Below are 288,358 nucleotides of genomic sequence, written 5' to 3' on the forward strand. Positions count from 1 at the left end.
TGACAGGAAGAGGATGTCAGTTATATTGGAGTACCTTGACAATTATGTGAAAGTGTTTGTCAAAGGAGCACACACATCCATGCTTAATGTGATAGACAAGTCATTTAGCGTAGAGTTAGTAAGAGCCACGGAAGCTCATCTTCACTCTTACTCTTCCATTGGTTTGAGGACAATTTAGAGATTTAAATGCTTTAGAATTTGAGGAATGGCATGCATCCTTCGAGGCTCCAAGCACTGTTGTTTTTGGCAGGGCTGCTATGCTCCGCAAGGTTTCTAGCATTGTAGAGAACAGTCTCAGCATATTAGGATTTGCCATTGAAGATAAACTGCAGCAAGGTGTGCCTGAATCCATTGCTTATCTAGAGAATATTTACTTATGAAACGTAATTCATTCGTTTACACCTTCAAGCTTTTCAAAGTAGATTTGAAAATTGAATGCTTCATTTTATTTCTCTATTCACCTAATACTGTTATTTTCTAACTAATAACTTTCCCCTTCACGTATTGGCAATTGTTGCCCTGACCATTTTCTTCTTAATAGATATACACAGATATTTAGCGACTCATGGAGACATATACGTGGGTGCCTTGTTTTATGGGTTGTCGTGACTATGTTCAGTGGATTGGCTGAACTTTTCATGGTTGTTTCAAGGATTCCTATTTTCTACAAACAAAGATATTATTTTTTTTTTCTTCATGGATATATTACATATATGGTTTTATCCGTTTATGTTACAATTAATTTATTTATGAATTTTCGTATGTAAGTAGAACTTTAGATAAGACTGTATTACCTACTTATTTATTGATTTTTGGTGTAGGTAATGAGTATTTTTTTCTTATGGTGTAAAAATGCAACGATCTAAATACACATCTTAACAAGATTTCCAAACATAATATTAGTCTAAAGTTTCTTAATATTAATAATCACAGTAAGGATGCAAATTAAGGGTTTCTTCATTCAATATTTGGCTACTGAAAAATATTACGTGCAATCGCTATTGTCAAAGCCAAAAGATATTGGATGATTACACTGATAAAATTCTATAAATTGTCAAATTATTTGAAATTGGGAATTGATTTGTGGAATTTGCTCTTTATTGTTTACTAGTCACGTTTGAAGTTGAATAAACTATTTTGAATTTACTTGTTGATTAAAAGATGTTTGTGTCTGTTGTAAATAATTGTTAACACAGTCATCATGAGAATCAACATGTCCAATCTCATATACTCATCCCTTATACCTTCCACATGTCATTTCTAACTAACATTTGTTCATTAGTCTCTCCTCCTCAGTAGGGTTCAAGGAACTGCATTGTGAGACACCAATAGAAGTAGTCTTAGATAATGCTTGGGAAAATCTGGTTAGAAATTCTTCCTATTCAAATAATAAATGTTTGTGTTAAAATAGTAAATACTTGAGGTGTAAAATTGTAATAAACTTAGTAGAAACTAACATGTGTCCACCTAGATCTCTCATCAACAAAATCTTCTATTGCTCAATCACATATGTGTTTGATGAACATGGACTGAGCGACCAAGCTCTTGTGTTTGGAAATAAAGAAATTTAAAATAAATAATTATTATTACGATACAAATGAATAGAAAATATATAAAGTTGTCATATCAAATGAATAGTGTGGTCCCCTTTCGTCTTTTGAGGCGGTAGAAAGGGAATGATGTCTCTCCCATAAGTTTTTAGCTCGTGCTAAGTATAGTGCTCGTTATGAACTGTAAAAGAGTTTTTACTCATAAATCCTTGAGGAGTAGGGGATATTTGTCCAAAGATGCAGTGGAGGATGACTTGAAATCGTCCTATTTTGGTGAACAAACGTCATGTTTTTAGGGAACAAGTGTTGTAAGGTAGGATACGGGAGAATGACACATGATTTGGAATTTCTTGGGTGTGGCACGTTCTGGATGTGACTTATAATTAAGATGACCTTGTTTGGTATAGCATGATAATAACATTAATATGATGATTAATGTTTATTGTTTGTGTTCTCTTATTTGATGATTTTTTATGGTAGCTCATCCTTATTGTTTGTTATGTTTTGTGATATCATATAACTCGTGTGATGAGTGCATATTTATGCCCACATTTATATTTGAAAAATTAAAATTTTGATGGGATAATTGTGTTTAAATGGTTGATTTTAAGTGAATTTGTGATGATTGAAATTATTGGGTTTGGGAAAGAAAGAGACGTAAAAAGTAAGTTTTAGCGCATAAATTATTCTTGGATGTTCTAATGTTTATTTGTGCAGCTGAGAATATAAGTTTTATTGGTTCAAATGGCAATTCAAGGCCCAAAATCAGGTTTTATTTGGAAAATAATGTACAGATGGGCCAAACAGACAACTTTTACCCTTGCACCTCCCAATTTCCCTACCTACACCCCTCTTCTCTTAAACAGGCCCAATACTAAGCCAAACAGTAACCCTATTCTAAATACACCCCCTAAATTTCCTTACCCATACCCCTCCTAAGCTAGAGTCCACCAGATCATGCCACGTCAGCCCTAACCCATGAGCATCATCTTCCACCTTCTCCACAGAAACCCTAGCCGCCAGTGCCGTCAGCCGCCGTTCCGCTTCCGCCGCAACCACGCCGCAAGACCGCCGCCACCTTCCTTCTCCTTCGCGCAAGGGTTCGAAGCCACCAAGACCGCCACCGTGAAGCTGCCTCCATCCTCCGTCGCGCATCACCATCGCACCTCCATCTTCGTCTTCTCCTCCATTGACGCAAGCTCCGCCTCCGTCGCGCATCATCATTCGCAACCACCGTTCATCTTCCTCGCAAGATCCGTCGCCGCCCTCATCATCAACAGCTGCCACCACGACCACCATCGCCGGAGTCCCGTTCGTCTCCTTCGAAATCGCGCAACCTTTCTTCTCCGCAAGTTCTTCACGCCTTGCCGCCCTCCTCACCAAATCGAGCCACCGCAAACAACCACCACGATCTCGCCGCCACCACCTGCACTCAGAAAAACCACACAGCAAAACCCAGAACAGAAATCGCCACTGCAACCATCGAGGCAGCTCCAAAATTTCGAGCTTCTCCTCTTTTCCTCACGGCACGCAGGCAGCAAAAGGGGAAGAGCCTTTCCCCAAATCTGAAACCCTAACTGGGGAAGGAAGAGGGAAGCCACGTGGCGAGCTCCCATTGGGCGCACCCTTTCTCAGTCAAAGCTGGTCAACACTGCTTAAGTCTGGTCAAAGCTGGTCAACAGGGGTTCTGGTGCAATTTTGGAGAATTCAGTTGGGGCTAAAGCGCAGATAGAGAAAATTTCAGGGCATTTGTGCAATTTTGGAAATTCAGAAAAGTTAAAAGATAAAATTCAGTTGTTGAATTAATTTAATTTGGGAATATCAACCGAAAATATCTTCCAAATAATGTTATAATTATCTAAATCTTTTAGTTATTTGGAAGATATAAGATAAAAGATTCTATCAACTGAATACTCAGAGTCCAAGCCCAATCAAGCCCTATATAAAGAGACCCAGAGACTTCACTTGATTCATTCTCTCATACTCCTCTTACTTTTCTTTCATCTTGTATTCAACTCCATTCATGGAGAACTAAGCATCTAGGGCTATTCTGCTGTAATTCTATTATGGATTCTGAGGTTAGAGTGATTTAATGCAATTGTTTACTTTGATTATTGATTTAAGTTGTTCTCTCTCTATGTCTTTCATCTCTCTATCAAATTAAAAGCAAAGATTTTTGCATCATAATGTGTTTGAATCTACATGCATATTGATTATATGAGTTATAGGGTTTCTAGGTTTAATTGAGAATCTACTTTGATTTAATTTAGGAACTTTCATATGATTAAATGGTTTTTACTATCAATTGAGAATGTACTTTGATTGATTAGTAATAATTTCAACTATAATCAATTGAGAATTTACTTTGATTGATTAGCTTTTAATTTGGTTAGGAGATTTAAGAATAGACATGATTAAACACAATAGAATTTGATTGAGAATGTACTTTGGTTGAATTTATTGTGAATAATCTAGAAAGGTTTTGCATTTGATTGAGAATTTACTTTGGTTAAATGCATGATCGCCCTCAAATTAATTAAGAATGTACTTTAATTAATTTGAAACTTAAACAATAATCAATTGAACAATTATCCGTGAATAACCGATGATGAATCTATCTTGGAAAAGTAGTGGAATTAGCCTATTTAATCATAACTGTTTTTAAGTTTATTATTTGTTCTTTAAACATTCTCCAAACATCATTTTTATTCATAAGCATTGCATAGCATAAGAGTCAGATATTCAAAAGCAATTCCGTGTTCGTTGGGAGACGACTCAGGGTTACTTTAGCCCTATCTACCTTCTTATACTACTTGGCAATACTGAAGTTGCCTTGAAAAGTAGTACTAATTTGATAGCTTCAACGACAGCTTATCAAATTTGGCGCCGTTGCCGGAGAATACGGTTAGTATTTTGAATATTTAATTCTTATTTTTATTTTTATTTTTTTTTTATTTTTTATTTTATCTTTATTTTTTTTTACGCACATACATTTAATTTAATTTGAGTTATTTTGTAGTCTTTAGTCATTCTTATTTTAGGAAAAATCTTTGTTCTTGTTTTTATTAAGAATTTCTTTTGAGAAATACTTGAGGCTAGTTTGAATACACTCTGGCTAGGAAAGACTTGGTACTTAAGTTGTCCATTGTGACGCACCTCTCTTTCCTGGGAGTGGATCCAACAAGTCTCTCTTTTCTCTTATTTGAAATCTTTCTCTAAAGCAAGAACAAAAGAAAAAGAGAAGTCAAGAGAAACAACTTCAAGCAGATTACGTAGTGCATGACCAGAGCTAACCCGGGAGAATTTTATCAAATTAACCCGGAAGTCGAAAGGAATTTGCGTAAGCTGCGGAGAAGATTGAAATTTGGGTGTTCTACTGAAGGAACACTTCCTACAACTGAAGTCATTCCACCTTCATTATCTCCAATCACAAACATACCATCCAATCCTTTACCTGATCCTAGCCCAAACAATATGGCACAAAGAACCATTAGACAGTTAGCCACCTCCCACAATACAGCTATCCGAAGTAACATTGAATATCCTAATGAGGAGTGGGAGCTGAGACCTGACCTGTTAAATGCCTTACCAAAGTTCAACGGGTTATCAAGGGAGAATCCACACAAGCACTTGAGACAATTTCACATGTTGTGTGAAAACTTTAGATCTCCCAGGATCACAATAGAGAGCCTTAAAATGAGAGCTTTTCCTTTTACTCTTCAAGGCGCAGCTCAAGATTGGTGGTATTATCTCTCTGCACGGATTACAAATTGGGAAACTATTGAAAGACTCTTTCTTGAGAAGTATTTTCTTGCATCCAGATTATCAGCTATCCGCAGAGAAATTCAAGATATAAGACAGAGAGATAAAGAGAATCTTAGTGAATATTGGGAAAGATTCAAGAAACTATGCTCTTCATGCTCTCAACTCCAAATGGAAGATTTTATTTTAAGCTTTTATGAAGGCTTAAGTCCTACTGATAGGTCATGGGCAGATGCTGCAAGCGGAGGATCTTTCTTAGATAGGTCACCAGAAGATGGTATAGATCTAATAGAACGGAAGGCAGTAGACAATCAACAGTATGGCACAAGAGAAAATTCAGTGACTTTGTTGAAGGAAGTGCATGAAATTGATAATGGTGCAGTTGATGGAAAGAGGATAGATGAAAGATTGAATAAGCTAGAAAGCAAACTCGACGAGATTACAAGTTTGTTTAAAACCTCAACTCCACAAATTGTTAAGAAGTGTGGAATTTGCATTTCAACTAACCATTATACTGATGAATGTCCTAGCTTGGTGGAGACCACTGTGGAAAACCCATCTCAAGCTTTTGCTGCAAACATGATTGGAGGAAATAGACCATACCAGAATTATCATGATTCGTCCTCCAATAGATATCAGCAGAACAGACAACCTTATGTTCCACCTCAACAAAGGCAGCAATCTCAGCCTGAAATGTCAATGCAAGATTTCATGAAAACAATAGTTGAGCAAAATTCAGAAATAAAGAAATCAATTGAAGAATTGACTCAGAGGGTGGATAAGTTAGAGGCTAAGGAATCAAATAAACTGCCTGCACAAACAGTGATCAATCCGAGAAATGTAAATGCTATCACTTTAAGAACGGGTAAGCAGGTAGAAGGTCCTGAAGGAGCCCTAGAGGATGAAGATAAAGAGAAAGAAGAAGCACAAATTAATGACAATGGAGGATCAAGTGAGCCATCACCTGAATCTACCACTGAAAAATCCAGGTTAGTATCTTCTAATTCTTCTACAAATTCTTCTTCATCTTATTCTCCACCTCCTCCATATCCAAATCGGTTAAAACCGAGAAACAAAAAAATGGAGGAATTAGACCAAGAGATTTTAAATACTTTCAAGAAGGTAGAGATCAACATTCCTTTGCTTGATGTTGTTAAACAAATCCCCAAGTACGCCAAATTTTTGAAAGAACTTTGCACAAATAAAAGGCGTATTAGGGATAATGAGATTGTGAATTTGGGAAGAAATGTGTCAAGTTTGGTTAAGAAACACATTGAACTACCACAAAAATGCAAAGATCCAGGTATGTTTTCTGTTCCTTGTACTATTGGAAATTTAAAGTTTGACAATGCCATGCTAGATTTAGGGGCTTCCATTAATGTAATGCCTTTATCAGTGTTTACTTCTCTATCTTTGGGACCTCTTAAAACTACTGGTGTGGTCATTCAACTGGCCAACCGTAGCACAGTTAACCCTGCAGGTGTGCTTGAAGATGTCCTTGTCCGAGTAGACAAGCTAATTTTCCCTGCCGATTTCTACATCTTGGATATGAAAGATGAAGATGGAATCAAGTCATCAACTATTATCTTGGGAAGACCTTTCATGATGACAGCACGAACCAAGATCGATGTGCATGCAAGAACACTAACCATGGAGATAGGTGATGAGGAGGTGCATTTTAATGTATTGGAAGCCATGAAGCACCCAATTGAAGAGCATTCTTTGTTTTGTATTGATTTATTAAGTGAAATTGTAAATAATTTTTCTGTTAGTTTCTTGGACATTTTTTCAACTTTTTCTCCATCTTTGGACTTTTCTTTTTCAAACATGTCGTGCCTGATTTTGGACGATGAAGCAAATTGTAAAATAGGTGATATTGAGGACGCAGTGTCAATAGATGATACCTCTGTGGCGTCCGAGTGTGATGTTGAGGTGGCTGAGATTACCTTAGGCAGTAAAATCCTGCCATCTGTGGTACAACCACCCGTTTTGGAGTTGAAACCTTTACCATCCCATTTGAAATATGCTTATCTTGAGAGGGATGGGAAACTCCCTGTTATTATATCTGCATTGCTTACTGATGAGCAGGAAAAACAGCTATTACAGGTTATCAAAGACCACAAGAAAGCAATAGGCTGGACTTTAGCAGATATTCCTGGTATTAGTCCTTCATTTTGTATGCACAGAATACTTTTGGAGGAGGATGCTAAACCAGTGAGACAACCTCAAAGAAGACTGAATCCTCAACTGATGGAGGTTGTCAAGAAAGAGGTAACCAAGTTGCTACAAACAGGTATTATATATCCCATTTCTGACAGCACTTGGGTGAGCCCTGTACATGTGGTTCCCAAGAAATCTGGAATCACAGTGGTTAAAAACGAGAAGGAGGAATTGATTCCTACTCGTATTCAGAATAGCTGGAGGGTTTGTATTGACTATAGGAGATTGAACCAAGTCATTAGAAAGGACCATTTTCCTTTGCCATTCATGGATCAAATGCTAGACCGTTTGGCAGGTAAGTCACATTACTGTTTTCTAGATGGATTCTCCGGGTATTTTCAAATTTGTATAGCCCCGGAGGACCAACATAAGACTACCTTCACTTGTCCTTTTGGTACATATGCTTATCGGAAAATGCCATTTGGTTTATGCAATGCTCCTGGTACATTTCAGCGATGTATGCTGAGTATTTTTACAGACTTATTGGAGCATTGTATTGAGGTTTTCATGGATGATTTTAGTGTGTATGGTTCATCTTTTGATAATTGTTTGGCTAATCTTGCAAGAGTTTTGCAGAGATGTGAAGAAACTAACCTTGTTTTGAATTTTGAAAAATGTCATTTTATGGTGGAACAAGGTATAGTTTTGGGTCATGTTGTCTCCAGGAATGGTATATCTGTAGATCCTGCTAAAATTGATGTTATTTCGCAATTGCCTTATCCCTCTTCTGTACGAGAGGTTCGATCTTTTCTTGGTCATGCAGGGTTTTACAGGAGGTTTATACAGGACTTTAGCAAGATAGCTAATCCTCTCTCCAACTTACTTCAGAAGGATGTACCATTTGACTTTGGAGGGAAGTGCAAAGCCGCTTTTGATTCCTTGAAAAAGGCACTCACTACCACTCCCGTCATCCAACCACCTGATTGGACATTGCCATTCGAGTTGATGTGTGATGCATCAAACTTTGCAGTAGGAGCGGTACTTGCACAAAGAAATGGGAAGCTACCACATGTGATATATTATGCTTCCAGGACATTGGACACTGCACAGGCAAATTATACCACAACTGAGAAGGAATTACTAGCTGTTGTATTTGCCTTGGATAAATTCAGATCATACATACTTGGATCCAAGGTAATTGTTTATACAGATCATGCTGCATTGAAATTCCTTCTAAAGAAAGCAGATTCCAAACCAAGGTTAATCAGATGGATGCTACTGCTCCAAGAGTTTGACATTGAAATTCGGGACAGAAGTGGAGCCCATAATCTAGTAGCAGACCATCTTAGTAGGATTGAAAAAGAAGAAGATGAAATTCCTATTCAAGATGACTTTCCTGATGAAATCCTGCTAGAATTGACTTCTGTAAAAGGTATGTATCCTGAACCTTGGTTTGCTGACATTGTTAACTATTTGGCTGTTTCAGCTATTCCTCCATCTTTCTCCAAATCTGAGAAAGCCAAACTGAAAAGTGAGGCGAAGTACTATGTTTGGGATGAACCATTCTTATGGCGCATTGGTAGTGACCAAGTTGTAAGGAGGTGTGTTCCTGATATAGAGATACCTTATGTGCTTGAATTTTGTCATTCATCACCTTTTGGAGGACACTATGGCACGCAAAGGACAGGTAGGAAGGTGTTGGATTGTGGATTATATTGGCCTACCATCTTTAAAGATGCACGGAGGATATATGAAAATTGTGAGCAATGTTAGAGGGCAGCTAGATCCATCACTAGGAGGGAAGAGATGCCTCAACAACCCATGCTATATTGTGAGGTATTTGATATTTGGGGTATTGACTTCATGGGTCCTTTTCCTTCTTCTTCTGGGTTTTCTTATATTTTGCTTGCTGTAGACTATGTTTCCAAATGGGTGGAAGCCATAGCTACAAGGACTAATGATGCTCGAGTTGTTATGAGTTTTGTCAGATCTAACATTTTCTGTAGGTTTGGAATACCACGAGCCATCGTTAGTGATCAGGGGACCCACTTTTGCAATAAGCTGTTAGAGAATATGTTGAAAAAGTATGGGGTGACGCATCGCATTGCTACACCATATCACCCCCAAACTAATGGACAAGCTGAGGTCTCTAACAGGGAGATCAAAAAGATATTGCAAAAGCTAGTGAAGCCAAATAGGAAGGATTGGGCCGCAAGATTGGATGATGCACTTTGGGCACATCGGACAGCCTACAAAGCACCAATAGGTATGTCACCTTTCAGAGTTGTATTTGGAAAAGCTTGCCATCTACCTGTGGAGATTCAACACCGAGCCTATTGGGCTGTGAAGGCTTGTAACTTGGACATGGAAGGAGCAGGGAAAGAGAGAAAGCTCCAACTACAAGAACTAGAGGAGATTAGGCTCACAGCCTATGAAAACTCCAAGTTTTACAAAGAGAAAACCAAGAAATTCCATGATCAAAAGCTTGTGACCAAAAAGGATTTCAACATAGGTCAAAAGGTGTTATTGTACAAGTCCAGGGTAGGGCCTATGAGTGGTAAATTACGCTCCAAATGGGAAGGTCCATTCATTGTAACACAAGTGTTTCCCTATGGAGCAGTGGAGATCAAGGAAGAATCTTCTGATAGAATTTTCAAGGTTAATGGCCATCGTCTGCGGATATTTAATGAAAATCAAGACATGTTGAACAAGACGATGGATGGAGTGAATTTGACCACTCCAACATTCCTTCCACCTTGAAGGAGGTAAGTTCCCTCATACTTTTTCTTTGCATTTTAGATATAAGGCATACATTGAGGACAATGCATAGTTTAAGTGTGGGGGTGTGGGGAAACAATTAATTTTGTTTCCTATTTTGTTTGTCTATTTTGTTTGTTTTTAATAAATATTTGCATTGGATTTGAGAGTTTGAATCAGTAACTGGAATGATCATGAATTTAAGAAAACAAAATGTGTCATGTTGATATGAGTGGATTGCTTTTATGATTTGTTGATTGAGTTGACTTGAGAATTTCCTGATTAAATCTTTTGTGAAAGAAATTTGAACCATGTGAGTTTTGAACTAATGTTAAGGATGGACCACCATGTGCCATACCTATTTTTCTTGTGTGAATTGCCCATGTTTTGTTGATACTCTAATAGTTAGCTTGATTCTGTGTTGTGCAACTAAGGAGAATATGCATGAATTGATATGATTGAGGCATTTCTTGTTTTATCTACTTGGCCAAATAAACTTGTCCTAACATTAATCCATTGGAACCTTCTTTGAGCCTTAAGCCTATTTTTCTTGTTCCCAGTCATTGTCAAATGAGGAAAGAAGAAAAATCATATGTTCCTTACCTTAGGAAAGAAGGAGTAATGGATTCTGTTAGAAATAAAGTGATGAATAAGTGTGTGGGTGAGTACCTCACCCACAAAACAATAACAAGGGTAAAAAGGAAGATGAAAAATTGAAGTAAAAAAAAAAAACAGGAAAAGAAGAAGAAAGAAAAGTAAATCTTCCTTAAAAGAGAAAGAAATAGATTTGTTTTTGAAATCAAATATCATTACTCTTTCTATGTCAATTTCAAAAGCTCAGAAATCCCAAGAAAATTTCCTACCTTTGCCTTGGCCTCAATACAACCTTTCAAAAGTCCGCATGATCAGTAATTGCATGTTTTCTGAAGTGTGTGAATGTTAGAGTCTTGCTAAATATCAAGGGTGTCTACTTACATGGGTATTTTGAGTGTAAACACAAGCCAAAAACACGTGAGAGAATTGGAGAGAAATAGATACATGTTGACTTGAGTGTTGTCTTTCATATTTGTTTTTCTTGGGAATTCAAAAAGGTTAACTCATGTGTGAAGAATAAAGTGATTCCATTTGCATGTCCATGACAAAGTAATGCCCAAATTATTGATCTATGTCTGGTGATGCTCATTCTTTTGATCCAAATGCAAATATAGAATAAAATGACTCAGAACAAAGTCTTGGAATTAATCAATTTTGCCCAGGAGTGCAAAAGGATAAGTGTGGGGGTGTGATGAGTGCATATTTATGCCCACATTTATGTTTGAAAAATTAAAATTTTGATGGGATAATTGTGTTTAAATGGTTGATTTTAAGTGAATTTGTGATGATTGGAATTATTGGGTTTGGGAAAGAAAGAGACGTAAAAAGTAAGTTTTAGCGCATAAATTATTCTTGGATGTTCTAATGTTTATTTGTGCAGCTGAGAATATAAGTTTTATTGGTTCAAATGGCAATTCAAGGCCCAAAATCAGGTTTTATTTGGAAAATAATGTACAGATGGGCCAAACAGACAACTTTTACCCTTGCACCTCCCAATTTCCCTACCTACACCCCTCTTCTCTTAAACAGGCCCAATACTAAGCCAAACAGTAACCCTATTCTAAATACACCCCCTAAATTTCCTTACCCATACCCCTCCTAAGCTAGAGTCCACCAGATCATGCCACGTCAGCCCTAACCCATGAGCATCATCTTCCACCTTCTCCACAGAAACCCTAGCCGCCAGTGCCGTCAGCCGCCGTTCCGCTTCCGCCGCAACCACGCCGCAAGACCGCCGCCACCTTCCTTCTCCTTCGCGCAAGGGTTCGAAGCCACCAAGACCGCCACCGTGAAGCTGCCTCCATCCTCCGTCGCGCATCATCATCGCACCTCCATCTTCGTCTTCTCCTCCATTGACGCAAGCTCCGCCTCCGTCGCGCATCATCATCCGCAACCACCGTTCATCTTCCTCGCAAGATCCGTCGCCGCCCTCATCATCAACAGCTGCCACCACGACCACCATCGCCGGAGTCCCGTTCGTCTCCTTCGAAATCGCGCAACCTTTCTTCTCCGCAAGTTCTTCACGCCTTGCCGCCCTCCTCACCAAATCGAGCCACCGCAAACAACCACCACGATCTCGCCGCCACCACCTGCACTCAGAAAAACCACACAGCAAAACCCAGAACAGAAATCGCCACTGCAACCATCGAGGCAGCTCCAAAATTTCGAGCTTCTCCTCTTTTCCTCACGGCACGCAGGCGGCAAAAGGGGAAGAGCCTTTCCCCAAATCTGAAACCCTAACTGGGGAAGGAAGAGGGAAGCCACGTGGCGAGCTCCCAATGGGCGCACCCTTTCTCAGTCAAAGCTGGTCAACACTGCTTAAGTCTGGTCAAAGCTGGTCAACAGGGGTTCTGGTGCAATTTTGGAGAATTCAGTTGGGGCTAAAGCGCAGATAGAGAAAATTTCAGGGCATTTGTGCAATTTTGGAAATTCAGAAAAGTTAAAAGATAAAATTCAGTTGTTGAATTAATTTAATTTGGGAATATCAACCGAAAATATCTTCCAAATAATGTTATAATTATCTAAATCTTTTAGTTATTTGGAAGATATAAGATAAAAGATTCTATCAACTGAATACTCAGAGTCCAAGCCCAATCAAGCCCTATATAAAGAGACCCAGAGACTTCACTTGATTCATTCTCTCATACTCCTCTCACTTTTCTTTCATCTTGTATTCAACTCCATTCATGGAGAACTAAGCATCTAGGGCTATTCTGCTGTAATTCTATTATGGATTCTGAGGTTAGAGTGATTTAATGCAATTGTTTACTTTGATTATTGATTTAAGTTGTTCTCTCTCTATGTCTTTCATCTCTCTATCAAATTAAAAGCAAAGATTTTTGCATCATAATGTGTTTGAATCTACATGCATATTGATTATATGAGTTATAGGGTTTCTAGGTTTAATTGAGAATCTACTTTGATTTAATTTAGGAACTTTCATATGATTAAATGGTTTTTACTATCAATTGAGAATGTACTTTGATTGATTAGTAATAATTTCAACTATAATCAATTGAGAATTTACTTTGATTGATTAGCTTTTAATTTGGTTAGGAGATTTAAGAATAGACATGATTAAACACAATAGAATTTGATTGAGAATGTACTTTGGTTGAATTTATTGTGAATAATCTAGAAAGGTTTTGCATTTGATTGAGAATTTACTTTGGTTAAATGCATGATCGCCCTCAAATTAAATTAATTAAGAATGTACTTTAATTAATTTGAAACTTAAACAATAATCAATTGAACAATTATCCGTGAATAACCGATGATGAATCTATCTTGGAAAAGCAGTGGAATTAGCCTATTTAATCATAACTGTTTTTAAGTTTATTATTTGTTCTTTAAACATTCTCCAAACATCATTTTTATTCATAAGCATTGCATAGCATAAGAGTCAGATATTCAAAAGCAATTCCGTGTTCGTTGGGAGACGACTCAGGGTTACTTTAGCCCTATCTACCTTCTTATACTACTTGGCAATACTAAAGTTGCCTTGAAAAGTAGTACTAATTTGATAGCTTCAACGACAGCTTATCATCGTGTTGTTATACGGAACATATATTCCGATTGAAGAAAGCGGCGAGATGTTTGGAAGTACATGGAGAATTTTATGATTAATGTTTAAATAATTTCATTTAATTATAATGTAACGATTTTGAATTGTTATTCGAAATTTTTAATCGTTTTAATAAGTTTTCATTTATTTGACACTATATAAATTAAAGTTTTTATTACTTTAGTTTTTTTGTGATAGTATCATATTTTAAATTTTGGTCAATAAGAATTTTTTGTACTTTACTAGTGGCATCTTGAAAAAAAGGTGTTTCACTTCCTCTAAAAGGGCTCTTCTCCCTGCACTTCCTTATTCTCATCTCATACCCCTATAATTACTTTAATGCCCTTCATTTTGCACCATTTTTTAGCATTAATAAAAATTAATGATGACATTAATGATTGTTTCCTTTTTCACCAACTGATTGAATCAATTTAGGTATAAAATGTTGTGCTACGTTTTTCTCTGTTTTTTTTTTGTCTATGCTTGTGTTGCTTATACTCCCTTTGGTGGTGGTAGTTGCAATGGTGGTCCGATGTGTTATTAGTGGTGGTCTTAGTGGTCCGATGGTGGTGGTGTTGGTATTATCTCTCGTGTGCTATTTGATATGTTTTTATATGTTTTTTATTTGATGTTTTCATAATATTTGTTATGTTTCTTTGTATATATTATGTTGTTTTACTTTTAAACTTATTTTTTTTTTCAACAAATAAATAAGTTTAAAATATGTTGTATTTAAATTATAATATATTATAAATGTTTAACCGACGTTTGAAATTTAATTAAGGTCTTGTCGTTCGAAAGTCGGTTGAGGGTCATTGCATTTCGAAATGGGGCAGGTCTCAACCAGCATCCAAATGCTGGTAAAACTATAACCGAACTTCGAAGTTCGGTTGAGGAGTATTTTCATATGTTTTTTATTATTTTTATATTTGTTATGTTTTTTTATCCTACTTGGAGATTCGGTGATGTGTTTTTATGTTTTTTTTATTTGTTTAATAGTTATTATGTTTTTTAAATATATTACGGTGTTTTACTTTTTAACTTATATATATTCTTTTACCATAAATATGTTTTAAGTATTTTGTATTTAATTTATAATACATTGTTTTAAATTGTAATATTTATGTGTTATTAATTTTTTAATGTGTTGTTATTTTTTTTATTGTTTCGTTTTTAATATTTTTTTTGTTATTTATGATGTATTAGTTAATTCGGGATATTTTTTATGTAGTAGTTAATTTTTTGCTATTAAACTTTTTTTATTTGTTATTAATTTTTTAATGTTTTATACACGTTAATGATTTTAAGTTTTGTTTAATTTTGAGTAAGTTTTTTTTTATTTAGTATTTAGTTTATAATATTCTTTGTTATTTTGTATTTTTTGGGTGTAGGGTTTTCGTTTTAAATTTTCAAACACAGTCTTAGTCAAAGATTCCTCTAAAGTGTGCACAAGCTTTGCAGATTTTGAGAAGGTGGTTATTAAGGTAATTATGGGAGTGTAGGATGAAAATATCGAGGTGTAGGGAAAAAAAGCTCCCTCTAAAAGTACCAACACATAACTGTCAGGATTTGTGCTGATTTAAGCGACAAAGACTTATATGCCCTGTATGGATACATAATATACCAACACTGTGCTTTTATACATGTTTCGAAATATATGAACGGGTTGATTTTGATGTGGTTCTTGCAGGTAGAAGCTCTGTCATTTAGTTGAAGAGGAAGACAGTTGGAGGACCAAGAACGTTGTTGTTGATGATGAGCAAGGGAACGAAGATGACCAAATGTGGAAGGAGCAGTGGCTGAAGAAGTGATTGAAGAAGCCAGGTATTCGGTTCGAAGAAGAGGGTCTTCGGTTACAGTTTTTGAGTCGCACATAATCGGTTACAACGTTGGCGTATCCGGTTACACATTCTCGAACACCAGTTCCAGCTTCTCCAACATCACCTTCGATCTCCGGTTTCCGGTTCTGGCGTGTGTTGAATCGGTTGTTTTGTCGTCGTATCCGGTTGGTGAGGATGTGGTGTGTGTATTAATTGGACTTCCATAGCTCCAACGTTGAAAAGCTCCAGCGACTGAACCTTCCTGCATGACAGCGATGGTGGCTTTGGGGTTCACGAGAACGACGAAGATCATGGAGGTCGGCTCGGAGCACTACCAATGGAGGCAGACAGAGACGCAGCCAAGAAGGGGAGGAGGGAGAAGAGGGAGATGTCTACCATGGACAACAAGATGAAGGTTTCTTTGGTGGAGGAGAGGTTTATGGGATGGAGAGGGAGAGGAGGTGGACGACGGTGCAGTGGAGGTTTGACGGCAAAGGTTCTATGTAGTAACAGAAGAACTAAAACAAAGGTGAATAGTTAGCTAGTGAAGAGTAAGATTGAACTAGCCTCCATTGAGCCATAAAAGAAGGCGCTTGGAATGAGGATCTTCAAGGGCCTCCATAAACCAGTAGAAGAGTGTTCTCTCAGCATTTTCATCGACGGTGATGTACCCACTGTAGTGTGCGAAGCTAACGTTGAAGGTTTGACCCGGGAGCGTACCGACCCGGTCCTTTTGTTGTTGGAGCAACAGAGGGTCCGTGGAAAAGGAGGTTGCAAAACCGCCGCATAACAATAGAGTGGCTATGCACAACATTTCCGACCACCCATTTGCCACTCGACGCCGGAACTCCCTGGATCTGTTACTGGTTACAGATAATTCACACCCTTTGCATTGGTTGCATTAAAGGATTTTATATAAATTAAAAATATATTTTTCAGCCCTTTATTTTGGTTTTTAATTAAATCTTATTCATTATATTTTAAAAAATTAATTTAGCTTTTTCATGCGATGCGACAATAACTGCTACAATTCAATTAATTAAGTTTAGTAAAAAAAACTCATTATGTTAAAATTCTGTTAATCAAATTAGGATTTTGGAATGGATTGTGTGCATAGAGTGTTTATATTTATAAAATATACCAGAATCTCTTAGCTGCTTATGCTTATAATTGAATAGCTTTTATATTAATAAGTACTTTCATGTCATACCATATTTTAGAATTTAAACTTCAGGAACTTTCCTTGAAAGAAAATAAAATGAAAATAAGCTTAGACAAGTTGTTCCAAATTTAACGTTGATTATAATATTTTAGAACGAAAAATAAACTTAAAATAAGCTTAAACAAGTTCTTTCAAATTTCACATCCTACAAACTATTATTATAATATTTCTAAAACAAATTAGTTAACAAAACAAAGCTGATCCTATTTTTAAATATTGTATAATTGGTAGAAGAGAGAAGAAGAATAATAACAAATAAATTGATATTATTTGATAGTAAATTATATTACAAACAAATACTACATTTAAAAGTAAATTTATTTTACTACATTATAATTTTTAAATATTAATTTTAAAAATTATTTATAATTTTTGTTTCTTTATAAACATTTTTACAATTAAATATAACATTAATAAATAACATTTTATATTATTTTTATAACTAGAGACATTTTGGTAATCTTTAATTTCTACCATTTAAACTAATTTTTTAAATCTATCACATCAATCAAATCCTACACTAATTTTCACAAACTTTATACACCCAAAAGAACAAAGCCTAAGTAGAACCAGGACAACTTGTTATATCATCAGTAATCACCTTAAGTTAGTTGACAAATGAAACTTTTCATTTTGGCATTCATAAATGGAACATCATAACTTTCCCACTTTGAATATTGAAAATTTTCAACACTAAAAAATTCGAGATTTATTCCTAACCATACACACTAACTCCTTAATTTGAAAAATAGTAAAAAAAACACAAATGGATCCTGAAATCTATTATAATTTCTCATCCTCCAAATCATCCAAATAATTGTAATAATAGCAACCACTTTAATTGTTTTAAGCAAAAGACTATAAGGAGACTCTATAAACTGAACAACCAAATCCAAATAAGAAAATTATAAATCTTGAAAGATTTCCTTCAACCGTTCCCACAACCGTATAGTAATAGAACAATGAAAGAACAAATAAGAAAAAAATTAAACATTATTACCACACAAAGAACACATTAACCATTAAACTATTGGTTTTTTTAACCTTCAAATCAATAGGTAACCAACCATACAATAACTTTCAAAGAACCAAAGTTTTAGTTTGTAATAGCTATCCAACCAAATCAAGTTTCCCCAATCTACACATTCCATACCAAAAGTGTAACATTTTTTTTGCAACTTTTAGACAAAGAACACCATTATCATCCTAAATTCAATTAGGCACATCACCATCTTCATTAACTATTAAAGAAGAAAAATCACATAAAGTGAAAAAAAAATAAAACTTCTAGTGAGTACCTGTCTAGACTGAATGAACAACAAAATATAACTTTACTATGTCAATATAAGAAATTGTAGCCAATTTAGATATGCAAATGTTAGAACATCAATAATCATTCCAAAGATTAGTACAATCACTCTTACTTAATGTCCAAAACGTATTTTCAAGAACAATATCATATGTGTCTTTAATACCATGTCAAACTGATGACGGCTTAAAGAACATATATTTCTAATACTTAGACTGAAGAAATCAAATACACATCAATTTAGTTCAAGTCATTTTTTCTTAACCAAACTCTCAAGCTAAACATAGCATATATGTTTTATTCTCCTATTGAATATTGGTAACCTGCAAATCAACATTGACCTTAGAACCACCCAAGATAAACCATTTAACAGTGAGTGGTTCCCATTTTTTGTGTATATTCAGTCCAAAAACAAAATTGAATCCATTGTTTCACCTCAAGAATAAACTTAATAGGTCAAACTTGAAAACTATAAAACAATAACTTTGGTACTTGAATTATTTACATCCTACTAAAAAACTTTCCTTTCCAAAAAATAAATTTATTACGAATCTTATCAACCAAAATTTGAAAAAATTGTATCTTAGGAACTCCTAATAAAAATTGATACATCCAAATACGTAAATAGAGGAAATCCTTAATTTAAAAAAAAAAACTATTGAGATATCTAACAAATGAATGAAAAACATTAATAAGAGTTGGTAAATATATAATTTAGAAAAAAAAAATATTTTAAAGATCTTGAATTATTTTTGAAAATATTAAATATTTAAATTATAATTACTAAGTGATTGTTTCTAGAATACAAATGATTTTGTTTTAATAATATAGATGGTTAACTAATGTCAATGTGACAGTACTTCAAAATTCATCCATTATAATTTATCAATTATTTTTCATCATATGAAATAAAATTTGAATTACTTTACGAATAAAATAAAAAAAATTATAAAAAACGAAATCAAAATTTACAAATATTATCAGTAATAAAAGTACATTTAATCTTTTTGTTACGATCTTCTTATGTATTTTTTAATTGATAACACTAAATTAATATATATATATATATATATATATATATATATATATATATATATATATATATATATATATATCATATTCTATTAAAGTTTTTAAGGCAATATATTGCAGTTTATGACACTTTAAATTTTCATTTCAGTGGGTTTATTTTTGATTAATAACATATTTATATTTATATTTTTACTATGTTATTTAAAGCGACAACGTCGACGTTGTAATATAATACAAAATTAATAATTATCACTTAAATTTAAAAATATACTACCCAAAATATAACATATACTACATTAAATCTATTGATATTATTGAAGAAATATTTACAAGAATTGATCTCTATATACATTTCAATTAGCCATAGAAAACTTAATTAGAGTCGACTTATATTTCAATTTTTAACGCTCACAAAAACTAATTTAGAAACTGATATTTTCAATAGCTATAACAGGTTCTATATAGTCTCTATTGCGAGTAATACCGTTTCTGTTTCCAAATCAATTCTTGTATTGGTTAAAAATACCGTTTCAATTCTTGTGTATTAATGTTGAAAAATGATTTTAGAAGAAGTTTGACCTTATTTATAGTTTATGTGACATGGTAAAAGAGGAAGAAAGAAGGTTACAAAGTTACTTAATATTAGTGTTAAATTAATGATTATAGTTATCTCTCACTAATTCTAAACATTTAACTTATAATTGAGAAGAAAAAAACAGTTACAAATTTTTCATGTTCTAAAGTAACATATAAGTAATTACAAGCATATGACTTTGAAAATAACATCAAAGTTAAAAACCTATTCATGTGTCTTAAACCATCTAAAACTAATTATTTTTGTCTTCCACCTTCTTTCAGTTTTTCTTTTCTTAATCTCTCTAATAAAAAGTAATGATTTTGTTTTTTTTTTTCATACTTTTTATGTTTATTCCATTTTTTATATTTCAGTTTTTCAATAGATTTCTCATTCTATTTACATAACTTAGTTTTCACATCTCACAAATAAAGAAACAGTACGACGAATAAAATTCTTTTATTAGATTTTTATAGAAGTGAAATAAGTTTCCCCATGTATAGAAACTAATTTCCTATGTCATGTTACTTGATTACTTTTAATGGTTATAATTTACTTATATTTTCACATAATATTAAGAGTTGTAATTAATTTGGAGTTTACGTTAGTGGTATGTTACATAATAAATGTTATTCCAACGAAAGGTTATGTTTTTTAATAATAAAACCGTGAAAAGGTTTTAGTTTTGAAAGAAAATAATATTATATATATATATATATAGATACACGTGGGTTTATTAACTTACATAACTTCTTAAAATATACTAAAATTTAGTTGACAAAAATACTATGATATTTTAAAAAAGGCATACTTCAAACATAGAGATATTTTAATAGTTTTTATTTTTAATTTAAAATAAAAAATGATATATATATATATATATATATATATATATATATATACTCTAACTATATTACTGGATTTGAGATCAAAATAAAATTATGCAATTTAAAATAAGTAAATATAATTATTAATTAAATATTAACTATATTGACATTTGTTTTTGCTTAATTAAAGTTCGTGAAAGAAAAAAACAAATTATTATCTACAAAAATATTAAATATTTTAAAATTAATTCTTTTAATTCAAAAAATATTGTTCTCTTGCGGCTACTTTTATTTTTATATGAATTTGAGAGATATAACTATATATTATAAATAAGTATTTGAACTATCCACAATAGAATGAAATGCTGAAACGACTTGATTATTAAAAATTAATTAACACAATTTGCTTCAAGATATTAGATAAGTAAAATAAAAATGATAAGTTATATTAATTTGAAAATTTTATCTAGCCTTCATATCTTCTAAACGTTCTTAAAAATATTTATTTGTTTGTGAGAGTGAAAACAATTGATTTGGACTGATTTTGTGAACGTGGATTTGAAGGAGAAGGGTTTAATCTCATCTTTGCATGCTAAGAAAATAAGACGAAAAAGAGAGCTAAGAATATATATGATTTTATGGAAATGTCTTTCACTTTTATTTAAATTCCTTTAGGATCAATAATAATAATATTATTAATAATATAAATTATGAAATAAAAATTGTAAGATCCCGATTTAGTAATATAAAATTACCAAAAATGAACATTACATAGATAATGATATAACAAGAACTACAATTTTACGAAGAATAAAATTCTTCACCTGAAGAATCAAAAACACCACCTACACTGCAAGCTTCACTCCCAACCTTTTGTTGAGACAACTGAAAGATTGTATCCCTAAGCTCACACCATTAAGGTGATCATTGCAAAAGAGAAACAACAAACAAACACAGACCACAGAAAAGCAAGGGTAAGCTAGTTTACAATTGAGAAACGATACATATATATATACTCATTTAAAACTTGTTATATATAACCAATATATCACTACACAATCATCAAACACTTTATGGAAAACACTTATTATGAATAGACTATCCGGACTTAGAATGATTGTCGAGCTATGGCGGGTTGTGCACTCGTGGTGGCTTCTACTGCTTTGCAAAGTCATTGCCAATGGGTTTCACCCTACCACACTCACGAGGTTAGTATGTTATCACTCACCTTGGATCATACTGGAAGCACTCAAGACTAGGACCTCCTGATACTCCTCACGACATAGATCAATCCTCTCTACTTGAGAATGAAAGACCATTGGAGTTTCAGGATAACCCCCAAGACTGAGCTCCTGCATTCATTCTAAACATACTTGAACCTCACAAAGAGCATTCACTTTGGAATATACTTTTACATTGAAACACAACATAGGGCACCACCATGTAACCTATCTGTGAGGATCATGGAATTACGTCCATCAACCATACTTTAAAACCACATACTTTCATTCACTTTGAATCACCATTCATACATGTGAATCACATACTTTTATGTGTAGTTAACATCCATGTTTATCCTCTATTATATAATACAATACACTCTCAAACATACTTCAGAAACCAAACAACACCCAACATAGTACAACACAAGATGATAGAAAAAGATAGTAAACTAAACTCAGAACTTTCGCACAGCGCACCCCATTCGTAGAGCGAGACAAGGAGTTCTCGCACAGCAACACAACTCGTTGTGCGAATTAACTCACTGAGGTACCAGACTTCAAGCCCCTCGCATAGCGCACCCAAGTCGCTATGCGAAAGCCCAAACAGAGACCAAAACCGTCACTTATTCGCTATGCGCCCCCTTTCGTTATTCGAATTAAACTAACGGTGATTCAAAACCATCATTAGTAGCACAACGCCCAGATTCGCTGTGCGAATCATCAGATAAAGAGCAACCCTCTCCAGTCACTCGCACAACGCATAAATTCGTTGTGCGAATGACTGAACAAAGAGCACCTCTCTGTAAGGACTCGCTGTGCGAAACCATCTGCACAGCGAGTCTGCATAATCTGCAGAACGAAATTCTGCAGAATAATGCAACTCATACACCACTCACCAATTCTAACTATTTTTCTCAACTTCTAGCACCCCTAGATTGTGTTATATACCTAATTAGACTTGTCTAAGTGATTCTAAACCTTCCTACCTTCATTATAAAGTGGTTATGGATAAATTCCTACTCTAGAACATCAAATTCATCAACTTAGGGACCCAAATCACAATCTACAACTTGTGATACAATTCTCAGCAACTTAGGAACTCTAGCAAGTCCCAAACAACTCATCTAGACCCTCTAAACTGACGAATTGCACACAGAACACCAAAATCAAGTTTTCACTAATTCACTTCCTCCAAATTGGGTTCTACACCAAGAAATCTCTACCTCATTATCACAACACACTACTAAATCAATTCTCCAACATTTCCAAGTGTTAAAACAAACTCAACCAATTTATAAACCATCTCAACTACACCAAACCAGATCAACAAACCTTTCTCACCATTTCCCTACCTTAAACTTCCATTTTCTACTACCAACACAATAACAAAGGTTACTCTTTTCTTATAATAGTCCAATTTGTATAATTCAACTCATCAACATAAATTACAACATCACCAACATACATACAACATATTTTTGCACACGAACACCTCCATCAACATACCAAACATACATTTCACCCACTTACTACTAACACAACATCTTATTTTCCATATACCCAAATATCATGAATCTAGCTAAATCAGTTTAGAACTCATACAATACCAAACATACACAATTAATTACTAACTAAAGAAATTCTAGCTTCCCTTACCTTAGAGAAACGCAGCACAGCTCACAGAAACCCCAACAGAAGCTTGCGTCGCAAGGAAACTCTACAAAAACCTAAAACTCACCAATTGGTGATAGGAAACCAACCTTAGAACCTAAATTGAGCTAGAAATTGAAGAGAAAACAACCAGATACATGCAAACAGGAATCGTTGCATGATCACAGTCCAAGAACGTACGGAAAAAGATGGGAAATAACTTACCGGCTCAAAACAGAAAATTGATCGGTAGGAATTGTAGTCCTCAACACCAGGATCGCCTAGACACTTCCTGGTCGTTGAACAGACGACTTGAGATCAAGAACTCTTAGAGAGAAGGTAGAGAACTCTAGAAAAGTGTTTTCTAGAGAGTTGGTACCTTGGTACGTTTTAAAATAATGAAACTCGCTTATAACAAAACTATTTGTAATAAAATCGTTTAGTATTAAAATAATCGAGTCTCACTATTTTTAGACTATCACCATTTCTAAAATACCATTTTCTGGAGTTTCACAAAAACTATTATTAATAATTATTATTATTAATTAATAATAATAACCATCCTTATTATTAAATATTAATAATAATACTAATAATAATATAACAACTATAATAATAATTAAATTTTATTTTATATTAATTTTAATCATAAAAGTAAAATTATAATCTAAAATTTTATCTATTAAAATAGTTTTTTATCTATCATTTTTATAAAATTATTTACATACTTTACTTATAAATCTATTCACTTTGACCTTTCTATCTTTTAAAACAAAGAACCTGTCTTTCTGCTGAAATTTCTTGATCTCAAATCTCTTAAAATAGTTCAGATAAATTTTCAAGAATGTTTTCAATTCAGTTCAGTTTTATTTATTAAAACCTTTTTCATTTATCATATCCATCAAATTATTTAAGTATTTTACTTTTAAATATTTTTACTTCAACCTCTCTAGCTCTTAAAACAAATAATTTAAGTTTCTTCTCGAATCTCTTAAAACAGTTCAGTTTTAAGTTCAATTTAGTTCAGTTTTTTTCTTCCCAAACTAAATTATGAACTTAAAAGAAGTTGAGACGAAAATGAAGAATACAAAAGGATATCATGTGCATGTTAGTTTTTCAAACTCATTAAGTATAACCTAAAAAAGAATTAAATGACTTTCAAGTGAGTGAGCGGAGATGATTAAAGGGTAGTGTAAATTATTTCTCATATTATAAACTGTGATATGCAAATTTAACAATTGGACAAAAAATCTTCAATTATCATTTTGTAGCATCCATGCATTGAATAAAAATTATTGTTTTTATTAAATTATAACAGTTCAATGGAATTCAAAGGGATTTTCTTCTACAATCAATACTCTCCAGAACCTTTATATATACAGTGCTCTTCTAAATCCATCCATATAGTTGCATTCATCACACAAAGATGGCCCTTCATTCTTGCATTTTCTTCATCTTTTTTCTCTTGCTCAAATTCTCAACCACTTGCTTTTATGCAAGGTCTCTCACTGAACCACTCAAAGGAGGTTTCACTGTTGAACTGATTCACAGAGACTCTTCAAAATCTCCATTCTACAATCCCACCAAAACCCTTTTTCAGAAACTCAACACCTCTTTCCACCGTGCTTTGGACCGTGTTAATCACTTCTACGCAAAACCAAAAGCTACCAAAAACACACCACAGTCTGTGATAATCTCCAACCAGGGAGAGTACCTTGTGAAGTACTCCATCGGAACACCACCGTTTGAACTGATGGGCATTGCTGACACCGGTAGTGATCTCATTTGGTCACAGTGCAAGCCTTGTGAACAGTGTTACAACCAAACCAGTCCATTGTTTGACCCTTCCAAATCCAAAACATACGAACCTGTCTCTTGCTACTCCACGGTGTGTCAGACTCTGGGTCAAACTTATTGCTTATCTGATGCTCAACCCAATTGCCAGTATACCATATCCTACGGTGATGGATCTCATTCTCAAGGAAATCTTGCCTTTGACACACTCACTTTGGGTTCTAATACAGGTAATCAAAATGTACAATTTTAGGTCATTATCTGATGAGTTTGTCATCAGATAATGTTTTGAGAAGTTAGAGTTTGTAAGAGTTGATTTGTTTGTTATTGTTAATGTTTTCAGATAATTGTTGGTCATTTGTTTTTTATGTTTGTTATCAGATTCCTCAGTTGCATTTCCCAGTATTCCCATTGGTTGTGGTGTGAACAATGCTGGTACATTTGACAGTGAAGGGTCTGGCATAGTTGGTTTAGGAGGTGGTCATGTCTCACTTGTCTCCCAGATAGGTCCTTCAATTGATTTCAAATTCTCCTATTGCTTGGTGCCATTGTTTCATCCCAAAAGCTCAAGTAAATTAAATTTTGGAGAAAATGCTGTTGTGGGTGGCCCAGGAACAGTTTCTACACCAATCATACCTGGTTCTGTTGATACATTCTATTACCTTAGATTGGAGGGGATGAGTGTGGGGTCCAAAAGGATTGAGTTTGTGGATGATTCATTGTCAGATGATGAAAAGGGTAACATTATAATCGATTCAGGAACAACTCTCACAATTTTGCCAGAAAAATTTTATGCCAAATTGGAGTCAGAAGTGGCTGCTAACATCAACCTAGAACGAGTGAATATCACAGACCAAATTCTAAGCCTTTGTTACAACTCTGGAGGACATAATGCAGTTGAGGCTCCACCTATTGTTGCACATTTTAGTGGTGCGGATGTTGTGTTGGATTCTTTGAACACTTTTGTTAGTGTGTCTGATGATGTTTTGTGCTTTGCTTTTGCCCCAGTGGCAACTGGTTCCATCTTTGGTAACTTAGCACAGATGAACTACTTAGTTGGTTATGATTTGCTGAGGAAAACTGTCTCCTTTAAGCCCACTGATTGCACCAAGATGTAATGTCTCAATGTCTCACTTCTACGTTGAATAAATGACTTTATATATAATAAGCTTATACCCTATATGTTCCGATATTTTGAATTGAGTTTCCAATTATAATTTGGTGGTATGCATGAGAAATTAATTTTGTTTATGATATGAAAATGTAGTAGTTAGTGTTTGAAAAAAATTTGCAGCTCATTGTGTATATAGAAAAGGTATTTTGACAAAACATATTGATGGAGCATACATATTATTTTTTTTGTTAGTTTATTATTATTATATAAAAATGTTGGAAAATATATTATATATATATATATATTATATATATATATATATATATATATATATATATGGTGTTTATTAATTTATGTAAAGTCTTTTTTCAATTGATATGTCTTGAAAAAAAATATGTTTTCCAAAAGACTTTACATATATGTAAAGTCTTTACATATATGTTTTTCAAAAGACTTTTTATGTTTTGGAAAAAATACTTTTTTTATGTCTGGGAAAATTTATGTTTTTTCAATATGTTATGTAAAGTCTTTTTTCAATTGATACATAAATATACTATATATATATATATATATATATATATATATATATATTTGAATAAGAGATAAATATCCATTTTACATTTTAAAGAAGTTATAAGTCAACCTCATTTATTTAATTTTGATTCTAATAGGCTATGATTTCTTTTACATTGAAAAGGCATACAACTACCTTCTATCTTAATATGACAATCTTAAAAAGAATCCAAATAAACCCTAAATGCACCAAAATGATGTAATTCTCATAGCATGAAAAGTATTGAAGAAGTCAAACTCCATGATAAAAAAGAGTTTGAATGATGGAAGCTTGTGTATGATAAAAAAAATTCATCTAAAACATAAAAATAAAAGGTAGAAACAAGAGTAGATTGCAAAAATGAAAATTAAGAAAATGAAAGGATTAAGAGCAAGCCACCTTTGTGAAAGAATCCCAAAAGATAAGTATAAAGAAGAATTATTACCTAAAAAAGGTTTTTAAGAATAAAAAAAAGAAGAGAGTATACACACCTTCAAAACAGTCAAAGTTCTAATACAAAATCTATGTTTTAATGTTCAAAAATGATTTTCAAAGAAGCTTTAACCCTTATTTTAATCTAATTAGAAATACTTATCTTTTATCTTCAACTTTTAATTCTCTTCTCAATCTCTCTTAAAAAGTAATCTTTTTACTTATTTTTTTATTTTCTCATACTTTATGTTTCGATTATGAGGTCGGGTCACCAAACTCCTTCACAATTTTGTTTTCTTTCGTCCGGTCCCGTTCCAAGCTCTGTTGTCTTGTTCTTTCGTCCGGGAAAGTCAGTATATGAACCATTCGGCAATTCAATAGAACAGTAATCCTCCGATGTCAAAGTCAGTATATGAACCATTCGGCAATTCAATAGAACAGTAATAAATGTGCAGTAAATGCAACGTACCTACCACTTACCTTTGACCTGTATTTATAGTTTTTGTCATAGGCTTGGGATTAGTGAAAAGTTAATCACGGTCCAATTTTAGCCCAATAGCTCTAATCGCTACTTACCTTGATCATGGTCTTAATAACACAGATAAACTATCGGCCGGTCCTAGGGGATCCGTCCGGTTAGGTTGACCCTACATGGTCTTCCTTGGACCGTCTAGTCCGTATGGTACACAAGCCCCCCAAGCCCTAGTGCACGCAGTGGACGTTGGGTTGAAAGCTGACTAATATGTTGGTTGCAGGTATGGGAGTTCCTATTGCGGACCGTTCGTCTTTGGCCGAGGATTTGTGTTGGTGAGTGCGCCATGTGACTACCGGTTCCAAGCTGTTGGAATCCTGCCGCCCTCCAATTTTCGAAAATGGGTTTGGGCGGGAAAACACGTGTCGTGCGCATGATGGTGGAAGTTGAGGCATCTTCGCATCCGGACCGTTGATCGTGGTAATTTTTTGACAGTGAAGATGCACTGACGGTTACAAAATTTTTCCTATAAATAGGAGGGTGGGAACGTTGTCATTTTCACTCTTTCTTCTTTTTCTTCCGTCTTCAGAGTATTCTTTTTCCCTCAGGTAATAAATGGCAATCGTCCATGTTGAGTCTTCTTTGGAGTCGTCGGGCAGAAGTGGCGGGGGATCGACAGGTGGTGATGGCGAGCGTGGTTCTTCTCCGAGCTCGGTGTCGTCCTCCTTTTTGGAAGAGTTCGACCGGTCACCGGGGTTAAGCTCTCCTGTACATAATGAGGATCAGTCGCTGGAGCCTAACTCGCCCTCGTATGTGGATAAAAGGATTATCTTCGAGATACCCATCCATCTTCTCAAGGGTGGTATTCTCGTAGATGACGCGCCATTGGAGCCGGCCGGTGACGTGACCGTTATTCCGGGGTACGACTGGGCACCGCACGATGCCAGTTTGTTCGCATTAGAGTATGGTACTAAGAAGGCGTTAGCGTGGAGAATCGGCCAGCTCTACATTGTCAAAGACGTGGAGGATTCCCGATTGATACGGGCGGGACTAAGCAGGAGGAACGAGCGGGTTAATCATGGGAAGGGGTCAAGTCCGGATGATTTCTTTTTCATATACGTCAATTTTTTCGATCAACTCTGCATCCGGGTACCTTTCACCATGTTTCAAATGGCCGTTCTCCGGGAGTTGAACGCTGTTCCTGCTCAACTACATCCAAATGCATGGGCGGCCGTCCAGGCGTTTACGGCGATGTGTTCGGCTATTGGGATAACCCCGACGATCCCGATTTTCTTTCATTACTTCGACATTCGTCCGCTCCCCAATGGGGGTTGGGTTTCTTTGACATCCATCAAAGAGAGGACCCTCTTCCGTCCGTACTCTGACTCATACAAGAATTTCAAGAATCAGTTTTTCAAGATCATTATTGACGAGGTCGGCCGTCATGAGTTTCATGATGCGGCAGGGAATCCCTTGTTCCCCTTTTATTGGACAAGGAACCCCAAGAAATTAAAGGCCTGCCCAATTGGCGTACTAAACCCGATCGACTTGGAAGTCGTGCGAACCATCAAAGCTCTCCCCGCCGTCTTTTTGCCCGCGGCTTAGTCAAATGCCTTCGTCATGAGGATTGCGAACGAATGGCATTCGGTATGGTATTTTATTTTGGGTTTGTCTTTTTTAATAAGTCGATGTTAACTTAGCTGAATTTTTGTGTGTTTGTCATATATCATGTCTGCCCCTCCTCCCCGCAAATCCAACTTCATGGCTTCGAGGAAAGGAACCAGATCTAGCTCCTCAAGCGGTTGGGAACGGGTCGCCCTAACCGCTCTCCGTCCCCCGACCATCAAACGCGCCTCTTCTACCAACCGGATATCGGTTGTTCCCCCGTCCGACTCCAAGGCTTCTTCGACTGTTAATGTCGTGGTTCCCCTGGTCGTCACTATTGTTGCGGAAACTATCCCACCAGAACCCTCTAGTTGTCTTCCTAGATCCTTCATCTGAGGCGGCCACCACCTCCGCCTAGCCCTTTGTCAGGAAGAGGAAGGGGCACAGAGAGGAGGAAAAAGTTGCCTCCAAGAAAGGGCGCAAAGAGAAAGAAGGGTCCTCCTCCCGATCTGCTTCCAAGAAGGGGCATAAAGGGAAAGAGGGGTCCTCCTCCCGGCCACTTCCGGATGGGGTATTCAGCCCTGCGTTCAACATAAGCAAACGAACAAATTTTCATATGAGCTCTATGCACCGGGCGTTGATCAAGTCGTTATCGGAGTCCGAGTTGACTAACGCGATGCTAGAGATGTCTACAAGGACGGCTTCTCTAGCTTGGTACCTTAGGGAATACGCTGATCGTAGAGGAGTTGGGGATGTCCGGGCCGAACTGCTGGCCGAGAAGAAGGTTTCTAAGGATCTTCGGGCAGCAATGGAGGAGGTGCTCTTGGCTCAAGATGAGTCTGATAAGAAAAATGACGAGCTTCAAGTCGAGCTTGATGAGGCCAAGGAGAAACTATCGGATATCGCCGATCGGCTCCTCGACGCCCGGGCGAACTATGACCGGTTGGTGGATGAGTGTGGGCAGCTAAAGGTGGTAGTTTCTAGCCAAAAAAGAGCGGAGAACGGACTCCTTCAGAAGAACCGAGCGCTGGCGGACGATTTGGCGAAAGCCAAAGAGAAGATATCCGAGTTGGAGGCGGGTATCGTGTTCGAGCACGAGAAGGATTTCAACAAAGCTCTCCGCCAAGCGTCCGTGCTATTGGGGGTCAAGGAGTCGTTTGCCTTGGGTTTCGACATAGAAAAGGATGTGTTTGATGGGGTCTTGGTCCCACTCGAGTCAGCGGCCGCCGATGAGACTCCACTGGAGTTGGAGATTCCTCCGAACGCTGAGGCTACGGAGAAGGAGGTTGAGATTGAAGATGTTGATGAAGCCCAAGAGGTTAATGACGCTGCGGGCAATGATGACGGCCGTTTGGCTGACTAGGGTTTTTTATGTTAGGGGTTTTGTTTTTTGTTTTAAATTTTTTGATGTAATCATACGTGTGGCCGGGCGGCCAACATCTTAACGTGTTTTAGGTGTTGGCTTTACCGGCCGACTATTGGCTTTTTGTATACCCCCATATGCATTAATACAATTTTTTTTTTCCGATTCGCTTAAGTTATCATTATTTTTCGGCTGGTCGTTTGATTTTATCATCTTGCTATTTTCGTTGATAGCTTGTTCTTTTAGGAGGAACTTTTCATTCACCTTTCAGCCCAGTTGACAGTGGTTCCATTTGAAACTTCGTCGTTCATCAACTTGGGCTTTTGCACAATCCGGGCGACAGTGGTTCTATGGGAGGAACTCGTCGTTCACCGTCCGACCAGGTTGACAATGGTTCCATTTGGAACTCGCCGTTCATCAACATGGACTTTTGCACATTCCGAGCGGTAGTGGTTTTATGGGAAGAACTCGTCGTTCATCGTCCGGCCAGGTTGACAATGGTTCCTTTTGGAACTCGTCGTTCATCAACCTGGACTTTTGCATGATCCAGGCGGCAGTGGTTCTATGGGAAGAACTCGCCGTTCACCACCCGGCCAGGTTAACAGTGGTTCCTTTTGGAACTCGCTGTTCATCAACCTGGATTTCTTTTTTATTAAGCGCTCGTCGGATTATGTCTTTATCATAGAGATTTTTTCCAAAAGTGAGACGCCATGTCATTGTATTAATCATTTCAAGAAAAATGTATAATCAGAAATGACTATTAACTGAAATAAAATTTGAGGTGGGTGGCATTCCAAGTGTTTTGAATGGGGTGTCCGTCTGGATACGAGAGCCTGTAAGCTTGTTTCCTAGGGCCTCTGAAATTCGAAAAGGTTCTTCCCATTTGGCTGTGAGCTTGCCGTGAGTTGTCGTCCGCCGAGCTTCTCCAATCTTTCTCCACACTAAATCGCCCTCCTGAAAGTTCCTAGGTCGGACTTTCGAGTTGTATTTTCTTTCTACCATTCGTTTGCACGCTTCAGCCCTTAAAACCGCCCGATCTCTTCGCTCTTCCAGGGAGTCAAGTTCCACCCTTAACTCCTCATCGTTCAACTGAAGGTCTTCCATCCGGCGCCGTAGAGAGGGCTCTCCCAACTCGACCGGCAGCATGGCGTTAGTGCCATATGTCAAGTTGAAAGGTGTCTCTCCATTTGTCCCGTGCGGGGTACATCGATAAGCCCATAAAACTTCCGGGAGCTCGTCAACCCACGCTCCCTTCCGCCCACCTAATCGCTTCTTCAGTTCGGCCACGATGGTCTTGTTCACGGCTTCCACCTGATCGTTCGTTTGAGGATGCTCCACCGAACTGATAACGTGCTTGATCCCCAAACCCTTGTAAAATTCTGCCAACTTTTTATCAACGAACTGTCGTCCGTTGTCCGTAACGATTGTCCGCGAAAGACCGAATCAACACTCCAGTTTCCAGCAGAATTTTTGTACCTGCGATGTCGTGATGGTCGCCAAGGGTTTAGCCTCCACCCACTTGGTGAAATAGTCGATCTCTACCAAGAGGAACTTCTTTTGCGCCCAGCCCACGGGGAACGGACCGACTATGTCCATCCCCCATTGAGCGAACGGCCAGGGCGACGTCATGGTGTGCAAGGTGTGCGGTAGTGCGTGTGTGTTGTTGGCGTGGGCTTGGCAGCTGAGACACTTCTAAGCGAAGGACCTAGTGTCCTCCTCCATGGTCGGCTGATAATGCTAATTTTTACCATTATTTAAGCATCAATTTAGTAGCAAAATCAACTCCTTTCTAACTTATAACTTGTTAAATCCTCTTCTTTTGTCTTGTTTTCTAAATAATTGCGTTTTTGGCTACTTTGATGTAATTTCATCAATAATCCCTTATTTTGTAGCTAATAATGAGCTTGGAAGAGTCTCCAACAATGTATAGAGCTGAACCAAAGCAAGCACATGCAGAAACGCTCGTCGACAAGCAAACGAACACTTGTCACCCTGTGGACGACAGAGAGTACGCTCGCTCAGAGCGTAGTGGACGCTCGTCCAGCGAGCAGAAGTGGACGCTCGTCCTGCAAGCAGAAGTGGACGCCCGTCCAGCGAGGCAAAAGAGGACGCTCGTCCAGCCAGGCAGAAGAGGACGCTTGTTCAGAAGAGGACGTTCGTCCAGCCAGGCAGAAGAGGACGCTCGTCCAGCCAGGCAGAAGAGGACGCTCGTCCAATGAAGAGATCAGTGGATGCTCGCACATGCGCGACTTTTCCAGATGGTCAGCGCCCGGGCGCGACAGAGAGGCGCCGGGCGCGATTTTTGATTTTTCCAGAGAGTTTCACGCCCGGGCGTGACAGAGAGGGCGCCCGGGCGTGACTTGTCCAGAGAGGCTCGCGCCCGGGCGCGACTTAGAGGGCGCCGGGCGCGACTTTTGCTGATGTGTCTAACAAAGCTTATTTAACCCTAAAACGCGAAGGGGTTTTGGGTCTTTGGTTCTTTGGAGGTGCGATTTCACGTCTGGAGCTCATGGAGGGCGCGAGGAGCTTGTGGGAACATCTCCTCCTCTTCCTTTGGGTCTCCTTCTTCTTCCATCTTCCATGTTTGTAAGCTTTAGGGTTCTCCATGGAAATGGAGAACCAGATTCATCTTGTTGGGGATAGTTGTAGCCTCTGAATTCTTGTGTATTTGTTGAATGATTTGATTATATATATGCCTTTTCTATCAATTGCTAGTATTCTTGTTTCCGATCTTAAAGCTTGCATGTAATGGGGACGTTCATGACTTGATTTTGGGGTTTCATGGATTATGGGGACGTAAGATGGAACCCAGAACTGAAATAGGAGTCCTTGTGGTTCATTGATTCTAGGGATGGAAGATGATTCACATGTTGTCTTAAGATCCTAGCTCTTTAATGCGGGTTTGCTTGTTAGATTGTCCAAGGGATTGGAGTTTGATAAGGAAAACCTAGGCTCTTTCACCTAAGGGATTAGGGCTAGAGTGTTTTAGTGGATTGACTTTAGTAAATTGATAGAGAGGAGATGAAATTGGTCATACACAAGAGTACATTGGTGAAAACTAACCTTAACAATGTCATTTCACACCATTTCTAGTCTTTTCCATTTCCAAGTGCCTTCAATACCAAAGTCCAACCTTGTAATTATGTGTGAATTTATGTTTCTGCACTTGTTTGTAAATTGATGTTATGTTCTTGAGTCTGGATGAGTTGTTAATCGCACAATTCTCTAGTATTACGAGTCTCTTGGGAAAACGATACTTGGACTTACCATTTTATATTACTTGAAGCGATTCGGTACACTTGCCGAAAACGCCCCAACATCGGCCAGTAGTATCCGGCCCGCAACACCCAAGCTTTCAGAGCTCGACGATCGGTGTGGAATCCACAGATTCCATTATGGAGCTCGTTCATGACGTATTGTGCTTCTTCCTTACCGAGGCACTTGAGGAGAGGGGTGAAAACCCTCTCTGATATAAGTCGTCTCCTACCAAAAGGTAGCGGACAATCTTCTTGGCGTCGGCCGGCTTAATCGGTTGACTTGCATCTTGCTGGGCCATTACTACTCGAATCTCTGTTCGCCAGTCCCCGACTTCACCCTTTGACACCGCCAAGCATTCGACTGACGGTTGCAGCAATACCTGGCGTATGATTTTCGTCAACTGCCTTTTATCTTTCCCCAAACTTAGCTTCGATAACATGTCTGCCCAAGTGTTGTCCTCGCAGGGAATGTGCCGGATGTCGAACTTATCAAACAGTTTTGTCAAGGCAGTCGCTTTGTGGAAATACCGGAGGAGTTGTTCCTCCTTCACCTGGAACTCTCCATTCATCTGTCCCACAACAAGCCTGGAATCCATCCGGCGCACAACCTTTTGCGCCCCCATATCCCTTACTAGTTCCAGGCCGGCCACTAGGGCCTCATACTCCGCCTGGTTATTGGAGGCTCTGAACTTGAAGATTAACGAATGTTCCAGCAAGAAGCCGTTCAGGCCCTCTAGAACTATATCTGCCCCGCTCACAGACCGTCCCGATGCGTCGTCGACATACAAGTCCCACTCATCGTTGACCGCTAGGGACAACTCGGCTGCAAAATCGGCCAAGTGTTGGCCCTTAATCGATCCTTTCGGGTCGTAATGTAGAACGAACTCAGACAATTCGACCACCCACCCCACCATTCATCCTGCCAAGTCAGGCTTCCTCAAGATTTTGGAAATAGGGAAGTCCGTCCGGACGACTATCTGGCAACTCTGGAAATACGACCAAAGTCTTCTGGACGCGTTCAGCAAGGCAAAGACCACCTTCTCCACTTGCTAATATCGTGTTTCTACTTCCTGGAGGGTCCGGCTTATGAAGTATACGAGCCTAGGCTCGGGTCGCTCTTGGAGCAAAACGGCACTGATCGCCGATTCTGAGACACCCAGATAGATCTGCAAATCTTCTCCTGGCTTCGGACGGTTCATCACCGAGGGATTCATCAAGATTGTCTTCACATCGTGGAACGCTTTCTCGCATTCATCATCCCACATGGTGCTGGATCCTTTCCTCATCTTCCTTAACATTGGTCGCACCCGTTCGGCCAACTTAGGAATGAATCTTGACAGCGCTATGAGTCGGCCGACCAATCTCTGGACCTCCTTAAGGGTGACCGGGCTTTGCATTTCCAACACGGCCGCACATTTATCGGGGTTAGCCTCGATTCCTTGGGCGGTAAGCATAAACTCGAGAAACTTCCCGGCAGCCACCCCGAATGTACACTTCGCTGGGTTTAACCGCATCCCAAATTTTCGGACTTGCGTGAAGACCTCTTCCAAGTCCTTCAAGTGTTGCTGGTCATCGGAGGAACCGACGACCATGTCATCAACATACACGTCCATACACCGACCGATCTGTTTGGCGAAGATCTTATCCATCAGGCGTTGGTACATGGCTCCAGCGTTCTTCAAGCCGAAGGGCATAACTTCATAACAAAACTTTGCCCTATCTGTGATGAATGTTGTCTTCTCCCGGTCGGGTTCGTACATAGGTATCTGGTTATACCCAGAGTATGCATCCAAGAAGCTTAACATCTTGTGACCCGAGGCCCCGTCTACCAACGCGTCAATGCTCGGCAAAGGATGAGAATCCTTAGGACATGCCTTATTCAGGTCGGTGTAGTCGGTGCACATGCGCCATTTTCCGCTGGCCATCTTTACCATGACCACATTGGCAAGCCAAGTGGTATATGTCACCTCCTTGACAAATCTAGCCTCCTTCAACTTTCTCACCTCCTCCTCAACAGCTTTCCTCTTCTCCTCTCTCATCCGCCGCTTCTTCTGCGCTACTGATTGCGCCTTCTTAAACAATGCCAATTTGTGTGACATGACCGAGGGGTGGATCCCTGGCATATCGGCAGTTGTCCATGCGAGTAGGTCCCAATTCCTCCACAGAACAGACCGGATCTCCTTCTCCAATCCTGGGTCTAGTCCACGGGCCATAGTGGTAGTTTGGGAGGCGTCTTTTCCTACCAGGATCGGTTGTGTCTCCCCAGGGGATCCAACCGGTCCTCGATGTTCGTTCGCGGGTCGAGGTCCGCCATGACCACTTCAAACCCGCTCGCCCTTCTCTTGATCGTGCGAGTATAAAGTTTCAAACCCGCTGCATATCATTCTCTGGCTATCTTCTGGTCCGCCTGGACCGTGCACATTGCTCCTTTGCCAGATGGATATTTCATTGTGAGGTGGGGGGTTGACACAATTGCCTCGAACGCATTCAGACACGGTCGGCCCAAGAGTACGTTATAGGAAGTGTTGGCTTCCACCAACAAGTATCTAACTCTATTCTCCTTACTATCCCGACCGGTCCCCAGCCGTATGCGCAAATCTACATATCCTCTAGTGTCGACCCTTTCGTCCGTGAAACCCACAATCTGCTCGTTGTACGGGACAATGAGGTCATCCAATATGTCCATCTGTTGGAAGGTTTTCCAATAGAGGATGTTTACCGAACTTCCCTGGTCCACCAGCACTTTACTCACACTATAGCGGGCTATCTCCGCTATTATCACCATTGGATCATCTTGATCAGGGTCGGGCGCGTGAAAGTCTTCGTCTGAAAATGTAATGGGCGGCATCGTCCTCCAGGGTTTGTCAACTGCGAGAATGGATCGTAGGGCTCGTACATGACGCTTCCGGGCGGACGACGAAGATCCTTCTCCGACGAAACTGCCGGATATCGTGTTGATGTGACCCCATAGAGGACGGTCGTGGCTCCTATACGGCTCTTGCTTCGCCCTCTCTCAGACCGTGGGCGGTCCGTTCAATCCCGCCGAGACCTTTCTTGTCTTTCCGATCTTCTAGGACTGGTTCGCCGCGGACTTGGTCGATCCAATGGTACTTGGGGACGGTCGATCCTCACATACTTCTTTAATTGCCCTGCCCGGATTAGTTCTTCTATTTTATCCTTCAGGGTCACGCACTCTTCCGTGGTGTGGCCCATGTTTTTATGGTACAAACAGTGTTTGTTGTCGTTTGCCCCTAGCAGTGTGGGTCGTCTCTTTGGTTATGGAATCAGCTTCGCACTTAGGGCTTCCTGAAAAATTTTCGCCCGAGAGACGTTCAAAGGGGTGTACTGTTGGAATCGCGGTCCCCGGGGCGGTTATCTCTGCTTGAACCCTCCGGACATCCCAGTCTGACCGCCCGATTTCCCTCCATCGGTTTTCTCTCCTTTGCCCTCCTGATTTTCCTTCTTGTACGACTGTTTCATCTCCTCCACCCTTATCTCATCGACCGCCCTCTCTCGCAGCTCTTCCATGGTTTTGGGTGCTCGTCGGCAGACGCTGTCCTTGAAGGGTCCGGGCTTGAGAGCAGGTAGGACGTACTGCAAGGCGAGTTTCGAGCTTAAACCCTTCACCCGTTGAACGGTCTTCCGGTAGCGAGTTTCGGGCTTAAACCCTCCGGGTCCGTCGTCCCGTCGTATATCTTAAACTGGGGCGGGACGAACTGTTCTGATATTTGGACGTCCATGATTGCCTGGACGAAGGGGAGTAATGTTGACGAGGTTTCGGTTTTTACCACCAACTGCTTGTCCCCCGCGGCATTCTCCGCATGTACGGATTTGACCTTACTTCCCTCAACCTCCGGTTCCGTGGGCTTCCACATTTCATCCGGTGAACCGCTACGCTCGGTTTTATCCTCCACAACAACTTTCCCGCGCTCCTTATCGCACTGCTCTCCCTCCTTCTCTCCTGCTCCTGACTCCCTCTCCTGGGCAATTCGAGTCGTGCATTCAGCCCTTACCGCTACGAGTTCTGCTTCGTGGCGCTGCTGCATCTCCTCCATCTTCTACTATAGCGTCTGGATCCTCTCCACTGGGTCATCAACGCTCATGTTTCTCGTGGTCACCATTGGATTTTGCAAGTAATGTTTCGGTTATAGGGTCGGGTCACCAGACTCCTTCACAATTTTGCCTTCTTGTCGTCCGGTCCCGCTCCAAGCTCCGCTGTCTTGCTCTTCCGTCCGGGAGGAAACCTGTCGAAGATCCTCCGATGCCAAAGTCAGTATATGAACCGTTCGGCAATTCAATAGAATAGTAATAAATGTGTAGTAAATGCAACGTACCTACCACTTACCTTTGACCTGTATTTATAGTTTTTGTCATGGGCTTGAGATTAGTGAAAAGTTAATCACGGCCCAATTTTAGCCCAATAGCTCTAATCGCTACTTACCTTGATCATGGTCTTAATAACCCAAATAAATTATCGGCCGGTCATGGTGGATCCGTCCGGTTAGGTTGATCCTACGTGATCTTCCTTGGACCGTACGGTCCGTATGGTACACTTTATATATTTATTTTCTCATTTTCAATAAATTTCTCTCATATCCTATCTATATAACTTGGTTTTTGACATTTCGGCGGTGTGACTAATAAAATTTCTTCATGAAAGATTTTTACAAAACTAAAACAAGAAAAAAAAAATTTGATATTTTTCTTATTTCTTCTTAATTATTTAGTTGTTCCAACGTTTATCATGTTACTTGGATGACTTTTAGTGGTTATAAATTAGTTTATGCTGAATTATGAGGAATTGTAATCAATTTCAAGATTATGTTAGTGATATGCATAAAAAAGATGTTACATTAATGTCATTCCAACCATAAGTTGCGACTTTCCAACTGCACTTATTAAATGCTTGAGTTTTTGTAAGAGATTATTAACTATTCTCTCATCACCTTAGTTGCACTTTTTTTTCTTTTTCAGGTAACTTTTTTATATCCCAAATCATGAAATTAAAATTAAGATTGCTTTTCATGTGAGAAAATTCACTTACACAAAAATTGAATGAAAATTTAAGATTTTTTATATCAATTTCTATTTATCTATCTAACTAACAAACTAACTATATATACTCCATTTTAAGTAATTTGAATATTTATTTTTATATTTTAAATATGAATACCAAACACATAGAATAACTTTTATCGATTTATTTTCTCAACCTCTTTCTCTTTGATTTCTCTTGATACAGTACGTCTCCTACTTCTCTCTTCTTTCCAACTTCTCTTATTCTTTTCTAAGTGAGTGCTGTTTAGTATTGGAAAGATCTATCAACATGTAAGGATTTCAAGCAAAGAATTCTTCAAAAACTCTCCATGTTGCTCTTGGCCAAAGTTAAAAACAAGAGAGACACAAAAAGTATAAATGAAAAAGAAAATGGATCAGAGGAAGAATATGGAGAACATACCATCTTAGAAACATCAAGGATAAGAGTGACATTGAATCATCTCTACACAATAAAACCCTAAAGTTAAGAGTATCAAACTCTCTAGACACTAAAATTTCACAAAAACTCTTTATTTCATATAATTGTAATGTGTCTTGTTCAAAGAAAAAGAAAACAAAACAACATAAATGAGACAGTGACTCAACTAAAATATTAATTCTTAAACGGAAGGGTATTTACATAAAATGGGTTTTTGTCTAACATTTTCCATTTCCTTTTACACCAACCGAATTGACAAGGCAACTTGAGTTGCTTTTAAGAAGTCAATGGAGTTAAAACACTCGGATGTATTTTTTTTTTTTTCGGAGAGTGTAAAGGGTAAAATAAAAATACCCCTTTGAAAAATGTCATATTTGACAAATTAAACGAGAAAAAATCTAGCAAGTGAAAAGAGATAAAACTAAAACGAGAAGAATTGGGTCCCCCAATATTCATTGTTTATGCTCCTAATCTTTAAGGCAACCTTTGTGGCCCTTGTTTACAAGCTACCATGTGTCGGTTGTTCTCACTTTTTTGCAAGTTCGCAACCCTAATTGACAATTAAAAGCATTATGTTATAATAGATTTTGGTTTTTCTTTATGAAAGCTTATAGAGAAACACTATCTTATCCAAGTCAGTAGTCACCACAAACCTGTAATCAGTTAAGTTAAAAGACTATAATTATAATTTATCCATGTAGTAGAAATACATAACGTTTGAGAATACGTCAACGTAGCATTTTTGTAGTGCAACCACTCGTTTAAATTAGAGCTCTGAAGTCTGAATGAATGGGTGGGAGTACAAGAGGGCTCTGGTCCAATTAGACACTGGCCAAATAACACAGAATAAAAAGTAATGCAGCAATCTTGCAAAATGGAAAAGTATAACGTCACCCGAGAATGGTTTTAGTCCAAAGAAAAACGTACCATTTCGAAGCATGATCCACACACAAATAAAAAAAAACAAACAAACAAATAAACAAACTCGACCGCATCAATTTAAAATACAGAATATATAATGGTTTGCATTCATTTTACTTCTCAGTGTAGACAAAAAAAAAATAAAAGTCTCGGTGCAATCACACAGTTTAGATCCTTTAGAACTTTTCCCACAGTTAAAAACCAGCCCAACCAGCTGGTTGAGAAGTTGGTTTGCTCTCAAAGGTCTTTGCCTCATCAAAGCCCTGAGACTTACCTCCGGCACTGCTAGATCTTTGCATCTGTGAGCTGCCAGTAGGTACAGCACTGAAGCTATCAGTTCCAAAACCCCATGAATCAAAATTAGTAGCCAGTTGAACAGGTTGCTTGTTTTGCCTGCCATTATTTGTCCTGACTGATTTGGTAGTATTTCCTGCTGAAAGGGACTTCTGTTGTTGGGGTTCCTCAGGAAAAGCTTGCCATGACTTAGGTTCTGAACTGGGAGTTTTCCATTCAGTTCTATCCTGCTGTCGCAGTGTAAAACATATAAGCATATATACCAGGAACACAATCTAAAACAAAATCGACAAGAAAAATTATGAGAGGAGAAAAAACAAATTTTTATTACCATAGGTGCAGATGATGTAATTGCAGGAGAGGTTTTCAAACCCTCTCTGCTTGGTGAAGGAGTCCGACCTGCCAGTGCTTGCTTGAGATCCTGCAATTCTTGCCTCTGGGATCGGCAGATAGCAGAAAGCTTTTCAAACTTTGAGGTTATTTCAGCTTTTTCCACGTTAGCTTCCTTCAGCTGCTCTTTGAGTTTCTCCACTTCAGCCTCTAATGCTTGTTCCCTTTCGGATTTGTTATTAAGTCCAGTGTTGAGCTTAGTGGTATCGAATTCAGCAACAAAAGAGTTAAAAGCCTGGTTCTGAAAGTTAGCCGTATTCTCCATTCGATCTTTATCTTGGAATAAGTTTATCTCAAAATCCTTCGAGGGTTTGGTATCAGGCTTGTTTAATTTTCCATGTGTACTGCTTTTCACAGTATGAGTTTGTGCATTAACCACTTTGCTAGTACTAACATTTTTGGCTAATTGTTCATTTTCAGGACGAAATCTATCATGTTTCAGTGGCATATGGTGACTGGATGGTTCTTCATCAAAAATTGGCTTGCTCTTGTCCTCAGTGACAAGTGGATCCTTTGCGTGCTGACTGGACCAGAAAGCACCAAGCTGCCCCCCACTGCCCCCTCCCCTAGAAGCAAGGGATGGCTGTGGTGTAGTCTTGGGTTCTCCGGATGAAGGCGGAGGAGGCGGGTTCCTACGAGGCATTGGAGGTGATCTGTTTGAGGGCATTGAGATACCTACAAAAATTTAGAAACAAATCAGTTTTCTGAGTAAACATTAAGGCGGGAAGTTGTTACAATCCAATCTTCTGCAAAGAAATTTTAGCCTCTAATTCATAAGGGTAACATTATGACCTTCATGATTGTTGGGTGAGGGTGATTCAGGTGGCCTGTCAGGTAATGACTTCTGTAGATTAATGGGCAGTTGCTCGTTAACACGAAACCAGACCTGCCACCATGGTAGAAAATCCAAAGTCAGCGATTGATTGCCCTAATTCTAGTACCTATGAATGCTATTGATGGATGATCTATGACCAACCTAAACTGATGGAGAAGAATGGCCAATCAAGCAAAGCGCTTGCCTGCGTGATATCTGGTCTGTCATCTGGTCTAGCTTGGAGCATGTCTCTTATCAAGTCCGTGATAGATGAATTGTATTTCGGTAAATCGGGAATACGGTAGTTTCCATTTAAGACTTGAAGCTTTGATTCCCCATCAAATGCACTTTTGAAGTAGCATATTCGAAAAAGAAGACATCCAAGAGCCTAAATATTCAACCAGAAGAATTATTTCTCAATTAGCATAAAATGATTTGGCAAATAATATATTGAAAACGATGAGTTTTAGGCATGCATAACTTACCCATATGTCTACCTTCTCATTAATGACCTCTCTCAGGAACAGATCCCACATCTAAAAATGCACAAAACAAAATGAACATTTCTATCACACTTGACAATTAATATTTGGTTACAACAAAAACTAAAACATCTGTGTATCACTCACAACAACACATGCAACCTACACCTAACCATTAGCAGTGGTGTCCAGGGTAATAAGTACACACTTAACCCCAGAAAGAACCAAATCAAACCCGTCTAGTGTCCACCACAAGGCCAATCCAAGGATAGAACCCTGACACATAACTTGGCATAGGCGGTGGAACTTTCACCACAACCTTCGGTTGTACCCTAATTTTATCTAGTGAAGACAGATCTCAATTTACCTCAGGGGCCCTGTAGGCTGGAGTTGTATACTTCCGGATATTGTCTTCCTCAATCCCCATTTCTTCTGGCTTTTCAAAACGTTTGTGATTTGTGGAAGTGCTTCCAAAATCACATAACTTCCATAAGCCATCTGAACTTAATAAAAGATTCTCCGCTTTCAAGTCCCTAGGAAGCACAGGAAAATTAAAAGCAGTTTATTAATGATAAAAAAAAAAGCACCACTTATGCTTCCATTAGATTTGCCAAACATTTTTAAAGATGTTATGAACAAGAAGACAAAAGTCAGTCCCACGAAATAGAATGGTTGAAATAAACATATAAATCACATGTGAATAAATTACGATTTTAATAAAACAGAACATAAAGACAGCATTTGTGTCTGAAGATGTAAAAGTCATATCGTTGTCTGTAAATAAATCTGAAGCATCGGGGCTATGGGCATACTATCTAGCCCATACAAATGAAAAACAAAATTAGCAAACAATGATGCTGAAGAAGTCACTCGTGGGGAGAGACACACAACATCAGAGTTTCGTAATAGAAAAAAAAAACAAATATGAAATTTAGAAGAAAAAAAAACAGAATACGAACATAAAACTTTACATGTTTCAAATGATTGGACGCAACAAAATAAATAAATAAACAACTTAGAAGAATATAAAGAGAAACATCATAAATTTGAACACTCATTAAATCTTTTAGCTGGTGTTGTTTACCGGTGTGCAATAGGTGGGGACAGGCAATGCATAGCAAAAACTGCATTACAGATATCCCTGAAGATCAAAAGAACCTGTGTCTCATCAAAATAACCAGCTCCGCGGCTCTCCAGCACATTGACCAGAGACTTCTCACAAAATTCCATCACAAGGAATGCCTCCTTTGTCCTACCCATATCAAAGATGGCATGTGCATGAAGTGTGACAACATTGGGATGTCCTACCAGCATCTTAAGCACAGATATCTCCTTCTTTACCAGTCCGAGTGATTCCTCATCATTGCATATTATGTGCTTCAAGGCATATTGCTTTGACATATGTACAGCATCACGAGCTAGGTAGACACAAGAGAACCCTCCTTCCGCAATGGCCTTAACAATGTTTATTTTAAGATTACCAACATCTACAGTGCGGCCTTCAAGACCAGTCTGCTCTTTGTGGCCAAATGGCTTAAATTTCCACATATTTTAGGCAAAACAGAACACGAAGCTGCATATCCAACTTATACAATAAGCTATAACTTCCACAGTTGTAAAACAGAACAGTATGCTGCATATACGCATGATAAAGTTTATATTCACATGCAGCCGACAGTACAATTTGACTTTATCATCCATATTAAATGATCAAATTCATTCATACTCATAAAAGAAAGAAGGAAATATAACAAAACAAACAATGAATGAATGATCCGTAAATAAGAAAAGAAAAAACTACACTTACGCAGAAACGCGTTCATAACAATAGCAAAGCAAACCGCAATTTCAAAGCACTGTTTAATACCGTAAAACTAAATGGTTAATCAGGGTTACATGTATTAACAAAAATCAAAGAGCTTTGTAGATCATGACAATACACTTGCAAAAGGAAATAACATCTAATAATTGTCGCACCCAGTTATCTACCTCAATAAAGCAGTTAAGAACATATAATTGCTAAACTAAATAACCACACCATAAGATCCACAAGAAATAACGCTAGGTCATCATTAAATATTCAATCATCACCTCCGTATCCATAAGATCCAATCCAATCATAACAAAATGGTAATCAACATAAGACCAAAAAAAAAAGTAAGCATTATAAATAAAATAAAACAAAAAAGCACAATCAATAACCTTACCTAGAATTTTCCCGCTTTATTGCTCCAGAGAATGAGATCCTTCGATCAGAAATTTAACTCAAATAGAATAGACCACGCCCTCGATCTGCAACCAACTCAAACACCATTGAAGATCAATAACTCAAATCCCAAAAAGAATCACAATACGAATCTTCCACAATTCATGAAAAGAACGAACTTTAAGAAACTCACTATCAAATCTTGGGATTCTACCTGTTCACACCAGATTGAGGGATCGATAATTTTGTCGAGAATTCGAATCAAATCTAACAATCCGCCACTAACTCAAGGGATTGAGCTTTAGCTTCGGCTGGTAATGTTGCTTCTTCAGATTTGGCCAACTGAAAAGGAAAAGCAATCTGTGAAGGATATTTATATATAAGAGGCGAATAAGGAAGGTTGAATGAGAAGATCTGTACCGCGAAAGTTAGGAGATTGTGGGACGTGAAAATGAACGGTGAAAGATGAGGTTATACGATGAGCTGACCGCAGAGAACAAACAATCCTTTCATTCCTGTTTCGGTGAGAATTTACGTGGGGTACACGCGATTGTGACTTTACTGCTATATGCAGATGGAGAAGGTTTTATTCTAAGTGAAATATTAGTCACATATTTTAACACATTTTTATAATATTTTTTTATCAATTTTTTACAAATTTACTTTTTATTTAATTGTTACTGTATTAGATTTTACATTTTTAATTTAACTAATTATTAAATAGAGTAAATGATCAACATGATGGGTGTGTACTAATTTAATGTTTGAAAGAATGAAAAATTTAATTGAATATCTGAAGGTGTAAAAATTTCAGATTAATTTTAAATATTTTAGTTTAATGATCAAATAATAATGTCTGATTTGGATGTTGAATTGGTCTTCGAAAGTAAATTTAAGGTTTAATAGGTTCGGAAGTCTCTATATTTGCGGGTTAGTTTCAATTGGGTCCTCCAATTTTAGAAGTGATCAATTGAGTCCCTGTTTTGGTAAAATTGAATCAATAATGTCCTTGTCGTTAATTTTAGTAGACGGTGTTAACTTTTTGGCAAAGTGGCATGCTGAGGTGGCTTTTAATTAACACGTGACACGTTGTTTCCCCTTCCCCTTTCCCGAAACCTTCTCCCCTTCCCCTTTCCCTTCAGGGTCCTCAAAATAAAGCGTCATGAAATCAGGAATCTGGTCATCAGGCAAAGCAAAATACCCCAAAACCGTATCAACCATTTCCTCAAACGGAACAGAACCATCCATTATACTGGCGACAATAATTAAAAGGGCAAGTCCAAAGACCCTTTTTTACCTCAGACCCAAGCCAGAAATAAGTGGCAGCCTTTAATCCATTGTTGACCATAGTTTCCCACAAGGGTTCCCCAAGCCACCACTTGGGGTCATGGCTTCCCATGTAAAACGCCTCCCCAGAAACTGGATCGCTGAAGTGGTTATTGATTATGACATGGTAAGCAGGGTAGAGGCCGATGGTGATGGAATAATGGTTAGGGAAAGTGAGAGACGGAAAAACCGGAATCAAACCGGCTTCTGCTTCGGTTCCGTTAGCGATCAAACGAGAAATGTGGGGTGTTGGGACTTTGAATTGGTAACCGAATCGAAACCCATCTGAGGAAACTAAAAGGACAACGGGGCGGTTGAGTTTGGAGAGAGGCTGAGCGAGGAGAGAAGAGATTGATGGTGTTGGTGGCTTTGAAGAGAAGTAGAGAAAAGCGAAGGCGAAGGATGTTGATAAGGCAATGCAAGTGATGAAGATGAGAATGATGAAGAGGGCTTTGTGGGAAGAGGAAGATGAAGATGGAGAAGAAGAGTCGGAAGAATCTGTGCTGAACGAGATTTTGGTTGTTCTTCAGAGCTTTTGGCTATGGAAGTTTGGAAGAGAAAGAGAAAAGAGGTTGAGTAATTTTAGTTGTTCTTCAGAGCTTTTTCCACTGCCACGTGCTAATTAAAAACCACCTCAGCATGCCACTTTGCCAGAAAGTTAACACTGTTTACTAAAATTAACGGCAAGGACATTATTGATTCAATTTTACCAAAACAAGGACTCAATTGATCACTTCCAAAATTGGAGGACCCAATTGAAACTAACCCGCAAATATAGGGACTTCTGAACCTATTAAACCTAAATTTAAATGTTAAAATAGTCTAAAAATCTAAAAGTGACAAAACAATTATTTATTTTTCATTCATTAATTTCTCCATCCACAAGTAAATTCGTCTGATAAAAAGTATAAAATAAGGATCTTATAAAATTAAATCAAATCTATCCGCTTTATTTATAGATGATCAATCTAACCAAATTTTTCTTAGTTAAATTTTTCTTAAGCTTCCCTTATAAAATATTTCCAAAAGTATTTTTTTAAAGTTTGTTTTACAAATTTACTTTCGAATTCTTTTTAAAACTATTTTAATGAATGGATTTAATCCAGAAAAAAATTACTAAATGGGTTATATTTTTTTTATTAATGGATAAGATATTTTATTAAATTACTAACCTATCAAAATAGAGTAATAGAGTTTTTTATTTCTAATCTAATATAAAATTATTCCATTCGTCCATATCGTCACCCTTAAAAAAACTAATAATATAATTTAACTACATGTCTTTTTCCACATTTATGAAATGAAATAAGTATTTTATTTACAAAAGACTAAATTACTATGTGTTTGACAAATTTAATGATCGAATTGGTTATTTATTTTATTAAATGTACATTAAAAATAAACTTAATCACTTTTTACCTCCTTACTTATTTATTTTTCTATTTATTGAAAATTCCATCAAGATTCGCTATTTTCCATCCAATTAATAGAGAAATCATTAATAAATACATATTAACAATTTTAATTTCCATATAATGTAATTTATAACTAATTAAATCAATTTTAACAAACTAAAAGTCCCATTATGTTATTTTTAAAATTTAGAAATTCGATTATTAAACCAAATTTAATCAAATAAATAAAAGGAAAAGGAAAATAAAAAGAAAATTAACCCTAACAAGTATTTTTAAAATGTATTAATAAAAAAAAAGTTCCTCGTAAAAGGTATTTACCCGCTTGGTGAAGAAACAACGTGGTGGAGTGTCACAACACAACACTATAGTTTTATTTTGGCAAAAACATGCGTATTTCTCATTTTTAAATTTAAAATGTTGGTAGTTGAAACTTGTTTTTTCTGCAAAAGTATCTCGTGAGTATTTAATATGATCTTTAATTTTTCTTTTATTCATACAAATAAAGAATAACTTGATTATTAGAATGTAAACATTAATATAACTAATTGAAATTAAAAGTATTTTTTTAACCTAAAAGCATCAACTTTAAAGTTGTTCAATCGGTAAACTTTGTCTAACAGTTAAAAAAATAAAATATTTCTACTGTTAGATAATTCAAAGTTCAGTATTAACAATCTAACTATTTAGGTAAAAGAAATGTACAAAAGCATATAAATATAAAATATTTATTATTACAAAATTTAAAGAATTTTAAAACACATGAGTTAATAGCTTCTTTCAAAATATGAAACAAGAATATTAAAATACACCGTGTCATATAATTATGTGCATTTTTTTTAAAAAAAAAAAACTTTAAACTTCAACCTACAACCTTATGTAATAGAAACGATCACTGAAAAAAATACAAAAACCAACAAATAAACTAATTATAACATAAACATACATATACAATTCTCATATATAATAATATTTTTCAATAACATTAAACCAACTTTATTCAAGACAACAATTTTCATATGCTCAATTGTTAACATATATGATCTAAACTCAATATATGAATTTTTGTATATTCTCAAGGTCTAAAAGTTTTAATTTGTCACACGTAAATGAAATTTTTAATATTATCCTTCCAAAAGTGATACATGATCCATTTTTTTCATTACAAAGTGAGTTCACCTATAGCCTAATAGAAATGAAATCCACCACTCCAAGGCTAACTATAGGAACATCATTTCCTCTTCCTTCCTTCTAAGTCTAATAATCTCATGGGGTAGAAAAGTAACATCTAAAAAGTGTTCCTAATAAATGCATAACACTAAATTTACATATCATATAACATTCCTCATACCTAATAACATTTCCTTTAACCATTCAAATACACAACATGCATAACCTCCTCATCAAATCACATATTCACCAAGCCTTCATTCTCAAAAGTATTCTTTGTATTTCAACATTTACCACATTCTATTCAAATAAACTTCATACATTAACCACAATATATATATATATATATATATATATATATATATATATATATATATATATAGATATATATACACACCTATATCATTTATCATATACATTCTTTTATTGTAAGATCAAACTAAAACCACAAATAAGAATGTTCTTCACAAAAGAGAAACCTAAAATATGACAAACATATAAGGCTAACTTTTCTAGACCTCAAATCATAGATATCACCAATCAAAGTAATAATTCATGTGTTTAGGACGTGTTGTTAACATTTTAGCTCAATCTAACGATTAACGAAATGAGAATCCCATTTTCCTCTAGAGATGTAAATTAGGAAACTAGGGTGGCACCCTGTGCTGGAAAAGTGGCAACCGACTCTACAAACCCGTGGAAACGCTAATTTGAGTGTGCCCAACGATCCAAAAGTGGTGCCAGTGCCCCCAAGTTAGTGGCCACTATCTTAATGGCGCCCGACGACGATGCAATGTCATTCGACGGTGTATTAGTACCCATAACTTCTTTTGAGCTTTGAACTGAGTAATTTGGCATTTTTGAGTTAGTCCCCACTTAATAAACCTTTAAATACCTTAAACTTTCAAGTTTCAAACTCAGGAAGTGTCATATTACTTAATTCAAGCCTCACACTCAAACAAAACCATATTAGAATTTTCATACATATCACAACTCAATGTAAAATTTACAAATATTCAACATAATGTCTGATGTGATCACAAATATATGGCAAAGGATGAAAAGAATAAAAGGATTACATGAAGCATGACCAAAAGAAATTATCTCATTTCTTGGCTCCTTTATGCCTTTGTTCAAAAAGAATATAGTAGGTTTTTTTGGCTTGTATTATGCCTTTAGTAGTATATGTTGTTTCTTTTTCTCTATGCTTTATCTTTTGTAAGAATTTATATATCTTCCTTCTCTTTAAAGTGCAAGCAATGTATGACTTCATATAATTTGGATTTAAAAGGAAAAGAAGAATAGATAAGTCTTCATTTAGTTATTTGTAACACAAGACAACTCTTGTGTTATATTTCTAGAACCAATAATATTTTATATTTTAAAAAAAATTACTTTTTAAAATTATATTTTAAAATTCAATGATAAAAAAAATATTTTACTTTTTAAAATTATATCTCTGAAACCAAATTTAAATATTAATTTCAGAAATAGTGATGGTTTTTAAAAGCTAAAATATAAATTAGAAAATAGAAAAGATACGGAATTGAAATTTCTTTTTAAAAATTTGAAAATTTATAAATTCATCGCTTTCAATTGTAAAAATAATATTCAAATTATTATTTTCTTAAATTTTAAGATTTGAATTTTTTATTTGCATATTTTTACACTTAAAATAGTTAAATAAATTAAAAAAACATGCATCTTATGTATCCAATTAATATTTTATTTTTTAAATTTCATTTTTGGAATAAAATTTAAATATTAATTTTATAAATAACTTTATTATTTAGAATTTAAAATTTGAAACATAAATTAGAAAACAGAAAAATATGGAATTAAAATTTAACTTTAAATATTGAAATTATCATAAATTGATTTGTGAGATAATAATCATATTATTATCACTTATTATAACCAGTAAAAACATATAAATAAAATTTAAAATATAATATGAATCATTATTAAAGGTAATGATTATAAATTTATAAAACAACTAAAATTTCTTAAAATACATTTTATCTGTATGTTAGACATAAGAAATATTTAAAAAAAATGACGATTGAAAAGATGGTCGTAGAAAAGTTAAATGGTGTATCTTATATTTGGAAAATATTAGTTATTCTTAAAGAATAATTTAGAAAGAAATTGCGAATATAAATTGATGAATCCGAATATATATTATTATAAATAATCTTAAATTTTAAAAAGTTTCATTTGCATATTTTTATACTTCAAATATTTAAATAAATGAAAAGAAAAATAAGACATATATATATATATATATATATATATATATATATATATATATATATATATATATATATATCCAAGTATTAGAACTAATATGTTTTTATTTAATTATCAATTAATATAATTTAGCTTTAATTAAATGTCTATTAAATAGTATTAATGTAAACATTAATGCATAGTTTTTATTTGATAGAAGCGACTTAGTTTTGTTATTATTATCATCGCTACTTTTTAAAACAATACTTTTATTTTGAAAAAGAAAAAGGAACGATTAAAATTTGAATAAATTTTAAAATAATTATAATTATGTGTCTTTAAGATCAAATTATTTGCAGTTATTTCTTAAAATAAGTAATTACCTAATAAATAAGAAAACAGTTATTACTTTATTTATTTGTCTAATTTGAGTATTTTTAAAAATATTTTTTTTAAGAAATAAATTAAATTTGTTGACAAAACATGAGGATTTTCATTATGGTTAAACCTAAGTTTATTCCAGTGATTATTATAAGGATTTAGAAAATTATATTTTAGAATTGATAATGTCTTTAGATAATTAAATTCGATTACTTTAAAACATATTATCTTTAGAAATTACTTTATTATATGTCTTCAGTTTTATTTATCTTATTCTTAGTTTTTTTTATTGAAGATTTGGTATTGTTGGAGTCATTCTTGCGACGAATTCTTTAAGTTTAACCGACCAAGTTCTCAATTTAAGTAAACATATTTTCTACTCTTTTTTCTCTTGGTCAATTCTTTTTTTCTCTTACACTTGAGTACTTATTGGTCACATGTGTCATCTAAATCATCAATATGAGTGTATTTATTGATCAATGATCATAATGGTATGTCATGATCGTTCATGTGATGTTTTTAAATGTATATAGAGCATCTTGCGATTTTGGAAGGGTTTTGCTATCTTAAAGTTGTGTATGCTACCAAATAAGGTGAGGAAATCTAATTTTTGTTTTTACTTTTACTTCTAGTTTTACTTGTTGGTTGTAATTTAAGTGTTTTGAAAACTTAGCTTTGGATCATTCCTTGATTAGGTCTATGTTGATATTGAATTTGTTGAATATGTTATAACTTATGTATGTAATTTATATTGTTTTTATTATATTGGATTCCTAGTTTGCTATGATGTGAGTTTGAATGAGAGAATTTTAGATTAAGCAACTGAGGAGATTTGTACTAGTGTGGGAAGTGTTTTTGAAACTGGTTAAATTTGATGTTTTTACTCGTTTTTACTAGTTTTGATGGTTTTAATTGTTTATTTTCCAGAAGGTTGTAGTAAAGATATGAATTGATGTAATGTAAGGAATTTCATGAGGGAACTTTTCAATTATTATGATTCTTTAAAGTAGGCACTCTAGTATGAATTCATGAATGGAGCTATCTTGACACTGTACTAACAATTCACACGCATGTAGAGTAAAATGGGTTAGATGGTGAGTGTAGTAGGATGTCTTAGTATAAGGATTTTACCTTGACCAATGACGATGAGAGGACTGACCTTTTCTCAGGTAGGGGTAAAGTCCATTGACAATTTTTATGAACATATAATCAATTATGATAAATTTATAATGTGTAACTAAATTATTAATTAAAATTTTTATAGTTTTTATAATTGATTATATGTAACGAAATTAAATTTATTTTTCATTAGGCTTACAAATAATTATGTTAAGAAATAATTAATTATATGGTTTTAAAATATATTTTCAAGGTTTGCTTAATCAATCAATGATGTGAAGTTTTAATCAGTTATTGATTGTTTTAAAGGCATAATCAATTAAATTATATCAAGTATTTTTAAAATTCAACTTTTGCAAACAATCGATTATGATTACCTATAATTTGATTGAATTGTTTCAAAATACTTTTGAGTTACTTAAAGAATATAATAATCAATTATCATTAAATATAATTTATTATATTCATTTTTTCCTTTCCAAATATTTTTTCAAACCAATTCGATAACGTAGAATATGCGTGAATCTTTACTAAATATATGGAAGGAATTCACTTTGTTGCACCCTAAATATCTCACCTTCTTAATCTTCTTGACTTTTTTCCTTCCTCTCCACATGTGGTGCTAAATATTGGAAATCTCACATCAATTAGCAATACGACTAATTTATAGTATATAAATAGATGCAAATCTCATTTTATAAATTGATTTAATGGAATTAAATTAGACTTAAAATTCACTTCTTAACACTAACTATAAAAGTGAATGAAATCGAGTACTGTAATATATAGTCTTAAACAAGACTTTATATATATATATATATATATATGCCACACGTATAAAAGAAAATCATTAAGACACTAGAAGATAGTACAGTCACAGACTAGTAGACAACCACTTAGTCTTAATACTGCTAAAAGTACGATAAGGATCCGTACTCTTCAAAACAATCATGGTTTAGAGTCAATCAACACATGTTTCATTAAAATGAAAACTACAATTTATTCTTATTCTTTTAAAACAGAAAAATAAATCGTTCTAGAATTCTTATTAGTCCACACTTTCCTAGACCGGGAAAATAAAGAAAGTGTGTAGTGCAAATGTGTGATCCAAGAAGGAAGTGATATTGGAAATATTGTACAAATTTAACATCATTGATCATATTCTGAGCATATCAAGAAAGGATTCATCAAGTTTCCTGTTGAAAAACTTGCTGAAATACTCTGCATTTGTCAATTTCTTGTATACAGCTACCTTCCCTTCACCTATAAGTTCGTCAGCAGGTCCAATGTTCGTATCAGGGCTTGGATAGCAGAATGTCACTATTGAAAACCTTTCCTTCCACTTATTTACTACAGCTCTGTGCTCAGGTGCTTTGTATATCCCATTGCTCATCACCTGCATAATGGAAAAACATGCAACATGCAACATCAAACTCAGGTTTTTTATTTTAATGTTTTGGTATATAATGTTATAGTAAGTTTGTTGATTTAGAGTGACCACTTACAAGTCACAAAAACAATGATTTCTGATCATAGTGTAAATTTTTTCTTTTGAGAAAATCTAATTTTCCAGAGTACATAATGTGATGTCAATGATTGCTCAAATATAATGCAGACTTGTTTATCCATTCATTTGATCTGTAACAAACTTCCAATAATCTATCCATGATTGAATGTCCTGTCTAATGAGTCACAAGTACAAACCTCAATAATTTGGCCAATGTTTACAACAATGGCTCCTTCTATAGGCTCAACATTGAGCCATGTTTTATCTCTGAGGAACTGCAACCCAGAAAAATCAGCAAAATCAAGCAAAAGAGTGATCCCAGAATTGTCAGCATGGGGCACAATCCCTAGAACTCTTTCAGGCTCTGGACAGGGTGGGTAGCAATTCATCCTTATATCATATAGTCCTTCTCTGAAACTTTCTGATATCTGTGTATCTTGAAGCCCCAAAGACATAGTAATGAACTTCATAATTGCAATTGTAACTTCCCTTATATCTTCAGAATATCTCTCTAATGTATCCCTGATAATCAAGTGCAAAATGACACCCTTACAAGCATGAGAATACAAATTCCACATTAGAATTTCTTGAATGAAACAAACAAGAGAGGAAAATAAGAGCAAGGAAACAGCTAAGTAATTAATGTAGAAGATCTCTAAGTATCATGATATAAACTGATCAAATATTCCAAGGCCATGCTTTATTATTCATGTACCTAAACTCAGGAGGGTTTTGTGGCCACAAATCCAATTTTCTGTTCTCAATGGGGAGGCATTTGAGAAAGATCATGTCATTCCAATCCAGCTTTTGATCTTCTGAGGTAACAAATGCTTGGCCATAGCCTTCAAGGCTTCCTGGTCTCTGCGCCGATCGTTTCTTCTCTTGCAAAGGAAGCTCAAAAAATCTCCGAACATGATTCCCCATGTTCTTAATAGAAGTATTTGAAACTCCATGATTTACCAGCTGGAAGCAGAAAAGAAAGAAAATCAGGTACCAAGAAAGTAGAAGAAATGCTGATGATCTCTCCCTTGCCTTTTGTTGTATAAGCTGGTCACCTAGATTAACTTATAACTTATGAGTCTTCTCAGGAGAATTACTAAAGAGGAAGTTCATAGTTCATTGGATAGAAACAACACAAATAAAACATGAGCTTAATCTATGGAAAGATTGACACTATTTACTATAAACAGCATGGATGCTAAAACACATAACCATCTAAGAGTAATGCTAATCCATAACTATATAAGAAATATTCTGAATTGGAATCAAAGGTGAAGGTGTTGATATCTAAGAAGCTCTTGTGGTACCTGAAAAACACCCCAGTCTCTGCATGCGAGGAGAAGCTTTTGAAGCTCGAGTTGGTGTGTGTCGGCGTTGACCAACTTTGCCATGTCTATCAAAGGTACACGAAGAGATGGATCAGAAGGGTAAGGGCCAATGACGTCATCACCATCTTCATCTCTTATGTACCTTGGTGGCACTTTCTCTGGCCTCTGAAATGCTAACTCTTGAACACTTGGAACTGAAACTGATGATTCAAGGTTCATTGGTTTCGAATCAATCGCCAAAGTCTCTTTGGGTCAATCAAGGGAGAAGATAAAGGCACCACTCCTCCCAACCGCCATATAATAGGTCCCATTTTCGACAAATTTAATATTTGATTATCATTTTGTGTTTTTGTCTTTTTCTGTTCACTGTGCAGATATGTTTCAAGCATTTGAATTTTAGATTCATCTCCCCTTTGTCATTTATACTTCAAGCATGTGCATTTTCAACCTTTTTCCTGTTTAATTACCATGCTTTTTGCAAAAGTAGGGTTTTTTCTTTTCTACACTGGAGAAAAGTTTGAATCTCCAGCCTCAGATTCAAACTCTCCAATCCAATCCAAGTTGAATCATATATTTCTGCTCCAACAAAATAAATCTAGCAAGTAATAACTTAGATGTAATGGTTAAACACGTTTCACTTAAATGGATAATATAAGAAATTCATATTTAATTGTAGCTGTGTATAAATTTTTTTGGAAGCAGTAGTTGTTATAGTGTCCTTCTAACAGAAGAATTATCATAACAATTTAGTTGTTTCATAAGTTATGGAACGTATGTTATATGTAAGCATTAATTGAATTTTTTAGGTTTGTCGAACGATAGTATAATATTTAATATTTCATCATCTTTACGATTTTTATTGTCAGGTTAAGAAAATAGAATTACATTGTTGATGTAAATCCTTTATAAGGAAGGAATAACTTTAATAAACTTAGGAGGTGACGGAGAAGAGAAACCCTATGAAAATAATAATAAATTGTAAAAGGAAACAAAAAATGGTTTAAAGAAAAAGAACAGAAAAAACTCTACTTTTGAAAGAAACTCACAAATATTAAGTATTAAAAGCATTAGCTATTTGAAAAACTTTTCAAAGATAAAAGTCGAAGTAAAATACTCTAAATATTCTCAAAGTTGTCTCACACAAAGTAAAGTTTAGTCGATCTTAAAAGGTATTTTTCAAGATGTTAGACTCTATGACGTCCCAAAATATATAGAAAAAGCGTACATATAATAACGTTAGTCAAGAGTAATTAGGATTACAGTCATCTTTAGAATAGTGTGGAATTGAAAACTAGAGTATTAAAATTCCTCCCTGAAAATTACAGAGAATTTAAAACTTTAAATGCACTAAAGTTCTTCAAAATAATATGAGTTCATGGAAATAAAAACTAGCAAATCTAAGCTGCAGCACTATCGTCCCTATCAAGAGCCGTTTCCAAAGTATCCTCTTCGTCATCTGCTCCCACCCAAGTGGATGATCATCACAAAAGGAAACACATACAACATGCACAAACACAAGCAAGCAAGGGTGAGCTAATTATATATAAAATGCATGCATCATGTCAAGCATAGAATCTACAAGACTTATTCTCAAATCAAAACAGATTAAGACAGGTATCCTAACATGTTGAACACTAGACTTGACTCGTCCGGACTTTAGAATGAGAGTCGAGCTATGGTGGGTCATGCACCCGTGGTGGCTTATGAAACTTGGGTTCCCCACCCTGCCACAGTCATGAGGTTAGTCTGTTCCGCGCTTTGGAGCATACTGGAAGCCTTCGAGACTAAGACCTCCTGCTACTCCTCACCACATGGTTCAATCCTCTCTACGTGAGAAGAAAGACCATTGGAGTGTCAGGAAGACCTCCAAGACTGAGCTCCTATTTTCATTCTAAACCACTAAGAATCTCTCACCAAGAGATTCTACACAGATGGAACTTGGTTTACCACTTGGATCGTACTTTCATAACTTTGTAATCATATACTTTTTGCCACAATCAACATATACATAATCTCAACAATATACTTTAACTCATTCATCACAAGTTATAAAAGTAACAGCTCCATAAATTTAATCTAAATTTATCAATACCAGAATCTTTATAATTTATTTTCAATGCCTATACTCATATACACTGAAAACATGTTTCCTTTAGTACTATTATAATAGTTATATTAACCATAATTCTATTATAATATTTATATTAAATCAGTAAGTGTACCAAACATTCCTAATTTTCATATTAAACCAACACAATAACATTCATTCATATTATAATATTATAAATTATTATGAACATCACTAAGTATCACCATTTTCTTTTATACATATCATGTGTACCTATTAATTTTTCTTTTATATAATTATATTATATTAATAGAATATGTACTCTCTGTTACTAATTTTATATACATAACGATATTATATTAATATAATTTATTATCATACTTACTCTTGCATCTTTTGTATAAAATATATTAATATAATCTATCTCATACTTTCTTTTATATATATATATATATATATATATATATATATATATATATATATATATATATATATCAAACATACTCCCCTGCATCTTATATATATTCCTATTATATTAATTCCAACACTTCTTCCATAAAGTAACCACTGTTGCATGGCTCTATTCTACTCACACACCCGTCCTATGCATGCAAAATTTCATGCTTCCAATATTTCTTAAAGTTTCTTTTACTAACAAAAAGGATGGACCCCACCACTAACATACATATACTATTATTATAAAGAAACCCCTTCTTCCTTTCTATTTTGTACCTGACGCACACAACAACATTCCTCCAAGTTTCTCTCCACTCAACCTACGTAACCCACTTTTTTTTTTATATGGAAATGCTTAATTTACATTCCTTTCCATTCACATACCCATATGCCAATTCCAATGTAATTAAAAATAATATTTTAATATACCCATAGACCACACGTTCATGTATCTCTTCCAAGAATAAAACCCCTCAACCAATGTACCTCATTATTATATTTCACACATACAGTCCGCTTACACTTCCTAATTCTTATACCCCAAATCATTCAAATTTGGTAACCACATAATTTAAATATTAGATGCACAAATCTTTGATAAAACAGAAACGCCCTGTAGGAAAAATATCATTTTCGAAATTAACATGCATACATATACATAAAACAGATTCAACCCAAAAATAATTAGCTCCCCTTAACTTCTTTTGGGTTGCTCAATACAATTCACAGTAGATGCCCTAACAGTACCCTCCACACAGAGCGGAACTTGACAAAACCTACAGATCACCAAATTGGTGATAGAACATAGCGCTTACAGCTCGAATAAACAGAGAATGGAAGGAAAAACGTACAAGGCACGTGAACCCAGCAAAGTTGCATGCCCTAGGTTCTAGAACAGTGAAAGAGAAGGGGAAAAGGGAACTTACCGGTCGGAACAGGAAACTATTCGGTTCAAAATGAAGCTCTTGCCACCGCGATCGTTTAGGCACCTTCAAATTAAAATTTAAACGTTTGGATCTTTTAGAGAGAAGGCAGAGCAATTATTTAGGAAAAATGGTTTCTGTTTAGAGAGAAAAAGGGAAAGAGGTCAACAAAGTGAAAAAGAACTCTGAGCCCTTCCTAAGGTTAAGTTGGTCTTAGGCTGATGGGCTTGACTGCCCCACATAAAGCCCAGTGGCCCCTCATTCATTTACAGGCCCTTATAGAGTCTATTTTATAAACTACATGCCATGACTAAAGAGTAAAAAATACAATTTTTCATGTGTTTTAAGTCTAAACATAGGATTAATTAATAATCATGATTAATACTTATTTAATTTTTAATCTAGTTTAACATATAAGTAGTTCCTTACAATTAGAAAAAAAAGGTATATGGGTAGTTTTTAAATTTAAGGAAAAACTTATAATTTCTTTTTTCTTATATTGTGTTTATTTGTGGATGAATTCCTATTTACTTATAGTTTAGAAAATGTTATTATAAGTTTGTCAAGTAAAAAATGTTCCAAATTTTTTTTTTAGATATTATTTTTGTAAAACAACATTTCATACCACGTTGATATTTTGTTTAATGTTTTTATTAAACTTAATTGGTATGGAGACAATCTTATCCTAATATTAAAATATTAGTATGATAATGAAGTTATTTTAAATTAAGTAAAACTAATATTAGGATATTGGTATGATAAACGAAGTTATTTTAAATTAAGTAAAATTATAATGAAAATATTTAATTATCATTTTTCTTTAACTAAACAATCTTTAATTTTACTTTATTTTTCACATATTTTTCTTCTTTCCTTTTTTTATTTCTTTTCTGTTTTTGAATAAAAACTTAATTAAATATAATTTTTATTTATTTGAAATTTTTTAAAAGATATTTTAAGATGTGTTTTTCAATTTGAAAAAAAAATATAATAATTGAAATTAAAAAGATAGTTAAAATGATTATATACTAAAAAATTATTATTTAAATAAAAAAATTTCAATATCGTACTTATTATTTATTTATTAATTTTTTAATTATAATTTTTAAATAACTTTTCCAATATATAAATTATTCATAAATATTATTATAATACTATTATTACTATTATCATTAAAAACAATTTAATAACTTTCATTTTATATTTATTAAAATATATTTTTAATCTATTGCATCTCAAATCCCTTACAATTTTATACAAATTTTATTTCCAAATTTGATCACCTCCAACCCCTCCTAAAAAGAACATTACAGACTTTAATCTCTAAAAAATGACTGAATTCATCTATTCGATATAAACAAGTGAAGACAACCTTTTCGTTCCTCTATTCCTCGCTTGTTGTCGCCCACTTTGCTGCGATATTTGCTTCTGCGTTTTTTCTCCTGAATCTTGGAGCTTCGATTTCGCTGCAAACTGGCTATGGACTACGAACCCTACGACAGTAGCGGTGAGTTTCAAGTTTCGTACTTTTCTCCTATCTGTGCCAAAATCTTTAAGACTTGTTTTAATTATAGATTTAGGGCGTTGTTTTTATTCTCACTTGACCCATTTCTGTTTTCTTCTTTTTGATGAGTGTGGAGATTTCAATTGGCGCCAAATTGTTGGGTTTCATATGCTTGTGGAATCGGAGTATGTAAAAGCGAGTATCTTTAGAGCAACTGAGCGAGTTTGATTAATGGGTATAGCGCCAACACTACGTGTTTTGTGACCTAAGGGACAAAAGGATTAGTGTTTTACTTAATAGGTTTGTTCCATTGTGTGTTCTAGGAAATATTTGTGTGACATCGATTGAGGTAAAGAGATGGTAAATTGGTTAAGGTGGTTTGAGAGCATGTGTGAAGGGGGCCACTAAAAGAACTAGTGAGCAGAGTAAATTGAATGGTTTGTTTGTGAAAAGGGGGAGAGGGATACCTAGAAGAACATTAAAGGAAATTGTTATGCGGGATTTCATGGTGAATAATATTCTTGAAAGTTTGGTCTTTAATCAGCCTCACTTAGTGGGATGAAATTTTGTTGTTGTGTTTATTCCACGAAGAAGGTGGAAATATTCATGTCAATTTACGTGTTAGCTTGTCTTCCTATGGACTTTAAAGGAAGAAAAGGGTGCCCTCAGAACCTGGACATTTTAATGACTCGAGAGGCACAGGAAAGCAAGCCTCTGCCTCAATTAAGAAATGCATTAGAAAGAAGAAAAGAAAACAGGAAACTATTTGCTTGTTTTGCGTTAATGTGCCATGTAAATTTAACTACTTAAGTTAAGCCCTACATTTTTTATAAATGTAATAAGATAAAAAAATGTCGTATGGAAATGTCTATCCATTTGTTTACAAGGACTTCAATTTTTTTTTCTATATAAAATGTTTATGCTCTTGAGTTCCTTTAGTGTCAACTCTTTTATACTCCCTTTGACAGCCTTTTTTTTGGAACTATTTGTACACAATTCTCTATATGATACAGTGTAATGCTGTCATGTATAAGTTGCATTATTCCATGAGGAAATTTTGGTGCTTTTAATTATTTATCCTCTCCCTTTAGATAGTGTCTCTTATAAGTTAATTGTTATGATCCATAACTTATGGTTAATGAATTGTGTCCTAACTTTTTCGAATTAGTAAATGTATGTGTGCTACTCTTGATGCTCAGAATTGTGCTTACAAGCTGTTTCTTGAGAATCAGATAGATTTTTCACCAATGCCAAAAAAGTCTGGTTGATACCTATTTCAAGGATTCATTTGGCCTCTCATGTTATACTTACATTGCATGCATTCACTTGATTGCAGGAACTGATGATGATCTTCCACCAACTCATCAAAACAGAATCCCCAGAGGGCCACATCCTGCAAGGAATGGAAGATCTGCAGGAGCTTCATACCCAATGACATATGGTGAAATTGATATGGAAACTCAAATTCACAAGCTTGAGAAGGAAGCATACAGTTCAGTTCTACGAGCCTTTAAAGCTCAAGATGATGCCATTACTTGGGTATATTCTGTCATTTGATTTTCTCGTATGTGATATATTTATAATTTGTGAGATGATTTGATCAGGTTTAAATGACTGCTAAATGGCGTGTATTTCTTCAGGAGAAGGAAAGTTTGATTACAGAACTTAGAAAAGAACTAGGATTATCAAATGAGGAACACAGAGAACTTCTAGGCCATGTTAATGCAGATGATGTAATACAAAATATAAGGTCTGATAAAAGTTTCAAACATGGTTTCTTTCTGAACTATGCTTCAGAAGTGAGATTTCCATTGTTTTTTCCATATATCCAATTTTATTTTCTTAATCAACACCTTACTGAACATTATTTTAGGGACTGGAGACAAGCAGGAGGCCATCAGCCTGGTATGCTGAATATTGGGCAAACTATTCATGATTCAATTCCAAGTCCCACTGTCTCTGTATCTCGTAAAAAGCAGAAGATAATGGCGTCCACTCCTTTAGAATCTTTTGGTGGACCTTCTCCATTTCACCCCCAACCACCCGTTCAGCCATCTTTGGTTGCAAAACCAGGATCTGTTTCTGGATCCAAGGGCAAGAAGCACAAACCTGTAAGCAAATGATAAGTTTTATTAGTGCTCTTCCTTTCTGTATTGCTTTTTACTGAGTTTGGGTTTGTCTCCTATGCAGACATGGATTACACTTTTTTGTACTAAGGAATAGTAATTAAATAATGTTGCCCTTTACTTGCAGGGCCAAGTATTACTGGGTGTATCTTCAATAAAGAAATATCCTTCATCAGGACTCAGTGGAAGGAATCAAGTACCTAATAGAGCTCCTTCTGGTATTGAAACGGGTGAGCTTGCTAATGAAGCATCACTGGTTTCACTAGTTGGTAGGAAAGTGCAAACACGATGGCCTGATGACAACAACTTTTATGAAGCTGTTATATCTGACTACAATCGAGCTGATGTACTCACATTCCCCCAATTAACTAAGATTTTGTTTCAGGTAGTATATAGCCGAGATGCTTATGTTTACTTCTAACTTTTCAGGGTCGATATGCTCTGGTATATGACATGGGGACTGCAAATGAAACGTGGGAATGGGTTAATCTGTCAGAGGTATTTCTGATACTGATTACTGTTGTGAAATTCTTATGTGTTTATGATTAACATATCATCATCACAATGTTATAACTATAAAATTATGGTTGGAAACATGTTTGGGTTAAGAAGTTTGAAATGGCAATCAAGCAGTAAGAGAACAGTCAGACATTATTGTTCTCTTCACAACCCCAGCCCTAAAAAGGGTTGCTGATAGTGTTCCATTTCTTTTAAAAAAAAAAAAGAGGTTTATAGTCTTCTCTAAAGGTGATAAAGCAAGTATGTTGTGGCAGCAAAAGGTTCATCTATAATCAACTAAAGAACATTTTACCAGTATTAATATTTTATATTCATAGAAACAAATAGTTTAGCATTGCCAAAATGGTCTATTATATTACTTAGGAATTTAAACAGATTCATTTTTATGTTATGGTATTGTTATTTACATTTTGGGGATATCAATGTGTAATTTAATATCTTTGACTATAGTTATAAAGAGTTTGATAGGGACTTGGGTGTTGACGGGTGCTTAAATCTAGCATCAAGCAGAATGGGATGCTTAGTGGAGTTTTAACTCTAGTTCTATCTCCTTAATTGCTAGCTTTTAAGGGTTCTCCAAGTACTTGGTACTTATCAATTGGTATCAAAGCTCATTGTCGATGTCTCAAAAAAAAAGAGCTTCCTAGATAGTGTTATGACTTACGAGGAAATTGAGTGGAGTGTCATGGTGAATGAAAGTTCCCAAGGCATCATCTCGTACAGAAGGTATAGGGACTTGGGTATTATGTGGCACCAAAGTCACACATAAAGTAGTATGGTATGTTCGATATAGAGTATTTAACTGTTTGGTTCTTTCCCCTTAATGTCATAAAGAAAATAAACTTGTACTGCTCTTTTTTCTTTTTAGTTTATTTAATTTTTGGCATATGTTGCAATCCTTTCATTTTCAGTATTGAAATAGAGAATGAAAACTGGCTGAAGAGAATTGTATGATGCTTAATACTTCAAAGTTAATGAATGCAGCTATTGATAGTATATGAAATGGAATTTGTTGTCCAACATGTTTTAAACTTTCCTTTTTTTTAAGCCCTGAATTGTAGTGGTTATTTGAAAGCATTGCTCTTCCATGTAGTAAATGTACAATACTATGCTTGCATTGTTAGCACTGCACTGTAATGTCTTTAGCTCATGCAAAAATATTATTGTTACTGCAGATCTCTCCTGAAGATATTCAGTGGGTCGGTGAGGATCCAGGAATCAATCATGGTGGGGGTCTTCGTGGATCTGGTAATGGGATGAGTAGGTCTGTAGGACGTGGCAGTGTTCCAGGAGCTGTAAGAGGTAGGGGAACCACAAAGGGACAATCCAAAATGGATTTCTTTCCATCACAGAATGGAATTGGAAAGAAGACTCTAGATGATATACACATACTTCACACAGACACGCTAGTGAAGAAGGTTACTGAAAACACTTCAATCAGAATAGTACTCTTTGAGATTATTTGATCTTATTTGACATATTCAAGTGTCTGATGAACATGACAGGTAGAGAGGGTATTCAATGCTAATCATCCTGATGCACTTGAAATTGAACAAGTCATGAAGGTATTAAAGGTAAGGGACAGATACATATGTCAGTGTGCGATTTCATGTATTTTCCTTTAAATGGTGTATGTACAGATAATTCATGTGAAATAAACGCAGGATCACGAGCAAGCTCTTATTGATGCAATTGCAAGACTTGCAGATCTTTCTGATGGCGAAAGTGGTATTTTTCTGATTTGATTCCTTTTAGCAAATACCATCTGAAAATTGATGAATGGTCTTCTAAATTAGAAATTAGAATAATGTGGACATCAATGAATCTAGTTAGTGCAGATAATTATGAATAAAATACTACTATTTGCATTCTTTCAGCATCATATTTTTTATGATGCTGGCATAATATGGTTTGCAGTCACTTTCAACTTAAATCCATGATGCATTAAAGGAGTTGCCACAATTTTTGCACTGTGTTCAATCATGTCACTAATTTGTACCTAGCAACTGTGAAGTAAATTATCATATCATATACCAAAAAGAAAAATATTCCATACTTTCTTGCTTCCGTGTTTCTCCTATTCAAACAACCATATCCTATGTATTTATTGATACATTTTTTATATTAAAAAGGTAATATCATTCTTACTCAAAAATGAAGTGATGAAAAGGCCATATTAGTCAAATCTTTGTTTAGCCGTTCTTGATGTTCTTATTGTTTATACAGATGAGGATGGCCACCATTTCGCACATGCTCAACCAATGGAAAGATGATGTGGAAAACCATCTTTGTAAAATGGGAAGAGTTGGCATTATTATAGTCGCAAAAACTTGGAAAATCTGAAGTTCTCTTACGCTATGAAGGTAATTTCCCTGACAGACAACTCTTGTGCATGTCATTCATTTTGACTAGGTTGAAAATTAGGTAGTTTAGTAATGATTATTCACTGAGGTTTTAAGATTTGACACAGGATACTCGGATGCTTGTACACATTCATGATAGTGTATAAATTCTTGTATTTGTTGTGTATTATGTATGGATTCACTCTTCTGTTATGTATTACTCTCTGACTTCTATACAAGACCATGTTCATAAAATTACTCTCAGATCCTTTTTAATTATTTGTCGAAACTTTTGTAAGTGAGTTTGGTTTTGTTAAGGAAAGAATGTGATTTTGCACTGAGAATCCACACTATATGTAGCTACGATAATATTTTAATTTTTTGGATAACTTTATTTTCATTATTATGAATTATTCTTCATTAAATATGGGAATTAATATGTTTTGAAATTCTAGAAATGTTCAATTAAGTGGATATTCTCTATTGAGTTTTTTTTTTTTTGTATTTATAAGATGTAAGAGAAATACATGAATGAGTGATTATATAGATCTTCTCTCTCATATTACCATTAAAAAAATATTTTTAACATTCATTTGAAAACAATGCACCAAAAAAAACAAGGGCAACAATAATAAGAGTATGAATAGTAGTCCTTTTGGCGACGGATAAATAGGTTTATACATACTTTAGAGTATTTTTTTAAGAGAGTCCTTTAGCAATTAAATGAATGTTGTGACATTCAATAGACTCATCCAATCTTGTTTTAGTCTTATAAACATCTCATGGATATTGAGAAATGTAAAAATAATATTTCTTCATGTAGTTTTTGCCAAGAAAAGTCTGAATTGAGTGATAAAAAAGTTTCTGAATTACATAATTTAACGTGTTTTGAATTGCACAATTTAAAATTATTTTTTTTGTAATATTGTTGAAGAATTGAAATTGAGAAAAATTTAAGAACGCATTATGAATTGTATAATATAAAAATATATTTTAAATTGTATAATTCAAATTATATTACTAAATCTAAAATAAGATCTGGATTAGTATAGGTAATATTCACTTTGGGTAATTTCTTTTAGCACCATTATACCTTTTCTTCCTGCACCTTCGTAGGTGTAGAAAAAAAATCCCAATTATCCATGGGTTGAAAACATTTTAGATCCTGCAATTTGAAATTTAAAAATGTGTTTTTTTCACTAAAATTGAAATATTATAAAAAAAAGTGTGTAGACGTTCTAGTAATTAAAAATTCCATTAATGTAGTAATGTGTATTAAATTATTTATTCACTACAAAAATGATGGTTATAAATATCTAAGTTGAACTAAATTTACCAACTAGTGTTGACATAGTGGTAAAAAGTTTGGAAAAAGACATAAATTTTTAAATTCCGTCTCTATGGTTATTTTGGTACACATACAAAAGGGTAAAAACTGGATTTTGTCTAAGTTCTCTGATCAATAATATTTTATTTATAAGTTCTCTGATTTTTCAATGTACACTTTTCATCTGAAGTTTGAAACATTGATAATTTCAAATTCAAACGGTTATTAGTGCGTTCCAATCGATGATTTTCATTTGAAGTGGTCTTTATAATTACTAAAATGGCGAGAAATTACGAATAAAAATTATAAAGTGGGAGCTGTATGGGGGAGAAAAAAAGAAGATTAAACATACTTCTCCATAGCTTTTAGAAAAAGAAAAACACAAAAAGTATTAAAATTAACTTTTATAAAAGTTAAAATTAATTTATATACAAATAAATTTGTAAAGAGACTTCTATTTTTTTTCTAACTTCTTTAATTTTTATTTGTTTGAACAATTTTCTCCTACAAATTAGAAAAAGAAAAAAAAAATTAAAATTGACTTCCTCAAAAATTCAAAATAATGTATACATAAATTAATTTGTATAAGTTTCCTTTGACAGAAAAATATTTCTAATTATTGTACTTAAACAAATCTTTTCAAAAAGATTCTAGAAGAAAATTAGCAGTATGTTAAAAGAAATTATATTTTCTTTTATGTAATTTCTTTAAAATGTAGCTTCTAACTTGCACTAAAATAATTTTAACTCATAAAAAGTTATCTTATTTTTTTTAAATAATTATACTGTCACAATAAAGTTAAACATTAATATTGTGGTTGGATGAGTAGTTTAGAAGAATAACTCATTTATTTGAAAATTTTAAAATTCTTTATACTACCATATTTTTGATAAAATAATTAAAAAAATTAAAATTTAAGAACTTTTTTAAAGGTATTTCAAATTAATAAAGTAGAAGAATTTTAAATACTTAAAAAATATAAGAAATTTGAAATTTAATTTATTTTCACTTTACTCTTACTTCACTTATGAAGATTTAGTCGAGTCATTAAAGGCTCAGACAAGTTGGCTTGGGCTAAACTCTTAGCCGAGTGGGTTTAGGTTAAAATTTGAATTGATTTGACCGAACCAAAGTTTGAGATAAATTGGCCTGAATTGAAGACCAAGATGGATCATTCGGGTTGAAGATCGAGATAAGTAAGTGCAGGTCAAAGGTTAAACCAATTCGACTTAAAACGAAGCATTAGTTGAGTCGATTGTGGTTGAAGGTCAAGAAGAGATAGTTGGGCCAAAGGTCAAAACAATTAGACCTGGTTGATGATCGAGACGAGTTGGCAAGGGCCAAATGTCGAGATGAATCAACAAGGCCGAAGGTCAAGACACATTAGTCCGAGTCCAAGGTCATGTTAGGTCAACATGCGCAAAAGGTCAAGTCGAATTGGTTCAACCCAAGGTCCAGTCGAGTTGGCCCTGATTGAAGGTTCAACCGATTAGCCCAAGCCAAAGGTCTACCAAGTCGGTCTAGGCCAAAATTTGATTTATCTCAAGAGGAATAACCAGCCGAGTTGGCCTCGGGGGAAAGTCGAGATGAGTGGATCAGATTGAAGGTTCAGAAGATTAGACTACGGTTGAAGGTTAAAACGACTAAACCTAGACCCAAGATTAAGACGGGTTGGGACAGGCGAAAGGTAGAGACAGGTCAACCGTGGCTAAATGTCGAGATGAGTCAGCCCAGGCTAAAGGTTGAGATGAGTCAGCTCACACCGAAAGTCGAGTCGATTCGGTGTAGGCCAAAGTTTGAGCTTATTAGGTGCAAACTTAATGTCGAGCTGATTTGGCACGAGCTAAAAGTCAAGTCGAGTCGATCCAAGCTGAAGCTCAAGCTAAGTAGGCCTGAGTTGAAAGTCGAGCAAGTTGGCCTTGGCCAAAGGTTGAGACCATTTAAGAAGGGTTAAAGGTCAAGATGAGTAAGTCTTACTTAAAGGTCATGGCGAGTTGGTTCAGACTAAAGGTCGAGATAAGTCTACTCAAGTCAAAAGTTGAGATGAATCGATCGAGACAAAAGGTCAAGATGAGTCCTTCTAAATTGAAGCTTAACACTAGTCGGCCTAGACCAAAGGTCGGGACAAATTTTTCTGAATCAAAGGTCGTTAAGTGTCGTCATGGGCTGAAGGTCGAGTTAGATTAACTCATATTGAAAGGTAGAGTTGAGTTATCCATATATTTTTAAAATGGAATTCTCCCTTAAAGGAAAAATTGAATTGCTTTATTTAACTAAGAGAATTAAAATCTAAGGTATTTCAATTAATTCATATAAAAAACTATTTAAGAAATAAAGAGAATTCAATTGAAACTAATTCAAATACCATGTATTTCAGTTTGTTGGAATTGTTGAAATTTCTTGTTCAAACATAAGGTAAAAGTTCAAAGAATACTATTCTTTAGGGAGTTTTCATCTTAGTTGGTTCAAGATTAAGAGGTTGTGGATTATTATAGATAAATGAATCATATATAGCCTTGCCTCAAAGTTTGAGTCTAATAACCTTCATTTTAGTTCATTCAAGTCTCATTGGTCACAACACAAATGGGTAAACAATGTTTGAAAAAACTATTAGGAACAATTTATAAGAAGTATCCTTAAACCAATTCTCTAGGAAACACATCAATAAATAAACATTACTAAATGATATTCAAACTAATTCTAGGTATTACTGAAAAGATAATGATATTTTGATAATATTTTGTTGACAACATTTTAACATCATCTACGTGTTATTCTATGATTGGTCCATGTTGGTGTTTATGATTATTATTATTGATTGTGGAATAATTTTGGACCAATCACAGAATGACACGTAGATGATGTTAAAATGTTGTCAAAGTATCATTATCCGACTGAAAAATAGTAAGATCGATAAAGATGTGAGTTTAAAAATCCATATCAAATGAAAATCTTGTTAAACGCATATAGTAAACAAGATGCACCTCCAAATACGTCAACAAAGAGTCAAGAGTCTGGTTAATTAATGAAATCTAAATATATCTGAGTTGATAAAAGTGTGAGACAATTACTTTAGAAAGTGTACTATATGAAGTATACCGATCGGAATTGATTGTCATTAAGCAAGTACTAATAGGTCATATTGCCTTACGCTCTACAAATATATTGCATTAATGATTAATTATTGGGTTTGATTACCTAAAATATATTGCACTAATGGTTAATCGATGGACGTGGCTGTCACAAGCCTTATAAGTAGACAACTGATGTCCAGGTACAATCATCTTCTTCTATCCTAATAAAATATAGACCTCTTTATGAAACATATCTGACTTGAGCGTCGGAGTGTCTTCTGCAGGTCAACCACCAATCGGGAAGGATTACTTGAAGAGTTGGCCGATCGGAGCATAGCAAGGAAGGACGATCGACCCTCGGACAAATGTTACCGAAACATTTTGGCGCCCACCGTGGGACCGAGCGGCATCACCATGAAGCCACGAAGAACCAGACGCGCGCTCGGTCTCAACATTGTTATTCGGATCAACACCAGGTTTTGTAACAAGAGTAAAAAATTCCGTAATAATTCCTAAAGGCATGACTTTTGTTTTGAGAACTTTCAAGAACGTTCAACCCTACATCCAACCTTGACAGGTTCCAGTTTTCATTATAATTTACAAATTATAATATATTTATTTAACTCATATTTTTGTGAGTAAAAATATCCTCCACAAGAAGGTACAGAGCTGCGTTCAACCTTGTCAGGTTCTACCAACTCTTAATTTTAAATTATAAAATATTATGCACAGCATGATGGTTCATAAGTGCGTTCAACCACTCTTAATTTTAGATTATAAAATATTATGCACAGAAAGGTACAGAGCTACGTTTAACCTTGTCAGGTTCTACCAACTCTTAAATTATAAAATATCCTGCACAGGATGGTTCAGAGGTGCGTTCAACCTTGTCAGGTTCTAACGACTCTTAATTTTAAATTATAAAATATTATGTACAGGATGGTTCAGAGCTGGGTTCAACCTTGTCAGGTTCTACCAACTCTTAATTTTAAATTATAAAATATCCTGCACAGGAAGGTACAGAGTTGCGTTCAACCTTGTCGGGTTCTACCAACTCTTAAATTATAAAATATCCTACACAAGATGGTTCAGAGGTGCGTTCAACCTTGTCAGGTTCTAACGACTCTTAATTTTAAATTATAAAATATTATGTACAGGATGGTTCAGAGCTGTGTTCAACCTTGTCAGGTTCTACCAACTCTTAATTTTAAATTATAAAATATCATGCACAGGAAGGTACAGAGCTGCGTTCAACCTTGTCATGTTCTACCAACTCTTAAATTATAAAATATCCTGCACAGGATGGTTCAAAGGTGCGTTCAACCTTGTTAGGTTCTAACGACTCTTAATTTTAAATTATAAAATATTATGTGCAGGAAGCTTCAGACCTCAACTTGGTCAACTATAATGGCCGCTCGGGGGGAAGTCAGAAAAATGGCTTCAAAAATCCCCGCTCAACGCAGGAAGTCAGAAAAATGACTCCTACCTCAAGACCGCTCGGGGGGAAGTCAGAAAAATGGCTTCAGAAATCTCTGCTCAACGCAGGAAGTTAGAAAAATGACTCCTACCTCAAACCGCTCAGGGGAAGTAAAAAAAAATGGCTTCAGAAATCCCCGCTCAACGCAGGAAGTCAGAAAAATGACTCCTGCCTCAAACCGCTCGGGGGGAAGTCAGAAAAATGGCTTCAGAAATCCCCGCTACCCGCAGGAAGTCAGAAAAATGACTCTTGCCTCAAGACCGCTCGGGAGAAAGTCAGAAAAATGGCTTCAGAAATCCCCACTCAACGCAGGAAGTCAGAAAAATGACTCCTGCCTCAAGACCGCTCGGGAGGAAGTCAAAAAAATGGCTTCAGAAATCCCCGCTCAACGCAGGAAGTTAGAAAAATGACTCCTGCCTCAAACCGCTCGGGGGAAGTAAAAAAAAATGGCTTCAGAAATCCCCGTTCAACGCAGGAAGTCAGAAAAATGACTCCTACCTCAAACCGCTCGGGGGAAGTAAAAAAAAATGGCTTCAGAAATCCCCGCTCAACGCAGGAAGTCAGAAAAATGACTCCTGCCTCAAGACCGCTCGGGGGGAAGTCAGAAAAATGGCTTCAGAAATCCCCGCTCAACGTAGGAAGTCAGAAAAATGACTCCTGCCTCAAGACCGCTCGGGAGGAAGTCAGAAAAATGGCTTCAGAAATCCCCACTCAACGCAGGAAGTCAGAAAAATGACTCCTGCCTCAAGACCGCTCGGGAGGAAGTCAGAAAAATGGCTTCAGAAATCCCCGCTCAACGCAGGAAGTTAGAAAAATGACTCCTGCCTCAAACCGCTCGGGGGAAGTAAAAAAAAATGGCTGCAGAAATCCCCGCTCAACGCAGGAAGTCAGAAAAATGACTCCTGCCTCAAACCGCTCGGGGGAAGTAAAAAAAAATGGCTTCAGAAATCCCCGCTCAACGCAGGAAGTCAGAAAAATGACTCCTGCCTCAAGACCGCTCGGGGGGAAGTCAGAAAAATGGCTTCAGAAATCCCCGCTCAACGTAGGAAGTCAGAAAAATGACTCCTGCCTCAAGACCGCTCGGGAGGAAGTCAGAAAAATGGCTTCAGAAATCCCCACTCAACGCAGGAAGTCAGAAAAATGACTCCTGCCTCAAGACCGCTCGGGAGGAAGTCAGAAAAATGGCTTCAGAAATCCCCGCTCAACGCAGGAAGTTAGAAAAATGACTCCTGCCTCAAACCGCTCGGGGGAAGTAAAAAAAAATGGCTGCAGAAATCCCCGCTCAACGCAGGAAGTCAGAAAAATGACTCCTGCCTCAAACCGCTCGGGGGAAGTAAAAAAAAATGGCTTCAGAAATCCCCGCTCAACGCAGGAAGTCAGAAAAATGACTCCTGCCTCAAACCGCTCGGGGGGAAGTCAGAAAAATGGCTTCAGAAATCCCTGTTCAACGCAGGAAGTTCGAAAAAGAACTCTTATCAGTCAACTACTCAACAAGTTCAACTTTGTCAGGTTCCAATGCCTTTTCATTATAAAAATAAATATTGAAGCGTTTACTTTATTTAAAAGCATATTTTTTGGGGTGAAAATCTCTTAGAGTTCGCCGCTCGGTACATAGAGCAATGAAGACTTAAAGCATCGAAGATAGACTTTCTAAATACCTCTTTTAAAGCTCATAATAATCCCTAAGCACCTCTTTTAATAAAGAGTTTGCTCGGACTTGGGGAGCTTATGTACTATATGAAGTATACCGATCGAAATTGATTGTCATTAAGCAGGTACTAATAGGTCAGATTGCCTTACGCTCTACAAATATATTGCATTAATGATTAATTATTGGGTTTGATTACCTAAAATATATTGCACTAATGGTTAATCAATGGACATGACTGTCACAAGCCTTATAAGTAGACAACTGATGTCCAGGTACAATCATCTTCTTCTATCCTAATAAAATATAGACCTCTTTATGAAACATATCTGACTTGAGCGTCGGAGTGTCTTCTGCAGGTCAGCCACCAATCGGGAAGGATTACTTGAAGAGTTAGCCGATCGGAGCATAGCAAGGAAGGACGACCGACCCTCGGAATGTTACCGAAACAGAAAGCATGCTCACTGCCTGCTGGAAAATATCAGTTCCAATCCCAAAAAAGCATCAAGGACACATAAAAATAGGTTGCGCTCAGCTAGCCCCTGTACCAAGTAGTCATGAGCATTTTTGCGTCAAAAACTAGACTCTTTGACATGAACCTGGTGCCACTGTCATAGGCCACTTATTGCACCAACAACCAACCAGAAATAAGACTCCAACAATCCATAGTTCACTGCTGCAGATTTTGCTAGCCAAAGATAGCCACTACTCAAGTTAAAAACAGTCCACAAATCCAGCAGAAACTGCACCACATTACCTTTGATCAACTCGGCATCGAATTGCAACTCTAACCTGCACCAAAATCTTCTACCAGAGCCAATAAAACTGACACAATTTGCAAGTCTCCAAATTGCCTAAACTGTCTACAACTCACTACCGCATAATGGACCGATCGAACAACCAAAACTAACTAAAACAAAGCATCAAAATAAGTTGGAAATTTGCACCACAGCCATTGATTTGTTCAAAGGAACCCACAACACCATCTTAGGATGGCTGCACCTAACAAATTCAGAGATATGGCCAGCCAAGAGCAGATTATTAAGCACTACACTATGGTCAAAAATCAATGGTCAGCTATCAAGGGTGCATCTCTATGGTTAACCTATAGCAAAGCAACCAATTCCAGACTTAAAGAAATATAGAGATTCTATGAAACCAAGCCTTCTACATACAATTTGCACATCACTCATTCACCCCTCCTTGAGTTCACGTAAGGACCAACCTTAGCTCTCATTGTTGAAAGTCTCACATCGACTAGAGATAAGGTCAATTTATAATATATAAGTGAGGTGCAAATCTCACCTTACAAGTCGGTTTTGTGGGATTGAATTAGGCTTAAAGTCCACTTCTAATATGTGTTGGATAAACATAAATGGGTCCCACACCCTAAATTAAGGGTCAATGCTTTTCCATGTTTTGCTCCATGGTTTACTCCATGTTTTACTCCATGCTTTACTCCATGTTTTAAGCTTTGCTGTTTTGGTATTTTGTGTGAAGCCCTTCTATAAAAGGGTAGAAGCAAAGAAGTGAAGACACACCAACAGAGAAGCAAAGCCACTCAAATTTTTGAGTGAGAAACCATAGGAGGGAACGTGAGAGAGAAGTGAAGCCACAATTGTGTGAGAGAAAAATAGAGAGAGTCTATTTTGTGAGTGTGTGATACAGAGAATTTTGTATACCATCCGAGAGGGTGAGATTTATTGAGAGATCCTCAGAGAGTGAGAGAAACACTGTAATCCTACTTTTATAGTGGAGATATTTTTCTGGACTAGGTCCCGTGGTTTTTTCCGAGAAGATTTTCCACGTTAAAATTTCTAGTGTTAATTTTCTCTTTTCCTACGCTTTCATTTTTTACGCTTCCGCATAGTGCCCATTTTGGGGTTCACAGAGGAGGGAACAAGTACCGCTGTTTCCCAACAGTGGTATCAGAACTACCGGTTCGAAAAGTCACGGTCCTGTGAAACTCAAGATGGAAGGAGACATGTTCAAGTTAATTGCGGATAATTACTCCTACTGGAAGCCGATGATGGAAGACCATCTATACTGCAAGGATTTGTATGAACCGATCACAAATCCGGAAATTCCAGAAGGGAAGGCCGAAAAAGACTGGGAGATTCTGAATCGTAAAACAGTGGCTATGATTCGGAAATACATCGACAGAAGTCTCTTTGAGCATGTATCGACTTATACCAATGCGTATGAGTTATGGACAAAGCTTGAATCAATGATTCAAAAGAAGACTCCCAGAAATAAAGCTCACCTTGTCAGACGACTCGTAAAGTTGGAGTACACTGACGACCAGAATATGATCGAGCATCTCAACACCTTCAAAGGTATTGTGAACCAACTAATGAAGGCGGATATGAAGATTGATGACGAGTTACAAGCTCTTTTACTCCTTAGTTCTCTACCGGAGAGTTGGGACACGTTGGTGGTCACTCTCAGTAACTCAGCACCAGATGGAAAGCTCAGTCTGGATAACATCACAGACAGTTTACTGAATGAAGAATCCAGAAGGAAAGAAAGGGGATCGAGTAGTCACTCAAAAGCCAATGTTGTTGAGAATAGAGGAAGGAGTGAAAACAGAAGCAAAGGAAAACGTGAAAAGTCACGAGGAAGATTCAAGTCTCGTTCCAAAGGTTTAACATGCTTCTATTGTGGAAAAGATGGTCACAAGAAGCAAGAATGTAGATTCCTGAAAAGAGATCAGAAGAATGGAACTGTACACCTTGATGTGATAGATCCCAAAAAGAAGTTGGAAGAAAAGACCACAACAGCGGTTGTATCAAATGATGAGAATGTGTTCCTTATCACTGAGGTAAACTATCTAAATATTGTTTTCGATGATTGCACTTGGATAGTAGATACCGGAGCATCTTTCCATGTTACTCCTCATGAGGGATTCTTCTCATCGTATCAAAAAGGAGACTTTGGAACAGTGAAGATGGGAAATCATGTCACAAGCAAAATTGTGGGCATAGGAGAAGTGACTTTGACAACAGAAAATGGAAACAAACTTGTGCTGAAAGAGGTAAGACATGTACCAGAAATGCGTCTAAACCTTATCTCAGTTGGTAAGCTAGATGATGCTGGAATGAACAACCAGTTTGGAGATGGAAAATGGAAACTTAGCCGAGGAAGCATGATTGTTGCTCGAGGCAAAAAGGAAGGCTCCTTGTACGTCATGCAAGGAAAGATATGCAAAGGAGAGACAAATGTTGCTCAAGAAGAAAGTAAGGAGTTATGGCACAAAAGACTGGGCCACATGAGCGATAAAGGATTAGAGATCCTTGCGAAAGATCATCTCCAGAGTATAAAAGGCCAACCACTTGAATTATGTGAAGACTGCCTATCAGGTAAGCAGCACAGAGTATCTTTCCATAAATCTGATAATAGAAGTAGAAGAGAGCATATTTTGGATCTTATGTATTCAGATGTCTGTTCAACATCCGAAAGGTCCCTTGGTGGTGCTCAATATTTTGTTACCTTCATTGATGACCACTCTAGAAGATTGTGGGTCTATCCATTGAAAAGAAAAGACGAAGTTCTACGAATCTTCAAGGAGTTTCACGCCTCTGTTGAACGTGAAACTGGTAGAAAGTTGAAATGCTTGAGAAGTGATAATGGTGGAGAGTACAGAGGTCCATTCGAGCACTATTGCAAGACTCATGGGATCAGACATGAGAAAGTACCTCCCAAAACACCTCAAATGAACGGTGTAGCTGAAAGATTCAACAGAACGATTGCCGAGAAGGTCAGAAGCATGTTGTCTCACGCAAAACTTCCCAAGACATTCTGGGGGGAGGCAGTGCTAACAGCAACTCAATTGATCAACTTATCACCTTCAAGACCATTAAACGGTAAGATACCAGAAGAAGTATGGTCCGGTAAAAAGGCCTCATATCGCAACTTGAAAGTCTTCGGATGTAAGGCATCAGTTCACATTCCGAAAGATGAAAGAGCAAAGCTCGATGCTAAAGCGAAAGAGTGCATATACCTTGGTTCTCCAAGAGATGAATTTGGTTTCAGATTATGGGATCCTGCAAACAGAAAGATTGTTCGAAGCAGAGATGTGGTGTTCTTTGAAGATCAGACAATCCAAGACATCAAGAAAGTGGAGAAACCAACACTTAAGCTGATAAGTGATCAAAACCCTATTGTGATAAACAACTCAGGGGGAGAGACTCATCAAGCCGAACCAGAGTTACAACTTGATGAAATCGTTGAAGAAACAGATCAACCTAATCTGACGGAAGAAGATCAACCAATTGAGGATGCTCCGCAACAAGAACCCCAATTGAGACGATCAACAAGACAGAAGCAACCGTCAAGAAGGTATTTTTCAGATGAATATGTTAATTTTACTGATGAAGGTGAACCTCAAAGCTTTGTAGAAGCAATGGAGACGGAAGACAAAGGAAAATGGTTGCAAGCCATGGAAGAAGAGATGCAATCCTTAAAGGAAAATGAGACTTATGTTTTGGTAGAACTACCAAAAGAAAGGAGAGCATTGCAGAACAAATGGGTGTTCAAGCTCAAGAATGAAGAGAACAACCCAAGCCCAAGGTACAAAGCACGAATTGTCGTGAAGGGATGCAACCAGAAGAAAGGAATAGACTTTGATGAAATTTTCTCACCAGTGGTGAAGATGACATCCATTAGAGCGATTCTCGGTCTGGCAGCAACACTAGACCTGGAGATTGAACAACTGGACGTCAAGACAGCATTCTTACATGGAGACCTAGAAGAAGAAATTTACATGAAGCAACCAGAGGGTTTTGAAGAACCAGGCAAAGAACACTTGGTGTGTCATCTGAAGAAAAGCCTCTATGGTCTGAAGCAAGCTCCAAGACAATGGTACAAGAAATTTGATTCCTTCATGATCCAACATAATTTCAAGAAGACCTCCGCAGACCATTGCGTGTTTGTGAAGCATTATGAAAATGGTGAGTCCATCATACTTCTCTTGTATGTTGATGATATGTTGATTGTAGGAAAGGACAAAATTAAAATAGATGCTCTCAAGAAAGCATTGAGCAAGTCTTTTGCCATGAAAGACCTGGGTGCAGTAAAGAAGATACTTGGAATGAAAATCTCCAGAGATCGTTCTAGAAGAATGCTATGGATATCTCAAGAAGATTACATTGAGAAGATTCTCAAAAGGTTCAACATGCACAATGCCAAACCTGCTCGTGTTCCAATCGCTGGACATTTCAAACTCAGCAAGTCGCAATGTCCAAAGAATGAAGAAGAAAAAGAAGAAATGAGCAAGGTACCCTACTCTTCTGCCGTGGGTAGCCTTATGTATGCAATGGTTTGTACAAGGCCAGATATTGGCTATGCTGTAGGAGTTGTGAGCAGATTCCTGTCAAATCCAGGAAAGGAGCATTGGGAAGCTGTTAAGTGGATACTGAGGTATCTAAGAGGATCTGCCAAAAGAAGCTTGTGTTTTGGCAATGGAAATCTAAAGCTAATCGGATATTCAGACTCAGACATGGCTGGAGATGTCGATTCAAGGAAGTCAACATCAGGTTATCTGATTACTTTTGCAGGGGGAGCTGTTTCTTGGCAGTCAAAGCTACAAAAATGTGTGACATTGTCTACTGCTGAAGCAGAGTATGTAGCGGTGACTGAAGCCTCTAAAGAGATGCTATGGATGAAGAATTTCCTAAGTGAATTAGGACATAATCAAGACGATTATGTGGTGAACTGTGATAATCAAAGTACCATCCATCTGACCAAGAACCCCATGTTCCATTCACGCTCGAAGCATATCGACGTGCGGTATCACTGGATACGAGAAGCGCTGGATGAGAAGAAATTAAAGATAGAGAAAATCCATACAGACTTGAATTGGTCTGATATGATGACTAAGTCAATACCAACCAAGAAGGTTGAAGATTGTTGTGAAGGTGCTGGTGTCGTAGTACCTTTTTTCAACTAAGTCAAGATGCAAAGATGGGAAAGAAGATCCATTTAAGTTTATGGGGGAGTTTTGTTGGATAAACATAAATGGGTCCCACACCCTAAATTAAGGGTCAATGCTTTTCCATGTTTTGCTCCATGGTTTACTCCATGTTTTACTCCATGCTTTACTCCATGTTTTAAGCTTTGCTGTTTTGGTATTTTGTGTGAAGCCCTTCTATAAAAGGGTAGAAGCAAAGAAGTGAAGACACACCAACAGAGAAGCAAAGCCACTCAAATTTTTGAGTGAGAAACCATAGGAGGGAACGTGAGAGAGAAGTGAAGCCACAATTGTGTGAGAGAAAAATAGAGAGAGTCTATTTTGTGAGTGTGTGATACAGAGAATTTTGTATACCATCCGAGAGGGTGAGATTTATTGAGAGATCCTCAGAGAGTGAGAGAAACACTGTAATCCTACTTTTATAGTGGAGATATTTTTCTGGACTAGGTCTCGTGGTTTTTTCCGAGAAGATTTTCCACGTTAAAATTTCTAGTGTTAATTTTCTCTTTTCCTACGCTTTCATTTTTTACGCTTCCGCATAGTGCCCATTTTGGGGTTCACAGAGGAGGGAACAAGTACCGCTGTTTCCCAACAATATGGTATCAGAGTCATAGTTAGAGTCTATCCTATCGAGTTCTAAGTGGACATTTCTGTTTTCACTTGTTGTCAGACCGCTATCGGACCACCCATTATGAAATGCAAACCTCACCTTAGAAGCTAGTTTTGTGGGGTTGAGTTAGGATTAAAGTCCACATGACACTAACTAATAATGATACACTACTGTAATATACAATTTTAGGCAAAAGGGCAGCCCTTCAATCGCTAAAAGTTCATGATTTTAGAAACAAACCAACAAGCAGGATACACTCTCCTGTATGGGAAATGCAGCAGCATGAACATGCTGCCCCAAAGGTTAAAAAAAACTCCCAAACTAGGAAGGAAATATAACGTGCCAACCGCTGCTGTTAAAGCATCCGATTACACACTTTGAAAGCATGAACACAAACCATTTTACTTTTTAGTATGAGTTTAATAATATGAATAAGATCTTTTGACTATATGAAATATAACTATTTTATTTTAAGTAAAAAAAATTTAATACTAACTTTTAAATAATTATTCTTTTACAATAAAGTGATTTAGATTTTAATAAAAGAAATAAAATGTTAAATAATTAAAACAATCAAGAGATCATAAAAAGAATATATATTTATTAATACATAATTATGTGACGTGTGACGTGAAAATAGAAATATTATTCAAACTTAAATACCTTTTCAATATGATTCAGTTTAGCTTTAATATTAATTAAGATACTAAAGATGATAAAATTATTTAAATTAATATATTTAAGGTGTGAGATTAAGTCAAATTATATATATATATATATATATATATATATATATATATATATATATATTGATTTTTTACTTTTGAGGATCAAGTTATGATCTCGTTATGACTAAAATAAATGAATATTTTACTAATTAATAATATATTTTAAAAATAATTAATTATATGTATAAGTATTAATTAAAAATAATGCATAAAAAAATTCTTCTATTAATTAAATAAAATTTTTCTAGTAATTAAAATTAATATCCTTATCAACTCATAAAATTCATACTGTAAATAAATTATAAAAAAAGACTACACATATCGAATTGAATAATGATAACAACATATTGTATTTTATATTGTGTAATATATAAAGCTAAAATTTACATACTAAATATTTAACCAATTAAAACGGAATTGGTGATATCCAACTATTTGAAACAAAATATTCTGAAAAATAAAAGTATACGATTTTTACAATACTGAAAATAAGAAATATTAAAGAAAGAATGAATTAAGATTGTATTCTTCTTAGAAAATAAAACATTAATATAATTATATTCTATTGAATCAACTTTGACTATATTTCAACTTTCTCAAATTCAAATGCGAGACATAATTTAGTATGTTTTGAATGACGAAACAACCACGTTTTGATGATATCATTACTTTGTAATTTATGATTTTGGAAGATAGTTTTCCATTCACCATTAAACACATAGTATTTATTTGCCCACCTCTTAAAGGTAAGAGTATAAATTCCCATAATCATCATAGGCACAAACTTCTACTCCCTCTTCGATATCTTTGGAATCTTTCAATATTGGCAAAAAATATTTTTCAACTTCTTTTTTATTAAAAAGAAGTCTATTTAAATTAACATTCACATCACTCTTTGTGAGTTTCTTTTTGAGAGGTTCTTCACTATGATATAAAACATAATTTCTGAAGTTTGCAAATGATGTATAAGAAGGCTTATCGCCATTCTTATGAATCAAATATTCTTGAGAACAAAAACAATCTTTTGACAATCCTTCAACAATTTTTGGAGATGCTTCGTTACTTGACTTCATATTCTTTTCATCAAAACCTTCCAAATGAAAAGGAAAAAAATATTAATATACATAATAAAAAAACTTTTATATTGAATAATCTAGAACAATTTTTTAATCTATCAATCAAATATAAAATCATGTGTTTATCATGATATTTACGAACAATGTTAATGTTAATTTAATGAAAAAGATCACATCGAGTATGTTTTACAAAAATAAGAAATTAATTAAATCTTTGTTAAAAAATAAAGATTCAATTGAGTAGAGAAGAAAATGAATAAAAAACTTGAACATAAAAATCAAATGTGTAACTAAGTCTAAAATGTAATTATTTAGTTTTGAAAATATATATATATAAACAATCAATCATATATTTGAATAATATATATATATCAATAATATAATACACATTAAAAGCACTTATATATTACCCTACTATTTAGATAGCTATAATACCAAATACGTAATCAAATTTTAAAAATACATAATGCGGTCTTACCAAATAAGGAGAGTTGTTGAAACAAGTTGTAGAAAGAATAATGTCTTTCTCGAACCTATCAAATCCTTAGCGACAATTCTTCGAAGGTGTCAGAACCATTAAAACGCACCCAAAAACCCCTCAGTGTCAGAACCATTAAAACGCATTCAAAAACCCCTCTGAGCGGACGCCAGGTGTCAAGCAACGAGGATCCGAAAATCAGATAGTGGAATGCAGGTGTCAGCAGATGAGCGGACGTCCGTTTTAGGCAAAACTGAGTCTTGGAAAATCACGTCACACTCTCTCTGCATGCACCTTCTACTCCAAAACTCTGATCTTTCATTTTTCCTTCTTCTCTCTAAAAAGCTTTTCCTTCTCTCTACCAATTCCCACCTCGTCACTTCTCCGATCACCGTTCAGGCACTGGTTCTACTCTTCCGGCGTAGAGGACGATCGTTTGCACCGATCAGTTTAGGATTCTGAACTGGTAAGTTCATCCTTCCTCCATTTGTGTGTTTTCTGTAACATGCAAACCCAGATTCTTGGTTGCATGAATGGATCCTATCATTCTGAGTATCTTTCTGGTTTTATGTTGGTTATAGTTCTTAGAACGTGCTGTAGAACGTTAAGGCCTCTGTTAGAAGGAGAACTCTAGTTCGTATCTATGAACGTTCGACTACCTTAAAAGGTAAGGGAAGCTTATTTAATTTAATTTGTATGCTGTTGAAATGTTTGAACGTTCGTTATTTGATTGAATGAATTGGATGCATGATGGTTGATATGATTGTAGTACATGAACGTTCGTTTATTTAATGAGTGGAAATGAAATATGACTAAGTTATGTTATGATGTATGAAATCTCTATGTTTGGGTGGTATGAAATATGAATGTATAAAGTTGTGAAACTATATGTTAATAGATGAGTTGGAATATAAATGATCCTGATATGAATTTTCCCTAAGAAAGTGTACGTTCGTTACTGAACGGTCCTTGACCGTTCGGTTTTCTAGTGAATTTGGTTAGTGGTGGATTCTTTCATTTGGAAAGAATCCTATTTGAGGACGAGCGTCTGCATTTCGAGTCACTATGCTTGAGCGTTCGGCCAAGTATAGTTGTGTCTCGGTGTCCTGTTATAAATATATATATATATATATATATATATATATATATGTAATTGTATATTGTAGTTATTCGTAAACACTATCCCAATAGTATCTAGGTATAATTATCAAGCCTCTTCTCTTTCAGTTTAGTAGCATTTGGTCTCATACCAAGTGTTCGTCCTAAACAAGTGTTTGGTCTTACACCAGGCACTCGTTCTATCTCCTTAAGTTAAACTTCCTAATACGAGCGTTCGTTCAAGCTCTCTAGGGCTCGCTCACTATAGTGTTCAGTCTTTGACTGACATTGGGATTTCTTAATACTAAATTCAATTAATCTAAGTATTCACAAGTGTTCGGTTTCTTCATGTGAATCATTATAAGCATTAGTTTCAAATGTCTTGAAATATCTTTATTCATTGGTTTCATTCTGGAGTCTTCGTTCTTGGTCTGGTCTTTTGATGTTTAATTGAAATTCTCAAGAGTCAGTTCACCTAATTGGCTCAATGTTGTAATTGACGTTCGTTCCCTTAGTTTCTGGTGATTTATGATTGTACTCGTTATCTTTCTCAACCCGATATCAACCCCTTGACCTTAAATCCATTCTTAACTTTGAGATCTCTCGGTCTCGCTCTACATGTTCGGTCTAGTTCTGAGTTCGGGTTGAACGTTCGCTATTTATAAATCTCATGAATCTTTGTACGAGTTGGCTAAATGAGATGATTATTAATGAAAGATGAAGAAAATATGATATGGAAATGTTGTGGATGATGGACGAGCGTTCCGAGGAGGAACGACTCATGTGTGAATATTGGAATTTGTAAAGTATGACTGTGGGTAAGCTAAGCTGGCTGTTCATCCTGATGTTCCGTGAGTACTCGTCTTCACGTAGAGGAGGGTAGGTCATGTGTGGGAACAGCAGGAGGTCCTAGTCCTTAGGGTTACTTTGGACAGATAGGGCTAACCTCGGGTGGCAGCTGTTGAGGGCATCCCAGTTACTACATCACCCGGGTGCACGAACGCCTATAGCTACACAGATTTCATACAGTCCGGACAGTCAATCTAGTATTAGGATTTGTGTGAACGAACTATGAATTATCTTGTTGAATGATTTTGTGAAATGTATGTTTATGCATGAATTAAATTACATAAGCTTACCCTGTGTTTGTTTTCTGTCGTGTCTCGTTTTGTACGTTCGTCTTGTCGTTGCAATGATCATCCGTGTGGATGTGAGCAGAAGGGGACGCGCTGTTGGAAGATACACTGGAAGAAGAAAATTTGGTAGAAGTTGAAGTTAAGACCGAATCTTAGGACGTTCGGTCAGTAGAGTAGTTTTTGTAATAAGGTGGTCTGTCGCCACTTTCCCATCTTTGTATGTATGACCGTTCGGTATTTGGCTTTTGTAAATCGTTCGGTCAGACTCGTACTTCTGTATTGTTTAATTATAGTAACTCTTTTTGTAAGGCCGTTCGACCGAGACAGTACGTTTCCTAGTGTAAGACTGAACTGAAATATTATTAAATGTAACTATTCTATTATATAGTTTATTGCTGTATTTTCGGGATGTTACACTTATACATTAAAAATTTATTTAGAATGTAGTGTATTTTTTCTTATAATTACTAAAATGTCAATCATATATTAAAAACATATTAAATTATATAGTAAAATATGATAAAAAGTTTGGTGTTAAAAAAAACAAATACACAGAGTGGATAATCTTATTCAAAATCCACGATACAAGTCTTTGTATTTATAAATGACGTAGTTACGTATCTTCTAAATAAGAAAATAAGATTTCAGTTCAAAAATATTAAAATAATATTAAAAAATAAATATTTTTATCATTTTGTTAAAATATCTCTAAAATTACAAGATTGGCTAACTAAATCAAACTTCTTATAAAACTTAAGCTAATTCATGGGCATGTAAACTTTGAATCGACCTTTGAACATTCTATCTATCTTTGAATATTAGGTTGAATCTTGAACAACTAGGATGGTACACAGCCCACAACCTTGAGTTAGAGTATCTAAAAGGCTGAAAAAGTTCATTAAGCTCATTTTGAATACTTTCTTGTCAAACTTTTTCACTAGCTCTCTTATCTTATCATTTTTAAATTTGGGGTTATCTCTTTGCATATAGCTATTTTAATTTGCACTTTATCACTCCACTTTTTCTCACATCATCTTCAGGTAAGTTTCTTCCTTTTTTTATTAAATTCGACATCCGTCTATAGTACATAATAATTTATGGCTTAAATTATTTACCTACAAAATGAACAAATTGTTGGTTTTTTTTATTAAAATAACTTATTTCCTGATTTATTAAAATAAAATATTATTATAAAATATTTAAATTTAGTAAAATAAAATATTACTATTAAATATTTACGTGGGTTAATTATAAAATTACTATAAAATATTCAAGTTGGTTAAAATAAAATATTACTATAAAATACTTAAGTTTGTTAAAATAAAATATCACTCTAAAATATTTAAGTTGGTTAATATATACTACTACTATAAAATATTTAAGTTGATTAAAATATAATATTACTTTAAAATATTTAAGTTGGTTAAAATAAAATATTACTTTAAAATATTTAAGTTTGTTAAAATATAATATTACTATAAAATATTTAAGTTTATGAAAATAAAATATTATTATAAAATATTTGAGTTGGTTAAAATAAAATTTTCCTATAAAATATAATTATATTAAATGTATTAATATTAGATTTCATAAAATATATGTTACTGCTAGGTTCAAAATTGTCCCCATTAGATTCAAAGTTGTCCTCCCATGTGATATTTGAGGAGCATCTCTAGGAGTTGTTCTTACTTTCTGTAGTTGTTCTTGCTCACGGAAGCCATCTCCATCTTTTGTCGCGACTCTTTTGTTTCTTTATGAAACCATTCATGTTCGGCCTGGGCAATATCATTCAATCTTTGCCTTGATGATTTATACTTTTGCAATTTACATTTTAATAGTCTCTTTATAGTCTTACTTTTGCTATTTTAATAGTCTCTGTATAAATATTTGTTTTACATTTCTTACTTTTTCAAAGTGAAACATAAAGTAGAGAATTCGTGAATAATAAGACCTGAGGCATATGTGAAGTGGAGATTTAGTTTGGATGAAGATGTGGCCCTTTTAAGAGCTAGAGAGTGGTTGTTTGATTCAAATCTTATCCATGAGGCTTTTGGGGAACAAAGAAGAAAGAGAAGGGTGGAATGGATGAGCTTTGACAAATAGGGTTGCCCGTTCAATAAAAAAAACGATAGTGGGATTCTAAATCGAGAGATCACTTTATCATATTTTAAATTTAAAATATGGGAGAGGTACAAATTCCAAATATATAGAGACACACAACACACGTTTTCTACTACTAATATAAAATAAAAGTATAACACATTTATAACTTTATTAATTAGATACACGCAATATTGGTAATTGTAAGAAAAATAAAACACCAAATCATAACGGTCAGTATTAAAAAGATAGTTACCCCTTTAGGCGGTTGTTATCTCTAACTTTAAATTTGATCAATGATGTGTTTCGGTATGAGGGTATATAAAAAAAAAAATTCTTGGTTTACAGTCGGATCCAATTGTGAATTAAGTTTTATTTTGAAACTGGATTTGATGAAAGAAGAGTGACGATAACTTTACCAGACATAACTTGAAAAACGTTCAATTGGACACAGAATGCTATATACGTGATGGAATGGACTGGTTGCATCAATTGGGGAGTAAAAAGTAAGTGGTGATCAAAACGAGCACATGCACCTGGCACTGACTATGCTTTCCTGTTAAACCAAAAAATCAAGAAAAGCAGTCCGCGGAAGGACAATGTTGTTACAAGGTTTACCAAATCAAAATACTGTTACATGTACCGGCCAACAGACTACAAGCTACAGCTGATCAATAAATTAGCAGTATAAAACAAAAAAAGAAACCCATGCTTTGGAGATAAAATAATAATAATAATAAATAATATACAGAGGAAGGAAAAGAGAGACTAACTATGAAACTTGAATCATTTCTTGGAACGTTTCTTGGGTCGCTTATCTTTGCCAGCACTAGCACTATTTTCCCTCCCACGCTTTGAACTTCCTGCATTTGTCTCTGCTGCCTTCTTTGGAGGTCTACCAACACTCCTCTTCGACTGAGAGCTGTTCTCAATGTTCTTATTCCTTTTATCCGCAGACCCTGATCCCCCTCCAACGCCATGCCTTGATGCCCTTTCTTTCCCTTTATCCCCTTTTACATTATTCACCATTTTCTTCTGCTCTTTGGCACCAACACCACCTCCACCTCCCTTGCTGCTGCTACTACTTCCTCCTCCTCCGGCACCACCACCTTTCACTGCGTCCACTGAAGTATTTCGCTTTATCCGTTTCAAGAAATCTGCAGCAGCACTCCTCTTCTTGTCTGCCCCTCCCTCTGCTTTGCTCTTCTCTGGTTTAAGACTCTCTGATGGCTTGTTACCCGAGGACCCCGCCTTAGGAGTGGAGTTAGAGGGAAGTTTCTTATTGTTGAGGTTCTTGTTGCTCCTTCTCAGACTTCTCGCTCCAGTGACAGGCTTCTCCTTGGCCTTGGGGGGCTCGTCTTCGTCTGTATCAGAAGAAGAAGGTTTCGTAGGAGGTTTTGAATCAGAAGGTGCCCTTTCCTTCTTGTCGTTGAAGATGGGTTGGTCATTCTTTTGGCCAAAATTGGTCGAGGAAGGTTTCGCTGACATTGTACTGCGTTTGCGGCAAACCAATATGGGACCAGAGGCTTTGTTCTTGGACAAGAGAGAATCTGCTTTGGCTACTGGTATGTTTGGAGGGAGTGAATCGCTCTTCCGGGGGATAGGGTCGGATTGTGCTTGGCCGTGGTTCTTCATCTCGGTGGTGACAAGGCGGTGCAGCTGCCTTGCCGCCTGTGACTCTGGAGAGTCAACGGGGAAGATGACGGTAGCGTTGGTGAACAGGAGGAGGAGGTCGCGGAAGAATGCACTAGTGCATGAGAAATACTGACCTTTCTGGATTCTTGATTGTATGGTTTCCATGTCCAGTGGCTGTTTCACTATGTCTTTGTATCTGTCCGACTCCAGCTGCCACAAGAGACCACACCAAAATATGTTCACTAAATTGTCATAATTGCACGAACCTACATCTAATATCCATTCAAGGTTAAATTTTTAACATGCGAAACAGGTATTTTATCCTGCGAAATCATTGGGCTTTTCGTCAACATGTACAAATACTTATTTTTATTAGCACACGTGTACATATAATGTCCACTCATTAAACATATATGAGTTTCTAAGGTCTAAGGGTTTGGTCAGATTAAAAATTGAATTATTATAATATAGATAAAACATTTGATTACTTGCAATTAATTTTTGGGATATATTTAGCAATAAAAAGATCTTTAAAATAACCATGAGAGGGCGCACACATCTATGACCGCGCTTTTGCTGTTTCAACGAGAAAGGACGAGCACAGGAACAACCAGGGAAAGGGCACAAAAAGCTACCGTCCATTAGTATTTCCACTACCGTACAGATTTTCTTTTTATTATCAAATCCAAACATTAACAGCTTAGTGCCAATTCGGTAACATTCCCGTCCCGTCCAATCCACACATTCGATTAGACAAAGAACATTAAATTGATTACATTTTTTAATAAAATACTAATTATAATTATATTATTATATTAACTTAGTTGATATTTACATTTTTATATAACAGTGGAAACACATCTATATCCACTTTTTATCATAATCATTAAAAATAATAATATAATAAATAAATACTTTTTATGATTTTATTCTAGGCAGTTAATTAAAAAATAATTATACAATTTAAACAGGAAAAATAAATTTATTCATATTAAGAAAGATAAGTATAATTTTATTATAGATAATTAATTAAAATTTAAAAGTAAATTTATAAAGTAAAATAATAAAATAATTTATATTAAGAAGGGTATTAATATTAATAAAGATAAAATAGGTAAAAACATGTAGACAAAAAAAATGTCATGAGGCAGTTACAAAACTAATAATCTCTATCAAATAGGTATAGATGCATTCTAAATGGATAAATAAATATCATTACAAAATTATTACTCTATCTGTCGAAATTCATTATTCATAAATATATAATAAAGGAAAATAGATGTTTAGAAAGAAAAAAAAAAGTAAACAGTGAATGAAAAATGCAAATAATAACTTGCAATAAACACGTTTACTCTAAAAAACAGAAAGTATCCAAATTTAATATTCAGAGAAGACACAGTTGGATGACAACGACTCGTGAACAAACACGTCACCGCCGCGAAGCATGGGCGCAAGAAAAGGGAACGAAAAAGAAAAGTTTAACCAGAATAATAATTAAAAATAAACTTGGTCTTGGTCAAGTTGTTTATTTTGGGTCGTAGTAAATAGGATTTAGCCCAAAAAGCTCTCCTAGTAGTGGGCTTATGACGATTCGGTCTAAAATAATTTGTGAGCTCGTTGCATGCGGCGGCACTCAAATACTGGCTCACAAAACTACATATGGTAATATTGATACTTACTTTCCTTCCCACATTTAGGGTAAAATAAAGTAATTTTCTCGTGGGAGAAAATTAAATTGGCCTTATTGATTCTATTTTGGCCATGGGATAATGAGATGTTATAATAAACATCTTCCAAATTAAAAGACTTCCATGTTTCACATTGAGACCCGACAGATTATACTCCCATGTTCATAATAATGGGCGGGTGTAGAAAGAAATTTATAAAATTATTTATCCAAATAATGTAATTAATTTTACCTTCTGACATATTAATGATATTAAAAATTCATCTCTTTCTTAAAATAAGTGCCATGAAACAATACGAACACGGCCATGTGTCATGCTTATCTACCATTTTCGGCCGTGGGAAACTATCAGATCTTTAACTTCACTTTAGTCTAAGAAAAAGAAACTAGAAATGGATCCTCTCATTCGTTTTTCTCTTTATGATGAAATTGAATATATATCATGCTCTTTCAATTTTTATTTTCGATTCGCTCTTTTCTATTCACAAATTCCATACCCATTAAAACCAATCTGTTTCAAAAGTGGTCCCCTTCCGTTGGACAGTCACGATTTTAAAACCTCTTGCTTGCAATTAAATTTTACTTATTTAAAAAAATATATTTAATTTCTTTTGGTTAATTATTAGTGTAGGAAACATTTTGTATATATTCAACGTGCATGTATTAAAAAAAAGTAATTTGTTTTAATAATAAAAGAATGAAAGATTATTATTATTATTATTTAAAATTTGAAAGAAGTGAATTACCGGTTTTATCCACGAAAATAGTAAATGGAATACCTGGCTCTCAAGACGACTCTCGATTAATGAACAATGCTCATGTCCCTTGATCAACTCCAAAATACCAACCAACGGTTCTGATTTAACCGCTACCTCTTCGTTCTCCGGCAGTGTAGAAGCGCCGCCTCCGCGACCGTCGCCGCCGGAAACATCTTTTCTACGTCGCGTCTTCCTCTTTCGCGTCAAGCTGGCCGAGCTCTGCACTTCGCTGCTCTCCCTCGTCCCTCCCTCCCCGGAGTGAGCCACCGAGTCGTGCAACTCAGACGAGTCATCATCCTGCTCCACCTTCCTCTCGTCACTTGGAGGCACCGACTCACACGTTGGCACCTTCGCCAAGGCATCGTAGCTTCCATTATTCGATTCCTCCCCAACCGGTTTTCCCTTCCTCGCAACCGGGTCCACTTCTTTTGAACCGGTCTGAACCGGATCCGGTTCGACTTTTAACTTTGCATCACCTTCTCCGGTTTTATCAAACCTCGAACCGGTCGAGTTAGACTCGTTAACTGATTGATTCTCCCGGTCGGATTCGTCGCCCGTTGTTGGCAACATCTTGTCAGCGTTTGCGGTTCTCTCCGGTCCGGAATTCGCCGGTCCAACCTCTTCAACTTCTCCACCGGTTTTGTCGTTTTCCGGCCGCACTTCGCCGGGAACCGCCAGATCTGGTTTCTCGCCGTCTTTACCGTCATTCTCTTTCGCTTTCTCCTCCTCCAGCCTCTTCACCTCCAACTGCAGCGACCTTGGTATAAAAAAAACGGACCATTAAAAAAAACAAAAATTAAAGAAAAAGGTAAAATTAGATCTAAAACCTAAAAAGAATAAAATATTATCAGAAGAATTTCGGAGATTTACATAATGGAATCGTCGCGCCGCTGGACCTCGCGGCGGAGCTCGTCAACACGGAGTTTACGCAATTCGTCCAGCCAAGGGACGTGATCGGAGTTGTCCCCGGTGGCTTCGCCGTCATGTTGCGGCGGCGTAACACCGTCGTTGCATTGGTCGGCGAATCGGCGGCTGAGATCGTGAAATTTCTGCTCGCAGTGGCGCGCCGTGGCGAGGAGGCGCGTGGCGCGCGACTGAACCTCCATGGCGACGGTGTCCCAGTCCTTGAAGCCATGGCGGTTCACAGCGAACGCTAGCAACAACTCCTCCCACGTGCCCCACGCCTGGTTATTGTTTTGGTTTTGGTTGTTCTCTCTATCAGGTTCTGCCTCTCCCTTGTGGTTTTGGTGGTTTTCCATACGCTACGAGAAAGAAGAAGGAAAAAGAAAAATATGTTGTGGTTTAACCATAAACTGGCTCTTTCCAACACCCGCCTCCTCTTCAAATCCAATCTCTTAATTATTATTTTTTAAAATAATATTTATTTTGAGAAACTAAATTAACTTTAATTAAATAAAATTAAAAGCAGTCATTAGGGTTTTTTCTTGCTTTTTCCATGGCTTAAGGCTCCTAACAAATCTCTCCTTTGTGGCTTTTGGTTGGTAAAAATCTTCCAACTTCATCGTGTCATGGCTTGGGGGCTGGGGTTTTGGGCGCGGTGGTGGTGCTCTAGTGTTTTGTGTGTGAAGGTTCGAGATTAGAAATTGTAACGTACCAAACCAACACTGTGCACTAACGTCTTCCTTCCACGGGTCTTACTTATCCTCAGCACATTACTCCAATGAAGCACTGAATTGAATTTTGCTTTCTACTTGCGACACTGACCCTTCAAATTGAATCGCCAATTTCTCTCCCTCCTTGTGCTTCGGGTTCTCCTCCAAATTGGACTCTTGACCCGCTTTTGGTTTTTCTTCTACCTTCTGTACTCTTCACTGGCCCAATCTTTAGTACTTCCAATAAAGGCTCTAAAGCCCTGTTGTAATTTAAGTAAAACGAGTTACATGATTCTGTTCTGTCCCTTTTAATAACAAAAAGTTAAACAAATTTTGTGGTTACTGTTTTCAAAACTAAAGTCTTTTTTTAATTATAAATTCATTACAATGTATTGCCATTAATGTTGCCCAGCCCATGTTGCACCATGAATCAGTTTATGGAGGGTTTATCTACTCTAAACCGTATATTATTATTAGTATTCATAAAGTATCCATACACACATATATATATATATATATATATAATACTATTTATTAATTTTCCATTAATAATTAATATAGGGTTAAATATGTTTTTAGTCCCTAAACTATTAGTCGTTTCTGGTTTTAGTCCCTCTTTCAAAATAAGGTACAATTTGGTTCTATTTTTTTGGAAACTTTGGTTTTAGTCCTCGAAAACTAACGCCGTTAAAACCAAAGTTTCGAAAAAAAGAGGACCAAATTGTACCTTATTTTGAAAGAGGGACTAAAACCAGAAACGGTTAATAATTTAGGGACTAAAAACATATTTAACCCATTAGTATACTTAGTTTACTTTAAAACTAAGTTGGTTACTTCAGAAAATCATTCTACAAGTGTTTAAAATTTTCGTATAGTTCCTATTTTCAATTGTGTGATGTAATTAATGGAAAATTTACGACCTTGAATAAGACACTAAATGTAAAAGGAGTCATTTAAAATAATGATAAAAAAAACATTTCATAAAATAGTATTTATAATTTTATATAGAATGTATTAACAAAACCCCACTTATCAATCTGCTAGCTCACTTTAGAGTACTAAAATATTATATCAGGCTGTTCTTACATCTTAAAAAAAAATTAAAAGTGAGACGTAGAATAAAATTATAACCATTTTTGTTCACTGAAATTAATTGACGAGCTTCAAGTAGAAACGAGACAAATTATAATCAGCAAAGTGCGGTGAAACTTTTGAGTGATAGCTTGAGAAACTGGTGGTGTAAGCAATGTTTTTTTGTTCAAAATATAAATTCATTATTTTAACTAAAAATTAAATATGGTTGTAAATTTTGTTTATTAACAAAAGTTCAATTTATATTATTATATTTTTGTTTAGGATTTTATAAATATAAAAAATATATTGATTTTAGCATTTAGTTCATTATTATAAAAATCAAAGTGTATATATATATATATATATATAATTGATTGTTGATTGTATTATTAAAAATTAAATATAATCAGTAGTTATATCAATGGATTAACTTTATATTCTGAAAATTCTTAATTAGTTTTTTCTCTTATATACGCATATACACTTTTAAATCAACTAATTATATATTTAAGAAGTGTTTTTCAATATTACACCAAAATGTACAATGATATATGTTGAACTTTTTTTTGTTTGGAGAACTTATTAATTGAGTATTACACTTGATAAACTTAGTAAAATTTTCTTGCAAAAGTTTAACTCTTTTTTTTTATTTTTACCCATAGTTCAAAATTATATCATTTAATTATAAAGGTTTAATCACTATGATAGTTCCTATTTATGTTGAGTTTTCTTAAATAGGTTTCTTTTTCTCTTTTTTTTTTTTCAATTGGATCCCTAAAAATGCAAAATCAGTACAATTGTGTCCCTGATGTTAAATTGGGTTAACGGGTTAAAATTAAGCCGAGTTGTTAATGTGATGTGGAATCATTAATTGACGTGGCACATTTAGAGCAGGTTACGTGGAATATGTGTAATTAAAAAATAAATAACAAGGGTTTATCAGAATTGAATTTAGGGTATCGCAAAATTAGGGTTTGGGCCTTTCATTTGTGACAGCGCATGGTGGTTTCTGATCGGAATTGGGTTCAGTTTTGGATTTCATGGTGAGACGTGGAGGCTGCTGGGATTTTCTGTGGTTTATGTTGCAAGTTTCAAATGGATTCGTGAAGAAGGAGATTCGAAGGTGAACTCGTGATGAAGAAGAAGATTCGCGATTGGGTTTTCGCGAAAGAGGGTTTCGTGGCAGCGTATTTCGCGATTCTGTTTCTCTGGGTTCTCCTCTCTTTTCAAGTGTTCGCGACTTAGACTTCAATAAGATGAGGAAGATGCAGAAATCTATAATGGCCTAATCGAAGTCACTAAAAGCCTTTATCTAAATGTAGGAGTCAACAACAAAAAAGTCCTTCTGAAGGGCTGGACTTGATGTACTTAAGGATATGCTGCAAAGCCTTATAATGAAATTTATTAGGTGCTTGCATAAATTGGCTTAACAAATTGACAGTAAAACACAAGTCAGGTCTAGTATTGGTAAGGTAAAGTAACTTCCTTATCAATTTGCGATAAGAGTGGGGATTATCTACATAGTTCTTTATTTTACATAGAAAATTTGTATTACTCAGAAAAGGAGTAGAGCATGACTTGCTTCCTAGCATTCATATTTCTTCAAGAATACCCGAAGCGTATTTCCTTTGATAAAGATGAATACCCTTCTTAAACCTAGCCACTTCAAAGATTATGAAGTATTTAAGCTCTCTTAGATTCTTAATTCGAAATTGATGGTGTAAAAGAGCCTTTATGTGATTAATCTCTGTCATAAAATTTCCTACCAAAATAATGTCATCTACATACACAAGTATGACTGTGAAATTTGTTGATGTTTTATCAATGAAGAGAGAATGATCAGATTTAAGAAAACATCAACATATTTCATAGTCCTACTGGCCCGTTTTCTTAGCAGATATAAGAAAGGTGGATGATTTTTTAAACCATTGCCTACTAGCTCGTTTTAGACCATATAAAGACTTAGTCTTCAAACTTGTACTTTTTCATGAACAATTAAACCAGGTGGTTGCTCGATGTAAACTTCTTGATTTAAGTCTCCATGTAGAAAGGCATTATCCACATCAATTTGGTGTAGGAACCAATTCTTTGAGGCAACAAGGGCAAGTAGTAATCTGACAGTAGTGAGTTTGACAACAAAAGAAAAAGTGTTTAAAAAGTTTATTCCTTATTGTTGCGTATATAACCTTTGTCCACTAAGCGGGCCTTATACCTTTCTATGGTGTCATCTGCCTTGTGTTTGATTTTGTATATCCAGGAGGAAGTTGAGTTAAATACCAAGTACCATATTCTTGTAAGGCTTTAATCTCTCTATGCATATCATCCGCTCTCTTAGGGCTGATTTTGGCTTCATCAAAGGAATGAGGTTCACTATTGGAAGTTATAGCCATGGTGTATTTTAAGTGTTTCTCAGACAAGGAGTCATAAGATAAAATGTTAGAGATAGAATAAGGAGTTTTGAAAGCATTTTTTACACATAAGGATTTAGACGAGGATTGATTAACCTGATGTATGTAGTCATTCAAGTATCTAGGGGTGCTTCTAACTCTGATGGACTTTTTGTGATTATGAACTCTTTCACTTTTAGTAGAAATAATGTTGTTGGTATTATAATTTTCATTAGGGTTTTGGCCATTGTTGTTACTCCCAACTAGGCTTTGTTCATTAACAAAGTTATAACTGCATGAAAGATCGTTAAGAAAAATCATTTTATCTTCTTCATTACCGTAGGTTTCCTTATTGCTTTGCTAGCTTTTGTATGGGAAAATATTTTCATAAAAGATAACATTCCTACTTATAAAAATTTCCACAATGTTGATGTCAAACATAATGTAACATTTCATACCATTTTTATAACCAAGAAAAATGCCTTTTCTGGCCCTATGATCTAGTTTATTTATGTTATTTTACAAAGTGGAAGCAAAGCATAAGCAACCAAAGGTTTTTAATTTGAGATAAGTCGAAGGAGTGTCATACATCATATCATAGGGAGTTATGCCATTAAGGACAGAAAAAAGCCTATTTATTAAATATATGGCGTGAAATATAGCATAAGACCAATAAACATTAGGAATATGGATTGAAAAAGCAGGCTACGGGTATGTTCAATATATGCTGGTCTTTACGCTCCACGACAGAGTTTTGTTGGAGAGTTTCAACACAACTTCTTTGGTGGTCAATACCATGAGAATCATACAAAGAAGTAGAGTTAAACTCATGTTCATTGAATTTTTAATGATTTTTACGATTTTATCAAATTGGTTTTTAATTTTTACTATAAAATTATGCAGTAAATCTCTAGTATGACTTTTATTATGTATTAGGAAAGCCTAAGTATGTTTATGACCTTTACAATAAGTATGTTGTAATCATGAACTATAGTATGGAAGTATTTATGACCATGAACATAAGGAATGGAGATAGGCCCATATATCACAATGTATCATTTCAAAGCAATTAGTAGACAAATAATTACTTTTAGGTAAAGGCAATCTATACTATTTGACATAATGACATATACACAAGTAGAATCGGAAGGTGTCTGTACATAAGGGAAATTTTTCCATATCTATTCTATAATTTTGTGTTCAGGGTAGCCTAATTTATAATGCCACATATTAACATTTATACATTCATAAGAGAAAACAAACTTAGGGTTGAAATCTTGGTCAGAAATGGGAAAAGATTGCAAGTAATAGAGGACATTGTAGACATTAGCACATTCAATCAACTTTAAGGTAGAATTGTCCTGTATTTGACACATCTTAGAAGAAAAAGTTAGGGTGTAGTTTACGTTCCTAGTTAAATTTTGGACAGATACTAGGTTGAAAGAAAAATTTTGAATGTATAAGACATTAAAGATAATAAAATATTTTGAAAAATGAATGGTTTTTGCATATTGGGTATTGATAATGAAATTATTTGGCGGTTTAACAGATATGAGTTTGATCTTGTGAAAGGTGACAAAGTGTCTTTTCTCATAGGTCACATCCTTGTGTCTATAATCTAAGAAAACATACCTTGTTTGTCTTCAGTTGTGTTCCTTTATATTTGACTGATGTTATATGAAGAATTATCAATGTTTTCTATCATCTTTAGTAACTTCTACATCTGTTATGGAGTAAAGGAGTTGAATGCAATGTTAATGTTTGTTTGTTTGTTGGGATGTGTCTCTGTGGGGCAAAATCACTCTTGTAAACATTGACAGAGTTTCAGTCACTTTGTCTTCCTCTTTCCTGACTCTTATTGTTGTTACCCTTCTTGTACCACAGTGGATAACCATGTTTAGAGTAGCATTCATCCACGATGTGGTTCATCTTTTGACATTAAGAGCATTGTTTTCTATAATTGGGATTTCTTCCTTTCTTTCTTCCTTGGCCGCAAGATCCAGAACCACGTCCATGAGACCTGCAGGTCTATTCTAGTTTCCAGTGATTCTGTTTGTCAACAGTGTTTGCCAAAATCTTGGTTTCAATGTTTTGATTGGTGAAGCCAAAAACTTGTTTTTCTTGCCTTTCTTTGCATGATGAGAGTTGACACAATTGATGTTGGGAAAAGACTCCATTAACGAGATTTGTGTTCTCATAGTGTTATAAGTGTCATTTAGGCCCTTTAGGAAACAAACAACATGTTCCACTTCTCTATATTTAAGGGAGATTTTAGACAAATCACAACTATAAGGGACATCACAAGTACAACATGGTATGGGTCTAAGAAACTCTAATTCTTCCCATAGGATCTTCAAATTAATAAAGAACTGACTTATGCTTCTTTCTCCCGCGGTTTAATAGGGTGAATGTCTTGAAATAAGTATGAAATCTTGAAATAATCACCTTTTGAAAATGTTTCTTTTAGTTCATTTCATAATTCTTTAGCATCTTCTACATATATGACACTTTCTGCAATCTGTAAAGAAAAGGTATTGATAATCCAAGATAGGACTATTATTTTACATCTTTCCCAAACATCAAATAAGGGATAATTTCTTTGAGGTTTATTGATTCTTATATCTATGAATTTGATCATGTTCTTGGAGAGAAGGACTCTTCTCATGTTTTTGTCCCAGGAAGCATAATTGATTTCATTTAAAACTTGAGAGATGAGAGTGAGGCTTGAATTTTCCCCAAGATGCAGGTAGAAGGGGTTGGAAGAGTTGATAGACTGATCCTTATGCTCCATAATACCCATAACGAAAGAAAAATAAGTTAAACACTAGGATTCAAAGAACTTTGACCCAATAGAGACAGAGTAAGCAACAAACCTCTTTTGATATCATAACAGAAATGGTATTAGGGTGAAAGGCAAGAGCGGATAAAACAATTATGGTAACAACGAAGGAAATAAACATGAATGTCAAGAGAAAACTGAAACCGACAACAAGGAAAACTGAAATTTCTTTGAAAGTTTTTTATAGAAGTTGTTAATTTCTTTTTACAAGAAAGAAAAGGAAAACCTTAGATTCTTGCAAAATAGAAAAAAAAGGTAAAAACTCGAAAACCTAACTTACCACGTATCTAACAAACTAATTATTGCTTCTAAGAAATAATCTCAACCAACATAACCATCCAGATAAAAAAAATATATAATGACTTTCAAACCCTAGAGATATATAAAAAAAAACCTTTAAAATAAATAGACAAATATGGTAATATATCTGTCTAATTTTATTTTTAATTATCGAATCAATTAAGCCTGTTTGCTTTTCAAAAATTACTATCACTCTGTATTTCGTTTTTAAATATATTTTCAGTTGTGTATAAATAATTTATTTCTTCACTTTGTAATTCATTCCATTATTATCTACTTATACCTTATTTCTTTCTAATATGTTATACATTCTATTACTAATATATACATACCTATAACCACTAAAAAATTAATTACATGAACAAATACAATTTATTCAATTTTTCACATTAACAAATACAATTTATTCAATTTTTATAAATATTTTTTTAATAAATTTCAATACCTATTCTATTTTAAGAATTTTAAAAATTTCTATTAACAAATTTGATATTTTGCTATATTTTAAATTTTTTATTTTTTTTAATAATATTTTTTTTTCTAAACAAAATTTTATATTTCAAACAAAAAACATAAGAAAAACTGTGTATATAGTAGAAGAGTATGGTTCATGTGCATATTATAACAAAAAGATGAGAAAGAGGCTACTGAAAAAAAAATTCTTTTATTTTAGTCCTCTTGTACCGAATCATATTAATTTTAGTCTTTCAAATGTATTTAAACTGCTTCTCATAAAAAGTGTGATATACTTCAAAATTAGAGTATTAAAATAAGGTATTTTTTTTTAAAAAGAAACAAACTATAACAAATTAGACAAACATAAACAAATGTTATGCATCCTAGGTTTTACTCCAAACAAAGAAACAAACATTTGTCATTGACCCACTGAATAAAACAACTGCTCCATCAGCTTGTTTTGAACGCCAACCAAAGCTCACTTTCTTTTGTTTCTTCCTTCTGTGATTAGTTCGCATCAATCCCCAGAAGCCATGATATTTATTGATGGCCATTCATTCTCTATTCCTTCATCCTCACCATCTCAACCTCAGGTCCCTCTTTCTTCCTCTATCAGTCTTTCATCCATTTTCCTTTTCGTGATAATGTAGTGAGAAAACAAATTATTGCACTGCATCATTCTTTACTCACTTTTCTTTTGACTATATATGTTACTAATATTTTTAGTTTTTAATTAATTGGTGGAATTCTCTGGTGGGCATGCTTTGTTTGGTATTCACATTCTTGTTGACTTATTCTTCTGATAAAGTTTACTTGCTTTAGAAGGAGCACAATCATAGAAGAAAACTTGAAAAGTGTGAGTGAGATCCATTTCTTTAGGAACTCTTCCGAGCGATGTCAGTTTTAGGTTTCGATTATTTAGTTTTGTAATTTAGAGTCTTTTTTTTTTAAGTTTTAGTTTCTAAATTTGAAGTCCAAAGCACATAAATCAGTCACGATTTGTAATTCTGAGTTAATTGGGTGAGATAGAGGTGGCCATAGTGGCAGTGGCAGTAATGGTGGTTGTTGTTTTGGATGGGTATTTTTCAGATTGATAAAGTAAGTTATATGGTTTACCCCTAAGGACCGAAAATCAAAGCTACTTTTAGTTCAAGGAATTGAATTAAAAGTGTTTCCAATTTGCATTCAAAAAAGGCAAAAAACTGAAAACTTATGACATCCCTGAATAGGCCTTAGCTCAATCTTCTTTAGCAATTGTCTGTGTTGTTTGGGTTAAATGATATTTGGACCAGTGATATTTTGTTTAATGGTATGATTCATTCATTAGTTTAAGATGGAGAAAATTGAAGGCATGATGAAGAAAACTGAAGGCATGGTGATAGATAAACTAGGGTAAGCTAAAGCTATCAAAAAATAAGAAACAGGCTAAAATTGTATTTCATTTGTGTCCCACACTTGTACAAGCCTGATTGTACTGGATGAAGACCATTAGCCGAGAGGGCCTTTTGACACTTCATTTGGGCCTGTCTGCCTCCTCATTGGGCTTGCTAACACATGTACATATAACAATTTTGTTTGCATGCTTATTATTTCTTAGCTTATGTTTCAATGCATAGCTTCTGAAAAAATGCATGACATTTTGAGTTGTTGTTTGCATGATTGGAAGTTACAAGGTTTGTGATGCAAGTATAAATATGATTTTAGTATCATTCCATAAGCATGTGAAGACCTGCACTCTATGCTTACGAACAGGGAGATGATATTCTACTTGCTTTGGTGGAAAATCCCAATCTGATATCAGCCACAAGTTCTTTTAAGGCTAACCCAGAGAGGAAGTTCTTGGCATCTGATGAGTCTGGTTCAGAGAGATCAAAGTGGGTTTATATATTCCAGAAAGAATATGCTACAGTTGACCCTACCCTCGTTGATGTAACTTTTTAACCCTCTCTAATGTCATTAAGATATTATACATTACTTCAAATGCGACCATTTCTTGTTTACTTTAGTAACGTGTAAAGTTGTAAATTTAATTTTATACCAGTTCACGGTCCATTGTTGTATGCCACTTACAATCTTTTGCATGCAGGTCATTCATACTTAATTGAACTGTAAGCAACATCATCTGTGGAATTTCTTTTTAATATCCTGAATATTCTAGTTCTGCCTTGTATTACATCCCATTTTGTCCATTTTCTGCTTTGTGTATTTCTTTGATCTTTAAAATATGATGCTTTAATTCATGTTTTAGTCTTTATATTACATCAATAACCTCAGGCAGATACTGCTTTCGTAATGTCAATGTTGTTAAATAGCTGCTATAGTGGTGCCTTAGCACTATTGCATTGTGGAATTTCTTGGATCTGCTGTTGTGGCTACTGTGTTTTGCGGCTGACACTCATCCTGCATTCTCTTGTCATTTCTGATGAGTCTCCATCTAATTGAACTTTGAATTAATAGTGTTATTCTTTATGTTTTTTATTTTTATTTGCTTACAACTTAATTTTTGTAAGCATATATATATATATATATATATATGTATGTATGTATGTATTTATATGTGTGTATGTATGTATGTATTTATATGTGTGTGTGTATGTATATTTCAATTACTACGTGAATTCTGCTAATTTGCCTTCAATTTTGTTTGTGATCTTCTTTGATTACACTGAGTAATCTGAGGAATCGGCAAATCTGCCTGTATGATTGGCAATTTATATGTCAATTCATTTTACACAATTTTACTATTCTGTTTTAAAAATGTTATTCATATGCTTCATTTTCCTCCCATATCTCTAGTTTGTTGGCACTGATGAAGCAACAACGTGCGTTGGCCTTGTTATTCGGAACAAAAAAACTAGAATGTAAGGACTAGGAATTTGTGGCTAGACTACAGTATATTAAGTTTCACAATTCTTTTTTTTTATTTTTTATTTCTTTTAATGCAGGACATCAGTTGCTCATATGGATTCGCCAAAAATTGTAGAAATTGGCCTTTCCCAAATGTTATCATCACTTGTTGCAAACAGTCTGGAGACCGAGTTCGAAGTGCTTTTCCTTCTCTTGATCTCTACTTTCTATAGCGGCTTTATGTGATCAATATGTGCAATGATTTCTTTTTGACTTAGATTATCTTCTGAAATAAAAGTTGCTTTGTCCCAACTGCAGGTGCATCTCATAGGGGGGTTTGAAGACGTGTCACTGCAAGTCTGACCAGGGTCTTCTGCTTTGTTTGTGAATTTTCAATTTATAGTTTCCACTCAGACAGTATAATTGTAGTTGGATCGGTTGAACTTTTGTGCAGCAAGGAAATGGTAGTGCAGTATCAGAAAGCCCTGCATATTTGGATGGTTATTCCTTTCCTTTGTGTTCAAAGATTGTTCATACTCTATGGTCAAGAGATGAGAAGTTTCACCTCCAAACGTTCTGTGTTCTTGGACATAATACCAGAAGAGATTCTGATGGAAACACATACCCCTTTTTCAATGGATTTGTGGTCAGCTTCTGCTTTAAACTTTTGTCATTACGTCTGGTTCATTTGCAGTATTTGATAAACCTCTTACTTGCTGCTACATAACCCTTATTAAATAAGAAACCACTACTTAAATCACTTTCTTAACTAATTGATTTTTTTAATATATTCTAAAGATATTGTAAAAGCTGTTGTACACTTTTTAGTGAATAATTACATATATGTTCAAACTTTTGAATGGGATCTTTAACTTCTTCCATTCTATGCATCATTTCAGGTGGAGACTGCATCAGGTATTGTCATCCCAGCTATTTTTGATAGAACTTCTAGATGTCCAGATGAGCTTGTCAGAAGAATACGAGTATCTGTTTCTTATGAAGATGCGAATTGGAAAGAAAAGTTACTAGAAACATATGATTGTGGCTCTGACTGTTTCAAAATTGCTCCTTGTCGCTGGTAACTAATGAAGTTTCATGAATTCATTTTCAAGTTTTGTATGTGGAAAATACTTGTGAAGCCAATGCAGAAATAAAATAATATATGAAGAAAACTCCTGTAAAGTGAGCATTTATTATCGTTTATAGAAAAATAATTTTTCCTAGGTCATTCATGATGTTTAAAATTGTTTTATTGGGAAGTAATGAATTAAATATTTTCTCTGGTTTGATTTGATATTGATTCCCAAAATCCTTTCTCTTCCATTCTGATACACTGATGCTTGCTGGTTGCTTATCTAGGACTCTTCGTCAATATCATATTGCTCTTTCACTTCTGAACTGTTCTGATTTGGAAATTCTTTCAACATGTTCAACTTCACCTACTGCTGAGGCGCCAGATTTTGTGGATAATTTACGAAGGTAAAACATATGGTTGATTATAACTTTATGTATTTCAACCTATCATCTTATTTCAAAATTCTGATAGAGGATTAAAAGTATATGTGAGAAAGAATAAAGGCGGGAAGTAGAGAATTCAGTTAGGAGTTAGTTAGAATAATAGGAGAGTATAAATAAAGAGTTGAGTGAAAAGGGCGGGATTATCAGAATTGTATTTTGTTTGTTGAGTTTACTGGAACTTAGTCCAGTGGAGGGAGATCTGGCTTCCTTGGGTGTTTGCGATAAGTTGTATAATTGAATTCATTGAATAAGACGAGTTTATTCAGTAGCTTGGGTCTGTTTTGTGGGAATCATACGTGTTACTGACTTCTGGATTAAAGAAGTCCAACAAATTCAATGCCATCATCCAATCAGTATATGCAACCATACCTAGTCAGGATGAAAATATGTCGTTGTTGTCTTCAGATGATATTTGGAATCATAGTTTTTTAAGATGTTCTTGAAAGATTTTCTTTATTTTATACTTAAATGAGCAGTCTAATTTACACTCTATTTTTTTCTGACAAAAGAAATAAAAAAGAATCTTGTTGCTGCAATTAATTTCAACTGTAAAACTTCAAAAGTTTTTTCATTCATTGCCTTGGTTAATCTTCATTTGTCTTCGAAGATGCTGAAATTGAAACTTTTGGCTCTAATTAAGATTGTAACTATCTGCACTTTTCTATGCAAATATATTCAAATTATTAGATCATATTTGAATCTATGTGCAGCTTATTATTTCCTAGACTTTCATATTTGCATAAACATCACGAGATAATAATAATAATAACAATCTCATACTCAGGCAGTGGACTTATTTGATTGTGCACCCACACTGGACAGAAACTTTTCCTATGAAGCAGCCGCGCACTTTTGCTAGAAGTTCTGATGGAAAGTGGATAAGGTGTTAATGACATTCCAAGGTGGCTAAGGCTAATCCATTTCAATAATGATTTAGCTTGTTATTGAAAGATTTATTTGTCATTCATGGAAGTTATCGAATTGCAGTCAAGTGGTTTATAGTGTCTTAGTTTTAAACTAATATAGTATGTGAAATTAGCATTGTTTCGAAAAGAATTTATGCTAAGAAGAACATTAGGAATATGATATTGCCGGAAGTTCCTAGAAACTGATAAGTGCAACAAAAATAGAGTGAAGATTAGCCATTATTTTTAAAGTTCTATCATAAGTTCAAGATATGGTAAGAAAAACATGTTCTTTAATGCATTATTTCAGACACAGTTTCTTATTGATTGAAATTATTAGGACTTAAAATACTATGAGAGAATCACTTTCTTCTGAATGTGTTTCAGCTAATGAATATGTTGAAAAACTTTATGCATTCATGATGTATTGAAGAATGCAGATGGCAACATCCAAATCACTATCACAAGGAGCATTGAGGAATTAATTTATCACACTGATTATAAATGTGATGTTTGGCCTAGTAATTAAGATAGTTCAGTCTTCACACAAGTTGAGTTTTCACACTTTTTCTATTTACCACCAAAGAGTTCGAGATTATGATCATAGAAGTGTCACTAGGTAGCAATCAAGCTGTTAATATCAAGTGTATTTAAATCATACTTTCTCTATGAAATGACTACCAAAGAAGGATTGAAAAATATCAACGGCCAAGAAATGAGTTACTTTTAAGTCTTTCATCTGAAATGGATTGTGATTATAATTACTAGTCATGACCATGGCATCAACATTAGACATAAGATAAATGCAAAGGCCAAATGGAGATCTAAAAGAAAACATAGTGACCAGAACCAATCATATGAACAAAGAAATGAACTTATTTGAGCCATTTAAAAAAAAAATGTACCCATGATAAAGACCATAGATTTGAATAGAGGTATCAACTAAACCCATGACTATAAAACTTTTATCTTTCGTTAATTTTTTTATAATGTCTCTAATCTACCATTCTTTATATACATTGTCACTTGTTTTCTGCATCTTTATTTTTAAATTCTAATTATTAGTTTTTGTTTTTTTTTCAAAACATGTAAATTTAGTTTTTCATCAAGGTAAAAAAAACTGATAAATATTACACTTAATATAAAAATCATTAATATCATGTATTAGGTAATTTTCTCTCAATTCAATTTTATGATGGTAATAAATGTTAATAAATTATAAATTTAGTTATAAAAATTATTAAAATTACAGTATATAACGTCCCAATAAAACATTAATTACAGCATATTTCGTTCCACACTAATATATATATATATATAATAAATAACACATTTAAGAGCTATGAACAAGTCAAGCTTTCAGCACCGGTCATCCATTATTTTATATACTTTTCTTTCCCATTAGGTAATGCATATAGGGTATGCTCACTTGGGGTGATTGGGAGAGATGATTTGGGGAGAGTGATTGAGAGGATTTGAGAGTAATTTTGTGTGTGTTTATTTGAGTGGATTTGGAGGTAATTGAGAGTGGATTTAGAGGTGAAGTTTGTGAGAATTAGGGTAGGATTTGATTGATATGATAGTCTTAAAAAAATTGTTTAATTGGTAGAAATTAAATATTATCAAAATATCCCTAGGTATTAAAGTAATATAAAATAATATTTTTTAATGTTATATTTAATTGTAAAAATGTTTATTAAGAGTAAAAAATTAAAAATAATTATTAAAAATAATTTTTAAAAAGTAATTAAATTATAATTAAGTAAAATGAATTTTGTCAAACCTCGGAAATTTAACCCAAACCCCACCTGTCAATCTCATTTAATGCGCCCAAAACCCTGTTCAGATTCTTTTAAAACCCATCCAAAACTCTGATCACTGACGCCAGGTGTCAACCAGCGTAGTTTGGAAAATCAGATAGTGGAAGGCAGGTGTGAGCGAGTGAGCGGACGTTCGTTTGAACGAGAGAAGCAAACTCTAATTTTCTGAAATTCCCGTTTCACTCACTCTGCATGCACCTTCTTCCCCGAAACTCTGATCTTTTCATTTTCTCCTTCTTCTCTCTAGAAACCCTACCTTCTCTCTAAGAAAACTCACCATTCTTCTTCTCCGATCATCATTCAGGCACCAGTTCTACACTTCCGGCGTAGAGGACGATCGTTTGAACCGATCAGTTTAAGATTCTCAACTGGTAAGTTCATCCTCTCTCCATTCGTGCCTTTCTCCGTAACATGCAAACCCAGATTTTTGGTTGCATGAGTTGAATCTATCATTCTGAGTAATTGTCTGGTCTATGTTGGTTTTAGTTTGTAGAAGAGTGTTGTAGAACGTTGAGACCTCTGTTAGAAGAAGAACCCTAGCACATATCTGAGAGCGTGCGTTCACTTTAAGAGGTAAGGGAAGCTTATTTAATTTAATTTGAACTGTGTGCTGTAGAACTGTTGACGTTCGTTAATTTGATGATGTTGATGCATGATGATTATTATGGTTTGATTAATTGAACGTTCGTTTACTTGATGAGTTGAAATGATAGATGACTGAGTTAGGTTATGATGCATGTAATATATGAAACCTGTTTGATATGTGAAGTATGAGATATGAATGTTGATCGTGATAGAAATTTTATAAAGTTCGGGAGTTATGAAAGTATAAGTTGAGAAAAACTGATTTGAAATAAATGATTCTGTATAAGAGGTTGTACTATGATAAAGTACGTTCGTCATCGAATGGTCATTGACCGTTCGGTTTTTCTAATAAACCTAGTTTAAACGAGATTCTTTCATTTGGAGAGAATCCTAGTATAGGACGAGCGCCCTCATGTGGAAATACTATGTTTGAGCGTTCGGCCAAACATAGTTGTATACGAACGTCCCTTGATAGAGTAATATATATATATATATTGGTATACCTTAGTCGTTCGTAGTGCTCGGTCTTATACCAAGCGCTCGTACTATTTAGTGCTCGGTCTTACACCTAGCGCTCGTTCCAGCTCGGTCTTACACCAAGCGCTCGTATTCGATTTTTATATAATCTATATTGATAAAATAGCGTTTGTCCAAATTCAGTAAATCCTTTTACCGTGTTCGGTCATTGACTGGCAGTCGGTTTCTGTAATTGAATTATTCTAAGTATGGTTCTTTAATTTTCTTGAGGGGCCTATATCCCTTGGATCCGGCCTAGAGCCTTTGTATTTAAACTATTCTTTGAGTATTGACCTGAACTTACGAGAGTCAGTTCATTCAACTGACTCAAGTGGTAAATGACGTTCGTCATATGCGGTGTTATTACAGTCGGCTTTATTTTGTTCTGGAACGGGAAATTTCTCGGTCTCATTCCTCACGTTCGTCCTCGTTATGAAGAGGGCTGAACGTTCGTTATTTTGTGCATTTGAAAGGAATGACGAAAATGGTATTAAATTGAAAGATTATAATTGAAGAACAATATATGAGGTGAATAAACGTTTGTGGACTTTGAACGAGCGTTCTAGGGAGGAACGACTCTTGGATGAAAGTTAGAATTTGTAAGTATGAATGTGGACAAAGCTTGGCTGACGATTCATCCTGATGTTCCTTGAGTACTCGTCCTCATGTAGAGGGGGTACGTCATGTGTGGGAACGGTAGGAGGTCCTAGTCCTTAGGAGTACTTTGGACGGAACGGACTAACCTCGGGTGGCAGCTGATGAGAATTCCAGTTACTACATCACCCGGGTGCACGAACGTCGTAGCTACACGGAATTCATACAGTCCGGACAGTTGGTCTAGTATCAGGGTCTTGATTAAATTGTTTATTTGAAATGTATTTGACTGTGCTTGCATGTGGAAATGTATGTTATTACTTGAATTAAATTACATAAGCTTACCCTGTGTATTTTTCTTGTGTTGTCTCGTTTTGTACATCCGTCCTTGTCTTCGCAATGATCATCCTTGTGGATGTGAGCAGAAGGAGACGCACTGCTGGAAGAGGCGTTGGAAGAGCAATACTTGGAGGAAGAGAACTTAGTAGAAGTCGAGGTGAAGACTGAACAATAGGGCGTTCGGCTCGTAGTTGTTTATTTTGGTTAGGTGGCCGTTCGTCCGCCTTTTGTCTTTAAGTTTTTAAATGACCGTTCGGTGTTGATTTTTGTAAACCGTTCGGTCTTGAATTGTCTCTCGAATGGTTCAGTTCTACTTAGGAAGTTATGTAAGGCCGTTTGGCCAAAACCGTACTCTTGTTTAATTAAGACTGATTTGGTTTATCATTAAATGTAATTAATTCTACTATATGGTGTTTACTGTATTTTTGGGATGTTACAAATTTATTTTAAAATGTAGTATTTGTTTGTAATACAATTTAGTTCCAAGTAGTATGAATTTATTTTTTATGGAAGTGAGATTTATTAATTTTGAATACAGTCGATAATTAAACGAAGTTATAATATTACATGACATAATATAAAAATTGCAAACATAATAACATACAAATATATTTGTAATAGATCATGAGGAAGTTGCTTGAGTGAGGTATGTAAGCAATCTATTGAAACGATATTGTGTTGGCATCCCTATTAAACGTCTTGTATGGGATGGATGTGAAGATAGAAAGTCGAAGCACTGTTTGAATAAATTGTCATCTTGAATGTTCATAGCCCGTACTTAATAAGTTATGAATTTCTTATTAGATGATTGATTCCTAGCCGTTAACAGTGAATTTCGACGCTCCATGGCCTGTATTTGGCGTTCAAGAGCCGCATATAGTCTTGTTCTTTGAGTAATTACTTCTTCCAATTCATCAATTATTCGTGAATCCATCTGATTTGCAATTCATTAAGTTGACAATATATAAAAGTATGAAAACTGATGTGAAAACAAGTACAATTCAAAAATAGGTAATGTAAGAAATCAATCACATAAGTCAAGTATAGGAAAAAAGTCATGTAATACACTGACAGAATAGTAAGCAACTTAATAATCTAAATGGTGAAGACAAATTAGGATTATATCAATATATTATACAATACTACAAGAATAAGTTTGTTAAACCTGATATACCTTCAATAATACCTTCAATCAACTTGAACCAAATGAAGACAAAGCTTAAAAAATCGTAAATCTAGTGAGATTTTAGTAGATCATAACTCAAATAACTTGGCTGCCCTTGAATGAAAAATGGCAAAAGAACCACCAAAAATGTCACTGCAAAAACAGATAGTCCTCTTTAACACAACCACCTTTCAGAAGTCAGCACCCACCCTGCTCTTTGCTAACACATGTAGGTCTATACAAAGTTGTTAACATGGTTGCCACCACTACGAAACTCAGGTATGTAAACACCTTCATACTTCCACAACCTTGGCTACCTTGACAAGTGCACCAGAAAGGTCCACTATAACCTGCACAAGGTTCAGAACAGCAGCTTCACTTAGGTCAACGATGCTTCACCAAAGTCCTTCACCTGCACCTTCACCAAACTCCACCAAGCTTCACCTGCACAACGTTCATAGAAACTTCACGTACCACTTTATTCACAACTCCTTCATCTGCAACACAAACAAAACACAGGGTTAGCTACATCTACTCCTGCTGCTTCAACAATTCTGGTGCATCCTCAGGTTGCTTGGACACACTCTCTCCAGTCTGCTCCATTGACCTCCTCATCTCGGGCTCGTGCATGTACTGGTGCATGGACCTCTCATGTCTTCAATGTTGTTCACGCCCACGAAGCAGACCACCAACCATGTTAACATGAAGAAGAACAAATGGAGGAAGCATGGAAGAAAGATGAAGCGTGCTGGAACCGAATCAAGCAACGCCTGTAACCGAATACACCACGCTGATCAAACGCCTGTAACCGAATACAACCAAGCGTAATCGAATAAACCATCCAGCTTTCCTCTTACTCTGCAGCGTATCCGAATACGCACACCCCATAACCGAATACACCTTCCACATCTCAACTTCTGCAACCGAAAACGCAACCTTTCACGCTTTGCTTCTCCATCTTCAACACTTCTTCCTGGTTTGTGGCTTTCGTTTCCCATCTTCAACGTATCTTCATTATCAACAATGGCAGCAACGACGTTCGAGGATCACCACACATCATTCTCCATTTGTCGTCATCATCAAATGGCTACATTTCCACGCTCCAACCTGCAAATATTTAACAAACCTTAACAAGGGACACTACAATGGACAACTAACCTGATTAATGTGATGAAGCTCTGGTCTTCAATGCACTCAGCACACCCACACTTCTCAAGCACAAAGGAGCTCACAAATGATGAAGGAGAAATCAGACGACATATACTTCACAATACAGCTGAAATAATAGACCAACTCGCACTTAACACACAAACCAAACATACACCAACCAAGTCTCTTATTAAATGGTCTACGGTCTTCTTCAAGGCTGTTTGAAATTCAAACCAAACACTGTATTGCCAGGAATCTTTCCTGTGTCGTGAATGCATCTTTCCTGTGTTGGCCATGAATGCTTTTGTGTGTAGTTGTGTCAAAGCAGAGAAGCAGAGAATCAAAGCTCTGCATTACTACGCTGCCAAAGGTACAAAGTTGGCCTGTCAAAGTGTAAAAATTGCACTTGTGAACGCTTATCCAGCAGCCACACTCATGATGCCTCACATTGTTTACTGCAATAATATCTCAGTATAACTGTGCATTACTATTTTTTAAGCATGCCTGGAATCGAGTACCCAGGGCTGGAATCGAGTATGATATGTGCATTATTATTTCTTTTTCTCAGCTGGTATTATGGTATGTATTAAGGGAAAAAAAGTCATTTCCCTTTAATTCATTGCAAATCTTCACACTTTTGCGAGTGATGCAAAAAGGTAGTATCTCGCAAATCTCTTCAATTGCATCGTCGAAAATCAGCGAAAGTGAACACAATTTTTGTTCCTTTTCATCGCTCGCAAATCCACATGAACATGAACAGTAAATTCTGTTCATGTGAACACATCAATAATGATTTTTGGTGATAAAATAAACTCTTTCTTTTTACGAATGCTGGTCCATTTTTCATTTGCCCAAGGTACATCTCACGTTTCTCTTTCTGCACCTCCAATAAATCTAATAAAAAAATAAACTAACTAAAAGTTTCTAATAAACTAGCTAACTAGAAATAAATCGTATTTTGAAGAAAATATAAATTAATTCAAAATTAAAATGTTATTGATAAAGCCCGAAATATTATCATGTTTAAAAGCCTTTGATTATGAAATTTTGTATAAAAATGTTATTACTGGTTCCAATATTTTATTTTATTCTTTTATTTATTTATTTATTTGTCTGTAATTTTAACTAAAACACTTGCTTTAAAAAAAAATATCAAAATAGAATTTGGAAATTAAGGAATAATTATATAAAAGCATCATCCATAAACTAATTAATATATAAATAGTTATGAAGTAGAAAATTAATTTTATAACTAATTAATATAGAAATATTTATGAAGTAAAAAATTAATTTTATTGGCAAAAAATATAATTACATATGAATCCATTATGGTTATAAGTTATTACTAACAAAAATAAAATAAAAGTTGGTAATATGGTAGAAAATATGAAAAACATTATAAAATGAATATGTGACCCACTACTTTCTTATATTCAAAATGAATATGTGACCCACTACTTTCTTATATTCAAAATGAATATTTTTTTCTAAAAAAAAGTCTATGGGTGGGCCTTGACGTAAAAAAACTTTTGTAAATATTTTGGTCAATTGACTTTTTTTATAAAGGACTTTCTGGTAGGTTTTTTTGGTTCCAACTCACTCATGTAAGTCAGAACCAAACCATAAAAGAAGGACCAAACCATTTAAGAAGAACCAAATTGACGGGTTAGATTTGAGGTGTTTGCACATGCATACATTTTAAAATTTCAATTTTGTACTCTCTTTTTATTTTAAATTCTAAATTACATAATCCAGAAATATTTTTAAATTATATAATCTGAAATAAAAAATAAAAATTATATTTTAAATTATACAATTTAAATTTTAAATTTTTATATTTTGGATGGTACAATTCATAATATATTTTGTTTATTTTACATTTTGAATTATATAATTTAAAATACAAATTTTATATTTTGAAAAATAAAATAATATATATTCTGTAAAATCCAGAATGTAAAATAAAAAATTATTTCAGATTATATAATTTTGAATTATATAATTTAAAATCTATTTTTATCTTTAAAAAAAACTTCTAGATTGATAAATCTAAAAAGGGAAAAATAAGATTTTTTTTTTTTTAATATTAAAGTACAGGAAGAAACTATTATATATCACATGCTTGTAAGGAAATTATTTGTACAGGTATGTTGCTATTATATATCAATAATGACTTCACGTATTAATTAAGGATATACATATAATCCCACAAGGAAATAAAGGAAAAATAAGGAGATAAATATAATATTATTTATGACAAGTGTAATATTGTTAAATGTTAAAAATAAAATATCATAATCTTTTAATATGTGAAAATAAATAAATAAAATGATAAGATAACATAACTACCTCACCCAATTAACAAAAGAATTAAAGAACAGATAATTGTTTGAAAAATATAGAAATTTTAAGTACTTTATTATATATTTGATTAAAAAGGGTCCCAAAAGGAAAAGCTAGAAATATGATTGAAGAAAACATATTTGGTATTCTGTTGTAGGAAAATTATGAGATAACTGTTATACGTGGACCATGAGTACTTTGTTATGGTACTTAATTATTTTGATGTATCATCATAATATTACTCATACGGTTCTTTATGTTATTAAGTGGTTTTATATCTTTAATCGACTTGGTAATTTAATATATTTTAATGTTACAAAAAACTGTATAATCAACTATTAAATACCATGTTTAATGTTACAACTTATAAATTACATTTATGTAATAAAAAAATGAATTAAATTATTTTTCATAATTGTATTTTATATCTTTTGTTTTATGTTATAGAAAGGCAGTTATTTACTCTATGGAAAAACAAATAAAAAAATCAATATAAAGATGGAGATAAAATCAGTACCTTCATTTTTTTTTTCAATCGTGAAGAATTGTGAGAAAATATATAATAATCGATTATACGGAAGACAATAGATTATGTGAGTTTAAAAGCTTTGATTTTTATCATTAATTTATATTGTAAATAACAATTAAAACCTTAAATATTAATATCAAATAAAAAAATTTATTTTATATACTATTATTTTCAAATTTAACTTTTTATATATTACAAATTTATAATAATTTTTGGTTTAATTTTTATTTTATAAAAATTCATATTTTACTTTTAATTATTTTAAACTTTTATTTTATAATTATTTTAAAATATAACAATATATAACTAAATTTATTCAATCACATTTATTACAATTTTTTTACTCCATTCAAACAATCTTATTTTTCATCATCTTTTCCCTAATTTCCATCCTTTTTCAGTCCATCAAATTTATCCCTTCATCCAAATTCATCCAAATGAATATCTAAAATTTAAAATCTTCATCATGAATTTCCGCCATGTAGTAACTGTTCAACCTGTGTTGTTGTATTAGCCTTAGCACATCATCACCACCGCACTTCGGAACGGCCTCAGAAGACGGTCTCCCCAAGATATTCAACGGCGTATGAGGAACCCAATCCACAACGATCCACTTGGCGGAACCATTCCATCAATCCCAAACACAGCTTTCTCATCAGTCACAAAACCCAATCAACCAGAAAACAAATCCAACATAAAAATGCAAAGGTCACAAGTTTTGATCCAAAACCAACACAATCAGCAAAATAAGGCAAAGAGTCCTTAGAAATTAATCCAAACCAGAATCATAATCATTGTACACATTATAAATTCAGATAACATAGCTGACATGCCAGCTTTACGTTTGCAACCAAAGGCAAAGAGCAGAGGTCCAGAAGTCGCATGTTGTTGAAATTCTTCAGGGTGCAAGAGGTACCGTCCAGAACTGGCAACCCGGAAGGGAGGTGCAGAAGCTTATGAGCGATAGGGAATGTATAATGGTCTTTAAGATAGTGATCAGTCAAGTCGGCACGGGCATCACAAAGTTGCCGCATTGCGTCAGCAAATCAGCTGCCTCCATGATGCATCGTCGCGTGGACTTTCCGGTTTGCTATTTCACTAGCGACGGGGATTGCCCGCCGATCGACCCCTTGCTGCTCTCGTACTACGGCGAGGCGCAGATTGGACAACAGCAACGCTGGGCTGAGAAAACTCAACTTCGATGTCCGAGATAGGGTTGGTCGTGGCTTGTAAGTGACCACCCTCCTCTGTGTATGCTTTCCAAAGGCAGTAACTGGATCAACCTGACTGAAGATTTGATCCTCGCCCCCGGCCTCAGCATCTCTACTGGTATTCGACTTGCCATCACCTCCCTCTTTTGAGTCGGAAACTGGTATAAAAACTTCAGCACCCACGGCATCCATGAGGCTACGAAAACGCTTGGCGCCTCGATGATCCTGGCGGGCCTCAAGAAAGCCAATCTGGGTGTTGCAGTAGTCTTCCAGTGCGGATCGGTTCCCAGGGAGCTCAAGGTGAGCCAGAATAGCCCTTTGCCGGAGCTCAGGACCAAAATCACGAACAACATCAATCAGCATAGCCTCACTGAGTGGACGTGCAGTAACCCCATTCCTACCACATTCAGCAAGATAAGCCTGCCAACAAGCCCGGTTAAACTGGGCGTCAGGTGGGTGGACAAGTGTACCTGCAGGAACAAACATTACCTTGGTGTCGACGATGAAATCCTTCAACTCATCACGAATCCGTTGGACAACTAACTCAGCTTTAGCCAATCTGGCTTCAATTTCAGCACGTCCAGAACTAATTGTAGAAGACATATCATTCTGCTGTGCATGAAACATAGCAACGAACCCCATATCAGAAGCCGTTAAGGCACCACCACCGCGCTTCACCAGCTTCTCACGCGTGTGCATCTTGTGCAAAGCCTCTTGACCTTTTTGCGTCTTGAGGAAGCTAAGGAAGTCGTAGAACTGACCGGGTGTGGATAAAGCAAAGGAGTCAAACCACTTCTCGCGGATACCGATAGTGCAGACATTCTCCAAACGATCTCGGTTATTAAGGTCGCCCAGCTGATGCAACTGTGAGGAGAAAAGACGGGGTGTATAGCCATTGCTAAGATAATTATTACTAGCAAAGAGACCGGCCCGAAAACCGAGAGCGGTCAGAGCAAGGGAAGCACTCTCTATATATACTTCATGGCGAGAAGGAGTAGCTCGCAACTGACTAGGACTGAGGCAAGAAGAAGCCATGAGAGAGGAAGATGAAGAACATACGAGAAGAAAGGAAAATATTTATCCGTCCCACTACAACGCTTTGGCTTCCGCGCCTCTATACTTCTCAAGACAACGCTTCGCATTCAACGTCGTTCCTTTTCTTACAAGGCAACTCTTTCATTTTCTCACTTATCTTACCCTTTCGATTTCTGGACCACATTTATCCCTTCCTACTCACATTCATTTCGATCCTAGATCACTTCAGTCAAACCTACTTCCAAAGTTAAAATTAAACATAATACAGGCAGACTACCTAACAACCTTATGATTCTACAATTCAACTAAAAAGTTCGACTAATGTTACTCCACTGAAACTCTTTGCATACATTTGAGACATAAAAAGACTCCAGGCAGCTACGAACAAGAACCATTCCGCCTTTTTAATAGTTACCTCTAAAACAATGGACAATTAGATTCACGACACATTTGCATACTTATTGTCGAGAAGTTTAACAAAGATCAATATATAATTACTCAGATATCAGATAAGTTAAGTTTCGCATATAGAGTATAGGATAAGTTTCGCATATCTAGTTTAGTTCTATTTATATTTATATAAGACGACAAAAATATTCATATTCACGAGTATTTATGAAAAGAATTTATGATAAATAGTTCGTATATGTAAGGATTTATTATTTGAGGATAACGCGTATTTTAGTAGTTACTTATAAACAGGTCAATTATGGTATATACTACCCATAATTGTGAGTATTCATTATTTTTAGAAAATTAAAATTTAATTTTTATTTTATTAAGTTAAATTTAATTAAAATTAAAATTAATTTTTATTTTATTAGATTAAATTTAATTTTAATTAAATTTAACTTAATAATATTTTTTTGTAATTTAATTTTAAAAATTTATAAAATATATCTTTTTAAATATTTTTGGGTATTCATAGATACCTATGAATTTTAAAATACCCGTAAATAATTTTTAAATAAATATCTAGCAGATAATAAGTTTATTTTTTTTTGTTGTGGGTTGGGTAGCGGATAAACATTATTCGTGTCTCACTCATGAATATCAAGTACCACCTATTTTATACCCTAAGTACCTCTTGCAAGGTCGAGCACCGGATGTCGAATGTTGAATCTTATGCCCTCCCTCTCAAAGGTCCAATGTTGCTTGCAAATACCAAATACTGATTATTGAGTGTTGTGTGTTATCTACTAGAGTCTGGTGCCTCACTACCATCTACGAAGAGTCGCATACTTTCTGCATAACTTAGTCAAATTTGGTTAACCACTGTTTTACGTAAACAAGTCATTGGGCCATTAAGCTACTCTAATCAGGTTTTGACTTTACTTTTTCATTAATTATCATTTTTACTATTATCTATGACTCTTATAACTGATTTGAATGTTGGAGAAACTTTTACTGACATAACATCCATTAATTATATAAAAGACCAGTATCGAGAGATCAAAACAGAGTTCATAAACAAAAATCGAATCAAAGTAGTTTGTGAAACAAAAAACTCTTTACGGATTCTTTTTGTAAGTACAAATTTAAATGTTAAAAAATATACAAATAAAATTATTAACTAATCATATTTTTTAAATGTTATAAAAGAAATAAAATAAAAACAATTTTGAAATGTTGATGATGTGTTAAAGTCAATTTTCTTTTTTAATTTTCAAAAGTAACAAGTTAGTATTTTTTTAAAATGTTTTACTGATATGTTAATAATGTTGTTAAAACCCTTTATCCACATATTTTAAACTGCATTTGTAAAATAAATTTTATATGGTAAATTTTTTTTCCATACTGTTAAAACCCAATAATCTTGTAGACATGCAATATGTAAACCTTTTCTTTCTTCTTTTTAAACACTTTCAACTATTTCCGTTAGTTTTTGTTTGTTTCCTGCTATTTCACAATTTATGATAGGTCCTTATTAACTAATTTATAATTAACTTTCTAATGGAATCATTAACTAACATCAGAAGACAGTTTGGCCGAGTGGTCTAAGGCGCCAGATTTAGGCTCTGGTCCGAAAGGGCGTGGGTTCAAATCCCACAGCTGTCATTTTGAATAATTAAGATCGATATTTATTTTCATTTTTATATATTTTAATTTCACATTATCTTTAAGTGATGAATACTATCTAGTTTTTGGAATCATATACTTTTTCAAGAACGGATCAAGTTCATTATTGAAAAATTATATCCACAAAGTTTTAGATTCCTAAATGAACAGACTAATTTATTCTTAGTTTTTTCTGAGAAGTAAATACCAAAAAAACCTTGTAGCTGCTGTTGAAAAGTTTTTATTTTTTACTTTTTTTTCCTTTAGTACTCTTAATTTCAAACTTTTGGATCTGATCCAAACGGGCTCTTTGGAGTGTGTGACATTGACCAAGATCCTATATTTTTGCTTTCTGCACCTCACAATTTTCTATTGTACTCCAAATTTTCAAATAACTACTTTAGCCTTTATAAGAGTGACTTCTAAATTATAATTTCTGAAAATTTTCTGAACAAGATTTCCAAAAAGTATGAAATGCATTTCAAAACAAACTTTTCAGAATTAGAATGAGTTTTCCAGAATGAACTTTTCGGAGTAAGCTTTTCAGAATGTATTTCCAAGTTTCTTTCTTCTCTTTCCTCTATCACGGCAACGGTAATGGAAACAACTGCAGAGGGGTGGCAGCAGTAGTGTAGTACAGTGAGAGAGGGTGTTTTAGTTTTTATCTATTAGTTTGGAGATGCAGTTAGTAATTGCAGTGGTGCAAGAAGTAATAGCCGAGATAATATTTCTATAGTCACTAGACTTTGATAAAAGAAATATTTTGATTAAATATTTTTCTTCTGAAAATAGGCTCTTTGAAGTAATTGTATATATCTCTTAGATTTACTTTTTTTTAATACATACTTTGATTATGTTGAAAATAATTAACAAAATTATCAAAGGGGAAGAGTTGTTAGAAAAGTCATTGCAAGATCCTCATGTTCATTTTTACATCACATCTCTTTCATAGACTGTGTTTGGATCAAATGAAATGCAATGATTTGAAGGCGTGGAAAGGAGAAAATTTAAGTAGTTATTATCTTCTTTGATATGCGACGAAATTCGAAAAAATGTAATTTAAACATATGCAATGACAAAACAACCTTGAGAAAAAATAAATTATGGGCGCCAAATAGATGAATAATAATTTATTATTATTATTATTATAAATAATAATAATAGTAAAATAAATCATAATAAAATAAATATATATATATATATATATATATATAATAATGTTGTAAAAGCTGACAATAAAAGAATAAAAATCACGAACAAAGGATTTCGTGAGGCGTGTAGATCACTGTCTTTAAGGACTTATCTACAGTGTATTGTGCAAACCCCCCATAATATAACAGGAACTTCTCAAAATTTCTGAGTATTTCAGAACTAGCAAGGATATCTAAAAAGAGAATAAAATAAACTCAGAATATTTTTAGAGAAAGAAGAAAAGAGAAAGAATTGAACTAAAAGAATAGAGAATAAGAGAAGAATAATTTCTGATGATATTTAGGAATAAAAGAAAAACTCTATTTATAGAGCTAAGAGGGAGCCAACGTGCCCACTAAATTAGTTAAAAATCTTGTGGCTTAAGGAAGACTTCAACAAGTTAATCCCGAGCCTTGGGGAAGAGAAAACTCAATCTTTGCGGAAGAAACCGAACGAGAAGCTTGCGGAACAACATCAACGTTCTGATACATTATGTTTTGCAATATAATATTCAAATTTTATAACAATCCCCCATATATTGCAAAAGATAAGAAACAAAGATTGAAACAAAAGAAAAGAAGAAAACATATATTGGGTTTTATAAGATGTAATGCATCAAAGCTAGTATAGCAAGCTATATGAACTAGTCATAAATTGAGAAACTCAACACACAGTGTAGTTGGTATAGCAAGCTATATGAACCAAAGACACTTGAGTGTGTTAGAGGTTTATCAATCACAAGTTTATCAATCACAATACACATCCACAATCCTTGTTGTTATCGTTGTAATGTGCTTACTAGGCCATGTGCGTGCCTGATATTCATGAGTGCTCTAGAGATCATGCCAAGATCTCATGCAAGCGGCCCCATTTGACACTCATATAGGTGATTTCATCAAGTGTATGATGCAAATCATACACCACCAATAAGGGATATGAAGATCATTAAAAACTTTGTTTAATTACAAAGTTTAACCTCTCAATAATGCAGTCTCTAACACTTTCACACACACACACACTAGGAATGAACATATTTGATTTAAAATCAAATTAGTGTTATCAGAACTAACAAGTGACTTGTTTTTACCCATATGAACCTTATTCATGGGATCTTCAATCACAAAGGTTGGGTTACCATCACTTGTTTGTTAGCCAGTGGCTTAAGTCTAATTCCCCTCGATGTTTCTAATATCATTTGTCTTCCCAAGGGTTTTATCAGAGGATCTGCTAGATTCTGTTCTGACTTTACATAGCAATGGAAATAATTCCACTCTTTAGCAGCTGTTTCACCAAATTGTGTCTCAATTGTATATGTTTATTCTTTTCATTGTAATTCTTGTTTTTAGCTATAGCTATTTCCGATTGGCAATCATAGTCTATTGACACCGATGAAGTTGGTTTCATTCCTAGTGGAATGTTTGCTAAGAAGTTTTTCAACCACTCACCCTCACTACCAACCATCTCAAGAGCGACAAACTCAGATTCCATTGTTGATCTTGCAATAATTGTTTGTCTGGCTGATCTCCATGTAATCGCACCACCCCAAGTGTGAATACATAACCACTAGTGAATTTTGTCTCATATGAATCAGAGATCCAGTTAGCATCATTGTACCCTTCTAGTGCAGCAGGAAATCCACTGTATTCAATGACATAATCCATTGAACCTCTTAAGTATCTCATAAGCATGGGAAGTGCATCCCAATGTTCTTGATTTGGACATTTAGTGTACATACTTAGTCTACCTACTACAAAAGCAATATCAAGGCTATAAAAGCCCATCAAGTGTAGTAAGCTCCCAATTATCTAGGCATATTGAGGTTGAGATAATGATTTTCTTCTATTTTTCATTAATTTAGAGTTAGCATCATAAGGGGTACTCGCGGGTTTGAAATCATAATACCCAAACTTCTTAAGAAATTTCTCAATGTATTGTTTTGGGATAGGAATATACTATCTCTCTTCCTTATGATTCTACCTTCTAAAATCACATTGACTTCACCTAGAAGCAACTTATATTTAAGATTCTAGAAACCTTAGTTTTAGAGACTATCTGATTACATGAGTCAACCATTAGCATGTCGTTCATATATAAATATATAAAGACGTATTCTTTATTTCTAGATTTAGAGTAATATCATTAGGTGAAAAGCCAAACTTATTTCTTCAAGTAATTAAGTAAAATTACCTACACCCCCACAATTTTAAAATATGTAAGATTGGTAAACGAGAAAATACCTGGTTGTACTTCTTCATTTGTAGGTAAAGTATACAAAAAATTACTCAAGTACCTTATCTTCTTATTTCTTTTTCTTTCTCATGAGAGAAAATCTTCTCCACTTTTCCTCAAACATTACAAAGGCACGACACATGAAAATTAGGGTTCATCATCATAACTCCAACAAACTCTAAGTTGTCGCCTCGTCTCTCTCTTCTTCATCCTCATCCGTGGTCCCTACAAATGCGATCATAAGCCATCGTTGTTGCGAGCATATTGCTAGCCTCCGGAAGTTGTAACACCCCGAGTTTTTGGCGCTACATCGACTAAATTTTTCCGTAAAAAAAAAATAAATGTAGAAATTTTGAAATTTTAAACTTCAACATAGACAGAAAATAGTACATTATTTATTTTAATCGATTCTTCCGAAAATAAAATGTCCCCATAGTCAGGATCGAAATAAATTTTTAAAACACTAAAATCACAATCCCAAGTCCTCTATCCCATCTCTCTTTCGACCTTTATGCATGTTCAAAAGCGTCAGCCATCGCATCTGTAATAACATTTGCTCCCGTATAACATCACGCATTATACGATCATCGCATTCACATGCACACACAAGCAAGGGTGAGCTAACAATTAATACAATAACCATACCTCGATACCAAACCATACTATGCTCACTTTACCAGATCAAATTACATAAACAAATATGAGTTACACACTAAACCACATTGCATGCATCAATATATATCAAACACCAAATCAGAATGCATACACCAATATGCATCAACAACATATCAGAATGCATACACCAATATGCATCAAACACCAAATCAGAATGCATACACCAATATGCATCAACAACATATCAGAATGCATACACCAATATGCATCAAACACCAAATCAGAATGCATACACCAATATGCATCACGTCCATCCATCCCAAAAGTCATACAAATTGACTATATCACATACTAATTTAACTGTACATAATCTGCCTGATAAGATTTTGGTTAAAAAAACTCATTGAGTAGACTTCCAGGAAAGAGAGGTGCGTCACAATGGACAACTTAAGTACCAAGTCTTTCCTTAGCCAAAGTGTTCCTCAAATAGTTTTTAACAAATTTCTTATTCACAGATTCAAAACAACAGCATATAACATTATCACAGTAATTCAAAGACTTATACAACAAGCACATAAGTTTTTCATTAACAGTAATTGCACAAAATTTCAAAAAATAAATAGTAAAAATATTCCATTTTACACTAATACAATTCCAACTCCAAACTTCATATATCTCCCTCTTATATTTATACAATCCATACTTACACCCATTTATGTTTATTTTATTTCTTTGCTTTTCCACACAAACTCAAAACTAATTTTCTCTTATACCCAAAACCCATCTTCTCATCACTTCCAGTAACACATCCTTTCACTAACACCCTTCATATATCTCCCTCAACTCTTGAAGCGGGACCCACTAGCCTTATTATTTAACCATTTTCTCTCTCTTTCCTTACACTACCTAGATAATATCCATACACACTACTCCTTTCATTTCACTTTCATTTTTCAAACCCACTTCCTTTCACCATTTCTCCTCTTCCATATTATTACAAAAAGATAAAACGTACCAATCTCACTTCCTCTCTGCATCTAATTCACATACTACACTAAATGAAAAAAAAAATATTTTTCTCACTCTCTCTCACACTTTTACTCTCTCACATAACTCCTATAATATAATTTCCTTTTTCCATGCATATACATCCATTTTATTTTCACTTTATTTCAAAGATCCATCTCTCACCAACACCTTCCATTTTAATACCAAAACCTCACAACTTTATGTAAAACTTATACCCCTCAATGGTTTTAGCTAATGTAAAGTAAAATGACTTCAAGAAAATATTATAACCATGATCTAGGCATATTTATAAGAATAAATATACACTTATACCAACCTATACCCCATACAAAAATATATATCAAAAGTGTACCACAACCCTTCATAAAACTTATACCCAATATAAAGCTATACACATGCAAAACATTTAATAAAGTTATACCCCATGCATTAAACATATCAAAGTTATACCCCATGCAACATATATATTAAGCTATACCCCAAATAAAACATATATCAAAGTATACCCCAACCCAATATCAAAGTTATACACATGCACATATATCAACGGTATACCCCAACTCTTCATAAAATGTATACTCATGCATTTTAAAGATGAAACTAACACCACTACCTCATGCTATCATACTCCATAGATATACCCCTTACCTACAACAACTAACATTTTTCATGGTCACTCCCCCTTACATGCATACACTTATTCCCATCAAATATAAACAAAGAAAAGTAGACTCCCCTTACCTCTTAAATGTAGAGAATCTTCCAATGGGTTCTTTGATGTTAAAACTCCTCCACTCTTGTTCCTCTAGTCTTCTACTTCTCACTCTCACTTCACTTATGATAATAAAAATATGTTCTTTCTCCCCCACTTTCATGTGTGCAAAGATGCTTTTAAAGGCTAGAATGAATACCTTAGGATGACTAATGAGACAAATGAACCCCTCTCAAGATACCCAAAAGTCTTGGCCAAAGAGTTAATATTCCATATCAACCAAAAATGCACCAAACAATAAGGAAAATAAGGAGTAATAATACCAAACAAAGGTGCCAAGATTTCTTCTACAAATTTATGTAACCCCAAAAATAACCTTATACCAACCAAGAGTATATAATACAATTTAGAAAAAAAAAAGAAAACAAATAACTCTAACTTCCCTTAAGTAACCAAGGCATAAAAAAAAAATTTAAACTTACCATCACATTTCCTATTCATGTACCATGCAAGGAAGGAGTTAAGAAAACTAAAACCAAGAAGAGAAAACTTCTCCTCTGCAGATTTTAGGTGCACCACAATATTTTCTCTCTTTCATGCAAGATATGGGACCCACATGGGAATCGAACACAGGGACTCAGTTACCCTTTCTACATGCGCCTACCACTAGGCCATTACCTTTTTGCTAACAATATAATGCGAATAACACTATGTAATCTTGTTTTATGCATTTTCGAGGATTAAAAATATTCATTTTCTTAACACGTTTTACACACTCGTAATTAAATATTTTGGATAATTAACTAAAATAAAACTTATTTATATTTTTCTATTCATTATTATTACTAATAATAACGCTAAAACTTACTTCTATTTATTAAAATATATATTTTTCATGAGTCTTACAGAAGTTCTGTCTAGAAAATATCTCAACTTTTGACACGTCTGAAAATGGTTTCGCAAATACCGTATGAGTTTTGGAAACAAAGATTTGATCCTCCGGAATTGAGTTGTTGATGTCAGCCATAAGTACTTAAGATTGTTGTAAAAGCTGAAAATAAAATAATAAAGATCATGAACAAAGGATTTTCTGAGGCGTGTAGATCATTGTCCTTAAGGACTTATCCGCGGTATATTGCGCAAGCCCCCTAGAATACAACAGAAACTTCTCAGAATTTCTAAGGATTTCAGAACTAGCAAGGATCTCTAAAAAGAGAATAAAATAAACCCAAAATATTTTTAGGAAAAGAAGAAAAGAGAAAGAATTGAACTAAGAGAAGAGAGAATGAGAGAAGAATAATTTCTGATGATATTTAGGAATGAAAGAAAGGCTATATTTATAGAGCTAGGAGGGAGCCAACGTGCCTACTAAATCAGGACAAAATCCCATGGCTTAAGGAAGACTTCAACAACTTAATCCCGAGCCTTGGGGAAGAGAAAACTCAATCTTTGCGGAAGAAACAGAACGAAAAGCTTGCGGAACAACATCAACGTTCTGATACATTGTGTTTTGCAATATAATATTCAAATTTAAAGCCCCAACGTTCAAAACATTATATTTTGCAATGTAATATTCAAATTTTATAACAAATAATAATAGTAATATTTACATTTAAATTTATATCACATTTATTTTCAAAGATAAAATTGTAATTATCTAATTTTACCCATTAAAACATTTTTTTAATTTATAATACTCATTTTATATTACACACATAATAAACCTACATCATAATCATAACACAACATTTTACTTGACTCATTCGGATATATTATGAATGTCGAACTTGCACTTGTGGTGACCTCTACTACTCTGCAAAGCCCTTGCCAATGAGTTTCACCCTACCACTCACAAGTTAAGTCCTCAAACACCCTTTTGCCAACTAAAGAAAGACCCCTCAGGCTAAGACCTCATGCTACTCTCCACGACATAATCATCCTTCTCTACTTGAGTTGGGGTTATTGAGAGTGTCAGGATAAACCACCAATGCAAAGTTTCACACATTCATACAACAACAACATTGGACACAACCATGTATCATCTCCACGAGAATCATGGAATTACGTCCATCAATCATTTACTTAATCAACCACATATTCATCATCATCATATCCCTCTCATAATCATATATATATATATATATATATATATATATATATATATATATATGTGTGTGTGTGTGTGTGTGTGTGTGTGTGTGTGTGTGTGTGTGGTTGTGTGTGTGTGTGTATATGTTATACACACACACATATACTTCACACAAACATTGCATACTATCACATGAAACCTCTGATTATACATTAAACAATCAGAAACATCATTACAAGCCATTAGAAGTCACACAATAACACAAATTTTCTTCATAGCAGCTTGATACCCACACTAGGCAAGGAAAATGGCTTGAAAACCCTCACCAACAGCTCTGGAAGGGTCCAAAACCCCCAAAACAACTTAAAGAACGTTCAAAACGGATATCCATAAGCCCGAATTTGAGATCCTAAAACTAAAAGTTGGCTGAGTGGCACTCAGTCCCCCAAAAGGGGCATCCGGGTGCCAGACCACTGAATGAGGGCGCTAGGAGGGTGCTTGGGGGCGCATGAGAGCTGCATTAGGTTGAAAAACCCTCTTATTCTGGCTTTGGTGACCCTTTATACAAGTTTAAATGGTTCCTACAACTCCTTATGTACTGAGACACCTCAAAAAACACACTTGTAACTCAAATTGACCACTCCAAACCCAAACTAGCCATTTTAGACTATCTAAACTCACTTCTACCACTTCCTACACCAATTACAGCAAACTAAAGGCCTACACAAGTCCTAAATGACTCCATTATAGATCCTAAACTATCCAATTTAGCCCAGGCTCTCTAATTCAAAATCTCAGTACTCCAAACATCAATTTTTGCACTTTAACACAACCCAAAACACCAAAACCACTACCAAAACTCACAAATGAACTACCATCTCGTTTCATAACAGATTTCAATCTAACAACACCTCTAACAAATCTCAAATTATCTCATGACAACATCTAGACAATTACTTTCTTACCTCAACCTCTATTTATCAAACTCACCCACTTAAAACTCAAGAATTTGACCACTACCCATCCCAAACTCTTTGAATTCAGTTTCAAACAATAATACATTTTCATCACACAATCATGAAAACATAGAACATCAATTTCACATCATTCCAATTATACACATATCAAAGTACCAAATATCATTATTTAAACAAAGAAAATACTACACTACTATCACGATTACATTCAATTCATCATATTATTCTCATAAATACTATTTTAACACGATAAACATAATCTAAGCAAGTTCTAACTTCCTTTACCTCTCAAAGAACTGCCCAACTCTAAAGAACGTTTCACAGATTGCTTGAAACGCAAGGAATTTCTAGACAGACCTACGAAACACCAAATTGAAAGCGGACAGAGTCCTTAGGACTTTAGATTAACTAAGAATGAGTAGAAGAAGCAAAATTACACATGCAATGACACTTGCTTCTTCCAAAAACAGATTAGGAACAAGAAAAAAATAGTCAAAACTTACTTGCTCTATGACAAAAATTGATCGGCTAGAAATATAGACCTTGTCGCCGTGATCGATTAGACACTTTTTGATCGTCAAAAAAATAACTCAAGAATTATAACTCTTAGAGAGAAAGTAAAAAACTCTAGAAAAGTAGTTTCTAAAAAGATGAGATATTTTAAAATAATAAAACCATTTATAACCATTTAATACTAAAATAATCAAGTTTTGCTATTTTTAAACTATCATCACTTCTAAAATATAATTGAATTTTACATTAGGGGTTGATTTTTCTTTTAAATTTAAAACCATTCCAGTAAAAGAAAACTAAACAAAAGAGAATGAAGTTTTACCGTTTCTTACATTTTAAATCTAATGGCATTGAAAGTAGAAACTGATATTTGATCTTTATCTTATTCTTATAAATTTTTAAATTAATTTCTTTCATACTTGTCTGTTATAATAAATTGTTTCACAATTTTTTAAATTTCATTAATTATGTGCAAGTCAGCAAGAAAAATATGATAATCTAGCTGGAGAGCAAAGGATGGCAATTTCAATTTGTTGGTTTACATATAATAGAAACAGGCGAATAAAAAGATAATTCTACAATATGAATTCAAATGTTGTTTTTAAGTAATGTATTTAGAATTTGAGATAATTAAGACAATTTATTATATATTTAAATTAGGGGATGCTAACTAATGTTTTTAGAATTTGAGATAATGAAGACCATTCGAAATATAACTAATAATAATTGATTCTACTATATTTATCTTAAAATATAAAATAATTAATTTATTAGTTAAAATTGATTTTGTTCTATTTATGTTAAAATTTGAAAATTAACTCAACTAATTAAAATAATATAAATTCATATAATAAATTTTTAAAATAAAAATTTCATTTTTTGTTTTTTTTTATGTTTACAATGGTTTTTAAAATACTCTTTTTGTCTTTTCTAATTTAAGTTTTTTTTACAGTTTAACTATATTTTAATTTTTAACAATCTTAGAATGAATAACAATCAATTATAAAAGAAAGAAAAATGATATAATAACATTAAAATTATTTTATTGTTTAATTATTTTTTTAACTTTTTTGTGTTTACACCAAATAAATTACCAGTTAAAGTTATATAATAAGTTAAAGTTATATAACACTTATTAATATTTTTTCCTCTAAATAATATTTAAAAAATCGTTACTGTTTTATGTTTAGAAAATTATTATAGACATAAAAGATAAAAAATATACTTTTTCCTTTAAAAAAATCTGTTATATGAATTTATACTATTTTAATTAGTAAAATTAATTATTCTAAATTTTAACATAAATTTACTGAAATCAATTTAATTAATAAAATTAATTATTTCACATTTTAACATAAAAATATTGGAATCAATAATCCTTAATTATAGCCTAAACTGTGTGTTATTTCACATTATCATTAAAAAAATCATTTAATTGTTTTAAATTTTACACTTTTTTAAATCTTATAATCAGTATTTTAATATATTGATAAAACATAATTTATTTAACAAGTGAAATTATATTTGTGATTTTTAATAACTGTATATTATATCTAATAAATATCATATTTATTAACATTATAAACTGTATTGGTCCGATCAATTTCAAACGATCAATTTCAAACGATCAATTATCAATAGAACGGTCTAATTCCAAGATCAATGACATTTTCGGCTGAGTTTATTTGGTCAATCACTCTGGATCAAACTCCTTTACACGGACTATTCCGGACCGAGCTCCTTTGGACAAAGTTATTTTGACCCATTACTTTGGACGAAGCTCTTGGACCAATCATTCAGACCAAACTCCTTTGGGCAGAGCTTCTTTGGTCAACCACTATGGGCCGCCTCTTGGACAAATTACTTGTGATTGATCATCCTAATCGAACGACATGACGGATCAGTTAAAGAATGGTTAGATTAACAATGATAATGACAAAACAATCTATTAATGTCAAGTAAAGTATGATTAAGTCGTGATTAGATCGATAAAAAGATAAAAACTCATAATAAATCACTATAAATAAAACTTTAAAATATCACTTTCATATACATGTGTCACTGTATTAATACTATAGTATGATCTACTGACTTTAATATTATAATGTATTCAATAGGTACCCTTCAACCGAACTAGAAAACTCGACCTAGTACTCGTTAAGCTACAAAATACGATATAAACACCTGAGACACGGACAAACACTCCAAGAATTAACACGGACAAACAATCCAAGAATTGACTGTGTTAGAAACCGACCACAAACCTGACGAATAATCCCGAAACATGAACTAAAAATGTTTCTTGCCATTAACGAGTCCAATTATTTATTACATGAATATTGGGTTTATATATATGAATTTGAAAGGAAATCATATATAAATTATGTATATCAATTAAATCAACGAATAGAGCATTAATATTATCAAATATACGTTCGTTAACGAGCACAAACTTTTTTACTTTAAATCTAATTATTATTTATTACACTTAAAGAATGCAATAAATAATTTTATATAGAAATATATCTTTTAAACTCGTTTCATTTCTTAAGCAATTATATATACGTGCAAAGGGAGTAAACTACGATCATAAAAAGGATAGTTTACGAAGAGAAGAGAGAAGAGAGATTAGATAATATAGAAGAAGAAAAAATGTGTGCAAAGTATTTGTTTATGTTATGTTTATTGGCATATGCTGCAGAAGCACAAAAGGTTTTCAATGTGAAAGACTACGGAGCCATTGAAGACGGCAACACTGATAATAGTGTGGTGAGAATTTTTTTTTCTATATCTTATTATTTTGAACTATGTACTTTTGTGGATGTTATTTTTGTTCGAAGTTGAAGTCTCGTATTAGATAAAATATTATATAAAAATAAAAGACTCAATAATTATTATTTTAAAGTTTTAAATAAAGAGTGTCAATCTATTATTTAATTAGACTCAGATTGTATAAACTTCTTTCTTTATTCAATAACTTTGGTTTTTAAATTTTTTATAATTAATTTCAAAAAACTTTTTTATATGTAAAACTGTGTTAGATATCATTATTGATTTTAAAATATTTAGTTTTGATAATTATATAAAACATATTTTCTAATCAGTTTTTTCAATGAAACATATCTTCACAAAATTGTGATATAACTTTTATGAAAAAATGTTTTATATCACTTTCATAAAATATAGGAACAAAATGTTTTATAATTTAATTTAGAAATAAAACACATTTATTTTTAAAAAATTTAAAAACAAAATATATTTAACTCCTTCGAAAAAAACAAGTTAAAAAATACCAAAAACCAAACATAATGTCAGTTATTATGAAGAAAAGTCCAAAAGTAATAATGAAATGCGTTAATTGTGGATATTTTTAACTCTACATTAACTGAAAATGTTATTAAACCATATAAATAGTGTAGGACAAAAATAAATAATAGTTTATGAAAATTTAATAAAAGTGTTTTATTGTGTGAAAGGCATTTGTGACAGCGTGGGGTGATGCATGCAAGCGGAATGGAGAGACAATAGTTTTGGTTCCAAACGGAACGTACATGTTGAAATCTGTTATATTTAACGGTCCTTGCAACGGTTCAATAACGTTCCAAATCAACGGTGTTCTCAAGGCTCCAATTGATCCATCTATGCTTGCTGATCAGAAATGGATAAATTTCAGATATGTTGACAAACTCACCATCAACGGAGGTGGCACTTTCGATGGTCAAGGAACTGCCACGCGCCAAAAATGCCAAAACGATTCATGTCAAATTCTTTTCACGGTACATTTTTCTCTTTCCTTTGATTTTACTTTTAAAAAATAATAAGAAAAATAATTTTTTTAACAACTTTTTTTTATAACATTTTAACATTGTGGTAATCGGTGATGGTTTCGTTTTAAATATTTTTTTTAAAAGTAAATTCAAATAAATCAATAAAATAATAAAATGTGTTAAAAAAATGTTACAAAAAGTTATCAACATATTAAATTCCCTTTTAAACCCACTTAACTTGTTTTTAAAAATAGTCTAATAATTAAAAATAATAAACTTTTATAATCTTATTCTTTTACTAATTTGTTAGAGTGTTAATTCATTGTTTTCTAATTAAAAGAAAATCCTCAAAATATTATAATTAGCCTATTAATTAGATTCTAAGTTGGTTATCAAAATTTTGACTATTAAAAAAATTAGTATATAAATTAATCATTAATATTAATTAGTGATCAATTTTGACATTAATTCTTTTGATAACTAAAGTTTTGATAGTATTAAGAACTAATTTAGACATTAATTTCTTTTATAGTTAAAATTGATAGTTAATGTTATTAATCAATTTAGAGTTTAATTATAATTATTTTAGAAATAAATAATTTTAAGTTTGTAAATTAATATTTAAATTTATCAGAGACAAATTATTTTTTATTTCTAAAATGGATTGTTATTTATTTTTTTGTTGTAAGCTTAGACTAATTAACAAACATGTTGTTTGATTGGTTAGAGCATGGTTCTGGACTTCATCACCAACGGTCGCATTGAAAACTTGCATTCTGTTGATAGTAAAGGCGGACATTTCATAGTGTTCGGAAGTGGAAACATGACCTTCTCAAACCTAACCTTAACAAGCCCTGCTAACAACCGAAACACAGATGGAATCAAAACATCTATTACAAATGGAATAAACATCACGAATGTGACAATTGGCACTGGCGATGACTGTGTTGCTATGATTTCTGGCACCAAGAATGTTCGAATTACAAATGTTTTTTGTGGCCCAGGTCACGGAATCAGTGTCGGAAGTCTTGGTGGTGGTGGGAACCCACATGAACTACCCGTGGAAGATGTAGTTGTCAAGAATTGCACTTTCAACGGTTCTATGAATGGTGTCCAAATCAAAACATGGCCCTTTCCATTGAAGACACCTTTAACTGTTTCAAATTTCATCTATGAAGACATTATCATGATTAATGTGCAAAATCCTATCTTCATTAATCAACAATATTGTCCTGAACATAACTGCGACCTTACGGTAAGTTTCTTCTTCTAATATTCAAACGATTTGATCTTTACAACTATTACAAACCTAAAGAATAATTGTTGCTGCCATAACATGATTATTTGAATTTACTGCAGAAATCTTCACACGTGCAAATCAGCAATGTTTCATACAAAAATATCAGAGGAAGCAGTGCTACTGATATTGCAGTGAATTTAAATTGCAGTATGGAACTGCCATGTCAAAATGTAACTGTGGAGGATATTGATTTGTCAAGTTCTGGTAGAGATGGAAGACAACATATAAAGAATTATTGTTCTCACGTGAAAGGTTATTCTTATGGCAGACAAATTCCCCCATCTTGTCTTCCCAAGAATGAATTTAGAACAACACCTCTTCCGTATTAGAGCTTCATGAATAAAACAAGTTGCAATTCCGTTATTTATTTGTTCACAGTGAATATATATAATTAAAAATAACAACCAAGAGTACAAAACATCTATGGAAGCAAGCCTAAAATGATATAAGAATGTCAAAAGCCATATTACAGACTCAAAAAAAAAAACGAACAAGAACAAGAACTTCACTATCAAACATGGAAATAGTATGCTAAAATAGAATGAGGACTTTTAAAGTATTCTTATAACAACAAATGCATCCTAAAAATAACTCTACTACTTTTGAAAACCGTACGAGAAAACTAAAATCAAGGATAACTAAAGCAACAAATGATATAAAAACTAGAATCAACTAATTTGAACTATTAAAGTAAATTTAAATCCCAAAAAAGATATTGAATCACAGGCTTTTGGTAAAAACTAAATAATAAAACATGGCACATTATGTGATAGCAGAAGGATTTGATACTTTGAAAAACATGGCACATCATGATATGAATGAGGTCGGTTTCCCTGTTGTGTGTTGTCTTTATTCCATTGTGCATGTATGCATGCCCATGTATTTTTTTCACATTTAAGCTCATTATTTATGGATAGACAAGTACCGCTGATGGATGAGATCGATGCTAAGGTGAGATATGAAGGGGAAAACCATAAATTAGGGCAAATCTAAGCGAAGAAGAGAAGCGAACTTGTTGGTGGCGCACCTCCTTCTTCCGCCTGTGATCCGCCGGTCTGAAAAGATGGGTGGGCGTGGGTGAACCGCTGCACTGGCGTTGCGCTCTCACTCCTGGACTCGCTTGATCTGCGTTATTAGTGGGTGAAGGAAGAATTGGGTTTTTTCGACGGGTTCAATTATCTGACCCGGCCCATGATTCTCTTGTCGAGTTGACGGGCCTGACCCGTTTTGACATCCATCACAGCCCATTAATTAAAAAAAGTGTTTGCTCCTCCTTTCGTCCCTATAGGGTTTTTGCAGCTTCGTCATCCTCTGCGCTAAACACAGAACTGTGCATATCACCTCCAATGGCGTATTATTCTTCTAGACTCGATTTCTTTTGCCATTTGTGTGGGACAACGCTAATTGTTCCTTCTTCTGAGTATGCCCAATGCCCTTTGTGCAAAACTCTCCGAGACATACAAGGTTAAACCCTATATTTTTTTTTCTTTCAAATCAAGGCGCATGCTTGTTTTATTGTGGTAACGTGTTCTCGAATTTTTTTGATTGTATATTATGTATAACTTTCTCCAATTGACTAATGGAATATGGTTGTGTTCAGATATTCGTGATAAGGAAATAAGTTACACAATTACTGCTGAGGTATGTTTTATTTCGGTTATCTCACATGACTGTGAATTATTACTATTATTATAGTTTATATGCCAGTGTTCATTTTCTGGACTTACTTATGGTGCTTCATGCACTTTTTTTAAAAGAAAAATGAACATGTCTACCTCCACCTTGACTTCACACATGACTCACGAATTCATGACAGACTTTCTATACCTTTTGTTTAAAACTAATGTTAGTCATGACTATAACAGATCAATTGGTAGTATTGCATTAAAGTAACAGAAGAGCATTCAAGTATGTATATACACGATCAGTTCTCATGTTATTGGAATTTTATTAGTGTAGCCATATTGAAATTTGGACCTGGGTTTAGATTTTTAATATCAATGTAGCAATGATAGCAAGTAGAGGTGAAATGATATTGTGAAAATACTGGCACAGTTAGTCAGGATTGCTAACTTTTTAGGTCCTAAATTTCCTACCAAGAGTTGCAGCAGCTTAGCTGACCAGCTTGATTCTGTTGACAGATTGCAATTGGTCTCTTATAACTGAAATAAGCTAAATTTGTGATTTACCATGACCATGGACATATTCACTTTATGTAAACTATTGGCAATTCATCTTTAAATAAAAGTAACCTTGTGTTTGGCAGGAGATCAGAAGAGAGCTTGGAATGGAAATAATCGAGGAACAGAAGGTTCAATTGTCGAAGGTAATGGCATCATTCCATATTAAATATAGCTTGGTTTTTAAGAAGATATTTGTATGTTTTAAATGTTATTGTTTCTTCTCTAAAAAAATGTATTATTTCTTGACAGGTCAACAAGAAATGTGAAAAATGTGGCCATGATGAAGCTAACTTTTATACCAGACAGGTATCGTTAGACTTTATAATGTATATTTGGCAATTTGATTTGAATCTTATTTGTAGTCCAGAATTATTTATTTCAATCATTCTATTTTCAGATGAGATCAGCAGATGAAGGGCAAACTACTTTCTATACATGTACCCGTTGTGGTCATCAATCTCAGGAGAATTAGTGGTTTACTTTAAGGCTATCTTTGGAAGGAATGTACCAGGAAAAATAGAATGATCTTTAAGGTTATTTTGTATCTGATAATATGCCGCACCTGACCCCCACTAAGGTTGTTATCTGGACTTGGTTATTAATTAATAAGCCTTTTTACCTTAAATTTCTTTTGTATATCAGCTATAAATAATTAACACTACCTGGAGAAATGGCGCAGCAGTACAACCCAAGTAGGCTAGATTCAACATAAAAATTGGGTTGTCTACTCTGTCGAGCATGAAAGTTTAACAAATTAGGTTCCTCTTCCTTATATAATAAGATATTTTAGCCTTTTAACTCAGCATCTCCGTTTAACAAATCTTTCCAAACTTCCCATCCTAAAGTTGATTTGAGAATTTTGGTTATGTTGACTCTTCTTCATACGTTTGGTTGCATATTTTACACTTGTCTATTTAGTTTTGGTGCAATGAGGTATATGTCCAGTGGTGAACCTGTATTTAGTATAATTTTTTGTTGCTTGTATTAAAAAAGTAGCTTTAGTCTGTAGCCTTACTTTATGAAATCAAATTGTGTCAAATATGAATTACCAAGAAAACAGTCCTTTGGGTTTCAAGAAGGGGAGAAAAACTGTGAATAATATATCTGTCAAAACTCCTCCATCTGCACTTGTCTTGGCAGAACGATCACTTCTGCAGCAGTGATCTCGAAGTTTGTGAGTTTTCTCATCCTTTCTCACTTGCCCATTTCATTTCAACGTTTCTCTGCATTGGTAATTTAGGGATGCATGTTTCGTATTAGCTTTCTATTTCACCTCTGCGGATGTTGTTTGTTTATAATTCTTTTGGAATGAATGCTGTGTATTTGGGCGATTTCAACTGCTAGATCTAGATTGTATTGTAGTTATTTCATATGTCCTATTTAGATTTCCTATTCTTATACCATTAGGATCAATGAAACATTTCTTAGTGTGTTTTTACCATATAATTGGGTTCGTTTTGTGATTTAATCAGGTGCTATTGCTATTTCTACAAAGAAAAGTTGATTGTGGGTTTTGGGCTTTCCGTTCTCTTTGATGTGTTTATACTCTGGATTCAACAAGTAGGCTAGATTCAACAAGCATGAAAGTTTCGGGTTCCTCATCTTTTTATAATAACTCAGCATCACTGTTTAACAAATCTTTCCAAACTTCTGATCCTAAAGTTGATTTGAGAACTTTGGTTATGTTGAATCTTCTTCATACGTTTGGTTGCATATTTTACCCTTGCCTATTTAGTTTTGATACAATGAGGTATATGAGTGTGGTGAACCTGTATTTAGTGTAATTTTGTGACTTGTATTAAGAAAGTAGCTCCAGTCTGTAGCCTCACTATGAAATTGAAATGTGTCAGTTATGAATTACCAAGAAAACAGTCCTTTTATTAGGAGGTGATTTGGTTTAACAGAACAACTTTGGTATTTTATGTAGACTTTATGGGGGTTTACTTGGTAACTTAATGGTATGCTTGAAGTTTTGTTCAAAGTTAGTGTATATAATGTCGAACTTATAATGCTTAAAATTACTTGGTGTCCTCCAGTTCTATTTTATGTATGATGCTATGTGATGTTTCATAGATGGAAAGCCTGTGTAAGTGAGATTTTCCTTTATGCACCTTCTGGTTTTTTCTCCTTATAATTTGCCACTCTCCCTCATACACAAAAACCACATCCCTAAGTTAGGAAAAAAAATTCAAATCTTATTATATAAATCATTTAATGTTCTTGGCAATCAGGGAACTTGCGAAGCACTTAATAAGTCATGTGGGTGCTGTGGAAGCATTTTGGAAGATGAGGCACAACGTGAACAATGAGAGTCAACATGTGACTTGGTAACTCATGTCTTCTGTCACGTGTGTGCTCTTTGTCATGAGTGTCGTGGGCTCCGTCCCAGGTTACCTCATCCTGGCTGTAATGCTCAACCGGTACTGGTTATGATTCCCCCAGCCGAACAGACCATGGGACGTGAAGCTTGAAGATTCTCCATCATCTTGGAAGTGCTATTCTTGTGTATGTCACTGATGCCTCTATAATTTGATGTTGAACCATGTTATGACTTCATCTAAAATGGGTCCTGGCTTTTTCATTTTCTTTTTATAAATAAGAACATTAAACCTATTAATTCTGTTTGCCTCCCTTTTATTTTGTATTATATATAGATTTGAATCATATGAGAGAATTTTTCTCCCAATAACTATGTCTATGGGTAACTAGTATTTAGTTAATGAACTCAATGAAAGAATTTGGTACATTTAGTGCGTAATTCTTGTATGGTTATGTACTTTCGGCTTAGGCTTTAAAAATTGAAAGGAAGTGTAATGTGAACAAGGGGTGCAGCTTAAATGGTAAAACTATTTTATGACGGCCTCCACTTTCACGCCTTTCCTTGTCTGGAGGACAGCAAATGGAGTGGTTAACGCATGCTTCTGTTTTGCTAGGGTGACATTTGCTTGACAGGGATCTAAGTAAGTAATTTTCATAGAATAGGTAGTGTTCTTTGCGTCCAAATTGCAAGGTCGAGCACGAAGGATGAGGAATAGTTTCAAAAAAACATAACAAGTGTCAGAGTTTCAGCAGAGTAAAGATTATAGAAATAAAGAAAGGTTATGAAAACTTCTAGGGGAAGCCTAAATTGTGAGTGGAGTCCTTAAGCAAAGTATGAGGGAAGCATTTAGTCTTCCTCTTCCTCTTGATCTTCGTCCTCTACTTCTCCTTCTTTAGCATCATCATCTAAGTCTTCATTGTCGTCACCAATGGTCTGTTCTCTGAGCTATTGCTGAATGGTTGCAATTTCTTTGTCCATTGCGTCGAATCTTGCCACGTAGGTGGAATGGTTTGAGAATAGCATTGTTAGTTGTTTCAGCACACACTTTTCAAAGTCATTCTTTAGTCTAACAGTTGGGGGCAGCATAGGACATGCAAATGTTAACTGTATCCACATCCTCTCCTTGGTCAGCTTTAGGTTCATCTTTGAAAGTCCGTCCTTTTTCACATTTTCGAAGTCCCATATGATGAAGGGTAGGCTTTGCAATCTTATTTGTGTGATTGTATCCCATGGAGACATCATCATTAAGTTAACGTGAAAAAATTCAAAGACTTTGGAGAGGAAGACGACAAATGGTAAACTCGCCATAGGTAACCTCATGGTTTTGATGATGGTGTCACTTACCACTTCAAACCAGTTAGTAGGAATTCAGCCTTTGAGTGCATGATTTAGGATCAACGAATGCCAGTAGTCAGTCATCCCTCTTCATGCCACCGGCCTTACAGTGTATAGTTCCTGGATTCATTTGGGTACCCGAGACAGGCTTGAAAGATTCCCAACTTGTTCAATCCAAGAAAGTTTCGGTGGGATTTTTCACTGCCCAACCGAAATCCAACAATGGACATCCATACCTCATCATCAAGCTCCATTGACTAAATCAGTCCAAACCTTGATACGAGAGTCTGTTTTGAAAGATGAATCCTTCGCAAAAAAACTGAAATTCTAGAAATTTGTGGTTGATTACGCTGTGGAGTCACTAGAAGCATATGAAATTTTGTTACGCTTCTTCATCACTTATCCATCCTTCAACATCGGCTTCACTAGCCTGCTTCTTGGCCGCGCATTTGATGCGTTTTGGTTTGGAAGAGGAGGCCAGTAGTGAGGTAGAGAAGGTAACTGATTGAGGTTTGCTGGAGGAAAGAGCAGAGGAAGGAGAACGGAACACAATTTAGGGTTTGTAATGCTAAATGTGAGGGAAAGAGATGGGTGGTTAGCTGAATTAATTTTTGGTCAGCGAAATATATAATCTATGCAGAACGTATTATTTAAAGCGAGAAGTTATGGCAATGGTAAGACAAAGCAAAAAGTCATGTGGGACATATTAAAACAAAAGCAATCACATAACACAGTTAGGCACAAAAAGATTATGTATTAATCGATTAATTGAAGATATAATCGATTAATAATTGCAGAGATACTTTTCGTACAAATTTTTCATTTTGAACATGGAATGTCTAAGATGCTTAGCTAATTTCTGATTGTGAAATCTTTCTTTTGTAAGTGGTTTGATAAAAATATCAGCTAATTGATTAAGGGTGTTTATATATTCAATTTTGCATCCTCTTTGGTACATGGCCCCTAATAAAAGGATGTCTTATTTCTCTATGTCTTGTCTAGAATGCATGATTGGATTCTTTTTTTCCGAGATTTATAGCATTGGTATGGTCATATTTAAGAGGTATATGTTCTAAGTAGATGTGATAGTCTTATACTTTGCTTTTGATCTAAATGGAATGTGCACAAGAATTACCAACAACAATGTATTCTACTTTAGTGGTTGTGTCACATAAGTATGCCTTTTAGAATGTCATGATATTAAGGAATACCCTAACAAAGGACAAGTTCCACCGATGTTTTTCCTATATGTTTAACCGCCCCTAGAATCTAAATCGCTATATTCAATTAGTGAAATATTAGCATTTATATCATAAGTCTAAGGTTTTGGTTACTTTTAGATATTTTAAAATTCTCTATGTAAGTTTTTAAGACATGATTGAAATCTTGCACATACACACATAAACACTATGCATGATGTTAATATGACTAGCAATCAAGTATAGAAGTGAATTGATCATGCCTCTGTCACTACACTTGCCATTGCCATTTATCGGTGCCAACAGCAACACTGTCATTGTCTATTGTTGTCACTATCAAAGTTTCAGTTTCGATCGACGATTACACGATTTTGATCGTCTTGGCCAAGTGACCACCATGTTGTCAGTGACTCATTCATCGAAACTCCTACGCGCTCTCAATCCCTTTTTTTTCATCATACATGGTGGCATGTCTCGTCTCCTCTTTGACAAAGATTTAGAGGGTCGAGGTTACTCATTTTTCTCTTTCAGGTTTGTCATTTGTTATCATGCGTCTTGTCTCATCTCAGGCAGTTATTCAGAGCATCGAAGTTGGTTTTTTTTTTTTCCTTTTCCAAGTGTCTTGATTGGAGAATCTTGAACTTGTAAGGTTTCTCTCTTGTTCATCCATGGCTTCTTCCGCTGTTGTTTCTTCTAATCTCCTATTTGTCACCATTGTGTTTGATTCGTCCATATATGTTTTTTCTCCTATGACAAAGATGGATTTTGTAAGTTTTTTATAGTCATGTTGCCTCTTCAACAATTACTTCTTTATTCACTGGATGTCAATAATGCATTCATTAACGATGATTTGTAAGAAGATATTTACATAGAGCAACCTCCCAGATTTATTGCTCGGGAGAAGTCTTCTGGATTTGTATTTCGTCTTCTATTTTGTCCTCACAAATTATTAACAATATTATGTTACTCGAGTGCAAAAGCAAATATTTTCACTAAGTCTTTATGGATTATATTAATAACAAGTTTGGTACATACAATTTGTATGCTCTAGTTTGAAGGAAAGTGTTACCTATATTATCTTTATTTTATACTTATCTTTTATCTTTAGTTTGTTTGTTTTTATTTGCTTTAAACCCTCGGATGGTCCTCGTATTTGTAGCGGAATCTCAAGTGGGTCCTCTTGTTGAAAACGATCTTAATTGGATCCTAAATTTTAAGAAAGTGAGTCAATTAAGCCTTTTCCGTTAAGTGTTGACAGACGATGTTAACTGATGCTGACGTGTTGCACAATTAATATGCTAATGTAACAATGTTTTATTATGTGAAATTTTTATTTAAATGAATAGTTCTTGACGTGGCACAATCTTTCTCATCTAGGTTCTTCCCATCTCCACCAATTCAGAATGTTCGTCATTAAGATTGTAGTTTCTTTTTCAAAAAAAGAAGTCTTGTTTTTGCCCACCATAGGAACAAATTGTTGCCCTAAAATTGAGGGTTGGGCGTTAGACCTATTATGATAACGAATCAGAGCCTGCTAACCATTATTTTGATTAAACATTACAACTTTTTGAACAGATCCAAAAGCAGGAAGGTAAGGATTAGTATAGTCTCTGCTCTTGTGACTTTAAAACTTCACACTTAAATCTGAATGTCCAGAATACGTGATCCTAAGGGTACATGGTCCCATATGCTTAGGAAGAAGATACTTAGGTATACTTCTTCCATCCAAAGCATCTTTCATAGAAGTTGCAATCTTTGCATCTGAGAATTGAACAAGTGCCTAAAATCTTGTTGTCTTCTTAAATGTAGTAATCTTATGTACAAATCCAAAGGCTGAAAAAACCAAAGGCAAGAAATAGTGAATAAAAAAATTACAACAGATAGGTTTCGGACATGAAACTGGTGTGCATCCCCACATCGTTGAATTAAAGGAAGTCATGGCCAGAAAACGAAAAGTCCTCCTCATCATGGAATACGTTTTGCCATGTCGAGGAAATCCTAAAACCTAAATTGTGCCACTACGAAACCTCCATTCAACTCCATCGTCAACCATCTTCAATTCAAAACCACAACTAAACTTGCGAAAATCCTAATCGCGAAAGCCAAACCACAAATCTTCTTCCACAAGCCCTGTTTTCTCCTCTTTCAACTTCCATGGCCCTAATTTACATTTTCTCCTTGTTCAACATTTGATGCTGGGATTTTTCAATGAAGAAGAAGCCAAATTTGGAGAAAAGGTGTTTTTGATTAGGGTTATTAGGTGAATTAGTTTTTCTGAAAGCTTTTGACACCTTTTTTTGACCACTTAATAAAAAGGACATAATTGTTACGATTTTTCAAAATTTAGAACTCAATTGAAATCGTTTTCATCAAGAGAATCCACTTGAGATTCTTTTACAAATACGAAAACCATCCAAAAATTTAAACCTTTTTATTTCTTATTTTTATTTTAAACTTAATCCATATTTCTTTATCATGAGAACCTTGTGTGTTTATACAATATTTTGTTAAGTTTTCATACATAGTTTTTAGATATTGAATACTTTTATAAAATAGAGAAAACATCCTTACTTCTTGACAAGTATACTTATTTTCTAATTTTGATTTATTTTTCCTCATAAATATTTTTAAGAAATATTTAATCATTTCTTTTGCATGGAACATATTATCATCAACAAATTAATGTTTTAATGAATATTATATTTTAAAATTCACTTCTCATTCACACGAGTACTTCGATCTTTATTTACCAACGATAACGCTGTTAAAGATGTTTTACCTTTCATAGTTGATTGCTTCAATCCTCCAAACATTCTCATACCTAATTCTTGTATCGCATACATCAATGCATAAACACTTTTTCTATAATATACTCCGATCACTGCTAAAAGAGTTCCACAAAAACTAATAAAACCCACAGCAATTTGTAACTAAAGAGAAACAATTATCGCTTAAAATTTAATATCTCAACTTTGCAATCTTATTCAATGTCACATTTGAAAATGAGGTACCATATAAAACCAGAAAATTTAATTTTTCAAAAACTCTACCACAATATTTCTCATGTTGCACGCTCCTATTCAAAACTTTTACCTAAACTATACAAAAGTTAAAGCTTTGATTTATTTATTTTTTTCAAAAGAGGAACTTGTCAGTTTTTAAAAGACCAACAAACGAACCAAACTAATTATACCATAAATTTAGTGACTAACTGCATAAAACCAAGCATCCTGAATCACAAAAATCAGTAATACGAAGATCTTAAATTTGTACTTTAGTCCTCATATCACGGAAATAGGACTCCCAGGTATATTCTTCTTTTCTTTGGTTTGCTCTATAATTTTGTTCTGCTGTCCCCGCTGGAGTTCTTTTTCAGTAGCTTTTGAGATATCTTCCTTTTTCACCACCATGCATATTCTCTCATTCACTGACACATTAAGTCTTATGTAAGCTTTATCTTTTCTCGTAGCATCAATATGTGTAAAAAGGCAAGATACAAATATTTTAATATACTCAAAACAGCAAAACGGATCATACTTGTCATTATAATTAATACACTCCAACCATAAGTTGACTGTTGGCTGCGTTAAGGATGCTCTCCCACCCAAAGGCATTCTCTCATTGTTTTTGCTTTAAAATCATGACATTATCCTTCATTACTTTTTCACTTTCTCCTTTTCTTTACAAATACAAAAGTTTACTTTGTTATGACTATTTTACCCCTATATGAGTGTCAAATAGAATCAAACAACCTTTTTTTAGAGTAAATGAACATAAATGAGCACATCTCCTAAAGCTTTTGTTGACGTAAACGTAAAGACACGAGTATTTTAAGCGAACATTGAACTGCAAAACGTATTCGCTTCACATATCTAGCATGGATATAGATTACGGTCCTCTTATGAAAATTTTCTTCATAAAATTCTAAAAGAAAAATACAATGAATTTCTTCATAAACTAAAATTAGCTTAAAGAATAAATAGTTAGTAAGAATTCTTCATATTAATTTCTCTAAAAAAAATTACTTTTAGTTCATGCATAGGCTAATTTTAGATTATGGGTAAATTAATTTCATATTTCATTTTTTTTCTTTTCTCAGAAGGTGTTAGGGGAGACTATTGAAGAGGATGCAGTGACAGATTCATTAGATAAAGGTGCAGTACATTGCAATCAAGAAGGTGCATTAGTTGTAGGTAGTTGAATACATGATATAGTAGGAGTAATAATAGATCAAATAACTGGGGATGCTAGTGAGAACTGATTAAAAAAGGCAGAGAAAAGTCAGCAAGATTTAACAATGGTGCAAATAGAACATACCTACAGATCTGAATGATGGAATCAGAGTCAGGGCACAATGTTTGGGCCCAAAATTCATAGCCCTAGATACAAAAATAATTCCATGTCATTACGTGCTAAAAAAGATAATCATTAAATAAAACAAATACATGACGTATACAACACAATAGCAACAAAGATCATTTCCCACTACGCAGAATAAGCTACATGAATCAATTCAGACCACTGAAACCTAGGCCCTTCTTAATACTAAGTTAAATACTCTAATTACTCTTATTCTTAATTACTCTAATTACTCCTAACAAGGGCTTCAATTGGTCGTCATAGATTATCAGAATCCTGACAGATTGTACCATGTTTTCCTCAATAAGTGTAACTCCTATTTTCTCGCCAATATACTCATTCCTCCTAATCTTCATATTCTTTTATGTTCACTTCTATATTGCAACGTTGTCATCTATGCAACACTCGATTGTGCTCTCGTTGACGCCTTATTTCCCATACTTCATTGGTAGTATTGACAGATTCCTTCATACCGTGGTTCAAATTCCAATCCTACAATGACAATAATGAGTCCAAAAAAATAACACTAATCTGAATCCAGTGGTTACTTCATTAAGAACCTCAAGGGTCTATTTGATACTAAAAAAAATGGTTAGTTTCTTATGAATCTAAAATTGGGAATGTTTGTTTTATTATTTAAAAAGATAACATTCCTAAGAAATATAATTTCCTGGGAATGTTTTCTTAGCAATGTTCCCACAATTTTTTTCCCGTGGGAATCTTTCAACTATATAATTCTCACGATACCCTATGTTTGGAGGAAATGTCATTTTTACCCTTCTTAGCTCATTTAATACAACTATATGCTTTTAAGAATAATCTCTTATTAACTGCAATACAAAATTTCTTTGATTCACGGAAAACATGCATAAACATTTCAAATTTATGACCACTCACATTTTGGTCATTTTCTGGAATCATGGTTCCGACACATTACAAAGTGGCTTTCAACAGCATACTCAGTCATTAAAAAGCAATTTCTTCAGTATCATTTCTCTTAAAAAATCAATTCCACCAAAAAAGAAGCAACAAGCAACATCAAATTCCTCTACAAACTTAAGAATTTCTAGAAAAACTCATGCAAATATCCTCCCACCCCCAAAATAAGAACACAAATTCACTAAATCTTTGGATTAATAACTTAACAAGTACCTATAATTGCTAGATCTGAACTGACAATAAGGTAATTCACACTAATGACTTTGACATCCTTTTTTGTACATGACAAGACAGAGTAAAATGTTATAAAGGATTTATTTATACTAAGATGACTTGTCATGCTTCTGAACTTAATGGTTAAAACACCTACAAATGGATCTGTCATCTAAACAAGCACAAACCAGTTCACCCGATCCAAGCAGAACTTTGATCTAACATAGTAAGAACATTAAATGGGGTGAAACTATTCAATCAACAGACTAGACTAAATCCACAACAAAGAAGCATTAGCATAACCTAAGTTTGGATGGCTAAAGGAGCATTTCCTACATTAAAAGCCATCATGGAATAAGGAAAGGTAAAATACGCAAAGGAATCTCCCATTCAGAAAGCTGCATAACTTACTCAACTAAAACTCCCATTCTTTGGCTCCAGTGTTGAGTATGTGAAGCTAGCAAAATAGATCAAGCTAAAAATACACTTGGCTGCTTCAAAAAAGGTATAGAAAAATTCCCGAAAGAGAACATCTCTCCTTGAATGAAACCTCACTCAAAACTTGAAAACTATAAAATAGGAATTGTGAGCTTCACATCACAACTGAAGCTTGACCAAAAGGAAACCCCTTATTCTTTTACCTCCGTCTTGTGAGCTTCCAGTATATCAATTACAAACCTAAACCATTCCAGAGGAGCTGTACAGGATAATATGTAGGCATAAACAGGTACGCGACCATAAAAGGAAGAAATTTGTGAGAAATATCGTTTCTACCCCTGTTTTGTTATGTTTATTTGCTTTCTGTTACTGTGGTAGATTTTGGTAGATATTTCTAGCATTCTGTTATTGTGCTAGACAGGATGTAATCCTCTTTATTTTCTTCTTTTTATTTTGTACAATGTGCTGAATATATATTGAGCACTTTCAGACTTTATTAGATAGAATGAATAATGAGGATTAAGGTTTATCTTCGATTGCTTGGCCATTACTCTGTCATGGTATCAGAGCTAACACCCACTGCTTCTTCCGCCTGAAGCTTCTTTTTCTTCTTCCTCATTTTCCGAAAATGGCTTCCCTGAGCCATCCTATTACACAAACACCGGATCACCTTGTGAATCCGGCAAACCCACTTTATCTTCATCCTGCAGAAAACCCAGCATTGGTGCTTGTTTCCCCTCTCCTTACGGAGAGCAATTTTCATCAATGAGAATGTGACATGGTCGTCGCACTGGAGACCAAAAACAAGGAGAAGTTCATTGATGGTACTCTTCCTTGTCCCCCTCTCTCAGATCCACTTCACGAAGCTTGGCGTCGCTCAAATCGAATGGTGATGTCCCGGCTCACACGATCCATGACTTCTTCGATCAAGCAATCGGTGATGTGGATGGATACAGCATCAGAGATTTGGAGAGATCTCAAGGATCGATTCTCCCATGCTGATAAATTTAGGGTTTCTGATCTTCAGGATCAGATTCTTGCTTGTCATCAAGGTGATTTACCTGTTTCTGAGTATTATACGAGATTGAAAATCCTATGGAAAGAGTTGGAGCTCTATAGATGTGTTCTCAGCTGCAATTGCTTAACTCCCTGTGCTTGTGGACTTCTTGCGAAACTTCAAAAAGAAAGAGAGGATGATTATGTGATTCGATTTCTCCGTGGTCTCAATGAGAGCTATGCCCAAGTTCGTTCTCAAATCATGATAATGGATCCCATGCCTTCCATTGTCAAAACTTTTTCTATGGTTCTTCAGCATGAACGTGAGTTCATTGGCACCAATCCTAAACATCCTGTTTCCGATTCTTTGGCCTTCACTGCAGTTTCGAATGCTCAACCACGGTTCAACTCTTCCAACAAAGTCCCTTTCAATGCTAGTAAGAACAATTTCAAGAACAACAAATTCTGTGAAAAATGCAAGAAGACCAATCACACCATTGAAACCTGTTATTTTCGCATTGGTTTTCCTGCTGGTTATAAAAAGAACAAGCCCAACACCAAAGCTTCTGCCAGTTTGGTTGAAGTAGATTCAGCTGCCTCTCTACAGCACCTTGATTTGGATGGTAGTCCTCCCAATGACCAATTCACTTTCTCTAAAGACCAGTATCAAGCAATTTTGGCTTTGCTTCAACAGAGTAAGGATCACTCTTCCTCAGTGAATCAAGCCTCTGTTAAACACTCAGGTATATCTTCTGATTTTATTCCATGGATATTTGATAATGGTGCCACAGATCATATTTGTCCCACCAAATCCTTATTTCATAACCTTCATGCCATAACACCCATACACATTAAATTGCCTAATCACACTACTGTCACTGCCAATTTCTCTGGGAATATTCACATAGGTGACTTATTTCTTCTTGATGTTCTTTTTGTTCCTGACTTTTCTGCTCATCTCATTTCTATTTCCAAACTTGTTTCCACTATTGACTGTATGGCAGTATTCTGTGATTCTCACTGTCTTCTTTTCCAGAAATCTCACTTCAAGATGATTGGAGCAGCTAGGAAGATTAATGGCTTGTATTGTCTTGCAGAATCAAATGCTATGCGTTGCAATTTACCTTTCCAAACTGATGTTATCAATAAATCAAATGCTTTCGTTGTAAATGCAGTCAATACCAGTGCACTTTGGCACCATAGACTAGGCCATACTTCAAATTCCATTTTACAATTGTTATCTTCTCAACATGCTGATATTATATACAAGAATTGTACTCCTTGCGACACTTGTCATTTTGCCAAACATAAGAAATTACCTTTTTCTCTTAGCACCTCCAAGAGTTCTCAATTTTTTGAGTTGTTGCATGCTGACATATGGGGACCCTTAAGCACTGTTTCTATTGATGGTCATAAATATTTTTTAACACTTGTTGATGATTTCAGTAGATTCACATGGGTTTATCTTTTAAAATCAAAAGCTGAGGTCCAAATTGTTCTTCCCAATTTCATACATCTCATTGAAAATCAATTTGACACTAAACTTAAAAGACTAAGATCTGACAATGGCAAGGAGTTTTTCTTAACTAATTTCTTCTCTTCTAAAGGCATTTTTCATGAAACATCATGCATTGAATCACCCCAGCAAAATGGAATAGTTGAGCGCAAACATCAACATATTTTGAATGTAGCTCGCGCCTTACTTTTCCAATCACATCTTCCCTCTGTTTTTTGGTCTTTTGCTATAAGACATGTTGTACATCTCATAAACAGGCTCCCAACTCCATTTCTCAAAAACCAATCTCCTTATGAAATTGTTTTAGCAAAACTCCTGATTTTAAAACGCTTAGAGTCTTTGGTTGTCTAGCCTTTGCAAACACTATTACTTCTGGCAGAACCAAATTAGACAAAAGAGCTTCTAAGTGTATTTTTCTTGGTTTCAAATCAGGGGTCAAAGGTTTTCTGTTATATGATATGACTACACATCAGCTTTTGCTCTCTCGTAATGTCATTTTTTATGAGTCTCATTTTCCATATTCTGTTTCTCATCATCATCACACTGGTACTGCTGCATCCCAACAATCATTTGATTCTTTGATTGCTTTTGATATACCTGGTTCACACTTTAATGATTTTCGTATTATTTCGGATGTTATCTCTAGTAATAATGATCATAATGTTGTTGAACCAGTTATGCAATTTCATAATGATTCTACTGATATTGTACAACCTGTTGATCCACCTGGTAGACTTTCAACTAGAATTAGGAAGCCACCTGCTTATTTGTCTGATTATGATTGTTCCACTGTTTCTTTTGCTCCTACTTCTAGCTCCACAGCTTATCCTTTACAATCATACTTGTCATATTCCAAATGTTCTAACTCTCACACTGTTTTTTGCATGTCTTTATCTGCCTTCATTGAGCCATCTTCTTTTAAAGAGGCTTGTCAACATGCTCATTGGCAGCAGGCCATGCTTGCGAAAATTAAGGCTCTTGAGAGGAATAGAACTTGGTCATTGGTCCGATTACCACCAAAGAAAAGAGTTGTTGGTTGCAAATGGGTCTACAAGACTAAATTGAATGCAGCTGGGGTTATAGAAAGATATAAGGCACGCTTAGTTGCCAAAGGGCACAAACTGAAGGCATGGATTTCTTTGATACTTTTTCCCCTGTTGTGAAGCTTACAACTGTCAGATTTCTCCTTTCCATTGCTGTTTCTCATAACTGGTTTTTACACCAGCTTGACGTTGATAATGCCTTTTTGCATGGTGATTTGGATGAAGAGGTTTATATGAAACCTCCGCTGGGCTTGATTCTTCCCGAACCTCATTTGGTTTGTAAATTGCACAAGTCTCTCTATGGTCTTCGCCAAGCTTCTCGACAATGGAATGCTAAGCTCACAGCTGCCTTACTTTCTTATGGATTTTCTCAGAGTACAGCTGATCATTCATTATTTCTTCGACAGTCTGCTACCTCTTTTACTGCTCTTCTAATATATGTGGATGATATCGTTCTAACTGGTGATAGCATGGATGATATTGTTGCTGTTAAGAAATTTTTACATCAAGAATTCCGCATCAAAGACTTGGGAAATCTCAAGTATTTCCTTGGTTTTGAAGTTGCTAGATCACAACAGGGTCTTGTCTTGAATCAACGAAAATATTGCTTAGAAATTTTAGCTGAATTTGGTCTCACTGGATGTAAACCAGCACCTTCTCCTTCAAATCCTACCGATAAGCTAAATGATGATGATGGTGATCTTCTTTCAGATCCTACTTCTTATAGGAGATTAATTGGCAAACTACAGTATCTAACAAACACACGGCCTGATATTTCTTTTGTTGTTCAGCAAGTTAGTCAGTTCATGTCCAAGCCCAGATCCTCTCATCTCAATGCTGTTTTCAGGATTTTGAAATACCTCAAAGGTTGTCCTGGATTAGGCCTCTTTTATCCTTCCAGCAATCCTCACAGACTTCAAGCTTTTTCTGACTTCGATTGGGCTACTTGTTGCATCTCTAGAAAATCCATCACTGGTTATTGTGTATTCTATGGGAATTGTCTTATCTCTTGGAAATCAAAGAAGCAATTCACCGTGTCCAGGAGCTCTACTGAAGCTGAATATAGAGCTTTAGCCTCTGTTGCTTGTGAATTGCAATGGTTGAAGTATGTTGCTGATGATTTATGCCTTAAAATTCCAATTCCTTTTCCTACATTTTGTGATAATCAGTCTGCCATTCAACTGGCTAAGAATCCATCCTTTCATGAACGCACCAAACATATTGAAGTGGATTGTCATCTTATTCGTGCTAAGGTTCTTGATGGGCTCATTGTTCTTTCTCATGTTCCTTCGAAGCATCAATTGGCAGATATGTTTACTAAGTCACTTTATCCTGGACCTTTCAACATCAATTTATCCAAGATGGGATTGCTAAACATTCACCACCCATCTTGAGGGAGGGTGTGAGAAATATCGTTTCTACCCCTGTTTTGTTATGTTTATTTGCTTTCTGTTACTGTGGTAGATTTTGGTAGATATTTCTAGCATTCTGTTATTGTGCTAGACAGGCTGTAATCCTCTTTATTTTCTTCTTTTTATTTTGTACAATGTGCTGAATATTTCAGACTTTATTAGATAGAATGAATAATGAGGATTAAGGTTTATCTTCGATTGCTTGGCCATTACTCTGTCAAAATTTCAATGGAAAAATAAATTTTATTGGAGAAAATAGGGATCCAGTTAAACTAGAATCATAGCTGTAGCAAGCTCAAAAATGATCTGTCAAACCTATACCACAATACTTTAGTAAGAGGATGGTACTGGACAAAATGGCATTTCACTTCCTTGCTAAACAACACAAGGAACCGAGGAAAATGAGTCTACGGGTCTCTACTCAGTAGAACCAGTTAAAAAATAAAATGAGGAACAAAGGAAGAGTTGTGCTTGAGGAGAAATATTTTCCTTCTTTTGTCATGAGATTGTCTCAAAAACTGACTTGAGAATAAATATGATAAAAGGAACCTGAGTGATCTCTCTTTATTGAGTGAAAAGCTGATACTAAATGAATGCGTACATACAGAAAAAAGAGATGCAATTCTCTCTTACAGAAACCTGTATATAAATTAGACAATTGCAACAATTACGAAGGAAAAACAGAAAAGTCAGTTATATGATTGAAAAATAGACCACTAATATAAGAATGATCCAAATAGAGACAGGCTTCCAAATAGAGACAGGCTTCACAGAGGGTGAAAAAGTCTTACTAAAATCAAACCCAGGTTGCTGATTGAAACCCTCAGCAAACAACCATGATATATATCTTTGTAAAGTACCATATGAATTTTCTTTAACTCTAAAAACCCATTTGCATCCTATGGCAGTTCTATGTGGAGGAACAGGAACAAGAGTCCTGGCTTTATTGCATTGTAAAGCAAGAAATTCTTCTTTCATAGCAGAGAACAAATGTGGATAACAAAAAGCTTGTTTGATGGTTTTAGGTGCAATATCAGCAGCAAGAAGAGTAGGACGAATATAAGATTTCACTATACCAGATTTTGATCTGGTTTGCCTAGGGTTGGTATTGAAAGGTCTAGAAGGAGGAGAAATTTCAGTGTGAGAAACAGTGAAGGGATTAGACAACAGAGGGGAGACTCTAGAAGAGGATGTAGTGACAAAGATTACTAGATCAAGGTGCAGTAGAATGCAATGAAGAAGGTGCAGTAGCCGTAGGTAGTTGAGTAGATGAAATAGTAGGAATAATAGATGAAATAACCGGGAAGAAGTAGGTGGTTGTAAAGCAGGTGTGAAAAGTTCAGGATATGGAAACCTGTTTTCATTGAAAAGCACATCTTTAGATATGTATATCCTGCCAGAATGAGACAAACACTTCTAAACCTTTTGAAATGTTGAATACACAACAATGATACATTCTTGAGAATGAAAAGCCAGCTTGTACGAAGTGTGTGACCAGAGTAAAGTAAAACATGCACATCAAAAAGCCCTTTAAAATCCATAAAGAGGTGAAGTCTGAAAAAGATGTGAATAAGATACAGAAAAGTTCAAAAATGCAAACAGTAATCTATTAATGGAAAACTTCAGTGATGAAAGCGTGATCCCAGTACTTCAGAGGTAAGGAAGCTTGGCTGAGAACAGCGAGACCCATATCAACAAAATGACAACACTTTCTGTCAACTATTCCATTTTGATGACGTTAATGAGAGTATATAAATATGTGATTTGTTTGAGATATATGGTGAAGAGACAAAAATAATCTCTCTACGCGTATTACAACATAGGAGCCTGCATAGAAGTGTCTCAAATACAAAGAAGATACAAAAAGATGGGCCAAGGCACATATATTTAGTTACACTTAATACTCCTCCTCATGTAGACACATAAATCATATGAACGAAGCTTGTTACTAGTATAATCAATTCTTAGACCCCACAATAATTTAGTGTGGTGATGCCTCTGGATACAATATTTTCTTGGATAAAATGACAATCTACCACAATATATTTAGTCCTCTCATAAAATACTGGACTTGACAAAATATGTAGGGCAGCTTGGTTATTACAAATAAGATTCGTTTGCATGAACTCTCCAAATATCAATTCTTTAAGCAACTGATTGAGCCAAATAAGTGTGGTGGCAGAGGTCATAGCTCTATATCCTACTTCTACACTATATCTTGCTACTACAATCTGCTTATTGCTTTTCCACTTGATCAAGTTGTTCCCAATAAAGACACAATATCTCCTTAGGAGATACAACCCAATTTCCATCTATTACCACAGCAAGAGTGTGATTATTGTAACCACATAACAAACCTTTTCTATGCGCAACTTTAATATACTTCATAATGCAAATCACTGCATTACAATAATAGAAGGAGATATTGATAGGATATGGAAGGTTTATGGTAGAAGGAAAAATAAAAGGAAGAGGTAGAAAAGGTTATCAGAAAATATAAGAATAAAGGAAGCAGTGAATAAAGGAAGGGATGGAAAAATAAGTGGAGATAGTGCAGTCAGTTGGGAATTGGTCTATATAATTAGACCAATCAGTTCCTTGAGGGGAGGATGATAATTTTATAGATTGAGCTTTAGCTCTTTGTGAAGGGGAAACCATTGGAGGAGAGAGTGCTCTCCTATTTTGTGTTCTTTTCAGTCTTTTCAATAAAAAATATTACTCTTCTTTCTCTTTTCAATTATGGGTTCCTAACAGATATGATATGATACATTATCCTTATAAGCCCAATTTGCATCTATTACCACAGCAACAGTGTGATTATTGTAACCATATAACAAACCTTTTCTATGTGCAACTTTAATATACTTTATAATGCAAATCACTGCATTCCAATAATACAAGATATCATATGATATAGTATTCTTATATTAAATAGGGTGGTATGATATGTTATAGTTTTCTTATATTAAATAGGGTGATATGATATGACATGGTATTCTTCCAAATATTTCCCACTATTCAAGATTGATTTTATTCCTTATTATTGTATATGTTCATTATTATAATTAAGAATACTCGTGTATACCCAACACACACAATGCATTATACTCCTTCTAGGTTTTTCTCTCCTGAACATGGCACCAAAGCAGTACCATAATCTGTGACACTTTTCCTTTCACCAGATGTTCATATGTAAACAAATAGAATAAGCAATTCTGTTTTCAATAGAAAAAGAGGACATTTTATGGATAAGGAAACGTATGATAAGTATAACATCACCCCAGTGATGAGCTAGTACATTAACACCTACTGATAAGGTACATGCAGTTTTAACTAAGTATTATACCATTTTGCTAAGATGTATGAAAACATATAGAGTGATGTAAAATTCCATGTGAACTTAAAATGGCTAGAAAAATCAGACGAAAAATATTCTTTGGATTATCATTTTCTTCAATTTTCTTATAACTTGTACAAACTGATTCTTTTTTCATTAAAGATAGACAAAAGATCATATCAATCTTCCATTAAAAATTATTCAAGTACATTTAAAATATTAATCAATAAATGAAACAAAATATTTGAAACCAAAAGATGTGACAAGTCATGGGCCCTAAATGTTAAATTGATGGTGGACAAAAGTAGAGTTACATCTTGTTTCAATTTGCTTTGATTTCATTAATAAAAAATGGAAGCAATGTTTTACTTTAAGCATTGCCACTGGAGGAAGAGAGACGGTAAAAGCTAGAATGTCATCCAATACACAGATCTTTTTAATCTATAACTCTCTCTCTCTCTCTCTCTCTCTCTCTCTCTCTCTCTCTCTCTCTCTCTCTATATATATATATATATATATATATATATATATATATATATATAAGGGATATGGGGTTGTTGTTTATAGATTTTGTTCTCTATTTTAACCTTATGTTACCCCAAAAACTTCCAAAATAAATCTCAATCTTATCCTTGTACCCACACTCACTTCTAACTGTGTTCTGGAAACTACCCACTTCTATTATTTAACTTCTATTATTATTTATTTTCTTTTAAATACATGTAGGCATGGAGTGCCTCTTTCCCCCTAGTATTAGCATAAAAAACCTTCATTTCGTTATTTTTCCTCATATACACTGTACTCGGGAATGAATGCTATGAAAGGACTAGAATGTTTGCTTGGAGACAGTATTATATGGACATAATGATTAATAGAAATCCTGTAGCCAAACATATGGATTAATGCAAGAAAATGTCATAGGAATGACAATATAATAGGGATATACAAGTCATCCTACTTTTCACGGAGGGAAAGATAAATGCTCACTGCATTTGAGTAAGTTACGATGAGGGAGAGGGAAGGGGGAGATAAATATAGGAGAAAAATGAATGAAAGAGAAAATATCTTCAAATTCTTCTTGAAAGACTAAATAAAGTGTTGTAAATATCATATTATTAGGATAAAAAATATTATCAATATTTACATAGTAAATAGGAAAAAATATCTTCATAACCTTTCCATTTATTTCAGCATATTTATATTTCCTTTTTTCAAAAGGTTTTGGCTATTAGAAATAGAGATGATGAAAATGTAATTTGTGATTGATATCAATAAAATAATTCTTGATTTTTCAAGTCAAAGCAAGTGTTAAAGAAGCTTTTCTAAGACTCTAGTTTATATATATCATATAGTTACAAAGAATAGAAATGTACAAAGATAGAATCCTCATTTGTATGTGAAGGCACGATCTAGCAAAGAGGTCCATCAGATATTTCATTTTCTTTTCTAGAAAGCCTATTACACGGCAACTATAGTTTGCTTCTGTGCTGGTGATGATTACAGAGAAGTTGATACTTAACAGCTCCAACAGAGATCGCATACCTTGACTCCTTGAGCAAATTCAAATCACTAACTACAAAGCACATTAAGTGAAAAGAAGGGATAGAAAAACAACTTATCTTTTCCTTGCCCTAGGAGGCAATGATGGCTAACAATTTGCTAATATTTACATAAAATCCAATGATAGTTGCATACTTTTGACAAAGAGCAACCTCCAAATAAGTATAACAGATAGAAATTAAAGAAACCATGCAAAAAGACATAATTTAAAGAACCAAGATTAACATGAAAGCCACACAGCAAAAACGAGATAACAAAACAAAATGTCCCTTATTTGACACCATAGACAACCATCATCTACGACATCATCAACCTACATGTGAGCTTTTTAAAGTACAACTTCAAAGACCTCCTAAAAGACAATTTCCCAGGACATTCATTAGTAGATGAATCAACCAATCATCTAGAAAGTTGCAACCCAAGATACCAGTTATATGATTGCTTAACAGGAATCTATCTGTGTCCTTGACCGCGCTGCATGTCATATGCACCCCAAGCCCCAGGCCCTGGTCCATACTGAGGGAAATTCTCCCCTCCAGACTGTACCTGAAATTTGCCAGTTTTAGCAAAGAACAATATCCAAATCAATGGAAAGGTTGTAAAAGACTATTAAATAAACATACTCCAAACAATAATTCCCACCATATACAATATAATATATACATACAATCAAATACATTTAGGGCAATAAACAAACCAAACAATTTGCAAGCTATACAATACAACTTCATCACCCACTGGCTTAAAGACTAAACCGGACTAGCCAATTCATTCAAGTGAAAACCAGTCTAGTGATCAGTATATTTACTGCCAAAACCAGATCATATGAAAATCAGTGAGAACTAGTAATGAAGTGACGAAAGCAATCTAAACCTGTGCAGAAAACCAGTATTTTTTCATTTTTCAAATTTTAAAAATACTATATTTTTTAGTTTATTTAATTCTTTTGTTAAGATAAATTAGAAAATATATCTAAGTATTATATTTAAGGATTACACATAATTAGTATAAATTATAATTAAGAATTACACATGTATAAACCATATTTAAGGATTACACATTGGTATAGACTACATTTAAGGATTACACATAAGTATAAATTATTTTTAAAGATTACACAAAAAGTATAAATTAGACAACTATTATTACTTTCATTCAATAAAAAATATTATATAATTGTCTATATTAATTTACAACTTTTTATATCTTGATTTCTTACAATTTTACTCAAATATAAATTTAATTACTACATTTTCAACAACGGTTCAAATACCAGCACAAGCTATAAAACATAGTGGTCACACAAAGATAACCAATTGGCAATTCTGTAATGACTAAAATAATAGATCAAATATAGCAATATGCTGATTAGATCAGGTGGTCATGAGTGTTGGGAACACAGTTGTGATTAAGAAAAGAAAAACTATTTTTTTCGTGATTGAATGATATTGAACAAAACAAAGGCAAAGACTTTTCCTCCAATGGTTTCCACTTGCTTACAAAGCTTTTGGTGCTATGAAAGCCTTATTCTCCCTATTTATTTATTACTAATTCTTCTAACTAACTACTCTACCTGTCCCCAACTAACTCTCCCTTCCCTCCTCTCCTGACTCAACAGTTCCATCCCTTCAAATTCAAGGTAATTCTCTCAGGACGAGAATACAAAAGAGACAAATACAGTTCTCATGGCATTATTGTAGATTCTGGAAAATTAATCAGTTTTGTCATACCATTCTTAAATATGTTGAACTGCTGTTGCAGGACATAAGAATAATTTGAGGTGCTATTTGTATTCACCTAGGTTCATGACCGGATCTGAGATGAGCAAAGCAGTAAAAATGAAGATCCTACTCATACCACCAAGGTCCAGAATTCACAAAGGGTACGACATAATATAAATTGTGTAATCATAACAAGGATCATAAGATCCCATCCTGCAATAGCACTTTTGACGTTAGCCCCTCCAACTCCACTGTACTGTACTGATAACTACAGACCTAATGAAAATATCATAATATTCAATGATAATGGGTACCACCTCTACATGTGAGTAAGAATCAACTTATTCGAGGTTTCACTGATGAATGTCCATTGAAACGGTCCAACTTAAGTACCAAACAAACAACATACAGGTTTCCCAAGAAAACACAGATATGAAAACCCCTTTTAATTCAGACTGATCCACTCAGTTAAGACAAATTTGAGATGCAACAAAACTTACTGGGTTCATGCCATAAATTCCAGGGTAAGGATTTCCAGCGTATCCACCATCAACATTGCCATAATTTGCATTATACCCTGGGCCTACAAAATCAAAGCAAAGGACAGCAAACAAAGAAGAGCATTAGTAGGCCAAAACAATGATATCTTGAGACAAGAAAACACAAGTGTCACAAAAATGGAACTAGACCCAATACCATTTTATGTCACAAATTGCAGTTAGTTAACTCATCAAGACTACATCACAAAAAAAGGACGCATACCTGGATTCCCGGCCGCTGCAGCAGCCCGTGCTCTTTTTTCTGCATTAGCAATTTCCGCACGAAGCTTCTCCATCTCCCGAGCCATTGAAACCAACTTCTTCTCCATCACTTGACCATGCTCATAGTTTTCTGCGAATCCCTTCTTCTCATACTCAATGGCAGCCCTAAAGGCAATAGACAATTTAAAAGAATACCAACAACATTAACATCAGCTTAGCATCCCAGTACCCCTCTTTAAAGCCACCAAGTCTATATTCACCATTCAACCCATATTCTATAGTCATAAGAAATATGCATTTCATAAAATTCCTTCAGTGTATATATTGTCAACTGCCACATAAAGGATTCAGATTTTACTGCAAACTCTAATGAATAGCTACATAATTCAAAATCAGAGTTGTGTTATTCATGCAACAACAACTAGTTGTTTTATACCCACCTACCTGTCCATCGCCTCATTCATCTCCTCTCCTACTTTTATATGTTTTTATCATTTTTAATATTCTCTATCACTACTGTAAGGAAATTGTTGGACAATTTTACGCAAAAAATAACACAATTCTTTAGAAAATAACCACGGCCAAGGTTTCCTATGCGTAATTTAAAACCTTGATCACAAATAAAGCACAATTCACAATATTGCACCAGATTGAGACAAAGCCACTACCTTGCACATTGCAACTCCTGTTTCATGGCCTCCACATCGGCCCTGAGCGCCGGCAGCCGTTTGGCATCGGCAGTCATGCGGGCCAAGTCCTGCGTCATGGCCTGCACCTGCCCGGACAGATCCTGACGGACGGCTGTGAGCTCCTTGATGTCGGCGTGGACCTGGAGGAGCTCGGCCCGGTTGGCCTCGGTGCCCCGGAGTTCGGCCTCGAGCTGGGCCGACTTGTCGTAGAGCTCCCTCATGCGGGCCTCTGTGTCTGCCCGGAGCGAGTCTCGGAAGTGCGCCACGCGCTGGAGCTCGTGTTGGGCTGCCTCTAGCTCCTGCTTAAGGGCCACATGGGTGGCGGCGAGTCTCTGGTTGTCGCCCAGAAGGCCCTGAATGTCCTGGTGCTGGACCGCGAGACGCTCCTCGATGATCGCCGCCGGATGAAGCGGAATGGGCCCGCGTGGGCCCAGCCCTAGCTGCGAGTCCCGGAAGTCTTCCAGAAGCGCGGGGTGGGGATGGGCGGGGACAATGGGTCCCACCAGATGGTGATGGGCCCGAGCGCCGAACACCGGGTGGTCGTGAATTGGCGGCGATAGCCCCGCGGCATGCGGAGGAGGAAGGGGTTGCCCGCGGTTTCTGCCCGACATAGTTTAACTAAGAACAGTGGAAGAAAAGGAGAAGTGAGTGAAATTGGGAATGTGGATACGTTCAATACTAGAGAAGGGGAAGCACCAGCTTTTCGAGAAGGGAATCGGGGTTAGGGTATGCAAAACGACGTCGGTGCGTACGGAAGGGAGTGTGCAGTGAAATAAGGAATGGATGGACCTCAGTGACCTCTGATACTTTTCATGTTTAGTCAATATCCAAAACTAAAATCCTTCGGAATCTCTGCTACATCGTATTTATTTTCTTATTTTTCATGGTTTTTGTCATCATCGTTCTATTATTTTATTGTTACTATTATCACTTCACTGTTATCGTAACTTTCATCTTTTATATTATTGTAAATTGTTATATGGTGCTGTTTTAGTTCAAAGTTTAGCTTGTTTCAAATCAGAGTATTTAAAGGTTTCATTACTTGGTATTTCTTTCATATTTATTGACATATGGTTATTATTTAGCAACAATCATGTTTCTTTAGATTTATTAAGATAAGGAGTACTAAAAAAACTAATGTTATCTTTTATTTACTAATTAACTTTAAGTTTTTAACAACATAATTATCTATGTTTTAAATTACAATTTATCATTTTAAGAGGCTTAAGGTTATAAGTGGTGCTTCACTTAAACCCTAATATTATCTTATGTATTTTCAATGTGATTGGGTGATATTTTATATAGTCCCAAATTTTTTTATTAGTATCCAAATATTTTTGAAAATTATGACAATACACAAACTTCCATAATTAGCCAATTTTGATGTAAATTGTAACATCCCAAAAATATAGTATAACTATATAATAGAGTTATCACATAAAATGATACAATAGATCAGTCATCTACTAATTAAAACTTTACAGAGAACGCCTAACGACCAAAACTATAAGCACAACCAAAACTTCACAATCCTCTGCCCACATCCACCGGATGATCATTGCACAAAAGAAAAATACCGAACGCAACATAACAAAACAGAAAGTAAGGGTAAGCTAATGTAATAAAAAAATCATATAAACATACAATTCAAAACACACCGAACAGATAAAACAATTAAACACAAGTAGAAAAACATATAACACATATTGACAGACCACTTCAACCGACCGTCCGGACTAGTATGAATATGTAGCTTTGGTCGTTTGTGCACTCGTGGGTGTAGTAACTGGAAACTCATCAGCTGCCACACAAGGTTAACCCGTTATCACTCACCGTAGGACCCCCTCCTCGGCTAGGGCCTCCTGCTATTCTCACGACATGGCTTACCCATCTCTACTTGAGACTTGGTAATCACCAGAATGTCAGGATGAACGTCGTAGATTTCGCTATCCATATTCATACTATACCACCACTCTTGCTTATCCAATCACTGAGACATTTCTCCTTGGAATTCTCTTTTCATACCATTTTAAACATCATACTTTATTTGAATTCTAATACAATAGCTCATACAAGATATATCAACACAACTCTAATAATTAAACCAAACCAAACAATGAAATCAACAGTAAAGACCGAATAACATTTCATAGAAAAGAACCTAATAGACAACATACAACCTCTTAGTACGATCGAACGAAAAACTCAACATAACCAAGGAATATGACCGAACGGGAACACACTCACAACACGTAGTCATGACCGAACGGTCCTTTAACAAGCAATACTCGAATACTATCCTAAAACAATTGAAGAGTCAAAAGCTAGAACAACTGACACTATTAGCTTAGATCGAACACATAAAACTTAAACCGAAAACTAAGAACTTAGACCGAATACTCAGATAAAACCAATCACTAAAACGTAACCGAACGGTCATTAACAGGTAAGGTCCATAGGAGGACGATCACAGTTAATACCGAACACCGATACTATATCGAACGATAGCGCGAGACCAAAACACTAGTGAGAGAACGAACTTTATAGATTAATCGTATACTAGTGCAAAACGAACGTTATAACTAAACCGAATACTACTAAAACCGAACGTTAAATAACACTTAGTCTTACTCAAACGGAACACGAATACCACACCAAACACTATTAAGACCGAACGAAAATACAAAACCTAACCATTGTACGAAACCTAGTAATACTAACTCGAACACTATTATCAAATCAAATATTGCCAAGGCCGAAAACGAACGTTAGTACGACATCAAACGACCCTAAGACCAAATACTACTATGAAAATGAATACCGCTAAGACTGAATACCTAAACCTGACCGAGCAGTCAACAACGAACGCTCAACATTCTGTATAATTCTATAGAACTTCTGCATAATGAAATACACACTAGAATTTACCAAAATTGAATGTTTTTCAACCCAGAATTCCTTCCAAGATAGATATAATCTACAACTCAACAATCACAACATTTAACATGTCAAACAAACCAAGTCGATCACACAAACATTCAATTTCTCCCACATGCAAAACCATCAAACCACGTTTTCATACATCATCAACCAAACAATTGAATTAACTAGCTTCCCTTACCTTAGAAAATCTGAACAGCTTAAATCCCAAATTTCCCAACTTGAATCTTGCACCGAAAGAAACTTTATGAACACCTATAGATCACCGTTTGGTGAGAAAAGACCAAATATAGGACCAAAATGAAGTCAGAAACTAGAAAAGAAATTTGATGGACACATGCAACTCGAGACTTGGCTTGCATGTAACAACAACCAAAGTTTGTGAGAAGAGGATAAACTTACCAATTCAAAGATTGTTTTTGATTGGTGAAGAAGGAAGCTTTTGACACCAGGAAAGCTTAGGCACGACCTGATTGATGATCAGATGAAGAAAGTGAGAATTTTCTAGAGAGAATTTGTAGAGAGAATGAGGAGAAGGAAGATATCAGAAGGTTGGAGAAAGAGATAGTGCATGCAGAAAGTGGAACATAATTTGAAACTCTCAGTTATATACCACCGTCAAAACCGAACGGTCCACTTCCTTGCAGCACCTGTCGTTCTCTATCCTTCTTTAATTTTCTCAGCTCTCACATAAATGTTGCAAGCTCATGTTCATATAATTTTTGTTACATGATACCTAATTATTGAACGTTTGACAATACATGTGTTAAAAAATTAAGTACATTTGATTTTGTTGTTTTGTGTCTTTAAGATTGTTTGATTTGTAAATTTTTAATATCATAAAATAGCATAAGATTATGAATCTTGCAATATAAAATCATTTTGAATATATATATATATATATATATATATATATATATATATAATGAAGGATTTTTTTGGGGAACTAATAGATACATTATAGTGAGTTATGTTGATCATGTGCTAAGAGATTATGAGATGGTTAAACAAGAAACAAAGCTTATTTAATTGTCATGTTAATTATGTGTTAAGGAGCTAATGTTGTGTTTGGAAAATTTCAAGACTTTAGTAAGGATTGTAATAATCATCTGGGATAATATGCTTGAAAATTATAATCTTCAAGATAATAATATGTTTGACTCATCTCATAAGTACAATACTCAAAGAGCTTAGTTATTATATCGTTTGATGGTATGTCTAGTTTGTATCATATAGATTACCTCGTTTGTATATTTTTGTCGGATGTGTTAGGCTTGGGATATTTATGCACATAAGCAATTGTTTTTATTGTTGTTTTAAGTGATATTTGTCAAACTTTTTTATTCAATTAAATGTTAGGTTAAATCATGTTATTCATTTCCATTTTTGTAGAAAAATCTAAGAAAAATTCGAGAAAAATTTGCATTTTAACTTTCTAAAAGGGATAATTTTCACTCGCAAAAAGTGGAAGTTGATTAATAGAAGACACCATTAGCAAAGGTTTGATTTTTTCCAATCATTTTGAACCTTATCTTGAAAAACTATCAAACTAAACTCGGATACCAATTGTTATAGTCATTGTGCAAAATATTTATGTTGGACTAAAACCAAAAAAGTTTGATTTGTTTAACAAAAACTGATACTTTAGAATTTTCTTCGAAATTTAACCTCAATTATAATTTTTCTCTTATTTTATAATTCCGGTGAAATAAAAAGAGTAGGGAATAAAAAATTCATACACAAAAATATTTTATACTGATTCAAATCAAAAAAACTCTTCATCCATTTGTTAATCTTTCTAAAGACGGATTAACTCAAACACTAAAAGTAAACTAAACTTATAATCACAGAAGCAAGAGTTTAAGGTTTAGAGAACACTTCTCTTGAAAACACAAGAGATGAAAGACACTTTCCTTGAATCACATAAGGAATGCAACACTTCTTTTGAGTCACACAAATGATGAACAAATTCTCTTAACAATTACAACAACACTCATTCACACAATAACTCATTTGGTGAAAGTTATTGCTTTACCCACACTAGTTTTTTCAAATCCATTTTTCCCAAACACAAAGAGTTTCTTTAGTAGTCTCAAAAAAATGCTTTTGAAATAGGTCTCCCCAAATTTTATAGACTTCTTATTTTAAAATTTGGTCAAGAATTTGAAGAATCAAATCACAACTACCACTGATAATTGGAGATAATCGATTATCGCATAAACTTTTCTGAAAACATATTTTTTGCTATGATAATCATTTACTAGCAGTGGAATTTAATTATCATAGTGTCTCTCGTGAAAAATTAGATAATCAACTATCATTAGTGTTAATCATTTATCACAAAGTTTTTTGGATAAATAAAATCTTTCTTGAATGATCTCTGTGCGTGATGTTTTGTGACTTTCTAAGATAAGAAGTCCTACAAACAATTTATTCACAAATAAATGACTTATTATAAAGACTTAATCAAATACATAAATATAATACAAGTTTTCCAATATATTTTATCATCACTAAGTTTTTGGACTTACTTTTATCATCATCAAATTTTACTCTTGAAGAATGATCTCCATCATCTTCTTTTTCTTTCTTGAATGATTTTTGTGCAACTTGCTTTGTGACTCTCTAAGTTAAGTCTTACCAACAATTTATTCACTAATATATGACTCGTTACAAAGACTTAATCAAATACATAAACAAAACACAAGTATTCCAATATCTTTTATCATCACTTTTAAGTTCTTACACTTGTTTTTATCATCATCAAAATTTACTCTTGAAGAATGATATCTATTATCTTCTTTTTCTTTCTTGAATGATCTATGTGCGTGATGCTTTGTAACTATCTAAGTTAAGTCCTACAAACAATTTTTTCACTAATATATGACTTATTACAAAAACTTAATCAAATATATGAACAAAATACAAGTCTTCCAATATCTTTTATCATGATTTTTAAGTTCTTGGACTTGATTTTATCATTATCAAAATTTAGCCTTTAAGAATGATTTCTATCCTTTTTCTTTTGCTAACAAATGTTCCACCTAACAATTTAGACATGTCACTTTAAATTGCATGTGAAGGTTGAAATTACTTCACATGCCTCTTCCTTTATTAAAGGATTGCCCCATGTAGCTACTCCATATGCCTCTCCTTGATTCAAGGTTAACTCATTTGATAGCAAAGATTAGAAACTAACTAGGTGTTAAACATATGATTATTGATACATAGTTTATTCATTAACTTAATTAAGTTTTTCTTTATACATACTAGGTGCTATCTTATTTTGTATTCACACTTATTATTTATTTTCTTCTTGTGTTCATATTACTTGTAACCAATTTGAAACTACTTTTCTTTCTCCCCTTACTCTTACCATATGGTTGTAAATAAGGTGTCATGCCTATTGTAAATTTACAATTGATGATAGAATACAAATTGATTTTGTGAGATAAATTTAAGTGTTTTTGAGAATGTTTTATTCTTTTTTTTTTCTTTTTCTATAGAGCTTTTTAAGTGACAAATCTTCTTTGCATTTATCCTTTAGGATTTCATCACAAGATGACGGCGTTCTTCTTACTTCATTCTTTAATTCATTTTCCTTTTTTCTTTAAATTTGTTCTTATTTTTATTTTGTTATTTTGAATGTCACTTCATTGCTTTTGCCACTTCTAAGAGTTTTTCCTTAAGTTTTGTCTTCTTAAGTAGTCCTTAAGTTTATCAATATCCTACCATCCTCAAAGTAATTACATCAAATGATAGTGTCTTACATGAAAAGTAAATTTTTATAACCTTCATTTGCGGTTTATTTATCTCAATACACATCCATTGGTGAATGTCCGTATTTAAGGTTCATTATACAACCTTTAAGCATTAAAAGTCTTAGACTCCCTTATATACCATTTATAAATAGGTGCAACTCATTACTGAACAAATTCAGAATATTAACCAATCTAATTTAACAATTATAAATTTACTTAATTTATCACAATAAAATTTTAGTAAATAACCCCTTTAAGGAACTACCTAAAAAGTTTGACTTGAAAGAGCTTACTGCAAGTGTAAGAAGAATAATTTGGTAAATATACCGTAACTAAGCCATGGTTAAAATATGAGCTCAATAAAAATGCATAAATACAAGATAAGTATTTTCAACCCTTTATTATCTTCCCAATTCAAATAATTATTTTAATATCTTAAATTTGAAAAAAAACTATAGTTTCAATCTTTCAAATTATTTAAGGGTTATAAAAACAATTTAAAAAATTACTTTACTGTTTTGAATATATTTATCTAGTAATTAAAACAAATTCTTCTAAAGTTAAAGATTTTAATATTTTTTAATTTTTAAAAAGTATTCACTTCAAACTTTAAGAAAGCATTAACCTTTTTCAAATAATAATACTCGTCAGGTTATATACACTTTTTTTTTCCATAACGAATCCCATCACATACCAAACTGAAACTCAGCTGTTATTAATTATTTTTCCTATTTTTTTTTTTACTTCACCGGACAATAATTAACAATTTCCTTTCCCTCCCTTTTTCCTCTCTCCAAATAAGAACCCAAACTTACGCCACAATCAAAAACAACTTCGCAGCTTCCTTTTCCTCCCCACTCCCACCACTATTAAAAAGTTACCGTCGCCACTGCGGTCGCCGCCACCACCACCACCATCACTACCACCATGCCTCTCGACCCTGCCACCGCTTCAACCACTGCATCGCGGCCTGTGTCGCCTCTCCCTCAGCCGCACCAGCACTACCCTTCGCAGCAACAAACCCTTCCAATTCGCGCCCCAGCGAATCCTCTCTTGGCCAAACCCCACGACCCTCACTTCGCCTACCCGTTCGCGCCCAAAGGTGTTAGAGGCCTCGCTGCCGTCGACCACAGCGTCTCAGGTGGCGCGTTCGCGCCTCCGGCTATGGTGTACGGCGGCGTTGTTCGCGGTATGCACTTGGATTACCTCAGTCACGCCTTGCACATGGCCAGGCCACCGCCTCACGTGCCTTTTGGCCACGTGGGCAACGCTGCTGCCACACCCACTGCTTCGCCTCCCGTTAAAAAGGTTCCAAATCTGATGCCCCATTTGCGCTTTTTTGAATTTTGTGAATGAGTGATATGTATTAGAGGGAATGAATGATGATTATGTTTTTTCCTTTTTGTTTTGAGCTTCTAGATTTTGTCCTAGTTCAATGATAGTAACATTTCGATTCGATTTAGTTTGGAATTGAATTGAATTTTGTAGAAATAGAATTATGGTGGGTTTCAAATTGTTCCTTTATTTTTGTTGTTGCTTTCCTTTTGGCTATAGGCTGCGTCTCGGTCTGCGGTTTCTGATATTAATGGCGGTAAAGATTCGAGTACCAGGTAAATTTATTTTCATTGACACGTGGTGTATACATGGTTGTGTTGTGTGTTTTTTATTGGTTATGGAGCTGGAATGGATGATATATCTGATTGGTTTCTCAGGGAAAAAATCAGAGAGGATACCTACATTGTTGTTAGAGATCGAAAAGTGAGTCTCTTTTTCTCTTATTTTACATTCTTTGCAATGCAATTTTTTTACATTTTTTGTTTATGATGAATCATTGATTTGTTATTGTTAAATTAAATTCTGTTCGTGTGTGTTTAATTACATATTGAGAAATATAGGTGCTTGTTAATCTTCTTAGGAATATGCACAGTGGGCTTATCTTTTCCCTACTAACAGTATCATTTACATTACATCTCTAGCACATAATGTGTTTGGTAGTTATACGAGTCCTACGCCTATTCTGATTGTCTTGTTTTAATTTCTTTATGAATTAAAGTCGTCTTTGTAAACTTTTAGTCGTTGTGATGCAAGTATCCTTGGTCTTTGATCCGTTTGTTCCTTTGTTTTTCATTTCACTGTCAATTTTGTCCGTTAACTTGATATCATGGGCTGACTCTGATAGGAATCCAAACCCCTTCCCTAAGCCTGCACATGTTTACAGTTGAATGCCCAAAAGGAGTTAGGGCCCCTTTTCCACTATAGGCAGCAACAAGAAAAAGAGCGAGTTAGTTGTAGAGAGAGAATAAGAGTGGTTTTGTTATATAAAGGGTGGAGGGAACAAAAGTGAAGGAGCTCAGAAAATGTGTAAGCAAATGGTTTGGAGCTACAGTCTTGTCCCTATGTTTGCATGCTTTTACACTTTTTATTATAGTATTTTTGTTAGGAACCAGCAAATACAAAAGAGAAAGAGAAGACATATTTTTATTGGACAGGATGAGAAGTACAAGAAATAGGAGAGCATTCTCTCCTCCCAGGTTTTCCCTTACCAAAGGATTTCTCCTTTCACAAAAATGCTCAATTTACGATCACCAAAATATGAATATCTCCTATCATTCTTCCTTTATTTATAGATAAGTAACCCCTCTAACGAACTAACCCATTAATATTCTAACTATTTTTATAGGCTTCTTCTTCTCCTTATATATAACGATTTTACAGCTATATAATACAGAAAATACATGATCTGATAGCATTTGCTATCAGAATCACTTTTGTTATTGAGTTTTATTTGGGATTATAACTTATTAACATGAAGAGTTTATCAGGGAACCTGTGAAGGGAATAATAATTCTCAGTCATAAATTTGGCTTGGACATTTCACAATAAGTGCAGTAGGTAGCCTCTGTGGTCCCATCAACCTTGTCTACCCTTGCATCCACCACAAGTATCCTAAGATGTGGAACTTTGCTAATGCTTTAATTGTATATGAGTGGAAGCCCATAGGTTTAGGTGGAGTAGCACTCAAAAGACTAATTGAATTGTCCATGTGGGAACCTCTTGGCTATTTAGAATTTCGTTAGGGACATGTCAAAGTTGTAGTGCATGAACAACAAAACAAGTGCCATATACAAGTTTTTCAATTTAAAATAATCTTGATTGATCTCAACCAATACAAACATTTTCAACACTTGTATTATAGCTCTGCATAAGCAACGAAATTGGTCATGTTGTCATCTAGTTTTCTAAGATGACTAATGCAGAACTGAGTCAAACAAATACTGAATACAATAAACAGGCAAATTGCAAGCCTTTTTCCAATAGGTGCAAGATGTTCAAAGTTTGGAGTGAACCAAAAATATCTAACATTTTTTATTAGTCAATGAAACCCATAAATGGTATTCAAAATTTCCCACTAACTTCAATATATTCAAAATTTTCCCACCAACTTCAATTATCTCATGGAATAGCTTCGACCACCCAATCATGTCGCCAAATCCACAACTTTTGACACTTCTTCCTTCGAGTATAGAGACAGGGGTCAATAATGTTTGTGATTAAGAATGGTCTAGTTTTTCAGTATCCTTTGTTCATGTGTGTTGAATATAGTGAAAACTATGTATGAGATTAATTTTCTTTGTGTTGAATGTACACATAGGGTACTCTATTTATAATAGAAGAGATATAGGCTAAACCCAAAATATAAATAAGGAATAATAACAAATTAACTAAAGATAAAAGATAAAGATAAGATAAAGATAAGATATCTATATAAGATGTAATATATCTAACACTCTCCCTCAAGTTGGTGCACACAAATCGTATGTACCAAGCTTGTTACTAATATAATCAATAAAGACTCAGTGAAAATATCTGTTTCTACATTCGAGTGACACCAAATTGTTAATGATTTGCGAAGACAACATAGAAGACGAAATAAACCCAGAAGATTCCTCTGAGTAACAAATTTGAGAGGTTGCTCCATATAAATCTCTTCTTGCGAATCGCCGTTAATGAATGCATTGTTGACATCCAATTGATAAAGAGACCATTGTTGAAGAGCCACCATGGGAGAAAAAACATATATGGATGGGACAAACTCACCGGTGATAAAAGAAGGTTATAAGAGACAACCGTGGAAGAAGCCATGGATGAACGGGAGAGAGAAATTCTAAAAACTATGGAGAATAATATTGGACAGTGGTGGACGTCGTGAGGGTTTGTGTCAAATATTCTACATCGACTAGAGATATGACAAAATTATAATATAAGTGAGTGCAAACTTCATTTTTTATGGTGATTTTGTGATGTTGAATTAGACTTAAAATCTACTCTCCAAGATTATCATTCAACTTCTCCAAGTAGACATAAGTAATTGGAATGCTTTGAAATAAATTTTTTTGCACTATATGGAAGGGGACTTGGCTTCCATTTGGGATTATAAAGATTAAGTTGTGTTTGCAACCATTTTTGTCAAAAGTATAGGTTGGGTAAATTTCAGAGGACCAAAAACTTAATGTTGTGACTCTGAGCAACAAAACAATTACTTAGAATGGGAATGGGGTTTTTGATCATTAGATTGGAAGGGGGAGCAAGTAGATTGGGAAAGTGAAATGACAAAAGTTGGGTAGGTGTCAGGATCTATACTTGTTGGCAGTGAGAGTTTGTTAACATGTCTAGGCTTTGTAATCACCCAAACATGTCAAAGATGAACAAAATGTCATTGATGGTGAATTGAATGGATCTTAGAGTTTGTTAACATGTCTAGGCTTTGTAATCACCCAAACATGTCAAAGATGAACAAAATGTCATTGATGGTGAATTGAATGGATCTTAGGAGCACGATGAATGAACTATACTTGAAAAGGGAAATCATGTGTGTAGACTTGAGGTTGTGATTTTGGTGATGATGCTCAAGGATGCTATATGACACATTCTAAGACACTTCAAACTGTCATTTTGATTAGGGAGGAGATCTAACCTTGACAGTGGTTGGAAGGATGGATGCAAAAAGAACATGAATTTGTGGTTAAAGTCTAGAATGTGCAAGCTTGGTGACAACTTGGAAATGGAAGAGAAGACATTCAAATCATTTGAGGAAATCCTTAGATGATGAAATATACAAACATTATTTAAATGTCTAGTACAAGATGGTACGAGATAGGGAAACTACTGAAAATAGTTCCCTTTGCATTGATACACAGTGATTTGTGGGGACCCTCTAGTATTCCTAACCTATCCGAGACTTATTGGTTTGTCATATTCATTGATGATTGTACTTGAGTGTCGTCAGACAAGTTTTCAAAAACTTCATGCAAATGATTAAAGATCAATTTGAGACAACCATTAAATTAAAGAGTCTGTTCCGATAATCCCAAAGATTTTTTCAACCAAACATTGCTCTTCTTCAATGAACAAGGGATAATTCATGAATCTTCTTGTGTGAACACCCTACAACAAAATGAGTTGGTAGAACGAAAATTTGGGCATGTCATAAATGTAACTTGAGCCCCTCTTCTCCATAAAAGTGTACCAAATTAATATTGGGGAGAAGCTGTTCTTATTATTATGTATTTGGTCAATTGTTTACCCTGCATAACACTAAACAATAAAAATCCTATTCAACTACTCCAAATTTTTCTTGGACTATAGGGCAACAAATCATCTTGTACCTTGAGTCTTTGGTTGTATATCCTTCATTACAGAATTCAATTTTGGACCTTTCGTGAATTAGTTACAGATTGATTATTTGAATAATAATTTCCTACTATGGAAACAATGTAACCTTATCATCAAGGAAGAACATTGTAACATAACAATCATTCTCATCAATGTCACAAATGTCTTTTTGCATGAGAATCTAGAGGAAGAAATTTACAAGGAGGGAAAGGTGTGTAAATTAAAGAAGGCACTCTATGAATTGAAATAGTCTGCAAGAGCATGGTTTAACAGGTTTACTATTGTATGAAGACCAAGGTTTAAATACACAGTTTATTTAGCATTCAACTTTAGAGGGAGTGTTACTGTACTAATTGTCTATGTAGGTGATATAATTGTAATAGGAAATAATCAGGTAAGAATGGAAGCCTTACATAAATGTTGGATAACAAAATTTGAAATTAAGGAGGTTGACAGATTAAAATATTTCTTGGGAATTGAAACAACTCATTGACATCATGGTATTTCCTCTCCGAACAAAAGTATGTGCTGGATTTATTGGCTGAAATTAGTAAATTAGGATGTAAACCAATAGACACCTATTGAACAAAATCACAAACTTGGTGAATTAATTGAAGATGTAGCTGTGGATAGACAATCTTATCAAAGGCTGGTCGGGAAATTGATCTACTTGTCTCACACTAGGCCCGACATTTCCTATGTTGTTGGAGTTGTTAGTCAATTCATGCATAATCTAAAGGTGACTCTTGTCAGAACTGTTTATCGAATTCTATAGTACTTGAAAGGAGCTCTTGGAAAAGGAATTCTATTTACAAAGGGGTGTGAGATGACCTTAGAAACCAACATAGGTGTTGACTATGGAGGTTATACGGTGCATAAATATGTAGTGTTGGTTATGGCAACTAGTTAGTACCTTGAGTTAATATCTTGGCTTTATTCCTGCAACATTTTTAAGATGTGATAATTATCTTATATTTTTATAGGTAAGAATAACGGAGGATGCTTCTCTATATGCACTTTGTAGATCATGGTTGCGAAATGGTGTAATTGAAGAAAGCCAGGTTTGAGTAATATATTTGTACTTCCTCTTTTTACAATTTGTAATCTGCTTCTGATTTCAAGCTTGTGATGATGACTGGAAATTGTTCTATTTTAATTCTGTTTTGATGTTAAAGAAATGAGGCTAATTGCATTTTATGTGTACTTTGATAATTTGCATATTCCACATCAAGTATTGCTGGACTTTTACTTTGAGTCAACTTCCATTTTATATAAGTTTGACTTGAAGATGAATATTTTTGGTTGTAACTTATTGCATATAAGTGATTCTGGCTAAAGTTATATGCTCTTTTGTTGAATTTGAATGAACTATATTGATTTTTAAAAGCTGAACAAAATAATTAATTGATATTAATTCTATGAAGATGCATGTATCTTCTATCATTAAGCATCTTTGGAATGATAAATGGTTGAAATCTTTTAAGTAGAAGCTTGTAGTTTCTTTTGACTTTTTAATGATTTTCCTGTGGGTTGTGTATTGTTGAATATCAAAGAGTAAGAGAGCAAGAATGGAACTGAATTTAACTAATGTAATGAATTATTACACCCATCTTTAAAAGTAGAGAGTCTACTATATATACATAAACTATCAAACAGAGATTCAATAGACTATCTGAACTCAGACTGAGGAGGGCCCAAGGCTCAATAGAGAAAGTAGACAGATATATTATAGTAAAGAATATCTAACTTAGATACCTCCCACAATCTCTGGAGGAGTGTGAGAGACATCGGGATCACTCATACTGAGCTTGGTCCTTAACACAAGAAACCTATCGGGGGAGAGGATACTATTGATAGTGTAAGCACACTAATGTTCTGTAGGGATATGTAGTAGTTGAATTTGTTTGCTAATGTGTATTTTCTCGAACAAAGAAAGGTCACACTCCATGTGTTTGGTGTGAGCATGCAAAGCAGGATTATGAGCAAGAGCTACAGTGTTTGTTGACATTGTTCTAGTAGATGCTGGGAATTGAATATTGGACAAGTATTGAGAGAAGGATTTGGATCCAAATGTTTTCAGCGGTAACAAGAACAATACTTCTGTTCTGGATTGGGCAACGACAATTTGCTTTTTGGATCACCATCCCAGAAAGGTTCAAGACTTCAAGTTGAATCCTTGTCATTACAGGGAGAGAAAAAACAAGATATATTACAGTTACGAGTAGTTAGTTAACACCCCACTAACAACTTAAGTAAAAGGAAACTTTACTTGAATTATCTACAACACTCCCCCCTTAACTCATATTAGCAATAATTTGCACTTCTATTATCTCTCTAATCAATTTAAATCGGTCTGGCTCTGGAGGGTTTGTTAGCCACTTGTTCATTAGTGTTGGAATATTTTAACTCTTGCTTCCTTTACTTGATCTTTGGGAAGGGAAATCTTGTCTTAATATACTTGCTCTTTCCATGAACATGATATTTAGCCAAGCTTATCTATGACTTGTTGTCTACCAACATCTTCATAGGCTCTTAAATTTTAATCTTCATTTTTGAGGCTTGACAAGCTCCATTGAGGGTGAAATGTATTTAGCCTCACATGAAGATGATGACACCACTGACTCCTTACAATACCCTGAAAGAATTGCTCCACCCATTGGAAATACAAACCTTGTTGGTTCTCCAATACCTGAAGCTTCATAAACAGTTGCCAAATTAAGAGTGGAATTCTTATAAAAAACCAACTCGTTTGCCTCCTCTTCATTATCATCATTCACTTGTCCTACTAACTACACATTGCATTCATCAATGTCATTCAGTACAATATGGTCTTGTATCTTTGAGCAAGTTGTTGGTTATACTTTATGTAAACAATATCGTGCAACAACTTATTCCCTTTTTTTTGAATGAATTTGCATTATGAATAAGTAAAACGTGGATTGATTTCTTTCTACATTATGCAAAAACTATAATAATGACACGAGTCATGTCATTAACAATATTATTGTTAAGAAGTGGACTTTAAGCTTAACTCAATTCCACAAAACCAGCATATAAGGTGAAGTTTGCATCCACTTATATACTCTTAATTGGTCTTATCTCTAGTAGATGTGGGACTTCCAACACACCTCCCTCATGTCGAGGTATATACATCTCAAGCGTGAGACTAGACATTAATGGGTGGTCCGATAGCGGGTGAAACAATATGCCCAACAAACAACAAATATCGCTAGGATAAGCTCTAACCTGACTCTGGTATCATGTTATGAAGTGGACTTTAAGTCTAACTCAACCCCACAAAACCGACTTGTAAGGTGAGGTTTACATCCACTTATATACTCTTAATTGACCTTATCTCTAGTCTATGTGGGACTTCCAACAATTGTTACTTTTTTAAATACACTCTATTGCGGCCACATCCCAATGAACTACATGGCAAGCTCAAAATTTTGATTGCTAGCTTTTTTAAGTTTGGAGTTGTGGGCCCATAATTCTTTCACCATTGAGCTATGAAAATAAAGAAAGTAACTTAGAATGTAACCATTATATCTTCATGCACTTTAGAAAGCATTTAAGTTTCTCACTTGAGACTATGGTCTTCCTTGATTTTTCGGTAAAGTTGTCACCAAAGAGTCTACAACCCTTACAAAGAGGCAACTCACTTGATTTTTTTTTTGTTGCAAATCTTTACTTGACACAACCTCTTGATGCAAGCATATATACCATTTGTACCTTCAAATCATATTCCGTTTTCGGGTTGGAATAATAGAACCCTAGGTTCAAAAAGTGATTGGCTGCATGCAAGGGGCTATGAAGTTGGCATGTCCATCTATTATCAATGATTGTAAATACATTCTTATATGTACTTTCATTGTTATTGAATGACTTCATTATTGTTTCCTTGACTTTATCCATTGCTTCATATATATAGCCATAGTTGCTTTTCTTTCTCTACTCACTAAACAAAGTACATGAACAAGAGTAACCATTAGTTTGAGAGTAAATATGACATGATTCCAAAGTGAAGTCATAAGAACAATTTTTGTAGCTTCCCTCCCCTTGGCTTCGTTAGAGTAACCATGTACTTTGCCTGCTCACACACCTCATAATGAAGACTATGTAGATTTAAATCCTTGAAAAAGGAAGGAACCAATAGCTTTATGACATGAAATGAAGGATGTTCTAGACGACAATGAAACATTTGAAGTTTTTCTATGTTGCTAATGGTGGATTCAAACAAAAGATTGACTCTTAATAAATCTTCCATGTAATAAAGGCTATTCCATTCTCTAGCATGTCCAATCATTCTTCCCTATTTTTTATCCTTCAATATACAAGAGTTGCTATAAAAAACCACATTACATAAGAGATCCTTTATGAGTTTTTGTATAGATATCAGATTTGTGAACAATTTAGGAACATGCAAACAATTTAGGAACATGCAAAACAGTTTTTAGAACCACGGTTGGGTTTATTTGGACATCTCCTAGACCAACTACAATCATCATGTTTCCGTCATCAATGGAAATTTTCTTGTTGCTAAGAGAGGGGGAAAATGTGGAAAATTATTCAGGGAGGGGCACCAATGGAAATTTAGAATATGTCAATGAATACATTGGGTTTTCCATTTCAGTTAGGAAGGACCTTACTCTTTCTAGCTTCTCATGGTTGAGTTAGATAGGTCCTCCTTGATTTTAAGGAACAACGTGGGGAACACTATGTAATTCTCCAGTATTGTGGCGCTTGTCTCCATTTTCTATTTCAACCCTTACAATTATGTGCAAATAAGGCATAAAGAAATAAATTGATAAGTGAACTACACAAAGACCCAAAAACAATGGAGGTATGAGATTGTGCAGTAACAAAGGCTGATTAGACACACAAAGAAAATGCAACAACGAATGTTGCAATTAGGTTTTCAGCAATAAAGGCTACAATAAGGTTTACAACAATGAAAGTTGCAATTAGGTTTACACAAGAATAAAGGATGAAATTAAATCTCATATACATATTCATACATATATATATATATATATATATATGTATATATATATATATTAGGAAACAAGCACAACCTATTCTAGGAAACAAATCCCTTAGATTGTGGGATTCATACGTCTGTAATGAAACCAAGATACAACCAATTTACAAAATTGAACCAATAGGAATAAAATCCAAAACTTTCTAAAATATCTTGACAGAATAAAATCTAAAACTTCCTAAAATATCTCAACAAGTAAATATACAATATTTACACCATATTTCAACACTAGTGTATGCTATTTGTTCACAACTCAAGAAAATCTTTCAAAACTATTTCTAGTTTAGTAGAGAATCCTCGTAGACCCTCACTTGTGTCTTATAAAAATGTTTTCAATGCAATTTAATGCTCTATCCAACCCTCTTGTTTTTTTAGTTTTATAAGCTAACCTTTTTAGATTAGTTCTTTGCAAAACAAGAAGTGATCCAACAAATGGATGACGAAGGTGAAGCTGTCAACATACTATCTCTCTTTAAAGGTGATTAGTTTGATTGCTGAAAGTAACACATGATCACATTCTTTGAGTCATGCCACATAAATATGATGGATGTGGTGGGGAGTGGTAACTACATTCTAGTAGATGATGGTGATGAGCCTATCCCTATAATGCTATGGGCTGATGAGCAAAAGCATGAATATCTGCTAAACATCGAAGCACAAAATGGCTTGATGTACTCACTCTTTGAAGAAGAATACTCAAAGATCCACTCCTTCAAAGGAGCCAAAGAAATGTGAGATACTCTTGCTTGATAATATAATATAGGGGAAATTAAAGGCATCCAAAGCATGTTCACGAAATTCCAAACCATCTCAAATGAGTTTTGTTCTTTAGGAAGACATTATGAGGTATATGACCACATTGACAAAATTTTACGAAGTTTATCTAGGGAATGAAGACCACATGTAATAGTGTTGAAGACATCAAAGAGCTCATGGGCATCCCCAAAGTGCACGACCCAAATCTTCAGCTGGATAGGTTGCTTATAAAGGAGAAGTTGCTTGCATAGGCCAGGACTAAATGTTGAATAGGTGGTTGCTTTAGTGGGAACGCAAAGTAAAGAGGTCGAAGTAGTAGTAGGGACAAAATGAGATTCTAATATTTGGTCTCGAACATGAGGGCTTTGCAGGTAAGCCATACAAAGCTAGTAACATGAAAAAGGTATGACAATTCTCCAATTCCTTGGTTAGGGGGAACAAAAGTTCATTAAAATCATACAAAGAAAGTCACTTATATGACCTAGGTAGGCCAACATGGTTCCATTAAGTGTCTATGTTGCCATTGCATGATGCTGATGTACTCTAGAGATTTCGTATTTCACTAGCGTAAATCAACTTGGCCTATATTCAAACTTGTTGGCACGTGTTGTGGGAGCATCAATTTGTTTGATAGAGAAGGAATACACAAAGATGATTAATTTGACTCCATTCAGGTTGGTAAATTTCAACCTCAATTTCTTTAGTATGTATGATATGGACTTGAGAATTAAACTGTAAAATAATTCCAGAGGGCTTAATTGTTCCCTCTCATAATCTTCTATTTATAAGAATTGTTAAATATAGTGGAGAAGATTAGGAGAAATCTCCCTTATATTTAACATGGTATCAGAGCCATGGTTAGAGTCTATCCTAGCGATATTTCTTGTTTCTTGGGCATTTCTATTCCACCCGTTGTCGGGCCGCTATTGGACCACCCAATTTCTACTATCACGCACGAGATGTCTATACCTCGGCGTGAAGGGGGTGTGTTGGAAGTCCCACATCGACTAGAGATAAGGCTAAATTATAATATATAAGTGAGGTGCAAACCTCACCTTACAAGCCGGTTTTGTGGGGTTGAGTTAGGCTTAAAGTCCACTTCTATAAATTGATACAAGAGTACATGATAAATAGGGTAACCTAGACACAATATAATCATGATAAATAGGTAATCCTAGACACAATATAATCATGATAAATAGGGTAATCCTAGACACAATATAATCATGATAAATAGGGTAACTCTTAACACAATATAATCATGATAAATAGGGTAACCTTGACACAATAGAATGATGATAAAATAGGATAAATATCCTAACACTCCCCCTCAAGCTGGAGCATACAAATTGTATGTACCAAGCTTGAAATAAACAAACTCAATCCAACAAAATCAACTTGTCTAAAATGTCGAGACAATAGATGTGGTAACTTTGGCTTCGAACAAGATACACATATGCTTCAGAGCATCGAGAGAGAATGTCTATAAACCAAATTGAACTCACAATCCAGCATAGCCAAAGAAACTCTTCTTGAAATATAGGACTCGTCTTCAAGAGTGTGTAGCAAACCGATGATAATGGTCAACGGATAACAAAAGTGCAAAAACACAGATTGACAAACAACTCACATCAGCTTATGGAGAATAATATTGGCCATCAGTGGACAACCACAAAACTTCAACTAACACCACGAAACTTCAACAAGGATGACTTTGATAAATGAGATTTCCATTAAAAGTGGATGACAACCAACAATGGTAGACAACAACAAACTGTAGGGACAAAAATACCATCACTGACTGATGGGGCCTGTAGTGGCTGGAAGCGACAAAACTACAGGAACTGCCATCACTGACTGATGAGGTGATGGGGGCCTACAGTGGCTGAAAGGACAAAACTACAGGGACTGACATCACTGACTGATGAGACATGCAGTGGCTGAAAACATATTGCAGTGGCTGGAAACATACTCCCCCTCACGATAAATGACGAAAATGATGACGTGTCGATGACAAATCGTGAAGGTGGAAGATCATAATGGGCTCATTTATTCATCAAAGGATCCAAAAACAGATCAGACAAGGGACTGATGAAATTGTTTGACTAAGATTCTGAATCTTGATAGAAATAGACTCCCCTCATGTCATGAGGAACCTTCAACCTATGACTTTGGTGTTGAAATTCCTTGATGTTAACCAACTAATAGCACTGACTCTCCTTGGAGACTTGTAAATAAATCACACAAGCCATCAAGAACATCACAGCTGCTACAATATGCAAAGCTAAACACACATTATGAAAGAGGCTAAGGAATAATGCTGAAACAGAGGTAAAATGTTGAAACAGAGAGTTTTTCTTTTTTCCTTTTTTATTTGGTCGAGCGAGACGAACGACAGTGACGTGATGTGATTCCGACACCGGGAAGGTGACATGTGACAAACACGCGCCGGAAGCTTATCGGAGAGAAGTCGTGCATGACAGCGCGTGTGGATGAGAATGAGGCAACGACTAGGGATGGGTTGCCCTCCTCGATGCGCCCAAAACTCCTAACTTCGCCAGAGAAAACAAGACGGCAGCGGCGACGGAGATTGAACAGATGTGGCGCACGTGGCGGTGCTTGGATGAGAACTAGCCCTTGACACAGACAGGGTTGACCATGGCTCAAGGAGGCAATCCAGATCCATTGATTGCTAGATTGAACTGTGGCGGTGGTCGGTGGCGGGCATTAGCGGACGACGTCGGAATGACAAGAAATAGAGGTTGATGGTGACAAACTTATGTGGACAGCTCCTCACAGTGGAAAAATAGTGCCAACGGTAAATGGCACCAGACAGCGACAAACGGCACCAGACAGCGGCAAACCGTGCCAGACAGCGACAAATAGTTTCGGACAATTGCGGAGAACAACTAGGGTTTTGAGACTAGATAGAAACCAAAATAGGATTGCTCATTGAGGTATTTAAGAAAAGATGAAAATTTTAAGACCGCCGATGGCAGCGGCCACAGCCACCAGTGACAACGGTAGAAAAGATTCAGACAACCTACTCTGATACCAACTTGAGAATTAAACTGTAAAATAATTCTAGAGGGCTTAATTGATCCCTCTCATAATCTTCTATTTATAAGAATAAATTGATACAATAGTACATGATAAATAGGGTAACCTAGACACAATATAATCATGATAAATAGGTAATCCTAGACACAATATAATCATGATAAATAGGGTAATCCTAGACACAATATAATCATGATAAATAGGGTAACCTTGACACAATATAATGATGATAAAATAGGATAAATATCCTAACAGTTTGAGACAATGTTTGATGTTTAAGGCCCAAGGAGCATAGTTGCTACCATCAAACTTGTAGATAGCAAGGAGGCATAGTTGGTGAAAATAGACATATTAGGTTTCTGTGTTAAATAGTGAGAAAATTAGTAAAACATAGAATAACTAGTCAGACACGAAATAGCCAACTAAATAGGGTTGGAATGGAGGAAGGATCATTGATCCAAAACCGACACAATAGGGCCAGTTTGATCTCAAAATGGGAGTGAAAAGTCAGGACTATGGTTCAGGTGTTTAGTCCAATGGAGTAGTGATTATCAGGGTTGGTCATTCCACAAGGTGTTAGGAACCAATAATTGAAAAGTGAAAGAAAAGAAAGGTTTTTTATTAAATACAAACACATGAGAGCACTCTCTCCTTCAAGGGTTTCCCCTTCACAAAGAGCTAAAGCTCAATCTACAAAATTCACCTCCTCCTTTCCTATTTATATCTGACTAACATCTCAAGTAACTGACTCTAACTATCTTAACTAATTTCTCTTCTCCATGTGTCCTAACATTACACTCCAAAAATCAACCTTGTCCTCAAGGTTGGAATAGTGGAAGCTTGATTCCATGACTCATCTTCATCAATGCGTTATCTACCCTTACTGATGGCATTGTGATACTATCTTATCACATAGGAAGGGACCTCACTAGCTATTGCTTTTAAATACAGGTCTAGAGGCTTGGGTGGTGGTGATGATAGTGGTTTTTGTATAACAGACTTTGAACCCAGTAAGTTGGAATTCCAAAATTCCAATGTTGATGTTCCAATCATTATCATATCTAAGTTCAGCAATGAATTCTTATTCACATCATGTAAAAATGATTTTGGGGAAGAATGTTGCTTGGGGGCATCTCCACCTTCAACTCATTGTTTAACTGTGTAATTGGGTTATCAAGAAATTGACCTTCACAGCCTATAATTTACGCTCTTTATTGATGTATCCCCTTCTTCCTCCATCATATTTTTTTTTCTATTACAAATCTCACTTACTTTTTGGTTTTTTCTTCACTATGGAGGGTGTGATTCTTCGTTGGTGATCCTTCTCCCACATTTAGAGCAATATCTATAACTCTAATCAAGTCCTTTGGATCCTATAGTGGAATCTAATTTTGAATGTTAGATTGCAACCTTGCAAAGAAATATCCCTGCAATTGATCTTCTTCTATTTGATTTGCCCATGACACCAACTGTTAGGACATGGAAGGTTTATGAGAGGAGAAAGGTGAGGAAGAGTACTTAACTGCTAAACAATTAAGTGGGGCGGGAAAAGGGTCTTTATAAAAGGACTTCTTTTATTGTTTTCAGTTAGACAGTTTTTTACTTTGAGTTGTAGACCGGTTCAGACCTGGTGAAGGAGGTTAAGCTCCTGGTTTTCGCAGTTGTATTCTTGATTCTTTGATGTGAATACAACCGATTCATTACCATTTCTTGTTGTGAGTTTTACTAAAGTGTGCGAGTGAGGTAGAAAGTTAGGATTCTTACCTAGATTCCTAACAAAGTGGTCCGACCTGCTGGATCCAAATTGGAGGGAAAACACGATGGAAGGGAAGTTACATGCTCTGGAGAACCGAATTGAAGGAAGAATGAATGTAGTTGAAGGACGAATGGAACATCTGGAAATGGCAGTAGACGGGTTGAAGGCGGAGTCAGCGGCAAACCAGCAAGACTCAATCGCGATGCGTAAAGACATCCAAGAACTGTTGCGGTTGATGGGTGTGCGAACCAAGCAAAACGGAGAGAGCTCTGACGGGAGCCATGGTTCAGTCAATGATAATGAGGGTGGTCGGCGCGACGACGCCGAAGGAGAAAGAGATGGGGAGCGTTCAGAGAACCAACCCAATTGGAGGCGAAGGGTGGAGTTACCCACTTTTGAAGGACCCGATCCTTTGAACTGGATTAACAGGGCCGAAAAATTCTTCGAGATACAGAAGGTGGCGGAGGCTGAGAAGATCGAACTGGCCCATATTAGCATGGATGGAAGTGCCGGTTATTGGTTTAAGTTTTGGAAGGAAAAGGCGAGCGACCGATCGTGGGAGGGACTCAACGAAGCGTTGTTGATAAGGTTTGAGAGTCGCTACTGCGGCGACATTTTTGAAAGGATGGCGGCGATCAAGCAAATGGCCACCGTGGAAGAATACGTGAGAATTTGAAGCATTGGCCGGACAAACAAAGGCATTTCCGGACGACCAGTTGTTGGGATACTTTCTGGCGGGCCTACGTGAGGAATTGCGATGCCAGGTTAGACTGCATGACCCACGAAATTTGATGACGACAATGAAACTGGTGCGAGACGTCGAAGAGGCTCTACGCGGGCTAGGTCTGATGGGTGGGACGACATCCAAGAATTCCCCATCATGGGGACGAACGACAGGAGGAGGAATAGTGGTGGTAAGAACCGATCCGCCCAGGAGCAATTCGGTAAGAACGACCCCGACCGAGAGCGTGGGGTCAATAAGACTTGACAGCGCGACGGGAGGCGGCCCAGTGAGAGGCGAAATTCACGGAGGAAGTGATAACTGAGGACGGAGTTCAAGAAACCTGCCCTACCCAGAGTTTCTGAAACGCAGAGAAGAAGGAAGGCGTTTCCGATGTGGGGGGCCATTTAGCCCAGGGCACCAGTGTCCTGAGAAAAGTTTACGGGTGGTGATACTGGCGGAAGATGAAGAAGGGGATGTTGAAGGGGAAGAGGTAGAGTTGGAGCCACCATGCATGGAGCTATCGGCGTTCTATGCTGGCAGGCTGACGCAACCCAAGACGTTGAAGTTACAAGGGAAGGTGGGAGAAAAAGTCGTGTTGATATTGGTGGATAGTGGCGCGAAACTTCATCAGTAAGAAGTTTGTGGAGGAACTGAAGCTCGAAATGGAAGACACCTTTCCATATCATGTAAGCTTGGGGGACGACCACAAGAAGAAGACCCGAAGGTGTTGTCCGAGGGTGGTGGTCGACATGGGGGGAGCCGAAATTGAGGAGTTCTATTTGTTCGAGTTGGGAGGAGTAGACATGATCCTCGGAGTTGAGTGGTTGGCCAAATTGGGTGAGATTACACTAGATTGGGGAAGTCCACCATGTCGTTCAGACAAGCAGGGAAGAAGATTATCATAAAAGGGGATTCGACGTTGGAGAGAAGGGTGGTTGAACCAGAAAATTTGTTGAAAATGAGTGAATCAGAGACATGGCCTCTGGTTTGGAGCTCGGAAAGCAGAAGATCGGGACGAGAGGATAGAGGGGAAGAGGGGCTGACGGAGGAGCAGAAGGAGGAAATGGGGAGAGTTTTGAAGCAGTATGAGGGGATATTTAGGGAACCCCGCGGACTGCCTCCTAACAGAGAAGAGAGACATCAAATCATTTTAAAAGATGGGGCCGACCCTGTCAACGTGCGCCCATACCGCTATCCACATGTCATGAAAGAGGAGATCGAACGCCAGGTGGCAGAAATGTTGCATGTAGGGATTATTCGACCAAGTATAAGTCCCTATTCGAGCCCGGTGATTCTTGTAAAGAAGAAAGACATAAGCTGGCGATTTTGCATAGACTACCGAGCGCTCAACAGAGCCACCGTCCCCAACAAGTTCCCCATACCGGTGATCGAAGAGCTGCTTGACGAGCTTAGAGGAGTGAGGTATTTCTCGAAGGTGGACCTCATAGCCAGGTACCACCGGATCCGGATGGGAGAAGCGGAAATCCAGAAGACGGCGTTCAGGACCCACTTGGGGCATTATGAGTTCCTGGTAACGCCGTTCGGCCTCACCAACGCCCCCGCCACTTTCCAAAGCGCCAAGAACGAGCTATTCTGACCGTATTTGAGGAAGTTCGTTCTCGTCTTCTTCGATGACATTCTCGTGTACAACGCTACGTGGGCGGAGCATCTGCAGCAAGTGAACATGGTGTTGGACCGCTTACAAAAACAATAGTGCCAACAGGAAGAAGAGCGAATTCGGGAAAACCTCGATCAGGTATTTGGGGCATGTTGTAACGAGGAAAGGGGACGAGATGGATGAAGAAAAGGTGGAGGCGATCGTTGCCTGGGAAGAACCAAGGACGTTGAAAGCTCTGAGAGGGTTTTTGGGCCTAACGGGGTACTATCGAAGGTTTGTAAGAGATTACGGCAAGATAGCGAGACCGCTAACTGAGATGCTGAAGAAGGGGAATTTCGTGTGGACAGAGGCGGCCAGGGAGGCGATGGGAAGATTAAAGGAAGTAGTGACGTCAGAACCGGTGCTAGCGCTACCTGACTTTACGCAGCCTTTCCACGTAGAGTGCGACGCATCAGGGGTGGGAATCAGAGCGGTGTTGATGCAAAAACGGAGACCCATAGCATACTTTAGCAAAGCATTATCGGAGGGAACTTTGGGGAAGTCGATTTACGAGAAGGAGCTCATGGCGGTGGTGATGGCGATCCAGCATTGGCGGCCATATTTGCTGGGTTAGAGGTTTTTCGTGCACACTGACCAAAAGAGCTTGAGATTTTTGTTGGAACAGAGGATAACCACTCAAGCTCAACAACATTGGATTGCCAAACTCCTTGGCTACGATTTCGAGATTGTGTACCGAACGGGAGCCACCAATAAAGTAGTTGACGCTTTGTCACGAAAGGAAAGGGAAGAAGTGGAGGAAGGAACCGAGAAACACAGTCTAGATATGGAGAAGGAACTGAAGGGAATCGTGAGGCCGTACTGGAAGGATTTCCAGGAAGTGGTAAAGGAGGTAGAAGAAAATGAAGATTTAAAGAAGATTGTGGCAGACATCACCCGTGATCCAGATAAGAATTCCTCATTCACGATGGAGAATGGGCGACTACATTACAAAGGAAGATTGGTCATCTCGGCCAAGTCAGACTGGGTCCCGAAAATGCTGGCAGAGTATCATACAACTCCAATAGGGGGTCATTCAAGAGTATACCGCACTTACCGGAGGATAGCGCAGTCCCTGTACTGGATCGGGATGAAGAAGGTGGTAACAGAGTTTGTAGCCCAATGCTTAGTGTGCCAGCAACACAAGTACTTAGCCGCTTCACCACAAGGGCTCTTACAACCGTTGCCAATTCCGCAGGCTATTTGGGAAGACATCAGCATGGATTTCCTATGAGGTTGCCGAAGTCCAAAGGGTGTGACACCATCTTGGTAGTCGTGGATCGTTTAAGCAAGTATGCACACTTCATCCCTCTCAGACATCCTTATACAGTGAGAACCGTAGCCGAAACTTTTGTGAGGGAAGTAGTGAAATTACACGGAGTGCCTAAGTCCATAGTAAGTGACCGAGATCCATTATTTCTCAGTTTATTTTGGAGGGAGCTATTCAAGTTGCAGGGGACCCATCTTCAGATGAGCACGTCTTACCATCCGGAAACCGATGGACAGACAGAAGTGATGAATCGGGTTTTAGAAGGATATTTGAGGTGTTTTTGTTTGAACAGCCAAAAAGCTGGAACCCGATCCTTCCGTGGGCAGAATGCTGGTACAACACCAGCTACCAGGGGGCGGCCAAAAGCACACCGTTTGAAGTGGTTTATGGGAGGACGCCACCAGCTTTAGCCAAGTTTGTGCCGGGGGAAACACTGGTTGAAGCGGTAGCCCAGGAACTTCAGACGCGTGACGAGGCGTTGCAACAGCTTAGATTCCACTTGACGAGAGCTCAGGATATGATGGTCAAGCAGGCTAATCGAAAGAGGAGGCCGGTGACTATAAAGGTGGATGATTGGATATATTTGAAGATCTGGCCGCACAGACAAACTTCTATGCCGGTGAGACTACACCCAAAATTATCAACCAGGTATCATGGGCCGTTCAGGGTGCTTCAGAAAATAGGAGAGGTAGCATTCAGATTGCTACTACCTGAGAATGCGAGGATCCATCCGGTCTTCCACGTGTCCCAGCTGAAGTTGGCCATCAGGACAAATCGAGTGGAGAAGGAGTTGCCAGCAGACTTACAAATGAGTGGACAGTTATGCTGGCCAACCAAGGTGCTAGACAGACGGGTTCAGCAGTAAGGAGGAGACCAGCGAGAGCAAGTACTGATTGAATGGCAAGACAGAGGGGTGGATAGTGCAACGTGGGAGGATCAAATGGTGATGCAAGAACAGTTTCCAGAGTTCAACCTTGGGGACAAGGTTGATTCTCAAGGGGGGAGTAATGTTAGGACATGGAAGGTTTATGAGAGGAGAAAGGTGAGGAAGAGTACTTAACTGCTAAACAGTTAAGTGGGGCGGGAAAAGGGTCTTTATAAAAGGACTTCTTTTATTGTTTTTAGTTAGACAGTTTTTTACTTTGAGTTGTAGACCGGTTCAGACCTGGTGAAGGAGGTTAAGCTCATGGTTCCCAGTTGTATTTGTTGAAGTATAATGTCATTATTTTATTATTAATACTTATGTTAGGGTTTTGTTAGGGGCTTCCCGCCTTTTTATCTTTCAGAACTACTGTCTTCTATAAATACAGTAGTAAAGTGTATCACTTTTTCTTAATCAAAATATAAGACTCTTCATTTTCTCTCAACTTCAAGTTGGTATCAAGAGCCAACTCTTTGTCTTCTTGGTCTATCGTCGGCAGCATCGTCTCACTGTTAGTTCCGCCGTTTGCCGCCAACGTCCGCCGCCCAACGTCGCCTTCTCCGGCGAAGTCAAGGGTTAGGTGCGCCTTGAGAAGCGCAACCCAACCCTGGTGGTCCCGTCCTCTGAAGCCTCCGCACCAGCCGCCACGCGCCGCTTCTTTCCGGCCAGTCCGTCGCCGTCGAACGTCGTTTTCTCCGGCGAAGTCAAGGGTTAGGTGCGCCTTGAGAAGCGCAACCCAACCCTAGTGGTCCCGTCCTCCGAAGCCTCCGCACCAGCCGTCACGCGCCGCTTCTTCTCGGCTGCGTGTTTTGCACGCGCCGCCTTCCCGGTGTCGGAGTTTCACCGCATCACTGCAGATCGTCTCGCCGGGGCTTCTTGAGTGTGTTTTGGTTTCTGTTTCTTCGTTTCGTTGGCTTGGGCTCATACCTAGGGTTTTCTCCTTCACGTTTTTGAAACCCTAAGTCCCATTTTTGAAACCCCTATCATTACATCTGCAAAACTGAATTGGAAAAATTATTTATCATGGTCCTCTGCTGTGGAATTGTGGTTTCTTGGTCAAGGACACCATAATCACCTTGGACAAGATATTTCTATGGTCCCAGATGAAGAACAATCTCAGTGGCAGAAATTAGACTTTCAGTTATGTGCTGTTTTGTGGCAATTAGTTGAGCAAGAGGTTCTAGATATCTTGAGACCCTATAAGACATGCTCCTCTTTTTGGAAAAGGGCCCAAGATATTTTTGCTAATGATGTTCAACGTCTTTTTGATGCAACCCAAAGAGCAACTTCTCTCAAACAAGTCAACCATGATATGGTTTCCCATGTAGCAAAAGCTCGGGCTGCGGTAGAAGAGTTAAAGAACTTCTTTGTAGCTGATTCATTAGAAAATCTCAACAAAAAGCTTGACAAGTTTTACATGGTCCTAATTTTGAAAAGTTTACACTCTGATTTTGATCATGTACGTGATCAAGTTTTAGCTGGTGATCAAATCCCGTCGATGGATGGCTTAGTTACTCGACTCCTTCGGGTACCTACATTGGTGAAGGAAGAGAATTTAAGTGATGCTATTGAAACATCAGCAATGGTGACACCGCGAGGAAGAGGAGGAGGTAGGAGTAATCGAGGAGGACGTGGGGTCGAAGTGGACGTCCTCAATGCTCATATTGTAAGAGAATGGGTCATACCCAAGATAAATGTTATTCCTTGCATGGCTTTCCAGACAAAGCTGCTCATGTGTCTAAATCTGATAATTCAGAATCTAGAATTTCTGATGAAGAGTATCAAGAGTTTTTGAGGTACAAGTCTGAAAAATCTTCTAATCTTGGCCAATCCTCCTCAATGCCAAATGTGTCAACTGCCTGCATCTCTCAATCTGTGGAAGGTCATAGTCCATGGATTCTTGACTCAGATGCCTCAGATCATATCTTTGGTAACATCCCTTCATTTTCTTCCATGTCCTCTCCGAAAACTCCTCATTTCATTACTGTTGCCAATGGATCCAAAGTTGCATCCCAAGGGATTGGCAAAGTTTCCCTATCTCCTTCACTAAAATTGAATTCTGTTTTGTATTTCCTCATTTACTATTTAATCTCTGAGTCGATTCACTCGTTCTTTAAATTGGTCTGTAACCTTTTCTGGTAATTCCTTATTTATACAGGAACATGGTAAGGGTCGTCTGATTGGAGAAGGACATGAGTCACGAGGACTTTATTTCTTAAAACCTAACTCAGTTTCCTGTTTTGCAACTTCATCCCCAAAACTTTTGCATGATCGGTTGGGTCACCCAAGCTTATCCAAGTTGAAGATGATGGTTCCAAGTCTCAAACACATTCAAGTCTTAGATTGTGAGTCTTGCCAGTTAGGAAAACATGTTAGATCTTCCTATCCTAAAAAGTCTGAGACGCGATGTAATTTTTCCTTTTCAACTATTCACTCTGATATTTGGGGACCAAGTCGTGTTACTTCTTTTGGTTTTAATTATTTTGTAACTTCATTGATGAATTTTCTCGATGTACTTGGGTTTATTTAATGAAAGAGAGATCTGAATTTTTGGCAATATTTGTCTTTTTTTAATGAAATTAAGAACCAATTTGGGAAGACAATTAAAATCCTAAGAAGTGATAATGCTAAGGAATACTTTTCTGCAGCATTTTCTTCATTCTTATCTTCCCAAGGAATTTTACACCAGTCAACATGTCCCCACACTCCACAACAAAATGGCATTGCAGAGAGAAAGAATAGACATCTCATTGAAACTGCACGCTCCCTGATGTTGAATACTAATGTTCCTGTTCATCATTGGGGTGATGCAGTTCTTACTGCATGTTTTCTGATCAATAGGATGCCTTCTTCCTCTCTTGAGAATAAAGTCCCTCACTTTATCATTTTTCCAAATGACCCTCTTTACCATGTCTCTCCTCGTATATTTGGATGTACTTGTTTTGTTCATAATGTTTCTCCAGGTCTTGATAAACTCTCTGCAAAAGCTTTTTGGGATACTCTCGCCTTCAGAAAGGGTATAAATGTTATTCTCCCTCAACCAAGAGGTATTATATGTCTGCTGATGTCACATTCTTTGAAGATACACCTTTTTTCTTGTCCTCCATGGAGGACCGCTCATTTGTTCAACAAATGTTTCCTCTACCATCATGTGATCCCTTGGTTACTCCTGCTTCTTTACCTCAAACTCAAAATGCAAATGACATTGTTCCTCCACCTCTTCTCACATATCAGCGTCGGACACAATCTCAAACTCCAAACACTAAAGATTCTCGAGACTCAGATCCTCCTTCATCAGATTCCCAAACCATGGATCCTTCATCCTCTTCACCCTCTCTTGACTCAGATAATAATTGGCCTATTGCCCTTCGGAAAGGTATTCGCTCTACTCGTAATCCTTATCCTGTTTATAATTTTTTGAGTTATCATCGTTTGTCTCCTCCATATTTCTCCTTTGTTTCTTCCTTATCTTCCATTAAGGTTCCTAATAATGTTCATGAGGCACTTGGTCATCCTGGATGGCTACAAGCCATGATTGATGAAATGCAGGCACTTGAACACAATGCCATTTGGGACCTTGTTCCTCTTCCTCTTGGTAAAAAGCCTGTTGGTTGTAGATGGGTCTATGCTATTAAGGTTGGTCCTACTGGTGCAATCAATCGTCTCAAAGCTCGTCTGGTAGCTAAGGGATATACTCAAGTCTATGGTCTCGACTATTGTAATACCTTTTCTCCTGTGGCTAAAACCAGTATTGTTCGTATTTTGCTTGCTATGGCTGCCATTCGTCATTGGCCCCTTTACCAGTTGGACATTAGAAATGCCTTTCTTCATGGTGATTTAGAAGAAGAGATATACATGGAGCAACCTCCTGGGTTTGTTGCTCAGGGGGAGTCTGGGTTAGTTTGTAAATTACATCGTTCCCTCTATGGTTTGAAGCAATCACCTCGAGCTTGGTTTGGTAAATTTAATTTGGTTGTGCAGAATTTTGGATTGAAATGATGTGAGGCGGATCATTCAGTAATTTATAGTCACTCTTCTCCTGATAAATGTGTTTATCTTATGGTCTATGTTGACGATATTGTCATGTCAGGAAATGACGTCACTGGAATTGCTCAATTAAAGAATCATTTGGTCAACCACTTTCAAACCAAAGATCTGGGTCGGCTAAAATATTTCCTTGGTATTGAAGTGGCACAATCAAAAGAAGGTGTCATCATTTCACAAAGAAAATATGCTCTTGATATTTTGGAGGAAACAGGCCTGACAAATTGCAAGCCCATTGATAGTCCTATGGACTCAAATCAAAAGTTAATGAAAGACCAAGGCGAACTTTTCTCAGACCCAGAGAGATATAGAAGGCTTGTTGGAAAACTCATCTATCTTACCATAACAAGACCTGATCTTTCTTATCCGGTGGGAGTTGAGTCAATTTATGGAAAATCCACATGTTGATCATTGGAATGCAGTGATTCGCATTCTCAGATATGTAGAAAGGAACCCAGGACAGGGATTGTTGTATGAGGACAAGGGAAGCACTCGTGTTGAGGGATATTGTGATGCAGATTGGGCTGGTTGTCCAATTGACAAAAGATCTACCTCAAGATATTGTGTTTTACTTGGAGGGAACCTTGTATCTTGGAAAAGTAAGAAACAAAGTGTTGTTGCTCGATCTAGTGTTGAAGTTGAGTATCGATCTATGGCTCTAACTACATGTGAACTTGTGTGGATTAGACAACTCCTTCAAGAGTTGAAATTTTGTGAAAATGAGCAGATGAAGTTGTACTGTAACAATCAAGCCGCCCTTCACATTGCCTCCAATCTAGTGTTTCATGAAAGATTAAAACACATAGAGATTGATTGTCATTTTATCAGAGAGAAGTTATTGTCAAAGGATCTTGTTACTGAGTTTATCAACTCTAATGAACAACTCGCAGACATTATGACCAAATCTCTAAGGGGCCTAGAATTCAATTTATATGTTCCAAGCTTGGTGCATATGATCTATATGCTCCAGTTTGAGGGAGAGTGTTGAAGTATAATGTCATTATTTTATTATGAATACTTATGTTAGGGTTTTGTTAGGGGCTTCCCGCCTTTTCATCTTTCAGAACTACTGTCTTCTATAAATACAGTAGTAAAGTGTATCACTTTTTCTTAATCAAAATATAAGACTCTTCATTTTCTCTCAACTTCGAGTGTATTCTTGATTCTTTGATGTGAATATAGCCGATTCATTACCATTTCTTGTTGTGAGTTTTACTGAAGTGTGCGAGTGAGGTAGAAAGTTAGGATTCTTACCCAGATTCCTAACACCAACCTTGAGGAGTCATTGCCTTCAAATATGGGCAACATCGTTGTTTTATTAACCCAAGGCCTCAACAATTCTTCTCCCTCCTCATCTTATCTACTACTGTGTAGATTCCTTTCTTCCTTCTTCTCTTCATCATTAATCTTTCTTCCTTCTTCTCTTCATCATTAATCTTTCTTCCTTCTTCTCTTCATCATTAATCTTTCTTCCTTCTTCTCTTCATCATTAACTAAGTGCTCTCCTCCTTTAGAGAGTTTCTTGCTTCTCTTGATTTCTTGTAACATCTCTTTGATCTCTTTCTTTCCTTTTGTAATATCTTGAAGAAGTTCCTCAATCTCATACATGTCCCGTATGGTATCTTTAATCTTTAATAATAGACAAATCTATCTTCATCTTTGCAATCACTCTTCCTTGCTCGCTGGCTAATCTATCCAAAGAACACACTCTAGTTTCCATAATTCCCCATTCTTCGGAACCAAGAATTGAAAAGAGAAAGAAAAGAAAGGTTTTTTATTGAATAGACTGAAAAGAACAAAAGCAGGATAGCACTCTCTCCTTTGAGGGTTTCCGTTCACAAAGAGCTAATGCTCAATCTACAAAATTGACCTCGTCCTCCTCTCCTTTCCTATATATATCTAACTAACACCTTAAGTAACTGACTCTAACTATCTTAACTAATTTCTCTTCTCCACGTGTCCTAACACAAGGTGATGATCCCGTTGGTTTTCATTGACAAGAAAAGGCTCATTGAAAAGTTGTTGCAGTGAACAACGACGCTAGTGGTTATGAACAATTACATTGTTGGTGAATAACAATGAAATTAGACAAGGAGAAAACAAAAAATCATGGTTAATTTTTTGGCTTCGTTTTAACTTATGGGCGATGGGCCATAGGGAAAGCACAAATTAGGCTCTGTTTCTTGTTGCACTCTTGATGCCATATTGAGAAGAGAGAAACGGAGAATGCATATCCTTGTGTTTAGACTACAACAAAGCTAATTAATTTACAGAGGAGAGAACATAAGTACAGACTATTCAATTATCATAGTTTAGTCTAATAACATAAATATGGAATTAATCTAATTGATCCTATATCATCAATTGATTCTAATATCATCAATTATTAAAACTTTAAGATTCTAACATATTCACAAGATTCTAACAGGGGGATGACTTATATGCTAACCCTGTGGTTTTAAAATTGGTTCCAATGTGCAGGAATTTACTATAATGACTTACTTTTGGAGGATGAATATTTTATGCATCTATGTATTTCGATGTGTTATTTATTTATCACATGTTTCATTGTATTGGCAGCCGCAACAAAAAGATCTAATTAAGGCACTTCCTAAACCATTGCCTGCATATATGGTGGCTGGTTATATGTCAAACAAGAAAGAAGATGAAAAAAACGAAGATGAGCAGGAAGAGGTTAGATTTTCTTCTAGTTAGCTTCCTATTTTAAACCAATCAAACTTGTGAAACTGAAATCCTTACTTTCATACAAAATAATGTTTCTATTGACATTTTTTTTCTTTTAGTTCAAGATTTCCACCCCATTAATCATATCATATGTTAGGCCCACTTCTACTAATAGGCCCATTATGGTTGAACAACCAAGTCTAGAGAATATTCAAGAGGAAGTAGAAAATGATACAAGACCCCAATGAATTCGAAGGAAACCCATTTACCTCGAGGATTATGTAACTGAATGATTATGTGACAGCTGTAGGAATTGGTTAGGCAGTAGGGAGCATGTCTAACAAACTTTATTCTTTTTCTTACATTGCATGCATGGTGCAATAAAGGCACGGCTAATGATTGAGAAAGGGGATGACTAATGACATTTGCAAAATTCCTCTGTGATATTCTCCTTCCTTTCTGATTATTCCTTTATGTTTTCTGAGCTAATCTTTCTTCATATGTTTTTCTCATTGTTGCTTTCAGAATGAACAATCTGTTGAGAACTTATCACCACAAGATTTATTAAAGAGACACATTAAACGGGCCAAAAAGGTTAAATTGCGGTATGCTTTACTTGTAGCCTTCCTTTCACCTTTTGGTTTATGCTTTCATCATCTATGTGTGTTGTGGTAAGAACATTACATGTCTAGTTGATGATGCATTATAAACTGTAGCATACTATTGAATATAGTAGATTTGTGGTAATACGCTTTTTCTGAATTTGTGAATCCATCCATGACATGTGGTCGAACATTGAAAGACTAAGTTGACCACAAGGCTGTAAAATTGTGATATTACTCATAAGATTATTGGATCCTCTTCCAATGCTTTATTTAGCATAGGATAACAAAATTTCTGTTCTATTTTATTTCCTAGTCACTCACTCCACCTCTTATCCCCTCAAGTGTTTGGGTCTTCATGCTATTATCAAGTCCTTACTCGTGGCCTTGACATGTTATCTACTTGGTCTCTCAAATGTGTCCTTTTAGGTTTCTCTCGGTCTTAGGAAGTGAATAAGTGTCTCTCACCTTCCTTTTGTCGCAATGTGATCTCAATTGATGTTACATTTGAGTCTTCTCTCTATTTTATGCCTACTTTTCTTTGCTGTGCGAGTGCAACTACCACCATCACCATCTTTCTTGCCTTTGATACAACAGATATGTCCGAGGTACCACTAGATACACCATCGCGGCTTTGAATGTAACATTAACAGCATCTTCACCCTCCAGCTGGGTCACCTACTAACTCTTCCCCAGTGCCAACTTCTTTGTCTCCTTGGCTTCTAAATTTTGAGTCTGATCTTCCCATTGTTTGTAAAGTTACACACTTCACCCATAATCCTTCGCCTCGTTATATTGCTAATAGCTATCATGGAATGTCTCCATCCCAATAGACTTCACTTGGCTTTCTTCTATTTCTTCAATGTCAATTCCTAAAATTGTAGGTGATGCTTTAGTCCATCCTAGCCAGAGGAAAGCTATGATTCGTGAAGCGCGTACTCTTCAGAATAGTGAAAACAGTACTAATGATATATCCTGTCCTCTCAGTTCTTTAGATTGAAATTGCTTATGGCTCTATATAAATTGACATAACCACTAGCTCGGCCAGTCTAGAAACTGACGAGTCATTTACTCACTTTACATGACACGCATTCAACTACACTGTCAATGATCTTTTGGTCTTATCCAATCAGCTGTTTAACCACAGTCCAAAGACTCTACCACCCATTCCAATGGCCTGCCCCATTTGAACTATGTAGAAATGGTGAAACAAAGTGGAAAACTTTGGAAGATGAAATTTAATAACCATTTTGCGCATTGGATAGTGTTGAACCCAGATTTCTTAAATAATGTTAACCTCGAGACCAATGTATACTTTTAATACATATGTTATAATTGACTTTATTAAAATACACTGGTTATACGGGTCAACCAATAATACATGTATTCTATTTTTTGAGATATACCATATGATTTAGGATGAAATAAACATATTAACAATGTTATTACTTTCCTTTTTCGGCACATAGATTAAGGGAAGAACGGTTACACCGTATCACGAAGTACAGAAGTAGGCTTAGGCTTTTGCTTCCTGCAACTGAACAGTGTAGAAGTGACACGGCTGCTGGGAACTGACCTTGCTGACTATATAGACATCAAGGCTATTGCAGGACTCTAACAGGCCGAACTTGATTCAATATTGTATTTGTGGTTCACTGAAAACGTATTCCTTACAGTAGCAAATGTATAAAACTAATTGAAAATGGACAGATTTTTCAGCTTTTCTACACAATTTCTACATTGGTTGGTCTTTGACCAGGAAATTTGCAATAGTTAGAGAGGTTGAATGAATAGCGATGACTCAGAAGTCACTGTCTGCTTAAACCACTGTTTATTCTTGTGGGCTGATAGGATGATCAACCTAGTATGACTTATCTGTATCTCCTACGAAGATTATAATGTATTTTATTTCGTGGATCATGCATTTGGATTAGCTTGTTTTTGAAGAAAAATAGTTTTAATAGCATACTTGATGATATTTTTTAATTAGAAAAGCAGTCGTCTTGAAATTAACCGGTTGCCAGATATATGTAATATACGCATTTAGTGCCTCGCTCGAGTCTTTTTATTTATTTATTTATTGAAATGACACAAACAGAAGGTATTGCTCAAGTGACCTTAGTTTTGGAACTTTAAAATATAGGTTATTTCTCCCTCCCCTCGTATGCTTTCTTCATGCACATCCAAGGTGTTGGAAGAATCTAAAAGACCTATGCTTTAGAATTCAGATTGTGGAATTGGGAAAATGTTCTAGATTGTGTAATTAAAAATGTTTTTGGATAAAAATATATATTATTAATTGCGTAATCAATTATTGTGTTAAGCTTAGAAGAAAATAGGTTTAAAATGTTATGTTCTTTTGATGAAAAATTCTCATTTAAATGATAATATAATAATATAATCTGTAAAATATCATAATAATTAATGTTATTTAAATTATACATTTAAATTATCTAATAATAACACAATCATATTACAATCATAAACAAATTTGTATTAATAACAGATAATATTTTACCAATAAATTTTAAATATATAGTCAAATTGAATTTATCAATATTCTAAAATATAAAGATTAAGAAATGTATTCTTGATTTTTGAATTACACAATTTATACTGCATTTTTATATTGATTAATTTAAAAATGCATATTAAATTGTACAAATTAAAATATACTTTTGAATTATGTAATTTAAAAATGTATTGTCCGAAATATATATTTTGAATTACACCATTTGAAAATATATTTTAGATTGTAATTTTTTTTTGAATTCTACGATCTTGAATGTAAGAACCTAGAAAATATAGTATTAGAGTAGATAGGTGTATTAAAATAATGAGACCGATTATTTTATTTTAAAATAATATTATAATATAAATAGAATTTTTTTAAATTGTTTCATTACTTTAAGAACACTCCATCTCTCTAAAACACTATTCCCTACCGTTTTTTCTGTCTTCTCTCTATATCTTCTCTCATTTGAGCTGTCGGTTTGACGATCAGGAGGTGCCTAGACGATCGTGACGTCAAGGACAACAATGTAGACCGATCAATTTCTTGATTTGAGTCGGTAAGTCGTTTTCCCTTTTTCTCCGTACGTTTCTAACCTTGATCATGCAACAATTGCTGCTTGCATGTGTTTGGGTGCTTTCTTCTTCAATTTCTAGCTCAATTTAGGTTTCAAGAGTTGTTTTCTATCGCCAACCGATGATTTGTAGGTGGTCCTAGAAATTTCTTGCATTGCAAGCAAGCTGTCGGGGTTTTGGTAGAGCTGTCCAGAATTATTCAAGGTAAGGGAAGCTAGATTTCCGTTTTTGATTAGTGTTAACAATATTTTTGATCTCCAGAAACGAAACCAAAAATTTGTTGATGGATCGGCAAGTGTACCGAATCGCACAAGTAATATAAAATGGTAAGACCAAGTATCGTATCCCTGAAGACACTCGGCACTAAACAGTTGTGTGATAACTGAATTAATTAAGACTTAAATAAAATGAGATTGTTGGTTTCAAATGCAAAGACATAAAATTAAATATGAATGCAAATTGATCAATAGTAGAGTAACACAAAGATGAATAGAGGTGGTTTATAAAATGAGATGAGTATGTTGTTAGGGTTTGATTTCACCAAGTTTACTCTCATGTATATAAGAATTCTTCTTTTTACATTAATATTAACGTCACTCACTAAATTACTTAGAACCCGATCCCTCGGCGCAATAAGTCTGCCTTAATTCCTAGTTCGTGCAATTCCTAGCGTTCCTAGAAAATTAAGTCTGAAGATGAGTTGTAAGGAACCTCCCCACACTCATGCAATTCATAAATCATGCTACTAAATGAGTTAAATAGAGCAAACATTGAAACAGATGAATTCCCTAATAATTAATGAAAAAGCATATAAATTAAGAATCAATTCAAATACATGAGAGTTCACAAGGTTACATCATTCCCCAACAACAAATAGAGTTTAGTTCCCCATAGGCATGGAGAAACTATATGAATAATGGAAAAACATGAGATAGTGAAACCCTAAGAGTAGAAGAGGAAGCTCCCGCCTCCAGATCCTCCTTTAGAGAGTAGAAGAGTGTGTTGTTGTGTTGCTCTAGCCAGAGATACAAAACTTAGAGTGCCTGGGTCCTTTAAATAAAGTTGGAAAAAGAGTAGAAACAAGGCCCGGTACAAAAGAGTCGAAACAAAGCAAAAACTAGGCCGGATCTGCGACGTGCGACGCTCGGGCGCCCCATTTAGGGCGCCCGGGCGGTGGACGATCCTCATGTAGGGCCTGAGCCTTCAATTAGACGCCCAGGCTTTGGGGGCCGCCGCCCGGGCGGCCTAGGAGGGCGCTTGGGCAGTGGACGTCGATTTTTCGAGGCTCAAGCCTCGGATAGGGCGCCCAAGCTTCGTGCGGTTCCTCCTTTAGGTGCTTTTCCAGGCCTTTTTGAGCTCTAATTCCTTAGCACTTCATCTCTACTTTCCACATTCTCTCATTACCTATCAAAACAAGGGAAATTAGTCATAAAATCATCAAATTCAACCTCAACTCTCTTATTCACACAATTAAATGAAAATGAATGAGTCCAACCAAGTTTCTAAGTGAAAAAGGGTGTATTTAGTATCAAAATTACATCACAAATAACAATATTTTCAACCGTTAACAATTAGTAGTTTGACATGTATGTGTGATGAAGTTTGTGATATAATAGTGATTTAACTGAATTTAGGTATTGTATATAGTTTTGGTTTAGTTGCTTGTATATAAAGTTTTAAATTTTATGGTTATTTTGGGATAACTGTAAGGTATACTACTTTATGTATTTTGCTGGATAACTGTATTACTTTATCATGTATGTGACTTCTCTTTAATATAGTTTATACTATATATTTTGGGATGTTACATGGAACAATTTGTTTATTTTGGAATGTACAAGATCAATTTTCAAATTATGCAGTTGAAGATGTTTTTGACTAATGGAGAATTTAACTATTTTTGCGCCTGTGGAGGTGTAAGAAGAACGTAAGGGAGTCCTAAAAGATATTTCCCAAAATATATGGTAGTAGTGTGATCTCAACTACTTTTTTCACTCTATAATTTCTCCTTACACTTTCAAGGAAATCTTTTACAGGACAAAAATACCCATGTGTTAATATATGTTTCTTTTCATTATTCAACCTACTATTCTCCCGTCGCCATTGCATTATGTGTTGCATTCGTTACTCTCTCTGTTAGTAGTCTTGTTGTAAACTCAAACTACTCTAACTGTCATTATGACAGTTAGGTCATCTATACTACTACAAATACTGATATTCCATTCTATTCAGATAATAATGAGAATTTCATTTCTCTCATATATGTTGTCATTCTCTCTTAATGCTAGTTGCTCTGCAAATGCATATTTCTCTGCATAATACACCCGTTGCACTAACAGTGGTATTCAGAGCAAGGTTCCGAAACCTGGTTGAAGGTGGTGAAAACTCAAGGCGATCAAGAAGAAAGGAGTCTGAGGAGAGATGGCTGGGGTGATCCATAACAACTTACCGGTGTTTGACGGAAAGGGGTTTGATGATTGGTGTGTAAAAATGGACGTGATTCTTGGCTTCCAAGAAGTGGATGAGATAGACAAGAAAGACTTTAAAGAACCGCTGAAAGGAGATTCAGAAGAAGCAAAGAGGCAACACAAGAAAAACAAGAAGTTGGATTGCAAGGCACGAATGCTGTTGCACCAGTATGTGTCGGCTACTATCTTCCAAAAAGTATCGAAAGCTGTTACGACGAAGGAAGTTTGGGACATCTTGCAGGAAGGTTATGGTAATTTTGGCAAGGTGAAGAAGGTTTTTTTGCAGTCTTTGCAAAGGCAATACGAACTTCTATGCATGGGGGAGCAAGAAACTGTAGTAGAGTACATTGGAAGGATTCAGGTCATTGTAAATGCAATGAGGTCGTGTAAAGATCATATCGTAGTTGCAATAGAAGAGTATTAAGATCTTGAGGATATGAAGGTGGAAGAATTGCAGAATTTGTTAGAGGCACATGAACAACGATTAATTGAAAGAAGAAATGCAGAGAAAGAAATGGGTCAGGGTTCGAATCAAGCCCTACAGGCCAGAAGTAGTTACAAACCCAGAGGACGAGGGGCTGGAAGAAGTAGAGGTTGATCATGGGGAGGTCGAAACGGAGGCAGAAATGAGAATGTCTCTGATTAGACCGTCGAAGAGGAATACAACAAACACAAAGATGGAAGCAAGAGAGGCGGAAAGAAAATGAGAGGAAGAGAAAGAAAGAATGTTGATAAGAGAAATATCCAGTGCTATACCTGCAGCAAGTTCGGGCATTATTCGTCTGAATCCTGGCATAACAAGGCTGCAAAGAAAAGCAAAGGTGATGAAGCCAATCTTGCCCAAGATACAGGTGACTCTGATTCAGATAATGTATTATTGATGAGTACAATTGATGATAATGAAGATGAGTGGCAGAACAGGTGTGAGAGTAAGAATCATGAACTTAACAGGTGCAAGAATGATAATCTTGCTTGGGACAGGTGTCAGAAGGTTGAACACGTGTCGTTGGCAAATGAAACAAGCCATGCAGAAGATGAATCTTGCTGGTATTTAGACACATGATGCTCCAACCATATGATGGGGAAGAAAGAATTGTTGATAGATTTGAATCCGAGCATCAGAAGCAGTGTAAGGTTTGCTGATAATAGTGTGATCATGGCTGAAGGGGCTGGAAGAATCATGATCAAACGTAAGGATGGTCGACCTGCCTACATGAACAACGTCTTGTACGTTCCAACTATGAAAAGTAATCTACTGAGCTTGGGACAACTTTTGGAGAAGGGTTATACAATGACGATGCATTAGAAACACATAGAAGTGTTTGATGAAAGACAATGACTTATTCTCAAAGCTCCACTTTCCAAGAAGGGACGTTTAAGGTAAACCTCTATACTATTGTTGTTCAATGTTTAGCTGTTGTTGATACCAAAGAGGAAGCATGGCTATGGCACTATCGTTTCGGCCATCTAAATTTTAGAAGTCTGAGTTTGTTGAGAAGCAAAGATCTTGTGAAAGGAGTTCCAATGATACAGATTCCCGACAAAGTGTGTGAAGGTTGTGTTGTTGGAAAGCAAACCAGGACCAAGTTTAAGAAAACCTCATACAAGAGAGAAAAACAATCTCTTGTTGTTGTCTATTCAGATGTGTGCAGACCTTTTGATGTGGAGTCAATTGGAGGTAACAAATATTTCTTGCTTTTCGTGGATGAGTGGACTAGAAAGATTTGGATCTATTTGATTAAAGAAAAGAAGAATGTATACTCATGCTTTGTGAAATTCTGTGCTATGGTGGAGAGGCAATCTAGTTTGTAGGTTAAGACCTTCAGGACAGACGGTGGAGGAGAGTTCAACTCACACGAGATGAACAAGTTTTGTGCTGATAAAGGAATTGTGCATAAGGTGGTAACACCGTATACACCCCAACACAATGGTCTCACTAAAAGGAGGAACAGGGTGTTGCTTGACATGACCAAGTGCATGATCAAAGCCAAGAAGTTGCCACACTACTTATGGGGAGAAGCTGTTTCCACAGTAGCCTATTTGCTAAATAGAAGCCCAACCAGATCCTTGCCAGACTGCACCCCTGAAGAAGCTTGGTCAGAAATCAAGCTAGCTGCTAACGACTTGCGAATTTTTGGGTCCGTATGCTACAAGCACATTCTTGATGAGAGGAGAAAGAAGTTAGATGATAGAAGTGAGACCTTCATCCTCATGGGGTATCACTCGATAGGAGCATATAGACTATACAATCCAGAGAAGAAACAAGTGATTGTTAGTAGAGATGTGATAGTGGACGAAGGGGCTAAATTCGATTGGGAGAAGGAAGATGTTGAACCAATATCCATTTATGGTGTTTTAGAAGATAATAACACTACTATGAAACATGTTGCTGTTGATAGTGAAGGCAATAAAAGAAGATCTCAAAGAGTAAGGTTTCCCTCTACAAGACTGTCAAGACACGAGGTGCTTGTAGACAGTGATATAGCAGACTCGGGAGATTTGGCTCATCTTGCGTTTCTGGAAGATGTAGAACCTATTACTTGGATACAAGCTATTGATGTGAAGGAGTGAAAAGAAGCCATGATTGAAGAGCTAAAGGCCATCGAAAAGAACAGAACCTGGGAAATGGTAGAGCTACCTCAGCACAAGCAAGCAGTTGAGGTAAAATGGGTCTTCAAGACCAAGTACAAGCTGGATGGTGAAATAGCAAAGCTAAAGGCTAGACTTGTTGCGAAGGGGTTTTTTGTAGAAACTGAGAATTGACTATACTAATGTCTTTGCACCAGTTGCAAGGCTTGAGAAAGTGAGACTTGTGATAGCAGTAGCTAGCTTCAATAACTGGAAAGCTCAACAGCTGGATGTGAAATCAGCATTCCTAAATGGCCCTTTAGAGGAAGAGGTCTATGTAAGACAACCACCTGGATTCGAGAAGAGAAGTGAAGAGAAAAAGGTGTATAGGCTGAACAAAGCGTTGTACGGGCTTAAGCAAGCACCACGGGCTTGGAACAACCATATTAATGTGTTACTACTCAAGCTGGGATTTCAGAAGTGTTCTGTTGAATTTGGTGTATACGTGAGGATTGATGGGCTACATAATAAGTTGTTGATTTGCCTATACGTGGATGATCTCTTTATGACTGGAGATTCAAAAGAAGAAATTGAAGGGTTCAAGAAGAGAATGAAGGAGGAATATGATAGGACCGACCTAGGCAAACTGAACTACTTTCTCGGGTTGGAATTTATTAAAACAGTGAGTAAAGTTGTTTTGCATCAAGGAAGGTACAACAATGAAGTTTTGAAGCGTTTTAATATGAAAGACTGCAACAATGTACCAACTCCTATCATTGCAAACTTGAAGCTAGCGGAACAACTTGATGAAGAACGTGTGGATGCCTCATTGTACAAACAAATTGTAGGATCTTTGAGGTACATCTGCAACAGCAGGCCTGATATAAGCTGTGGTGTTGGTTTGTTGAGTAGGTTCATGAATGAACCTAGGACGTCACACATGACAGCTTCTAAACACATTTTGAGATACTTGAAGGGGACAATTGATTTTGGTCTTCTATTTCCAAAAGTATCAAGAAGCATGGAGGGTACCTTGGAGGTTTGGAGTGACTCGGATTGGAGTGGAGATAAAGTTGATAGAAGAAGCACTTTTGGCTACTTCATTCAGTATGAAGGAGCACCTATCTCCTAGTGGTCCAAAAAGCAAAGTGTAGTAGCACTGTCATCATGTGAAGTAGAATACATAGCTTCTGCAGAAACAGCCTATCAGTGTGTTTGGCTGGACACTTCTTGGAGATTTGAAGCTTGGATGTAGAAGACCTATACAACTGATGGTAGATAACAAGTTTGCCATAAGCTTGTTTAAGAACCTGGTGTTTCACGGGAGAAGCAAACACATCGAGACAAAGTTTCATTTCTTGAGGGATTTGGTTAATAAAGGAAGAATCAAATTACTGCATTGTTCAACTGAGGTACAAATTGCTAACATCTTCACAAAGGCTCTTAGACAAAGTAGATTTGAGAAACTGAGAAATTTGTTGAATGTAAAATCTTCTAGTAGTTTGGTTTAAAGGGGAGTCTTGTTGTAAACTCAAACTACTCTAACTGTCATTATGACAGTTAGGTCATCTATACTACTACAAATATTGATATTCCATTCTATTCAGATAATAATGAGAATTTCGTTTCTATCATATATCCTGTCATTCTCTCTTAGTGCTAGTTGCTCTGCAAATACATATTTATCTGCATAATACACCCGCTGCGCTAACAAGTAGCTAACATTGCATCTCTCGTTTCCTTATTTGCCAAGGTTAACTTGTTATGCCTCACTCTCCTATTAGTTTCGTCACTATATCATCCCTTTAGATTCTTTCATCTCTAACACTTTTAGATTATACAAAAATTATTACAGATTCTGAATCCAAAATATTTTTAATTTTGTACAAATTATTAAAAGATAAGATCAATCTAAATTATATAAATAAATATAAATTTCATTTTATGAACTGATTTTATAAGATTGAGTTGAATTAGACTTAAAGTCTTATATAAATAGGTGCAAACTTTATTTTATAACTGATTTTGTCTACGTCTTAAAATAAATATTTTAGATGTAATTGAGAAGGTACCTTCTGAAAACATATTTTGGATTGTATTTAATTTTAATTTGGATGAGTATGGTTAAGATAAAGGGTGATGTCTCTCGACTTGATAAGTGAGAAAGACCTATGATCTCCACTAGTAGGATTGTGAGAGTTAAAGTTAATGTACCCCAAGAGGAAGTTAAATAAATATGGGATCCCATATGAGTGAATTAAGGCTAAAAATTCTGGTTTGTTGCTCTTGTGCAACATTAGTTATGAGGTAACATACAAAATGTTTGTATTTGTGGAACAAGATGAGCATTGCATTAGAAGATGTGTCTACACTTGGTACATAATTTTAGATGCAAGTACAAGAATGTTGGTAAAGTTGCATGGTGTGGACCATGACAATGTCCAAGTAGCAAAGGATTCACATCCTGTTGCATGTGAGGATGAATGTTTGTACTGGTATTGCTCCATCACATCCAAATCTAGTTTAGGTATTCAAGGAAGATCAACACAACAAAATAATTATGCGGTAAGTTATTATTTATAATGAATTTACTTATTGCTTTCAGGATTTGTACTAACACTTGTTCTTGTAATGACTACCAAATGCTCTTGTGACATATGTGGTTAAGTCCCAATTAGATTGTAGCATTTAAATTATTATGTTTTGGGTTAAATATGTTTTTAGTCCCTAAACTATCAAACAAATTTGTTTTTAGTCCCTCTTTCAAAGTAAGGTACATTTTAGTCTCACTCCTTAAGGAAAGCTTAATTTTGGTCCTCCAAAACCAATGACATTAAAAAAAAAGCTGACGTGCCTAACGTCTGCCACTTGTTGACATCTTTTCTTTCTATCGTTTACCACGTTGGATTTTTTCAATGCAAACGTCAGCTTCTCCTTGACATTAGTTGTCTTTCTTTTTCCCTGGGCAAAACACCCTCTTCTTTCTCTGTGAGACCAGCAGCACTCACCGAGCCAGCACCCATCGAGCCAGCACCTCCCTCTGGTCAGCCAAAGACGTCTCCGGCAACGCCACTCGTCGACAAACTCATCGCTAGCGACCGCGAAAGCCCTCCTTTTATGTCTTCTTCTTGTGTGCGAGAGAGAAACACCCTCACTCAACGAGATGCGTTCTCCCGGCCACCGACAAGGCCAGCCACCGCCGGTGCCTCCAACGGAAGAACCCACACCCTTCACGGCAGACTGACTTCTCCCAATCGCGAACCCTAACGCCTTGGCACCCCAACCACCGCTAGCCGAAGACGCCGTCGGTGACATTAAAGACGTGTGACCTTCACTCTCCCAACTGAGTCGGCGGCCACGATTGTCCTTCGACTTGGCCTATGGCGTCGCCGGTGGATTTCAGGATTATGCGAGGAAGGCTTTGCGATGGGTGGTTTCTGGGTTTTCCATGGCTATGCGAAGTTTGTGGTTAGGTTTTCTGGTTCTGATTTTTTATGCAGGTTGGTGCAATTGACGAAGGAGGAGAAGAAACAGTGGTATGCGATGGCTAATGCGATTCACGATTGTTGTTCCATGGGTTTCGCGATAGAGAGAAGGGTTGATTGGCGATTTCAGTGGTTTCGTTTCTGTGTTGATGATGCGCGATGAGTATGATGGTTCGATCCAGTTTCTGTTTGCAGGTTTGCGATTCTTGTGCGAATTGGGTTAATGATGGAAGAGATCACGATGAAGGTTTGGGTGATTTTAGTTTTCTGATTTGGGTCTCTGTGGTGGTGGAAGGAGATGAACTGATACGCGATTTGGGGAAATTTCTAGGCAGTGGAGATGGAGGTTTTACGGTGTTCATGAAGGTGAGCGTGGTGGAGGGTGGTTGCGCATGGGGGTTTCGCGGTTGATGGTGGCGCCGAAGGTGGCGTCGGAGGTGGTTGTGGTAGAGTCGGAGGGAGAGGGAGGGAGAGGAGTTGAAAAAGATTAACTGGTGTAAAAAAAAAATGACGTGGCACACCACCGTTAGCCACATCAGCTGGTTTTTAACGGTGTTAGTTTTGGAAGACCAAAAATTAAGTTTTCCTTAAGAAGGAGGACTGAAATGTACCTTACTTTGAAAAAGGACTAAAAACAAATTCGCTTGATAGTTTAGGGACTAAAAACATATTTAACCCTTATGTTTTTAAGTAAAAAAAGATGCATTCTAAGTATTAATTTAATAATTGATATGAGAGTTAAAATGTTTGAAGTTGATTTTCAATTAAACAATTGTGTATGAAAAATTTATTATTTTAAAAAATACTTCAAAAAGTAAATAACCTCTTTCTTGTAATCAAGAATACCTAATAAACTTAATGGAAAAAAAAGAAAAAATAGATAAATTTTATAATAAATTTATATTATGTGTTTTGACATTTTAGTTAGATTCACCGAAATAAATAACTTTATTCATAAGTTAAAATTAATTTTAATACAAATTATAAAATTAAAAATTAAAAACCACTTAAGATTTTTTTTTAGTTTATTTGTAAATTAATTTGATAATTTATTTTTGTCACTTAAAAGTACTTTCATGCCAAATATGGAAACTAATTTCATTTGACATCTAATCGAAACACAATGAATGAATTAATTTGGGGAAAAGAAAAGAAAATGTTGGTCGGTGAAAAGTGTGTAAGCAATAATGAATGAATAGTAGCAAAGTAAAAGCGCTTCTTTTGTAGAAGCGTAATCAACTTTTCTCTTTCAAGTAAATGCAACATTAGCAAAACCCATTTTCTTTTCTCCACAATATTCAAACCAAAGATTATGCTCTTAACACACACATTCATCCTAAACTCCTTTCATTCTATCCAACAATACCTCCTAATTTGGGAAGTCTAAAGAAAACTTCCTTTTTATTTATTAATAAAACTATCTATATCAAAATATATCTAATTTTAAAAGACTTAAAATAAACTTAAGAATAAAGTATTTTTCCTAATAAAATAATTTATTGTAAAAATTATAGTCACTAGTAATTATTTAATTAAATTTGATTATCAAACATAATTTTATAATTAATTTAACATAAATATATGAGTGCTAATTATTTTTTTGAATTTGTTTTGAGACCTATAAAACAAAAAATTTACTTACTCCACTCATGTCTTCATTCGTGCTCGTAAAAGTGAATTGACCTTTTGTGGTTGCAAATACAAAGAGTTACACAAACCAAACACGTCTCAACCTCAAACTTTTCGAGGGTCAAACATCTCCTTTTTACATGTTGAAGTCGTTGTCGTTTCGAATGTGGAGTCTGAATTGGGCTTCCTTTTTGCAGCCATAAAAGGGTCAACTTGTGGATTGGACATAAACAAAACAAAAGCCCACTTATCTCCTCATGTTTACCTCAAATCAATGACTAAGATTCACCAATTTCTCCACCTTACCATGCTTAGTCAACAACAACGTATAATTTTGGGTTCAATTTTCCAACAACGTATATGAAAAGTGACGTAAGAAAATTTTTGGTACAAGAAATATGATCCTTTGTGATGATGAATTGAGGACTTCCCTTCAAAAACTATATTTTGAATGGATCAATTTTGAAGTAAGAATAACCCAAATATTAATATCTTAGAAAAGAAAGATTGGATGAAGATCTTACAAAAGGAAAATTGGTGAGATATAGGATAAGTTTCATTAGTCCATTATCAAAGATTTCAATTAAATTCTATAAATGATAATCCTATATCCTTTTGGTTTATAAATTTCCTTATTAATCTTGCAATACTTTATACAAAATTACAAGATTAAGCATATTTAATATCTTATAAACTCACAAATATTTAAGGTTGTTTCATTATGTAGACAATATAAAGGGAATTTGTTTTTCAAAAAAATCATTTTTATGTTACATTAACAAAATAAAATTTTCTTGTCTTTGTCATGATAGATATAATTATTATACTAATGATGTATACAATGACACCGTCACCATGTAACCACTACCATTTGAATTTGATTATCTCCTGTTTAATTCTGTCTGCTTCAACCATTTTACTTTCTCAATATTGTCTTTTTCTTTTGGATGGTTCACTGTGAGATTTCAGCAGATAAGAATGAGATTTGAATTGAAAGATGTCTAAAAGTCAAAAAGTTTTTTTATTATTTAAAAATTCCACATCTCAATATATCTTTGGCTCCATCTACAATACCCTTAAATTATATTTCAAATAATGTAATATCAACATGGTTACTTTTCTTTTAAATTATTCGTACAAAATTGAACCATGTCAAGTTGATTAATTTAATTCACACTATAATAATAAAAATATATTATAGCCATTTTATATTGAAATCAATCATATTTTACATCACATCATTTTAGGATATGGTAACTCTAAGGTACCCAAATGTTGTCTCATTATATAGCCTCCAAATATATATCACTTGCGTGTGGAAAATGGCAGCTACATCATGCCACGTCATCTGGTTTTGGTTCTATCTAGGGTTTCTGTTCTATGTACTAAGGCTACTACTATTAATTAATAATTACACTATTTGTTATTGAAACTGTAGAGAATTCCAGCCTCACTGTTTCAACAAGTCCTGATTAATTGAATAAAACAGTGTTTTTCAGATAAGATAAACATAAATAATTCAAGCAATTGATCAGAACATATCAGAAACTGTTCCATTGATTTTAACATTGAAACAAAAATTTATTCAGCTCCACTATTGATGATTGCTTAAGTAGGAAGCTAAAGACACAATTATGGTGGTGGGCTTGTTGTGTATATATATATCTATATCTATCTATATATCTATATATATATATATATATATATATATATATATATATATATATATGTATATATTTCTACAAAATGTGTAGTAAAAGAATAATTTTTTCATTGGGTGTATGTTATGTCATAAATGCATGGTCATTGGACATTGGGGGTAGATGTTCATCTACCCAAAAGTTATCACTTTGAATTTAATGCTTTGAGATAAACCAAGAATTTCTACATTATTGGAAGTGAATACTGTATGATGTAATTGTTGGTATGGGCTTACTTTTTTTTAACATATTTTTTAATGAAATAAGTAATTTTTTACTTTTTTTAATGTGTTATTCTATATATTATGTTTGTTTTAAGAGTAAGTTATTTCATTTTTTTTAAGAAAAATCTATCTATTTTTAAAGAAATGATTTTTCAAAATTCTTATTTAAGAAAACATTTAGGTTAAGTTTAAGCAAAATGGTTAAATATTAGTCTCCATTTTAGATACAAGATGAATGTAAAGGATAGAAATCGGTAAAAAAGTTGTATTTTGCATTCATAATGTATGTTTTTCATTTTTATTTTTAACACTTACTCCTGTTTATTAAATTAAAGAAAATTACCAATTTTACTTCATAACGATAAATCTACCTTAAATTTATACATTTCTGTTCCCAAAATTACTCTTCTTATTAATACTTTTAATTACACATTATCTCAAGGAGTCCATTATATATATAAAAATACTCGTACTTTGCCGATAAAAAAAAACTCTTATGCATTATAAATTGATTCGTACAAACAATAAATATTTTGAATTTGAATTTTAGAAAAGAAGTAGTTGGCAAACCAGAACTTATTTAGTTGAAATTAAAAAATGAAAAATAAAACGCATTCATTATATACTCATTAATTAAGCACTTCACACATGTATTAAGTTAGCCATAAGAAGTTGAGAATATTATGCTTATTGAGTATAACTTATATAAGACTTACTATTCCCAAAAATATTAGGTGTAATTAATTTTGAGGCATTTAAGTGATTTAAGGTATTTTTGTTTTAAATAAATGAAAGATATTAAAAGATTTATGAGATCTTTTAAGATCTTAGTATCATTGTTCAAACTAAGGTAGTAATAGAAAATTGACAGAAATAAATGAAAGTTGATTTCAAGTACTACATCATAATAAATAAAAACTATGAATCATGATTGAAAACAACAAAATATAATGATGGACATGTGAGTTTTTATTATGTATCTAAGTTAAAAATTTTTAATTTATGTAATTTTAAATTTCTTATTGAAAGTGTTAAATAGTATATGAGTGGGACGAATTTATTAAGAAGAAGGAGGGAGATGCAACCACGATTTTTTTAATAATATTGAAGTAGATTTAGTAAATTTAATTAATTATTATTGTTAAATAGTCGAATAATTCAATTTTAAGTTAAATCGTATCTATGATTAACTACTTCAACTTTAATAATTTTAAAGTGAAGTTATATACAAGAATGATGAGCATAAATCAACAGGTCATTTTATCTTTTATTTTTGGTTTATAAGTATATTTTGGCGCACTGAGTTTATTGTTTTTCACATTCGTGGTGTATGTTTCTACTTGTCCACATTTGTCAACTTTTATTACATCCACCAAATCTCATCCGCTTGGAAATCCCGCTCGTTGGCGACATATACGATGACTCACTTGTGTAACATATTGGGTCACTCTCTTGTGCTTCAAATTGAGTGCAATCCTAAACCTTGAGTTATGATAGACGAGTGCCCGAGGAGAGGCAGATAGAAGCTGTCCGAGTACAAACCTGACTTCCTCGAAGATTCTCCGTCGAAGAAGGATGCAGCGGAATGTTGAGGAACCCGAAATCGAAGAATGACTCGAATGAAATCTAAGTAAACCAAGAGTGAACACAACGAAACTCTAGACCTAGGTTTAAACGGTGGAAAATGGATTTTAAACGGTGACAAAGGTGATTAATCGGTGGAACATGATAAACAAGGTGAGGAGAGGTTTTTAATCGATCCAGAAGCTAGATCAAACGGTGAAAATGAAGAAATGGTGAAAGAAGATGGAAACCCTAGCGGATGATGTGGTCAGGGGATGCGGGAATAGAAAATGCAAATCTGAGAAAAGAATGTGAGTGACGAAATGATGGCTTACAGTGATGAAAGCAGAAGGCTCGCGAGGATGAGCTCTCGAGAGAGAAATGGCAGCGAGACGTGGTTACGAGACAAAGGAGGATGCGTGGCTGCTGAAGGTGTAGGCCGCTTGGAGCGCTGACGTGAGGTGGCAGCAAAGAATGGTAGCGAGGAGGTGAGAGAAAGCACCGTGAAAATGGAAAATGGAAGGGAGAGAGTGTGTTTGGAAGGTGGCTAGAGGGAGTCTTTGGACTCTCTAGCCTGACTTTCAAGAGAGAATAATTTTTGATTTCAGAAAATTCAATTCTCATTAATCTCAAAAGTGTCAATACAAGAGAGGAGCTGGGTATTTATAGTAACCCATGCTCCTTAAGAACTAAGCTATGAAAGGTAAAAATACAAAAGGAGGACTACGTCAAGCAGGATTCCATCATACCCTCCCTCTTAAAAAAAGATTTGTCCTCAAATCTGGCAATCGCCTTATGAAGAAACTCCACACAATCTTTGGGAGCATGACCATCTTGGAGTGGCCTTATTCTTTTTATATTCACTTTTTCTTCCTCCTGGATTAAACACAAATTTGCAATAAACATCAAATATATTTTCAATTAATATCAATCCAAGAAAGAACTTTTCTATAAAAATAAGGAAATAAGGACTTCTAATATTTTGTTTTGTAGTCTTTGTAAATTTTAGAAGTCCAAATCCACTTTTGTCTTGAGTTATTTCTTTCCTTAAATATAAGAATAACTCAAGATATGAATTGTCATATTTTGAAAAGGTTTGCATGGAATATGAGATGACAATTTGTTTGAAAGAGAAGTTAAAAATTGAAAAATAATCAATTATTGGAAAAGAAGTAAAGATTTGGAAACCTTCCCTTTTAGGTTCTATGGTCTTTGAAAGAATAGGATTTGCCATCAGGAACAATTTCTCCTTTTCTTTCTTCTCTCTTTCTTGCCTTTCTTTTTTTTCTTCTTCTTTTCTCTCTTCTTCTATTCTTTTATCTTCTTCTCTTTCTTTCTTTTCTTCTTCTCTTCTTCTCTTCTTAATTCCTCTTTTCTTATCTCTTCTCTTTTCTCTATTTCTTCTATTTCTCTCTTCTCTTCTTCTTTCCTTTCTTCCTTTTCTTTTCTCTCAATCTCTCTTTCTCTTTTCTTATCCTTGATCTCTTTAAGTCTTGCCCCAAATTCTAATTCTCTACGAAGAAACCCATGATCATTTAAACGCTCAAGAAATAATTTTCCATCATCAATGCAATCTCTAATTAGTTCTAGGTTTCTTTTAATGCTTGAAGGCACAAACTTTCTTCTCATGCAAGCTTTTAAATCATGCCAATCACGTATGGAGGACTTTCTACCTTTCCTAACATGATATTGTCTTTCATTCCACCACTCTCTTGCATGCACTTCTAACTTTAAGAGATATATACTAAGAACATAATATTCACTCTCTTCACAAAACCAAGGATTTATTTTATCAATTTCTTTTTCCCAAGCTAGGTATGTTAATGCACCTTGTCTTTACCAAATGATGGAAGATTCCTAGCTTGTTTAAACATTTCATCAACTTTATTTAACCTAGAAGACCTATATGAACTATAAGAAGACATCTTTGTTCTTAAAAGTTTTCTTTGTGTGAAAGGTATACAAGATTCACACTTAGACAAGTCCCAGGTAAGAGAGGTGAGTCATGAAGACTGCTTAAATACCAAGTCTTGCCTTGCCAGAAATGTCTTAGGTTACTACTAGTTACCCTTTAAACAAAAATCACCTTTAAGATCAAAGAGCACAACTCACAAACAAACACAAACAATTAAAAGACTAAACTCTCAGGACTCTAATGTGATAAGGCTTAGAATTTAATCCCTTTTAGCCTAAATCACCCCTAAACGTAAAACACAAATCAAATCAATATTAAAGTCTACTCCTATGGTGAGGCTTGTTGCTTTGGCTAACAAGACACACTCACCTGTCTAGCTATGCTAAAATTAAAGCAAGTTAAAGTTGCCAAGAGTTTGAAAGAGCACCAAGGACTCTTCCAAAGCACTTGGACTTTATAAAAGGCCTTTTACAAAAAAAAATGAAACTAAAAGAAAGCTAATAGTAGGCTAACACAAGCCTATTACAAACAAATTGAAGAAAAACAATTACAAAAAAAAACAACTATGCTAGGCTGCTACGGTCCTGGTCCACTTCATTCGGCTTTGTTGCTCAACTTTAGCTTCTACTATCAATTCTCTTGGTCTCTCCTGATCAGTTTTCTACAAAGGCAAATGCATAGATCTTCAATCAAAATTTCCTTAGCTAAAACAGATTACACAAGGTGATGTGTATATATATGGCAGTAAGCACTTCCCTTTTCTCAGTCTTGTGCCCTTGATGCAGTTACAAAGAAAATGTCTTTTGCTGTCTAGCAATAAACTGCAAGAAAATCATACCCAATTCAGCAAATCACAACATCCAACAAATTGCAAGCTATAACACAAACAGTTTAAACAAACAGAAGCAATATAACTAAGCAACTTCCCTGATTAATGCTATTTCTAGTTGTTGGTTTTAGTGGACTTTGTTGTAGGTTCTTCCTCGTGCTCATCTAATCAGCAGATTCATTCTTCACTTGTAGAATCCTACACTCCATTCTTGTAACTGATGCACTAGCTATATGACACCAATTAAATCAGATCTGCACACACCAAAATCAAACCAGATTCTATTAGACACATGCAAATGGTCATTATACCAGATTCAAAGGGATGTAATTTTAAGCTGAAACCAAACTGATTAAACAACCACCCAGTCTAATCAAAATCAAATTAATCCAATACAATGCAGAATAATTCCAATTTAGAATTCAGATTGGCTAATCCTAGTGTACAAAAACTGTCATACCAGATTCAACACTTGAAATTATGCTAGTCAAAGACAAGCTATAGCAAGAATAGTTCAACCAAAACAAATGCAATTTAAGGTGAAAGAAACTCCCTTCAGTTCAGATGGCTGCTACTGGTTGCTCAAGCTACTGTTGAACTTCTACAACTGTATCAGTAAAGGTTCTGGTCTGCACTTCCAAAGCCCATTCAGTTCACGTGTCATGAGACTCCTTGTTCAACTTTTGTACTGTTGCAGCTTTTTATAATTCAAACGCCACCTATAAATGGCAATCAAAACAAAAAAACTGCACAAATCTAATTGGTAAGCACAATTCAGATTCAGAACTGAAGTAAGAACACACTCTCAACAAGGATATTTGGCTTTAGATGTAGCCACACAAAGCTCACAAAAAAAACAGGTCTCTCTGGAAGCTCAAAGCACAAAAAAAATGGAAAGGTTTGGAAGGGAGATTCTCCCTTGGCAGTACAAAGCTGGAGATTCTTTCAGACCACCACCACCTAAGATGCTACCAAGCACACAAACCTTCCTTCAAATTCCAGAAACCAAAGTATAATAGCTTCTCAAACAAGAATGGCTAGGCTAAGGCAAAGTGATGGACATTACAGGACAACCACCAACAATGTAAGCACCAGATAATGAAACTAACAACATAGCAGAGAAACTGACTCAAGATCAAATTATGAAAGCAAACAAAGCTCAAATTAGAACAGCTTAACAGATTTTACATGTAATGTAGACAAAACAAAGACAGCCAACAAGTGACAAACAAGAAACAAAGTTATTTAAGAAGAAGGCACAAAAACAGAACCTACCAAAGGATCTAGAACAGATTCATAAAACAAGAAACAAAAACAAGTTGCAATATCATCAAAATTTTAAGCTTAAAGCAATTGAGTCAAACTGTTTGATGAAATGCTAATAGAGAACAACAGTTTTCTGGTGCATCAGATTTCAGAAAAGTTAATTGCACTGGTCTTTCAGCTTTTTATAACTATGTAAATGTTTCTTTTGTCAATTGTTTTTTTTATATGAAAACAGAACGACCAAGCTTTTGCTGCAATGACAACTCAATTTCACATGCACCAATCACAGATTTCAGAAAAGGCAACCAACTAGCAACTTGTGAATGAAAAATGCCAAAAATTTGGTGGTTTAAAGAGTGAAAATGCTTAGGGAAGCTATAACTCGTTGTTTCTTTGCATCATCAGTTTCAAACAACTAAAACAAACTTGTTTGTAAAGCAAATAGATGCAGAAACACACTATCTCAAAATTTGACTTAGTCAGCCCCATTACTCAAATTAAGCAACTCTTCCACTCAAATTTTGACTTAATGAATCAAATGACCTTTGAACACTTAAATTGAACCAAAAACAACAACTCAAACTTGAACAAGGCACTAAATCAACAATGATAGATGTTTAGCAATGATCTATGTGCTAAACCAGATTTGAAAAAAAAAATAACTAGACTCAAGCAAAGCAATGCAGATCGACCAACTGCAAATGAGACTTTATTGGAGTTTTCTCAGTGCAACCAAGCTTTGCCAAAGCAATTCATTGCTTATATAGTATGCACATGGTACTGGCTCAATCAATCAGATGCATCTCAATGCCAAATTCTCAGTCAAATGCAGAAATAACCAGAAACAAATTAGGCACTAAATTAGTGTTGTGAACCAATGCAAGGCTATCAACAAACATTAACAGGTTCAAAAAAAAAACATGAGATTCATTATCTCTACCACTGAAATCTGCCACCAAGCTCATTAATCCAATGTCATAGCTTATATATGGTGAGCAGAACTTACTTAGTGCAGGCATCTCAAATGAATCACAAAACATAAGCAACAACTAGTTAAGCTCGAATTAAAATGACAATTAAAACAAACCACAAGACTAGAACATGACAAAATAAGATTCAGAAAATAAAAGACTCAAACAAAGACTTGCACCGAATTAAAATGATAATAAGACTCAAAAATAATGACTCAAGCACAGGACACACAACTTGGAAACCTAAACAGATATGAAGAGATTCAAAACACGAAACACAAACAAGATTCGCAACAACTTAAATCAGAAAAACAAATCAAGACATTAAAGGGAAAATGATGAACAACACGTAAATGAAGAAAACACAACAGAGAGGCAAAACAGAAACGCGAAACAGAAACTCAGAATCAAAATCAAACCGAGACAAAACAATATGAATGAACAGAGACGCGAAACAACGCAAGAACAGAAGAAAACCGAACAACTCAGAAATTGAAGAAACATCACAAAATACTCAGAAATGAAAGAACAAACTCATAATAGCGAAACAACACAAGACATTAAAGGAATCATAAAACAACACAGAGAATGAACAAAAATAAACACGACTCAGAATCAAATGAACTAAACATGACTTAGACAAGACCGAATCAAGAAAACAAAACTCAAATAACGAAGGAAACAGAAACACGATACTTACCTTTGACGCGTGGACGACCAAAGCTCTGATACCACTTGATGGACGAGTGCCCGAGGAGAGGCAAATAGAAGCTGTGCGAGTACAAACTTGACTTCCTCGAAGATTCTCCGTCGAAGAAGGATGCAGCGGAATGTTGAGGAACCCGAAATCGAAGAATGACTCGAATGAAATCTAAGTAAATCGAGAGTGAACACAACGAAACTCTAGACCTAGGTTTAAACAGTGGAAAATGGATTTTAAACGGTGACAAAGGTGATTAATCGGTGGAACATGATAAACAAGGTGAGGAGAGGTTTTTAATCGATCCAGAAGCTAGATCAAACGGTGAAAATGAAGAAATGGTGAAAGAAGATGGAAATCCTAGCGGATGATGTGGTCAGGGGATGCGGGAATAGAAAATGCAAATCTGAGAAAAGAATGTGAGTGACGAAATGATGGCTTACAGTGATGAAAGCAGAAGGCTCGCGAGGATGAGCTCTCGAGAGAGAAATGGCAGCGAGACGTGGTTACGAGACAAAGGAGGATGCGTGGCTGCTGAAGGTGTAGGCCGCTTGGAGCGCTGACGTGAGGTGGCAGCAAAGAATGGTAGCGAGGAGGTGAGAGAAAGCACCGTGAAAATGGAAAATGGAAGGGAGAGAGTGTGCTTGGAAGGTGGCTAGAGGGAGTCTTTGGACTCTCTAGCCTGACTTTCAAGAGAGAATAATTTCTGATTTCAGAAAATTCAATTCTCATTAATCTCAAAAGTGTCAATACAAGAAAGGAGCTGGGTATTTATAGTAACCCATGCTCCTTAAGAACTAAACTATGAAAGGTAAAAATACAAAATGAGGACTACGTCAAGCAGGATTCCATCAAGTTATCTACTAAAGTTAAGAGGAAGAAGAAAGAGAAGAACGATGGTTAGGTAGTCATGTGATATAGGTTTGTAAAACCTTGTATGTGATATAGGTTTGTAAAACCTTGTATATGTCTAGGTTTGTAAAACCTTCTTCTTCTTCTTCTTCTTCTTCTTCTTCTTCTTCTTCTTCTTCTTCTTCTTCTTCTTCTTCTTCTTCTTCTTCTTCTTCTTCTTCTTCTTCTTCTTCTTCTTCTTCTTCTTCTTCTTCTTCTTCTTCTTCTTCTTCTTCTTCTTCTTCTTCTTCTTCTTCTTCTTCTTCTTCTTCTTCTTCTTCTTCTTCTTCTTCTTCTTCTTCTTCTTCTTCTTCTTCTTCTTCTTCTTCTTCTTCTTCTTCTTCTTCTTCTTCTTCTTCTTCTTCTTCTTCTTCTTCTTCTTCTTCTTCTTCTTCTTCTTCTTCTTCTTCTTCTTCTTCTTCTTCTTCTTCTTCTTCTTCTTCTTCTTCTTCTTCTTCTTCTTCTTCTTCTTCTTCTTCTTCTTCTTCTTCTTCTTCTTCTTCTTCTTCTTCTTCTTCTTCTTCTTCTTCTTCTTCTTCTTCTTCTTCTTCTTCTTCTTCTTCTTCTTCTTCTTCTTCTTCTTCTTCTTCTTCTTCTTCTTCTTCTTCTTCTTCTTCTTCTTCTTCTTCTTCTTCTTCTTCTTCTTCTTCTTCTTCTTCTTCTTCTTCTTCTTCTTCTTCTTCTTCTTCTTCTTCTTCTTCTTCTTCTTCTTCTTCTTCTTCTTCTTCTTCTTCTTCTTCTTCTTCTTCTTCTTCTTCTTCTTCTTCTTCTTCTTCTTCTTCTTCTTCTTCTTCTTCTTCTTCTTCTTCTTCTTCTTCTTCTTCTTCTTCTTCTTCTTCTTCTTCTTCTTCTTCTTCTTCTTCTTCTTCTTCTTCTTCTTCTTCTTCTTCTTCTTCTTCTTCTTCTTCTTCTTCTTCTTCTTCTTCTTCTTCTTCTTCTTCTTCTTCTTCTTCTTCTTCTTCTTCTTCTTCTTCTTCTTCTTCTTCTTCTTCTTCTTCTTCTTCTTCTTCTTCTTCTTCTTCTTCTTCTTCTTCTTCTTCTTCTTCTTCTTCTTCTTCTTCTTCTTCTTCTTCTTCTTCTTCTTCTTCTTCTTCTTCTTCTTCTTCTTCTTCTTCTTCTTCTTCTTCTTCTTCTTCTTCTTCTTCTTCTTCTTCTTCTTCTTCTTCTTCTTCTTCTTCTTATTATATTCTAATATAAAAATCTTCTTCTTCTTCTTCTTCTTCTTCTTCTTCTTATATTCTAATATAAAAATAATTTAATAAATATCTCAATAAATTTCAACAACAATATAAAAAAGTCCACCGGTGTGTAGACACAATCTCGACTAGTTATTAACAAAACAACAATGTTTAATATATGAAAAAATTCATACACATTTAAATTTTCTTTAAATAAATTAGTGAAAACACATAAGTTGTGAATTTAATTTTTTTAAGATAACAAAAAATAATAAAATTATTATTGTTGTAATTATTATAATTATAAAATTAAATATAAATAGTTTTTATAATTTTATTATAAGTAGTTTTTATTTTATAGATAATTATTTTGATTAAAAAGTAAGTTAAGTTTAAAAAAATGTCCAAGTTAAAAAAAGGTTAAAATTGAAAAAAAACACCTAAAAAATAAAATTAATAATATTTATTTGAAGAATAAAATTGAAAAATAAATTTAGACACCAAAATATGATCTCTTTATATATTAGTATAAATAAAATAAGTTAAAAATATTATTTTAATCCCTAACATGTGTCAACTAACAGATGTACATAAATTCGTCAAAATTGTGTTATAAAAGATTTATATATTGAAAATATTTGAAATGAAATATAATTATGATATAAATAAATAAAAAGTCAGAATTTAACTAAGCATTAATCTATCTCGGAAAGTGCTTTGTTGTGTTGTGTGTATTAATTGACTAGATATAGTAAAAGGTATTTTTCATAAACTTTTTCAAAACTTGACACTGTTTTCTTATTTCCCACTAATAGATTACTGAAAGATAGCTTTAATTATTGCAATTCTGCTTAGTGGTTTTGCACTGTTGTTTATAATATATGTGTGAAATATTCCACACAGAACTGGGTTTGGCAATGGAGCCACCTCTTATGATTTAACATTTCATGAAACCTTAATGCTTATCCAATATCAATAAGCATTACAAAACAATCTCTTTAGCTTTTTTCCTTTTGTGGAAAATTTTAAAAGGTTGAAGAAAACTAAAAATGGAAAAACAAAGCCATATGTTACAAAATTAAAGAGTGCTTATTATAAGTTGATAAGTGTATGTTATCATCTTGAATCAATCATTAACACCTAGTCATCACTGCTATTTAATTTGTCATTAAAAATATATATTTCACAATTTTTTAACATCTTTAGGGCAATGTTTATACTTATTTATAAGAAAGATAGATAGGTGTAGAGAGAGTCATACATGAGATTTTATAAAATTTATAACACGAAAATTTATAAACCCTCATAATATTTTTGATAAGCCATAAAATTTAAGAATCAGAATTTTAAATAAGACCGTATATTGGAAAAATAAAATATAATTTTTTATTTTAGAAGTAATTGTTTAAGAAATTTAGAGAAAATATTATTAAAATGACATTTTTATAAAATTTATAACACGAAAAAAAAGTAATAACGAACTTTTAAAAGTGATGTAACATAAAAATTAAAACCTCATAAAAATTGATTAAGATATAATTAAAGAAAATAAAATATCATGAATATTATATATATATATATATTTAAATTTTGAGAAGAAGAGAAAAATTCTTCCCTAAATTAAGACTTAAGCATTTACATTTTGATGTTTTGAATATTATGACCTTAACAAGATTTGGATTAAATAAAAAAGTTGGCACTCGTGGTTTGACTAATTGCAATGGCCATTGAAATATAGGTTAATTTTCTTTGATAATGGTGCACTAAGTGGGAAGCACTTTCACATGGGATAGGTATAATGTAAAGATATTACAATATCAGGATTGGCTTAGAATTTAAGTTAGATCTCCCACTTATGTCAATGGTGTCCATTAACTAAACTTTAGCAAAATCACAATAATGGATGAAAAATAAATATTACTATTTTATTATTATGTATTTTTTTTTTAAGATTTAAGTTTTAAGTTCTTCATACATGTGTGACTACCTATTAAATTTATTAAATTTTTTATATTTATCAGATACTCAAAATTTTTTATATTTTCAATTGATTGAAAAATATAAAAAAATTTAAATATCTAATATTAAAAAAATTTAAAAACTTAATTAAACATACTCAAACTTAAAATTTAATTAAATTCTTTTAAATACAAATATTTTGAGACAAAATAAATAAATAAATATATATATTATTTAATAAATTCTGGGATATTTTAAATATTAGTCTGCCAAATCCATTTCACCAAATTAAAAACAAATAACAATGAAATCTATCTGAAAGTTGCTTCCGTACATTGAGTGGAAGTGGGGTCTTCTGGTCTTGCAACAATTTTAGAGTGAAAAACTTAATTAGATTGAACTTTTCAACATACTATACCTTATTCTTCACAAATCATATCCAACATTTACCAACCCATCAACATTTATCCTAATCTTAGGTCAAACTAAGCCTGCACCACCGTTCCTTCACTTTTCACTCTTTCGGACTTTTTTAATTTTTACTACACATTTTTTTCATTCCTAGCTAATCATAATTAACTCAATGTACAACTTTTTCATCGTATACATATTTAAATATATGAAATATGAATATGTTTTTATTGAGAATATTATAAGTTTAATTCAATCTTTCAATTTATAATATATAAGATTTGTATTTATTTAAATATTATGAATTGGTTTTATTATTAATTAATATAAAATTTTTAATTTTTATTTTAAAATTAATATATATATATATATATATATATATATTAGAGGACTATATATTAATAGATAATCAAACAATAATTTCATAGTAGTAATAAATTTTATTAAAAAATTCTAACTCATAACTCTTATATTATTAAATAAATTTTAAATCTAACACGAATTTATATATTATAACTGACTTTGAAACTTTAAGTAATGTTAAATGAAAATAGGTGCTTACATCATCATTATCCGTCCATGGATGCCAACATCCGTTTAAAGGTATGTTGTTGAAATTGGCCATGTAATTGAGGACACTAGATTAAGGACTGTTTATTTATGTCATCAAGTCGGAAGAGTTACAAGAAGAAGTGACAATGATCAGATTCCTCACTGTCATATTTTTTCGAAGTGTCACTACAAAATACAAAAACAACAAAGAGAATTATGAGAACGAGGTATCCGATAGCATATTACCAAATTTAACATTTATCATACTGTCAAATACCAATAGCATATTACCAAATTTAACATTTATCATACTGTCAAATACCAATAGCATATTACTAAAATCATACCCTATTAAATTTTGAATTTTATGCAAAAATCGTGCGCTAGTGAAGGCTGACACTCCCCGGTTATTACTTCTTAAACTATTAATAGAGCTATGTCTACTTGAATCATTATGTAGAGAAAAAACAGTAGGGCAACAAATAAGTAAACCATGTGGAAAAATTATTATATGATACATGACTGTAATGATTTCAGTCTGGGTAAATCTCTTTATAACTGTTTTGTTTTATTAACTTTTTTTTCGATAATTGAAAATTTCAACTACATCTTATGCAAAGATTGGGTAGAACCACTATGATTCTAGATCATACCAAAATCTATTCTACCATATCGGTAACTCAAAGTTCGGTATCAGTTGAAGGCCCAACAGATATCCCACATCCGTTGTGGCCTTTTGCGAGCTCTGTGGAGGCAAAAAACAACAGAGAGAACACATTTTACAAAGACAACACAATATACATAGCACGAGCAGCAAGAACACAACACATATTCAAACAATGATACACCCTAACATTCAAATAAAGCTAGAAAGCTAAAAAAGAGTAATGAAGAAAACCAACTTGGATGGATGGAGATGAAAACAAGCCGCAACGAAAGCAGGATCTGCACTCCTCCACGTCACGAATCAACAGCAATAACGAAACCCAAAAGGTGGGGAACACAAGAATCAACGAAAAAGAAAGAAAGGGAAGGAAGAAGAGAGGAACTCAAACATAAATGGGAAAGAGAGGAGAGAATCCATGAGATGTGGGGGTGGGGATGGTGTGCAATTGTGCTTAATGAATATGAATGAGGTAAAATTAGGGTTTGAAAAATAAATTAAAAATTTGTGGTGAAAGTAATAAAGTTTTAACCTTTAACCTGAGGGTAATATTGAAAATAAAAGAATTTGGGAAGGTGAAGGGAGTGGAGGAATCAACTCTCTAAAAATAGATAGATAGATGTCTAATGTAATATGACTCAAGTTTAATAAGTGTTCACTTTTTTCTTATTTTTTAAAAAATATTTTATGGTTAATATTTTTATAATAGTTTTGAAAATATATGCAAGCTATTTTGATGTCTACTGGTCGCATTGAAGCTAGGAAAATAAATAAAATTTTGACCGTTAATAATTTTTGTATTAAAGAAAAAAAGGTTTGTGAAATATGACAGAAAAGCATAACATAAATGATTGGATGATATATAATAATGGAAGTTGAACATTCTACTAAGGTGATAAGGTCATGTCTTTAATTTTTCATTTTCCCTTTGAGTTTCCAATGGAGATGTGAAACAAATGGGTCCATGGTCGGTTCCATATTTTAATCATAAGCTTTGCTTTTGCATGAGATGTGCTTTGTCTCTTCATTTATGTGTCCACCTGCACACCTCAACTATGAGCATTAAGATTTGAGAGCCAACACATGCCTTGCATCAGTTATCATCTTTCATCTTATTGGTGCTACCTTAATCATACAGAATGATGTCCTTGTCTTTTACCATTTATAAAAATTCACTTCCATGAGTTTTTTTTTTTCTCAACCATTTGTGACAAAGAATTTGGAAAAGATAAGGAATGCATATTTATTGTGTACATAAAATCTGGTATTTTATCATTGGAACCAAATAAGGATAAGAATTTATATACATGTCATGATCCATTGCACTATTTTTTATGTCAAAAAGTATGCTCCTATATTAGGTTAAGTAACCTGATACGTCATTGTTAATGAATGTCTGAATTGAAAAGAAAAAGAATTGATTTTTTTTTATTTTATTTCTCTTTACATAGTGCTTATACCATCCTCCCCAAGTAAATGTTATGATACGTGAAACAATTTAAAGGGATACTTTGAAGAAAAATGAGAAACTTGATGAGACGAATATTACGAAGTTGCGTTGTCCAGTGTAAGATCATTATCTCATACGAGTGGGGAAGAATATGCTTTAGAAAAAGTAATCTGAAAATTGCTAAAGATAAACAAAAGAAATAATAAATGTTTGTTCTCCAACATAATAGGGGTACTTTGAGTTATATAGTGTTCGATTCATCACCAACAAAAGCTGAGTTAGAAAGGGCACGAAAGATGAAAAATCATATGATCACATGTGGATTAGCACCATCAAAGGTCTCTGAAAACTTCCTACAAGCATAGTTTTTCATACAGATTCAAAACTTTTAAATCACTTGGAGAATATCTCTTGGGAAAACCATGAAACAATTTTTCTTCTTCTATCAGTTGTCATCTCTAAACTGATTTTCAAACAAAAGATAATCAACAGGACTTTGTCTTAAGATCTATGATATCTAGAAATTTATGAGAGTGGAAAAAACTTACTTCATATAGAGTTGTATACAATAGAGTAGTCAACACTATAATTTTCCATTATTCCTTTGAGATTTTCTATGAATTCAATCCCTTAACACCTCTTAACCTTATACCAAAATTTGACTGAACGTTTATAATGATGAATTTAAGTCACAAATTACTACAGAATTGCACACTAAAGTCAAAACTCAAATGGAAAAGGTTAATCGATATGTTAAACATATAAGGAATAAAGAAATATTAAAGGAATAAAGAAATATTAAGGTATTAATGATTATATATAAGTTTACATTTTCAATAAGTAACTATAAGCTTCGATCATAGCAAATAATATCAAGTTTTTATATATCTAACAAGTTTATCAAGTGTAAATCAATATAATATAAGATTTCTTCTAGTAAACAAACATAGTCTAACTAACACGCTATATTAGCATGATTACTTGCTTCTAGTACAAACAAACATAGTCTAAGTAACACTCTGTAATAGCATGATTACATAACTAAATTTAGTATTACAATTTTGAGTATTAAGCATCAACAACGACTTAAATATAGTTTACATTTAAAGTCATCCAAATTTTTCATAATATTTTATAAAATATCTTTCACAATATAAAAATAATCCAACGTCGAGAGGATAGTACAAAATATAACTATATAAACAAAGGCAAACATAATTTCCATTAGTCCTTCAACAATCTCATTACTGTCCATTATTTTCACTTGTACTATCATACAAAGTATTGACTTTTATACTGGTTCCAAAACTGGTATAGAAAGTGCCTCTTTCTATACAGGTTAAAGTTACAATCAGTATAAAAAAATTCGTCCAAATCAGCCAAAAATTCCAAAAGATCACCTTCTTTGACTAAATCAATCTCATCAAAACCTAAACTTTTCTTCTAATTCTAATTTCTTCGCAATAACTCATACACAAGTGCTCCCCCGTGGCGACCACTGACAAAAACTCGTGAACAACCTCCATCACATACCTTAATGACTCCTTCACCAACTCCTCAACCAGTTTACCTCCAAAGGGGATGAAAAACATGTTTCCAAAGTAACACTCCATCATTGCTTCACTTTCTTTGTCACCATTGGTTAGTCTCTTCCTTCTATAAACCTGTTTTGGAAATAACCTGTTTACAATGCCCATTTTGAAAATAACTTGTTTACAATTTGTGTCTCTTGAAGCTCCACAAGAAAGTTGAGAAACACTCCAGCTTCGTGCGCGTGAGGGACTGCATATGCTGTTGCTGCTCTACCGTGACAAATATATGCAGTCGAGGAGAGCGGTGGCATAGGTGGCAGGAAGGGAAGGAAACATGGGTGGCAGGAAATGGTTGCAAGAATGGTGGTGGACAAGAAGGAGATATAGTTGATAGAGGTGAAGAAGGCGAGAACGAGAAAGGGGAAAGAGGAGAATGAGGGTTAGGGATTTGGGACCCCTTTGTTTACAAATAAAAAATAAAAAAAACTAATTTCTATATCGATTCAAATTAAAATCAATATAGAAAGTTTTCTTATTTATTACAAAATTTTTATTGCGTCTACTTTCTATACTGGTTATAACTAGAACTTGTATAGAAAGTTTTCTTATTTATTACAAAAATGTCACCGTGTTCATTTTTTGTATTGGTTATAACTAGAACCTGTATAAAAAGTTTTCTTATTTATTACAAAAATGTCATCACGTCTACTTTTTATACCTGTTATAACTACAACTGGTATAAAAAATGTTATCTTATTTTCAATTATGTCACCACACCACTTTTTATACTTGATGGATTATAATCGATATAAATAGTCGCTATAAAACAAATGTTTTTTGCACTAGTGCTACCTGCACCTTCTTAGGGTATTCTTCATGTCACAAAGGGTACAAGTGTCTTGATTCAAATGGTAAAATCTCTTTTTAAGAATGTTATCTTTGATGAACACAATTTTCCCTTTGCCCCTCAAATCCACACTCCTTTATTGTCATCTTCACCTTCTAGGCTTCTTCCTCTTGTCATCATTCCTACTACTACTAATAATCTCACTTAGCATGCTACTTAGTTCCCCCTAGTTGTGTCACATCCCTTTGTTCCCTCTCTTCCCGAGTCTCCTTCTCTACTTTCACTTGTTTCTAACCTTCCTTTAGTGTTTGTAGCGAGTTCTTCCTCTCTTAGGCCTACTCATCCTATGCAAACACGCTCTAAATGAAGTATTGTCAAGCCTCGTCGCTTTCCTACCTTACCTTACCTTTTATTGTTGTAGAACCATCTACTATTAAACAAGTTTTCTTCTCTCCTCTTTGGAGACAAGCCATGAAATTTGAATATGATTCTTTAATGACTAATAATATGTGGCATCTAGTTTAAGCCTAAGAGTTTTTCTATGACTTTCCTAGCTTACTAGGTTTTCAAAGTATTTAACTTATCACCTATGTTTCAACTATGATGACATTCTAGTGATAACCTATTCATATGTTCATTTCGTTTAATGTTGTTTTGTTAAACTTCAAAACATGAGATAGTGTTTAGACATTTTATTCTTATAGACGATTTTGTCTTAACAAACTTATCTCTTGAAGATCTTTAATGAAAGCAACCTTTGCTCTTGATATGAAATGATGGAACCCTTTTCAAGAAGCTTGATGAGGAGTCCTAGAGTAGTTTTGTGGAAGACTTTAATTGATGAAAGAAGTGCTTCATAAAGAGTGACTCGGGGATAGTTTCTTGAAGGAGGTTCGGTCAACCTATTAAGAGAGAGCTAAGAAGAGTCTTAGAAGAAGACAACTACTTGATCATAGAGAAAGTGAGACACCAATTTGGCAAAGTTTCACTATATTCAATTCCTAGATGTTTTTACAATGGGAGGAGCTCTCCTTTTATAGGAGAAGGAGAACCCTCTAGAAAATAAACGAAAAGTACTTGTATCTAAGAGGTGCTTTAAACTTCAAAAGGTTCTAGAAGCTTCTTTTGTCCAAGGAGAGTGAACAAGAGTCTTTTATTTCACCAACTGTCTAAGGGGGGTGCATGAGAGTCTCTCCCTTAAATGATCGGCCACGGGGAATGTTCCTTCACCCTTCCACGTCCAAGTGGCCCTTCCAAGGCCCAAAGCAAGCCTAAAGTGGCGCTAAAGTGCTCCAAGGCCCAAACCTAGCCTAATTGACAATATCTAGACAACTTTGACCTTTGCTAACAATTTGAGCCATAACTTTTTCCACAAAACTCCAAATGAGCTAAATTTTCTTTTATTGGAAAGTAGACTCAAAGGGCTTTCATTTGATTGTAAGCACATATTTTTTGGACCTCTGAGCTAGATGCAATGAAATCTTCAAAATCGCCTATTTTTATTAATCTCCCTAGATGGATAGGTCCTTAGCCCAAAATACAAGGCCTAAAGAAAGACACTTGTACATATTTATAAGACTTAAGAGAAGGGAAAAACAAGCTTCAACACACCATCTCCACAAGAGTAAAGTATTTCTTCTTTTATCTCTTTAGTCATAGCTCAAGTTGTAGCTTCTTGGAAGGTTCTTCATCAAGCTCTCTAGATGGTTTTTATTGTATTCTTGTATTATATATTGATTTAACATTGTTTTAGTAGAAGAAAATATTCAATTTTTTTTAACAAAAAACAAAGTAAAAGATAACATACGTTAATTTGATGTGTTTTACTATAACACCAGATTTTTAACACACGTCAAAAAACCTAAAATAACATAGGTTAAGTGTCATTTTTATGTCAAAAAAAAATCACTTTTCATAAAATAAATATAAAATTAGTGTTTGTAGAATTAAATTTCTTTATTAGCATATTCAGTTTTAAATAAATTATAATAGATTTAAAAATATTTGATTTACTTTTTTAGTTTATTTAAATTAAAAACGCTTTAAGATGTTAGATTAAACAAAAGGAATTTACAATTTTTTTTTTGTATGTTTTCGATTGAATAATCGATTATTTTTCTATATAAAGTTTTCATCGATCGAAAAGAAATATTAATGTGTCAGTCCCGTATATAATTTCTTTCTCCATGACAAGTGGTGGTTAGTCCAGAGTGAATCTTCCGTAAATGTTTTTTTAATATATGATTATAGGTATTCAAATATTAAGAATGCGATTAATTTAAATAGAGCAGAATAAAGTTAATTTAAATATTTAAATTATTTATTCAAGTTTTATTAAATGATATTTCCAACTAAAGATCTCCTTCCCTTTCATATTTAGCAGTTTTAAAAAAATTATATTTGTAAGAAAAACTAGTAAATTTGAATATCCTATAGAAAGTCAATATTACTAATATAATTTGAAAATCATATAATTATATTCAATGATATAATTAGTATAATACAAAGTACAGAAAATTGAAAAACACTCTTTAATAAACATGAACAATAAATTATTCCTAAAATATCAAAAAATATATTGTATAAAATGAACCTATAATATTCACATTTTATAATAAATTAATAATTATTCATTAATTGTTACGTTTATTAATATGATTGATTTATTACAATCAATTATATTATTAATTACTTATTATGATATTTAAATATTTAACTATTTAATTTATATGTTTTTGGGTTACATAAATAAAATTTTTTCTATTAGTAAAATAATATACTCTTTATTGTACTTTTTTTCATTCTTCTTCTCTCGTTTTATTTATAACACATTTACAATTAATATTATTTTATTTTTACAAATTAAATTTGAAAAAAAAAATGAAAAACACAAATTAAATTTCAGCTTATATTTTACTTATAAAACATTAGCGATATATTTTCAAATTATAAATTCTTCTATTTTGAAAATAGTTAATTAAAATATATTATTATGCATACACAAAATTTAATTTTGAATGTTATAATATGATATATTGTTTATGTATTTACAAAGACATAATCACATATATAAAGAAAATTGAATTTGTTATTGTTTGAATTGAATTGTCTGAAACCGAATCTGCTGACATGTAATATGAACAGGTGTTGTTTGGTAAATAAAATAGCAAGAGTTTGGTTGTTGGAATTGAAAAGAAAGGGTTTGTTTTGGAAAAAACTTGAGGACTCTCGTACTCTCATTTATTAATTATAATAATGAAAAGTGTACTTCCCTCGTGCATACTCATAATTGGGGTACCCCACTTTAGGAGACAGTGTTTATCAATGTGGCATTCCTGTCCTGTCCCTTTTAGGTCTCAGTCCCATTTGTTGCCCTCCAAAGTCCCACATCGGAAGCAAAAGGCATGCAATTGCCCCCTATCAGTGTGCCATATCAACAATCACATACCCATAAATAAATGAATTTAGTGAAGCAATGAACCACCACCACACCATTTTCTTTGACTTCTCTCTCTCTCTCTGATCTCTCTCTTCTCAGGTCTGAACTCTTCTTCATCATGAGTGACTGCTGAGGTTTGAAGTCTTCAAGAAATTAAATCATTAAAACTTAGACCAATCCACACATTTGAAAGTCTCATGGTCTTTTCTGTAAAGCACACCTTATCATCACCATTACCCATACCATACCTACCTAACTCTAATTAATCACCTATTTAATTTTGCACCCACATTTGAATCTTTCAATTAATTAGGGTAACCTTTTTCATCTTTCTTCTACTTCTGTAAGTAATACTACTATGTGCAAAGATAATTCTATTATTACCATACATATATATTCAATTTATTTTTCTTATTTGTTTTTAAGAAGTATAGAACATAGAAAAAAAAGGTAAGGATAGTATCATTTCCTTTTCTCTTTGATTGATTGATATCTATCTTCTTCTTCAGTGTCTAAAATTTTCATCTCTCTTCTTTCTGATTTCACTATGGATAAAACCCGAGAAAGAAGGAATAATACATGGAGATCCAAACAAGAAAAAACAAAACCCAATTATCCAAATTCTGTATGAGCGACCCCTTCCACCACCACCCCACCAAGAAAACAAAATAAAGGTAAAAACTATGAGGCTCTCAGAACTAAATTAACTTCCCTATATACAAAATTGAAATAAAACTTTCCAAGCCTGGACTCAGTAATCATACTAGTCTTGAACTGCATATTTTCAAGATGATGGAGATTGGTGTTGATGGGGTTGTTGGGTAGTGTGGACAAATGGATGAAACCTGGGTTTACTAAATGGGAATCCAATGGCTTTGGAGGGTGAGTCATTGTTGGTGGCAGTGCTTTTGACAATGGTCATGGCTCCTGAATTTGCATTGATGGTGGCATTAGGAGCACTCTGAGAGGAGGAAGTGGATGTGGAATTTGTGGCCACACGTTCACAAGAAGGGCACATGGTCAAAGTTGTGGCTGGTAATTGCATGTAGAATGGGTTTGAACTCTTCAAAGCCCTCAATTCTTGAAGCTCCTTGTGAAGTCTCCTATTCTCTTCCGTTAGTGTCTCACAACACCTTTTCAAGTACTCACAATCCACTTCTGTTTGCTTCAACTTCGTCCTGCATGAACACACATACAAAAAACATCATATTTCTAACCAATAACAAAGGTTAACATACCCTTCTGTTTACAGTTTAAGAAAAAGTATTAAAATCTGCATAGAACACAAACAGAAGTGGACTAGAACATGTACTTATGATGTCGTACCTTGCTCTTCGGTTTTGAAACCATACTTCTACTTGGCGAGGTCGAAGATTGAGTTGTTTAGCAAGAGCAAGCTTTTGTTTCTGCATCGCAAGATTACGTGTCCAACACTATTATTAGTATTAAACACCAAATCAAAAATCATTAAAGGACAAATGCTTTGTACAAATTATCATATGGTTTTATTATCCGGACCAATTTTCATATGACATGTTTCTTAAATTAGGGAAAAAAAGAAGTCAGTCGCCTATCACATAAAAATGGATCAAAAACCATGATTGAATCTCAACACTTTCTGAAACTCACAGGATTAAGAGTGTTGTGTTCTTTGAAACTCTCTTCAAGGAACGCAGATTGTTCCTTGGAGAGTCTGAGTTTCTTTCTGGCGTTGCCGCCGCTGCCGTTGTTATCATCCTCATCACTGGCTCTTGAAGAGGCCCTTTGATCATAAGCTTCACCCTCATAGTTCCTTTTATAGAAACTCCCTCCTCTGTTGTATATGCAGAGATCCATTTGAAACGACGAGGCTGCGCTGTTCGGAGATGATGACAGCGCCGCCACCTCCTCTGCCTCATCCTCCGCCTGCGGCGGCTGTGCGTTCACGTCCAAGCCCCTGGAAGAACCTCCCAACTCAGATGAAAAACTCCCTGCACGTGACCACACGAGACCCGTAAGCCATCAACGAGACTCAAATAATACCAAATAAAAGGACAAAATCTTAAATTCGATGGTGGAGCAGTTTATCTTCCAATCAAATTGATGTTTTAGAGTTTCATTCAGATAATCTGAAGAACGTAAATCCTTATCACACATTGCTGAAGTAAAAACTGTAAAAAAGAAACTGTACGGATAAATGTATAACACTGTATTTAAGTCTTTTTTTTTTCTTTTTTTTTTCATGGAATGAATGGAAAGGATTTGAATCTCTTGGATACGTTGTTTAAATGGAAAGGATCGTGTAAGAGACTGCAAAAAACAATCAGAAAAATTGCTTGGTGGGTAAAAGTGAAAAAGTGGGTCTTTACCGTTTTCAGAAGGAGGGTGCCATGGGAGATAGAGTTGAGGGAGAAGATCGAGCTGATGCAGAACTGGGTTGTTGTTGTTGTTGGGTTCGGAAGGATCTTCTGTTGTATCAGTGTTGATGTTGTTGTTGCTCTTCTGCTTTGTTTCTTCTTCTTCTTCAAATTCTTCTTGTTCATCTTGCTGATCCTTTCGTGTAGTGATGATTGGCCCAATTGATAACGCGGTGCTGAAGCCTAACCCCAGTTGGTTGGAGGCTTCACGAGGCTTTTCCATGAAGCCGAGCAAAGGCCTTGAAGAGTCTCCTAAGCTCAAACCAAGTTCCATGATCTCTACTCTGCATAGGCCAAATGAAGAGAGATATAAAGAGAGAGAAAGATGTGTGGTTTGGACTGAGAATTAAGGAAGAGAAGTTTGAAAGAGAGAGTCTTTATAATAAAGAGAGATAAGAGAGAGAATAGTACGTGATCATAGGATGACCGAAATGGTCACCTTTCAAAAAAGAAATAAAAAAATGTATTTATATTTAGTGGGTCTTCTCTCTTTTTCTTTAGTGTTGAAGTTTTTGAGAATTTAAAAATAAAAAATTAAAAACTTGTGCAAGGAAAAGGGTGTTTGACCGACAAAGGTTACCAAGGTTGACAAACACACGTGAAACCCTATTTTTAAGATATAGATACTGGTATGCTAGTCCTAGAGAGGTAGCTAGATAGAAGGGCATTAGATGATGCATGATGGGTGGTGTGAGTTAGTAGATTTTGATGGAATCAATCACACGACAACATCATTCCTCGAAAGAATTATGCTTGGCGCGTGAGCATCATGTAGGTTAGGTCTGAGCATGGGTAGTGGCATTCATTCATTCACACATATTCATTCATTCATTCATTCACACAGTTGGTTGGGGCTATGGCATGATGTTGTGATGAGGTTGGGATTTGGGACTGGTTTAATCTTTAGTTGTCTGAAAAGTTGTGTGGTGTTGTGTTGTGTCGTGTGTGTGGGTACATATGAGTGTGCATCAATGATATTATTCAGTCATCAATCATGATCATCATGCATTTGGCATGACTTTAGAGGGATTCTTGCCATTAAGGCTTGGCCACCCACCACCCACCTGCTCCTCTTGGGAGAGCCCACGGTGTCTGCATATTTTGCAAAGAGTGAAGTGAAGTGAACAGCGTAACGATATGTTCGGAAACGGATCAACCCATGTGGCTCTGGGAGAAATTTTTTTTTCCCGGAAAATGAGAGGGAAAATGACATTATAACGATCGTTGTTGTTTGATGGGGACATCATTACCATTTCATACACCTCTTCCTAACAATGAGGGATGGGAATAATCCTACAGTTTACACCATTCATCACACCCACACTGCCAATTAGGACTGCTGCTGAAATAGTACTACTTTTTTTTTCTCCAGGGTCTGTCAATTATTATTACTATTATAACCTTTTCTTCATTATAAAGAAAAAATATCTTAGAACAAGTATTGTCTTATGGATTTGAGATTTTTCGTATGATAACACAAACTCAAATTTATTTGCTTTAATGGTGAATATACTTTTACACATTTAAATTAATATCGATTTAGAATATATATTGTAATGTTTTTTTGTACTTCTAAACTAGATCTGCATAACATAAATTCAAATTTTAAATCTCAATTTATTAATTAAAGAAAAGTTACTGTTAAGTTTTTTTTTAAATAATGAATAAATCTATGTAAAAAATATATATTAGAGTAAAGTCTTTATTTCTATAGTGTTCATATTTGACTCATTTTTATTTAATATAAAACTTTTAACTCATCTAAGTTAAATGGAAAAACAACAAAATTAAAAAAAAAAAAACATGTTTATCTTTTCACACTCATCTTTAATTATACATGTTCTCTTTTTTCTTTTAAAAAAATATAAATGTAAAGATTGTAGGAGATAAGTTCCTTGACGTTCTAAAGGCACGCACGCAATGAATTGTGGGAACATTTGTAACGTCATAAGTTGGTGGTGGGCACTGAAAACCCACCATATTATTAGGGCTTAAGTTATATACTTTCTATTATTAATAAATGAAATTTAAGTGTATTTAATTTGATGAATTGTATTAAAATTAATTCATTGTTTTTTACCCTTATAAAGTTAGCTAACTTTATTTTTTTTTAAAATGTTTGGTTTAGTTCTCATTTCATAAACATTTATTGTTTCTAATTGTTATTTTTAAATAGATAAACTATTTTTAAATTAAAAAAAATTGAGTAGTTACTATGGATGGAAATTAGTATGTTTATTAAATTAAACATTGGAGGGATATGTTTTGAGGTTAATTAATGATGAAAAATGAAAGTATATTTATAATAAGTTAATGAGTAATATTTGTTTTATGTTGAATTGAAGAGGGGGGACAAAGTGTGTTGATGAGTGTCGGAGAGAATATTAGGGAAATGGTATTATTGATATCTGATTCTGATATGCATTATTATTATTATTATTATTAATATCATTATTATTATTAAGTGAAAAGAGTGAGTGAATGTCTATTCTTTCAATGAGAGAGCAGAGGTAATTGGCCCTTTGACAGTGAGACTACTCATCCCTGACTGAACCCAATGTTCAGCACCAGTCAGAAACAATAATGCAAAGTATATGAGTCCCATATGCCATGTTTTATGCTCAACAAAAACAGAGAGAGATTAAGTTTTTTTATCACTGTTTTCAATTTTCTGCTAGTTTTTTTTTATTTGTTAGTTCTTTTATGTGTTTTTAAATAAACAGATAAATGCTGATTTAATATTTTAAAATATATTATATTTTTAATATTCTAGAGCTTATGATTAAGACCAAAAAACTTAATCAAAATTTGGACTCAAATTCCATAATTGGAGATCCTATGTCCTTATAAATATATATATATATATATATATATATATATATATATATATATATAATTAAAAATAATATATAAAAAGCGTGAGTAACTAATTTTATTTTTTAAACTTAAATTCAATTATCAGAAGTAATTTTATTATATTCGTCTTAATAATATTTTATTTTTTTCATAGAAGTTATGAATGAAAATTCTAATGTTTTATAGTATGAATTTAGATATTGATTATTTTTTCAATGATTTAGTTTGTTTTTTGTTACTATTTTATCAATTTTCTGTGTAAAGATAAAATGAATCATTAATAATCTATCATGATTTTATAATTAAATTTAACTAAATTATAATAAACAAGTGAAGCTAATGATCATTTTTCTAAACTAATTTTCAGACTTTATATTTATAAAATGAAACCAGGCCTATATATATATATATATATATATATATATATATATATATATATTATTTTAAGTTTGATGAATGATTTACATATATACAATGTAAAATAAAGGCTTGATTGTGATCAGGTTCATGGGTTTTCTTTTTTAAAAAGTTATAAAAGTTCCAACATATATACATGAACATAAAATGACATAAATAGTATACCAAGTAGCTAAGTAGAAAAAGAGTGAAAACTTTACGTGTTTCAAATACAAGATGCGTATTTTTGTCACATTGTAGTGAGAATTTTCCTCAATAGTTGCAGATATTCTGGGAAAATTTTCTTATCGTTATCTTCAGACATTTCACTTTCTGGAATGACCTTCTATGCATTGGACACCAATAAATCCTCTTGAATGATCCTTTCGTTTTATCTATTTCCCTTTATTTTATCAAGCGAGAATTTTCCAATTTCTTACTCACTAATATTAGAAATGGACAGTATGAAAAAAAAAAAGTTGGAGATTCACATTAACAACAAATAGAACTATTTATAGCAGAGAATGAAAATATCACATTCTAAGTTAAATTAAATTTATAATCTATTTTCTAAAATGATATTAAAAATGATCTAAAACTTATTTTAGTAAGATTTATTATTTATTAAATTTAATGGTTGATCATTATGGAGGCTGAAGAACCCCTTGACGCTCCTCAAATTATAAAAATATAATTAAAAATATATTCTTTTTAAAGATTTTTCATTGATTAAGTTTGCTATTTCACTTGTTATTAAATTATTATTAAATCGTTTATTATTATTTAATCTTATATTTGAGATATATATAATTTAATATGATGAATGTGCTAACAAATTCACATAAAATAGAAATATATAAATTTGCAGTGAATGCAAATTTTATTAGAAGTTTTGTATAATTAAGTTTCACTTAAAATCTACACCTGTGAGGGGAAAAAAGAATTAAAATAAAGTTTTAATATTAGTATGAAAAAAAAAGGTTTAAAATGAAATTAGTATTGATTGATGAAGCATATTTTGGATGTGGAACAATATCCAAAAAAATTATTCTGAGCATGCGCTGAAATCCACTATTGATTGGAATAATTGCAAACAATTGAAATGATGGTACGTTTTTCTTTTGATGTAATAGTATTTATTGGTCACTTTGATGTTGCCACATTTAAAATGGAAACATGATGAGTTGCGTCTAAAACTGCCTACCAACTACCAAATGCAAGAAAAATAATATAACAAATGAATATATTCTTAGGCTTCAATGTCAAGTGCCCCACATTTCAATTCTTTGCAGAAACAAGTTCATCATATTGAATTATTTATACTACATTTGGTTCCTCCGACACATATCATGCTCATGTCTTCAATCAATATTGACCAAAAAGACATTTATGGAAGATAATAAGTAGTTCAGTGATCATGAATCATGATCATAACATCATCTATCCATACCCCACGCTAACATACCTTTCTTAATAATCAGAACTTGGAGAACAAATACTACAAAACCCTTTTAATTCATCTAGCTTAACAAATTCTATAGTAACGTTGTTTTAGAACCCTATTTATGTAAAACATATTCTTTTTTTTAGGGTTTTAGCAATATTTTTCGTGGTATATTCGGTGTACAATCGAGTAAAATCATCTAATGTTACCTTAAAACATAGAATAAAAGCATCTAATAAAAGGAAATGTTCCAAAGCTCTTTTTTGGGGGACAAAGATAAAAACTTATTCTTTTCGAATGGATTAGTTATTTTTCGGTTAAAGCTTAAGCAACTTTCATACGGGACAATTATTATCAACCTCAAAATTCTCAAAGGCGTATTTTACACATTTATCTAATCAAGATATTATAACAATATTTTTTGAAGAGACAACTATATTAAGGTAAGAGAAATGTGTGACATGAAAAGGAATCGGATGGGATTTAAAGGAGCAAAGGAGGGGATATTGAAAAAAACAAATAGAAATAAAACAATTAGATCATAAATAAAGAGTGGATGTAAAAAGTTAATTATAAGGAAAAGGAGAACGCGATATAAAAGTTCAAGTAATATGAGAATTTTAAGTTACTAAGAAGATAAGGGAGGTCAGGAAGAAAAGTGATTTATAAAAATATTGATTTTCTTTGCTTATAAGAAATAAATTTAGAGTGATAAAATGAGAAATATGTTATAAATTGGGAGGTACGTTTTAAGGAAGTATTGTAGGCTTTTTGTTCAGTAATAAATATAAAGTAGGAGGTATTTTTATCACTGTGAAGATAGGACATGTTCACCTATACATCATAAATAGTGGGGATGGATATTTATGTGTAGTAGGTATATGGAAGAGTTGTCATATACCATTGATTACTATGAATATTGTTGATATAAGTGAAAAGGAAACACATATTATACAAATAGTGTATGGTTTCAATACCAGTATATTTGAATGCTTCATTAATTGAACTAAATCTATACTTGCATGAATACATTGGATTATCAATTTGCTTCTGTTTTGGAATGTTAAATCTGATCTTTAGCACTTGATCTTATGATTCAATTTTTATTATCATTCCATGTTCATACATATTAGCACAAACTGCTGTAAATACTCTACCTATTCAATACTAACATTGTATGGTATAAAGAAAGTTGTTTTGGTTCAAAACTTGAGTGATACATTCTTAGACATCATTAGTTCAGACCATACTACACTATTTTAACATATTAAACATACTGTATAATTTATTATATGACCATTATTGTAGAATTTAATTAGTGAAGTCAATAATATAATCGGTTAGGTGACAAAATCTTGTTTTATGTGCATCTAACTGCATACACGTTTAAATTGACATTAAATACATGTTTTGAGTGAAATCCATGTTATATGTTGCATATAACACAAATTCACATTGAAAACCATTGAATATAGTGCAATGTCTATCATTTTGAGACTATTTATGCACTTATAACTCTACTGGAACTATGCTAATAATACATTGATAACGGTTTAAAATACTGTTATCTGTGATGTAATTTTGATACTAAATGCACCCTTTTTGACTTAGAAACCTGCTTTGACTCATGTTTTTGTTTTTGTTTTGTGAATAAGAGAGCTGAGGTTATACTTGATGATTTTATCACCAAATTCCCTTGATTTTGTAGGCTATTGGAATGATTTGAAGGAAGAGTTAAAGTACCAAATAGTTGGAATGCAGAAAAGTCAACCAGAGTGCAGAACAGTCAACCAGAGTGTAGAAAAGTCAACCAAAAAAGTCAACTACGAAGCTTGGGCGCCCAGTGGAGGCTTAGGCGGCCAGAAATCGACGCCTACCGCCCGGGCGCCCAACAAGGGGCACCCAGGCGTCGTGCATCGTGGATTAGGGCCATTTTTTGCTCTGTTTCGACTCTTTTGGACCGGGCCCTGTTTCTACTCTTTTTCAACTCTTTTTAAAGGACTCAAGCGCTCTAGGTTTGGTATATCTAGCTGGAGCAACACAACAACACACTCTTTTACTCTCTGAAGGCGGATCTGGAGGCGGAAGCTTCCTCTTCTACTCTTAGGGTTTTACTATCTCATGCTTTTCCATTGTACATCTAGTTTCTCCATGTCTATGGGAAACTAAACTCTATTTGTTGTTGGGGAATGATGTAACCTTGTGAACTCTCATGTATTTGAATTTATTCTTAATCATATATGCTTTATTCATTAATTGTTAGGGAATTCATCTGTTTTAATGCTTGCTCTATTTAACTCATTTAGTTGCATGATTTATGAATTGCATGAGTGTTGGGAGGTTCCTTACAATTCAGGTTCTTGTTGAATTCTCCCAAGGGTAATATTTCTCAGGTTTGAGGGTATGAGTACTTGGTGGTCTTAAGCTCTTGATCTTCAGACTAAATTTTCTAGGAACGCTAGGAATTGCACGAACTAGGAATTAAGGCAGACTTATTGCGCCAAGGGATTGGGTTCTAAGTACTTTAGTGAGTGACGTTAACATTAATGCATAAAGAGGAATTCTTATATACATGAGAGGGAACCTGGTGAAATCTAACCCCAACAACATATTCATCTCATATTAAACAACATCCGTTCATCTCTGTGTTACTCTACTATTGATCAATTTGCATTCATATTTTATTTTATGTTTTTGCATCGCAAACCAATGATCTCGTTTATTTTAAGTCTTAATTAATTAATTTATCAGACGACTGTTTAATGCTGAGAGTCCTCTGGGATACGATACTTGGTCTTACCATTTTATATTATTTGTGCGATTTGGTACACTTGCCAATCCATCAACATACATCTATCATATATTCTGCTGTATAACAGACGACTCTTATGTTGTCATATACTCATTGATTAAATCTGTTCTTCATCTCACATATGAGTATTGAAAAATGTACTTGAATCATTGCTCTATCATGTGCAATAAGCAAATTCTGCTCTGATACAAGTCATATTACTCTAATACAATATTGTGCTGATCTTTATTTTTATTTAATTCATATATTGCTCACAAATTTCCATAGTTCTTTAACTCTTTTTGATAGGGAGAGCATCACATACTTCATGGGTTTGTAAGTGGTTTTGATGTTTTAGCACATATGAATTCAATTTTACTTGCTTGTTTTGCTATTTTTTGCTAATGCCCAAAGGGGGAGAGTAAATGGAAAACATTTTTTTTGGTGGTCACCATAAAAAAATGAGGAGATTGTTGATAGGAGGAGCTTAGCTTCTTTACACCTTAGTTTTTGATGATGATTGGTTAAATGATTAACAATGGTTTATTGCACAACAAAATGACATAACAAATGCTTATATCTTTGTCATGTTTGTGTTAGATAATTGAATCCAATGATGTTGAGTGAATAATGTCTAAAACAGATTTAAAATATTGTTTATGGTATAAATAAATTATTACATAAAGTATATAATCTATTAAATATATCTAGAACACTTAGAAAGCTTAACTGGGGCAAATCACTCTATTATAATCTGTTATATAAGTTACATAACCGAATAAAACAGAGAGCAAGCTATAATATGTTATATAAGTGAGATAATCTGTTGAGGATGGAAAATGGATTACTAATATGGTTAAGTGTTAATATAATCGATTATATAAGTTTGATAATAGATTAAAATAGAGAGCATAGTCTAATCCATTACACAAATAATCTAATTTGTTAAGATTGTTAAAAGAAGAAGTAATAGGCTTAAGAGTTTAAATAATTGATTACACACATGGAATAATTTGTTAAAACAGAAAGGAAAGCATAACAGGTTATGCAATTAACATAATCAATTATTTTGCAAAAGGATTTGAAAATCTTATATATATGTGACTTGAAACCTTTTTCAATAACGTTACAATTTTCAAATACTAACATTCTTGTTGAGTTCTGATTACAAGTGATTTCAAGAAACATTCTTGGAGAATCAAACCTTCATTTGGTGATTACAAATCAAGGATTTTTTGAAGACTTTGGACTACATTGGTTTTGATTCAATTCGTACTTGAAGAGTGTGCTAAAGATCAGGTTCATCAAAAAACTGTGCATTATGTACCTATGTGGGGATAATTAGGTTTGAAGAGCTGTGATTGCTCTTGTGTTTGTAAGAGATTGAGTGTGTTCATCTCTTGTTTTATTATTTTGATTTTGAGTGGTCAGAGGAGTGCAATTGAGGGATTGACATTGTATTCTTGTATACTCAATCATTATAGTGGATTCCCTTCACCTAAGGTTGTTGAAGGAGGGCTAAATGTAGGCTTGTGATAGCCGAACCAATATAGATTGTTGTGTCTTGATCTTTTTCTCCTTCTCTTTATCTTTGTTGATTCATTTTCCTTTGATTATTGATTTCAAGTTTCAAGAACTCATGAAGATTTCAAAATGATTTTAAAAAGGGTTAAAACCAATTCATCCCCCTCTTAGTTTAAGATATAAGGCTTAGCTTTTCTAACATAATCCCTACAAATCTGGAAAAGGGAAAAAGAAAGAGACTCCCAAAGTTGTAGGTGCATGACCAATACTTGGTCACCTTCATTATGGAATTATAAAAAAAGGACACGTGTTAGAAAAGTTCCTTTTGTATTAAGCTTTCTCATTTGTCACAATACAAGAATTCACAAACTTATCATTGTACCCTTCAATCATTAATTAAAGATACATTGTTCTCATTTTATGTTATGAACGTGGTAAAACTCGGAGAAGCCTCTTGAAGAAGACAAAAGATTGATGAAGTCCACAATAATGATAACTTACAAATTGGTCGACTTTATACACAAGTCATGTGAAAGGGTGAAGTACGAGTGATATTCTCTAACAAATGGTTTGTGTCATGGCTAAGAATGTGAAATCTTTTTTAGAATTTCTACGAGGGAAATTTTGTAAAAAAGGTTTAAGGAAAACTCTGGTTAGGAATGACAAGTTTTTTAAGTTTGTCCATTTGTAACTCACCTCTCTTTTCTTAGAGTTTTTTTAGTAAACTTTCAACAATATTTCTGTCTAAAAAATTTGTATGCATCATGGTAGCTAACAATTTGCATGGTCGTAGTATTAACTCACATCATCCTTTATTAAAAGTCAAAAGTTTCACCAAAATCATCCTCGCATGAAAGGGGAATTACCCATTACTAGTGCATAGCAAGACAAAACTTTGACATCGAATAAAACAAGAAGATTCAACAACTTGATGTAAACTTTAAATATAAAATACGAGAAGAGACTTAAATATAAGAAGTGGTAGCGAAGAAAAGAGTTGCACAGTGATACGACATGCAAGTATAAAAGAACAAGCTTAAGTTTAGAGAAGCGAGAAGAGATAAACTTGAAATTCCTCATAATGCCAATTCGTCAAAGGCTTTGCAAATTCTGGGATCAATCCAAGACATCGAGCAATACCTTTTACCAAAGATAACAACATTACACAGGTAGAACTAGTACACTAGTACAAAAAAACTGTATAACGTCGGTGTTTTTCGGCCTTTCACGTTGAATTCGAGGTCGACGTCATAACGGAAGACGTTAAATTGACGTTGAATTTAAAAAATTTGACGTTAATTTACATTAGACATTCCTAGTAATGCAAATTAACATTGAATTTGTCAATAAACGACGTTATTTTTTCTTTGTTTTTTTTAATTAATTGTGATCCTTTTTTACAAATCTACGAAACCTAGCAAATTTCAGTTTTTGGTATTTTATAAAGCATGAACTATGAACGTGCAGTGTAGTATCAACAACAAAAACCAATAACAAACAACAAACAAGTTAAATCAAACAACAACAACAAAAAGTTCAACCAAACAACAACAACAACCAAGTTCATCAAATAAGTTCTTCAAAACAAAACCAAAAACTAACCTTCAAAAGATGAGTTCATCAGAATAACGTATTGCCACCAGTGAGAGAGAAAGTAGAATACACCTATGAAGGACAAAAACACGAAAATAATCGGTCAAAACAAACGAAAATCATACATAAAGTAGTTAATTAACATGCATTTGTATCAAATGAATGAAAGATTACATGTAATGGTCGACAAACTTCATTCCAGAAAAGTTTGAGTAGAGAGGAGGGTCTCGCGCGCTAAGATAAAGTGAATAATTTTCAATCTCCCGCTCAAATTTTTATTGAATTCACTAACCTTTTGACGTCTAACGCTGGGGCATTCGACGTTTTATATCCTTTTGACGTCAAATTCTAGGGCATTTGACATCATACGTAAATACATTTTCACCTTCGCGCCAAGCATTTTTGCAAAATTTACCCAATAGGACGTCAGACTTCTCAATATTTGACGTCTTATAACAAATTGACGTTGAATTATAATTCTAAATGACGTCTAATAATTGTATTTATTTTCAAAAATGTCACTGGTCATTTTTAACGTTGGCTATTAAGTGGTTGGACGTTGAACGCGTGATGTTATACACTGTTTTTGCACTAGTAAGAGATCGATATAGATCGTTAATGAAAAATTAAAGACCCAACCAGAGTACTAAAAGTTCACACTCAAAATTCAAATCAAGAAGCACGATAATGTCAACCACATAAGCAAAATGTTTCACAGACAAGAATTAAAACGTGACAATGACTAGATAGATGATCAACAACTGTACTCTATAAGTCCAAATTGGATTATTCCATCGATAATTGCTTGATGCAGGGTAAATCCAAACCATGAAAATGTGGGAAGTCGGTACACATAAATAAGAAATTAACTGAGATGAATGTTATAAAAGTACGAGATGGGGCTGGTAGCTTTAGAAATACCCCAATATTTAGCTTCTGAACTAATTTTACTGCTTTGTTTCATATTGATGGAAAAAAGTATGTACTCTTTTCCGAGCCTAGTGTCTGAATATATGCGACTACTCGATAAATTGGAGCCCAGTATCCGAATATGTGATTACTCGGTAAATCTGAGCATGAGTGTTAAAAGTTATGATTATTCGGCAAATATGAGCATGAATGTCCAACCATGAACCTACTTGGAAAATACTCCAAGTATCTTATTAGTGTTCTACATGGAAAATACTCCAAGTATCTTATGAGTGTTAAACCATGGACCCACTTGAAAAATACTACAAGTATCTTACAAATGTCTGATTATAAACTTACTCGAAAAAAATTCAAGTATAAATTAAATGTCAAAAGACTTAACAGCCCAAGTACAATCCGACTATGAGTTAAATATAACGTATAAAATTGAGTTCAGAGTTAAAAACAACATATAAACTCATTTGTTTAATAACTTGGTCCACCTTTAAAATTTATTAACTTTCGAGTTTAAAGGACTGCCTGATCTAAAAAATATTATTATTACCGAGCCCAAAACAAACAATAAACATGTGATCCAAGTGTGAGATTTATATGAAATATTAACACTCTTAAAACCCTGAAAAGATGATATTTGTGATAATATAATCAAATCCAGGTTATAATGAATTGAATCTAGTTGTTATATTTTGAGTTTATTTTACTTGATATTTTCTTCTGCATACTAAGAAGCACACGAAATCCTATAAATACCCCTATCACAAGTAAGAATATAATTCAATAATCATTTTTTATTCTCACACTCAAAAAATATTCTTTACTCTTAAAGTCTCACAGCCCTTGCAAGTGCATTTTCTTCCATTTTTTGCAACCAAGAACTTAGATACAAGTCGACGACATGTCCAATCACTTCAGATATATCCAACAAAACTCCTATACAAACAATAATCATATAAAAATGTTATTAAAATAGAATAAAAAACATTTAAAGACTACATCAAACTCAATGAAAAAACACACCTCACCAAACAAAAAAAAAACAAGACCTATTATGAAAAATATAACATATCCAATATTAATTAAAATAAATTACAATAAACTCTGATAACATATTAAATAATTCAAAAATTTAACTAACTCAATTTTGTAAAAATAATTTAATGAAATTTACATATGATAAAATTTAATTATATTATCTAATTAATATGTCGTATTCTTTCAAACTAATACACTTTTGATCTTCAAGAATGATTATGTTGAATAGCACCATAGATTTAGAATGAAGACTTTTATCAAAACACGATTTCATGACCGGTTCACTATGAATTAAAAAAATAAAAATATTTTATAACAATATATCAGTATACCATAGAAACGAGTGATCAACAAAATATAATATTCGTGCAATACAAATTTGTAGTAGTAAGAAAATTCCAAATATTTTAAATTACATGGCTAATTCTTTTGGTATCGTTTACTTTAACACTAACTGAATAATTCTTTTTTAACTCGTATTATAATTAAATTAACTTACTAAAAGGACTGGAAAATTGAATGATTTGACCATTCCAATTTATTCTATTAAACTAGATCATATGATTTCCCAATTAAGTAATACGAGCTTATTCTATTTTAACAATATATATATATATATATATATATATATATATATATATATATATATATATATATATATTATTTACATTTATATAGAAATATAAATTATATAACATGTTAATTTGGAAAATTAATTATTAGAAATAATAGAAATATCAATACTAATAGATATTAAAACTTGAAATACAATTACTGTCTTTAACATTTACCAAGTCAAAATACAGTTTTCTCCACTCACATGAAGAAAAAATATGGTTCCCAAACCTAGTTATTAAACCATTCGTATGTGATTACTGTAAAATTTCACTGTATTTGTCTGATAAAAGAATCCAAACATTCCTTAAACTCTTTTTTCTTCAATAATATAACATAATGAATTTTAAGTTTTCTTATTTTTCCAGTATGATTAATTATAAAATTGAAACAAAACCTACTTATTTTAAATCTAACGTATTCTAATAAAATATGATATTGTAATATCATGATAAATGCAACACATAATAAATTTCCTTAAAATGAGTTTTTAATATCTCTAACACCATATTAGAAACTAAACTTTAAATATAATTTAATAAGGTTTATATTTATTTATATATTATAAGTTTGTTTTATTTTTGAATAATGTAAATCTCCCACATCTAATGAAATTATTTTTCTTTCAAGAAAAGTAAAAATAGTTACACTATGGTTTGATAATTTGTTGTTGTCAAGGTATCACTGTTGAGATTGGAAATGGATGGAAAGGAGAAAAATAGTTGAAGAACTTTTTGGGTGATGCAGCAATAATTGAAGAAGCAAAGTTTTCATGTGTTGACGAAGGTGTCAAAGGTGACGGTTACCACCGCCACTAGTCTTCTTCTCCCATTAGATTCAAAAACATGAGTGCGACTAAGCAATATTACTTTGCTTCACATTATTGAATTTTAAGTCATGTCCATTTCCATGGAAAACAACATCTATTGCTTATATTAATAAATTAAATTCACCTATGTCTCTTTTTTTCCTTTTTTTTTCCTGTTCACGTCATGAATAATGATGAAACTGTATTAGGTTTCTGTACCATCAGGGTCAAGGTTGAGTAATCCCTACTTTACCAAAAGGATTTACTCTCAAGATGGTTTAGTGATAAAATTAAGAAAAAGAGTGAGAAAAGTTGTGAATAGAGGTTATGATTTTTCCTGAGAAATTTTATTTTTTCCTTTAATGGATCATTTGTGAAAGGTTGACAGGAAGGTTCAATAATAATATAATATTATTCAAACTTGAAATTTGACACAATTTTCAATAAAAAAATATTAAGTGTAAGTTTTTTTTTAATTATACGTTAATTTGATATTTAAATTTATATTTGAATTCTTAAAATTCTTCGTAAATGTGTTATATTTTTATAAAAAATAATTATGTAGTAATTTAATATTTTAAAGCTAAGTTGTTGAGTCCATAATTGATATATATATTTCTTTGGCTTTAGAAAGGGTTTTACTCGAGGAAGGTTTTGCACGAGTGCCGTGCAGGTTAAATTGTTAATATAAATATTGAAGCATTATCAGTTATAATTGTACTAGTTAATTATTCAGGTAGAACTGATAAGAAGTTTTAATAGTTCATTTTTAACATATATTATGGTTTACATGTGAGTATGTTCGGTTAGTAATTAAATAACATATTAACTATTGAGAAAGATTGGGTCCATTGAATGAGTATAATATATTAGTGGTTCTATACTTACTGATACAAGTTGAATTCGTGATAACATATTGATTTCATATTAAAAATTTAAGTTTAAAAAGTTAACACACACAAAAAAAGTTTAAGTTTTTTATATCTTTTGAAGCTTCAACCTCATAGTGATGTAATTAAATTGATGTATGATATTTTTGAATAAATATCAATCTCTATTTAATTTTGTGAGATTATTTTGTGAGTATTTACAGAAAAATTTCAGAATTTTCTAAGTATTCTAAGTATCTCGAATAAAGTTATAAAGTGTAGAAAAAATTGAAAAAAAGATATTATGAAAATAAATAAAAAATAAAAAACATACATTAAGTGATGAATTTTTGAAAATTTTAGAACCCAATCTTTTTTGGGTATTGGCCAACACATGCCCTATAAAAAAATTATGACCTTTTGAAGTGTTTCACCACCACAACTCTAAATATAAGACTTATAGATAATATACGAATACTCTAGTTGTTTTATAAAACCCTAATAGTTGGAAAGAAAATGAGAAAACACAAACATTTGCGAAATAAAATCGGAGAGAATGAAAGCTTGAATCCAAACGAGCACCACAACATTAATATAGACTGAAATAGGTTGAAGATGAAACTTCATCGTTGGGAGAACTTTTGTGCAAACGAGAAAGAGAAAGAATAATGAAGAAATTTTGCCCAAAATTATCTCGTGCTATTTCATTTATGTTTTTAAAACGAGTTTGATGTCGGACAAGGGTGTGATGTCATAAATCCTTTTGACATAAAAAAACTTATGACATATTGACACTAATTGATGTATGTTATAGAGGGTCTGACGACAAATTTGATTTAAACATCTATTACGACAGGGATCAATGTCATTTTTGTAATTTTAATTATAAAAATGTCGCAAGACATTTTTAACATTGATGTTTTTGAATCTAGATGTCGACTAGTTGACGTTATAGGGCTTCTTTTTTTCGATTGATGTCTTACTTTTAATTAGTGCTGTCAAAATTGTCCACTTGACCTGACATAGCCTAGCTCACCATGGGTTGGTCACTTAGTGAGTCTACCTAACTCGACTCATTTATTAGCAAGTCCAAAAAATTTGAACCCAGTCGAACCCACTACGGATTGATGGGTTAAACAGGTTGGTTTATTGGTTCACTTAGTTACAAATTTTTTCTTCAATCCCAAAAACAATAACATTTTTTTTACTTGAAATCTAATTTTTTTTGTCACTTATCCATTTATAATATTACAGTCTTGAATGAATATATTCACAACATATGAGGTTTTAGGTATATGATTTTGATTTTTTCAATACAATTTAAAATTTATAGGTGAGTTGGTGAGCCGGGCTCGTAATGCGTCAGATTCAATTTTGGGCGTGCCAAAATTTGTATAACCCTACTCAGCTTGAACCCATGGTGGATCGGATTACTTATGATATGACAGGTAAACTCTAAAAATGGGGGGAGGGGGGATGACTAGAGTTTCAAAATCTTTTTGAAATTTAATGCTAGATGTTGCTTACAGGGGTTAGATGGTCTGAAGATAGTGTTGAACACTTAAGGATTTTTAGAAATTTAGTAAAAAGATAATAGAGAGAGAAGACCTATTTTTGTATTGGTTCACTCCTACTAAGTTACGTCCAATTCTCATTTAAGCACTCTTAAAGGGTTCCACTATCTTTGAAAATACACAACAAGTTTTACCACTCCTAGTTTACAATGAGTGTAACTATTCCTGGTATAAGATAGTCCAACTGACTATAAACATTTAACTCCCCCTAAGTTAACAACCAAGTGTTTTAAATCACTTTTGATTATCCAAAAACAACAAATTATTTTTAAAAACAAGTACAAAATTCAAAAGCTCTCTTAAAATCAAGTACAAATGAAAAAGCTCTCTTAAATCAAAATAAAGTACACATGAAAAATTTGTTACAAAGAATTTTCTTTTTAAAAGAGTTAGGCAACAAAAAAGCAAGAAAATATTGGCAGCGTAGGAGTATGTGTTGTTAATGTTCTTTGTTTTCTTCTCTTCATATGATATCTTCTTTATATAGGCAACTTTGAAAAAGATTTGTTACTGAAAAACATTGACTTTGATGTAGGTGTATAGATTTTTGTACGAGGTAAGATGCTATGTTGCTTTTGCAAAGTCAATTATGTTGCTTGTACGGATTGGGAAAACAGAAAGCATTTATGAAATATTCTTAGAATATTTTTGTATCTCTTAAGAAACATATATAACCAACTTCCAAAGATAAAAATCTAACTCATAGAAAAACAGTTAGGTCCAACCTAGATACATCATTAAAATCTAAAGATGTCATAACTAAAATATAAAGATAGCAGAAACATAAGTGTTAGTCTTAAAATCTCTAAACATATAGTAACATAGGAAAAGCCTTAGGAAAACACTTAGGTATAAACGAATCGTAAACCACTAAAGCATCTAGACGGAACATTGAATGACTCACCAATCAAAGCGTCTATAAGAATTATGCTAAACGTGAAAGCTATATTGTACCAAATGGTAATCAATTAAACTCTCAAATGTATAAGAATGTAAAAGCGTCGAGACAATGTTTTTGGTAAAATCCTTAAGTGTCTCAACTAATATTCTAAAACCATGAAAAAGACAAAACTTGTTAAACGTTCAAGCAAAATAAAGCAGAATCGCAAAAACGTTTACAAGAGATTATACAATAATACTTTCTCACTATATCACAACTTGATAAAAGTCTCAAATGATGAAGGCATGACAAAAAAGTCTCAAACAATGAAATGGAACACATAGTGTGAAACGTGTTGGTTAGAAAAAGCTACATAATCTAACCAAGTTAGATGAGCTCTCACCATGAAATGAGTCTAGCACACACATCAAAAGAATAAAAGTGCCTTAAAACACATAATAATATACATTCACACTAAACGTAATTCTGAAAATAACAAGCAAACACTAACTAAGGAAAAGACTCTTACATGCTAAAAGATATCACATACCAAACATACTCTAAGTCAACGATGAAAATCTCATCTTTGGAAATTCCACTAGTAAACACAAACAATCAAATCATGAGTAAATGAGAGAAAACATATAAACCTTGATTGTTTTGAAGAAGCATTAAATGACATTAAATGCTCAATGTTTAAAACTAACAAGGTAAATAAGAAAAAAGACATATCTACTATATAGACATATGCTCTACCTTGTGCAGGATAACTACTACAAGCATTCATTTGCTCTATCTTATGGGAGTTAGAAATGAACATTAGAAAGAAGGAGATATAAGCGAAATGTTTTGTTCATCAAAAGCCATGCCAAATGAACATTTAAATTTAATTTTGATAAAGTTCTGAAAAACATATCTTTTTTGACAAAAAGACACCAACCTATGACTGACACCTACAACAATAGTCATGAAAATTCAGATCTCAAAACAAGCTTCATCATACAGTCATATTATCAAAAGAAAAGCATCGTCTAAATGACTATATCATAAAAAGTTTATAAATAGAAGATAAGGAGAAGAAAAACATGATAATAGGAACAAAAAGAGCCTAAAGAAAAATCATCATCAAAATTGAGCAAGAAAATCTCTTGGAGCTATTAGAGTCACATCCTTCTCAAGCCTCATTCAAATACATGTTTATTTCTGTAAGGAGAAAAAAATAAAGTAATAGAGTAAAATAACAAGAAATACCCTTAAGCTTCATTATAATATTAACTTACTATTTGTAAGTAGAGAGAAAAAAGAGAAACAATGAGCGAGTCTGTAGACAGTATTGTATCGAACAAATATCCTCTCTATGAGAGTAATCGTTTAAATGACTTGTAAGCAATCAGTTGATTGCAATTCTGAAGAGAACTAAAACACTTGTTGAATAACTCAGGAAAGTTAAAGGAAATCTAGGCAGCGTATTATAGGAGTTGGTGAAACTCAACCTGTCTAAGGTAACAATAGTTATTCACTGACTGGGAATACCAGGAATGGTGAAGAATACTGCATAACCAGGAGTAGGTGAAACTTGGTCGAGGTCACAATAACATGTGGTTATTGGGTGGACAGGGACAACCAGAAGTAGGTTAAACTCAATTAGGCAGCGTATCAAGGGATACTAGGATTGTCTAAGGATACCAGAAGTGGTGAAGAATACTGCACAATCAGGAGTGCGTTAAACTCATTCAAGGTCATAGTAACAGGTGGTTACTGTTGGACAACGACAATCAGAAGTAGGTTAAACTAAACTAGATGGTGTGTCAGGGAGACACCAAGAGCATCTAGGGATACCAGGAGTGGTGAAATATATTACGCAACCAGTAATGGATGAAACTCCACTAGTCAGAGTAATAGTGGTTAGTTACTAAGTGTGACTAGGAACACCTCGAGTGGTTAGAATACTTATATGTACTTCATTGAATATTTAATGAAATTCTCTAAGTTTACTTAGATGAGAACTAGACGTAGCTCTAACAAGTGAACCAGTATAAAAATTGTTTGTGTGTTATAGTTTTTCTCATAAACAATTATTTCCTAAAGAAATCAATCTCCTGATACACAAGTCTTCAACAAGCGTTATCATCCCTAAAGAGTTGCTTCATACCAAACTCTTGGAGAACGAGTTGAAGTTGATTCTATAAACCAGCTAAACAAAATAACGTTTATAAAAGAAACACAACCAACTTTCAAGTATAACCCATACCACGATTAGATTTATAGCCACGAAAAGAGTTACAAAAACACTATTCCACCTCCCTTCTAGTGTTTTCCCGCAACTTCATGTTGTTCCTCCATTCTTCTTCCTTAGGTTTTGAAACATACACCTTTCGCTCGTCATGTGACATGAAACAGATCTGCAAAGGTAATAATTTTGTCTTTAGGTATCCATCTAGCATTGGATCCTACTTTGTTAGTTTTCTGCATCCTTTTCATTTCAAAAATAGACGCATCATTGAAGACTTTCTCTCTAGATTTATCAAATTTAACAAATTTGTTTGACAAATGTTCAATTAAGTCAACCATCAGACACAATTTTGTTTCTTCTCCTTCTTCTTCATCAGACTCAAACGAGTCTAGGTCTTCCCAAGAACTCATAAGTAGTTATTTTTGTCCTGTTTGGGAAAGACCACTTTCTTCTTAGATTTCTCTATATATGGGAATTTAGACCTAAAGTGTCCATGTTATTTACTCTATAAGCACACAACTAGCCCATCTTTGCATTTATCCTTCTGCTCATTCTTTGGTGTCGATCCAATTCATCTACCTTTAAAAGGTGTGTTTTTCTTCTTCCTCGATATAGAGTGGATCTTCTTGGAGATGAGTGATAGTTCATATTCTTCTTCTTCGTCCATAGAGTCATCATCAACATTTGACTTATTAGACAGTTCTTCCACCTTCTTGGTCGTTGAGCTTTGAGAGTGATGCTTTTCTTTTTTTTCTTAGTATCCTATCTTGTTGAAGCTCTAGCTCATGGACTTATAGAATACCAACAAGTTCTTCGAGACTTAAACTATCAAGATTCTTTAAAGTTGTTAACATAGTTACATGTGGCTCCACTAAGGGAGGCTACACAAATTCTTTTTGATATGATAGAAATTTTCATATAATTACCCAAAGATTTCAATTCATTTAGAATTGTTTGGAAGTAGTCGAACATGTTTTTAATGCTTTTGTTGTCTAGCATGCTAAATAGCTCATATTGTCTGGTGAGCAAACTAAAGGAGTTTTACCACTCCTAGTATAAGATAATATAGTTGTTAGGAGGTTCGACAAGTGCACCGAATCGTTTCAAGTAATAAAACCATGGTAAGACCAGGTATCGTTTTCCCAAGAGACTCGTAATACTAGAGAATTGTACGATTAACAACTCATCTAGACTCAATAGAACAACATTCATTTACAAGCATGTGCAAGAAAGATAAATTTACACATAATTACATGGTTGAACTTTGGTGTTGAAGGCACTTAGAAATGGAATAGACTAGAAATGATATGAAATGACATTGTTAAGGTTAGGTTTCACCAATTTACTCTTGTGCATACACAATTTCATCTCCTCTCCATCAATTAACTAAAGTCAATCCACAAAATTACTCTAGCCCTAATCCCTTAGGTGAAAGAGCCTAACTTTTACCTAACATTGAGTCAAGAGAGCAGGAAAATCAAAACATGATAACATAATTCTCTTTTGCTTCGAAACAAATGGAACCAATTCCCAACTCATTTTCCAGCTTTCATTCATTGAATTATTTTTCTTGATCTTATTCTTCTTTCCTCTTTTTCTTTTCTTTCTTGTTTCTTTTTTGTTTTTCTCAATGCTCCCTTTTAACATGATTTCCCAAACTTAAATCATTCTCCTATACCAGAAATGAAAGTTCTACTCAACTCAAGGTAACGAGGTCAAGGATTTTTCACATCAAGCTCAAGGTTCAAGGTATTAGAAAGTTTTTTCTTTTTGGTTCAAAGGTTTTGCATTGGCTTTTGGGCTAAAAAATGTAGAAGAGGTAGAAGAATAAGATGGCCTTGATCATATGTAACAAGCAAGCAAATGATTCAAACAGAAAAATTCAGGCAAAATCAATTGCGATACCAAAGTGATAGCATTCAATAAGAAATCTGGGGCACAACGTCTCACAAGTTAACTAAGGGTTCTAAAATCTATCAAACAAAATGCCAAGAATTTTGACCACAATCAAAACCAATCATTTATCCAAAACAAATATGAGCAACCACAATCTATGCTTAAAAGCTCAACCAACATCAACTCAACAAATTTTCAAAATCAATCACAAAGAATAAGAGCAAACACAAGAGATTTTAATTCAAACAAAGCCCAAAACATAATTACTTGAGACCAAACCCTTGTAAAAGAACTATCTAGTTAGCCAAGTTCAAAATTAAAAGCAACAATTAAAACTAGAATTAGAACAACTAAAAGCAAAAAAAACTAAAAATTAAAACTGAAAAACCAATCAAGTTGGACACTTTACAGCTCCAACAGCTCCCATGGAACACTAACTTCACTTTTCATTTGTAACATCTTCCTCCTCCCAGTGGCTTATACTCCACAACTGCTCCACCTCCCCCATCAGTAGGGGCCTGGCCCCCAGGCCGTGCTACATGAACAGCAAAATCTTCAAGTCATAGGTTGCTCAGTTCCCACATGCCTCAAAGGTTGACCATTAGTGATTTTGACACTTTCAAATTCCTAAGGAAGATGTTATCCTGCACAAAGTAAGCTTAAAGTAGAATTAGCATCCCATAGTCAACAACTAAAGACAAAGGTCCAAAAACACACTAAAATATACTAAGACAAACAAAGACACATGAACATACACCAATCACTCTAACAATAGACTAAACATATACAACACAAACTTAAACACTCAAAGATAATCAAATTGAAACACACACCGCAAAAACACATTCAATAACTCAACATTCAAGCACAAAAATACATAAACATAGAAGGAATGTTTAAAATTAAGCCTCCCAAAGGCACAACAACACAAAAAAAAAGTTTAAAAACACATTAAAAGAAGTGTGTGAAAGAGTGCAAAGCAATGAAAACTCAGAATCAATCAACAACAACAAATGTGCAGAACTAGTCTTGTGGGGCTGAGCGGCCCTTGTGCAAGGGGACTAAGCGCCCCTGGTGCAAGGGGGCTGAGTGCCACTCAGTCAATTGGGTGCAGAAGGGCCACTGGTCAGGTCGCGCTGAGCGCCCCTCAACATGGTACGCTGAGTGTCATATCAGATTTCTACATAATGCAAATTTCTGTGAACTTGGCCACTCAACATGTGATTTTTGATTCCAAATTTTCATTCAATTTACTCACACACCAAACAAGCTAAAACTAGCTTAATACACTTGTGCAAACCATAAAAACAACATTACAACTCAAAAATCACAAAAATGCAACACAACACAAACATGCAAAACATAAGTTACTAATGCAAATGACACAAAAATAACACAAACATAAGTAAAAAGGGTAAGAAAATTGGGTTGCCTCCCAAAACCGCTTGTTTAACGTCTTTAGCTTGACGAATTACTCAATTAGGCATGAATGTTGTTGTTGGTGTGCTCCTTTCACCAACTCTTCTTAAACCACTTTCTAGCCACCAAATCAACTCTCAAAGCATAAGAATCTTCATTTTAGCGCTTCCACTACCTTGACATCTTCAAACACTCAATCATCTTGATCAACTTTGGCTTGCAAGACTTGAGTTCTTTATCTCTCATCAAAGGGTGGTGGTGACTAGGCTTTCACTTTTGCTTCTTCCTTTTTTTCTCCTTCTTTCACTTAGCACTTGGAGCATCTTCAAGAAGGGAGAATTTGGGGCTGATTGTTCTGTTCAAGCTTATTGTCCTTTTTTGTTATAATGATTCCTTTAATCTCAGAGGAAACATGGAGAATTTGAGGCTGCAGTCCTCTTTGTGTGAAATTGCTTTGCATCAACTTAGAGACAACTAAACTAGAGACACAAATTAGCCCAAGTAAAAGTAAAAATCTATTTACAACAAAAGAGTTAGTTCTATATACAAGATCAAGTATAAACAAGTTAGAAATCTCACAAAAAGTCTAGTATTGACACGAGTCCCCGGCAACGGCGCCAAAAACTTGTTAGAAGGTTCGGCAAGTGCACCGAATCGTTTCAAGTAATAAAACCATGGTAAGACCAGGTATCGTTTTCCCAAGAGACTCGTAATACTAGAGAATTGTGCGATTAACAACTCATCTAGACTCAATAGAACAACATTCATTTACAAGCATGTACAAGAAAGATAAATTTACACATAATTACATGATTGGACTTTGGTGTTGAAAGCACTTAGAAATGGAATAAACTAGAAATGATATGAAATGACATTGTTAAGGTTAGGTTTCACCAATTTACTCTTGTGCATACACAATTTCATCTCCTCTCCATCAATTAACTAAAGTCAATCCACAAAATTACTCTATCCCTAATCCCTTAGGTGAAAGAGCCTAACTTTTACTATTAATTATAAATCCCTTGACTAATTAACAAGCAAAACCCGCATTAAGAACTAGGATCTAAGACAACATGTGAATCATCTTCCATCTCTAGAATCAATGAACCACAAGGACTTTTGTTTCAGTTCTGGGTTCCATATTACGTTCCCATAACCCATGAAACCCCAAAATCAAGTCATGAACGTCCCCATTACATGCAAACTTTAAGATTGGAAACAAGAATACTAGCAATTGATAGAAAAGGCATATATATATTCAAATCATTCAACAATTACACAAGATTCAAAGGCTACAACTAACCCTAACAAGATGGGTTTGGCTCTCCATATCCATGGAGAGCCTTTAAGCTTACAAAATGGCCATGGAAGAAGAAGAAGAACCTAAAGAGGAAGAAGGGAGTGTTCCCACAAACCCTACCAGCCCTCCAAGCTCTCCTTTGAGTGAAATCACGCCTCCAAACCACCAAAGACCCAAACCCCTTCGCATTTTAGATTTAAATAGAACAGATCTTCCATTTTAGCACCGTCAGCGCTCAGCGCCCCTTCTAGGGCGGCGCTCAATACATACATTTTAAATAGTATTTATATTAAGTTATTAATTATATTTTAATTTAAACATGAAAAATATATATTTAAAAATAAAAGTTAAGTATTTTATTATAGTTTTAGGTTTAGGGTTTCTATTTAATTATTTTATAATTTAAATAATTTAACTAATAATTACCTCTTATTTCTAAATGTTATAAAAAAATGAAATGTAAACAAACCATTACCTATTCTTTATCTAAAGATGGGAAGGATTCACAATAGGTTATTTTCCATCCCTGGTTTTTGTCAAACTTTATTTCTTATTCAAAATCACATTACCATGAATCCAACAATGGACTATAGTTTATTACTAGTTTGTAATTTTGCAGCGGTCAAGATGGCCCAGGTAAAAGTCAATAGATCAGGAAGTAGGTGACAAATTAAATAATTTGTTAGTGTAATAGGTTTTAAAAGTCTACTACTTTAATTAATAATTTATATAATATAATCAAATGTGTTGAGACAAAAATGTCTTTGTTATGACACATGAACACGGTCCACCAAGTTAATATTGATTAAAATCGGAAAATGTACAAAGTTGAATGTTGTGATATAATCCAAAAAGATTTTATTTTTGACTTTTCTACATCTTGTTCTATATGTTGGTATTTCTGGTTTGAATTAGCTTTATAATTTTGGTAAATATAATTGTGCAATATTGCTTATTACTTATTATTGATTTGCTAAATAAATTATTGATAATAAATGACTTAGATTTCTTTATTACTTTATTTTATATTTAGCTCATTTAAAAACTTGGGAAATTAACAATTCGAAGGTAATATAATGTAACATTAAAAACACATTCTTAGAGAATTCGCTTTTATAATTCATCATTTTTTATAAGATTTTTTATCAACAAAAAAAAATAATAAATGTGATTGTACTTTGGGTACTCATTTACAGAAAAAATATAATGTATAGAAGTAGTTTGAAGAAATTCCATATTACAAAAGATAAACATAGTATTTCTAAAATATATCAAAAAGTTATTTTTACATTCAAAATAACATAACAAAAATTTATCTTGTGCAAACCACCAAAATTTTAAAATAATAAAATGAAGAGACTATTGGAATTATTGTTGTTTTATAGAAATATTTACTTTACTTTAGACAAAAAATTAATAATAATCCTTAGAAATTAGTCAGAGATAAATTTGGGCAAAGATTGGAGCATTGTCTTTGTCTATTTTATTGCTCTTCATTTGTGTAACTTATCTTTTTATTTTCTTCTGTATTGTTCCAATTAATAATTCAGATAGGCTGGCCAAAAAATCTGTTGGGCTCTGATCCACTTTTGCAATGCTCCGATCTATTTAAGATTCATTTAATTAAATCTGGGTTTTATTTTTATCTATATTTCGTAATATTTCCAAATCAGAATTATGTTTTACTTAATAGATTTTGTACCGTATGTTTATTCGGATAACTATAGGTCAGCGGTCCATCATTGGTGGGAGTCCAAAAAACCATTGCCAACATCGGATAGTTGGTGAGTCATAGGTTGCATGGTCAATCGGTGATAGGGAGCCTGGAACAACCATAGCCGAGAGACGGTTGAGGAACCTAGGTGATTAGTCATTCACCAAGTTAATTGACCATTGTTAAATCTATTTAGATATAAAGTATGATTATACATAATTAGATCGTTATTAAAATGCTGAATTTTTACTGACTTTGACATAAGAGTACTTTCTGTAAGTAACTTTCAAGTGCGACGGACGAACAACACATACGAATGGTGACACAAAGAGTTGGGCCTGGAGATATGACTCAAACCTTTCACCGACATATTAGATAGTAGACCGTTGATCTCAAACCCCACAACTGAAACAAATTTTAAAAATTAAAAAATCCAAATTTTTCGTCCAAATTATTTTCAGATCAAAATAATTTGAAACTAATTTTAGCCTTTTTTTTTGCAATAGATCTTCTTCTCTATTTCAAAATGTCAACATAAACCATAATTCTTCTTTATTGTTTCTTCTTTGCAATTCACTCAAAAATTTTAGTGCCAACCAAAGGTAAATCTAATTGGTAATCTTAAATCTCTATTATATGTTTCTCTTTTGATTTATTATTTTGTTGCATTTTGTTTTAGAGAACACACAATGGTGCCAATGTTACACTAGTGGGTGTGGTGGGATTCGTTAGAGACTAAGATCGAGGCCAAGGTGTTGCATGTTGGTAAGTTGATATTGAGAGTGATTGTAACTTTATTCTTTTGCTTGAATTGGATCACTTACGATATAGAATATATGTCTATTGTTTGTAGAAATAGGTATATAGAATTCCCTATGGCATTTATGGGGATAGTTGATATTGAGAGTGATTGTAACTTTATTTGATATCCATAAATAATCCAATTTCTATTTAACACAAACATAGAAAAACCATATAAACCACATTATGATCTATACATCAGAGGATATTCAACAAATGATTGACGACTTATGAAAGACTCGTATTTAGTATATCCTATTCAAGACTAACATTAGATCCAATACACATAGATTTACAAGCAAACCTAAGAGTAATGGACCATGGTAAATTTAATACAACCCAAACCACATCTGCACATATCGTGGTATGCAAGAACTTCCCTACCCTCCGCCACCCTAGCCCCCTCCTCCCCCTCCCCCTCCCCCCATCCCCCATACCGCTCTCCTTTCTCCCTTAAACTTTTCATCACTTGATATCTTAGTCTATGTGAACTAAATCATGAATGAAGTAAAGGGATCTCTATTACAATCATTTAAGATTTAATTCGTTTAAACTAAAATTATAAATCAATTAAATATACAAACTAATATTCATTTTACATTTATAATAAACATTCAAATTTGACGAGAAGACAAAAAGAAAGAAGAAAAGAAACTCTAAACTTTGTTTTAGCTCAAGGAAATATTTACTTACTTGAGTGAAAATATGGTGGAATCCAGACTTCAGTTGTAGTGCCATTTTTCACTTAAGCCAAAAAAGCCTTCAGTTAGTGAAATATCGGTCACTTGATCGAATATAAGTTCAAAAGCTAGGTTATCAACTATATTTTCACTTGAGCCAAAATTTTGTTAAGAGTATGGTATGAATTTGAGAGACAATTCTCCACTTGAGCAAAACTATCAAAAAACCCTAACTTATGTAGTAAAGCGAATCAATTTTCAAATGTTTTATCCAAGGTCAATTTGTCATATACAATTTTCAAACAATTCAAAATGATCAATACGATCTATATAATTTGTTTAAACATCATCCCTCCCTAGTTTCAATTCAAAATGGTCATTCAAACTCTTTTTAGATACTTTTATTCACACCGAGCTCATAAACTAACATTGAATATTTTGCTTCAAATAACTAGGACTCAATTTTACATTACCCCACAACTAAATCAACTTCATATTGATGTTGTTCAAAACATTTTAAAAAAACATTTTTTAACCAAAACTCAAATATCATTCAACTTTAAACATTCAAATAGTTCCCAAACAAAGCATCATCTCTACATAGAAACCAAAATTTTGTGACAAGGTCACCTTCACATCGAGATCATTTATAATAAGGTTCTATGTAAAGACATGCATTTCTTTTCTTATTTAAAAGATTTGACGCAGTTGGATTAGAAGGATTATATTTATTTATTTTTAAAATTTGGAGATCAAACTATATAAAAGTTTGAAATAGAGACAAATTCTAATTTAATATCAATATTTAAGAACTAAAAATGTATTTAATTCCTTTTCAAAATGTAAGAGCATATAATAAAGTAGGTTTAATCATTCTGATAGTCTCTATTTATGTTGCGTAAAATTTGGCTGAGTTGTCGTTGTGACCTGATTTCATTAAATTACTTGCAGATGGACGCCATGATACGTGGAATATGATACATTAAACAATTAAAGAAATAGGTTTCTGATAAAAATTGAAATTGGGAATCATGAAATTAGGGTTCTTCGTATTGTTGTGTTAGGGTTTCTCATAAAAATTGAAATTGGAAATCGCGATAGTCACTACGACGAAGGAGGCATGATTTCTTCTCTGGCGAAAATTAGGGTTTTGTCTTTTGGTGTCTTGTAGGTTGCTGCGATGGTGGTGGCCATGAAGCAGCTCGATTTGCATCTTAGTTTTCTGCGATTTTGGATTAGGGATTTTTTTTGCGATTTAGAGTTCATGATTTCTTTGGTTGTAGGTTCCATATGGAGTTCATGATTTAGGAAGATGAGATGCAAGTGATTCGTGGCTTAACTGAGTTCGTTGCAGATTTTTGGAGATTTGATGGCACGAGGGTGTTGGAATTGACTTGCAGAAGAAGTTGATAGATTCTTTATTTGCTCAAAATATATGATCTCAGTGGTTTTTACGTTTTTAAAGCAATCTTTTTGAATTGATATAATTAGAGTAAAGTAATTGTATATTGATTGGTTGAATCATTTTCACCACATATTTTCCACACAGAACAAAACTCAATCATCACTTTCTGTCTTCCTTCAACCCTAACTTCATTATCTTTTCTTCTTTCACAGTAGTACTGCTTCTCCTTCATCCCTTCTTCACTCTTCTAACAACTCTTTCCACCCTTACCATTCATCTTTGCCACTTTCTTTTCTCAACAACGAAAACCTTTCTTTTATAGGTTGTTTGTTTCGAGATGGCAATCATGATTTATCCATGATGGTCCACGGTGGTGCGAAGATGGCACGATGTCGAACAATCTATGAATCCTAAAATCGTTGTGTCTCCAATCTCGAACCCTCTCCAATCTTGTTCCCAATTCCGTTTTCATGAACCATAATTTCGTGATCTCCTAATTTCAATTTTCAGAAACCCTTTTTTTTATTTTTTAATTACACATACTTCACGTAACTTGTTCTGCATCTGCCACGTCAATTAATGATTTCACCTCACATCAACAACTCAACCTAATTTTAACCTGTTAATCCAATTTAACCGCATGGATCCAATTGCACTGATTTTTCACATTTAGAAACTGAGACAAAAAAACAAAAAGAAAAGGATCTATTTGAGAAATCTGAACATAAATAGGAAATATCATAATGATTAAACCAATAAAGCATTCAAACGTAACAAAATTTAGTATGTCTTAACCAATTTAAGGATTAATTTTTTTTCAATTGAACTCATATTAATAACAAATATATAAAATAAAAAAACAAAGAATCTTTATAGTAATACAAATTTACTCTATTGAAAAAAAATTATAAAGAATGATTAACAATTTCTCCTGATGAAATCAAATTTTGAGAAAAAATAAATTATGAAGAGAAAATTTATAAAGGACATAAAGAAGTAATTTTCACTTAGACAGAAAATTTTATAAAAAAAAGTATTCAGAGAAGTTAAGTGGTTTACAAATTCCAGACAAATAAGGGAAACGAAAAATAATTATATTTTATATGTATGTTATTATAATTATAATTTTATATTTTGTTAACTAGTTTTATTATAATAATTTTTATATACAATTTTTAACTTAATTCAATATATTTTATCAAATGTGGGCATAAACTTATGTGCGCATTAGAAATTAATCTTAGCAATAAAAACAGTTTAAAAATTTTCAGAGATGAAATTTAAATACGTTTTTTTTATATAAACTCTGCTCAAAATTTATAATTCTAGAGGACTAAAATATTAAAAGCTTAAACCACTTTTAACTGTGAAGCAATTAATGAGCCATTTCTATTTTTACAAAGTGTAACCTCAATCTAATACATACCAGATACGTTCCAATGATTACATCTATTATTTGGATGAAGTTAGCCAAAATGGGTCCCTTCTACACATTAATTTCAAGCATTAAACGAGGTATGATGGTTCGATACTGTTCGGTCCCGTTACCACCAGGAATCATAATACACATATCAAGTGTTTAGGACAGAAGCAGGGGAAGATTCAGAACACACTCAGTTAGCAAAAGGCAAGGCTGTCGGGTGCGTTGGTTTCGGACACTCAATTCTGCATAATATTAATAGCAAATAATTAATCATAATTATAATAATAATAATAATAATAATAATAATAATAATAATAATAATAGTAATAATAATCCAAGTAATGGCTCATGGCTCATGTATGTCCTTCTGAATTGATGGATCCCCAATGTGCAGAAGTTGCTGGCTGTACTGTTTTTGACCTTCAAAAGACCGTGGAATTATTTAGAGTACCTATCCGTGTGCTTGTGTGTGAAGTGAATGTACTGCTCTTTCTGCATTAATTGCCTTCAATCACGTCAAAACAAAACCGTTGTGGGTGGGTCTTTTTTAAATTTATGGACAATGTATGCACTGTAAGCCATTTGGTTTTTTCAATTTTATCCTTATAATTATTATTTTTTAAATTTAAATATATTATATATTAATAAAACAATTTTTTTTTAAAATAGTTTGACATTAAAACATATTTAACTTTAATATTATATATTAGTAAAATAAAATTTAAATATATATAATATATATAATTAAAATAATAGCACATTTTAACATTGTATATAAGTTTTCTTATTTTTCTAATTTATATTTTGTTCTTAAATTCGTGATTTTTAAATAGCACCAGTTTTTTCTATTGACTTTTTTTTTGAACTAGAATTATTTAAGTAATTATATAAATATAGATAAAGATAAAGATGTTAAGAGTTATGAAAAACATTATTAGAATGTTTTCTTAGAGACTTTTATTCTAACAGATCATATAAGTTATGTTTTGATTAAGACTATGATAAGTATTGTATCTTTATAAAGTAAATTGAATCACTTCTAATTGAAAAAAGTTATCAACTCTACATGAAGTAAACATTTTCGTCTAACGATCATTTATCAAGAAAAACTATAAATAGAAAGAAGCTTGAAGAGAAGATAAGAAGGATAATATAGACAACTTTTCAACGCTCACACAAGCTTGGTGATACCGAGTCCATATATCACCTGAAGCTAAATTTTCTACAAAAAGAACCTTAGCAAAATATCATATTTCATTGTATTGATTTTATCCTATCCTTGAGAGTTATCATTATGTATGTGCTCTTAACACTGATTGTGTTGTATATTCTGAAGAGAATTAAAACACTTGGTGTTTAGCTTAGTTGACTTAAATAGTTTAGACAATTGTCTAGGATTGATACCAACAATGATTTGAATACTTGTATACTTGGAGTGGTTAAACTCGAACTAGTCGTGTTGGCCAAGTGAACCAATAGTAGTGAGAATATTCGTTGCAAACCAGAATAGGTAAAACTCGTGTAATCTTTTGAAAGATTAGTGGAACTCTTTAAGAGTTCTTAAGGGAGAACTGGACATAGCTCAACATTAAGTGAACCAATTTAAATTGAAACATTTTCCATATACACCCTTTATAAAAACTATTGTCTAAACATCTTAATTGTAGATACTACCTAAGCAATTGTGGACGAACAGAACATACTCAATAACAGACAAAGTGGAGACAAAAGTGACTACAAAACCAAACCATTTAGGAGTTAAGAGTGACCGACCAATAGAAACATTCCTAAACATCTTATATATGAGAACTCTTTAAACACTAAGGAGGTTATCCGTAATACACTTATTAATTAATTTAAAGGTTCTCATTGATTCTACAAATATATGTTATTTTTAAAGAAACATGACCCTACGTATATGTTAGATATTTGTATTTTTAATAATAATAATATAAATAATTATACTATTGAGGGGTATTTTTAATAATAATAATAATAATAATAATAATAATAATAATAATAATAATAATAATAATATAATTAATTATATTATTAAGGGGTAAGAATAAGTATAAAAGAAGAACGATAGTGTAAATCGTTAATCATGTAAAATTTTAATGTAATTTCCACTAATTTAGGAATGATATCTGGACCCCTATTATAGCTGCTTTTTCGTAAACTTTTATTAAAATGTATATATTTGACTTAATTTCTTCTATTAATTAGAAAGATGAAGAGTTTGAAAACAAGTTAGGCCAACATTCAAAAGCTTTTCACAAACAAGATAAACCAAAGTCTTACTATTCCCTTGGAATTGCACCCAAGGTCTTTGAATAAACCTCCTCACTTTCCCTTTAAGCATTTTTCCCGGTGCTATCTTTTTTCCCTTTATTAGATGCTTTCTTAAAACCCATGTGTAGAAGTGACAAAAAGTAGGTCAAAACTAACCTATTGACTTGATTTTCTAATAAGAATTCGAATTGGATGAAGTTGAAAAATAAATTTTGTTATTTAGTTTTGTTAATAACATTCACAAAAAATATTTCTTTTTTCAGAAATATTTGTTTATTTTTAAACTTAATAGCTTGATAGTTAATCCATCAATATGTAATGAGTCAATCTAAATCAACATTTTTAAGATTTTCTATAAGTTGAATTAGGTTAACCCATTTATTAAGTAAGTAAATAGAACTTCTAGAATTCTATTGACTATTTTCCCAACTCTACTTATATAATTAAAAAAAATCTCATTTAATACCTGGTCTTAAACATCACAATCTAATTAATCATTGTCACAAGCCTCAGTGAAATTCAAACTCTCACTGTACACCCACTAGATTACTTCAAGAATTTAATGAAAAGGTTAGTGAAAACATGTAGTTTTAATAGGTGTTACTGTTCACTTTAGAGGCTTTTCTTCAATGACGGTGCAGCCAATTGTGAGACTAAAATAAACATGATCAAGATGGAATGATCTTCATTTACTTTTCTTTTCTCTACTTTGTTGAAGGTGAGTAATAATTCCTTCAAGAATTTGAGGACATTTTGTGGGGACAATAGGTCATAGATGTAGAATATGGCATTGGCGTGGAGGAAACCCTATGCAACCTAAACCGGCAAAAGAAAGAAAAAGGGGAAAGGCAAGACTTTAAGATTTTAATACGAGATGGTTAGTTAAAATTGGAAATAAAGAAATTCACAGTGAAAGGTTGTTGTTTTTTATTATCACTCCTAGTCTAGTCCGATTTTAGCCTATCCAGATCTATCTCTAAACAACTATCTAGATCGAGTATACCCACACTCCTAGTATCTCTATACAATTCTAATATCTCTTGAATATGCTACCTTGTTGAGTAGAGCCACTTCTCGCACCCTTAGACAACTCTGGTATCCCCGAGATACGTTGCCTAGTTGAGTATCACCAACTCCTGGCTGCAAGCGTTTTAGTTCTCTCTAGAACATACAACAGATCCATTACGAGATATACTACAAGATACAGATGTTTAACTCTCAATGAGAGGATATGCTTACAATTACAATTTGACATTTATATAGTTACAAACTTGAGTAACTCTCTAAGATAGAATGAAAGTATTGAGGCGTAGTCTTGTAGCTTGGAGGTTGCTTCTTTTGCTGAAGAGCATCAGACGATGTAAGCTTGATGAGCAATAAAATTGATCTTCAATCTTCATGCTTGTGCTTGCTTCTTTTATCTTCTCTTAATGAGGTTGTTCCTTTGTTTGAAGAAGCATTAGATGGTGTAATCATAAATGATATTTATTTAAAAGAATATAATTTTGTATTTTTTAACTTTTTTAAAAGTAAAAAATAACTTAGCGTCTATACTAATTTGACACAGAATAAATACTTATTTATTAAAAACTTAAAAATAATTTTATGCTTTTTTATTTCTTTTTAAAAGATAATCTTGTATTGTGAGGGTTGATCGGCCATGAATGGATAGACAGTCACACAAATATATCCGAGGTCAAACTAGACCGGACGCCTTCAGTGAAAAGGAACACACTAAGGCAATTGGACTGAGGCATGTATGAACCGGACGGTTGTGGGTAGGACGTCCGACCTTCTATGCAAAGATTAAGGTAATTAGTACTTACAGGTTAAAGGTAAGTGGTAAGTGATCGCATTTACTGTACATTTATTAGTGTTATATTGAGCTACCGTAAGGACAATTCACTAACTTTAACATCAAAGAATCTTTGGTACCTCCGGACGTTGAAGTAAAGACAAAAGATCAAGCGAGATACCGAACAGTTTCATCGGAGAAATTGCGTAGGAGTTTGGAGTGATTCGACCTCGTATCCGAAACAAATCTTTTATGTATCTTTAATAGTATCACAATTTAGTTAACTTTGATATTTAAAAACTAAATTTATGTTTTCTTTAATGGCAAAAGCACAAGTCAGGAATGAGTTCATGTCAAATAATTTGACATATTAACAAAACATAAAAAACACAATAAAAAGTTATCGTTCATATTTGTTTAAACATTCTAATACGATAATTTTAAAAGTATTTTTTAACTTACCTAAAGTATATATTCTTAATCAAATAAATTTTAATAAAACTCTATACCTGGCCTACTTGTAAAAATGTATGAACTAATTTGAGTTTGATAATCTATTATAGACATATATGAGACGAGACAGTTATACATATTTGCATCCCTAATCATGCTAATCTACTCTTTCTTTTTTTTATTCTATATAAGGCCTGACATCCTTAATAGAAATAAATATATCAGCTTTAATGACGTTTTCAAATGTCTTAAAAAGTAAAAGAAAAGGCATTTATATAAGAAAATTAAAATAAATTATAAATAAAATAAGAGTATTGAGTCTCGCATTGTTTCCTTATTATAAACATAAAAGTATATTAGTGAAAACATGTTATAAATAATTTTTATAATTTTATTGCAAATATTTTTTATTTATTTTGTAAGTAATTTTATAATTAAAAGATGGTTAAGTTTGAAAAAACAATCAAATAAAAAAAAATTAAATTAAAAAAATATTTATTTAAAAAATAAATTAGTAAAATAATTATTTTAATTTAAGAAATAATATTTAAAGAATAAAACTGAAAAATATGAACACATAAAATAAATCCTTAAATGGGTATTATTGACTTGTATAAAAATTATAAAAAAGACAATACCTAATTTAAAACTGAAAGAGAGATGATTTTTTTAACATAATATAAAAAATAAGGACCATTTTTGGTAACATAAACAATCTCTTAAATCGAATAGACAGACATATGGCGAAAAGAATCTACACACAGATATGATAAGCCTAGGCCTAGTGAACTTAGGAAGACACATCTATGAAGACTTGTTAACACACTTTACCTACAAATTATTTTTTTCAGACTAAATAAATCAAAAGATGTTTTATTTCAATTATTTTGTCTGTCAATTTTTCAGAGAAACGGTATGAGAGAAACCTAAGACAAACATTTCAAAATTTAACAAAGAATTACTTTCTCTGTTTGAATATGATTGTACAAAGTTTTCCGTAAAAAATATAAGAAAATAAAGCTTTTCGTAATTTAAAATTCTTTTATTTATATACATTTTTTTTAAACTAATATATAAATTAATTTTATTTTTTCTAAATTATCCAAATACATGCTCTATATAAAAAGGTTTAATGTCTCCCTAAGTCCTTATTTTGGTTCGAAATCTTAAATAGATCCATTTTCTTTTCAGCGTATCAATTGGGTCCTTTTTATTGTAAAATTGATTCAATTAGATACCTACCGTTAAATTTAACAAACGGTCGTTTAAGCGATGCTAACGTGGCATAGTCGATTGAAGTTTTTTATTAAAAAATCAGATTGAGGGAAGGGAAAGGGGAAACTGAAAAAAAAAAAATTAAGGGCACTCGCTGCCGAATCCAGGGATCAAGTGGATCAAAATCCGCGACAGCTCGCTCTTCCTTCTCCGAAGGCTTCGATTTACCTAACTCGTCGAGAAGATCATCGAACGCGGCCGGAGCGAAAACGTCATCGTAGGAGAACTTGGAGGAGCTGTTGAGGCCGGGAACGCTGTCAAGAATGTCGTCGTCGTCATGCATAGGTTTGTCGTAGACCGGTTTGTCATGAGCCGGGAGGTTAACGGACTTGGAGCGGAAATCGGCGGAGCCTCGAACATGGAGTCGAAGTCATAGGACGCGTTTGACTTGCTACCGCCGTTGAAGAGATCGTCAAAGGAAGCGGCGTTGACAGAGTCGTGGCCAACCAAAGAATTAGAAGCTCGAGCGGACAGTGAACCTAAATCGAAGTTGACAGAAGATGAATTGTTGGACGAAGCTTTAGATGCTCCCATTGGCGCCGATTTTCCTTAGGGTTTGAACCTGAAATCGCTGGTTAAGAGACCATCGAAATTGTTCATCGAGAGAGAGAGAGAGAGAGAGAGAGAGAGAGAGAGAGAGAGAGAGAGAGAGAGAGAGAGAGAGAGAGAGAGAGAGAGAGAGAGAGAGAGAGAGAGAGAGAGAGAGAGAGAGAGAGAGATCTTATGTGCGATGGTATCCTCCGCGTACTGTGTTGGATATGCGGGAGGGTTCAATGAAGAGAGAACGTCACAGAGGATATAAAAAATTGTACAAACTAACCTACGTTTCACTCTAACGTCTTTTTTTTAATTCATTTTTTATTTATGTATTCTCCTTTCATCTTCTACTTCTTGTTGCTTAATACTGCCTCAGTTAGGTCGTCTTCTTCTTGCTTTGTCTCTTCACTTTTTCTGCTTTTCCATCTGTATTAAAAAATTTGCATCACAGTATTCGTCAAATTCTGTTTGGTGCTATTTTGGGATCGAATCATGTATGTTATGGATTCTTCACCCACGAACCTTGACACTTCCAATCGAACAAAGAACGCGATTTTTCCCCATTAAACGAACCCTGATAAATCTGAGTTGCATATCTCAATTGAAGGGACTGCCGTTAAATTTTTTTCATTTTTCCCCCTTTGTCCTTCTGCGCTTCTCTCAATCTGATTTCACCTCTCTCCATATAAATTTTTTAATAGAAAACTCAATTTTAATGCCACGTGTGATAACTCATTCAACTGACCATGCCACGTTACGTTATCAAAACTTAAACGACCGTTTGTTGGATTTGACGGTAGGTCTTTAATTGAATCAATTTTACAATAAAAGGGACCCAATTGATACGCTGAAAAAAAAAAGGAATCTATTTAAGATTTGAGACCAAAATAAGGACCCCTTTAGACATTAAACCATATAAAAAAAATTAATATTTGGGTCTTTTGGATTTTCGGCAAGCCAATAGAAACTTAAAGAACGGCTAGTGGAACACAATCTACAGTGTTCTGTTCTGCTTCAAATGGTGCTTCAAGCGGCACGTCACATTTTCCACTAAGAAATCCATCACAAATTTTAACCCAAAGTCGATAATGTTATTTTTAGGGTTTAATGTTGTTTAAGTTCTGAAATTCAAAAGAAACTTATCAGAGTAATTCCCAACATTTTTTTAACGTACTTTTTTTTTCATAACTCTTTTGTTGGTGGAGATTAATGAAAACTCAACTCAGGAAAGAATCTCTAAACAAAATGCTAGTCTCCCACTTTTATGATTTTTAATAAATTTCATTAGAAGAAAACTTTTAAATGAAGACCAATTTTAATGAAAAAATTATATTTAGGGACTGATTTCTTAATAAAAACTAATTTAGAGATAATTTTTTTTAACCAAAACTTTGATATTTAATATTATTTAATATTAGTGACTAATTTAGATATTAATTTATAATAAAAGTTATTTTAGCTACAAATTTAAAACCAACTATAATTTTTTGAAACTAATTTAGTTATTAATAATTTTTATCTAAATTGGTCACTAAATATTTGATAACTAAATTTTGTCATTATTCAATGATTGTTTTTAATATTTCTACTAATAAAGAAAAGAGTTTACTCAAAATAATATAGTGTGCTAGACAATATGTTTTTAGCATCAATCTATATTGAGATTTGATCTCTCCAATGAAAAAAAGAAATATCATCACAGTGGAGATTGACAAAACTTATTGAAGTGGAAACATGTCTAACAAAAATCTTTAGCAAATTATTATATGTGGTTATGTCACAATCTTTGTTAACCTCACTTGTCTTTAGAGATTACAATGGATGTTTTTTCTTTTAAATTATAGAGACTAACAATTTCTTTTTAAAAGTTACTAAGCAAAAAACAAATTTATTTCAAATTATAGTAACAAGAAACAATCAGATCTATTCTTATTTACAAATTTTAGAACTTTTGTTATCGTTTTATCCTTTTCAGATGTCTCTATCATGTCATTTATTTTATCTTATATTTCTTATTGTGTTCCCTCTTTTTGTTAATTGACATTATTGTGAAAATAACATTCTTGGTCTAAATTAAACGAAAAGTTTGGTTGAGTTGGTGGAATTTCAATTAAATATAGCCAATAATGTTAGCTAGGGTGTGTCACCACATTCTTAATGCACAAAATCATGTAATTCAATAACAAAGTCAACTTATCAAGTTATCTTGTAGTTGATAAGAAAAAAGAGGGGACATTTTCACATGACTGGTTATTAATTATTAGTAAGGATTAAAAATAAATGAATAATTGAAGTTTTCATACATATCCACTTTTTTATGTCACTTGTACACTAGTACAAAATATACTTTTAAACTCGCACAAATAGACCTCTTTTTATACAAAACCGCTGCCTATTCAGACACGGTGGCAGTTTCGTAATTAACGAGACCTTATAGGCCTCGGTTCAGACGAGACCGATGCCAAAAAGAGATATCACTTCGGTTATGAAGGCAACCGGTGCCTAATTATCAGTGTCTGACGCAGTTTCTGACGCGGTTAAGAGAAACCCGAAGTGAAAGAAATATACGGCATCGGTTGGTAGGAAGGACCGAGGCATAAGCCTCTACTGCTCAGACCCGAGGCATAAGCCTCTACTGCTCAGACCCGAGGCATATAAGCCTCTCTTTTTTTCCCCAAAATTTTCCCCAAGTTAACCTAGCTCCCTCCGCACTCTCGCCTCCCCTGGCTCTCCCTCCCTCCCTCCCTCCCTCCCCTGGCCCTCCCTCCCTCCCTCCCCTGGCCCTCCCTCCCTCCCTCCCCTGGCTCTCGCCTCCCCTCCCCTCCCCTCCCCTCGCTCTCGCCTCCCCTGGCTCTCGCCTCCCTCCCAGGCTCTCGCCTCCTCTCGCTCTTGGATTCTCCTCTCGCTCTCGCTTCTTCCTTACCTTACCCCCACGAACCTCCCACAACTAAACCACACCACGCCACTGCCAGCCCCAGATCTGCCACCGTTTCCGTAAAGAGCACGCGATGAAGAGGAAGGAGAGGCATCGCGTAGTCGGCGGCGGCGGAGGAAGAGCAGCGCGCGACAGAGGAGTGGACAATCTCCGATGAGATGCGGCGGCTGGAGGAGAATATCGGCATGGCGGTGGCGGATGCGGAGGGCGCGGCGGAGGAGGAGAAGCGACGGAGGCAGCGACGATTGAGGTGGCGGAGGAGGAAGCGACAGTGATGAGAATGCTGGGATTGAGGCTCTGTAACGGAGAAGAACGGTGCGGGGATGGGGGCCTTGTGGCGGAGGCGGATGCAGAGGGCGCGGGGGCGAATGCGGAGGGCGCGGAGGCGAATGCAGAGGATGTGGCGGAGGAGGAGGAGAAGCGACAGAGGCAGCGGTGATGGCGGAGGCGGATGCGGCGATTGAGGTGGCGGAGGCGAATCCAAAAGCTTTTTTTTCCAGATTTCATTTCTTTTTGTTTTGAATTGAATCTGAGTTCATTTTGAATTGAATCTGAGTTCACATCGAAGATTTGATTTTGTTTTGATTTGTTTGGTTCCTTTGTTAAATTGAATCTGACTTTACTTGTTAAATTGATTTGTTGAATTGAATCTGAGAAGGATCCTTTGTACCAAAAAATTTGTTTTGTCTGCCATTGAAGCGTGATTTAAGCTTGTTTGGTTTGGTTTGTTTGTGAAATTTTTTTGTCAAGAAGCTTGAGGCACCAAAATGATAGGAATGGCTAAAGAAGAAGAAAAAAAAATAAAAAAAGGACCCTACTGCCTCGGTTCAGGCTCCAACCGAGGCAGTAAAGGGAGTGAAACGATTTCGGTTATTAGAACCGAGGCCTAATGGTATCATTATATGTCCCGTTTTAAAACCGAGGCATAAAGTACACCGCTTTTTACCTCGCCTGAATATGTCTCGGTTCAGGAACCGGTGCCTATCAGCAAAAATAACCGGTGTCATTTCTCTTAACTGTACTAGTGGTACTAAAACCAATCGACACTTCAGAATGCATGCATGGCACACGAAAAGAGATTTGTGTGCACAGGTAGAAAGTGAGAGGCCATTACAAAATAAAGTTTACGCAAAACCTTGTGTTTTGCAATGAAATTAAGTTCTGGATTGGAAAGCTCTCGATGAAGGCTGTTGTTTTTTCTTTTACTGGGTTTTGACAAGGAATATCAGTTTGCAAAGCTGTGAAATGCATGTTTTAATACTTATTATATCAAAAGTAGTGCCTATTTGAAAGACACATATAGATTAACTTCAATTCATTTTTGAAGTAATTTTTTTATTTATTAAATAAATAGGTTGAAAAGTTTTAATCTTAAAAGTTCTCCACGTAAATTAGGTTAAGTTCATCGGTAAAGGATGTTTAGATTCACTATAACATTAAATAATATTTTAATTAACTTTTAGATATCTTAATTGCATGAGATATTTGGTGAATTGAAACGAACGAAATAGAAGGGAATGAACCAATTAAACATACAAACAAAACACAGATTAAAAGGGAAAACACATAACCATGGATGTGAATCAAGTTATGAACGTGAGTGGAAAAAAAAAGTGAGAATCAAATGGACGAGTGGAATTGATAGATGAAGCCATGCTACTTGGGAATAATGTCAAGATTAGTGAAGAAAAGTCGTCACTTGATTTAAACACTCAAGATAAGACCTAGGAGAGAGGTTGGGCACTCTCCTGTCTCATAGAAAAGTGCAAAGAAATTATCAATTCAATATTATCAAATCTGTTTCACAAAGAAAGACAATCCCTAATTATAATGGAGGGTCAACTGACCTAAAATTAGGTCACACTAAGCAAGGTTTAACTATTAATTAATATGTACTAATAGAAGAAAAGTAAAACAATACGTGCTACCCTTATAGAACGCGTACACGCTCGTTGGGAGTCATTCTCAAAGTTGGGCATCACTTCTGGCATAGGAAAACAATTGGCCACTGGCTTCGGCCTCGTCGAGCGCCCTTTTGTCATTGCGAGACGTCGCCATTGGCCACCACTTATTCTACAACTTCTTGTTAGCCACTAACATGGATGGCGTTCGGTGCAAATTCTCCACACTAGGTGTGAATTGCCTCTACAACTATTGCATTGGGTGTCACTCCCTTTCATGTGCTTCCTTCAATGATGTTAAACCAATCTTTTGGACTTGATTAGGCTCTCATGAGTCCAACTCAACCCAACCTAACTTGGACTCACCTTAATCTTGCATCACTTATAAGCTTAGTTTGCGTTAGCATTTGTTAACTTAGATTCAACTTGATTTATACTCAACATAACATTGACTTAACCATGATCCAACTTGACCAAACATGACTTGAGCTCAACATGGTTCAAATCATCCTAACATGAGCCTAACACAAACTAATTTATACTTGCGCTAACAAATTCTTGCTTGAATTTGACCAAAACCTAACTCAACCTTCCGTGAATAAGGTTGAACCTGATTTGAGCTTACTCAACTTAGTATAACTTGAACTCAACTTTACTTGGTCTAACCTCAAATCAAGCTAATTTGACCCAACCTTGCTTTAGCTTAATTTGGATAACCCAACTAAGGCCAAAAAAAAACTGACTCAACTTGACCTAATATCTTATTGCTCAATGTTGGTCTAACCTAGGTCAGGTTTATCTTAACCCAATCTAACATAGGTTAATCTAGATATAGCCCAATAATGGCCCGACTCAACTTAACACAACATGAGCCCAACCTAACTTGACTTGGACTTGACTTGGACTTGACCTAATATTACCATACTGAATTAGGCCTTATGTAGCTTGACCTAGACCTGGTCTAACTCCACATGACTTAAGCCTAGCTTGACATGGCCTACTATAGTCCACTTTGACTTAACCTAACCTGAGTCGAGTTCATCCCAACCCAAACTAGGCTTATCTCAACCTAACTCAAGGTTAACTTAAGTCTAACCTAACTTAGCTTGACTTGAACTTTACCTTACTCAACCTAACAATGACTCAATTTAACTCAACTTAACCTGAACCAATCTCGACCAACTTAACAAGGTCCTAACCCGACTTGACCTAACCTAATCTGATTTGACTTGACTTAGTCCACTTTGACCAGTTTGACTTGACTTAACTTGACCATTTGTAGAATTGAGTTTATATTTGCATTGTATAAATGCATTTCATGTGTATAAATATTATTTTAGGTCAATATTTTTCATTTTTATTCATAAATGACTATTAATTATGATTATTTTGACCTCATTTTGTGTTGACTTTTTAGTTCAGTAAACTATTTTTATTTGTGGCTTGATATTATGATATTTTTGTACTTTATCCACATGAAGTTTTAAAATTATGTAATACAATTGTTGGAAGTCCCACATTAACTAGAGAAAAGACCAATTTAAAATATATATAAGTGGGTGCAAACCTTACCTTACAAGTCAATTTTGTGAGGGTTGAGTTAAGTTTAAAGTGCACTTCTTAACTAGGCTTAAAGTCCTCTAGGGTTTCTTTCCATCTTAATTAGTTTAATACATGGATAATTTATACATTGTTAAAAGTGAACTTTAAGCCTAAATCAACCCTAGAGAACCGGTTTATAAGATGAGATTTGCACACACCTATATATTATAAATTAGTCTTATCTCTAGTCGATGTGAGACTTCAAACATAAATAACAGTGTAAAAAGTATAATAATTATAAAAATAATCAAAAAAATTATTTTAATAAATATCAATTTTCATTTTACTACTAATTTATACTAATTTTCCTTTTTAGTTTCACTCATCTTTTAAATTAAAATAACTATGTTGTCTTTTATTTTAGATATTAAAATAAATTTAACTGCTTTTCAATTTAAATTAATGTTTATATATAGTAAGAAAAGGACACACATATATTTTCACTAATAATAATAATAAAATATTCATGAAAACGGTTACATTAAATGCTTGTAGATATGGTTTTAGTCTTTTAAATATCTTGCTTTTGGTCGTTACAAATTTCTGTTTGACTTTTGTTTCTTGCAACTCTTATTTTATTTTATCCTTCATAATTTATTTTAGTCTTTTCAATAAATATATCCTTTTAGTTTAATTCCTGTTATATTTATGAGAATAAATAATTTACATAAAACGATCAAAAATGAATATTTCAAATGGATTAAAACAATATAAAATTCAAACTTTTTTTACAGAAATCAAAAGTAAAAAAAAATTTAAGGAAAACATATTGAATAGAATTATATTTCAAATACAAAAACATGTGCATTTTAGATATACACATCTATCCAACTAAGTTGACCTGTAAACAATTGATCAAACTTAACCATCGGGGTTGCATAGAACAAACTCAAGAAGGAGAAAGTCATCCAAATGCAGATTACAAAACGTAAATAATGAACAAAAGAAGATCTTTTAGATGTTGTGAACATCTTCATGTTTGTCTTAAATATATTGACCACACTACATAGTGTAAACCATCCTCATTACAGTCTCAATATGGGAAACATCATGCAGACCTTTTCTCATTACAGTAAACTCTTTTAAACAAAACCAGTTATAATAAAAAATGAAAGGTAGATGTTTTCATATAATGCCATGACTCTTCAAGAAACATAAAATATAGAAATGCATCACATCTACAACATACAAATCATATTGAAATAAATGTATATATTGTCAATTAATGACCCATCAAAGGATGTGAAAATGTTTCTCCAAGCCTCTAAACCTTACCATAGAAAGATTAAACTCTATATGGAACTGAAAAATAGAGGCAGATTATAAATTCTAACTAAGCAAAGCTAAACTAATAGAAGTTAGAAAACCACAACATTGCTCAATTTCTGAGTTGCTGCCTAATGCTCTCAACCCTCCTTGAACAGGGTCTGGGAGGAATTTCATGACTTTGTTCATCAACTTTCAAGTTGCCACTGTCATGGACATCTGAATTGCCATATATTGTTGTAAGACTTTCATTTGTGACCTGTCCTTCACAAACTGGACATTGTTTTGCCTTTGCATAAGTACATGTCAATGGCAAGTTGTGAAAGCAAGGCCAACAAAACAAGTGACCACAACAAGTCAAAACAGGATCCTTTGCCCTCTTCAGGCACACATTACAGTGAAACAACTTTGCAGGAAAACCTTCACCTTCATTGTTTCTCAATCCCAGTGCATCAGCAACCAAATAACTAGCCTTTCTTTTACCCTCTGTCTCTTGTATAATTTCTCCTTCAAAATCACCATCAGGCACCGTTTCTTCATCTTGAAGATGAGCAACTGTCACCACTTCTCCATCCTCCTTAACTATCTGAATCGGAGCATGACTCAGTCGTCGCCTCTGACGTTGCCTTGCCCTAAAAGCTGCACCTTCTAGCCTTCTCAGTCGCTCTTTTATTCCATCCAAATCTTCATTCAGATCAACCTCCATTGCAAACTTCAATCATGTGCACTCACCTTAATCATTTCAATTGCATCAATCTCCTATAACACAATATTCTAAACCAATATAGAATGAATGATAATCAAGAACACAAACAATATCGAATGGCAATCAAGAACGCAAACAATATCAAATAATTTCAAACATAAAATTCATAACGTTCAATGACACCACTGATAAGATCTATCACTCTTTCTTTTATATATTTTAGTTTCTGTCTGATTCACTCTTGCTTCCACTCGTGTACTTTTGAACAGGTGCTCGTTCTTCTTTTCCCCTTTTGTAATAAAACCCTAAAATTCGAACGAATGGAAAACAAACAAAAAATGTACAGAAACCATGGTAGATTAAAACCCCTATTACAGTAAACCATGCACGTAGAAAGAATTCCACAATGAAAGAGAAAACTGGTTCGACGAAAGAGTAGAGAAATTACCTAAAACGTTAATATGCCATGAACAAGGTGGTTGTGATTGATCTAAGTTTGTTAGATCAAAATTGGCGTAAGGTAATGAATAAAATCATAAATGAATGGGAACATAAAGTTGAACTGCGTGATGCTGAAAAAGAAAAATGTCGTGTTGCGATAGGAGTACGAGAAATAGGGTTTGGGGATCGGATGTGTCCACCACATAAAGTTTTAGGAAAATGATACTTGATCAACAGAATTTGACAACATTTTGACACGGGACATGTGTCAAAATGGTAGTGGTCCACGTGGAAAATGATTTGAGAATTTTTAATGATGTGGAAAGAGAGTCTACAGAGAGGTTTGAAATTTCGGGGTTTCATTTTCAGTTTTCACATTTTGAATTTGGGACATTGGTAGAGAGAGAAGAGAAGCTTGAGAGAGAGCGAAAACCCTAGAGTGAGAGTGCGTCTTCCTCCAACCAGCCACAAGTGCCGCCGGAGTCCGTCTTCTTCCACCCAGCCAGCCAGTTTCAATTCAGGGTCGCCGCAGCTCCGGTGTTGGCAGACGAAACGAAGACGACATCGTCTTCCCTCCGCCCAGCCAACTAAGGGCGCATTTAATCTCGATTCCTCCCACCCGCTTCCTTCCCTGTGTCGGAGCCTTGCGGTGGCTGCCGGAGTGTCGTCGGACCCTTTCAAGGTATGGTTTAGTGTGGGTTGAAGTTGTGTAGAAGATTTAGTGGTTGATGGCATTTTTGGGTGGAAAGTATGAAGTTTTTTTCTAATTTTTTTGACCATTTACTGGTTTAGTTCTTTTGACACAATTATTATGCCATTTATATACAATTCCATGTCCAATGAACCATTTTTTGTAAAACTCATGGTGCAGAAACTGCAATAGTAGCAAAGACAAAATAAGTGAGGACTTCAGCCAAATGTTTTGCACAACCAAGTCAACTACGTTGCAGGTACAACACTTGCACACTCCAAGCCAACCAAACTTGTAAGTTTTTAATGCTTATTTCTGCAAATAAAAAATTTTATTGTTTCATTGATATGTTAAATAACATTATTTGTATTTTGGACTTTGTTTGATGTCGATATGATTGTGGAGTTATTGTTTTGAAATTTATGAAGTTGTGGGATGTCGCTGAGGAATACGAAAGCAACACAATGCCCACCTATAGAAATGTAAGGTATAAAAATTTTCATTTTTGGGAGCTTTGATAGAAGATGTTGCATTTTATTGATATATTGTGCATTTATCTCTTTGCAGGAGGAACAGCAACAGGTTAGGGAGAAATATGTTTGTGATTGGATCTTGGATGTGGACAATGTGCGGAGGGATGAAGTATTGCAAGATTAAGGCCTTATGTAGATATCGTTGAATACGAATTTTTGCAATGTGATTGATGTTTTGTTTACAACTTTTTGAATATGTATTGATGAGGTCTAAATATACATATTTTTTGTTAGAAACGTTCAAAGAAATGTATTGATTACATTTATTGATAATCAAATTTAAAGATGAGAATGATCATTGTTTACGATGTATGTACTGTAGTCCCTATAAAATTTGGATGTCATTATTTAGGAAATTTTGTATGTATAGGGTTCTATGTAGAAGTAGAATAAATGATGAACTGTGCATTAAGTATGAACAAAAGAATTGTGCAAAGGAAACAATATTTGTAAAACTCATGGTGCAGAAACAACTTTGGTAACAAAGGAAAAATAAGTGGACACTTCAGGCAAAGTTTTTGCACAGCGAGATCAACTATGACAATGACATTCATTTTGAAGTTTCAATTTCTTCCTTAGCAATATTTAAACATAAAAGTGTTGTTAAGACCATTATTATGACATTTATATACAATTTCATGTCCAAGAAAATAATATTTGTAAAACTCATGTGCAGAAACAGTTTTTGTAACAAAAGCAAAATAACTGGGGATTTCAGGCAAAGGTTTTGCACAACGAGGTCAACTATGAAACTGATATTCATTTTCAAGTTTCAATTTCTTCCTTAACAATATTTGAACATAAAAGTGATGTTGAGACCTTTATTATGACATTTGTATACAATTCCATGTCCAAGGAAACAATATTTGTAAAACTCATGGTGCAAAAACAACTTTGGTAGCAAAGACAAAATAAGTGGGGACTTCAGACAAAGATTTTGCATAACCAGGTCAACTATGAAAATGACATTCAATTTGAAGTTTCAATTTCTTCCTTAACAATATTTGAACATAAAAGTGTTGTTGAGACCATTATTATGACATTTATATACAATTCCATGTCCAAGGAAACAATATTTGTAAAACTCATGTGTAGAAACAACCACTAGTACAAAATGTGCTTTTAAACTCGCACAATAGACCTCTCTTTACACCAAACCGCTGTCTATTCAGACACGGTGGCAGTTTCATAATTAATGAGACCTTATAGGCCTCGGTTCAGACTAGATCGGTGCCAAAAAGGGCTACCACTTCGGTTGTGAAAGCAACCGGTGCCTAATTAGTGGTTTTTTACACGGTTTCTGACGCGATTAAGAGAAACCCGAGGTGGAAGGGGTATATTGCATCGGTTGGTAGGAAGGACTGAGGCGTATAAGCCTCTACTACCTCAGGCCCAAGAAGGACTAAGGCATATAAGCCTCTATTTCCCAAAATTTTCCCCAAATTGAACGAAAACCTAGCCCCCTCGCTCTCGCCTCCCTCCCCTCGGTCTCGCCTCCCTCCCCTCGATCTCGCCTCCCTCGTTGTCGCCTCCCTCGCTGTCGCCTTCCTCCCCTCGGTCTCGCCTCCCTCGCTGTCGCCTCCCTCGCTCCGTCGCTCTCTCGGTCTCGCTCTCTTGCTTCGTCTCTCTCTCGGTCTCACTCTCTCGCTCCGTCGCTCTCTCGGTCTCGCTCTGAAGACTACTGCTCCAAAATCTCCTGCGAGTGCGTCGCCTCTGGAGGGAAGAGCAAGCGGTGGTGGTGCGTCAATGGTGGCGGCGGTGATAGTGGTGGTGGTGGTGGTCAGATTAGGGTTTTTCTGATGTTGATGGTGGTGGTGCGAATTAGGGTTTGATGACGGCGGAGGAGAAGGAGAAGCGGCGGAGGCAAATGCGGAGGGCGGAGGAACGATGCTCATGAGCGCCCCTTCTGGTAGCTGCTTCGGGTTTCAGGCAGCTGTGACCGTCGCTGGAGAGCTTTTGACCGTAGCTGCTTTGGGTTTTGCATTTGGTTTCAGTAGAGTTTTGCATCAGTTGAGTTTTGCATTTTGTTGAATTGAATCTGAGAATGATCTTTTGAATATGAGATTTTGTTTTGATTTGTTTTACTTGCTTCCTTTGTACGTTTGTTTGGTCTGGTTTGGTCTGGTTTTGAATCTGAGCATGATCAAGTTCATTGGAGGTGTTGTTAACTTTGTCAAGGAGACCGACCCCGAGGCACCAAAATTAAATTTCTGTGTTAATTTGCCATCATTTTCAAAGCAGGCTAATGTGCTCAGATCTGCAAAAGGGGTGAGGGTTGTGGAGAAAAATGAAGAGCTGGTCTAATGTGTATATCAGTCTTTTACGGAGAAAAGAACTCCATGGTTTTGCTTAATCGAGTTCTCTCCTTGTTCAAAGTTTCTTATTTGTGTAATTTGCAACGAAGATGTGAACTCTCTAGGCAAGTTAATGTGTAATGTGTTAGTGAAAATTAACTAAGGTAGATTATTTGTGTGCATGTTTTCAGTCTTTGAAATTACGTTGAGCATAATAACGCTCATAGTTTGTGATTATTATCTGTGCCACTGCCAGAATACTCTATGACAGTCTAGGAAAATCATAATGAAAAGAAAATAAAAAAAAAGACCCTACTGCCTCGGTTCAGCCTCCAACCGAGGCAATAGAGGGAGAGGAACAATTTTGGTTCTAATAACCGAGGCCGAATCGTACCATTTTTTGTCTCGTTTCAAAACCGAGGCATAAAGTCTACCACTTTTTACCTCTCCTAAATATGCCTCGGTTCAGGAACCGGTGCCTATCAACGAAAATAACCAGTGCCATTTCCTTTAACTATACTAGTGAACTTTGGTAGCAAAGGCAAAATAACTGGGTATTTCAGGCAAAGGTTTTACACAGCAAGGTTAACTATGAAAATGATATTCATTTTCAAGTTTCAATTTCTTTCTTAACAATATTTGAACATAAAAGTGATGTTGAGACCTTTATTCTGACATTTATATACAATTTCATGTCCAAGAAAACAATATTTGTAAAACTCATGGTCCAGAAACAACAATGGTAGCAAAGGAAAAATAAGTAGAGACTTCAGACAAAGGTTTTGCATAGTCAGGTCAACTATGAAAATGACATTCATTTTGAAGTTTCAATTTCTTCATTAACAATATTTGAACATACAAGTGATGTCTAGACAATTTTTATGACATTTATATACAATTCCATATCCAAGGAAACAATATTTGTAAAACTTATGATGCAGAAACAACTTTGGTAGCAAAGTCAAAATAAGTGGGGACTTCAGACAAAAGTTTTGCACAGGCAGATCAACTATTAAAATGACATTCATTTTGAAATTTCAATTTTTTCCTTAACAATATTTGAACATAAAAGTGATGTCCAGACAATTGTTATGACATTTATATACAATTTCATGTCCAAGGAAACAATATTTGTAAAACTCATGGTGCAGAAACTGCTTTGGTAGCAAAGGCAAAATAAGTGGGGATTTCAGACAAAGGTTTTGCACATCCAGGTTAACTATGAAAAGGACATTCATTTTAAAGTGCACAACTCTTTTGTTCATACTTAGTGGACATACAATTCATGTTGACGCATTCAATGAGACTTAAGCCAAATATTTTGCACCTTTCATCTTTTATTCTACATAAAACCCTATACATACAAGATTTCCTAAATAATGACATCCAAATTTCGTGGGGACTGTAGTACATACATCGTACACAATGATCATTCTCATCTTCAAATTTGATTATCAATAAATGTAACCAATACATTTTTTTGAACATTTCTAGCAAAAAATATGTACATTCAGACCTCATCAATACATATTCAAAAGGTTGTAAACAAAACATCAATCATATTGCCAAAATCCCTATTCAACAACATCTACATAAGGCCTAAATCTTGCAACACTTCATCCCTCAGCACATTGTCCACATCCAAGATCCAATCACAAACATATTTCTCCCTAACCTTTTGCAGTTCCTCCTGCAAAGAGATAAATGCACAACATATCAATAAAATGCAACATCTTCTATCAAAGCTCCCAAAAATGAAAATTTTTATACCTTACATTTTTGTAGGTGGGCATTGTGTTGCTTTCGTATTCCTTAGTGACATCCCACAACTCCATAAATTTCAAAACAATAACTCCACAATCATACCAACATCAAACAAAGTCCAAAATACAAATAATGTTATTTAACATATCAATGAAACAATAAAATTTTTATTTGCAGAAATAAGCATTAAAAACTTACAAGTTTGGTTGGCTTGGAGTGTGCAAGTGTTGTACCTGCAACGTAGTTGACCTGATTGTGCAAAATATTTGTCTGAAGTCCTCACTTATTCTGTCTTTGCTACCACTACAGTTTCTGCACCATGAGTTTTACAAAAAATGGTTCCTTGGACATGAAATTGTATATAAATGGCATAATAATTGTGTCAAAAGAACTAAACCAGTAAATGGTTAAAAAAATTAGAAAAAAACTTCATATATTCCACCCAAAACTGCCATCAACCACTAAATCTTTTACACAACTTCAACCCACACTAAACCATACCTTGAAAGGGTCCGGCGATGCTCCAGTGGCCACCGCAAGGGTCCGGCACAGGGAAGGAAGCGGGTGGGAGGAATCGAGACTCAAAACGCGCCCTTAGTTGGCTGGGTCGGAGGGAAGACGATGCCCTCTTCGTTTCGTCTGCCAATGCCAGAGCTGCGGTGACCCTGAATCCGAACTGGCTGGGTGGAAGAAGACGGACTCCGGCGGCACTCGTGGCTTGTCGGAGGAAGACGCACTCTCACTCTAGGGTTCCCGCTCTCTCTCAAGCTTCTCTTCTCTCTCTACCAATGTCCCAAATTCAAAATGTGAAAACTGGAAATGGAACCCCGAAATTTCAAACCTCTCTGCAAACTCTCTTTCCACGTCATTAAAAATTCTCAAACCATTTTCCATGTGGACCACTACCATTTTGACACCTGTCCCATGTCAAAATGTTGTCAAATTCTGTTGTTCAAGTATCATTTCCCAAAGTTTTATACTTTATTTATTGTAATAAAGGTGGAATGGACACAAATTACCATTTTTATACTTATCCCAATACAATCGAATTCACACAGATATTTTTTTTTTTCAGAAAAACAAATGTATTAAAATTGAACGGGTAGTAATCTTTATACTTATTTATTTGGATTTCATCGTCATCTACCAAATGATACTAGAGATAGAAAACTACCATGACAGTAATATTTTATATTTGTATAAAATATACTGAAATATATATAGTGAAAAAATTGATGAAGTGACCAATGACGAATGGCTGCCATGGCAAAGAAGAGGCGAATAGTAGTCATCTTGGCTACAGGAGAGAAAGTGTCACAATAATCAAGACCATAAACCTGAGTGTAACCTTTTGCAACAAGCCTAGCTTTGAGCTGATCAATTTCACCATCAGGGCCGACTTTAATTGCATACACCCATCGACAACCAACCGCCTTTTTGCCTGGGGGAAAGGGCACCAGATCCCAAGTATTACTATGGTCAAGAGCCTGCATTTCTGCAATCATAGCTTGTCGCCATCTAGGATGATCAAGTGCTTGTTTCACATTCTTGGGTATAACAACAGAGACACTGAGGATAAAAGAGAAAAATAGGAGGGCGACAATTGATGATAGCTTAAAAAATTATAAATGGGATGAGGGTTTCGAGTGGAACGAGTACCTTTTCTGAGGGCAATAGGCCATGCTGAATAATTTTCACCAGGAGGCGTGGGAGGAGGTGACAAGGGAGAAGAATCTGAAGTAGGAGATTCACCATTGTCTTGGGGAGGTGGACTATCCATTAGGGCCCTGTGTGGGATGATCTCATTATGTGGAGAAACGGGCGTAGAAGGATTGTGATCAAGACTTGGAATGACAGAGACAGTGGAGCTATTTGACTCAGCCATTGGAATAGGAAGGAGGAGAATGAGGCATCGACCACCCAGGATGGGTCACACTCCTTAAGGCGACAAAACCCCTAACTTTGTCGGAGAAAACATGACGGTGGCGGCAGACGTCGGACAAATGTGGCGTGCGTGGTGGTGCCTGGATGAGAACTAACCCTCGACATCGAGCGGGATTGACCATCGCTCAAGGAGGCGATCCAGATCCATTGGTCGTCGAACTAAACTATGGTGGTGGCCGGCGACAGGCATTAGCGGACGGCGTTAGAATGGCAGGGAACAAAATTGATGGTGACAAACTTATGTGAACAGCTCCTCACAGTGGAAAAATAGTGTCAAGTGGACAACGACGAACGGCGTCAGACAACGACAAATAGCACCAGACAGCGACAAATTGTACTAGACAGTTGCAGACAATAACTAGGGTTTGGAGACTAGATAGAAACCAGAACAAGACTGCTCATTGAGGTATTTAAGAAAATATGAAATTTTTAAGGCCGCTAGTGGCGGTAGCCACGGGCCACCGACAGCAACAAAGACAGAGTAGGAAGAGACTCAGACAACCTACTCTGATACCATATTAGAAGGTGGGTTTTAAGCCTAACTCAATCCCACAAAACTGGCTTGTAAGGTGAGGTTTGCACCTCACTTATATATTATAATTTGGCCTTATCTCTAGTCGATGTGGGACTTCCAACACACTCCCTTCACGCCGAGGTATAGACATCTCGTGCGTGATAGTAGAAATTAGATGGTCCGATAACGGCCTGATAGCGGGTAGAATAGAAGAATAGAATGCCCACTTAGAACTCGCTAGGATAGACTCTATGGCTCTGATACCAACTTAAACTCTAAAATAATTCTAGAGAGCTTAATTGATCTCTCTCATAATCTTCTATTTATAAGAATAAATTGATACAAAAGTACATGATAAATAGGGTAACCCTAAACACAATATAATCATAATAAATAGGGTAATCCTAGACACAATATAACCATGATAAATAGGATAATCCTAGACACAATATAATCATGATAAATAGGATAACCCTTAACACAATATAATGATGATAAAATAGGATAAATATTCTAACAAAATATATATATATATATATATATATATATATATAAATTAATTTATGTATGTGGAAAAATAAATGAAGAACTAATTCTGTGTCTGATTTAGACAATACCACAAAATTTAAACATCCAAATAAAAAAAATAAAAGTTGCAAAAAATCCATGATTGGTTAATTACCCATTCTAGTAAAACATCCTACAGATTAAAAATAACTAAAATAATGGAGAAAAACCTGATTTGAGAGGAGAACTAATTCATTTGAGTGTGCATTATTAGTGGACATTTTCTTGCTCTGACTAATAAAGATTTACAGATAATATAAAAAATATATAAAAAAAATAATAGAATATGAAATGAAATTAAGTGTTTATTGTTTTGTGTATACAAGTTGACATATAATTTAATAGCAAGTTTTCTTTTAGCAGGTTGATTGGTAACACAATGGAAAAGATAATGATCCATATTTATCTATATTTTAGTGTTATGTCATGATTGATACGAAATAATTTTTAAAATAGAGTTAAAAAAATTTAAATTACAATAAAAATATATTTTATTTTTTAATAAATAATAGTTATATTTTGAAATTAGCATATATTAAAATAAATTATTTTTATTTATTTATTATTTTTATTATATTTTATCATAATATACAATATCATCATTAATAAATATTAAATTAATTAGTTTATTTATTATTTGTTATTTTAATCAGTTGATTTTATAATATAAAATGTGTTTTAGTAAAATATTAAATTTTAATTCATTTATTATTTTAATATTTTATCTTATTATAGTATAGAATATACGTTCATAAAAACTTAATAATATACTTATTACTAAAACTAGTTTATACACCTTTTTATACTTTTTATGTGTTCGAATATATTATTAATATTTTATTATTATTTGGTGTCTAATCTATTATAAGAAAAAAGTACAATTTATTATATATAAACTGTTAAATATAGTGAAAATTATATATGGGATTAATCTCCCTTGTGTTAAACACACATAGGGTTTTCTATTTATAATTGAAAAAATATGGACTAAGCCCAAAATACAAATAATAAATAATAACAAACTAACTGAAAGATAAAAGATATAATATTTCTAACATTCCCCCTCAAGCTGGAGCATACAAATTGTATGAACCAAGCTTGAAGTAACTGAACTTGGTTTTGAACTAGATGATTTGTGTGAGGCAAACAGAGATGGGTTATCACATGTCAATGAACAAACAACAGCTTGTGAAACTTCAACTTCAAAAATGGATGAAAGAGAGCAGTGGAGAAGGAGGCAATAAACACTTCAACTTCAAAAGTGGATGAAAGAGAGCAGTGGAGAAGGAGGCAATAAACACTTCAACTTCAAAAGTGGATGAAAGAGAGCAGTGGAGAAGGAGGCAATAAACACTTCAACTTCAAAAGTGGATTAAGGAGAGCAGCGGAGAAGGAGGCAATAAACACTTCAACTTCAAAAGTGGATTAAGGAGAGCAGCGGAGAAGGAGGCAATAAACACTTCAACTTCAAAAGTAGATTAAGGAGAGCAGCGGAGAAGGAGGCAATAAATACAGCAGATCTGTGCGGCAGATACAATAAGAAAGGAAGAACAAGGCAAGAACAGCAACACAGAGGCGAAACCCTCTACGACAGAGCTGAAGGATGACGAAAGCAGAAAAGATAGGACTAGACGCTGGTGCATCAACGACGGAAACGAAGCACAAAAAAACGCAGAAAGAAGAAGGAGGTCCGAAGATGCGGAAGCATGCGGCGAGAAGAAGACAGACGTCGATGGCAGCAATGGCTACTCTGGAAGGTCTGAACAGAGAGAGGGAGGTTCGGTGAGACGACTGGCATCGGCGCGGTTTGATACCGACACCGAGAAGGCAACGCGTGATGAACACGCGTCCGAGATCTACCGGAGAGTGGAGGCGCGTGACAGCGCATGCAGACGAGACAAAGACAGCGACCATCAGGGTTAGGTCGCGCTTGAGGAGACGGCCCACATCTGCTGTTCACCCGTCGAAACTGTGACGGTGGCCGACGGCGTATGGTCGATAGCAGTAAAGAGCGGCGATCGATTGAGCGGCGACTGGTTCAGAGGAGGCAGTGGTTCCCAGGAGACTTCTCTCTTTGATTCTGGGTGCTGAGATTTAAGAAGAAGAGAAAATGAATCTTATGAAATTTTTAGGGGCTGCCGGCGGTCATGACGGCTGGCCACCGACAGACAGGAAAGACCGCCAAAAGAGATCAAAAAACTTGCTCCGATACCATGTTAAATATAGTGAAAATTATATATGGGATTAATCTCCCTTGTGTTAAACACACATAGGGTTTTCTATTTATAATTGAAAAAATATAGGCTAAGCCCAAAATACAAATAATAAATAATAACAAACTAACTGAAAGATAAAAGATATAATATTTCTAACGTAAACTTTACGCGTAAATTCGTTCTAATTTGAGAAGAAAATTATATATATAAATTAGGAATCATGTTGAAATGGTTTTTGACTTCCAAAGTTAAAAAGATAGACATAAATAAATTATGAATATGAATAAGCTTCTTTATTGATTTAGGGGATTTAGGTCCTGGACTTTAACTTCGTGTATAATAAAAATGAGATGCATGTTATTGCGAACATTCTGCAAAGTAACAAAATGAATTCGGTGTCCATCCTTTCGTTAATTGACCGATAGAATATATATATATATATATATATATATATATATATATATATATATATATATATATATATATATATATATATATTAGGAATTATATTGAACTGGTTTTTGACTTACAAATTTAAAAAGATAAATATAAATAAATTATGAATATGAATAAACTTCTTTATAGATTCAAGGGATTTACCTTCTGAACTTTAACTTTGTGTATAATAAAAATGAGATGCATGTAATTGCGAATTTTCTGCAAAGTAACAAGTGAATTCAGTGTCCAACCTTTCGTTAATTACCCATAATATTATTAATAGAATATTATCCGCAATAATAAATTTATTTGTATATTTGAGTTTATTAATTAAATACTTTTACAAAATTCACATTTTAATTTATAAATAAAAATTTTGGTTGATACCAAATCTATTTGTAAAATGTATTGATATAAATTATAATTTGTATTATTAATAAATGTTTTTGTCCGAAATTAATGATTATAATTACGTATCATTTCATTCCATCTATAAATCTATAGACACCTTGAGTGGTAAAGTTTCATTCAATTTTACTGAGTGTTTTTATATTAAGAGAAGATGAGTAGGAAAAGAAAGAAAACAAGAGAAGAAGAAAAGAAGAGAAGGGGATGAAAAAAAGGAGGAGCAAACGTGACATGGTGGCTGTGATGATGCGGTGGTGATGCAAAGACTAGCCAGTAACAAATGTCAAGATTTCTAATGACGTTGATGGTAGTTGTTAGAGTTAGAAGATGATGTTGAAGAGGAGGTAGAGGATGAGGATGAAAAAAGAGACATACAAATAGAGGAGGATGAAACCTCAAAGATAAAAATGATCTATAGGTGATGATGGTGGCATGATGGTCTAATAATAGTAAGGAGGAAAAAAATGAACAAATAAAGGAACATGAAGAGAAAGAAAAGAAGAAAGAAGGAGATCTAATCATGCATTTACTAACAGATTTTTAATCATCGATATTTACAGACGGATTTCTACATTTGTCAATAAAGTTTACTAACGACTAACTTACCAACGAATTTCTATCCATTGGTAATTTGCTGGTAAACATACTTTACTGACAAATTCTTTATATTTGTTGGTAAACATCCTACAGATTAAAAATAACTAAAATAATAGAAAAAAACCTTATTTGAGAGGAGAACTAGGTTCATTTGAGTGTGAACTATTAGTGGGCATTTTCTTGCTCTAACTAATAAAGATTTAGAGATAATATAAAAAAATATAAAAAAAATAATAGGATATGAAATGAAATTAAGTGTTTATTCTTTTGTGTAGATAAGTTGGCATATAATTTAATAGCAAGTTTTCTTTTAGAAAGATATTGAAACATATTGTCTCATATCACGACGCGAGATTAACACGGATATATAGTAGTTTTATTTATATATGTTGATTGGTAACACAATGGAACATACAAAGATCTATATTTATCTATATCTCAGTGTTAATATGTCATGATTGATACGAAATAAATTTTAAAATATAGAGTTACAAAAATTTAAATTACAATAACAATATATTTTAATTTTTTAATAAATAATAAAGTTATATTTTGAAAAAAGCATATATTAAAATTAATTAATTTTATTTATTTATTATTTTTATCATATTTTATCATAATATACAATATCATCATTAATAAATATTAAATTAATTGGTTTATTTATTATTTGTTATTTTAATTAGTTTTTTTATAATATAAAATGTGTTTTAGTAAAATATTAAATTTTCATTCATTTAT

The 288,358-nt window shown here is 34.4% G+C and overlaps 14 protein-coding genes, 1 long non-coding RNA gene, 1 other non-coding gene and 1 pseudogene across 39 annotated transcripts in view; 8 read left to right on the forward strand and 9 right to left on the reverse strand.

Moving 5' to 3' along the window:
• Nucleotides 1-776, forward strand: part of LOC108323531 (DExH-box ATP-dependent RNA helicase DExH14) — a 4,115-nt gene extending 3,339 nt beyond the window's left edge. The window contains exons 3-4 of one of the 4 annotated variants that reach the window (XR_001831679.2): nt 1-336; nt 542-776. The exon at nt 1-336 is cut by the window's left edge and continues 2,757 nt beyond it. The gene's annotated coding sequence lies outside the window, so the exon portion shown is untranslated. The other 3 variants (XR_008246256.1, XR_008246255.1, XM_017556013.2) reach the window with 3 other exon arrangements.
• Nucleotides 777-24,970: 24,194 nt separating this feature from the next.
• Nucleotides 24,971-26,456, forward strand: LOC108332638 (aspartic proteinase CDR1). The gene is made up of 2 exons (XM_017567956.2): nt 24,971-25,568; nt 25,720-26,456. The coding sequence occupies exons 1-2, from the start codon at nt 24,971-24,973 to the stop codon at nt 26,454-26,456; spliced, it is 1,335 nt and encodes a 444-aa protein (XP_017423445.2).
• Nucleotides 26,457-40,608: 14,152 nt separating this feature from the next.
• LOC108334195 (uncharacterized) lies at nt 40,609-45,155 on the reverse strand. 3 transcript variants are annotated; one of them, XM_052871200.1, is made up of 10 exons: nt 45,138-45,155; nt 44,932-45,059; nt 44,719-44,803; nt 43,596-44,084; nt 42,879-43,044; nt 42,515-42,565; nt 42,235-42,417; nt 42,008-42,101; nt 41,157-41,890; nt 40,609-41,052 (listed from the first exon to the last, which is right to left on the reverse strand). In XM_052871200.1, the coding sequence occupies exons 4-10, from the start codon at nt 44,057-44,059 to the stop codon at nt 40,726-40,728; spliced, it is 2,019 nt and encodes a 672-aa protein (XP_052727160.1). In that variant the 5' UTR covers nt 44,060-44,084; nt 44,719-44,803; nt 44,932-45,059; nt 45,138-45,155; the 3' UTR covers nt 40,609-40,725. The 3 variants fall into 3 exon arrangements, with proteins under 3 accessions (XP_052727160.1, XP_017425387.2, XP_017425388.2); XM_017569898.2 differs by having other exon boundaries at nt 40,609-41,055; XM_017569899.2 differs by lacking the exon at nt 45,138-45,155 and having other exon boundaries at nt 40,609-41,055; nt 44,911-45,059.
• Nucleotides 45,156-45,791: 636 nt separating this feature from the next.
• Nucleotides 45,792-46,684, reverse strand: LOC108332637 (uncharacterized; annotated as a pseudogene).
• Nucleotides 46,685-53,236: 6,552 nt separating this feature from the next.
• On the reverse strand, nt 53,237-55,490 carry LOC108333253 (protein SRG1). 2 transcript variants are annotated; one of them, XM_017568644.2, is made up of 4 exons: nt 55,169-55,490; nt 54,577-54,824; nt 54,059-54,383; nt 53,237-53,750 (listed from the first exon to the last, which is right to left on the reverse strand). In XM_017568644.2, exons 1-4 carry the CDS (start codon nt 55,406-55,408, stop codon nt 53,511-53,513), a joined length of 1,053 nt encoding a protein of 350 aa, XP_017424133.1. In that variant the 5' UTR covers nt 55,409-55,490; the 3' UTR covers nt 53,237-53,510. The 2 variants fall into 2 exon arrangements, with proteins under 2 accessions (XP_017424133.1, XP_052727161.1); XM_052871201.1 differs by having other exon boundaries at nt 54,577-54,916; nt 55,169-55,338.
• Nucleotides 55,491-56,398: 908 nt separating this feature from the next.
• LOC108333699 (uncharacterized) lies at nt 56,399-58,820 on the reverse strand. The gene is made up of 2 exons (XR_001832577.2): nt 58,640-58,820; nt 56,399-56,645 (listed from the first exon to the last, which is right to left on the reverse strand). It is a non-coding gene; the product is annotated as an uncharacterized LOC108333699 (long non-coding RNA).
• Nucleotides 58,821-59,939: 1,119 nt separating this feature from the next.
• On the forward strand, nt 59,940-65,382 carry LOC108333038 (protein EMSY-LIKE 3). Of its 5 annotated transcripts, none has more exons than XM_052871202.1 (11): nt 59,940-60,143; nt 60,270-60,375; nt 61,477-61,679; nt 61,781-61,890; nt 62,014-62,251; nt 62,394-62,612; nt 62,696-62,764; nt 63,961-64,203; nt 64,291-64,359; nt 64,450-64,513; nt 65,012-65,382. In XM_052871202.1, the coding sequence occupies exons 2-11, from the start codon at nt 60,372-60,374 to the stop codon at nt 65,056-65,058; spliced, it is 1,266 nt and encodes a 421-aa protein (XP_052727162.1). In that variant the 5' UTR covers nt 59,940-60,143; nt 60,270-60,371; the 3' UTR covers nt 65,059-65,382. The 5 variants fall into 5 exon arrangements, 4 of the variants coding, with proteins under 4 accessions (XP_052727162.1, XP_052727164.1, XP_052727163.1 ...); XR_001832529.2 differs by lacking the exon at nt 60,270-60,375 and having other exon boundaries at nt 59,941-60,143; nt 65,012-65,148; nt 65,256-65,382; XM_052871204.1 differs by lacking the exon at nt 61,781-61,890.
• Nucleotides 65,383-86,310: 20,928 nt separating this feature from the next.
• On the reverse strand, nt 86,311-91,647 carry LOC108334234 (uncharacterized). 3 transcript variants are annotated; one of them, XM_017569966.2, is made up of 4 exons: nt 90,798-91,645; nt 89,949-90,684; nt 86,621-87,692; nt 86,311-86,403 (listed from the first exon to the last, which is right to left on the reverse strand). In XM_017569966.2, the coding sequence occupies exons 1-3, from the start codon at nt 91,184-91,186 to the stop codon at nt 86,634-86,636; spliced, it is 2,184 nt and encodes a 727-aa protein (XP_017425455.1). In that variant the 5' UTR covers nt 91,187-91,645; the 3' UTR covers nt 86,311-86,403; nt 86,621-86,633. The 3 variants fall into 3 exon arrangements, with proteins under 3 accessions (XP_017425455.1, XP_052727165.1, XP_017425454.1); XM_052871205.1 differs by having other exon boundaries at nt 86,379-87,526; nt 87,617-87,692; nt 90,798-91,647; XM_017569965.2 differs by having other exon boundaries at nt 86,379-87,692; nt 90,798-91,643.
• Nucleotides 91,648-99,000: 7,353 nt separating this feature from the next.
• Nucleotides 99,001-104,585, forward strand: LOC108334459 (protein N-terminal asparagine amidohydrolase). 5 transcript variants are annotated; one of them, XR_008246257.1, is made up of 10 exons: nt 99,196-100,152; nt 100,349-100,525; nt 101,393-101,457; nt 101,542-101,641; nt 101,762-101,800; nt 101,898-102,089; nt 102,343-102,521; nt 102,803-102,922; nt 103,750-103,863; nt 104,254-104,585. XR_008246257.1 is itself a non-coding variant. In XM_052871207.1 (10 exons), exons 1-9 carry the CDS (start codon nt 100,075-100,077, stop codon nt 103,849-103,851), a joined length of 1,056 nt encoding a protein of 351 aa, XP_052727167.1. In that variant the 5' UTR covers nt 99,196-100,074; the 3' UTR covers nt 103,852-103,863; nt 104,254-104,571. The 5 variants fall into 5 exon arrangements, 4 of the variants coding, with proteins under 4 accessions (XP_017425807.1, XP_052727167.1, XP_052727166.1 ...); XM_052871207.1 differs by having other exon boundaries at nt 103,746-103,863; nt 104,254-104,571; XM_017570318.2 differs by lacking the exons at nt 99,196-100,152; nt 104,254-104,585 and adding an exon at nt 99,001-99,189 and having other exon boundaries at nt 103,746-104,109.
• An 8,943-nt stretch (nt 104,586-113,528) lies between these two features.
• LOC128194832 (uncharacterized) lies at nt 113,529-115,186 on the reverse strand. Its single transcript, XM_052871209.1, has 2 exons — nt 114,607-115,186; nt 113,529-114,537 (listed from the first exon to the last, which is right to left on the reverse strand). The coding sequence occupies exons 1-2, from the start codon at nt 115,150-115,152 to the stop codon at nt 113,953-113,955; spliced, it is 1,131 nt and encodes a 376-aa protein (XP_052727169.1). The 5' UTR covers nt 115,153-115,186; the 3' UTR covers nt 113,529-113,952.
• Nucleotides 115,187-117,130: 1,944 nt separating this feature from the next.
• TRNAL-UAG (transfer RNA leucine (anticodon UAG)) lies at nt 117,131-117,210 on the forward strand. Its single transcript has one exon. It is a non-coding gene; the product is annotated as a tRNA-Leu (tRNA).
• An 11,935-nt stretch (nt 117,211-129,145) lies between these two features.
• Nucleotides 129,146-131,405, forward strand: LOC108334378 (exopolygalacturonase-like). Its single transcript, XM_052870224.1, has 4 exons — nt 129,146-129,334; nt 130,042-130,341; nt 131,060-131,251; nt 131,337-131,405. The coding sequence occupies exons 1-4, from the start codon at nt 129,218-129,220 to the stop codon at nt 131,403-131,405; spliced, it is 678 nt and encodes a 225-aa protein (XP_052726184.1). The 5' UTR covers nt 129,146-129,217.
• LOC108333892 (protein FLX-like 1) lies at nt 131,075-158,481 on the reverse strand. 7 transcript variants are annotated; one of them, XR_008246260.1, is made up of 6 exons: nt 157,633-158,481; nt 156,966-157,129; nt 156,704-156,786; nt 154,930-155,028; nt 142,987-143,048; nt 131,075-131,486 (listed from the first exon to the last, which is right to left on the reverse strand). XR_008246260.1 is itself a non-coding variant. In XM_052871210.1 (5 exons), exons 1-4 carry the CDS (start codon nt 158,262-158,264, stop codon nt 154,936-154,938), a joined length of 972 nt encoding a protein of 323 aa, XP_052727170.1. In that variant the 5' UTR covers nt 158,265-158,481; the 3' UTR covers nt 142,788-143,048; nt 154,930-154,935. The 7 variants fall into 7 exon arrangements, 3 of the variants coding, with proteins under 3 accessions (XP_052727170.1, XP_017424875.1, XP_052727171.1); XR_008246258.1 differs by having other exon boundaries at nt 154,910-155,028; XR_008246259.1 differs by lacking the exon at nt 131,075-131,486 and adding an exon at nt 141,844-142,096.
• On the forward strand, nt 132,501-136,570 carry LOC108334379 (uncharacterized). Of its 2 annotated transcripts, XR_001832685.2 has the most exons (6): nt 132,501-133,096; nt 133,233-133,273; nt 133,899-133,958; nt 134,065-134,121; nt 134,213-134,989; nt 136,047-136,570. XR_001832685.2 is itself a non-coding variant. In XM_017570190.2 (5 exons), the coding sequence occupies exons 1-5, from the start codon at nt 132,979-132,981 to the stop codon at nt 134,285-134,287; spliced, it is 351 nt and encodes a 116-aa protein (XP_017425679.1). In that variant the 5' UTR covers nt 132,501-132,978; the 3' UTR covers nt 134,288-136,570. The 2 variants fall into 2 exon arrangements, 1 of the variants encoding a protein (XP_017425679.1); XM_017570190.2 differs by having other exon boundaries at nt 134,213-136,570.
• Nucleotides 158,482-165,129: 6,648 nt separating the features above from the next.
• On the forward strand, nt 165,130-194,461 carry LOC108334454 (uncharacterized). Its single transcript, XM_017570310.2, has 7 exons — nt 165,130-165,662; nt 165,909-165,964; nt 166,067-166,112; nt 171,011-171,088; nt 191,835-191,948; nt 192,465-192,544; nt 194,011-194,461. Exons 1-7 carry the CDS (start codon nt 165,282-165,284, stop codon nt 194,114-194,116), a joined length of 861 nt encoding a protein of 286 aa, XP_017425799.1. The 5' UTR covers nt 165,130-165,281; the 3' UTR covers nt 194,117-194,461.
• Nucleotides 194,462-228,307: 33,846 nt separating this feature from the next.
• LOC108333260 (homeobox-leucine zipper protein HOX11) lies at nt 228,308-230,673 on the reverse strand. The gene is made up of 4 exons (XM_017568655.2): nt 230,218-230,673; nt 229,499-229,839; nt 229,196-229,275; nt 228,308-229,047 (listed from the first exon to the last, which is right to left on the reverse strand). The coding sequence occupies exons 1-4, from the start codon at nt 230,537-230,539 to the stop codon at nt 228,654-228,656; spliced, it is 1,137 nt and encodes a 378-aa protein (XP_017424144.1). The 5' UTR covers nt 230,540-230,673; the 3' UTR covers nt 228,308-228,653.
• A 43,821-nt stretch (nt 230,674-274,494) lies between these two features.
• Nucleotides 274,495-275,800, reverse strand: LOC108333776 (E3 ubiquitin-protein ligase RMA3). Its single transcript, XM_017569249.2, has 2 exons — nt 275,659-275,800; nt 274,495-275,236 (listed from the first exon to the last, which is right to left on the reverse strand). Exon 2 carries the CDS (start codon nt 275,208-275,210, stop codon nt 274,617-274,619), a length of 594 nt encoding a protein of 197 aa, XP_017424738.1. The 5' UTR covers nt 275,211-275,236; nt 275,659-275,800; the 3' UTR covers nt 274,495-274,616.
• Nucleotides 275,801-288,358: the final 12,558 nt, after the last annotated feature.

This window comes from Vigna angularis, chromosome 11, assembly GCF_016808095.1.
Source record: "Vigna angularis cultivar LongXiaoDou No.4 chromosome 11, ASM1680809v1, whole genome shotgun sequence".
Lineage (NCBI taxonomy): Eukaryota > Viridiplantae > Streptophyta > Magnoliopsida > Fabales > Fabaceae > Vigna > Vigna angularis.

Bases quoted from the DNA above. Each gene is read 5' to 3' on its own strand.
- LOC108333776 (XM_017569249.2), bottom strand. From the start codon at position 275,210: ATGGAGGTTGATCTGAATGAAGATTTGGATGGAATAAAAGAGCGACTG.
- LOC108334379 (XM_017570190.2), top strand. From the start codon at position 132,979: ATGGCGTATTATTCTTCTAGACTCGATTTCTTTTGCCATTTGTGTGGG. The intron at 133,959-134,064 runs GTAATGGCATCA...ATTTCTTGACAG, and splicing joins AGAAGGTTCAATTGTCGAAG to GTCAACAAGAAATGTGAAAA. The intron at 134,122-134,212 runs GTATCGTTAGAC...TTCTATTTTCAG, and splicing joins CTAACTTTTATACCAGACAG to ATGAGATCAGCAGATGAAGG.
- LOC108333253 (XM_017568644.2), bottom strand. From the start codon at position 55,408: ATGAACCTTGAATCATCAGTTTCAGTTCCAAGTGTTCAAGAGTTAGCA. The intron at 54,825-55,168 runs GTACCACAAGAG...TTCTGCTTCCAG, and splicing joins GAGACTGGGGTGTTTTTCAG to CTGGTAAATCATGGAGTTTC. The intron at 53,751-54,058 runs GTTTGTACTTGT...TCCATTATGCAG, and splicing joins ACATTGGCCAAATTATTGAG to GTGATGAGCAATGGGATATA.
- LOC108332638 (XM_017567956.2), top strand. From the start codon at position 24,971: ATGGCCCTTCATTCTTGCATTTTCTTCATCTTTTTTCTCTTGCTCAAA. The intron at 25,569-25,719 runs GTAATCAAAATG...GTTTGTTATCAG, and splicing joins CACTTTGGGTTCTAATACAG to ATTCCTCAGTTGCATTTCCC.
- LOC108334234 (XM_017569966.2), bottom strand. From the start codon at position 91,186: ATGGAAAACCACCAAAACCACAAGGGAGAGGCAGAACCTGATAGAGAG. The intron at 90,685-90,797 runs GTAAATCTCCGA...TTTTATACCAAG, and splicing joins CGGCGCGACGATTCCATTAT to GTCGCTGCAGTTGGAGGTGA. The intron at 87,693-89,948 runs GTATTCCATTTA...CTCTTGTGGCAG, and splicing joins AGAGTCGTCTTGAGAGCCAG to CTGGAGTCGGACAGATACAA.
- LOC128194832 (XM_052871209.1), bottom strand. From the start codon at position 115,152: ATGGCTTCTTCTTGCCTCAGTCCTAGTCAGTTGCGAGCTACTCCTTCT. The intron at 114,538-114,606 runs GTAATGTTTGTT...GCTTGTTGGCAG, and splicing joins ATTTCATCGTCGACACCAAG to GCTTATCTTGCTGAATGTGG.
- LOC108333038 (XM_017568356.2), top strand. From the start codon at position 60,116: ATGGACTACGAACCCTACGACAGTAGCG. The intron at 61,891-62,013 runs GTCTGATAAAAG...ACATTATTTTAG, and splicing joins GATGTAATACAAAATATAAG to GGACTGGAGACAAGCAGGAG. The intron at 62,765-63,960 runs GTATTTCTGATA...TTGTTACTGCAG, and splicing joins AATGGGTTAATCTGTCAGAG to ATCTCTCCTGAAGATATTCA.
- LOC108334378 (XM_052870224.1), top strand. From the start codon at position 129,218: ATGTGTGCAAAGTATTTGTTTATGTTATGTTTATTGGCATATGCTGCA. The intron at 129,335-130,041 runs GTGAGAATTTTT...ATTGTGTGAAAG, and splicing joins GCAACACTGATAATAGTGTG to GCATTTGTGACAGCGTGGGG. The intron at 131,252-131,336 runs GTGACAATTGGC...TTTGTGGCCCAG, and splicing joins ATGGAATAAACATCACGAAT to GTCACGGAATCAGTGTCGGA.
- LOC108334454 (XM_017570310.2), top strand. From the start codon at position 165,282: ATGCCTCTCGACCCTGCCACCGCTTCAACCACTGCATCGCGGCCTGTG. The intron at 191,949-192,464 runs GTTAGATTTTCT...TGTTGCTTTCAG, and splicing joins ACGAAGATGAGCAGGAAGAG to AATGAACAATCTGTTGAGAA. The intron at 192,545-194,010 runs GTATGCTTTACT...TTCGGCACATAG, and splicing joins GCCAAAAAGGTTAAATTGCG to ATTAAGGGAAGAACGGTTAC.
- LOC108334195 (XM_017569898.2), bottom strand. From the start codon at position 44,059: ATGTGGAAATTTAAGCCATTTGGCCACAAAGAGCAGACTGGTCTTGAA. The intron at 42,102-42,234 runs GCAAGCGCTTTG...CCATGGTGGCAG, and splicing joins ACAGACCAGATATCACGCAG to GTCTGGTTTCGTGTTAACGA. The intron at 41,891-42,007 runs GTCATAATGTTA...AAATTTTTGTAG, and splicing joins CTCACCCAACAATCATGAAG to GTATCTCAATGCCCTCAAAC.
- LOC108334459 (XM_052871207.1), top strand. From the start codon at position 100,075: ATGAAGACCATTAGCCGAGAGGGCCTTTTGACACTTCATTTGGGCCTG. The intron at 100,153-100,348 runs GTACATATAACA...GCTTACGAACAG, and splicing joins CATTGGGCTTGCTAACACAT to GGAGATGATATTCTACTTGC. The intron at 101,801-101,897 runs GTCTGACCAGGG...ACTTTTGTGCAG, and splicing joins TTGAAGACGTGTCACTGCAA to CAAGGAAATGGTAGTGCAGT.
- LOC108333892 (XM_052871210.1), bottom strand. From the start codon at position 158,264: ATGTCGGGCAGAAACCGCGGGCAACCCCTTCCTCCTCCGCATGCCGCG. The intron at 157,130-157,632 runs GTAGTGGCTTTG...TATTGCCTTTAG, and splicing joins CAGGAGTTGCAATGTGCAAG to GGCTGCCATTGAGTATGAGA. The intron at 156,787-156,965 runs GTATGCGTCCTT...TTGATTTTGTAG, and splicing joins TGCAGCGGCCGGGAATCCAG to GCCCAGGGTATAATGCAAAT.
- LOC108333260 (XM_017568655.2), bottom strand. From the start codon at position 230,539: ATGGAACTTGGTTTGAGCTTAGGAGACTCTTCAAGGCCTTTGCTCGGC. The intron at 229,840-230,217 runs GTAAAGACCCAC...GGTCACGTGCAG, and splicing joins GCACCCTCCTTCTGAAAACG to GGAGTTTTTCATCTGAGTTG. The intron at 229,276-229,498 runs GTGAGTTTCAGA...CTTGCGATGCAG, and splicing joins AACACAACACTCTTAATCCT to AAACAAAAGCTTGCTCTTGC.